Raw genomic sequence first — 288,358 nt, forward strand, 5'->3', positions numbered from 1 at the left:
CAGTTCTGCTCCGTAGCATGAAAGCAGCTCTAGACAATATGAAAATGAATGGGTGTGGCTGGGTTCCAATAAAACTTTATTTATGGACACTGAAATTTGAATTTCATATCATTTTCATTTATCATGAAATCTTAATTTTTTTCAACCACTTAAAAATGTAAAAATCACTCTTAGTTCACAGACCAGACAAAAACAGGTGGTGGGGTGGCCGGATGCAATGACTCACGCCTGTAATCTCAGCACTTTGGGAGGCCGAGTCAGGCAGATCACCTTGGTCAGGAGTTCGAGACCAGCCTGGCCAAATGGTGAAACCCCATCTCTACTAAAAACTATAAAAAATTAGCTGGGTGTGGTGGCACACACCTGTAGTCCCAGCTACTCGGGAGGCTAAGGCAGGAGAATCACTTGAACCAGGGAGGCAGAGGTTGCAGTGAGCCGAGATTGCGCCACTGCACTCCAGCCTGGGTGACAGAGCGAGACTCCGTCTCAAAACAGAACAAAACAAAACAACACAAAAAAGGTGGTGGGCAGGATTTGGCCCATGGGTCATTGTTTGCCAACTTCCATCCTAGGCCCAGGCACCGGTCCCTCTTTGTAGAGTCTCCATCCTTTCAGAGGATGCTCCTACACAGGAAAAGGACCACAAGCTTTACCTGGTGGGCACAGTGAGGACTGTTCTAGAGAAAACCCCAAAATTAAGTTATGGAAATAAGCAGGTTTTTCTTTCTGTGTTACAGTTGGACACTATGTGACATGCACATGGGTCCTTTGCCATGTCTGGGGAGGCTCTTTTGAAGGTGTTAGATGATGAAAGTGGTTCCTGCAGAAATTATTCTTGCACTGTGTTGAACCAAGACAAGGACTGAGAACTTCATAAAGACCATGTGGCAACTACAAAGGATGTTTAGATAGCAGTAGCTTGACAGAAGATTTTCATGATATATTAGAGAAGATGGGACACAGGCAAGATAATAGAAAAAAAACTGTCTATGAAATGGTTGTTTTGCCAAGGAGTAAATTATGCTGTGGGCCCAATGAATGGCAGGATGATGCAGATGGCGAGGTGAAATGTTGATTGTATCTCACAAAATAACAAAGAACTCTCTCTCTGCTACCTGGGTATCAGATAATTAAGACATCAAAGAGCCTCACATGATCCTTATTTTGAGGCTATTTTACAGATTATGAAAGTCATCTTCCCCTGACTTGGCTAATTGATCCACCATTACCACAGAGAATTTATGAAGTGCAAAGTCATTCTAACACTATGCTGGTCACCACACAGAATGAGTTAATGGGTAGAGTTTCGATATGTTAATCTATTTAATCTAGTTTTAATCAATCTTCAGGTATCTAAGAAATTCTGTGCTCACACTGGGATAGTGACTGTGAGAAATATAAAAGCAGCATCAGGTTTGGTTCCCAACCTGGTGGTGTATACACTCTGTACACAACTTTTTTGGGACTAATTTTACAATTGCTTTGTACCATATAAAGCAATCTGAGAATTTGCAATATATCACGAGACATTTGGGAGGTCAGGAGCCCCAGACACTCAGATAATAACTTTGTTCATAGAAGTGAAAAGCAGACAAAAACGTAAAGAAGCCCCAGCACATAAGTAAGCATAAGGAGTGTGCAAATCTAGCATTTATTGAGTGTCTGCTTTGTGCTCAGCACTACTCAAACACTGTGGGCAAATACAAAAGATTTAAGAGACTGGATACCCACTTCAGAGGGTGAACATACAGTTGGAATTTCCATTCACTCCACAGTTAGAGAACAGTGGAAATGAGTTTCTATCAGGCATGCTCTGGGAGTTCACGGAGGCCCCTGGCGTTAGTTTTGTGTTATCAGGGAGATGTTGATCAAGCAGCTTGGAAGTGAAAAAGCAATGTCCTCTACCTGTTCCCTGGATTCTTCTCTCTTTAGACCTGTCACCTTGAAGAAAGCGTGATCTATTCCAAACATCACTGTAGGCAAATCACCATAGTACTTGGATTAAGTTAATGTGAAGAAAGTATGTCATCCTTAACAATGGATTAAATGAAAGTGAACTAGTGCATGCCATTCTCAATCCTTGCAGCTGTACCAGTTCCCAGGCACTGTCCTTACAAGTGATCCATCCATATTCCATACAAGGTCCAATACTTGCTCCCATGATATATCCTTGTTTTCAACTTCAGAAATTCAACAGACATTTACATTTAGATTATCCCTGAACAGCCCGTGAGACCAAATACACACTTTCCCTAATACACTCTAATACAAAATCCTTATTAGGAAACAGAACAGAAGTCAAATCCAGAGACAGAAATAAATACTGAAAGCAATGTCAATGAAGATGCTCTCTCCTTGACCATGTTGTCTTTGGACAATTTTTTTCTGAACAGATTCATAGTTTTGACATTTAATGATATATTTATCATCTCATATGTTCGATACCATGAAATTAACATTTACCTACAACAAAATCACCTCAAGAGAAAAAACATAGATTTTTCTAAAAGGAGGTCTGAACATCATCAGTGTTTTGGAATCCTGGATTATTTTCTCCTTTGTTAATATCGATGGAGGCATAAGGATTTTCTTCACTTCTTGCTTGATTTTTCCTGTTAAATAGAGCAAGGTTACCTTAATATACCTATGTTAAAATCAATCGGATTGATGAAGATCAAAAAGTTTGAGGGCACTCTGTGTTAAGGAGGCTGGGTGGGAGGAACAGGAAGTTTCATAAACTGTTGATGTGAGTATAAATTGGTACAGCCGCTATTGAGGGCAATGTGGCAATATTTATCAAAATCAGCAATTGCACGTGTGCTTTGCCCCAGCTTTCCCGCTGCTAGGATTCATCTTATGGGTATATTGTCACACACAGGAAATTACCTATATGAAGCCATCACAACTCTTTTTTAAGTAAACACAAATATTTGGAAACAACATAAAAGTTCATCAATAGATGACTGTTTAACAAAATTACAATCCATTCATGAAGTGGGAAATTATACTGCCAGAAAAAAGGAGAAGATTTTTGTGCAACTAATGTGTAATGATCTCTAAAACACATTAAGTGGGCTGGGTGTGGTGGATCACACCTATACAAATAAAAATTTTAAAAAACCATTAAGTGGAAAACAAAATATGCAGAACATTATTTATAGCCTGCTAACATTCGTATACTAAAAAATAAGATATACATATGCATATATACACATATATACACTAAAAAAGTATATATTCATATACTAAAAAGGAGATATATATATATCTCCGAGAAAAAAGAAAAAAAGACTATATATATCACTCTCTCTATATCTCTCTCTCTCTATATATATATATGTGTGTGTGTGTGTGTGTCTGTGTGTGTGTGTGTGCGTGTGTGTGCGTGTGTGTGTGTGTATCTCCAAGGAACTGATAATTTTGTTTGGCTTTGGGAAGAGAACTTGGAGGCAAAAGGTGATAAGGAAGACTCTTCATGTTCACCTTTGTATTTTTTAATTTTAACTACATGAATGTATTACACATTCAATGCCTAATTTTTTGGATGAAGCTATTTTGGGTAACCGAAAAATCTCTATAGTGAAGAAAATTGAGCAACATAGACTAGCACATATAGAGATTCAATCAAGAATATGTTTAAACAACCTGAGGTGTGCATAGAGTTTTGTTAGGTGCTATAAAATATTAACCTTCATTTCATAAGCCCAGCAAGAGTCAATTTCTTAAGGACAGAAGAAAAACATCTAGTAGCAAAGCAAGACTAGAAATCAGGTCTCTAGTAATTTAAATCCTCAATGAGCTTTGATATTCAGTTCAGGAACAAATTAGAGCATGCCTAACCATGAACTGAGAGAATGATATGGAGTCTGAGCTACCCCATGAGAAATAAAGGTGAGTAAAGAGTAGCAGTTTGGGCAGGGCATGGTGGCTCATGCCTGTAATCCCAGCACTGGAGAGCGAGGCAGGAGGACTGCTTGAACTCAGGAGTTCAAGAACAGCTTGGGCAACATGACAAAACCTTGTCTCCACAAAAAAATACAAAACTTAGCTGGGTGTAGTGGCGCACCCTGGTAGTCCCAGCTACTCAGGAAGCTGAGGTGGGACAATCACTTGAGCCTGGGAGATCGAGGCCGCAGTGAACTATGACTGCACCACTGCACTCCAACCTGGGTGACAGAGCAAAAGACCCTGTCTCAAAAAAAAAAAAAAAAATTAAAAATTAAAAAAAAAACAAGAGTAGCAGTTTGAAAGAAATCTCACAGCCCATTCTTGAACAATTTCACGGTTCAAACCCATCAGCAATCCAGTCTCCAACAATCTAGTCCCCACTTTTAGACTGAAAAGGATTCAGCAGTGAGAACCATTCCCTGAGCCCAACCATACCTGCTGAGTTTGCAGTGCCTCTTTGTAGGAGGGAAATGACACTGTGGCTGGGATGGAGTTTACTAGGGCATGCTAATAAATCCCAGGCCAGATACTTACTGTGTGGGCTTACTAGGAAGGTGAACTGCTGATGACATCTAGTAAATTTCTAGGGAATGCATCAGAGTATTTAGGTGCAAAATTGTCCAACTGAGTAATTGGCCTATACAATCTACCACTTACTGAAAATTTTCCAGTTACTGTTCTCTAAATCTTTCTATTTTCAGATAGTTAAGTCTAGGAAAGGCCACTTACTTCTTTCGATCTCTGATCCCAGTGAAGATCAGGACGACAATGCCAGCCACTATCACTCCCATCACAACTCCAAAAACAATTAGCCATGTGGTAACGGAGGACTGGTAAGGAGGTGCAAGTGTTGTCTGTATCCCCAGAAACTCCAGGCTGTTGTCATTCAGACGGAAAGCATCATTGATACGGCTCCTGGAGATCCTATTTGCAAAAGCAAAACATAGCAAAGGGGACACTTAGACAAAATAAAATTGCGTGTAGTTATTTACTCTTTATATCATTGTTCCTGAAAGGATTTAATAGAATTTATCATAAGAATATACACCTAGCCAGGCGTGGTGGCACATGCCTGTAGTCCCAGCTACTTGGGAGGCTGAGGTAGGAGAATCGCTTGAACCCAGGAGGCAGAGGTTGCAGTGAGCCGAGATTGCGCCAGTGCACTCTAGCCTGGGCGACAGAGCAAGACTTTGTCTCAAAAAAAAAAAAAAAAAAAAAAAAGGAATATACACCTAAAATCATAATAGTAGCAAAGTAAATAAAGTCTAATTAAATATATAAGTCTTTGATAATTATGCATCTTTCATGCCTTGCAACCTAGATCAGGTTCATCAACAGCTCCATTGGAAAATTGAGTTGCAAGTGTGGAAATGTATAAATGGTTGGCATTTATTCATTTATGACTGCTGTGTTTAAGTGCAAAGTTAGCATATTTGGCAAGAATTTCCCTTCTGTCAGAATACATCTACAATGACTTTATATCAAATAATGGAAACGGATAATTGGATATACTTCTTCTATTATACAAATGAATCAGGTCCTATGACCAAATCTCTATAGTAATATTTTCCAAATAAAAGGTATTGGCATTTGGAGGTAGCACTGGGGAGACACATAAGAAAGGGACCTTTGCCAGTTTCTTCAGCACTGGGATGGGAAATGGCTGACTTTTATGGAGGCAAAAGGATAAAGATTGTTTAAAGAGAAAAAAAAAAACAAACAAAACAGTGATATGGAGAACATTCTGGGGATCAAAGACCAAAGTGTCTGGCATCTCATCTTCCTACCCTTGGGTATAGCCCAGGTCAGGAGGTCAGAGTCCACCAGAGAGGGAGAGACAGCAACGCAGAATTAGTCAGGTAACCCCTGGCAACCTCAGCCAGAAAAGATCTGAAAAGAGTCATCCTGGAAACAGAGAGTTTGAGGTCCCCTGTAGCTTGCAGCTGAGTATCCAGGAAGGCTGAACTTCTTCATAAAGATCTCAGCTAGAAGTTTTCCCTAAGACAGACACAAGTCTTCTGGAGGCAGTAAGTGAGTCTCTGGGCACAGTTGGGTCATACATTCCAACCAAGCCAGATTTTCTAGGCACACCCTGCCCAGCAGGTCTTAGATCTGCTTCCAAAATTAAACAGGACTCTGATGCAGCTCGAGAGGGCCACCTAGTGAGTTGCCCAGAAGCAGGAGGTATATTACGCCTTTTTATAATGACAGGAAACCATCTGCAAGGTCGATCCATTTTTCACTCCTGCTGTCTGTTGCGGGAAACAATTGAGGCAAATTGGACAAACTGTTTCTTCTAAACATTCATTGCAAGTCCCTCACCTAGCGTAGAGGTCAAGCAATATGCAAGGAATGCTGTACTTGCCTAACTTGTTTCAGGCTTTGGGCAGTTAAATGAATCCTACATCAGAGTCCCTAGAGCAAATGATGGCAATACCTGTCCATGTCTCTTCTGCACTTACTATTTTCCATGAGTTCTAGCCAGACTTTCTTTAACCAGCACCTGCTCCCCTTCACCAGAGAGCATTCTCAGATCACAAGATCTGCCCTGCCTGCAGGGCTGAAATGCTGGGGAATTAATGCCACCTGGAAGCAGTTCTCAGCCAATAACTGATGGGAGGTGGTAAATAAATACCCCAGCTTCCTCAGCCCTCTGATGGGACAATTCAGGTGCACATTCTACACAGTCTGTCCAGATTTCCCAGCAGGGCTGAGCTCTAGCTGCCCGTAGTGGTAACTTGCTTGATAACATGTAATCTACAGTTTTCCTTTCCTTTTGTAAGGGCCTACATCTGGGGGAACTCAAATCAAGATTATTCCCTTGCTGTGGGATCCTTCTGGAATTACATGGAGTTTGTAGCATGAAGTAACACATGTAAATGACTCAGAACAATGCTTGGCACACAGGAAGAACGCACAAAATACTGGTTATTGTTGTTGTATTTGTTAACCCCCTCGCCCTTAGATGAAAGTAAAATGTCACCTGATGGCCTCTTCAACTTCAGTTCTAGGAATGATGTCAGACACATTTTTAGGTGCAGTGACATAGAAATTAAAGGAGATTCTTGGTTTCAAATCAGCAACTCGCACATCCTCCTCCCTGTAGAGAAACAAAACAAACATCTTCACTTGTGGCACAGAGGACACAATAAAGAGAATGAAGACTTCCCCTGCTGGTGAAAAGGAGATTAGAGAGAGGATCACAGGGTAGAGAGGCATGGGGGAGGGTGAAAAGGAGATTAGAGAAAGGATCACAGTGTAGAGAGACATGGGGGAGGGCAAACAATGGCAGGATGTAATTGTCAAAAAAAAAAATTAATGCTGTCCAAAGCACCTGAAATCAATTACATAAAAATGTGATATCAAGTCTTGACACTATTTGTTTGCCTTCATATAAAACCCACATCTTTTTCAATGATTGAAAATTTTCAAACTGAAAACAGCAGGAGAATCAACAAGGAATAATTGGTGGCCCAGGATTGTGGCAAACAATGTGGTGGGCAGAGATGGCTCAGTACCACACACAGAGATTTACACCCACAGCCTGGTCCTACTCAGCAGAAAACGTCGTGTTGCACCCATGGGTGAAGGTAATGAGTGGGGTCTACCATATGATGTGACAAGACTGTGCTCTCATAACTGTCAAGTGATCCTAGCACAAAATAAGGTAGATCATGTGGCTCATAGCCCTTGAGTGACTACCCATCTAACTCAGAAAAAAAGCCAAAGTCCTTAGAATGGCCCTCAAGGCCCATATGACCTTTTGTCTCTCCCTTCTTCCTGTATGCCCTAACATCATCCTGGCCACGTCTCCACTTGTCTGTTAATCTGCTCCAGCTACACTGGCCTCCTTGCTGTTCCTTTAACAGGCCAAGGATATTCCTTCCTCAGGGTCTGCACCTGCTGTTTCCCCCAGCTGAGACACTTTCCCCATTGTCTGCATTTCTCTTTCTCTCTCTCTCTCTCGCTCTCTTGCTCTCTCGCTCTCTCTCTCTCTTTCGTTCTCTCTCCTGCTTCATATATTTGTTCAAATAATAGTGACGTCTTTTCCGACCATTTTGGTTAAAATTGACATACCCCTTGCCCAGCACACACAGACACACATACACATACACACACACACACACACACACACACACACACATACCAGCCCTCCCCAGACCCTTTTCTCTTATATTTTTCTCCCTAGCACTTAGTACCTTGTAATTCTACTATATTTCACTTACATATTACACACATAGACACACACACAACGTACATACTAGAATATAGGTCAATGAAGGCAGGAAGTTCTGCCTTTTTTTCTTTCAGTGCTGAGGGTGTGTGACAGCATTCTGAGAAGAGAGTGACAGCTGTTTAGTAAGAACAATACTCTTGCAATCTACAAGTCAAATAAGGCACGATCAGCCCTCCGTGGAGTCGCCCAAATTCCACGACACCAAGTAAGTATAAGTTACTAGGAGATTTTTATCAATTTCACTTGAAGAAAAGTTTAGGCAGCGTATCTCCTCAGACTCAAGAGAAATCCTAGTTGGAGTAACTTGAGAACCCAGCAAATCAACTCACCCAAAAAGAATCGTCTGATGTTTGATTTCTAAAAAGTACGTCCTCATGGCATATGCAACAGATGATCGGAACAGGTACATTTCATTGTCGTTCCATTCATACTGCAAATTCAGAAGAAAGACACTGCTCAGCTGGACTCATAAGACACATTTATAATCTGATACTCCTCAAGAATTATTCTTAATATTCCAGAGATTCCTGCTATTTATTACGTCAGTGACGTCAACGTAAGTGTGCATCCATATCACCTGAAGGGTTAGTTAAAACACTGAGTGCTGGGTCCAACCCTAGAGCATCTGATTCAGGAAGCCTGAGATGAAACCCAGTAATTTACATCTCTAACAAACTCCCAGGTGGTGGTAATGCTGCTGGTCAGGCGACCATGCTTTAGGAACCATTGGGTTCACGGGTCCTTTTTCTTTAGTTTGATGTAAACTGAAATTAACACTTTGAGTGTAGGTTTACCCACGGGAGTCAAACAAAAGTTGTGGGTTTTGCAGCAAAATGTCTGTACGTTGTGGACAAAATCAGTTTTTACTATTTTTACAGTAAGTTCTCAGAAATGTACTTATCTATAAGTGTAAAAGAAAAACTTGAAGTTCAAATAAAAAATAACACTTTGTAAATAGCAAACTACTCTGTTCTTGTTTTCCAGTGCTAAACAAATAGCTTATGTTTGCATAGCTTTTAAAGACTTAAAAGAAAGCAATCACTCTTTCCTCCAGTAGCTGGCAGTAGGAATCAATGAATGGCACTAGTTGTATGTTTCTCCTTTCCCTTTAAAAAAATTATATTTCACAAAAGAATTGTTACATTCACTTCAGCTTGGTTTCACCCAGGTCTGGAGGAGTTCCTTTAATGGTAGCATTATTAATATTGTCACTAATAACAGTCTGGCTACTATTTCTATAAATACAAAATATTTTAAAGGCTGAGTTCTCAAAATAATGCCATAGATCCGATTGGAATTCACCATGAAATAGCTTGAACTGAGCAGATATTCTGACCCTGATGTGTATATGCACTAAATATATGATCTCGTTTCATCAAAACAGATTGTTGCTTGGTGAATTGGCTTCAGAACATTACAGCATCAAACCCGCTGAACACTATTTACCAACCCTCACTGCATGGAAGGAGGATGAGTATAAATGTCAAGAAAAAAAGATAATTGAAAAATGTCCTGATCTGCCGAGACTAATTAAAATTTATTAAGCCAAGGAAGTAGCTAATAAAAATATGACAGAGAAATAGTCCCACAATCACCCAATGATTATTAAGAAATAGGAACTTGAACTCTTAATGATTGGAAAGAAATGCACTTCCATTTTCATTTTTTCTTTCTTGAATGTTCATCTTTTTACTCCTGAGTTATTTATGGTTTGATGTGTTATCTATGAAAATTATGCTAAAAGTGTTGTTGAATCTTGGACAATGTGTAACTTTTCAGGAAAGGTAAGGGGGTAGAAACACAATCTTTGGATCTATCCGATGCAGACAACAATTTGCTGTAGCATCTTGGACCATTTTATCCAATAGTCCCAGATTGACTTCTAACCCTGCAAAACCTTCAGGGTGTCATGCCCACTCTCAGGCTTTTGAGCCCCATCTACCCGAGACTGCTCTTTCCTCTCCTCTTTCCCAATCAAAGCTACTACTTCCTCAGACTGGATCACCTGAGACAAGTGTTAAGGAGAGAGCAATAGCTAAGTAAACAATTCACATAAAGGGGTAAATAACATAATTTCCTGTAAAATATTTTGTTACCCCCAAAATGTATTTCTCTAAATAAGTGGTTCTCAAACTTTGCTGCGACTAGAATCACCTGGGGAGCTTGAAACACTCTTGATGCCCAACTCTTGAGTCCATACCCCAGAACAATTAAATCAGAATCTCTGGAGGTGTATAACCCAGGCATTAATATTTTTTAAACTTCCCATGTGATTCCACTGTGCAGCCAAGTTTGAGAAGCCGTGTTCTAAATTAGAGCTTCCCAGTCTTGATTGTATGTACAAATCACCTGGAGGCTTGCTAAAATGCAGATTCTGATTAAGTGGTCCAGGGCTAGGCTTGAAATTATGCATTTTTAACAAGCTTCCAGGTGATTCAAATGCTGCTGGTCCATGGGCCACACCCTGAGTGAAGCAAGGATACAGATGATTGACTAAAACAAAACAAATTTAAAAAACCTAACTGTACTGCTTCTAAAAACAAACTACCTTTCAAAATATAACCATGTTATCTTCCTAGAATAAAAGTAATGGTGACAAGAGTCAATTGAAAGGATTGGTATTTGATATTTAAGGATTGATACAGATGTTTTCTCATTGAAGTTCACAACACCTTCAAAGCAATAAAAAGTAGGAATAGCGTATCCAATAAGGAATGTGTTACTTTAAAAACCCAAAGCCAAAGGCCAGAGTCTGGAACTTACAGTTTTGAAAAGAACCACACGGCCTCTCCTCTTTCAGATCACCCTGAAAAGGGTTTATTGTGTCCTATTTAATGTGAAGACTGTGCACTCAAAAATAATGAATTCACGGTCCAGAATACTCACTGCTTTATCTCCAAGAGCTGATTTTAGGCTTATCCTCACTTTGATGCTTTGGTCAGCATCTGATTAAAGAGAAATCGCAGACTGCTGGTTACAGATGACAGATTGCCCACATGTGCTTATTTCCTTTTCCTCCCAAGATCCCACTAAAGTGATAGTAAAGGGATCTTTTAAAGGTATCGACAGACTTTTGGAAAATGAGAAATGATGAGAGAGGGGTAACTGCTTTCTCAGGGACAGGAAGCCATGACCTAATTTGTACACAGAGGGAGCACAGACCCACAAAGAGCCAAAAAATCCAAAAGAGGTTTGGAATTCAAGCACAGGTGAGGGTGGGAAAATAATACTGGGCTGAAAAGAAGAGGAATGGAAGTCAGGGTGTGGTTAAAACCACTTTGGAGAACAGTTGATCTGTTGTGCCCTTGCTTAGACAGTCAGTTGGAGGCTGTGCTCCAGAAAAACAAGAGGTAATCCAAGAAAGAAGACATGGAATCTAGGAAGCAGTGGATTCAACCCAGGAGAACAACAAATGTTGGGACAGGAGGATGTAAGATTCCAAGAGGGAAGTCTTTAGGGGAAAAAAATGAGACTGAAAAGAATAGATATGTTGAAATATTTGGGAGAAAAACAAATACAATGTAGATAGCAAATTAGGTAGGCCAAAAAATTTAGGCAGGTAGAAACTTTTAGACAACAAGCCACATAAGAAAGGACACAAAATAGTATATTACCTGGCTCTTCAGGCATAGTGATGTAAACACTGATAACTGTTTTACCAAAAATCATTATAAGGCCTTATTGGAAGAGCAAGAAATGGAAGTGGAAGAGTAGACCAAAGCGAAGGTTTAAAACTGAGCAATGACAAAATAGCAATATAAGAAAATTATTTAGAAATATGAAAGTGACTGCCAGAAAGAAGAGATAATAGCATTAAAATTGTTTTTTTAAAAAAGTATTTGTCTTTGGAAAGCAGGATTCAAGTACAATTGGCTGGAGAAAGTTATAATATGTATTTTAAAGATGAGGTTAATAAAACAGACTTGAAAGAGTACACACTCTTGTATGTGTATGCATCTGTGTGTGTTTGTCTGTACAGTTACTTTCACTATGTCTCATACATAGGTGCTCGACAGTTGTGATTTTTCTGCCATAAAACGGCAGCTGTCGCCATAGCAGAGAAAGAAGCAGGTACTATAGAGAAAGAAAACATTCTCAGCTGTGTCACAAGTCCTCATGAGACTGGGGCCAAAGGAGACTAGAAGAAGTAGACAAGGAATGGGTGTGAAACTTGTCAACTGGGTGTACTCACACGGACTCCAGTCGGTACTCCATCCCACAAAAGAATTCTTGTTCTGGTCTTTCAGCCAGGTAAACAAGGGCTCAAAGTAGTTGAGCAGTGGTCTTACATTCATGTTCTTTGCTCCTACAACATTTTCCAATGCTAGGGTCCAGGGTTCTGATTTTCCAAGCTTCAGCATATTGCTACACAAAAAAGAGGGGGTTCAGGGCCTTTTGAGGGGTTCCAGCTATACATATATTTACATCTATGATCTATGGTTTCTTCTGTTTGACTTGGCTAAATTTGCTTCTGGCAGATAAGAAAATAATGTATATTAATGGATATATTCCTCCCTCAACCGCTCTTTCCTTCCAATTACAACAAAGAGAGGGCTGTAGTTATAATAGGGAGAAAAGAGGTGGCCCATCCAATTGTTGTATGGTCTAGGTTCCTGTGTGACCACAAATTAAATGTTTGGTTTGTAAATGAGGACATTTTGAGGCCATAAAATTTTCTTTTTAGAACAAAGAAATCAAATTCAAACCTAGGCATGGAAATGAGTAATACTGAATACTAGGAGAGGTTCAACATTTTGAGGTATTTCTTACAGCAATTTCTGTCCAGCTTCTGTAGAGTTTGAGATGTCACATTTGTGCAGAGGGCCTTCGTGTTTAGCTGCTTGACAAAGTGCTTCTTGAAACTGGAATTGGTAAAGGGTCCTTGTGTAATATCTGCACAAGAGACAAAAACAAAAAAGCAGTACTATGTTTACTTACTGTCTTAGAGTTATAGATTGGAGCATATATTTAAAATGGGGCCCAAGTAACCAAAGAGATATTGATCAAATCTCTTTCTCCAGACATGAACTCTTCCCTCATCATAACCTATTTGCATTTTATGTATCTGTTGATAAACATGGCAATATTACTCTGTTAAATGTTAGCTAACATTTGTTTTGTGTTTTACAGATTAATAGCCCTTTCATATAAATGATGCGAATCCATCCTTATAACAGGTCAATAATATTATTTTCATTTTACAAATAAACTGAGCTCCAGCAAATTCAAGGACTGGGGTTACTAGGTGAAGAACATATGTTTTTGGACTTCAAGTTAAAAATTCTCTTTCTGTTACAATGCACAGTAAACTGCCAGTAACAAGAAGACAAACAAAACTACTTTTTATTTCTCCCAGTGATACTATTGATTGCTTGAGGACAGGGACAAGATCTCACACAAATTTAATTGAACCCAATAAATTGTGTTAATTTAAATTGAATTGAAATTGATCATCTATACAGACAGTCCCCAACTTACAACGGTTGGACTTTCGATTTTTTGCCTTTACAATAGTGCTTTCAGTTGTGTATGCTAATGGTAAGTACCCAAAGGTTTTCACTTTCAGCGCAGTATTAAATAATTACATGAGATATTGAACACTTTATTATAAAATAAGGTTTGCGTTAGATGATTTTGCCCAACAGTAGGCTAATGTGAGTGTTCTGAGCACGTTTAAGGTAGAGTAGGCTATGCTTTGGTGTTCCATAGGTTAGGCGTATTCAGTGTATTCTTAAGGTATTCTCAGCTTATGATGAGTGTATTGGGACGTAACCCCACTGTAAAGCAAGGAGCATCTGTATTGAGCTTGGTAGTTACGGGTGGAAAAATTATAATTATCACTTCATTTATCCCTACTTTTTGTCATTATTAGCACAGCTGTCCACAAACCCTAGAAGTTAAACAGAAACAAGAAAACTGTAATTTACCGAATGAATGAGTAATCATTAGAAACATGGAACAGAGATGCGGGGTCACAGTATGTTTCATCATGGGGCACAGGTTCCACCACCCCAACTATCTCTCGCCTTTGGGGAGAAAAGAAAACAATATATTAGCTGTGGATCACCCATCACAAGCAGGTGGGCATAACTAGTGCAGTTTCATCAATCTTTTTTTTCTTTTTTTGAGACAGAGTCTTACTCTGTCACCCAGGCTGTAGTGCAGTGGCACGATCTTGGCTCACTGCAACCTCCGCCTCCCATGTTCAAGCGATTCTCCCATCTCAGCCTCCCAAGTAGCTGGGATTATAGGTGTGCACCACCACATCTAACTAATTTGTGTATTTTTAATAGAGACGGGGTTTCACCATGTTGGCCAGGCTGGTCTCGAACTCCTGGCCTCAAGTGATCCACCCGTCTCAGCCTCCCAAAATGCTGGAATTACAAGCGCCACTGCGTCCAGTCAATCAATGGTATTTATATTAGAAATGGTTGTCGAGTGAAATAGAAACAATGTAAAAAAAATCACCTACAAAAATAAAAAATAAATAATAAGTTTTTAAAAATCAGAGAGTAAAGCTCATTATGTGGTTATCTCTTAGTTTTAATTAATTCAGCCAGAATATACCCTTGGAAAATAGCTATATCTTCAAAAGACTAATTTAATAAAATTCATAAAGTGCATTGCATGGCCAAAAGTGTACAGTGAAAGCCCTAATAATTCCTCTCAGGCACCACACTTCATGTACTCCTGGCAGAGAGAATTTAATAAAATTGAAATCTTACTCTCCACGCCTACCCAGCTCAAGTGTTCCCTCCTCTGTGAAGCCTGGCCCTGATCCCATCCACCTTCTGGCAGAATTAACCCCCAATCTCCTTTAGCCTTCTCTAGTTGTGCCTCCTTTGCCATTTATCTCCCGTTTTGTTGTTATTCACCTATAGTAACTTCTTGCCCTAGAGACTTGAGTACCTAGAGGGTGGGGCTGTGTCTTGGTCTTCTCTCTAATTCCAGTGTCAAACATGCTGCCTGTCACTGCGGAAAGAATTCATTTATATTTATTGAACAAAGGAACAATTGATGCATTAATGAATCACTCTAAGGATCTGATTCCATGTGCCTTTAAAATAAGCTAAGAGGGATCAAAAGATTAATCTAGCCAGAAAAAAAGGTAGCAAAATCATGTATTTGACCTTGATTAAATGGAATACATTTTTCCTTTAAAACTGCAGGATCACTGCAGACACAACTTCAGTAATATTTAAATACTAGAAACAGTTCTTATAGGTGCTGCATATTTCCTCCCACGTAAGATGTATGTTAACAGAGAGAATCTTGACAGAAGAAGTGTACTGTTTTAAACCTGTGCATGTGGAACTGCTTGTTACACATGAGATCTTCACTTCAAAAAGAAAATATAAGAAAAACAAAGAAAGAAATAATTGACGAGGGTCTAAGATGGTAAAAAGAAGATAGATTTCTTTCTTTTTTCCATTCTCTCCCTCCCTCTCTCCTTTCTTTTTTTCCTTTTCTTTTTCTCTTAAAATTCCTTCATCCAAAAACCTATTTATTTCATAGTTGCATGTGACAGGCACAGTGTGAGGCACTTGTGACACAGCAATGAGTAATGTAGTGCTACAACTATGGAAATGGTCACTGTTGCCCAAATGTGTCAGATTCTCTCTAGCTTGGAATTCTCTGTGTTCCCCCTATACACCTACATCTTTCTCAGGGCTTAAGTGCCTCTCCTCATCTGATACCCCCAGTTGGGCTTTGGATCTCCCCTGGACATTAACGGACCCTGTACCCTTCCATCACAACACTACACATTGCAGTGGTTTAATTTTCCACACCCTGCCATAAACTAAATGTTTTTTCAGGTTGAGGACCATACCTGAAATTATTAGCATTGTATCCCCAGTGCTTTGCCTAAAATGTGGGGTCACCATTTTGTTTAAAAGGCTGGATAAAAGAGTATGTAAAATGGATAAATTGATCACTTTCAACATAATATCATAGTTTAATGAGTAAGCCAATACTTAAGAATATAGAGTATGAAGTAGTGTCACCTGACCCAAGGAAATTTTATCTGAGGAGATGGCATCCAAATGGAGACTAAAATATAAAATATAACAAACTAAAAATACCAAAAGGAGTTAGTTAATGTGTGCCTCTGTGTGTGTGTGTGTGTGTGTGTGTGTGTACACGCCAGTCAAATGCTTTTAAATACACAGCAAACTCATTAGAAAACATTTTACTGATTACATATTCATTGACTTACTTCATCTCCCACCACTTTTTCATCCACTGGTCTTTGGGAATTTCACCTTTAAAGACCATCCACCTCCACTTCTCTAACATGTAAGTAAATGGCAGAGTCCCAACAATCGTGAGTGCTTGTTTGAGCAGGAAGTTTATTTCTGTTTCTGAAAGTAGAATGGAAATGGATAAATATTACGATGAAGATGACAGTGGATGTTTTGTGTTAAAGATAATTTTCCTAACCTCAAAATATTATTCCTCAAGATATACTTACTATAAGGATACATGGGAAAAACTGACAGTATACATAATAATATGTATATATTTATTTTCTCAGCTAAGGGATTTGGAGTACGTTGAAGCCCTGGAACAGAATGGGTAAATAAAAACCCAAAGTTACTTCTAATCCTCATTTTCTTCATTAGTTTCGGTTTCCTCCCTTAAATACCTCTTATCAGAGTTCATTAGAGCTATTTCATCCACTTTCCCAGTCACACTGTTTATTCTGGAAAGCTCCATGAAGTCAGTGACTGTTAATGTCTCATTTAAGACTGTATAACCTAGTCCCACGTCTGCTATGTGATGCCTTCTGTGAGTCTTTGTTAAATAAACAAATGCTAAACAGATTCAGTGAAAAGCCTGTAAATCAGGGAGGGGAAATAAAAGAGCCCCCCAGGAGGGCACTATCCACTGGATGGTGGAAAGTACAATGTACTTTAAATATAAGGATATCTTCCTTACCAAGAATTTAAAAGGCTTTAACAAATCATGTTATTTCATTTTATCCTTTATCAGTGACATAAAGAGGCAGTGGAGTTCATCTCTAGTGTACAAAGGAAATGTATTGAAATGTAAGCAGGGGATGTTACCTACTTTTCACATCACTGTGTCTCTAGTGTCTAGAAAAATGTCTTGTACACAGTATGTGCTCAATAAATATGTTTGGAAGAAGAAAGAAAGAAAGAGGGAGGGAGGAATGGAAGGAATAAAGGAATTTATTTAACATTATTCACAAATCGGGGCAGAGTCAAGAAAAAAAGCAGGAGTTTTCCAAACCAGTGGTTTAATCATGTCTAATACCATCTTTAAAAAAGAAAAACTTTTATTTTAGGTTCAGGGGTATGTGTGCAGGTTTGTTACATAGGTAAACTCATGTCACAGGGTTTGTTGTACAGATTATTTCATCACTGATCTAATACCATCTTAAGAAACAGTCATCAACCATTTTTACCTGCTGTCAGGGAATATTTTAAAATAATAAAATATCTGTTCATTGACTTGAATTAATGATATTTTAAAATTAGGAAGCAGGTGTGGTTACTGTTAACTACCTTTGTTACTCTCGTCATGGGAGGATGCTGCTACTGGCCTGTAAGCCACTAGGACTATGCTTACAGTAACTATTTCAAACATGATGACAGGCTTTACGCTGGCCTACTCCCAGGCCCTTGTGGGATCACCAAGGATCTGGAACCAGAGATCAAGGCAAAGTGAATTGTCTACTCAAGGATGGAGCTCATGACCTTGATCTCATCGACCAAATGCTCCAGACAGAGGAACTGATCTTTATGTCACAAATAACTAAAATTAGAGGAGAGAATACATGGAAGAGAAGAAGGTATTAGGCTTTATTTGTCCTCCTTTTATGAGGAAGAAGCAAAAGCCATGGCATCCTCACTGAAGAAATTCCATCTCCTGAACATTTGACATGTTCCATCAAGTCCAAGCCATCTAAAAGGAAATGGGCTGCCTCAGGCAGAAATGTTGAAGGATAGCACAGATTTAAGGGGATGTTACAGGGGAAATTCACGCTTCAGCAGGATGAACAAAATGTTTCAATCCCTTCTAATGTTGATATTAAACCACCTGTTCTTTAAGAATTCAAAAATTTAAAGCTATACTTTGCTTTGCATAGTATTATGGAAAAGGCTTCAGATTAAGGCTCTTGTTTTGGTTCCGCCACTACATTGCATTTTGACTTCAGGCTACTTTCCCTCTCTTGTCTTCAGTTTACTTCTCTATAGAATGGTTTTTAGAATCTATTCCAACTCTAAAGTTTTGGGAAGTTTTTACCTACAACCAGAGGGGTCTAGTTAGAATGCAGACACTAACTGGACAAGCCATTTCAGTTCTGTGAGACTGTTTCATCATCTTTAAGAAAAAAAAAACAAACTTCTCTTAGATGTTTCACAGGATCCCAAGTCCATTCATTCAGTTACCTCTCTTATTCCCTTTTCAATAATACAAAACCGAAAGTTGACATGTTCTGATATATACTTAACATTTTTCACCAGTAGTAATTTCCAGTTACCCGTAAATACCTTATACCTTATGCCGCAAAAAGTAAATATTTCCTACATAAGATATTAGATACCTTTGCCCGTATCAGATTAAAGAACCTCCAAAACAACCCATGAGAAAATGTCCATACCATTGTCTTCTTGAAAATCAGGTGACAGAAGACCAATGGATTTTAAATGCTTAGGTGTGGCTGCAGAAAGTGACATGATTTCCCCAACAGCTTCATGGAATCCTTCATTAGCTCCATTTCTTAGCAGAAAAGGTTGTGCAGCATATGCCATATCATATTGGATATGCCCCATCTCATGATGAGCTGTCAGGAAGTCGTCCATTGTCACCTTTGTGCACATAATGATCCTGCATGAAAATGGACAAGATGAAAATGAATCTCACTGACTTTCATTTAACAATTACAGTGGAGTTGTATGGGGTTTTGGTAGCATGAATCATCTTTCCAAGATTTATTCACCAGTGAATTTTTTTTTTTTTTTTTTTTGAGATGGAGTCTCGCTCTGCCGCCCAGGCTGGAGTGCAGTGGCCGGATCTCAGCTCACTGCAAGCTCCGCCTCCCGGGTTCACGCCATTCTCCTGCCTCAGCCTCCCGAGTAGCTGGGACTACAGGCGCCCGCCGCCTCACCTGGCTAGTTTTTTGTATTTTTTAGTAGAGATGGGGTTTCACCGTTTTAGCCAGGATGGTCTCGATCTCCTGACCTCGTGATCCGCCCGTCTCGGCCTCCCAAAGTGCTGGGATTACAGGCTTGAGCCACCGCGCCCGGCCTCACCAGTGAATCTTGAGTACCCACCTTTTATGTCCTAGAAACAGTACTAGTTGCTCAATATAAAGCAATAGGCACTGCTGAATCCTGTTCTCTTGCTCATAGACTACCAGGAAGACAGATAAGCAGAGTTCTCTGCTACAAGAACTCTGAGGCAAGTACTCTATAAATGATCAGTACACACAGCCTTGAGCATAAAAATGAATGAACATAGGCACAGTCCTCTAGAAGCACCAAGAAGGGCATGACTGAGGATGCAATGAGCAATTTGGACCTTAATCAATGTGCAGGAGTTTGCCCGGGAGAAGGCACAGAACTTGACGTTCCTAGTGCTCAATGAGAAAGGCTTAGGGGCAGAGGGATGGAAACGTGGCATTCAGGACACTGCAAGCTGTTTGGTATTGCCAGGATAGAGAAATAGTAGAAGGGGCTGCAAATTGAAACTTGGGAATCATTAGCATGTAAGTTGGGAAGTAGATATGATGGGCCATGGAGCAGGGATAGAGTGCAAGAAAAGAGGACCAAAGATAAACCTATAGAAGGTCCAAGTACCTAAGGAGTAGGGAGAGGAAGATTATTCAGAAGAGATGGAGAAAGTACAGTCAGAGAGGTTCAAGGAAATCTGGAAAAGTATGACAATGTGGAAGTTGGTAAAAAAAAAAAAAAAAAAAAGCATTTGAAAGACAACTCGTAAATCTTGTCTAATGCTGCTATAGCCCAATGGGATAAGAACTGCATTTGGCAATGAGATGGTGGTCCTTTTTAACTTAGCAAGAGCATTTTCATTCAGGTGGGTGTAGGGGTCATTATTCAGTAGATTCCCAAATTTATTTCATACCACTTGGATCATGTCACCACCCCCTCCAATATCCTGTGAGGCCTCCTCATTGCTCAAGAATAGACTCAGCCACCTTTTATACACCAATATGACCCTGTAAACCAAAAACTATTTGAGATAGGTCTCAATCAATTCACAAGTTTATTTTGCCAAGGTTAAGAACATGCCCAGAAGAAAAGAACACAGAATTTATAGAAACAGTCTGTGGTTTGTGCCTTTCTCCAAAAATAATTTTGAGGGCTTCAATATTTATAGGAGAAAAGTGAGCTGGAGGGGATAATGGGAGGGCATGGTAATCCACGCATTCCAAGAGAAAGGGGGAAGGTAAGGAAATATTCAATTATGTATTCATCTTATGCTCAGTAAATCTACTTTCTTTTCACAACCCCAACCTACTTTTCTAATTTGGTTTCTCTCTATTCTCTTCTGAAATAATTATAAAAATAACTACTATATATTTACTGCCTACTGTATGTAAGATTCTGTGCTTGAAAACTTACTTATACTTTCTCATTTTTAAGCCTCACTGGCATCAGTAAACTATGGCCTGCTGGCCAACCATCTGTTTTTATAAATAAATTTTTTTTGGCACACAGCCACATCCATTTGTTTGTGTATTGTCTATGGCTGCTTTCATGTCACAAGGGCAGAGCTGAGTAGTTGCAACAGCGATCTGCAAAGTTTAAACTATTTACTCTCTGGCCCTTTACAGAAAAGGATTGTAGATCCAATCCCTATCCTAGTCAATGCTGGTGGGGACCTGCCGAGATTTTATCCACCATCTCCTAGCTGCCTGAGTCACAGCTGATAAGGGCCAACAGCTGCTCCCTTCACTGCCTTTGACCAAATGCTCCCCCATACTCTGGGGCAGTCCACAGTCAAAGACTGCCTAACATAAAAGGCTAGTGCCCTTGTCTTGAGGTGTGGCCTAGTCTGTGGCTCAAGTTATGCTCCAAAGAACTTCATGGGATAAGGCTGAGGCTGAGTTTCCAGTAAAGATCACATCCTTCCTTACCTCCCTCCTTTGTCCCAGCCTGCTTCCCTCATTCCCCTCTGCCTCAGAGCTCTCCTCAATGAAGCATTTGTGAAACGATCTCCTTTTCAAGCTAAGGAATCCAACCTAAGGCTCTCACAAGCCTGCAACCTGGGAGTTACTATTCTACTTTATAAAATAAGGAAACCGAAACCAAAGAAAGTTAAAGACCTTGTCCAAGGTTGCATAGTCATTAAGTGACACACCTAGGATTCCGAAGCCTGTACTCATTCTGCCACATTACACAAACCCTCCTTAACTTATTTCTCATTCTAGCCTAACTTGCCGACTTCAATACACAGGTCAGGTCCTGCCTCTCTGTATTTGATCCTGCTGTTCTCACAGCTTGGGTCCTCCTCCCAACTCTGTGTATCTGAATCCTTCTTGTCTTTCCAAACCTAATTCAAATCCCACTTGTAAAGCACGGTCTGATCCTATCTCCTATTGCAAGTGTGGTCAGTTTTCTTCTGATTCTCCATAAGGCATGCCCTGTGTCTCTCTTATGACATGTACCACTTTCTCCCTTCGATCCAAGCTTATTTATTCACCTATTCTGTCTCACTCACAGGAGTGAAACATGGAGGGGAAGATCAATGTGTGATTCACATGTCCATCTTCCAAAAATCTTAGCACCAAATCTTTCCTGATATGGATACAACCATCCCCATTACCATACAATGCCAATGGATGCATAATATTTCAAAGAAAGCAGATGGTCCAAAGGTTCAAGTTAGAGCCTGCTGGCAATCCTCTTTTCCTGGGAAAACCCAAATGTGCTCTCCTGGACTCCCAGCCTTAGTTCAAGGAGAGTTAACTTATCTTTTCTGTGCTCAGAAAAGCAGAGAAAGAATTCAAGTTAAACTTCAGCCTGCCTCTGCTGTCTCCCATTTAGTATCAGTTGTGTAAGTATCAGCCCCACTACCTGAAGTCACCCTTCCCCAGGTCCCAAGCTGTGGGGTGGCAGACTACTTTCTGAACATTTCCTGGATCAGTTAGCATGGAATTTTCCCAGAATCCTTGAGTCATATTAGGAAGACCAACAGATACAAAGAACTTCTCGGCCTCCTTGAATATTCTCTGTGCATTCCAGGCCTGGGAAAAGAGAACAGTATTAATTCCAGCATCAAAACAACTGCATTCTTAAATTAAATAAGCCAGGCACAGAAAAACAAACACCACTTGTTCTCACTTATGCGTGGAATCTAAAACAATGGAACTGGTAGAAGCAGAGAGTAGAATGGTGGTTACAGAGGCTATGGGGTGGGGGCAATGGGGAGATGATGGTCAAAGCGTACAAAGTCTCAAACAGGATGAATAAGTTGGTTTTATTTTTTTGAGATCTATTGCACAGCATAGTAAATATAGTTAATAATAGAACACTGTACATTTTGAAATTGCTAAGAGAGTAAATTTCAAATGTTCTCACTGCAAAAAAAAGTATGTTAAGTAATTGATATGTTAATTAGCTTTATTTAACTATTTTTCATTGTATTCATAAATCATGAAATCACCTTGTACCCCATAAATATATAAATTGACAATAATAAATTGTCAATTTACAATAAAATTTTAAAATGGAAAAACTGCTAATGTAATTTTTAAAATAGCAGCATTATTTCTGTTGGATATATACACTGGCATAACCTTTCCAAAAGGCAATTTGATAACACATATGGATAGCATTTGAAATTTTTTTCTTTGTCTCAGTAATGCTGCCTCTAAGGAACTAACCTAAAAAATTATCAGAAATTAGATTCAACAATTACACTGAGAATTACTTTTAATAGAGAAAAAAGTTGAAACGACCATCAGAATGATTAAATAATGATACCTTTGAAAAACAGAATAATGTGCAGCCACCCAAATTATATTTATGAAAAATGTTTTGGTTTAGATCCAAAAGACAGGCAATAACAAATGCTGGTGAGGGTGTGGAGAAAAGGGAACCCTCCTACACTGTTGGTGGTAATGTAAGTTAGTACAACCACTATGGAAAACAGTTTGGAGGTTCCTCAGAAAAGTAAAAATAGAGCTACCATATGATCCAACAATCCCACTGCTAAGTATATACCCAAAAGAAAGGAAATCAGTATTTTGAACAGATATGTTTGTTGCACTATTTGCATGTTTGTTGCACTATTCACAATAGCCAAGATTTGGAAACAACCTAAGTGTCCATCAATAGATGAATGGATAAAGAAAATGTGGTACACATACACAATGGAATACTATTCAGCCATAAAAAAAATGAAATCCTGTCATTTGCAACAACATAGATGGAACTGAAGGTCATTATATTAAGTGAAATAAGCCAGGCACAGAAAGACAAACATTACATGTTCTTACTTATTTGTGGGATCTAAAAAACCAAAAGAATTGAACTCATGGACATACAGAGTGGAAGGATGGTTACCAGAGGCTGGAAAGAGTAGTGGGAAGGTGGCAGGGGCAGGTTGGGATGGTTAATTGGTACAAAAAAATAGAAAGAATGAGGCTGTGTGTGGTGGCTCAGCACTTTGGGAGGCCAAGGCGGGCAGATTGCTTGACACCAGGAGTTCGAGACCAACCCGGCCAACATGGCAAAACCCTGTCTCTACTAAAAATACAAAAATTAGCCAGGCATGGAGGGGCACACCTGTAATCCCACCTACTTGGGAGGCTGAGGTGGGAGAATTGCTTGAACCCAGGAGGTAGAGGTTGCAGTGAGCTGAGACCGTGCCACCGCATTCCAGCCCGGGTGACAGTGTGAGATCCTGTCAAAATAAAGTGTACTATTTGATAGCACAACAGGGTAACTATAGTTAATAATAATTTAATTGTACATTTAAAAATAACTAAAAGAGTATAATTGGATCATTTGTAACTCAAAGGAAAAATGCTTAAGGGGGTGGATGCCCCCATTCTCCATGATATGATTATTATATATTGCATGCCTGTATCAAAACATCTCATGTATCCCACATACCTAGTATGTATCCATAAAATTTTTTAATCTGAGAATTTTAATTGATATTATAAAATACAATTTAATAGTAAGTAAAAAAGTAGAATATATGAGCAACTTAATGAGGTAGTACATGAAAATGTGAACAGTAGACTGAGTATGATTATTGATAACGTTTTCTTGGTTTTATTTTTTATATTCCAAGTAAAAACACAACTTTTCTACTCAAGCCAACAATCGTTGATTGATCTCCTTCAAGGGGAAAGGCCCTGTATTAGACTTGGTGGAAGACATAAACTATAAGGTGGACCTGAAGGCATAGGCTTTTGGAATCAAAAAGGCCCAGATGTGGCCTAGCAGCCAATGGGTAGTTGGGCCTTGGCTTCATGATCTGTATGAAGTCCAAATTTTCACAGTGTTCTGGGACTAAAAAGAGGCAGCAGTAGGCATCTGCCAACCAGAAAACTCTTCTGGTAACAAGTCTCAGGAGCTGACCAAGCCTGCTTAGGAGATAAGGCCTACATTAGGTGAGCTAAGTTTGTGTAATTGGCAGCTAGTCTATGAATCACTTTTAGTAACAGAAAACTTCCTCTGATCCCAAAGACAGTCAAGTCTGGTTTCTCTCCTTTGCCAGCCCTGGGAATAAGAAACAGGATATGAGCCTATAGATGGTTTAAAAATTAAGGACTTACTGTCAGGCAATTGGTATTGATGAGTATGACATTCTTAAGTAGAATGAACCTATACCAAAACAGTGTAGATTAGGAAATACAGTTAACATCTGTTGAATGAACAATGAATGAATGAATAGAAAACCAGGCTGAAATTATTAGGAGTTCTGAGTTCAATCCTTAGTTGCCAATGACTGTCTTTGTGACTTTGGGCAAATCATTTACCTGAGCAAATAGAAGTATGATGCAGAAGAATGAAACTAGAGTCCTACCAATCATCATATACAAAAATTAACTCAAGATGGAATAAAGACCTAAATACAAGACCTCAAACTATAAAAATCTCAGAAGAAAATCTAGGAAAAACTCTTCTGGACATTGGCATGGGCAAAGAATTTGTAAGTCTTCAAAACTAATTGCAACAGAAACAAAAATTGACAAGTGAGACCTAATTAAACTAAAAAACTGCTGTACAGCAATTTAAAACAAATGGAAAGAGACACAGCATACCAACAACATATCTGGGATGTGGCAAAAGCAATGTTAAGAGGAATGATTATAGTGCTAAATCCCTACATCAAGAACCTAGAAAGATATCAAATTAATATAATACCACACTTTAAGGAACTAGAAAAACAAGAACAAACTAATTCCAAAGCTAGAAAAAAAGAGATAACTAAAATCAGGGCAGAATTAATGAAATTGAGACTTAAAAAATCATACAAAGGTTCAACAAAATAAAAATTCAGTTTTTTAAAAGGATAAACAAGATGGAAAGACCTCTAGCTAGATTAACAGAGAAAGAGCAAAGATCCAAATAAGCACAATCAGAATTGCAGTAAACAGACAACCTACAGAATGCAGTGAACAGACAACCTACAGAATGGGAGAAAATATTTTCAAAACATCAGAGAAATGCAAATCAAAACCCATAATGAGATACCATCTCACACCAGTCAGAGTGGCCACTATTAAAAAGTCAAAAAATAACATGTTGGCGAGGCTGCTGAGAAAAGGGAACACTTAGGCCGGGCGCGGTGGCTCAAGCCTGTAATCCCAGCACTTTGGGAGGCCGAGACGGGCGGATCACGAGGTCGGGAGATCGAGACCATCCTGGTTAACACGGTGAAACCCCCGTCTCTACTAAAAAATACAAAAAACTAGCCGGGCGAGGTGGCGGGCGCCTGTAGTCCCAGCTACTCGGGAGGCTGAGGCAGGAGAATGGCGTGAACCCGGGAGGCGGAGCTTGCAGTGAGCTGAGATCCGGCCACTGCACTCCAGCCTGGGTGACAGAGCGAGACTCCGTCTCAAAAAAAAAAAAAAAAAAATTAGAAAAGGGAACACTTACGCACTGTTGGTGAGAATGTAAATTAGATCATCCACTATGGAAAGCAGTTTGGAGATTTCTCAAAGGACTAAAAATAGAACTACCATTCGACCCAGCAATCCCGTTACTGTGTATATATCCAAAGGAAAATAAATCGTCCTACCAAAAAGACACCTGCACTCGGGTGTTTATTGTAGCACTATTCACAATAGCAAAGACAAGGAATCAACCCAAAGAAATAAATAAATAAAATGTGGTACATATATACCATGGAATACTATACAGCCATAAAAATAATGAAATTATGTCTTTTGCAGCAACATGGATGCAGCTGAAGACTGTCATCCTAAGTAAATTAATGCAGAAACAGAAAACCAAGTATCACATGTTCTCACTTATAAGCTAACCTTGGGTATATATAGACATAAAGATGGGAACAATAGACACTGGGGACTCCAAAAGGAGGGAGGGAGAGAAGAGCAGCAAGGTCTGAAAACCTTCCTATTGAGTACTATGTTCATATCTGGTTGATAGGACCAATAGAAGCCCAAACGTCAGTATCACGCAATATACCCTTGTAACAAACCTGCACGTGAACTCCTTGAATTTAAAATTTAAATTTAAATTAAAAAATTCTCAGTCCAGGCGCGGTGGCTCACACCTGTAATCCCAGCACTTTGGGAGGCTGAGGCGGGTGGATCACGAGGTCAGGAGCTGGACACCAGCCTGGCCAACATGGTGAAACCCCGTCTCTACTAAAAATAAAAAATAAAATAAAATAAAAATTAGCTGGGCATAGTGGTGTGCACCTGTAGTCCCAGCTATTTAGGAGGCTGAGGCAGGAGAATCACTTGAACTCGGGAGGCGGAGGTTGCAGTGAGCGGAGATCATGCCACTGCACTCCAGCCTGGGCGACAGAGTGAGACTCCATCTCAAAAAAAAAAAAAAAATTATCTGTGTTCCCTTCTGTTGATGAAATGATATTATAGTTATAAATTATGTATTTTTGTTCATTCAACTAAAATTCTACATTTCTGAGTAGAATACCTAATTATACTTCTATTTGCCTTATAAAATTTCCTCAGATAATTGCACCATAATTTGCTATTTGTGTATTGCTGAGCCTTTGCTTGTTAATAGTTTTAAATCTGTAAGAAGCAATGCAATGAACATTTTAGCATACGTAACATACTCCTGGGAAAAGTCCACTGCAGAATAAAAAGTGAAGCTGCATAACCATATATGGTTAGCCAGTTTTCCCAGCACCATTTATTGAATAGGGAGTCCTTTCCCCATTGCTTATTTTTGTTGACTTTGTCAAAGATCAGATGGCTGTAAGTGTGTGGCTTTATTTCTGGGTTCTCTATTCTGTTCCATTGGTCTATGTGTCTGTTTTTGTACTAGTACCATGTTGTTTGGGTTACTGTAGCCTTGTAGTATAGTTTGAAGTCAGGTAATGTGATGCCTCTGGCTTTGTTCTTTTTGCTTAGGATTGCTTTGGCAATTCAGGCTCTTTTTTGGTTCCATATGGATTTTTGAGTAGCTTTTTCCAATTCTGTGAAAAATAATGATAACTTGATAAGAATAACATTGAATCTGTAGATTGCATTAAGCAGTATAGCCATTTTAATGATACTGATTCTTCCAAATCGATGAGCATGGGATGTTTTTCCATTTGTTTGTGTCACCTATGATTTCTTTCAGCAGTTTTTTGTACTTCTCTTTGTAGAGATTTTTCATCTCTTCGATTAGATGTATTAATAGATGTTTTAATTTTTGTGGCTATTGTAAATGAGATTGTGTTCTTGATTTGGCTCTCAGTTTTTGGTATATAGAAACGCTACTGATTTCTGTGCATTCATTTTTGTATGCCCCCGCTTACTGAAGTCATTTATCACATCTAGGAGTCTTTAAAGTTTTCTAGGTAAAGAATCATATCATCAGCAAAGAGAGCTAATTTGACTTCCTCTTTCCTTATTTGGATGCTTTTTGTTTCTTTCTCTTAAATGATTGCTCTGGCTAGAACTTCCAGTACTATGTTGAATATGGGTGATGAAGTGGGCATCCTTGACTTTTTCCAGTTCTCAAAGGGAATGATTCTAGCTTCTGCTGATTCAGTATGATGTTGGCTGTGGGTTTGTCATAGATGGCTCTTATTATTTTGAAGTATGTTCCTTCAATGCCTAGTTTGTTGAGGATTTTTATTATGAAAGGATGTTAGATTTTATCAAATGCTTCTTCTGCATCTATTGAGATAATCATATGGTTTTTGCTTTTAATTCTATTTATATGGTGAATCACATTTATTGATTTGCATATATTGAACCAACATTGCATCCCAGGAATAAAGCCTATTTGACTATGGTGAATTAACTTTTTGATGTGCTGCTGGATTCAGTTTGCTAGTATTTTATTGAGGATTTTTGTGTCTCTATTCATCAAATATATTGGCCTGTAGTTTGTTTTTCCATGTGTCTTTGCCAGATTTTGGTATCAGGATGATACTTGTCACATAGAAGAGTTAGGGAGGAAAACTTCCTCCTCAATTTTTTTGAATAGTTTCAGTAGAATTAGTACCAGCTTTTCTTTTTACATCTGGTAGAATTTAGCTGTGAATCTATCTGGTCTAGGGCTTTTTTTGTTTTTTTAGTTGGTAAGTTTTTAAATTATTGATTCAATATCAGAACTAATTATTGGTCTGTTCAGGGTTTCAATTTCTTCCTGATTCAGTCTTGGGAGGTTGTGTGTTTCCAGGAATTCCTCTGTTTTTCCTAGATTTTCTAGTTCGTGTGCATAGAGGTGTTTGTAATAGTCTCTGAGGATCCTTTGTATTTCTGTGGGATCAGTTGCAATGTCACCTTTGTCATTTCTGATTGTGCTTATTTGGATCTTCTCTCTTTCTCTGTTAATCTAGCTAGAGGTCTTTCCATCTTGTTTATCCTTTTAAAAAACTGACTTTTCATTTTGTTGATCCTTTGTATGATTTTTTAGGTCTCAATTTCTTTAATTCTGCCCTGATTTTAGTTTTCTCTTTTTTTCTAGCTTTGGAATTAGTTTGTTCTTGTTTTCCTAGTTCCTTAAAGTGTGGTGTTAGATTATTAATTTGATATCTTTCTAGGTTCTTGATGTAGGCATTTAGCACTATAAACATTCCTCTTAACATTGCTTTTGCCACATCCCAGATATGCTGTTGGTATGCTGTGTCTCTGTTTTCATTTGTTTCAAAGAATTTTTTGATATCTGCCTTAATTTCATTGTTTACTCAAAAGTCATTCAGAAATAAGTTGTTTAGTTTCCAGGTTATTTCATGGTTTTGAGAGTTCCTCTTGGTATTGATTTCTATTTTTATTCTACTGCAGTCTGAGAATATGCTTGGTATAATTTTAATTTTTTGAATGTATTGAGACTTGCTTTATGACTGAGCATGTTGCCAGTCTTAGAGTATGTTTCGTATACAGATGAGAATAATGTATATTCCATAGTTGTTGGGTGGAATATTCTATAGATGTCTCTTAGGTTCAATTGGTCAAGTGTTAAGTTTAAGTCCAGAATTTCCAGAATTTCTTTGTTAGTTTTCTGCCTCAGTGATCTGTATAACACTGTCAGTGGGGTGATGAAGTCCCCCACTATTATTTTCTGGATGTCTAAGTCTTTTCCTAGGTCTAAAAGTGCTATGTTTATGAATCTGGGTATTCCAATGTTGGGTACATATATATTTAGGATAGTTAAGTCTTCTTGTTAAATTGAACCCTTTATCATTATGTAATGACCCTCTTTGTCCTTTTTTACTGTTGTTGGTTTAAAGTCTGTTTTATCTGATACAAGAATAGCAACCCCTGCTCTTTTTTGTTTTCTATTTGCATGATAGATCTTTCTGCATCCCTTTACTTTGAGCCCAAGTCATTACACATGAGATGGGTCTCAAAGACAGTAGAGGGTTAGGTTTTGTTTTTCTCTCCAATTTGCCACTCTCAATCTGTTAGGTGAAGCATTCCTGTCATGCTGTTGTTAGCTGGTTGCTTTGTAGTCTCGACTGTGTAGTTGCTTTATTGGGTCTGTGGGCTATGTACTTACTTGTGTTTTGAGGAACCCAGCACATTTAAATAATTAAACCAAAGTAGTAATAAAGGTGTTACTTAAAATTGTTTTTAAAGATTCTTGTAATATTTTTAACACTAATAATTTTTAATATGCAAAAATCCCCTCATAATATTCTTGTTTTTACTATCCATAGAGATTACTGGCTGGTTACTTAGCAATGACAAACTTTGGAAAGAGTGATACCAACCAGTTGACAATTCTACATCTTACTGCTTAACGGAAAACTCAGGTAATCTGCATTTTAAATACCTTTCAATGAGATCAATACTACACCTGCAATTCAAGGTATCTGAGGCCATTGTAAACTGTTTTTCCATGAAAATATAGCTATGTAAGAAATAAATTTCAATTAGCTTAAATTTTTTATTTACATGGTTTCACATAAAAATAAAAATAGAAGGATGACATAAAAATAAATGAAGTTGGGAATTTAGATTTAGTTTTTAAGGGCTCTTTTTCCTACCTGGTTCACCATTGCATCAGTAACATCTATGTTTGGTTTCTGTCCAAAGGGAACTGTCAAAGAGTACAGATTTGTCCAAAATCTACCCCACATATCACCTATTTTTTAAAAAAAGTCTGTTAGTATATGACAAAGCAGCAGAAATGTAGACATAATTTATTAAATATATGGACCATGACTGATACTGTAAATTAGAAAGAGATTTCTATAATCTACCACCCATGGTACAAAATATTACAAATTAAGCTGTTAGTAATTCCCAATGTTGGCTTCAAAAGAGGTCATATAAGATCATCATTCAGGAACTTCTACTAACTGGTAACTAAATTCCACTTTTATTCCTATATTCGTGTACTTAACTTGGTGACTTTGTAAACATCTCAAACAAATGTTAAGTTGTATTCCAAGGCCAGAGACCACGAAAAAGAAGATGTATCTAGAAAAAGTCAATCTAAGAGCGGGACCAGAATCCTGGTGCCAAAGAAATGGGGCAACAAACTTCATGAAGAATACTCCTGTAATCTCAGCACTTTGCAGAGCTGAGGCAGGCAGATCACTTGAGATCAGGAGTTTGAGACCAGCCTGGCCAACATAGTAGAGACATGGCAAAGCCCTGTCTCTACTAAAAATACAAAAATTAGCTGGGCGTGGAGGCTTGAGCCTATAATCCCAGCTACTTGGGAGGCTGAGGCAGGAGAATCGCTTGAACCCAGGAGGCAGAGGTTGCGGTGAGCTGAGATCAGCCACTGCACTCCAGCCTGGGTGATAGAGCAAGACTCCATCTGAAAAAAAAAAAAAAAAAAAAAAAACTCTATAAACTTGTATTTTAAAAGATAAAATTTAGTACTGATACATGTGAAGTCCTATGCTTAAATTTTAAAGAAAAACTTAACCATCATAAAAACATATATGTGGCATTAGGCTAAAGCACAGTGCACATCTAAAAGACCAAAAATGAGCCAACAAACAGTATGGCCTGGCTTCTAAAGCATAAATGTGACCTTGAGCTAAATCAATAGAAGTATAGTGTCTAGAACAAAGGTAGTCATGGTACCATGTCTTTCTTTATGTTGGTCAAACCTCGTCTGGAGTAACTGTTCATCTCTGAGCATGATAATTGAGGAGGCACATTGACAAAGTACAGTTCATCAAAATGAGAACAATTATAGAAAAGTGAGGTTTTAAAGAATGGTCGATAATGTATAAGATATTTAACTTGACAAAAGAAAACAGTGTAAACATGACAATAACAATAATGTCACTAAAATGTATTGCACCAAGTACTATGCTGTATCTTATATGATGGTTCTTTATGAATATCTGGAAGGTCATCTTGTAGAATAGGAATTGACATTCTGGGTAACCTCATAGCATGGAAATAAGACTAATGAACGGAAGTCATCAGAGGGGTGTTGCTTAAGTTCCACATAAGGTAGAATTGTGTTACATTGGTTCCAGGTAGCAGTAAATTAGTCTGCATTGGAATGAAGAAATTATCCCATCACACCAGACAGGTTTAAGCAGAAACTGAATTACTAAATAATGCTTGCCATTGACTTTGTAGAAAGGATTTCCATATTACTTTAGAGTTAAAAGTCTCCACAGGTCCTTTCTCCGCATTCTCTCCTGCTAACAGACACAAGGTTTGGCTGTGAAGGAGATTAGCTTCCTGCAACTTAGTCTGACTACAGTAGAAATGCTATGTATGCATGGCATGAAATTTTCAAATATTTATATTTTATTTGGCCTCAGTTGCTGCGGTGGGAGAGGAGAAGATGGTCACTTTCATTGTTCACTCATGCGATTCCAAGCCAAGCACTTTTCAGCAAAAGTAATTGGTGAGGTCTAGAATGAAGTTAGGAAGCTTTCGCCCAAGCTATACCTTTCTGTTACCCCGACCACCCCCAGCCAACCAAGCTTTTTTCCTCTGATGATATGATACTAAAATCTCAAATTCCACCTTAAGAGCTTAGCCAACCAACTTAAATACTAAAAATTATTTTCCCCATTTCCACTCTCATTTGAGCCTGTAATTCTTTCTCTAGTTATCTTAAATAACCCCTTTATCATTTGAATTGCAGCCAAAATAATAACTCTTTATGTATAAAAAAGTAATACAATAGAGAATTGTTTAAAATAGACTTTTGGTTGAAGAAAATGCTTTCAAAATGTGATTTCTACAATGTTACCACTTACAGAATTTTTCAAAAGTTTTATGTTAAGGCTCACTCAAAAAGGCAATTTTATTGTTAGAAATAACAAAGAGCCAAGTACATGAAGAATTCATGGGCTTCTTACCAAGCAAATGAGCAGGAAGGCATCCAGTTGGACTAATATAGGAAGGGTAGGCATTCATCAACTTTGCCCTCACATAGGCATGAAGATGTTCATATAATGGTTTAATCTGAAAAGCCCAGGAAGAAAGTTTAAGACCAAGAGTAACCAATTCTAATTTCCATTCAACAACACTAGAAATAGGAGATTCTTTAAACAAGTAGAATTTCACCAAATTATAATTCTTCTTCTCTCAAATTTCTGGAAAATTTAAAAGTATTCCTTCTTCCTAGATATTGATGATAACTCTACTGCATAAGTCGATAAACATACTTGGGAGAACACAGGTCCCAAAATAAAAGCAGATGCAAAAAATATATATTCATTTTTAAGATCGTTACCTCCTTCCTTTGTTTTAGTTTGAGGTATAATTTACATACTATAAAATTCACCCATTTTCAAGAGTGTAGTTCCATGAGTTTCAATAAATTAAAACTACTGGGAAACCATCACCACTATCTAGTTTTTTAACATTTCTATAACCACAATAGGTTTCTTGTAGTCAGTTCCACTCCTATCTCTGGCCACTCTGAGTATATCACAGTCTGTTTATCCATTCACTAGTTGAAGGACAGCTGAGTTTTCCAGTTTGGGGCTATTATGAATATTGCTGCTATGAACATTTGTGTATGTGTTTCTATGGATAAGGATATATGTTTTCATTTATTTCACATAGAAACTTAAGAGTCATGGTAAGTGTGTGCTTAACTTTTTAAGAAATTGCCAAACTGTTTTCCAAAGTGACTGCCCCATTTTACATTTCTTCCCGCAGTGTAAGAGGGCTCCAGCGTCTCACATTTTCCCCAATATTTGGTATTGTCCGTCTTTTTAATCATAGCTATTCTGGTGGGTGTGGAGGGGATTTTCATCATGGCTTTAATTTGCATTTCCCTAATAACTTTTTATTTTCTTATTTGCCATTTGTGTCATTTCTTTGATGATGTACTTATTCAAGTCTTCTCCCCATTTCCTTTTTGGGGAGTTGTTTATCTTACTTCCATTTTTGATAGCTCTGCCAAACTATGGCTGTGACAAGGTAACTCACATTAGAAGTTTGAAGGTGCAGGTAAAGGGGAGGCATGGGGCCAAAATGAAGGAAAAACATCCGTGGGACATTTCTGTTCACAAAACTCTCTCTTCCCTATGAAGACTAGCTTAAAGTAATAGTATCAATTGTCCTGAGGAAGGAAGCAATGTCTATAGCTCTGCTAACACAGGAAGAAAGTACCAGCCCCAGGTAGCTCAAGAAGATCATTCCTACTTATAAGCTAAAGGACCATTTCTTCTTATAATATTTCATTCCTATAGTCTTTCTATTGGTAATTAATGGTCAGTGACTGAAAGAAGGAGGAAAGCAGAGCAATTCTGATCATCTGTAGGACTGTCCTATTATTCTCTAAAATCTTTTCAAACTCTAATATTCCATAACTTTATGAGGCCTGGGAATGGCTGACCAATGTGTTAAGAATGAGCCAGAATGCCTTTAGTCGCTGTCCCTCTTTCCCATACACTGCCCCACAGCTGTTTCTGTGTACAGTTCCTTGCTTACCTCTTCAAAGGTACGTTCCACATCTTCAATCAACTGGTCGCGGTTGTAGTCATAGCCATCTACCCCGTTTACTTCATAGTTTCCTCTCCAATAATCCCCATAGTCCTTATAATCTGGTTTTTTTTTTTTTTAAGAGAAAGGGAAGAACATAAGGGAAAGAAAGAGAGAGAGCACAATATACATCGATTAGCCTTGCTGTGAGGTTAAAAGAAATGTAAAGGCTTATCACATTTTTATTGTGATAAACATCAATGCAAAGGGATGCAAACGAATAATAACATTAAGTAATCTCTGTTAAAGCACTTGCTCTGTGCCAGGAGTTTAAATGTATTATTTTATTTAATAAACACAAGAACCATACAATATTGTCATTATTATAACTCTCACTATGCAGAGTAACAGCCGGTTTATTTTAAAATAAATTTTATTCCTTCCTGGCAAGGTGGCCGAATAGGAACAGCTCCAGTCTCCAACTCCCAGCGCGAGCAACAGAGAATACCAGTGATTTCTGCATTTTCAACTGAGGTACTGGGGTCATCTCACTGGGGAGTGCCGGACGATCGGTGCTGGTCAGCTGCTGCAGCCCGACCAGCGAGAGCTGAAGCAGGGCGAGGCATTGCCTCACCTAGGAAGCGCAAGGGGGAAGGTAATCCCTTTTCCTAGCCAGGGGAACTGAGACACACAACACCTGGAAAATCGGGTAACTCCCACCCCAATACTGCACTTTAAGCAAACAGGCACACCAGGAGATCATATCCCACACCTGGCCGGGAGGGTCCCACGCCCACGGAGCCTCCCTCATTGCTAGCACAGCAGTCTGTGATCTACCGGCAAGGCAGCAGCGAGGCTGGGGGAGGGGCGCCCGCCATTGCTGAGGCTTAAGTAGGTAAACAAAGCCTCTGGGAAGCTCGAACTGGGTGGAGCTCACAGCAGCTCAAGGAAACCTGCCTGTCTCTGTAGACTCCACCTCTGGGGACAGGGCACAGTAAACAATAACAAACACAGCAGAAGCCTCTGCAGATGCAAATGACTCTGTCTGACAGCTTTGAAGAGAGCAGTGGATCTCCCAACACGGAGGTTGAGATCTGAGAAGGGACAGACTCCCTGCTCAAGTGGGTCCCTGACCCCTGAGTAGCCTAACTGGGAGACATCCCCCACTAGGGGCAGTCTGACACCCCACACCTCACAGGGTGGAGTACACCCCTGAGAGGAAGCTTCCAAAGCAAGAATCAGACAGGTACACTCGCGGTTCAGAAATATTCTATCTTCTGCAGCCTCTGCTGCTGATACCCAGGCAAACAGGGTCTGGAGTGGACCTCAAGCAATCTCCAACAGACCTACAGCTGAGGGTCCTGACTGTTAGAAGGAAAACTATCAAACAGGAAGGACACTTACACCAAAACCCCATCAGTACATCACCATCATCAAAGACCAGAGGCAGATAAAACCACAAAGATGGGGAAAAAGCAGGGCAGAAAAGCTGGAAATTCAAAAAATAAGAGTGCATCTCCCCCGGCAAAGGAGCGCAGCTCATCGCCAGCAACGGATCAAAGCTGGACGGAGAATGACTTTGGTGAGATGAGAGAAGAAGGCTTCAGTCCATCAAATTTCTCAGAGCTAAAGGAGGAATTACGTACCCAGCGTAAAGAAACTAAAAATCTTGAAAAAAAAGTGGAAGAATTGATGGCTAGAGTAATTAATGCAGAGAAGGTCATAAACGAAATGAAAGAGATGAAAACCATGACACGAGAAATACGTGACAAATGCACAAGTTTCAGGAACCGACTCGATCAACTGGAAGAAAGAGTATCAGCAATTGAGGATCAAATGAATGAAATGAAGCAAGAAGAGAAACCAAAAGAAAAAAGAAGAAAAAGAAATGAACAAAGCCTGCAAGAAGTATGGGATTATGTAAAAAGACCAAATCTACGTCTGATTGGGGTGCCTGAAAGTGAGGGGGAAAATGGAACCAAGTTGGAAAACACTCTTCAGGATATCATCCAGGAGAACTTCCCCAACCTAGTAGGGCAGGCCAACATTCAAATCCAGGAAATACAGAGAACGCCACAAAGATACTCCTCCAGAAGAGCAACTCCAAGACACATAATTGCCAGATTCACCAAAGTTGAAATGAAGGAAAAAATCTTAAGGGCAGCCAGAGAGAAAGGTCGGGTTACCCACAAAGGGAAGCCCATCAGACTAACAGCAGATCTCTCGGCAGAAACTCTCCAAGCCAGAAGAGAGTGGGGGCCAATATTCAACATTCTTAAAGAAAAGAATTTTAAACCCAGAATTTCATATCCAGCCAAACTAAGTTTCATAAGTGAAGGAGAAATAAAATCCTTTACAGATAAGCAAATGCTTAGAGATTTTGTCACCACTAGGCCTGCCTTACAAGAGACCCTGAAGGAAGCACTAAACATGGAAAGGAACAACCGGTACCAGCCATTGCAAAAACATGCCAAAATGTAAAGACCATCGAGGCTAGGAAGAAACTGCATCAACTAACGAGCAAAATAACCAGTTAATATCATAATGGCAGGATCAAGTTCACACATAACAATCTTAACCTTAAATGTAAATGGACTAAATGCTCCAATTAAAAGACACAGACTGGCAAACTGGATAAAGAGTCAAGACCCATCAGTCTGCTGTATTCAGGAGACCCATCTCACACGCAAAGACATACATAGGCTCAAAATAAAGGGATGGAGGAAGATTTACCAAGCAAATGGAGAACAAAAAAAAGCGGGGGTTGCAATACTAGTCTCTGATAAAACAGACTTTAAACCATCAAAGATCAAAAGAGACAAAGAAGGCCATTACATAATGGTAAAGGGATCAATTCAACAGGAAGAGCTAACTATCCTAAATATATATGCACCCAATACAGGAGCACCCAGATTCATAAAGCAAGTCTTTAGAGACTTACAAAGAGACTTAGACTCCCATACAATAATAATGGGAGATTTCAACACTCCACTGTCAACATTAGACAGATCAACGAGACAGAAAGTTAACAAGGATATCCAGGAATTGAACTCATCTCTGCAGCAAGCAGACCTAATAGACATCTATAGAACTCTCCACCCCAAATCACCAGAATATACATTCTTCTCAGCACCACATCGTACTTACTCCAAAATTGACCACGTAATTGGAAGTAAATCACTCCTCAGCAAATGTACAAGAACAGAAATTATAACCAACTGTCTCTCAGACCACAGTGCAATCAAACTAGAACTCAGGCGCGGTGGCTCAAGCCTGTAATCCCAGCACTTTGGGAGGCCGAGACGGGCAGATCACGAGGTCAGGAGATCGAGACCATCCTGGCTGACACGGTGAAACCCCGTCTCTACTTTAAAAATACAAAAAACTAGCCGGGCGAGGTGGCGGCGCCTGTAGTCCCAGCTACTCAGGAGGCTGAGGCAGGAGAATGGCGTGAACCCGGGAGGTGGAGCTTGCAGTGAGCTGAGATCCGGCCACTGCACTCCAGCCTGGGCAGCAGAGCGAGACTCCGTCTCAAAAAAAAAAAAAAAAAAAAAAGAAACTCAATCAAAACCGCTCAACTACATGGAAACTGAACAACCTGCTCCTGAATGACTACTGGGTACATAACGAAATGAAGGCAGAAATAAAGATGTTCTCTGAAACCAATGAGAACAAACATACAACATACCAGAATCTCTGGGACACATTTAAAGCAGTGTGTAGAGGGAAATTTATAGCACTGAATGCCCACAAGAGAAAGCAGGAAAGATCTAAAATTGACACTCTAACATCGCAATTAAAAGAACTAGAGAAGCAAGAGCAAACACATTCGAAAGCTAGCAGAAGGCAAGAAATAACTAAGATCAGAGCAGAACTGAAGGAGATAGAGACACAAAAAACCCTCCAAAAAATCAATGAATCCAGGAGTTGGTTTTTTGAAAAGATCAACAAAATTGACAGACCACTAGCAAGACTAATAAAGAAGAAAAGAGAGAAGAATCAAATCGATGCAATTAAAAATGATAAAGGGGATATCACCACCGACCCCACAGAAATACAAACTACCATCAGATAATACTATAAACACCTCTACACAAATAAACTGGAAAATCTAGAAGAAATGGATAATTTCCTGGACACTTACACTCTTCCAAGACTAAACCAGGAAGAAGTTGAATCCCTGAATAGACCAATAGCAGGCTCTGAAATTGAGGCAATAATTAATAGCCTACCAACCAAAAAAAGTCCAGGACCAGATGGATTCACAGCTGAATTCTACCAGAGGTACAAGGAGGAGTTGGTACCATTCCTTCTGAAACTATTTCAATCAATAGAAAAAGAGGGAATCCTCCCTAACTCATTTTATGAGGCCAACATCATCCTGATACCAAAGCCTGGCAGAGACACAACTAAAAAAGAGAATTTTAGACCAATATCCCTGATGAACATCGATGCAAAAATCCTCAATAAAATACTGGCAAACCGGATTCAGCAACACATCAAAAAGCTTATCCACCATGATCAAGTGGGCTTCATCCCTGGGATGCAAGGCTGGTTCAACATTCGCAAATCAATAAACATAATCCAGCATATAAACAGAACCAAAGACAAGAACCACATGATTATCTCAATAGATGCAGAAAAGGCTTTTGACAAAATTCAACAGCCCTTCATGCTAAAAACGCTCAATAAATTCGGTATTGATGGAACGTACCTCAAAATAATAAGAGCTATCTATGAAAAACCCACAGCCAATATCATACTGAATGGGCAAAAACTGGAAAAATTCCCTTTGAAAACTGGCACAAGGCAGGGATGCCCTCTCTCACCACTCCTATTCAACATAGTGTTGGAAGTTCTGGCTAGGGCAATCAGGCAAGAGAAAGAAATCAAGAGTATTCAGTTAGGAAAAGAAGAAGTCAAACTGTCCCTGTTTGCAGATGACATGATTGTATATTTAGAAAACCCCATTGTCTCAGCCCAAAATCTCCTTAAGCTGATAAGCAACTTCAGCAAAGTCTCAGGATACAAAATTAATGTGCAAAAATCACAAGCATTATTATACACCAGTAACAGACAAACAGAGAGCCAAATCAGGAATGAACTTCCATTCACAATTGCTTCAAAGAGAATAAAATACCTAGGAATCCAACTTACAAGGGATGTAAAGGACCTCTTCAAGGAGAACTACAAACCACTGCTCAGTGAAATCAAAGAGGACACAAACAAATGGAAGAACATACCATGCTCATGGATAGGAAGAATCAATATCGTGAAAATGGCCATACTGCCCAAGGTAATTTATAGATTCAATGCCATCCCCATCAAGCTACCAATGAGTTTCTTCACAGAATTGGAAAAAACTGCTTTAAAGTTCATATGGAACCAAAAAAGAGCCCGCATCTCCAAGACAATCCTAAGTCAAAAGAACAAAGCTGGAGGCATCACGCTACCTGACTTCAAACTATACTACAAGGCTACAGTAACCAAAACAGCATGGTACTGGTACCAAAACAGAGATATAGACCAATGGAACAGAACAGAGTCCTCAGAAATAATACCACACATCTACAGCCATCTGATCTTTGACAAACCTGACAAAAACAAGAAATGGGGAAAGGATTCCCTATTTAATAAATGGTGCTGGGAAAATTGGCTAGCCATAAGTAGAAAGCTGAAACTGGATCCTTTCCTTACTCCTTATACGAAAATTAATTCAAGATGGATTAGAGACTTAAATGTTAGACCTAATACCATAAAAATCCTAGAAGAAAACCTAGGTAGTACCATTCAGGACATAGGCATGGGCAAAGACTTCATGTCTAAAACACCAAAAGCAACAGCAGCAAAAGCCAAAATTGACAAATGGGATCTCATTAAACTAAAGAGCTTCTGCACAGCAAAAGAAACTACCATCAGAGTGAACAGGCAACCTACAGAATGGGAGAAAATTTTTGCAATCTACTCATCTGACAAAGGGCTAATATCCAGAACCTACAAAGAACTCAAACAAATTTACAAGAAAAAAACAAACAACCCCATCAAAAAGTGGGCAAAGGATATGAACAGACATTTCTCAAAAGAAGACATTCATACAGCCAACAGACACATGAAAAAATGCTCATCATCACTGGCCATCAGAGAAATGCAAATCAAAACCACAATGAGATACCATCTCACACCAGTTAGAATGGCGATCATTAAAAAGTCAGGAAACAACAGGTGCTGGAGAGGATGTAGAGAAATTAGGAACGCTTTTACACTGTTGGTGGGATTGTAAACTAGTTCAACCATTATGGAAAACAGTATGGCGATTCCTCAAAGATCTAGAACTAGATGTACCATATGACCCAGCCATCCCATTACTGGGTATATACCCAAAGGATTATAAATTATGCTGCTATAAAGACACATGCACACGTATGTTTATTGCAGCACTATTCACAATAGCAAAGACTTGGAATCAACCCAAATGTCCATCAGTGACAGATTGGATTAAGAAAATGTGGCACATATACACCATGGAATACTATGCAGCCATCAAAAAGGATGAGTTTGTGTCCTTTGTAGGGACATGGATGCAGCTGGAAACCATCATTCTTAGCAAACTATCACAAGAACAGAAAACCAAACACCGCATGTTCTCACTTATAGGTGGGAACTGAACAATGAGATCACTTGGACTCAGGAAGGGGAACATCACACACCGGGGCCTATCATGGGGAGGGGGTAGGGGGGAGGGATTGCATTGGGAGCTATACCTGATGTAAATGACGAGTTGATGGGTGCAGCACACCAACATGGCACAAGTATACATATGTAACAAACCTGCACGTTATGCACATGTACCCTACAACTTAAAGTATAATAATAATAAATAAATTTAAAAAAAAATAAAAATAAATTTTATTGCGTATATTTAAGGTGTACACCATGATGTTATGAGATACATATATAATAAAATGGTTACTATAGTAAACAAAATTAACATATCTATCATCTCACATAGTTGAGCATTGTCCCCCCATGGAAGAGCAGCTAAAATCTACTCATTTTGCAAAAATCCTGAATACAAAACATTATTATTAACTATAGTCCTTACGTTGTACATTAGATCTTTAGACTTGTTCATCCTACATGTCTGCTACTTTGTATCCTTTAACCCACTTCTCCCTGTATTCCACCCCGCTCCACCTCACCTCTGGTAATCACGATGACTCTACCTCTGTATATTTGATTTTTTTGTAGAATCCACGTTTGAGTGAGATGATGCTATATTTTTCTTTTTATGTCTGGATTATTTCACTTAGCATAATGTCCTCCAGGTCTATCCATGTTGAGGCAAATGACAGGATCTCCTCTTTTAAGGCTGAATAATATTCCATTCCATATACCTACCACAGTTTCTTTATTCATTCACCCCTTGACAAACACTTAGGTTGTTTCCCTATCTTGGCTATTTCGATTAATGCTGCAGTGAACTTGGCAGTGTAGATATCCTTATGAAGTATTAATTTCATCTAATTTAGGTATATACCCAGGAGAGGGATTGCTGGATCATATGGTAATTCTATTTTTAATTTATTTAGGAATTCTCATGCTATTTTTCCAAAACAGCTTCACCAGTTTATATTCCCACTAACAACCTGTGCTTAGAGTGGTTAAATCGCTTGTCCAAGATCACACAGCTGGTAAGCGAAAGAAGCACACTCCTAGTCTCTCAATTCTGGGTGTGTAGTCTCTTGATACATCAGTTTGTATCTTTAGCTTTAAAATATGTGACTGGATCTCTAAGTTTTTAAATTCTTCTTTTGTTCATGGCCTTGTATTTTTAGATCAGACCCAACTCATCTTAGACTTTGCCACAGTGAACCTGTGTTTGTTTGCAAATTATATGTATCAATAGCATGTTTCTATGTGCTTCCTTTAGTATCTCACCATCAGGAAACACAAGCTTGTGTTAGGGTATTAGCTAATAAAGTTTGTAAACATAATTTAATAATTTTTATTTTTACATTCAAATTTGCAATTAATGACCAGGAAGATGAGGACAGAAATAAATATTTGGATGAAAGGACATGCAGGATATTGTTTTAAAAATGGTGATAAGCTATTGTCTCCAGCTTGCGTAAGGCTTAAGAATATTGAATTTAAGTGGCAGTGAAGGAAATTTTAAAACAACAAATGGGGGAAAAAATTCTTCCTTACTCAACCTCAGCGGGCAGTAAATCATCAAAGCACAATGTGAATAATGATTCCATGACTTCAGCTCACTATTCAGGGAAGAGAATAAGTTAAGAGATATGGAAATTCCTTCCTATGTTAAGATTTTTTATGACCACATAATTTGAGATATAATTACAACTGCAGAAAATAATACATTTCCAGCCTAAACTAATCTGATTTTTTTTTCTTTCTGGGGTATCACCCTAAGGTAGACACACAAATGACCTTTGAAAGTGAACTGTGGGGGCTTTAGACAAAAGACAGTGACTCTGTCTCTCATCCTGAGAAATGGGATCCCCTCTTAATCCCCAGACTCCCTCAGGAACTTTTAGGGGTCTGAGATCTTCCTAGATTACTTATAATTCATAATTCCTGGATAATTTATTTTAGGCCTTGTAGTTGAGTCTCATTATTGAGCTTCTTGAATTGTAGAATACCAGTGCACCTTTTCTTTTTCCCCAGTAATTTCTTTTTAAAACAGGTCATCTGAATTGTTCAGGAGATGACTGTTAATTGAGGAGTATCCCTGATATCAAAGGGCAGGCTTGGTAATGCAGAAGAAATAGCCCCGCGGCCACACAGAGAGCTTCAGGACCTCTACAGATCAGCAAACTTACGATTTGCTCTTGCCATCTCATTTTTCAAGACCACATACTCTTCATATAATGGCCTCAGCTGCTTGCCGACCTCAGATCTCCAGCCTTCCCAAGCCCAGAGCCTCTCATTGTAGTCTAAACTCTTTTCCATTATTTCATTCAAACCTGTTATCCCAAAGCACACAAAGACAAGAAAAGATGCATTTGTAAAAATTTTATTTGTAAATAACTACATGAACTTTAAAGAATTAAAAGTAAGGTTGGCAGACATCAGGTCATAAAGTGGTTAAATAAAATCTCATGATTCATTCATTTCCTTACCCTTATAGTTCCAAAATACGTCTGCAGAGAAAATAAACCACTGAAATAACTTACTTATTGACTTGATTAAATTAAGTAAATGTGATAAAATTTACAAGAAAGTTAAAAGACCATGTATGTGTTGAAACACACATTTGCAATCATTTTTGAAACTTGGGAGAAAAGTAAATTTCATAATCACTACTCAAAATTAGTAGCCTACCTGGATCAAGTAATAAGCATTCCTGGGGATTATTTGGGTTACAAACTTTTCCAGTACTGTAGATGGTGCTCATTGTATTTAGAATTGTGTTCAACTGCAAATTTAAGATAATAAACAATGTTAACAATGGAAATTTTGCTGAAGAGAATGCTAATATAGACATACCCTTTTGGCCACATGATTTTTTGATTCCTCAAAATACAGCAATTTACTTCTTTGCCATGTAGAGAAGGAATAGCCCAGTTAAGTTTTCCCACTGTCAACTAGCACAAAGTGCTATGAGCACATAATAAATATATATGGAGTAATTGAAATAACCAGATCTACCAAAACCCAAAGAATTAACACAGAGAAGTGCATTTTTTGTTTCGTTCAGCATTTATTGAACCTGTAATATGTCCTACACTCTGACAGTTCTGAAATGAACAAGTCAAAGACCGTAAAGTTATAGGATAGTGAGGCAGCCATGAAATCAGTAACTATTAATACATAACAGAATGACAAGTGCTATAACTGTCACCAAAAAGTGATGCAGTAGTATAGAAGCAGGGAGAAATTAATAACTAATAACCTGGAGATTCAAGAATGGGTCCAAAGAGAAGGGAAGATAAGAGCTGTGTCTTGGAGAAGAAGTAGGCATTGGTCATGTAGAGAAGGGAGGTAGAGGGAAGAGTCTAAAAGATGGAAGGAGGTTGGAAAAGACAAGGCATTCCCAGGGGACAGTGAGATGTTGAATGAAACTGGAGTGACGGTGTTCATTAAGGGAAATGAAAGACATGAGAATGGAGAGATAAGCAGGGGCCAGATCACGAGGGACCATCTCTGCTATACTAAAGTTGCTAAACTTTACCCTGTAGGTAAAGTGAAGGTGACAGAGTGAAGCAGTGATACTCCAGGTGTAATCCGTGGACCAGTGCACATGAGCAAATAGTTTGTTTCCATTCTGTGATAAGTACAGGAATTAAGAGAATAAAAGTTTATAAACTTTGGAAAACAGTTTGATATTTCCATGACATCTAAGCTTGTAATCAGTGAACTTAAGCAAGTATTGATCTGCAATGTATTAGAAATAAAGGAATAAAGGAGGGAAAAAGGAAAGACGGGAGGGAGGAGAGAAAGAGGGAAGGAGGAAGAGAAGGAAGGAAGGAAAGAAGGAAGGAAGGCAAGAAGGAAGGAATGAAGGAAGGAAGGAAGGAAGGAAGGAAGGAAGGAAATGGTTCTCTCCCTCAGATTGATTTAAGAAGCACTGGATTAAAGGATCTGTTTCTCCTTCTCCTGTTTCTCTTTGGTTCTGCCTTGAGAGTGATCCTAAAACATGAAATAGACCTTACGCTTAAAACTTCCACACAATCCCATAGTCCAAAGGAATAAACCTAAATTCCTTACCATGGCACAAAACCCCTCACGGTCTCTTTCTACCTCTTCTTCAATCTCTACTGCTTCCTCTCCATCAAATCTAAGCACCCTTGAGTCCCTCCTCTTCCCAAACACTTTAAGCTCTTACATGAATTTCAGTGGTTTTCGGTCCTGACTGCACATTAGAATTATCTGGGGATTTTTTAAAAAATAAAATGTCCAGGTTCCACCTAGGCTGGACCAGGCTGTCTATATGTGAATAGGCAAGGTTTCTCATAGTGTCCTTGTGGGGGGAAAAATGGAGAAACAGAATGGATAAGGTAGAGTGGATTGATAATTAGTTGGATAATTGGATCCAAAGAATGCAGAAAAATAAATGTTAACTTGTAGAAAGATACATTTCACATGGTTTTATCTTTGCCTTTTGGATACACTTTTATTTTATATACACAGATTAGAACATACAAAGTTCCAGAGGACAAGCAACTGAGAAAGAAGACTTTCTTTTTAAATAGCTAAATATTTTAGATTAAAAATATTTCAATAGGCTATATCAGAGGTTTGCAAACTATGTTCTGCAGACCAAATCCTGTCTGCTGCTTGTTTTTGTAAAGTTTTATTTGAAGACAGCCATACTTGTTCACTTACATATTAGCTACAGCTGATTTCCTGATACAACAGCACAGTTGACTAGTTGTAACACAGACAATACCTAAATACACAAATCCGAAAATATTTACTCTCATCTGTTCCTTTATAGAAAAAAAGTTTGCTGTTGACATTGTGGACAAGATCATTCTTTGTTGCTGGGGGCCATCCCATACATTGTGAACTGTTCTGCAGCATCCCTACCCACTAGATGTCAATAGTATCCCGTATTTGTGGCAACCAAAAACGTCTCCAGACATTGTCAAATATCCCCGGAGGGCTAAAGCATCCCCAGTTGAGAACCACTGACACAAACTAACTGTATTCTTCAGGCTGCCTGATCCTTCAGGAAGGTGACCTAACACTAGGGGGTGTCCATACACACCACAGTGCCAGGGACAATCTCAGTTTAACTCTGTGTTTGAATATAATTATTACCAGTATTTTTCACTCTCAAAAAGATTCCAGTTTGAATAATAAATTGTATGGTCACCTTACCTAGGGATAGAGAGAGCTTTTTCTAACATCAGCATTACTATCTTTTCAAACAAAGGAAGCTGCTGTGGGTGATATTAATGTTTAATATTTCCCAAATATTTCAACTCTTGGGATCAATGCTAAAATGTTCACAAACGTACCCGTTTGCTCTTGTCTTCTGAGAGCACTGAAGACCCATTTTGCTGAAGAGCCTGCAACTGAAGCTTGACTGTGAGATTCTGAATTTCTTGCAGTGGATACATTTGGGCAAGTGTGGACTGTTCTTTTAAAAAGGCAGACCATTTTTCCCCAGCATTATTCTGAAATGACATGAAAGGAAATTGAAGTCGGAATGGCATTGCTTGAACAGAAAAAACAGAAGATATAGTACAAAGAATATCTGGTGAAACATTTAATATTTCCTGAGTGATTTAGTCCTCTACTCTGCTAAAGATCAAGGTTTAGGTTAAGAGTGACCAGGCCATTTTTGACCACTCTCTCTCTCTCTGGCCTATTGCCTGGTTTTCCCAAGGGTCCTGTCCCCAGAACTGGAAGTGAATTCTCACAGATAATCCACATTATGGGGCCCTGGAATTTGTAGCCTTAGTGCTGTGATGTAGGTGAGTTGGCCAAGGATTCAAAGATGAGAGAATACAGTAGAGCTCAGAGTGGACTTAATGAGAATACAGACCCCTAATAACAATGGAAACCATTAGAAATGAGAACCAGTTCACAGTAACCTCCTAGCTGCCATAACTTAGCCCAGGGATTTTGATCTTAAGTTAGGATTCCCAAAAAAGGCTTCCCAGAAAATGGCCATTGGTAGCCATGGTGATTTTCTACCAGCAAAAGAAATCATCAAGCAGGTGATGATGCCAGGACACATTTCCCACCCCCTCTCCTCCCGCTGCCCAATCTTGAACATCAGTTGGAAAGTGAACTTCTCCAAACTACTCTAGTGTAGTTTTTTCTCAATGTACAAATTCATTTCCATTTACCAAAGACCAAAATGAGCAACTACTTGGTATAGTGTACTGCTCTAGACCACACAAAAGAGATAATGTGTGAGGAAAGTAAGAATTCCGCTCCTGGACTCAAGTACCTTAGCCTCTCTGAGCCACAGTTGTCTTATCTGCAAAATGGAAGTAATAATAGGACTTACCTCAAAGGACTGTTGTAAGGATTCGAAGAAGTAACAAAAAATGAAATGCTTACAAGAGTGCCTAACACATCCTAATCATTCAACAAATGTTAGTTATTTTATTATTTATTTGTTATTTATTATTATTTTATGATTTATTTTATATTTTATGTATAGGGGGAAAGTTCTTGTCCTTAGATTGCTTTCAATTTTATCAGACAGGTAAGATAGGCATTATAAATGTTTCATTAATGAAACATAAGAGTATTTAGTAATGTATAAATCATGAGTGGGCCAAGCAGTTTCTGTTACAAGAAAGAGGAAATTCACGCAGGTGACTATATTTGGCCAAGTCCTCATGCAGAAGTTGCAACTTAAGACAGACCTGAAAGTAGGTAGGAGTCAGATGAGTAGACAATACTTTGCAAAATAATTTACCTCATTTGATTTTCTTAAAAACACTATGAGGTAGAAAATCACTCTCTCTCCTTTTTTATACATACAGAAAGGGGCTGAAAGATATAAACAGTGGAGCTGGCAATCAGCCACCAGCATTTGATCCTGGCCCTGTGGCAGACAGACTCTAGGAATGCTCCCATGATCTCTGCCTTTGGTGGTTACACCCTTGTGTGATCCCCTCCCCATAAGTATGAGCAGACTTGTGATTTACTTTCAACCAATAGCATACAACACAGGTGACAGGATGTTCATGTTTATGTTACATAAGATTTTAACTTTAATCTTGATAGAAGACTCTCTCCTTTGCTGACTTGTTGCAGCAAGATGCCACGTTGTGAGCTACCCTATGGAAAAGGCCACATGGCAAATAATTAAAGATGGCCTCTGAGTAATTGCATTGGCGAGGAAGTAGATCCATCACCAATCAAGCCTCAGAAGAGACCATAGCTCTAGCCAGCACCTTGAATGCAACCATATGAGACTTAGAAGCAGAAGATCCGGCTGAACTGTGCCTGGACTCCTAGCCCACAGATACTGTGGGATAATAAATATGCTTTGTTTTAATCTGCTAAGCTTGTGGTAACTTTTTGCACAATAGATAACTAGTACAGCTCCCACAGGTAGAACTTCAGGCATGATTGCACTTTCCAGGCCAAGGAATTTCACTTTTACCCTCTGAGAATTAAGCAGTCACTGAGCGTTTTGACTACGCATGTGACATGATGGAAATGGTGCACGGAAGTGGCAGTAATTAACCACACAAGAGATAAAGAAAATAGTGGCAGTGAAAATGGAAAATAGGCTGTGTGTGGTGGTTCATGCCTGTAATCCCAGCACTTTGGGAGGCTGAGGTCAGAAGATCGCTTGAGCCCAGAAGTTTGAGACAAGTCTGGGCAACATGGCGAGACCCCATCTCTGCGAATAATACAAAAATCAGCCAGGTGTGGTGGCTCGCACGTGTAGTCCCAGCTACACAGGAGGCTGAGGTGGGAAGATTGCCTGAGCTTGGGGAAGTCGAGGCGCAGTAAGCCATGATTGTGCCACTGCACTCCAGCCTGAATGACAGAATGAGAATCTGTCTCAAAAAAAAAAAAAAAAAAAAGGAAAGCAATTTCTCTCTTTCCTGAACACTCACAACCTCTCAGAAACTGCTTTTTGATTAATCTTCACAACAACCAACCTTGTGAGGGAGTTGTTATTGTCTCAACTTTGCAAATAAGGGAAATTAGGCACACAGCAGGTAACTTTCCCTAGGTCACACAGCTAGAAATTAGAAGAACCAGGGCATCAACCCAGTGTTTCTTTTCGAAGCTAATGCTCTGAACTATTATCCTACAGATTGTGTTTGACACAGTCTAGTCTTCTCTGTAACATGCAGGAGTGGGAAGAAGTGAGCTATGGGAAGAGGAATTTGGTCTGCAGCACAGACGCATCTATGCAACCCACCTGACTCACTTCTCAATCCCTACCTGGCTTCACCCAATCCAGATGATTTACTGTGAAGCAAAATTTCTGGTAAAACTTTCATACCAAATTATAGGAATAATTTTACTCTCTATCTACAGGAAATAACTCACAACCTCCCAAAGGCCTCAGTCTTAGAACATTGTTTATCATACTATATGTGAGAATTTTGAGGCTATCCAATTATATTTTATTTATCACTACCATCCTACATGTGTTATAATTATAACACCAAAAAAAAATCACTTTGTGTTGCCTTGCATTTTGGCCTCTGAGGATGTATTATTCCTTGCCAAGCTATTCTTTTAATATTATTTACAATTTATTCCATATCCTTACCCTACGGCTCCCAAGCCTAAATAAAACAGACAGCTTAGCAGTTATGCAAAGAATCAGTCAGTTCATGCATACCTATCAGATAATTTAGCGGTTGATAGCTATATGTAGGCTGAATGATGAATGGAATGAAACATATATAGCAGTTTACATAGCCCCAGGCTTGAAAGAAACCATTACAGATAAAATTCGTGGCATTCCATACTACCTCTGGGCAAAGGCAGGAGAGAAGCAACTAAAACTGCAACAATTTCTGTAGCCATACAAGGGAGTTTTGGGAGTAAGGCACACGTTGTTTGAGATAATCACAAGAAATTAAAACACTCTCTAAACCCCATCTATAACTGCAATGGATAGCATTTTCCCGACTTGAAAGAGATCCTTTGTAATTTCAAGGACTGGAGCTGTAAAATCCTAAATTATATTTTAAAACATTCAAAAAGATACTCTGCTCTTTTTGGCCCTAACTATATGCACAAATTAAATATATGATTTCTTAGGCCATAGGTCTGGTGGTCTTTACCCACCTTGTGATAATTGTATTTAAACTATTAAAATCCTTTTGTAAGAAGTAGTTTGAGATTTAAAGTATTGACAACTTATTTTCTCTTTTTCTATAGCTCACTATCGCCTAAACCAGGCTATATACTTTTAGTAACCTCTAAACCATTTCTTCCCCTGTAGGTGTGAGAGTTCCATGAAGACAGAAAATGAAAACCTGAATGGAATCTTTAGCATCTATCCAGTACCTTGGAGCCCAAAAATCTCCCAGGAAAACCTTCACCTTTGGCTCCCATATGCTGGCTCAATTTCCAGATAGAGCTGTCAAAACCACATTGGGTTCAAAGACAAAAGCTGCCTTGGTTACTTTCTAAACATGGCCAGGTACTTGCATATTAAAAAAACAAAACAAAACACATTCCATTTAACAAAATAGGTAATGTAAATTATAAGAATGTGAATTCCATAACTCAAGCTTAGGATTTAAGAAATTATTTTTTCTTTATTTTAGATGGGAGGTTTAATATTTTAACATTTACAATTTTTAACCTGTATGAACATTTTTATTTTTTCCTAATTTTATCTCATGGGAAAAAAAGTGCTCACCCCTGAATTTTATTTTATGTGCTGCACAGTGATCTTCCCCGACTTGTACCTGTGGGTAGGTGTTCATGTGTATTAAGGGGCATGGGACAGACTCATTAAAGACAGGGATGAAATTTCCTTGGGTATATACAGAATAGCGGTTTAGAATCATCCTGCTGAGTTCACTGTGACTCTATCCCTGGAGACAGGAATAGGTTCAGAAATGGGGCATGCCCAAGACCCTAGGGGCCCTGGCAGCAGGGGGCTGAAGAAGCTCTGGAGACCACGCAAAGAGTAAGTGTGATAGGCTAAGTGCAGTGGCTCATGCCTGTCATCCCAGCACTTTGGGAGGCTGAGGCAGGAGGATCGCTTGAGCCCAGGAGTTCAAGACCAGACTGGGAGACAAAGTGAGGTCTCTTCTCTACAAAAAAAAAAAAATTTAAATGAGGTGGGAGGACTATTTGAGCCCAGGAGGTCAAGCTGCAATGAATCACGATCATGCCACTCCATTCCAGCCTGGACAATGGAGGGAGACCCTTCAAAAAAAAAAAGTATGGGCTTCATGCTCTCTCTTCATGGCTTCTGGTAACTCACCAAGAAGTAGCTACAACGTATCCTTGCTTTTGTTTTTTGGCCAGGAATTGCTTGATCCTGAAAGTCTTGTAAGAAAACATGAGAAATGGAGTCAACCACACATACCACAATGGCAGAGAAAGGGACAGAGCTTTGGAAACCTGTTTTAACCAAGCCTTTTTTCCCCCATATCTCTATCTGATAGACCTCTCCACACTTCTACATCAGCAGCTTTATGATACTATACTGATCAAGTTTTGATGCCTTCTATTATTTTGAGGTATATTCTCAGAGCTTGACATAAGGATCACCACATTAGGTCAAATCCATAGGCTGACAAGGATATTCTGACTTCTGAAAGTTACACCATAGGACAATATGGGAATGGTAGATTATCCTCAATCATGTCACTCTGATAGGATATGAACATACACATGTCATGCAGCCCAAATTTTCGTTCCTGTATCAGTTATTTATTGCTACAGTAATACTACATAACAACTGTTTGTTTTTTGTTACGTAATACTACATAACAAGCAACTTTGTTTCTTATTTAGTACATAACAAATAACCTTCTGTTATGTAACACTAAATAACAAATAACAAGCCTCAGTGGCTTAAGCGGTTATTGTTTACCACTAGAACCAATATTTTGGGTGGCAAAATTCTGCTTTGGTTATGGTTTGAATCGTTTTCCAAATACTTGTCTGTATATTGAGCTGCCAAAAATTTACTTTATGGCATATTATAAGTATTTATTTTATGGAAGAACTTTTTTCAGATTTTGCAAACCTTCTTTGAGGTAAAAAGTATATCACAAACACCAAGATTTGAAGCACTAAGTGGCCTTAGAAATATTAATGGTAATTTCTTTCTCTCTCTCTCTCTCTCTCTTTTTTTTTTTCTGATAGGGCCTCACTCTGTCTCCCAGGCAGTGTCAAGATTTCAGCTCAGTACAACCTCTGCCTCACGGACTCAAGTGATCCTCCTGCCTCAGCCTCCCGAGTAGCTGGGAATACACGCGTGTGCCACCACATCCAACTAATTTTTGCATTTTTTGTAGAGACAGGGTTTTGCTATGTTGCCCAGGCTGGTCTCGAACTCCCGAGCTCAGATGATTCACCCACGTTGGTCTCTCAAAGTCCTGGGATTACAAGTGTGAGCCACCGCACCCAGCCAGTAATTTCAAATATTTTATTTATTTTCAGTTAAGAGTGGGTTATTCATCAGCAAATATTCAAAACTGGGGATTACAGAGCAAGTTATTTACTCTAAGAAGTTCATTTATTGTTAATCCCAAAGAAGATAAACTTGATCATCAGAAAGTCTCATTAAAATAAAACTATGCTGTGTTTAATTTAGTGAGTCAGTACATACAACCTTTTCTTAAATAAAGTTGTTTGATTTCTCAGCACTTAAATATGTAAGGATACTGTTCTGGGATCTGTGAGAGAAGAAATTCCTAAGTCCTTGCACTTGTTTAACAAAGCATCTGGCTTTCCCAGAGCATTCTGATATTTGTCAGAACTGGTTTAATCATGGTTTTTTTGTTGTTCGTTTTTTTTTTTTGTTTTGGAGGGCTCTGCCTGGATTCTGTGACCTTTGGGAGTCCCTTGGAGGTCCGTGACAAAGAGAAAAGGAATTCCCAAGTCCAGCCTCACCCAAGCCCTGATTAGCTTAATTACTGGTTAGTTCTTTCACTAAGCCTCCAGTTGCATTTTTCAGTTAATATATCATTTGTAGAGAATCTTTAGATATTCCTATTGATATTGTAGACTAAAGAAAATTATTAACTCAATAACTTATGGAATTTCCATGAAAATGCTTTGAAATCCTGACTGTGATGAGAATTATGGCGGTAATTTTATAAAGAATATTCACTTGTTTCCAAGCATCTGGATTGAGACCAGTGAATTATTTTGTAACAATTTTCTGAATGAACCCCAGGGTGAATTAAGTTTAGTTATCTGGGACTCCAAAATCAGGGATATGGAGGCAAACATCCAATCTCACAACTCAGAGCATTTCTTTGATTTCCCTTTTCAGTTTCATGGGCAGTAATCTAATTTTTAAGAGGCAACAAATAGCCCAATAGAGCCATGAGAACTCACCATGTTTTGGACATTCTCTTCAGTAATATTGGTGTTATAATTCCAAGAAGCAAGTGAACTTTGATAGAACAGGTCTTCGGCTTCGTGGTTAAACTTGTCCAAAAATGTCTTGGCCTGTTCCTCAATGGTGGACTGAGCAGCAGTTACAGCAACAAGGCTGAGAAGGAGCCAGGAAGAGCCTGACATCGTCCCCTGTGAGCCAAGATCACATCCACTGAATGACTTTCCCTAGACTAAAACCTCCTCATGAGATTTTCTCTCTTATCAGCCTTTGAACTTGGGTTGGGCACTGAGCAGGAAAGACCAAAAAAAGAAAAAGAAGAGCACAGTAAACAATCTGCTGAACCAATATAAAGTTCATCCTGGAGAGGACAGATATGTAACAGATTTCAGAATAATTTTTTAAAGTAAATCAAATAAGAAAACGTTATTCTTTAATCCTAGAGAACCTTACCTCTCCTGTCACTTTATGGCCAAATCAAAACCGGTACTTTTGGTTAATGTTTTCCTAGAAAGCTGTTAAAGATACATGGGAAATGTTATAATTTTACAGTGACCAAAGAGGTCTAGAATTAGGGATCATGGAGATAATGTTGGTGTTTGTATGGTTTTCAGACAATTTCATTAATAGTCAGTTATCTCTCATTTATTTTTATTTCAAGATCATATTCACAGACTCTCTACTTGGGTAACATTTTCCCCTCAAAATACAAGACTTTGCCCTTGTCTTTATGGAATTCACATTTCTGATCAGTTTTAATTTCCACGGCCATTTTTTTAAAATTATGACTACTCTCCACTCCGCAGGTCAACTCTCCTGATCTGCCTTTGCAAAACTCAAAAAAGCTCATTTTCTGTTTCTCACACTGGTTCTATGGCTGACTTCTTTGAGTGCCTCCTTCTCTTTCACTTACCTATTCAAAACTCAGTCAAGGTCACGTGGAAGTAAGAAAGCCTCCATACAGTATGAAATCCAAAGAGTGTCTACGTCAACTCCTGATTCTCTGTAGCCACAGGATCACAACAATATAGAATTCAAAGAGATTTTAGTGGTTATCTTGTTAAATTTCAGACGCGAGCTCAGTGTCCTCATTACTAGAGTGTATGTATGAGTGCCACAGATCAAAGAGAGGAGCACTTTAAATGGCAGGGTTCAAGGGCCTACTTGACGATGATTGTGAAACTTTGACACAGAGAAAATATTTCTTCACTCAGAAAAACAAGTCTTCCAGGTTCAGGTGACATTGCAATAATCAAGCCTTTAAAAAAATGTCCATTGCTTTTCCTTATTCCAAAGTTGTGTGTATTATTGTAGAATAGGAAAAAAACAATTATAAGTAACTATTCAAAGTGCTTTGTGTTATAATATCTCATTTGAGCATGACAAGAAACCTGTAGGCAAATATTTTATCACCATTTTATGAATTATGAAACTAAGTTTAAGTAAATTGCTATATCTCACTCAGCTAACAAATGATGGAATCAGAACATGGATCTATGTACTCTGATTCTACAGTATAGGCTCTTAATGAAGTTGTGGTCAACAGTCTAAAAGCAATAATGGAGGCATAGATAAAGTGTGACAGAGGGCCTTGTGCCTCAGTCAAGATGATAGATTTAGTTATGCTGCATCAAAAAGAGGTGGACTCTTACTTCGCTTGATGTGAATCAAAATATACTCTCCTTTTAAGAAATAAAGCAGTTCACAAATATAAGTAATAATAATAAAGAATTTTAAATGAAAGTGAGATGAGGGTAAAAAAAAAATCATTGCAGAAATTTCAGAAAGGCTCCTCCCACATTCCAGGAAGCCTAGATCCACTCACTTCTTGCACATATTAGGAGAAAAAACAGGCAAGAAAGAGGACAGTACACGAGTATCTGAACAAAAAGTTGAAATGTGACTGTAATAAAAGCGGAAATAAATTTCTACACAGGTAAGTTCCTGAATGAAACACGTGGATTTAGTGGAAAAAATGGGAGTAGTCCAAATTCAATTCACTGAGGCAGAAAATACGATTAACTTGATCAAACTGAAATGGAGAAAGCAAGATATAAAATCTGAAAGCTAAGAATAAATGAACAAGGAGCCTGGGATAGCAATGAGGCAGGAAAATGCTAGAAGCCAAGAAACTTTGAGAAGCAAGGGAAAAGGGAGAATTGTCTACAGTGATTCTGTAGAAAAACTAGCCCAGAATGGCCAACTGCAAGCACTGACTGAATTACTGGAATTTTTGTTCACACTTTTTTGAGAAGATGTCAATGTTCTGATAGTTCCCCAGAAGCATTCTCTCTGAGCCCATTCCGAGAATGGAAAGAATTCACTGAAGACCCAGGGGATGAGACCCAGAAAGACAATTGGCCTAAAGGAAAGTATTGTCTTTGAGGAAAAAATGGAGAATCAGAAAAAATTAGAAGACCAAAGACGCAGGAAAGATGTTCTATGTTTCAAAAAGATTGGGGGAGGGGGTGGATATCATAATGGTAAAGGGAAGTTTGACCGTAACACCTAGTAAAGCTATAAAGTAAAATTTTTAGAATGTGGTTTGCACTTGGAAAAATATATCTCTGGTCCATGAGGAATTCACTAGGAATAAGTCAGATGCTGCCTGCCCTATCTCCTCTCTGATAGAATATAATAGTAAAAAAATATATCCAAAGACATAGTGTATCTTCCTTTTCAATAAGGGATTTAACAAAACGTAAAATGCCATGACGAGATCCAAATGTCCCCTGAAACAATCACACAGTACAGGATTAGGCAGTCCTCTGATAAACAACAATTCCTGTCCAAAACAACAAGAATCTTGCTTCAATAATTGTTTATTGACTACCTACTATATGCCAAACACTATTCTAGATATTGAACATAAGCTAATAAATATTGTATTATATGAGGTGAGAATAGAGGGAAGACAAAAATAGTTAGTGATTAATGACATGACTTATTATAAGTAAGAAATGGAGGATAGAGAATCATGGGGTGGGGAGAGGGATTTTCTACAAGGAGGGCCTCTCTGAGAAGGTGACATTTGAGCAGAGACCCGAGAGAAGTGATGAAAGCTGTGCGGATCTCTAGGTGAAGAGTTTTCCTAGACAGAGGGAGCAGCAAGTGTAAAGGATGCAGGCAGATTTCAAGAACATCAGAGATCTTTGTGACTGGAGCTCAGTGTGCAGGGGAAAGTGGCAGGAGGTGAAGTCCAGGAAGAAGCTAGAGTCGCACCAGGAGAGTCTTAAAAACAATTAACTGTGAAACTTTAGCTTTACTCTCAGCAACATGGGAAGACACTGGAAGGCTTCAAGCAGAGAAGTGATCTAGTAGAAGCTTTAGCAGGGTCACTTTGGCTGCTCCTTAGAGAATAGACACTAAAGGGGTAAGGATGGAAGCAGGGAGACTAGTTAGTGAACTACTGTAGCAGCCCAGTCTAGCCGGTTGAATAAAAGCTTAGTATGAGCTTCAAGATCCAACTAGGAGGCCCAGCAAAAAGTAATGGGCCTATAAGTACATCTTATACTATATTAGACTTTGTTAATATAAGTATTAGATACAAAATAATCTAGACTATCACATTCATTTCTGTGAACCACAGTTTTAGAGACACACAAGAGAGTATCCAGAGGAAAATAAATAAGAGAGCAGATGGATCTAAAATAATATAATTTGGAGAATGGTTTAGATATGGAAGAGAAGACAGGGTGGACAGCTTTCCTCTATCATGGTACTGTCATTTAGAAGAAGACTTAGCATGGTGGATTTACTCTGCCACTTGTTAGCTGTGTGACTTTAGGCAGGTAATATCGTCCCTGCACCTAATTTATTTCAAAGCCAATGATAGTTTTATATCCATTTCATAGGGATGTCATATTATATGAATTAATACATAAGAACACAGAGAGTGATGCTGTAAGCCTAGTAATAAAAGCCACCGAAAATGAAACAAGCTGTGTAATAATTAGGGAACTTCCACACTGGAATGTTTAATCAAGCCATCTGCAAGGTTATCTTTCAAAGACACTGCAGCAGACAGAGATTGGCTGGGAGTTTGACTCAAAGGTCTATTTGGACTGTAGGATCCTGCATTGTAGGAGAATTCTGCTAGTCTGTGCTGAAACAGCAGGATGGAGGAGCTCACCAATGGGATGAGTAGTCATACATGAAAGGAAAGGGGAGTCAGCCAGCAGTCTACATGAGCCCAGCCATGGAGAACCTCTCAGCGTGCTTTCATCACCCAATCATGGTCAGGTCCTGGTATAAAACTTCCTACATACAGAGAAGAGAAAACTTGAGTCTGTCACGCTATCTTGAGGAAGAAGGGGAAAGTCATAAAGGTAAATGACTCCCTCTCAATATTTACAGATGTTGTATCTGTTGGTCGCATATGCTTTGTACCTGGTCTGGTACATAAACTCTTCACAACAACTTTACAGGTAGAAATAGTGATATCCATTTTATAATTAAGGAAACCAAATGTTCCTATGATTAATTCAAACTTCCACAACTGATAGGCAATGGGGCTGCATTTTGATCCCAGATGTCTTAAGAGACCTTTTCTCTCCACAGAGTCATGGGTTCAGTTATCTGCTAACTTCATGTATGTCTAATAAGTCCTCATCAATCTGTCATATTCTGAGAAGAGGCAGGCCCGCATAAGCAAAATTAAAATGTACTGCTTTGATTACACCAGTTATACATTTTTAAACCATTTTAGGTAGAAATTTTTCTTCAATATATTCCATCCTGATCGGGATGTTGCCTGGACATTATTTTAGGGTTATTTTTCAGATGACTCAGTGTCATCATCTTAAATAATATTTACTGGCTAAGCTATAATGTCACAATGTCTTCAAGGCTTTACATTAAATGGCTCAACAGCTTTATTGCTATTAATTCTGCTGTTTCTGCACATTCTGAGTTCACAGTCACAGTATCAACTTTTAGTAGCCCTGCCCTCCACAAGTCCCCTCCCTGTTTCTGATCTGCTATCTGCTAAAACCTAAATGGAAACTAGATAACCATGGAGTTCAACTAGAAACCTCCCTTTTCATAGGCTGAAATCTGAGGGTGGGTCTTTATTCTGCTAGAGCAAAGTACATAGACTTTGAAATCCATATTTCCCTTACTGTTCAACTTTTTATATCCTTCCAACTGAGTCACAAATGGTGAGGTTGCCAAATAGCTATAGGAGAAACCTCTTCCAGTTCCCCAAGTTGGGTGGATAACTTCGGTAAACATCAGAAAAGAAAGGATGTTTTGTTCAATTTCTTATTGATTAATACTGCTGACAGAACAAGGAAGGGTATCAGGAATACAACGCACAGAGAAATTCAAAACTTTGCATGGTCAAGAACTATTTACATTCAGTACAATTGATTTTGACCACATGTTTATCACACAAAGTGAATTTATAAGTGCTTTACAGAAAATAAATAACAAGTTGGCCTCTCAGCCCGAAACAAAAGCTAAAGCTCTTTCCTGTTTACATTTTTAGTTGCATAGCAGTCCCTTTTTTCCTAAATGTAAAAAGTAAAGTAGAGGTTCCTCTTCAAAGACTTTCCTCCCTGTCTAATTAGGAATAAATAATAACTTCTCTTAGAAGCAAAATTCATTCAAAAACCTGTGTTAACATTCTTAAATATCTGCTAGCCATAATAAAAAAAAATCAATGTACTTTATGCTCTTAGCCCCCACAATTTAACCTAAATATTTGCCCTGGCATCCTTAATACTGCTCCAAACAAGCATTAGGTCATAGCCTGTTCCTGTTCCTTATTTGAAGGGGTTTTTACCTTTCTCAACATTCCACAAGTTACTTCCTCCTTCCTTTGTTCTCCTCTGCCTTTGCCTCTTTGAAAAAGTTCTAAGTTGCTAGCCAATCAAGACAAACACAAAATGTGAGGTCCCGTTCCAGCCAATAAAAACCAGACACAACAGTAGGGTGGACGCGTCAAGTGATTTATAACCCTATCTCCTTTGTTCGGTATACTCTCGTAACAAAACTACTGGCAAGTGGACCCTTTCTACAGAAAGTATAAAAATAGCCTTACTAAAAAAATTAAATCTATGTTCAAATACTATTTCTTTATGGCACCAGTAAACAAACATTTCAAACACTAAAGATACAGCAAAGATAATCTTCATTAACCAAATTGATAAATAGTTTCAATAGACAGAGTTCAAATCTGTAAGAATAAACATTGGATTCCAAGAAGGTTATACTGATTGTTACTGGCCTGAATTTACGATAGTACAGTGTTTGCCACAGTAACCCTAATTTATTTTGATACCTACACTGTACAAAATATCAGGGAGCACTAGAGCAAGGAAATCACTAGTATAAATTTACATCTAAGACTTTAGAAGCAAAACATGAGCATTTATCCTAAGTGAGATGGGATGCATGGTAGAATTTGAACAGAAGAGTTACACAGTACCACTTACATTTAAAAGAAATCCTGGGCCAGGCACAGTGGCTCACACCTGTAATCCCAACACTTTGGGAGGCCACGGCGGGAGGGTCTCTTGAACTCAAGAGTTCAAGACCAGCCTGGGCAACATGGCAAAACCCCATCTCTACTAAAACTACAAAAAATTAGCCAGGTGTGGTGGTATGTGCCTGTAGTCCCAGCTACTTGGGAGGCTGAGGTGGTAGGATCATGTGAAACCAGGAAGTTGAGGCTGCAGTGAGCCATGATCACACCATGGAACCGCAGCCTGGGCGACAGGAGTGAGACCCTGCCTCAGAAAAAAAAAAGGAATCCCTCTGGCCACTATACGAAAAACAAACCACATATGGGGCAAGACTACAGGCAGAAAGACCACTGAGGAAGCTATTGCAATAATCCAAATGAAATATAATGGTGGCTTGCTGGTAACAGTAGAGTTGATGAGACGTGATTGGATTTTTAATACATTTTAAAAGTAGAGCAAACGAGATTTGCTGGTGAATTGGATGTAGGCTATGAAAGAAAGAGTAAAAGATACTCCAGGGTTTTTGGATTGAACAACTAGAAGGAGGTTGCTGGTAAAATAGGCTTAAAGGGAAGACTGGAAGTTTAGTTAAGTTTATGATATCTATTGGCAACCCAAGTGTAGATGTTGAGAAGGCAAATCTGGAGTTTGGCAGAGAGGTCAAGGATGGAGATACAAATTGGAGAATTCTCAGCTAGAGATGGTTAGTCAAATATTGTCTCTCAGCTAAACTAAAAAGAAAAGATCTTACCTCTTCAAAATCCCAGTGTACTGAAAATTATTGAAGTCTAGACCTCAGGAGGGAAATTGGAAGGATAAAGAGGGGGGAAAGTTACTTGAAACAACTCTCCTTAGAAGAGCCATCTGTGAACAGAGACCTCGGAAATAAAACCACACATCTACAACCATCTGATCTTTGACAAACCTGATAAAAACAAGCAGTGGGGAAAGGATTCCCTACTTAATAAATGGTGCTGGGAAAACTGACTAGCCATATGCAGAAAACAGAAAGCCGACCCCTTCCTTACACCTTTTACAAAAATTAACTCAAGATGGATTAAAGACTTAAATGTAAAACCCAAAACCATAAAAACCCTAGAAGAAAACCTAGGCAACACCATTCAGGACTTAGGCAAGGCAAAATATTTCATGACTAAAACACCAAAAACAATTGCAACAAAAGCCAAAAATGACAAATGGGATCAATTTTTTTTTTTTCTTTTTGAGATGGAGTTTCACTCTTGTTGCCCAGGCTGAAGTCCAATGACACGATCTCAACTCACTGCAACCTCCGCCTCCCAGGTTCAAGCGATTCTAATGCCTCAGCCTCCCTACTAGCTGGGATTACAGGTGTCCACCACCACGCCCAGCTAATTTTTGTATGATTTTAGTAGAGATGGAGTTTCACTATGTTGGCCAGGCTGGTCTCAAACTCCTGACCTCAGGTGATCCACCCGCCTCAGCCTACCAAAGTGCTGGGATTACAAGTGTGAGCCACCACGCCCAGCTCAACAAATGAGAACTAATTAAAGAGCTTCTGCACAGCAAAAGAAACCATCCTCAGAGTGAACAGGCAATCTACAGAATGGGAGAAAATTTTTCCAATCTATCCATCTGACAAAGGTCTAATATCCAGAATCTACAAGGAGCTTAAACAAATTTATAAGAAAAAACAAACAACCCCATCAAAAAGTGGGCAAAGGATATGAACAGACACTTCTCAAAAGAAGACATTTATGTGGCTAACATATGAAAAAAAGCTCATCATCACTGGTCATTAGAGAAATGCAAATCAAAACCACAATACGATACCATTTCACACCAGTTAGAATGGCGATCATTAAAAAGTCAGGAAACAACAGGTGCTGGCAAGGCTGTGGAGAAATAGGAATGCTTTTACACGCTGGTGGGAGTGTAAATTAGTTCAACCATTGTGAAAGACACTGTGGCAATTCCTCAAGGATCTAGAACCAGAAACACCATTTGACCCAGCAATCCCATTACTGGGTATATACCCAAAGGATTATAAATCATTCTACTATAAAGACACATGCACATGTATGTTTACTGCAGCACTATTCACAATAGCAAAGACCTGGAACCAACCCAAATTCCCATCAATGATAGAATGGATAAAGAAAATGTGGCACATATATACCATGGAATACTATGCAGCCATGAAAAAGAATGAGTTCATGTCCTTTGCAGGGACATGTATGAAGCTGGAAGCCATCATTCTCAGAAAACTAACACAGGAACAAAAACAAAACAAAACAAACAAACAAAAAACACCACATGTTCTCACTCATAAGTGGGTGTTGAACAATGAGAACACATGGACACAGGGAGGGGAGTATCACACTCTGGGGCCTGTCAGGAGGTAGGGGGGTAAGGGGAGGGACAGCATTAGGACAAATACCTAATGCATGCGGGCCTTAAAACCTAGGTAATGGGTTGATAGGTGCAGCAAACCACCATGGAACATGTATATCTATGCAACAAACCTGCACATTCTGCATATGTATCCCAGGACTTAAAAAAAAAAAAGCCATCTGTGGAATGAACAGGAAAGAGAAACAGGAGTTTCAGGATCTTGGCCAGAGCATCGTAGTCCTCACTGGTTTATGGTAAAGTAGAAACATCTCAGAAGCATAGGGTGGTTAAATTGAGACAAGGTGCCAGTTCAGGAAAGTCAGCTGACATGACAGATAGTCAAAGTCAAGGGCTTAGACCCAATCCAGGTCAAGGCTGCAACATTGGTGGGCATTTAAGGCATAGAAGACTTGTGGAACCAGCTCTGGCATCTCAGCTAGAGTCTGAGGGTGACTGAAGAATTTTATACTTTGGTCAGTGCTTCCTAATTGACTCTAAATATCTTAAAATACACCTTTATTTTCTTGGCCTCCACCTCAGTCTATGGATTGTGTATAAGAGTCATGTTTTCTGATCCAACTGGAAATGTTCAACAGTAGTTGTCTTCTTGAGGTCTAGCAGGCTCATCTTCGAGACCTCATTGTATTCCTCCCTCCTCATCTTCTAAGGGATTTGTCTGGTCTGAGCCATCAGTGGGGCTTGGTCAAAGCTAGTTACAGACTCCAACCTCAACCTTCCTATTCACTCATAGAGTCCCTTCTATTAAGTTGGAAGAAGAGACCTCACAGAGAACTAACGGAACAATAACTCAATAGAGCCAGCTTTACTAAATCCAGCAGTGGTCCCAGGAATGCTGGTCAAGGATATAAAGTCCCAATTTTACTAAACACTGTTTTTGCCTCCTGCCAATCTGATGACTTGAATTGTTTTTTAAATATTATGATTCTCTTTTTTAATGAGTCAAGGAGTAGAGCTCAAGCTACCCAATCACCTAATTAAAATTTATCCTCCCTATCACCACAACATACACATATAGTGGCACTATTTATACAACATCCATCCTATATTTTTTTCATGACACCACCATCTGCTACACTGTACTGATAATGACATGTTTTACTAATGTATTCCTTTATTATCTGTCTCTCTCCACTAAAATATAAGCTCCAAGAGGGCAGGAACTTTTCTCTATTTTGTTCACTGCTGTATCTTCAGCTGCTTAGAAAAGTGGCTGGTGCATAATAGATACACACAATAAATATTTATTGAATACAGACATTGTTCAGCAACTCAGTAGTAAGGAGGAAGAAGAGGGAAAGAAGCTCAGTTGTCTACCGTGTGTGTAGCATAATTCATTTTCATATGGCATACTTCATCTGTTTTTTTGCCCATCCACAGAATGTGATGGATAGAGATTAGCATCAACTGAAAAAAAGGTAGAAAAATTTTCTAGAACAAAATGAGATTTGGAAGCTATGATTCAAGTTACTATGGTAAAAGATGTGAGAGAAAAACAGCATGATTACTATAAGTCAGGCATTGGGCTAAATGCCTTACATGTGTTGTCACTGAATCTACCAAATGACCCTGTAAAAACGGCATTGTTACTACCTTCTTATAGATGAAGAAAATGAAAGGCCCAGGCAGTGGCTCAGGCTTGTAATCCCAGCACTTTGGGAGGCTGAGGTGGGTGGATCACCTGAGGTCAGGAGTTTGAGACCAGCCTGGACAATATGGTGAAACCCTTTCTCTACTAAACATACAAAAATTAGCCAGGCATGGTAGTGCACGCCCGTAGTTCCAGCTACTCAGGAGGCTGGGGCAGAAGAATTGCTTGTACCCGGGAGGTGGAGGTTGCAGTGAGCCAAGATCGCGCCACTGCACTCCAGCCTGGGTGACAGAGCGAGACTCCATCTCAAAAAAAAAGGCGGGGGGGCGTGGGGAGGGCATAAATGAAATTTACCTCAGTCAAGCTGCTTCTTCTCCCAAGGTCATGCTATTATTTACTAAGTAGCCAAGCCAAGTGTTGAACACTGGTTAGTCTTTTCCCTGAGCCAGATATCTCAGCCCACAATTAATGTTTTAGGCAACAAGAGAAATGAGGACACTCCAGCATTGTATGAAAAGAACCATATTTACGTTGCAACTACCGTGATGCCAAAGCTCATTGATGACTGAAAGTGGGTGTCAAGGAATGAGGTAACAGCAATGGAAATCCCTCCAGTTGGTTTCATTAATAATTTTTATTTTATAAAAATGTATGCTGAAATTTATTCTTCTACTTTTTATTTTAATATGACATTAATTCTTCACTCCTACCCAATGCTGGCCCATCTGTGGCCATAAGCTAGCACTGATTTTCCCATAGCTGCAGTTATCAGAATCCCTAGATGGTGAGATGTAGGATATTGTTCTAATTGGAATATCAAAGTGGAATATTCCATAAAATAATAGTATTCTAGGATATAAATATAAAATGGCCTATAAAAATAAGTATTGTAGATCAAGATTCAGGAGATGTAAACACTCTTTAAAGTGGGTCAGCAAAACATAGGGCTGGTAATTCTAGCATTGCTAATTTATTCCACAATCTGGAGGGCTCTGAACTCAAGAGGTTAGAATGCTATCAAGAGTCCATGCCATTCCTTGAGGAGCTGCTATTTATTAAGTGTGGTCCTAATAACCAGCCATTAACTTCAGCAAAGATGAGATAGCCAAGTAGTCACAGACACATGCAAAGAGGCCAGAATGCTGGCTAAACCAAGAAACTGTTTTGGCAGCCATATTTGGATGCATTTTTTCCCAAACAACGTATCAAGAGAATTAGGATAAGATGATTATGACTTGGAGTTCTCAGACATGCCACACCTGTTAACAAGTTATCACATTAGGACATCACAAAAATAATATGCCTAAAGTCCTGAGAGAGAAAAAAATAATGATTGCAAAGACAGAATGGCATGGCAGAATATGTGATAGTTATTCTACAAGGTATCAAATTCTCTTTCCATTTGTGCCCCTCTATGACACACAATATTCCCAGATAAGAACTTATTAACACCAGTGGTGCATGAGAAATTATAAGCTTCAAGGCTAGGAACTACTTTGGAGACATCAGATCTCTGGAAAGGTAGAAGGACCAGGGTGAGGCTCAGAGGGAAGCTTGCTGGTCTGGTCTATAGTAAGAAAAGGGATCTTAATTGGGGCTTTGACGTTTTGCTCTAGATTATTCTGTAAGACTGGTCCCCTGCCCAAGGATGCTAATGTTTATTTGATTGAAGGACTCCTTTGTTTTCTCTGTATATAGAACCTAAGCAAGTGATTAGTGAGGGAGATGTGGGGGAAGATATGAGAGGTCATAGAACCATCTCATTTCTAAAAATTACAGACATAGGGAATGGGTAAGTTACTTTGTAAATTTTCAGGTGCTTAATATCTGAACTTCAAAGAGGACCAATCTGGAAGTCAAAGGTCAAAGGGCAAGGGCTTCAATTTTTATGCCACATGAATACATGCACTTGCAATTATAAGAACTTTTCTGGCCGGGCGCGGTGGCTCAAGCCTGTAATCCCAGCACTTTGGGAGGCCGAGACGGGCGGATCACGAGGTCAGGAGATCGAGACCATCCTGGGTAACACAGTGAAACCCTGTCTCTACTAAAAATACAAAAACTTAGCCGGGCGAGGTGGCAGGCGCCTGTAGTCCCAGCTACTCGGGAGGCTGAGGCAGGAGAATGGCGTGAACCCGGGAGGCGGAGCTTGCAGTGAGCTGAGATCCGGCCACTGCACTCCAGCCTGGGTGACAGAGCGAGACTCCGTCTCAAAAAAAAAAAAAAAAAAAAAAAAAAAAGAACTTTTCTGAGGTCTTATAGTCTATCATGTTTTAAATAAAAATCCCTTGGTTTTTGATGATGCCATAGATGTAACGTCACAATGAATATATAAAAACTAGAAGCTAAGTTGTACAAGAGCTTTACTCCTACTTCATTCTTTGCCACCAAAGACCCTCCTAAGATTTACCAACCTGTCTTCAATCTCATCAGGAGTGTTCTTTGGCTGTAAAATATGTTCAGTGCCTAGAAATTACACAGTGAAAATTCTAGGGAAGCCTTGCATCTTTTCTGGGGACAGTCAAAATGTGGTAGGTCTTAATAATATTAATTTGGATTCAATACAGAAAGGAATTGGGGCCCTGTTGCCTTGAAATTTGGATATTGCCATCATGCTACAAGATGTTATTTTTAGATCTCAGTGATCAGCAATGTTTTTCAACATTGGTTGAAAGGCAGACAAGGACAGAGCAACCTCTACAAGGATGAAGTCATGAAGCAATTATAAAAATTGGAAATTTGAGAACATACCTGGAGGAACTCTCATAGTGAGTGTCTTTCTCTGCTTAGTCTTTTCACTGGATTTGGTAGTTGGTATCATCCAAAGCTTTTTTGACCTTCCCAGATCATCTTTATGAATTTTGCCTCAGTCTTCAGGGGAGCTTCCACGTTAGTACCAATATCATGCTGATGTCTCTACCTACTGACTACATATGAAATAACCAGATAAGAGAGGACGAGGAGGAGGAAATTCTGATAAGAGAGGAGAGAGTTCCCCAAACCACTATCCAATTTTGTACAGGTATATAGACCCCCCCAAATGGTGTTAACAACTACTTACTCAATTTATGAGGTGGATGAGAAAATGCAAATCATGTAGAACACGTAATTTATGGCTAAAACATCCTTTTGCTATTGGGACATTTTATTCAAATGGCCCAGATAAAAGATAACGTGAATAAGCTTTGATCTATAAAATCGTAAGACCTTTTATGATTTCAGAGATATAAGAGGTCAAAGTGGGCTCAAGGAGTCCGGCAGGCTTTCTGACGGAGATGAGACTCTGAATTATAGAGACTACTACTACTTCTCGCAATAATAATATCAAAATTTTGTTGCGTGCTTATTATGTGCCAAACAGTTTAACTGCTTTACATGTGCTCCCTTACTAAATCCTCACAAAACCCTATGAGGTGAGTAATAGCATCATTCCCATTTTTTAGATGAGGAAACCGTGGCACAGAATCAAGGTCACACAACTGGAAATCAATGGGACTCAGATTTGAACCTTAGCAATCTGTCCTCAGGCCCAGAATCTTTGTAGTCAGAAAGGGCTTTCTGAGAGAATTCTGATCAGAGGCATTAAAGAGAGGGACAGTTAAAGCATAAGGAAGCATAAAAATCTTTGGTTCCACGATGACCTCAAACTGGCATGAATTACAAACATAGTTTGCCCTTGAATTTCTTATACTGCATTTTTCTTCCTGATTTTCACTGAAAGGTGACAACTGGTGCTCTCTTCTACCTTGGTAACAGGCCATGTTTTTTTCAGTAGGGTCAGAATATTCAGGATAGAGAGTAATTAGAGATCACAGACTCACAGATGACAACCTCAGTTGGCATGGCAGTAATTTGTGCTCTTCAAAGCACTATATCAGAGATATAGAACAGTGGTTCTCAACCAGGGTGATTTTGTCTCCCAGGAGACATGTTTGGTTGTCACACTGAGGGGAGGGTACTACTGCATCTAGTTGGTAGAGACCAGGGATACTACTAAACATTATACAGTATGCATGATAGCCTCCCACAGCCAAGAATTATTTGGCCCCAAATGTCAAGTACCAAGATTGAGGAGCTCTGATCTATGTAGTGCTATGAACATAGTGTTCTCAGGAACTAACATGTGTGCATGATTCCACCTCCCCACATCTCAGTTGGGGCCAAGGAGAATAGTAAATCACCTATTCCTAGTAGCAAAGCTCCCAAGGCATTCAAGCACAAAATATCTAGTCCTTTGGGACACGTATATGCATGTATAAGCTGTGGTCTCCATAACAAGTAGAAGAAACCAGAAATAGGCCAGGCATGGTGGCTCACACCTGTAATCCCAGCACTCTGGGAGGCTGAGGTGGGCAGACCACTTGAGGTCAAGAGTTCGAAACCAGCCTGGCCAATATGGTGAAACCCTGTCTACTAAAAATACAAAAATTAGCTGGGCATGGTGGCACACACCTGTAATCCTAGCTACTCGGGAGGCTGAGGCACGAGAATTGCTTGAACCTGGGAGGCGGAGGTTGCAGTGAGCTAAGATTGCACCACTGCACTCCAGCCTGGGTGACAGAGTGAGACTCCATCTCAAAAAAAAAGAAAAGAAAAGAAATCAGAAATAAATAAATAAAACATAAAATGTCAGTCCAGGTAATTAGCTCTGACTAGAACAACACAGTGGGGATAACTAAAACTTTAAGTACTTACTATGTCTAGGGCACAAATGTACCTTACCTCACTGAGTGCTCACAACCACCTTACAGGAAGTTGTTATTTTTCAAATCCTCAGCAAGGTTAGTAAGTAGCTCTACGTCATCCAGTAAGAGAACTGGGGTTTAATCTGTCAGTGTGTTTCCGATTGCAACCCCTGCCTCTTTCCATGGGATGCGGTAAAGGTTCAGAAGAACTAGTAAGGTTATTAAAGAAGAAAATAATTATCATTTTAAAAAATAGATGAAAATGACAGAGTACTTTTGCCTTGAAATTTGTTGACGTCAACACACAGGAGATATTGCCCAGATAGCTGTTTCTCACAAGAAAAGAACAGGACGAAATGTACTGAAAGAACACAGTGAAACCTCATGTTTAGTCTTCAGGGAGAATCACTTCACAGTTTGAAACATTGATGCAGACTATTGAAGGATGTTGTGTAATCTATGTCACTGGAGGGTTTGTAGAATAGATGCTCTGCTGGGGAGGGTTTGAGTGTGGCCCTGACCAAGGGCAAGGACATGGGCTGCCAGGGCTCCACTCAACTGCTTCTCTGGGAATAATCCCTGACCACAGCCCAGTGTGGCCTGTTCCCCCGCCCCTCCACCATGCCCACTCCCACTTTGTGAGCAACTCAGTTCAATAGGCAGTCTAGCCCACCTTGCATTCCATCTCCAACAGTCTGATCTGGTAGGTCCTCTCTCTTTTCATTCCCAACCCTCCCAGGACTCTAATCTCTCCAAGCCCTTCATAATGTTAGTTTTGAATTGTTAGATCAAATTGGTAGATACATGGGTGTTTATCGTACTATTCATCCAACTTCTCTTTATGTATGACAACTTTTATAATGAAAAATAGTAGGGGGTTCACAGAGGTTGAGAAAAGATTGTGTGGGGTCTGGTTACCATTTAAAGACTTTGGCTTCTACCCTGGGAGAGATGAGGAGATACGGAGAAGTTTCAGTAAAGGAATGATATGATCTGGTTTTCTGTTTTAACATGATATGTCAGGACTTTCTTTCTCTACTTAAACCTGGCTCAATACCGGGAGGATAAGGAGTGATGTAGTTCTAGACATAGTCTTTGTCAGAGGCTCTGAAATATGCCCCGCGTTACTCACAAGAAAAGCATAAATAGCTGGGCACTGTGGCTCATGCCTGTAATCCCAGCAGTTTGGTAGGCCGAGGCAGGTGGATCACCTGAGGTCAGGAGTTCAAGACCAGCCTGGCCAACGTGGTGAAACCCCATCTCTACTAAAAATACAAAAATTAGCCAGGCATAGTGTCATGTGCCTGTAATCCCAGCTACTCAGGAGGCTGAGGCAGGAGAATCACTTGAACCCGGGAAGCGGGTGCAATGAGCTGAGATTGCACCATTGCACTCTAGCCTGGGCAACCAGAGCAAAACTCTGACTCAAATTTTTAAAAAATGAAAGAAAAGAAAAAAAGAAAAGAAAAGCATAAACAACAAATGGCTTAAATCAAGGTATAGCACAGGAATAGCCAACAAACAATTGACCAGAGTGCTACGTAAATGCTAAAGCACAACTATAATCCGCATTTTAAAATGTCCAGTTGTGAAATATACCCAAATTGTCTAAGATTCTGATTTCCCTCTATGCCATTTCCCATGGTTCTGTGTTTGGTTTGGATCAATACTCACTCTGGCGACCACACTGCACATTATTCAGTCATAAGTTTTGCAGACGTTCCAATCCCAGTTCTTATTCTCCATTGAGTATACACCTGTTATGGTGAAGATGATATCTTCAAGTTATTCCAGGAAGAGGAGTTGATGACTGCCTTAGTCCATTTTGTATGTCTATAAAGGAATACCTGAGGAGGGGTAATTTATAAAGAAAAGAAGTTTTGTTGGCTCATGGTTCTGCAGACTGTGCAAGCACGGCAACAGCATCTGCTTCTGGCCAGGATCTCAGGAAGTAAAAGCTTTTTGGATCCCGACCCAAATGGTGGAAGGGGAAGGGTGAGCAGGAGAGTCACATGGCAAGAGAGGGAGCAAGAAAGAGGAGGAGGAGAGGTGCCAGGCTCTTTTAAATAACCACATCTTGCGTGAACTCATTACCATGCGGGAAGGCACCAAGCCATTCATGAGGGATCTGACCCCATGACCCAAACAGCTCCTACTAAGCCCCACTTCCAACACTGAGGATCATATTTCAACATGATATTTGGAAGGGACAAGCATCCAAATCATGTCAATGACAAAGTATGTTTTAAATGGGCATAAGGTAAAAATAGAACAATCATAATTTCAAATAGAAACAAAAACAATCTATCACTATGAATCCTATAACACAACCTGTGAACATTTTTAAATGCTGTATGATTTCAGGCAACATATTTAAGTTCGCTTAGCCTCTGTTTCTTCTTTCGTTGAATGCAATTAGTAATACTTGCCTTATCCCTTTGGATGGAGATCCTATCTCTTAGATCTCCATCCAAAGGGATAAGGCAAGTATTACTAATTGTAGTGAGTTAAATGAAATAATGAAAAACAGTAAGAATTAATGAACAAAATAAGACCTGTGAACACAATTTTTATGTTATTGAAACTACTCGAGTCCACAAACTACAGGAAAAAAAAGATTTATTTAGGAAAAATATTTTACTTTACATATAAATATTCATATCCTCAATGACTAAACCTTGGAAGTTAGATAACCTATCCTTCTGGTAAGACACATAGATCTCGCAGGAAGGTGGTAGAAGGGAATAGGTAGATATATCAGGTATCTATTTGAATTCTTAGCACAAAGATAAAAAGAACTATGAAACTATGAAAAAAAACTGCCAAGTACATTGATTTCTAACATCCCACAACACCCTCAACTTCCCACCTCTCTCCCCACAAAAGGACTCCAGCATAATCCTTGGGGAGGTTTTGTAAATTGTGTTTTGTTTACTGATCTATTGAAATGTGCTGTGTCAAAGCGATGTGTTCAAAACAGTAACCTGAGGCTTTCTGCAATCATTGCACTACTAAAATGAACCTTGGTATTCCCCCTTTATAGCTGGGCAGATGATAATCTAGCAAACAAATATAATATGTGATGGGAATTTAATAAGGGCCTTGATAGCTCTTGCAATGGTGGCAGAGATATTAACTTTGGCAAACCTCTACCACTTTTGAGCATGCAGATTTTAGTTCTTATATTCATTGGTTTAAATTTTCTTTAGCTCTCACAAGAGCACATTACGTCACCTGGAATTGTCCCAGATGAAAGCCAAAAGGCTTATCAGAGCAATAGATTGTTCCCCTGCTGGCTTATGGCCCTGTCTTCTCAAGGACCTTTGAGTTCTTGCTTGCAGGAGCCCCAAGCAATGAAGAAATAGAACAGGTGACTCATCCCCCACATACCTGGCAGATAAGTCAGAGGCACCAATCCTCAGTACAAGAGAGTCTAAGTAGCATTAGAATTTGACCAATCCACAAAGATTTACCATATTGACTAGTTAATTTAACAAAATAGCTTGTCCATCCATCAGATAAACTTTTTTTAACTGAATTGATTGGGAAGCCAGTTGATTCAATAAATGTCAACTGGTACAACGATAGTCATGGTCAGAAAAAAAAAGTAATCATTTTAAAACATGGTCATCATTACCTGATTGGATGGAAGTTAATACTGGTATAATTAGCTTTTCAATCTCTCTCGCACGTGCTCTCTCTCTCTCTCTCTCTCTCTGCAGTTTGTTTTTTGCAACTATACTAGTAGAGTTTTGCAGTGTCTTGTTTAATTTCTTTGTGTTGAAAATTCAAATAGATAGATACATTATCTACACTCCCTAGCAGAGTAGATCAATATGTGGTTGCATTTTTCCAGATGGATAGGTTATCCTACTTCTAAATATTTAGTCATCATAGGAACAATTACATATTCATATATCAAAGTATTTCCCTTAAGTAAACCCTTTCCTTACTTCTTTATGGCCTCAGGTTGAATAATTTCAATAACAATTTTAATAAAGAAAAATTTCACTTACAGACCACATTTTCTTTACTAATTTTATGGTTTAATATTATTGCATTCTATTCTCCCAATAACTCTTTGGGCATATAGAACAACTATTAGTTCCTTTCTAAAGATGTCTATTGATATAAAATGGGAACTAGTTCTTTTCACTGGATTGCCTCCTCTCCACTTTTATGAAACCTTGCTCACCTGGGGCCACTCAGTTAGTAAATGGTAGTGTTAGGATTAGAATTCAGGCAGTGCAAGGTAGTGTTGTACATATGCTGTATACTCATCTACTCCCAGTGGGATCTGGGATAGCATCCTATCACCAAACACTTGAATATTTCTGCATTCAATAATATGATGGTCTCATTTAGTACAATAAATAAAGACCATTACACATAATAAACGAAGATGATAAAGAGCATTATGTCTGCTCAGGTCAAGTGTTGCCACCAAATAGTTTTTAGAGGTTTTTGGATTTTAGAGTTGCATATAAGGGATTGTGGATATGTTTTCCTCTGGTCTTCATGCTCTTTTTCACTATGTGAAGCCACCAGTCATTTAATATTCAAATGACTACTTACATACTTTTTTTCTCTCACTTCGAAGCTTCTCTGGATAGCAATCAAGCTATTGGTAGTTAGCAGACAGAACCATTAACCCCAAGTATTTTTTCTATTGTCTTCATTATGCACAAAATGCAATTCTGTTCTTTCTTTCACTACTGAGAGCTCAACTACACTTTACACAATGTTACTCATAATTTTTCACCTCTTTCTTTCTTTCTCTTTCATCTTTTTCCCTAGCTTCTTTAGAAATGGTCCGAGAGAGAGACTGAAGAAGAAGTAAAAGGATGAGGCCATATCCCAGAAGCCAAAAAAGCAGATTCTGTCATAGAGGGTGACAGGGTGCCCTACACTGTAAAATGCTTCAAAGAGATTTAGGAGATGAGGACCAAAAAGCTGTGACCTTGACAACCAGAAATTTACAGTGACCTTTGAGGAAACAGTTTTCTCAAGGTGTGAAAATGGAAGTCAGAATGCAAAGAGTTGAGAAGCAAGTGGATGGTGGTGAAGCCAATAGCAAATGTAGACCTATTTTTTAATTAACCAGGGTCAATGTCCTTTAAAAGTCTTCAGAATGCCTGTAAGTTTCCTTTACTAGTTCCATGGACTTTCTTGTTTTCCCATAAAAATCTGGATTCTTGGCAGAAGAGTATGAAAAAAATTAAAAATTAAAAACGCTGCTTTTCCTTAAGCACTGACAAAATACAATAAAAGCTGATTCTTAATAAATTATGTTGTCTTCTGCTTGTATTCATTATGCTGGCATTATAACAGTTTGCATTCTAATATTTTATGTATAGATGTGCAAAATTTCAGATATATTGTGAGATAATATGCTACTGTGATTTGGCCTGATGGCTGTATCAGCATAAATCTATTTATATGGGGAAATATCTTTCCTAAATTCCAAAGGATTGACCAGCAAACTAATAGCTTGAAGCATACAAAATTGCCATTTTGTGGGTCAAAATGATTACATAGCAGTAACTTTACATGGTTCTACCTCACAAGTTTTCAAATGCAACCTTGATACAAACAGAATATTGCCAAATACTTCATAAATCATTAAATGTGGCAGGCTATGAGCCAATGGCTTAGGATGACAAATGGAGTCCAGGGGACTCCAAGAACCATCAAGACATGAATCATAATTAAACTTTTGCTAAATTTTGCAAATAAGGGCCACCTGTTCACTGTAGCAAGGCACTGGACAATGGCACCTTCCAGGCTTGCTTGCCTGTGGTGGCTAGTGCTCACCTCTGCTCTATGCCGTGCCCAAGAGTTCTTGTTCCACCCTTTCCAAAGGTCTTGGGTATGACCTAGCTCTGTTGTTCTGGGATCCTACTGCCAGATTGGGTCACAAGACATCAGACAGTTGAAAAATGTACCTTCTCTGGATCTGATTAAATGTCTTCTTTCATCCAACACCCCACACACATATTTACTTTATGTATTCACCAGTTTTCAAAAAATATAAGTGACATCAAGGGGTAATTATGGAAAAATTACATCTAGAGACACAATAGTCATTTTTTTATTGGTCAAACTCTCCCCTACTGGCCAGTACCACTGTAAAGACTTGCACCAACTACTTGCATTCCCCTACTGGCCCTACTGTGTTATAATAATTTTTAAAGATGAATGTCGTGTATCATAAATTGGCTCTTATTCTGTGCCCAGAATAAAAGTCCTTTTAGAACAATGTTATGAAAATAAAGAGCAGAATGACTCAATAAATAACACCTAAAAATTATTCATTTGTTCAAGCCAAAATTTTTTTAAAAATAATATTCTTAGTAATCAACTTAATTTTATCATAATTAATGAATTGGTCCCTTATAGGACATTCTTTCTCTATTTATATTATCTGAATCTAGCATGGTGTCTTCAGTAAAGTGGTGGGACATTCAATACATTTTTAAGGAAGGGAAGAAGGAAGGAAAGAAAACGTGCATTTGCTTATGTAATTGAGGTAACTAAACTTGAGAATATTTTATACAGGAAAATAAGATGTAAAATGGGAAACAAAATATTATGTTAAGGGACCCCATGAATTGAAATAAGGACTGAGAATTTGGACTTTGCGTTTCTTTTTGCTTTTTGGTTTTTAATCTGTGTCCTCTCCTATTCCCTATTTCTCATCCAGGAATGATGATAAATGTGCATAATCTGTGTAGTGATACTCGTATGTGGAATCTGATCATTATCATTCTTTCTATATGCAATAACTTGCTTAATTCTTTTATATTATATTTTCTAATGGTTAGTTCTTGTGAAAAACATAGATGATGAAACTACACCAAAAAAAAGTTATCTGCATTTACATTTCTTCTGTGAAGCAAGTCCAGGTATCACCATCCCACCACATTTTCTTTCGGTAGTGAATTGATTTTCAGACATTTCTGTCCTTCCAGTTTCATCAAGTAGTTTTTGCTAGGAACTTGGAAACTGGAATGACAGCTATATTTCCACTTCCTTTACAACATTTTGTTTCCAGTACATATCACCTCACAATGTGTTCCCTCATGGCACATTACAGGATCATTAAATTAAAAGTGAGAGGTGTGGTTGATGATTGACTGCTCTCTAATTACCCAGAGTGTTTGTCAAAGGCAGTAGGCAGGAGACATAAGCTCTATTTTGCTGTTACATTGATTGTCAAGGTTACAGAACGTCTCTGCTAGCATAGAAAACGTCTCCAATAAGGATACTTAGTGAAACAGACCTTCCCCCAGTGGAATAAATTCCCTCCCCACCAGAATAAACAGTGAAGAAAATGGTCTCATGATCAAAATGGGTTTGTCTCATGCCTTCAAAATAAGAAACATCTAGAATCAGTGTTTCTCAATCTTCTTTTAGTTATTGTGGTCTTTTAGACCTTTTTCTTAATAGTTATCCCATGAAATTTTAATATCTTAGATATACTGTTTATCTGCTTACATACTGTGATCATTTGGAGGACTACTGATATCATCTGGACCTGTGTCCTCATCAAATTTCATATTGAATTGTAGTCTCCAATGTTGGAGGTGAAGCCTGGTGGGAGGTGGTTGGAACATCAGAGTGGATATCTCATGAATCATTTAGCACCATTCTCTTGGTCCTGTTCTCGTGATAGTGAGTGAGTTAGCATGAGATCTGATTGTTTAAAAGTGTGCAACACCTCCCCCCTTGGTTTCTCTTTCTCCTGCTCCTGCCATGTGAGACACCTGGCTCCCGCTTTGCCTTCCACCATGATTGGAAGCTTCCTGAGGCCTCCCCAGAAGCAGAAGTGGCTATGCTTCCTTTACAGCCTGCAGAGCTGTGAGCCAATTAAGCCTCTTTTCTTTATAAATTACCCAGTCTCAGGTATTTCTTTACAGCGGTGCGGAGATGAATTAATATAACTGCAAACCACTGTAATATCTCAAATTTTTTCTCCTGGCCAAGAACAATTTACACCCTGTTGAGAATGCATATCTTGGATTATGCATCCTAGCACACACTGATTGAATTCAGCTGATGTTTCACCAGTTAAAGACTTCTCTATGCAAAGTCAAATTATTCTTCTGAAGTATACCACTCAAAAGAGCGTAAGATAGAGAATAATTATTTAGTAAGTCACATCTTGTCAACCAACAGGTCAAATCTCATTCCTTTTCTAAAAATAAGGAAGCCCACTAATATTAAATAGCATATGGTTCCCAAGTCAAAATGGTGTTCAAGTCAAAAATCTTCTACCCACATATTCAAACTCTTCCACTTACAGAGAGAGGGGCAGGCTTTGCTCCCAGAGGGCGTAAAACTATGAGCTTGCAACAGCTACCACTTCATGTGCTTGTTTATTAGCACACATTCATTGAGCTCTGACTACATAGACTTTCAGCTTCACGAGGGCATGAATTGTGTTTGGTTTTGCTCAACATTGTAGGATAAAGGAAAGAAAGAAGGAAGGGAGAAAATAAGGAAACAGACAAGGCACTATGCTAAGTGACTTGAACACTACCTCTAAGAATATTATATTTAGTGTGAAGATACAAACATACAAACAAGTAAATAAAATGAAGTGTTATAATCATTACAAATAAAAATGCGTAGACATAAATTACAAAGCAATCGTTAACTATATCTGGTTGGAGGTCAAGGGCAAAGTGAAGTGGGTTACAAAAATGTTTATGGAGACAAGACTGCATTAGGACTTCTGTGGGCCCTAAAACACTCTTGCCTTTGTGGTCCCCTTCCTCCATAGAAAACATATTTAAAAATAATAATCATAGTACAATGAGATGAGTATAATTATCTGGGTGTTCTAGCAGCACATATCCTGGATGTCTGGCAAAGACTTCCTCAGATCAAAATGTTTACGTGAGAAAGACCCTAAGAACAAGGTACAAGAGTGGCTGAGAGGTAGGGTAGAGAAAACAGCCTGTTCAAAAGCTGGGAAGTGAGAGATCTATGTATGACTGGATGGAAAAGACAGAGAACTTGTGAGAGATGAAGATAGGGAGGGAAGTGGAGGTGGAGGGGGTGTCAAACTTTAGCAGGCCCTGTGTTAAGGGGTGTGGCTTTAGCCTAAGGATAATGATAAGCCATTTAAAAGTGTCTATATTAGGAATTAACAGGACCAGGTTTACATTTGGGGCATTCATTCAGGCTGTATCACAGACAATCGACCGGTAGATATTCTAGGGGGACCTCTGGGCTCCCTCTTCTAAGCCAATACACCCATCCCTAGCAGCTAAGAATACTGGCTATTGAAGGCTCACAGCTGAGTCCTTCAATGGGAATTGCATCCAGCCACAGTGAACTGCCTTTTTCAAGGATAGACCCTCTCCCAGAAGGCACCCACAGGCATACCTGGTCAATGTGGAGATACAAAGGCCCTGCTCCCTTAACTCAATCAGGAATAGCCCCAGCTCCCGAGCTTCCAGAAACATTAGCTGAGGCTTCTATTGTAACCATGTTTCTGGTTGTTTCTCCCTCTGCCTAATCCTACTCTATTTGTTACCTGTTGCTGCCACAAACTCAACAGCTTAAAAAAATACACGTTTATCATCTCACAGTGTCCATGGTCAAGAGTCTGGGTACAGCCTAACTGGTTCTTCTGCTCAGGCTGCAAAGCGTAGGTCAGACTGCATTCTCATCTGGAGATTTGAATGGGGAAAAATCTGCTTCCAAGCTTACTCCAGTTGTCAGAATTAATTTCCTTGTTGTAAGACTGAGGATTCCAGCTTCTTGATGGCTGTTGGTTGGAGGCTGTCCTTGGTGCCTACAGGTCACCAGCAATTCCTAGAGCAAGCTTGTCTAACCTGTGGCCTGCGGGCCGCCTGCAGCCCAGGGCAGCTTTGAATGTGGCCCAACACAGATTCGTAAACATTTTTGGTGAATTTTGTTTAGCTCATCAGGTATCGTGTTCGTGTATTTTGTGTGACCCAAGACAATTCTTCTTCTTCAAATTTGGCCCACGGAAGCCAAAAGATTGGACACCTCTGTCCTAGAAGCTGACCACAGTTTCTGTCACATGGGGTTTCCCAACATGGCCACTTAGTGAATCAAGACAGCAAGAAGATCTCAGAAACAAATCTGCTAGCAAGACAGACTCAGATATAATATAAAGTAATTGCAGGAGTGTGACATCTCATCACCTTTATTGTATTCTATTCATTAGAAGCAAGCCACAGGTACCATACTCACTGAAGGGGAGGGCATTATATGAAGGCGTGAATACCAAGAGATGGGAATGATGGGAGCCACCTTAACATCTGTCCACCACACTTTGCCTTCCTCACTTCTTAAAGGTGTATCTCCTGAGCACATGCCCCAATAAACCTGCTGTATGCAGCTACCTATCTTAGAGTTTGTATGCAAGGAGGCACACTGGAGGCAGGGAAGTGAGTTAGAGACTACTGCTGTAACTTTAACTATGGGTGATAGTGGTGGGAAATTGAGTAGCAAATTTTATTTTCATTAATAAATGTATAATCCTTGTTCTTAGAATTTAGAATTATTCATGCCCTATCTGGAAATAGAATCAACCTAAAAACTACAAGGTGTCTTCAAACAAGGATACACACAACAAAAATAATTCATTTCTAGGGCTGTAGAGCAGACTAAAGATAACCAATAAAAACAAGACTATGTTCCACAGTGTGAAAATAAATTTCAGACCGCAATCAGTCATACAATCAAAAAGAGATGATTATTACTTTATTAAGTTAGCACAGATTGGACTTTTACAAATTGTAGAAATGGTCAACAAATAGAATTATCCTATTAGGGGCTGATATTCAGAAAATATATAAGCAACTGTTGGTGTGATAACAGGATAAAATTCTACCCTGTATATCAATACTTTCATTTTTAGCCATCCATTTACAATAATTACTTCTCACTTTTGTTTACTTAGTCATATGCAGAGTGATATAAGTGATCATCAAAAAGGATCCATTTTCAATGATTTCTACACCATGTTATATGTATTCTCCACTGGAAAATTTATTTTTCCTTAGGTCTTTGAAGTGTGAAAATATATATATAGTCCTGATCTTATTTCTAAAAATGCTTAAATCAATAACTACAAATACCACATGACCACATTTATACACTATATTGTCAGAAAAATATTTTAGAATATTTTGAGTCGCCAATAGCTTATGATTTCAGTGGTGTTTGTGGGTATAATTGATTGCTTTTCAGTTTCAAGCACATTCAAAATTTATTACAAAAGAAGAATGGTGAAACAAAATATATGATCTGCTCTTGGTATTTCAGGATGCTCAGCAGTCACACAGAAACAAATGTTTAATTTCTTGAGGAAGCAGAACAACAGCCCTTCAGAGAGGGGTGAGCCTCTCATCCTCTGTCATGAAGGCATCATTAATGTGCCCTCCCTTCATGTCCAGGGGATCACAGGGGATGCCATTTTCAATTGTGTTCATGTTTTCACACTTATCTTCAGCGTCATCCACTTCAGATGGTTCTTTGTTCTTTCTAAAAGCACATAAAAAAGAGTGATTGGCTTCTAGAAGGACCATAACCATGGTTGCATATGGTCTTCTGTACGAACATGGAGAACAGGAAGGGAATAGGAACCTTAGAACAATGAAATAATTAATGATATTGTGTAATTTTCAAACAAATTTCAAAGACCATAAAGAGTTGGTGAGGTGAAAAGATACTATCAAGATGAGAAGTCTGTATAGATGACATATACATAGTGATCAAAACAAGTGGTCTTATTTAGAATACTAAAATCAATATAGATGAATATGTATATGAATGAATATGAGTGTATATGTACATATATACACATAGACATTCACACACACAAATTGCATGAAGTAATGTGAATAAAATGTATAGTAAATTCGCAAGTTTAAAATCCATCTCTAGGAGAACAACTCAATAACAATTGAATTGTTAAAAGTAATAAATTCCTCTCATGGGATTTGACAAATTAATGGTCTGAAAATGTTGAGTGAAAAACAAATAGAAATGAGCTATCAGAAAGCAAATTAACATTACTTGGTAGAAAATAAGTACTATAACTTCAGAAATTGCTGCTTGGCTCTACTCATTACAAAATAGTTGTGTTAATTTGCAAGTCACAATTTCGGAACTCAGAGCACATTTTCCCTAACTACTTTACAACCTGTAGTTATAATTCCAGGTCACTCCAAAAATTCCATATGACAGGATAAATTTTTGAGTTTCTCATAGTTTCACCCTTTGTAGACCTTGCTCACTCCAACCCAAGTAATATGCAGATCTGTAATATTTCTTTGGAGTGTGGAAAACTGTAGACTCAAATTCAAAGGGTTTTCCTGTCTTTTGTGAAAGACTAAAACAATGAGACAATTATGTTTGATATCATGCAGTAAAAGAAAAAAGAGAGGTGGGTGCCTCTAGGCAACCAAAAGAAGGAGGGGTTTCCCTAAGGCTTATCACAGGTTGGATGCTGGAGCACCACTCCATGGTGACACCATAGAGGAATGATGTTAGGCATGAGGCTCCTGGACTTGCAAAGGATTCTCTTGTCCCACGAATTTGTGGAAATGCCAAATAGCAGAAACGAAGAGATCATCTGGCTGAGATGTTAGGCACTGCAGTGGTGACCAGGGTAAAGTCCCACCACTATGGGAGTCCCTCAAGACCTTGGTGAGTCTCTAACAGGTGAGGAGATGGTGAAGGTACCCCAATGATGACTGAGATGGAATTCTTATTAGTCCTGCATGAGAATGTGCTTTAAAGAAGATGGTGGAAGAAAGTGGAGAAAAGAGAAAGCCCTTTTTTTATAGAAGAATGCCAACGAATATAGAAAGAGTAATAGGAACAGAAACTCACCACTATAATAATAATTGATTCTGATGATGATTATCAATGGATACTAAACCATTATGTGAGGGATGGTTGGAGAACAGGATATTCACATGGTCTCAAGATATCACCCCCATAAGCAAAATATTAATTATAAAAAGACACTTGTATTTTGCCAAAAGAGAAATCTAGTGAAAATTTCCAACAATGAAAAAAACTGACAAGTCTGTCCTGATGTGATACACTGAGTAAATCACATATATGTTTTTCCTGTGTTCCAGCCCCACCCCTTCCAATTTGTTTTGACCTGAATCTCATAATGAGGAGCTTAATCAGAAAAATCCAAATTTAAAAATGTTTTGCAAAACAGCTGATCTGGACTCAGCACAGAGTAGGCATTCAACTCTATGGGTGGATGAATCAATGAAAGTAGATTAATGGCTGACTGGCTGGATAATAAATATATGGATGGGTAGAAGATGGGTGGGTGGCTGAACAAATGATGAAGGGTGGATGTATAAAATAATAAATGAATGTAGTTCAATTGCTGGTTGGCTAGATGATAAATTAATGGCTGGCTGGCTGACTGGATGGATGGATGGATGGATGGATGGATGGATGGATGGACAGATGATAGATGGTAGACTGAACAATTAGATGTATGTATGTATGGACTAACGTTGTAGGTAAAGTTACTCAGGCAGTAGCCCTAGGTAGACCTTGAATGGGCTTTACCACAAGAAATAAGGAAGGAAGGAAGGCAGGAAGAAAGGAAGGAAGGAAGGAAGGCAGGAAGAAAGGAAGGAAAGAAGGAAGGGAATTTTACACACAAGAAATTTCTTATATCTCTTGTATTTTAGGCTTTGCTGATGGTTTATTAAATAATTTCAAATAGTTGTTCATTTAAAACAAAGATAAAGTAGAATTCCCATTCTGTAGATCCCAATGTCATCATTTGAAAGTATTTTATCATTGCATATGCCACCATTAAATATCACAATTAGACACAATAGGCAATCACTGAATTGCAGATGCCACATTTTAAACATTTATTAATAAAACTTCTGGCCCAATGCTGGGTTGAAAGTCAGGAGTTGTGGTCCTAGAGACCTAGTGAAAGACAGGCTGCTATATTTTTCCATCCTTGGGGTGAAGACACAGCACTGGCCATGCCAAGCATCAGCAATCAGCAATCAGCATGGGTTGGGGTGGACATAGATTTTAATGTGATGAGAGGATCCTCCCAGGTGAAATTACCCACCAGAGGATTAAAACACTTTGGTTCCTCTTCCTGTAGATAGGTGTATTGTCACTTTCCACATCCTCCAGAAAGCAAAGGACATCGACATTCTATAACCATCAATCACATCACTTCCATTCATACTATCCAACATTCACTAACAGCTACATTTTGAGTGTCTACTATGTGTATGGAAGAAATACAGTTCTTGTCCTAAAATGAATTCAATGAAAGGGAAAAATGCCATATACACTTATCCTCCCTCTCCCCATTTTAATGCTTTATAAGAGAGAGGAATGTTTCTTCTAAAGATGAAACTGTAAGTAGCAAATGTCTATAAATTATCATTAAAAATGGCTATCTCATGTAAATTCCCCCAAAATCACTCCTCACTGGGCTCGGAGTGAATAATTTTCCACAACAATAAATAGATTGTGGACAGCAAAATTTTACCCTGATATTTGTATATGTTAAGTATGAAACCTGTATTACAAACATTTTAGTAAAGGAAGCATTCTGAAGTAGGTGGCAATGCAACAATAGTCTTAGAAATAATGATTGCCGGTGCCTATTTTCCAGTTTCTTCAGTTAATAAAAAAAGTATTTATGGAGTCAGAAGAAAAATGACAAAGAGCTAGACATACATGATCATTACAAGGAATCTCGCTTCCCCCTTCCCAGCAACAAGGAAAAATGATTCATCAGGCATCACAAATGAATGGGGAAAAACTAAAAAGGAAGATGTAAACAAATGAGGACAAGTTTTTCTTCTTTAGAAGAAGAACAATATCTCAAACAAAAAGATTCCAAGGGGAATTGCTGTGGAAATTTATCAAACTGAGCTGTGTCAGTGACAAATTAGGTGCATATTGTTCTTTTACAACCTTAGATCCAGTTGCAGAGTCCTGGCATTGCTGGACTTTACAAATTGCAGTGTCAGGAACTTGCTGCTTGGTGGACATGATAAGCAGCTCAAAGGTTATCTAACAGTAATGTATCACTTTGTCACGTTTCATAGTGTTTGCTGTAATAAACTGATTCACTACCTGTGCGTTGCTTTTACTAAGAATAATAAAACTTAACTATCTTTCTGGATCATTCTGATTTGATGTTCTGCTAAAAACATGAGTTCTTTTTCCTGAAAACTAAAATCAAGTGTTAATTACTTATGCTATTCCTGCAATGTCAGGGGATTCAGGAAGAGGATGAAAAAACTGATTAAAATACCTGGAACGAGCTCCTAGGAGCCCTGAGAGTGAATATCTCTCATATATCTCATAAATATAGAGAGAAGAGGGGCAAAAGAGGGGAGAAAAGAAGTATCAGGTGTGGCCCTCAGAGCTAGGGGATGTTGAGGAACAGGGTTTGCTCTGTTTTAAGATAAAGTAAAGGTGCCAAAAGCAAAAAGAGTATTTCTGTCTCCCTTCTAACAAAATAGAGCTGACCGCCGGGCATGGGGGCTCACACCTGTAATCCCAGCACTTTGGAAGGCTGAGATGGGCGGATCACCTGAGGTCAGGAGTTCGAGGCCAGGCTGGCCAATATGGTGAAACCCCATCTCTACTAAAAATACAAAAATTACCCAGGCGCGGTGGCACATGCCTGTAGTCCCAGCTACTCGGGAGGCTGAGGCAACAGAATTGCTTGAACCCGGGAGGTGGAGGTTGCAGTAAGCAGAGTTCTCACCAATGCACTCCAGCCTGGGCAAGAAAGCAAGACTCCGTTTTAAAAAAAAAAAAAAAATAGAGCTAAAGAGGCCAGGTGTGGTGGCTCACGCCTGTAATCCCAGCACTTTGGGAGGCCGAGGTGGGCAGATCACAAGGTCAGGAAATCGAGACCATCCTGGCCGACATGGTGAAACCCCCTCTCTACTAAAAATACAAAAAAATTAGCCAGGCGTGGTGGCGGGCGCCTGTAGTCCCAGCTACTCGGGAGGCCAAGGCAGGAGGATGGCGTGAACCTGGGAGGTGGAGCTTGCAGTGAGCCAAGATCGTGCCACTGCACTCCAGCCTGGGTGACACAGCGAGACTCTGTCTCAATAAATAAATAAGTAAATAAAGCTAAAGAGCCAAGATCCAAGCATAGCCAGAAAGACAATAAAAGACAGACAAATATGATTTTCAAACAGGACAGAATCAATTACTGGGGAATTGAGACTGTCCTCAGAATCACTCTGGATGATTCTGGGGGAAAATAGGGTTACTGGAATGATTTGAGGGGGCACTGTAGCACAGTGAGATTGATGGACTTTGAAATCAAACCTATCTGGTTTTAAATCCTGTTACTATTACTTTTTAACCATGTGACTGTAGGCAAGTTGCTTTACATGTGCCATATAATAGCAATGATAATGCTAATGATAATATTAAGTATTTATTACATGGTAGAAATCAGACTAGGCGTTTTGTATACACCATCTCACTTAATTCTTACTGCGATATTATGCATATTTTATTATCACTGTTTTTCAAATCCATTGTTTTAACCACTCAACCACGACTACGTGCCTCATCCCTGTTTTTCAGATGAAGGAACTGACACTCAAATATGCAGAGTAACTTGTCTTTCAGAATGAAACAAGATTGGTGAAAGGAGTTGACCTAGAACTCTATTTACTCTCCCCAGGCTTTACTCAACACACTTACATTAGATTTTTATCAGGTATGTATATTTAAGAACAACAAAGAAAAACACTTGCTATATTCGCTATGACATTCTCATTTTATTTACAGCTCTATTTTTAAGACTATTCATTTAATTAAGACTTTGTAAGAATGTGAAGTTTCAGGATGTAAAAGTGTTGACTGAGCCACATCCCCTTGTGTGAAAAACAAGATTTGTGAAAATCCAAATGCATTTTTATTTACTATTGACCTTATGGGAATAGAAGTATAACTAGAAACAAACCAAGCAAATTTACTAATGACTCTACTCAGCTGGGAGCATTAGCTAGGGTTCTATGTCCTAAGTCTTTGACCTGGCTTTGTTACTATAAGATTATAATCTCCTTCTAGGCAAGGACCATCCATGTTATTTATGTTTGTCTCATCTACAATACATACTATAGCTCCTATCACAGAATGAATGGTCAATAAAACAATAAAATATTTTTACTTATCTGGGCTCTGGTTTCTGGAGGGTTGGACTTGAATCATTGTTAAGGTCCCTTCCTAAGACCCAGTTGTGATCTTAGATCCAATTAAGGTCTAACATTATAACAGTCTATTTATATACTGGATTCAATATCAATTCTAGTATGTACATGTAAATCTGAAATTGTGCTGTGTCCATGACTCTCCTTATAAACCACAAAGTTCCAGGTTATATAAAATTAGCACTTTATAACTGCTTTTTATGATCATGCTAGTAACTTTAATAGATATAGCACTTTCTAGCATGTAAACCACTAGGTATATTCTCTGATTTTGTCTTCTCATCATTACACTATTTAAGAAAATATTGTCATCATTTTCCTTATGTGACCTGCTCAAAGACACAGCTAACAAATGCCAGAGCCTGAGACTGGAAACCAAAACCAAGAGTCTTAGTTTAGTGCTCTATTAAAACACACATCACATTATCAACTTCATCACCATCACCATCATCACCATCACTATCACTATCACCATCATTATTATCACTACCATCATAAAATTGACCATATAACTAACATATCTACTTCTAGGCTGTGGCTAGACACTAAATCTAGTAGAGACATTATTGTGAAGTATATGCAGTTCGTCTTGGTTGCCTTCCCACTTGTTCTGGTCCCTGATTGTTGCCCCAAATTTTAAAAATCACTTCTCCAAGTTTTTTCCTTCAACGAATCTCTCATTTCCACAAACTGCTATTCTCAACTAGAGGGCAATAAAGAAGCAACCTCTTCTAGGTACTTCACAAAGAGGTGGCAGCTGTAATGGTGTGCTACATCTGGCTGGTACGGCTTTTCAAGGGCTGATTGCTAAATACTCAGAATTTTTCAGCCTTGATGGGAAACTGGCAAATGCTACAAATCAGGGTATTTTTTAGATAGAGAGCTGGTTAACCAATTCACCACTATTGTGGTGACCAGTAGACCTCATAGGATTACTTGCATTTTAAAAAAGTGTTTATTCAGCATGGTAGTGGCATCAAAACAGACACATAGACCAATGGAACAGAACAGCAAGGATAGAAATAAATCCATGCATTTATGGCCAGCAGATCTTCAACAAAGGTGGCAAGAACACACAATGAGGAAAGAACAATCTCTTCAATAAAAGGTGTTAGGAAAACTGGATATCTAGATGCAAAAGAATGAAACTGGATTGTTGTCTCACGCCAAATACAAAAATCAACTCAAAATAGATTAAAGAATTAAACATAAGACCTGAAACTGTAAAACTACTAGAAGAAAACATAGGAGAAAAGCTCCATGACATTGGTCTGGGTAATGACCCCAAAAGCACAAAAACAAATTCAAAAATAGACAAATGGAATTTACATCAAAATAAAACATTTCTGCACAGCAAAGGAGTTAATATCCAAAAATACATAAGAAACTCAAACAACTCAATAACAAGAAAACAAATAACCCAATTTAAAAATGGGCAAGGATGTGAATAGAAAATTTTCAAAAGAAGACATACAAATGGCCAACAGGTACATGAAAGAATGCTCAATACCACTATCACCAGGGAAATGCAAATCAAAACCACAATAAGATACCACCTCATACCTGTTAAAATACCTATTATCAAAAAGACAAAACATAGCAAGCGTTGGTGAGGATGTGGAGGAAAGGGAACCCTGGTACACTACTGCAGGGAATGTAAATTAGTACAGCCATTATGGAAAACAGTATGGAAGTTCCTCAAAAAATAAAAAATAAACTACCATATGATCCAGCAGTCCCACTCTGAGTATATACCCAAAAGAATTGAAACCATTATATCAAAGAAATTTCTGCACTTTTACGTTCAACCCAGCACTATTCACAACAGCTAAGGTATGGAATCAACCTAAGTGTCCATCAATGAATGAATGGATAAAGAAAATGTGGTACGATGAAATACTATTCAGCCTTCAAAAAGAAGGAAATCCTGACATTTGTGACAATACCGATGAACCTGAAGAACAGTATGCTAAATGAGGTAAGCCAGGCACAGAAAGACAAATGTCACATGGTCTCATTTATTTGTAGAATCTAAAAAAGTTGAATTTATACAAGCAGAGAGTAGAATGGTGGTTGCCAGGAGCTGGCGTGGGTGGGGGGAGATGTTGGTCAAAGACACAAAGTTTCTCTTAGACAAAACGAATAAGTTTGGGCAATCTACTGTACAGCATGATGACTACAGTTAATAATTATGTACTGCATACTTGAAAATTGCTAAGAGAGTAGATCTTAAATGCTTGCCCCCTAAATTAAGTATGTGATCTCCTCCCCTAAAATAAGTATGTGAAGTGATGAATATGTTAATTATTTGATTTAGCCATTTCATAATATATACATATATCAAAACATCACCTTATATACCATAAATATATACAACTTTTATTTGTTAACACCACCTTAATAAAATAAAACAAGCATTTAATAAAATCCAAGCAATGAGCTGGTGAATTGGAGAAGTTTCTACAGTATGATGGAAAATACCAAGATATTTTCCACAATATCTTGGTGGAAAAGAGATCCTTTCCCAGCACCTCTTAATCATAGCAATAGGTTAAGCTGATCTTGGATAATAATAATTACTGTTTATTTACTGCACACTATATCCTAGGTACTTTATACACATTTATGTCAGTCAATCCTCATGAAAGCCCTGTGAAACATCATCTCCCTGTTGCAGAGGGAGAAACTGAGATCCCTGGAAATCAGGTGACTCAACTAAGATTATATAGGTAAAGGGAATAGCTGGTATTTGAGTTTACCTAGTCTGGGCTCCATTGGTTGCATACTTGCCACTCAGTGTCCCTGAATAACTAATATAATGGTGTTATTGGCAAAGATAACAGAATTGCTAAAGCTTTGCTGAGAAATTTCCTCAATAGTAAGTTTAAATATATATATGTGTGTTAGATGACTCTGGCACTCTTCTCCATAGAAGCAGAATGGTGACTTAGATAATCCCATGGTCCTTCCAGGTCTTCTAAGTTTAAGATTCTGTACCACACACATATACACCATGGAATACTATGCAGCCATAAAAAAGGATGAGTTTGTGTCCTTTGTAGGGACATGGATGCAGCTAGAAACCATCATTCTCAGCAAACTATCGCAAGAACAGAAAACCAAACACCGCATGTTCTCACTCATAGGTGGGAACTGAACAATGAGATCACTTGGACTCAGGAAGGGGAACATCACACACCGGGGCCTATTATGGGGAGGGGGGAGGGGGGAGGGATTGCATTCTGAGTTTTACCTGATGTAAATGACGAGTTGACGGGCGCTGACGAGTTAATGGGTGCAGCACACCAACATGGCACAAGTATACATATGTAACAAACCTGCACGTTACGCACATGTACCCTAGAACTTAAAGTGTAATTTAAAAAAAAAAAAGATTCTGTACCACAAAAACTATGTTCATTATTACCTAATGTATGGGTTAGATTGTTGAACATTCCTTTGACCGTCTTCCTTGAAACTAAAGGTTTTGGGGGCAACTTCTATCTTTTCTATGATTAGAAAGGGCTTTCACTGCAATTTTCAGGGCTCTCCCCACTTCAGACTGCACCCTCTCCTCACATTTGAAAGAACATTTTGTCCAGGAGAAACCCACCACAAATTGTGTCAAACTTAAAACACAACAAACAATTTATCTTCAGAAGGTTGTCATAATTTTCCTGATTATATTTGCTAATTATCGACGCTCTCCCGGTTTACACAAGAGATTTGTCCATCTGCTTTCCCAGTTTGAACATGAAATAAATTTGTGAAGGCAAGTTTGTGACAACAGCTTCACTTCTCCCAGGCAACAAATTATGATGCTACACACTCAATTATTATATTACTGCAGAATCTGCTCAGAAGGAAAGAGATAGCTAATCTCAGCACAAACTAGCTGAAAGACCAGCAAATGGCAAGATCATAAAATAACAGTAACAGCTAACACTTACTGAGCACTCACTGTGTGCCAGATACCACTCTAAGCACTCTATGTATTAACTCTTTTTATCCCACCAAGTTAATTATTTCCAGTACGCCTCACTGTCACTCTAGAAAAGTTATCTATTTGCAAACAGTAAAGATAAACTTCCAGCTTGACTCTAACACCACAAATTATATTCTCCTAAGCTCAGTTTCCCTGACTTATTGTGCTTGCTTCCTGATATCCATACAGTTAACAGATTATATACAAGGGCAGAATCTAAGAGATAAATACATTGGGTCTAAGCAATCTATCTCCAGAGTCCATTCTTCTAACTCCTACACTATATTGTACAAGTGAGGAAATTAGAAACCAAGTAGATGGAGTGAATTCACTAACGTTACAGTTGTTAGAACACAGAATCACAGCATCTCAAGATTAATATAAAACAAAAATATTAAACACAGGTATTCAAGCATTGCATGAGAATATTTCTCAATATTTTCAAAAGAAAAACCAAAACGAACATCTTGTACCAAGTCTCTTTACATTACATGTCATGCCAAGATCATCAAGAAAATCAGGTAAGTGTAACTGGATCCTAATCTTTGAATTTAATTTGAGGACTAGACACAAACCATATTTATTTCATAGCGTTTTACTTATCATTTGTGAATAAAATGACAAAGCCCAAGATTTAAAATTATTACCTTCTGTTAGTTACTAAGGTGAAATATGGAAAGTAGTAAACTTCAAGAGAAGCATTTAGTCAAACACATACTTAGCCAAACACATCCCACATGTCCCATGTAGGAACCGACACTTTTAAAAACCATGTCCCTGTTATTTTCAAATGCATGTCACTGTAATTACCACTTACCAGAATTCCTCTTCCTTAGTATCAGAAAGAAAGGTTTACAAGCATTAAAGTCTAGTGAAAAGCTGAGGATTTTTCCCACTTCTCCCCTGGATTAGAGGTACTGGTTAACAAAATCATGCTGAGAAATCCTGTCTCCTCTTCTTCTCCACTACCTCAGTAACTTCCCCACAGGTCTTAAATTCCCTCTTGAAGCAGTATCAATAATTTAGACATTGCAGTTTGCAAGTGCCCCCAGAATCTAAGTAAATGAACTCAAGAAGTGAAACTCTACCTATAAATTATTAAATTGAAAGCTCTCAAACTCAATGAATTAGAATAACGTGAGTATTTATTAAAATGCATCCCTTCAGAGATTCTAATTTAGTGGGTTTGCAGTAGGGCCAAGGAACCTACATGTTAAACGAGTATTCCAGGTGATTCTGGTGCTGAGAGTTGATTTAAAGGCCACGAGCAACACAGCTCTATTCAATATCATAGGCACACAAGGGATGAGTGTCCATCAAAGGGAGGGAAGTATAACAGTACAAAAGCATCTGGGACAAGATGGTAGTCCGCGTGCACTGGGCTAACAAGAGGTAAGCCAAGGTAGGGAGGCATGGAACTATGAAACTGCTGGCATTTGGATGTGGATGACTACCAAAGATTAACTCTGCCTACCCAAAAAGTCTGTTTAGCTCCTTATACCCAGCTTACAAAATCACAACACAGATATTAAAATTAAGCCTGGATATGAAACATTTATGTGGTACAGAATAGAAGGAAAGGTAGTCGTGGAAGGAGCCTAGTTAAGTAAGGGACATTGGACTCTCAAATATATCTGAAGACAAGAGCATAAGTGATATTTTTGAAAATCACCAATTTTTTCAAAGTTTCAAATTTAAGGCATCATCTTCAGCCAGAGGAAAATCTTCTCCTGATTTGTCCAAGTCATGAGGAAATAAGAAAATGCTCTTTCAATCACTCCTTTTAAATATCTTACCTTCTACGTTGCCAGATCCCTGATAAAATCAGTAGTGTAATTGCAACTATGACGATGCAAAATATCACACCAAATATAATAATCCAGATGGGCACAGATGGGTCCATGGGTGGTGCAAGTGTGGAAGGGATTTTCAAAAATTCCAGAGTTTGGTCATTTAGAAAGAAAGCACCGTTGATCCGGTTCTTGTTCATTCTAAAATGCAATGATAATTAAAAATAAACAAAATAAGACAGAAAAAAAAACTATTAAGACAAAGTACAAACCTGTTTCTCCATGATTATAAACATCTCTATAAACAAAGCATCCTCTTGGCAGGAGACTTCAAGTTGACTGGAAAGTTTGCTGAGGGCAATCATGCCACCGTTTCTCTTAAGTTACAACGCTAGCTGCCAGAGGGATGCCCATGTATCCACTGCTGCCCCCATTGTTGTGAATGTCCCGAAGTCCTGAGCTTTGAGCTCTGTCCACCATGTTTTACTTCCTGAGAGGTAGTAAGGTAGGAGGAGGGATTCGTCTCTGGAGGTAGGGCTCTGACCCTGGACCAAATTGAGGATGAACTAAAACAGAGCTGGGGGGTGGGGGGAAGCAGCTTTCCATCAGACACGCCCACCAGTGTGCCATGTCAGTTTACCATTGCCATGGCAACACCTGGGAGTTACCACCCCTTTCCATGGCAATGACGTGATGACCCCAAAGTTATTACCCTTCCCTATAAATTTCTGCATAAACTGCTCCTTAATCTACATGTAATTAAAAGTGGGTATAAATATGACTGCAAAATTGCCCTGAGCTGCCAGTCTCTGCCTACAGGGTAGTCGTGCTCTGCAGGAGCAGTCACAGAGCAGTAACATCACCGGAGCTGTAATACTGCCTCTTCAATAAAGTTGTTTTCTTCTACTTCTGGCTCTCTCTTGGATTCTTTCCTGGGCAAAGCCCAGAATCCTCATGGGCTAAGCCCCAGTTTGGCTTTCACCTGTCCTGTGTGAGTAGCATCTAGATTAGAATGACAAAGCTCTATTTAAGGTGGCTTACATAAATATCACAGCCCCCAAAAGTAAAATTACATGTAAAATATGGGTGATGAATAGGAGAAGTAAAGAAAACCAGAAGCTAAAAAGAAAACATGAACCAGGAGTGGCTTCAAATTCATCAACTTGATCTTGATCTTTTTTTCATTAATTCAACAAGCATTTGCCAAAAACTTACTAAATATCAAATACTATGCTAGATGCTGGAGATACAATGTGAAATTAAAATATCAAGGAGCTTACGGTCTAGAAGGGTGACAGATTAGTAGATCCACAACCACGGTGCAGTGCAAAATGTTCTGTGAAAGAGGCAAATACGGGCACAGTGTGAGCAGAGGGAAGGGCCAAGTACACCACTGTGAGAAGTCAGAGCTGCTTTGCTGTGGAGGCCATTTTTGAGCTCGTTTTGAGGAACAAGGAGGAGTTTATAGACCAAAGTATGTAGTGAGCACAGGAATGGAGACAGGGTAAAGTAAGACTTGTTCAGCAAACTGCAAGTAGTTCCATAGGACTAAAGACAAGTAATGATTTAGGAGTTCAAAAGCTTGGAAAATTGTTACTTTTCCTGGGAAATATCTGCATTTTTAGTGGTGGTGGCAGTAAAGGAGAGGTTGGTAGCAAAGACTTATTTAATTGAAACCAAATAAGTGAATTTCTAACTGTAAACTGGAGAGTCCTTGGAGATATTTTATGACCTTTACTGAATTCATATTACACAAGCTGCCTTTGTCTACCTCTAGAGCAGCCTTGGAAAACAGAAATATAATGTGAGCTTCATGTGACTTAAAAGTTTCTAGTAGCTGCACTAAAATAAACAGATGAAACTAATTTTAACAATGTATTTTTTGTCCAATATATCCAAGAAAATGTAATTTCAACATGTAATCAGTATCAAGTTGACTTTGCATTTTGTTTGTTTGTTTGTTTTTTGAGACAGGAACACTCATGGCTCTTTGCAGCCTCAAACTCCTGGGCTCAAGCAATCCTCCTGCATCAACCTCCCGAGTAGCTAGGACTACAGGTGTGTGCCATCACACCTGGCTCTGTTTGTGTGTGTGTGTGTGTGTGTAGACAGGGTCTCACTATATTGCTCAGGCTGGGGCTCCACATTTTATTTTGTACGATGTCTTTGAAATTTGGTTTATGTTTTACACTGTGAGCACACCTAACTTTGGATTAGTCACATTTCAGGTGCTTAATAACCACATTTGGCTGGTGGCTACGGTACTGGACAGCTCAAGTCTACAGCCTGATAGTATGGCTTGAGAATCTCTGCAGGCCAGCACCAGGCTATCAGGAAAGACCTCCTTTAGTAAATAAATATCTCTGCTGAGGCATGATTACTCATGGATGTGACAGTGAACCCTAGCCAGACAATCTACAACAAGGGATTTTTATCCAACAATGGAATATTTTATTTTGTCATAAACTAATACTGATCATCTGAGAGCACAAACTTTTCCACAAAATAATGAAACCCACTGCTAAGATATAACTCAGAGAAAAATGAAAAGTTGCTCTGCATTCTCATTCTAACTTCCTAGTTGGTTAACCCTTTGTTACTTGCTTACTCTAGGCTTGGAATGCATTCTATCACCTCGCAGACCGACTGGAAGTTCTAGCTCAGGTACATATTAAATCTGCTACACCACTGGAATCACCAATTGGCATCAAGCATCATGTATATCTTTCAGCCAAGAGTGGTGTTGAATTAAGCCAGGCCCTCACAAAAGTACTAAAACAGACATCTTGGAATTAGTTGGTCACTTCTTTACCTCATACCATGAATACTCTGTATTGGTAAAAAGTCCAGTACTCTGTTTTGCCCATTTCAACTATTTTACTTGAAATGATAATTCTGTAATTCTCATTCTGTTGGCTATTCCCACTTCCTAAATAGTTTATCCTGCTAGGACCTTTGAAATAGACATTTTGTGAACAAATTCATGTACTTCCTGGACCTTTACCCCATGCACTTTGTGTAAAATGACCAACCAATTCTGAGATGTCTGTTTTAGTTCTTTGTGTACTCTGGAAAACAGGAAAAATCACTGGATGTGGTGGCAGCATGCCTAGGTTCAAGTCCTCACTCTTTCTCTTTCTAGCATGGTGGCCTTCACAAATAAATTAATCTCCCTGAGCCTCAGTTTCTTCATTTATAAAGGAAAGATAATAATAATTACTCAAAAATTATTGGTGTTGGTTGGGTGCAGTGGCTCATGCCTGTAATCCCAGCACTTTGGGAGTCTGAGACAGGAGGATTGCCTGAAGCCAGTTCAAGGGCAGCCTGGACAACATAGCGAGACCCTGTCTCTACAAAAAAAAAAAAAATTTTAAATTAGCGAGGCATAGTGGCACATCCCCCTAGTCCCAGCTACTCAGGAGGCTGAGACAAGAGGATCACTTGAACCCCAGGAGTTCAAGGCTGCGTGAGCTACTATCATGCTACTGCACTCTAGCCTGGGCAACAAAGCCAGACTCTGTCTCTTAAAAAGAAAACAAAAAAATTGTTGGTGTCATTATTAAATGCCACAGATGCATAAGAACATTCCTTGTGAACCAAAAAGTGGTATGCAAATATTAGGTGGAACTAGTATTATTTTGCCCAATCACTTAGATTCTTCAGCCTTGAAATTCCTATTATTTGCTATCTAAGCACCATCTCCTTTTTTCACTCTATCCTTCCTTTGTAGTATAGTTTCCTTTATTTTCATCCAATCCTGATGTGCCCTACTAATTCCCTAACATAAATTCTCATTCTGTTGGCTATCCCCACTTCCTAAACAGATTCTCTTGCTAGGACCCTTGAAACAGACATTTTGTTGTGAACATATTCATGTATTAATACTTCCTGGACCTTCACCCTAAGCACTCACTCTTCCTTCTCCTATCAACTGAAGGCCTGGTTTAACCCAGTGCCTTCATTTTCCTTGTTGTAGCCCTCACAGATCACAAGACATGAATAAAATCTTTTTTCACATGAAGTATGATATTTTTAATTCTTACTCCCTAAGTGGTGAGAGTCTTAACAGTATTTTTAGTGGCAAAAGTGAAGAAGCAATTTAGTTCAAAGTTTCTTGTTAGGGAAGATTCAATCATTTCCCATTGGTATAAATCCTCAGTGCCTTTGCTTCAGCAAAAGAAACAGATGATGTTCACAAAAACCTTTGACATTTGATTATATACTCATTATCTTAAGTGTTAACATTTTACAGAGAGCTAATGAGTTATTCCAGTAGGTACTTATCCTTGGTAAAAATAATAATATGTATTTCAGTAACTTGTAAGTCTTTTGCGGGGAGAGCTACTTTGTTTTGTTCTAGTTTATTTCCTGAGCTCATTTTTTGAGTAGACCTTTCCCCAACATCAATCAAATGTGGTATTTGAAGTTTTGACACATACTAAATGCACAGTAATTGAAAGAAATACAAGTTGCATCCTATTAATTCTTGAAAGTCATGAATTCATTTCACTTTTGAGTTTCTTACGATCATAAGGAGGGAAGGAGTAAAACTGTCAGGAAGTAGGCCGGGCGCGGTGGCTCAAGCCTGTAATCCCAGCACTTTGGGAAGCCGAGACGGGCGGATCACGAGGTCAGGAGATCGAGACCATCCTGCCTAACCCAGTGAAACCCCATCTCTACTAAAAAATACAAAAAAAAAAAACTAGCCAGGCGAGGTGGTGGGTGCCTGTAGTCCCAGCTACTCGGGAGGCTGAGGCAGGAGAATGGCGTAAACCCGGGAGGCGGAGCTTGCAGTGAGCTGAGATCCGGCCACTGCACTCCAGCCTGGGCGACAGAGCGAGACTCCGTCTCAAAAAAAAAAAAAAAAAAAAAAAAAACTGTTGGGAAGTCGGGAAAAATAGTAAAATACTTGAAATGGGCACAACAGAGTACTGGACGTTTTCTTGATTGTTCTGTTGAGAGCACTGTTCTAGGCAATTTCCATCTCTTATGGTCTTTGAGCTATTTTGCAAATCCATAAGTTCTTGAAAACTAACATAATATAAATGATTCTTGTCCATAGAAAATCAAATGAACTGTGTCTAGTGGAACATAATCGGTTACTGCCTGAAAAATAGACTGATGCATCTTTCTGTAGATGCATTTTACCATTCCTCACTTTCTATATATGGGTGGTTCCTCGAAGTCTCCTTGAAAAAGGTTTTAACATCTTACTAGTGCCCTCATTAACTAATGAGATACTAAAAATTTTGATAGTAATAATGTTTAGTTTGCATGAGAGTCATGATTTTACCTTTTAAAAAAAAAAACTATCTTTTTAAAGTAAAGACTATATATTGACTGAAAAAGGTAAGCCATTGGGTCCCTAACTTCTGCTTACTCATTGCTGGTGGTACCACCACCCCCTCCAGCTGTGACAATAAAAATGTCTCCAGACATTGCCAAATGTCTCCAGATAGTGCCAAATGTCTCCTTGAAGGCAAAATTGCCCCTGGATGAGAACTACTGATCTATACTCATCTTTAACAGAAACTAACAAAATGAAATCTTTTACATTTTAATAAATAATTCATGTGTGAAACAGACAAAACTCTACAATATCTACTTTTAAAAACAGCTGAATTAATCAGCAAGTTGATCGACCAATAGAAGGCATATTTAAGGGTGATTACCTTATGGCTGTTTGCACCTCAACAGCAGGAAGGGTGTGATTTTTCGAAGGGTCTGTAACCACAAACCAGAATGATACCCTTTGGGTTACATTGCAAAGTAGGACATGGGAAATTCTGCAGACAGTGGAAAGAAAAACTATATTAGAAGAATATCATAACAAACAGTATTAAACCATTCACTCTGATGCTATTATTATCTTAAGAAACATTTTAGCTATGTTTAAAAAGTCATTTCTACCATTATGAAGAATGATCTCAGTAAGAAGAAAATCATAAAGGAAATTCCCATTGTTTCAAAATCCTATACTTGGGGATCATTCCTTATAGGGAATAATAGGGAATCTGCCAAAAAATAATAATAGTCAGTGGAGAGTATCAGGGATCTCATTCTCCATCACCGGTTGGTGTCAGCCTCTGTTTCCCCAATGCTTGGCCCTCTCTGAATCATAGAAACCTTTGGTATTTTCTCATTAAACTCTTTTTAGTACCCTGCCCATTCAGTCTTTCACCTCTCAGACCCAGAGAGGATCTGCTGCCCCCTTATGATTCAATACTTGCTCTGTCTGCATCTACTGTCTCTCTTCCACCCCAGCATCGGGGCCAAGACAAAAGACACCTTCTGTGTGTACTTTTGAAGAAAAAGTTCTCAAAAACAGTTTCTTTTACATTGCCTTGAACGAACCTCCAAACTTAAGCACTATAATCAATTCACCAGCAGTCTTCGAACTCTTTGTTTGGCAGTTACACACTTTTCAACTGCAAATTGGAAATGTGACTCACTCTCCTCTGTATTACCATTAAAAGTGAAAGGGGAGAAATGACAGTGTTCAGAGAGAGACAATTTATACATGGATATACTCAGGCTGGAAATTATAGGAAAGTCCATATAAAATCAACATTGCTAATGCTAAAACAAAACCTGATGGCTTTCCCAGTTTACTTAAGAGCAAAACTGCAAAAAGCAACATTAACATCCATCCTAGAAGAATCTGATACGAGTAAAGGATTTGTTTAGAGCATCCATGTGTATTGTGATCATTATCACACTGATCAAAGAGAGCACCCTTCTGTCAACAGGTATCTCCGGTTTTCAGGACCTGGCAGAAATTCTTCTGTGTTCTGCCTTTAAAGGTCAGGTACAAAAAAGTAGAGGCAGCTGCCAGGCCCCTTTTCCCAGAGCTAAGTGTCTGGGACCATGAGTGGGAAGGATTGAGGCTTGAACCTCCTTGGTCCGCCAGACAGCATGGGGCACCACCCGCCCGTTCTGCAGCTGCGCGCCGCAAAGCTCTGGCCTGGCCGTGGCCGCCTGCCCCATGCGACACTTGCTGGCCAGACCATACCCAGCACACGGCGCCTCTTGTTCTTTCGGACATTTTGATGCCAAGGGTCACTGGTCACTGAGCACTGACATTTGATCTCAGACCCTGACCGCAGATTTCGGAAACTTCTGGCACCCCAGTGTCTACTGAAAGGCCTCACCCACTGCCCTGCTCTCATGGGCAGCTACCTGAGCTGCTTCCTGGGCTGGCTCTGGGCCAGAAAGCTGCGCCCAGCCCAGAAGCACTGGGCTCTGCGGTCCAGGCCCTTCTTCAGCCCCCAGGTCCAGGAGAACTGCAAGGTCACCTACTTCCAAGGGAAGCACTGGGTCCGCACCCGGCCCCTCCCCACCGCTCCTCCCAGCTGGGACTACCCCCGCATCCGCATCCAGAGAGAGATGGTCCCCGCCCCCATCCGCCTCCGGAGATGGTCCCCCAGGCCTGGAGGTGCTTTCCCAGCAGGCCGCCGCTGCGGAGAAACATCAGGCCTGGTTTCTCCGAGGCTCGCGTGGCTTACGTGAAGTGGTGGCTTTGGACCGCCCGCCACTCCCCCAGCCTGTCCACAGCCTGGTGACTGTGAAAATCACCCCGCTAGAGCGCAGAGGGAGCCCGACACCCAGGCCATCTGCCTTCAAGCCTGTGATGAGAAACGGAGCGGCCCATTCCTTTGTGCCCAGGTCTAGGCCGCTGAGCAGAGGCCCCCACTCCCAGGCAGCGTTGTCTCAATCCTCCCTGGCGGCCGCCTGCCATTCTGCAGGATGTGCGGCTGCCAGGCGCCCGGTCGCCGAGTCACCGCAGGAGCGCTGGGCCTGCGGGCAGCACTGCCCTGACGCCTCAGGCTTGCCTGCGCCTGGAAGGAGGTTCGCCAGGGCGGCCATGAGCCTCTGAGCACACCCAGCCTGCTGCCCAGCTCCAAGAGTCAGGCCCCTGCCACCACCTCCTGAGCCTCCAGCCCTCAGCGCCTTCACCCTACTGACTGTGGTTCCACCCCCACACCAGCCACCGGCCCCACCAGGGCACTTTCCACCGCTCCAGCCGACCACTCAGCGAGCCCCAGGCCCACCTCTCCTCTCCCTTAAAACCCTTCCCTTTTCCTTGCCCATTCGCCCCTGCCCTCTCCCTGGGGACAGAAGGCATGCTTCTCCCCAGTTTCCCCAGTTTCTGCAATAAAATATTCGTTGTTGTTAATAATAATAGGTGTCTTTATTATAGAGATTGTCATATGCTTTCTTTCAAAGACGACACCATGGTTTCTCCAGCTTGGCACTAGTACTTGGGCCAGATGGTGCTTTCTTGTTGGTGGGGGGAGGGGAGGAGGGGGACGCTGTCCTGTGCATTGCAGGGCCTTAGCAACATGCCTGGCCTCTCACCTCTAGGTGCCAGCAGTACACTCACAGTCCTGACTATCAACAATGGCTCCAGGCGTTGCCAAATACTCCCTGGGAGGGTAGAGAGGTCAGAAGTCATACTGGTGGAGAACCACTGAGGATCAGTGACCTCTAGTGGCAGAAACAGGCAAGCCTAGTCCCCCAAAATGTGCGGTTTTGTAATACATACCAAGACGCAGGGACAAACCAAATGAAGTGGCCCATGCTGGACAGAAAACATTTTCACCAGTTTTCTAGAATGCTTGGGGTGTGAATGATTCCTGTGGTCTGGTCTTACCAGCAATCAGGAAATGCAAAATTGTTACAAATGAGCTACTATTTTAAACTTTTCAAACTGGCAACAATTTAAAAGTTAAATAATACCAAGGGCTGGTAAAGACGCATGGAATTGGAATCCCAGGTGACGCTGTAGAAGCAAGGAGTGCAGCCACTCTGGAACGGCGTTTGGAAGTGATTCCTAGAACAGAAAATGCAGCTACCAGAACCCCTGGGGCACACACACACAGACACTGGTGAGGATGTTCTTTGCGGCCCTCGTCATCATAGCAGAGAATTGAAACAACCCAAATGTTCATCAGTACGGGAATAAAGTAAATATAGTATAGGCTGTCGAGGGAATACTGTTCCACAGATTAAAGGAAAGAAATAGCCCAGGGTTTCTCAACATCGGCATGATCATGCCAGATAATTTTATGTTGTGAGGATACTCTGTGCTTTCCAGGTTGTTTAGCAGCAAATCTGAGCTCTATCTACCAGGTATCAGGACTACCTCCAGTAGTGACAATCAAAAATGGCTACAGGTGTTCCCAAATATCCCCTGAAGGACAAAATCACCCCCTGGTGGCAACCACTGAGCTAGAGCTACATATTTTTTTAAATAAAAGAATAAATCTCAGCCTTGCACGGTGGCTCACGCCTGTAATCCCAGCACTTTGGGAGGCTGAGGGGGGCGGATCACGAGGTCAGGAGTTTGAGATCAGTCTGGCCAGCATGGTGAAACCCCATCTCTACGAAAAATGCAAAAATTAGTTAGGCATGGTGACGCACACCTGTAATCCCAGCTACTCAGGAGGCTAAGGCAAGAGAATTGCTTGAACCCAGGAGGTGGAGGTTGCAATGAGCCGAGACTGTGCCACTGCACTGCAGTCGGGGCAACAGAACAAGACTCCGTCTCAAAAAAAAAAAGAATAAATTTCAAAAATACACCATCAAGTGAAAAAGATAAGAGGTAAAATATTATGCATAGTACATAACATTTATATAAATTAAATACCAAATAGAATTTCAGGCATAAAAGGTCGAAATCAGGTAAAGAGTCATTTGGTTACTTTGTATTATTCTTTCCATATGAAGCCTCTTTAAATACTGTTCAAACATGAATTTCATGGTATTCCCCATTAGAGAGCCATAGAATACAGCTGTAAACAAAGTCCTTTATCTCATGGAGCTTGCTAAGGAGGTGGAGACAAAAGATAAACAAGTAAATAAATGCATACACTGTGGAGGTGTGGAGTAAGTACTATAAAGAAAAAAAAAAAGGGAGGGCGTACAACTCCATCAACACAACTATGGCCCCAAATACTTTCCTCTGTCCCCATCACTATGGAACTATACCATGAATTCAAGTTCTTTAAATTTATTCAAGTTTCCAATGGGTGGCAACTCATACTTTAATACATTACCCTCAGCAAATAAAATGAAAATATTTTATCTACTTAGAAATAAAGATTTCCAAAAGATTAACATTTTTGCTGAAAATATTAAACCTTACATTTTCAATGGAGACAGTTATTGTTAGACAGAAAAAGTTCCTGGACTGAAACTCTAAAAACAAAGCTTTTATTTTGAAATTTACTACCTGCCAAATGGTGGTCTTGAGACAATCATTTCACTGTCTATGAGTTACTAGGAAAGGCTTGAGTTCTTAGTGTGTCAACGGGGGTGTGCTGTTGGCATTTTGGGTGGGAATGTTATGGGGAACTGTCTTGAGCCATGTGCCACACTGATTATCTCTCTTCCCCACCCTTTAAATGCCACAGCACTCTACAGTCATAGATATAACCCCCAAACAGATCCCATTTCCTTATACTCCATGGGTGGCAGGGCGGGGAGGGTCAGTACCAAGTAAGAAACACTTCTAAATCTCTTCAAAAGTTTCAAGGTCATGAAAACAAAGAAAGACAGAGAAAGTGTCACAGAGTGGATCAGACTAAGGAGAAATAGATTCTGAAACAGAAAAAGGACATTAGTTGAAAAATTGAACCAACGTGAATTTCTTTGTTGGGATAAATCTACCGTGGCTATTTAACATGTTATCATCAGGGAAATGGGGTTACAGCAGGGTTTCTCAACCCAAGCACTATTAGCATTTTAGCCTGGATAATTCTAGGTTGTCAGGGACTGTCTATGGTTTTGTATGATATATAGCAGCATCCCTAGCCTCTATATACTAGATGCCAGTAGCATATCCAATTGTGAAAACCAAAATGTCTCCAGAAATTGCCAGATATCCTTTGGAGCAATTGGGGGGAATCCCCCCACCAAGTGTTGAGAACCACTGGTACATAGGGCCTCTCTGTATTAACTTTGTAACTATTTGTAAATCTTTTTTTTAAATTAAATACACAGACATATACATACATATAAGAGCAAAGCAGTTATTTTAAAAGTTCCTGGGCACAGTAAAAGTATCTACAAGAAAAATAAAAACTAGGCAATGTTTTAATGCTCTTGACTAGCTTCACTGGTAAGGAGATAACAGATTTAAAAATTTTTTTTGAAATTAAGAAAGCTGTATTCAAATGCAAGATACTGGTACCCACCAGCAAAAGGATAGTATTAATAGTTACGTGAAATTTTAAAAAGTTCTTTCTGTTATACATTCAGATGTAAAATTATTCATTATGATTACTTCCCTCGTACTAGTGTCTTAAGCACCATTTCTCTAAGATCGATATAAAGAGAAAAGGTAAATAGTTTTGGCTGTTTGTGGTCTTCTTCAACAGGAGAATGTTGTGTCCTTCGTACATGATGGTTCTGCCCAAATATGTAACTCCTCTTAAGATTCTAAGCAAACAAAAAGGTAACCTAATGTTCAACAAATGTCACCAACAGATATATAACTCTACAGATGTGTTTATATTTTGTTCACATACATGCAGTTGAACTAGGAATTAATAAGCCCACTTCCCACAGTAGCAATGTTGTGGGAAGGGAACCAGGGGAAAGCCTAGCCCTGCTCTGAAGACAGCCAAGGCTGTATATGAAGATGGAGACACACTCTGGGCTGGCGCTTCCTACTTGCTCGGATGATGCTTTCAGAAACTAACTGATGTCTTGGCCTCCCCAAGGGTAAGAAACCGAGGTCCAGCAAGAGCTAACACCCAGGCAACAGGGAACTGCTTCTACTCTGGCCATTGTGTGCCAAGTCCACCATAGGAGCATCCTCCTGTGGGACTGAGGTGAAAAAGAGAAATTGGGGGGATGGGGGGCACGGTTTTCTTGTGTCCACTGCACCTCAATAGACAGGCCGCTGGTTTAAGAGCCAGGATGTTAAACATGCTTCATTCACTCACAACTATTTACTAAGAGCTAACCTTGATTCGCCAATATGCTTAGGGATATGGTTAGGAAATGAGTTCCTACTACAGTGGCATTTAGATTCCGTGCCCCATCCCATGCAGGAATTTAGTGATGCTAAGACTTCTGAAAACCAAGACCGAAGTCTTGAGCCCACCAGAGCATTAAATACCAAAATGGAAGCCAGTAACCCCCACGGTGGCAGAATTTGCACATAGTTCCATGCCCTGTGTGAGAATAGACCCAGGACATGGGGAGGACAAAGAGCTTCTAGATTTCACATGGCTTGTCTGCCTTCTTTGTCAGGAGGGTCTCTAATCTCTGCCCTGATTTGAACTTCATGATCTCCAAGCAAAGAGCACCTGTTTTAATTTGATCAGTTGCAGGGTCACTAGGGAGACTATCAAATACTTTGTCCATTTACAGCAGATTTCTCTGTGCCCTGGGACATGAGGACATGAGGCCCAAGTCTGTCCTGTGCTGTAAGCCCCTGCATTCCTGAAGCTTGGCCCACGTGGACCATTCAGTAAGTGATTGGGGAGACAAATGGATGGATGACAAAAGGTTAACATCTCAGTGCTTCTGACATCATTCCTAGAGAGACAAACTGAGGAAATAAATTGGTCCAGGGCTGTAATAACAGAAAAGAGAGGCAGGGAAGGAAGGAGGTTACTTTTCCAAAACTTTGTCTACTCACCTACAAATACTCAGACAACAAAAGAGCACACAGAACTCTCTGGTAAAAGAAGAATCCTGAATATACTGTAGATGGAAGTAGCCAAGAACTGTAAATGTGAGGGCAGAAAGTTGGTGCTAAAAAGGAAGTAACATGAAGAATGACTGTACATGGTTCTGTAATTTATGTATTAAGGAACCAAAGGACACAAATTTCTTCCAATTATAGATTATGTGCAACTAATGTGACTTCTCCATGGCCTTTCTTCCAAATGTGACTACATTGAATGTCCTCCAAGATTTGTACCAAATGAAAAGCTGATCGACTAACAAGCATTTCTTGAGCTAAACATGTCTTTTTAAAGCATGTTTTGATGTCATAAATAAACTGAAATGCCATTAGCACAACTCAATAAAAATCCTACATTTTCAAGATTTTAAACATGAATGAGTCCAATGGAATTATTTTTTGCTGTTGTTAGAGCAAATCAGTGAAACAAAATTCCAATTTATTGTTCATCATATTGTTTCATACATACATCAAAGAGGCCAAAAAAATTAACAGCAACTTCACAGACCAAAAAAAAAAAAAAAAAAAGGCAGGGAGGGGAGTGAGAAACCTTTTATCTTTGGCCTTTTTAACCATCTCATACAAACTTATAGTACCACTAAGTTCACACATAAAAAAAGATACTGGAACACTCGGAATAAGATTTGGTGTTGTTGTTTTGCTTTTCTTCAATGTTTGTTTTTATTTTGAACCGTATCATGAACATGGTCACACCACAAGTAAAGTCAGAAGTAAGACGGAGAAAGCTCTGACGGCTGGTTTGATCATTTGAGAGCATTAAAAATGGCTGACCCCTAACAATATGTACAAAAATATACAATGAAAATGAAAAGTATTGTCAGGCGCAGTGGCTCACGCCTGTAATCCCAGGACTCTCGAAGCTGAGGCAGGCAGATCACCTGAGGTCAGGAGTTCGAGACAGCCTGGCCAACATGGTGAAACCCCGTCTCTACTAAAAATACAAAAATTAGCCAGGCGTTGTGGCAGGCGCCTGTAATCCTTGCTACTTGGGAGGCTGAGGCGGGAGAACTGCTTTAACCGAGGAGGTGGAGGTTGCAGTGAGCCAAGATAGCGCCACTGCACTCCACCCTGGGTGACAGAGTGAGACTCCATCTCAAAATGAATAAATAAATAAATAAACAGTGTAAATAAAAAATAGGAACCAATTTTTATCTTGAAGTACTTTTAAGGAAAAAAGCTGGGCTTTGGAAGTTTGGTTCTTTTTTTTCCTCCCCTGTTGCAAATTCTTGTGGTTTGGGTTGGGTGCTGAAGAGTGCTTGTCACCTGAAGGTGGCGTTGCCCGGCAGGCCTCTCTACTTAAAGATGACTTCACTTAGATTCTGAGACAGGGTGAATGGATGACGGTGGCCTTTTCTCTTTTTCTTTTTTTTTTAACTTTTCCTTTTTTGCAGTCTAGTGATCTTCATCAGTCTTCTGCTTCTTGGTATCAACGTTGTCATCCTCAGCATCTTCAACTGCCCATTTTCCCATAGCAGCCTCAGCTGCCTCATCTTCATCTTCATCCTGTTCCTCACCATCACCTTCTTCCTCCTCCTTTTCCTCCCCATATTCTTCCTATCCTTCTACCTCACTGTCAGCCTCCTGCTTCCCATTTTCCTCATTAGCGTTCCCATTACCGGGACCATCTCTTCCCTCCTCTGCCTCCTCCACAACTTCTTTCTTCTCTTTTAAGATCTTGGTGATGATCTTGGAGCTGGTGTCCACAGTTGCATCTAATATGGTGGGGCACACCAGTGACCAATGCAGTGGACTAAAAAGAAACCGAGTTTGGGGACTGGCAATAATGCAGAGTCCGAGAAGCGCGGGTGTGGCTGCAGCAAGTTGGAAGCCAAACCCAGAAACAATGCAAATATGGCTTTTCAGAGCAGCCAGTGGGCTGGTGGAATTATTTGAATTCACTTTAATAATCATTTTGACCAATTTTTTTTACCAAGAAATTATATTAATTCATACATAAGTGACTTCTTTCAGCAAATCATGAAAAAGAGGTAAAAATGTTTACTCTTTTTCCTCAAGTGTGGAAAGCCCTGGTCTGAAGGTTTCTCTAAGAATTGGCTCCACTGCCATTTTTCATCAATGGCGCCAGACAGGGCCAATTGCTTCCAAAGAGTGGTAAGAATCTGGCTCTTGTTTCTGGAAATCAAAAGGACTAAATAGGTGCTGGGCTGCTGTTTTACAAGCACAAGACCGTTAATCCCCTTACCGTGGATACAACAGCACGTTGTTCCTTTTTAGATCACAAGACTTATCCTTGAATAATTAGGCAGAAGGAGAAATCCATTACATGTCCTACACCATTTAACTCAGAAAGAGAAAGCCATGCCTGAGTTAGACTTTACCTTTCTTGCTAAAAATGATAAATTACCTAAAAGTTGATGTTTGAGTAAACTAGGCATATTAACTTTCCAGTTGACCTGGGAATTAGACTAAACCTTGGATTAGATTATAGCTTCCTTAGAAATTCCTTTCAACATTTTAAAATTCTTGTGAAACTGTTTTAGTAAATCTGGCCTAAATCATATTGTAAACAGCTGAAAACACTTGGTTGCCATCTTCAATCCAAGTTCCAGGAAAACCTCAAGTAACCTCAACTAATGAAACCAGAGCTTTCTCTTAACTTCATTTTTCCATCTATCTCTCATTCTGCTTCTAAAAAAAATACAGCAATAGCAAAAAAAAAAAAGCATTTAATATCAGAAACTGTGAATGATGATTTTGAAAGAGTTGTCTTGTGGCTGTCACATTTGGTCTATCTTTCTACAATGTCTACCAGGGCTAGGTTCTTGGGTGTGGGCCTGGTGCAGTGTGGGACCTGGTCTTAGCCCTCATTCGAATCTCAGTGCCCAGCACATAGCAGGCTTTCAGTAGAGGTCACTTGATCCTGTGGCTCCAGCCACAGCAACAGAGTTCTACAGGCTGGCCTCGTGGACAGCAGTGAAGGAAGAGGTTGATGTTGCTCACACTGTTCCTTTTGGGCACTCTGTCAGCTCCTTCTCCTCGCCTCTTGACAGCATCTGGGGCAGATGGTGTGGCTTTCCTGTCACTTCCAGCTACTAAGGCATCCAGGCCAGTCTAACCAAAGCTGCCCTCCTGCCTCTCACCTACAGCTGCTCTCCTTCCAGCAGTTCTGGCCAGAGCAGGCACCTGAGTGGCGGGCTCCCGCCATTTGCTCCGGGCTCCACTCCCTCCCTGCCTGTGCTCCCCTCCACCATGCTTCATTCTCCTCGCTTAGGGACAGGAAAGCAAGATGATGGGGGCATGAGATAGATAAGGAAAGGCCAAATTCTTCTTCCTGGACCAGGGCCCTTGTGGTTCCCCCTGCTGTGAGGGGTCCTCTGTGGTGGCGGGCGTCCAGATGCTCTCCACTCAGAATGCTCCTGTGGAGCCTTCAGGGGCCCCTCCCGGGACCTCTGCACTGCATCTTCCCCTGACATGGCTGACATGCTCTGACCGACTTCCTCCACCCCATCTCAGCTCTGCCTCCAGGGGTGTACGCCTCCAGCCTCACTCTGCTGCCTTGCCTTGCCCTGTCTCACTTAAGGACATGGGCCCAATAGGCAGTGACTCCATCCTGTTCCCTTCCAAAGCCCCTGCTTGGCCCCAGGAATATATTCAAGTACAGACTGCTCAGAAAACTGCTCTCTTTCTCTCCCCAGTTACAGGCGCTCAAGCCAGCCTTCCACCATGAGACTTCTCGGCTAAGAGGTAGCCACCAGTTTCTGTTCCAGGCACACTCTCAGTTGCTAGGGACACCATCATATTCTCTAGAACTCCAGCTACTGCTATGTAGTGGCAACTTGAGGGGGTCCTGAGAATGTCTGTAAGTTGGGGAGTATCCCTCCAGAAAAAAATATGCTAGTCTCCCTTCTTAAAGACAACTGTATCCTCTATGAGCACTTCTCTACCTGACTTGAGGTAGGCAGGGATGCAAACAAGAATATCACTCCAAACACATCATCACTCGTAAGGAATGGGGACCAACTCATCAGCATGAACTCACTTGTCAACACCCTGGCTGGCTGCACTGTGGAATCTGCACAGGAACCCATTCCCAGCCCTGTTCAAGTCCTAAGGGAGTGGAAATGCCACAGCCCTCTCTGCAAGCCCACACCCTAATCCTCTCCGATCCTCTTAGGGAATCCCTGGCTTCTCTTCCACTGCCTGCCTGCGGTAATGGTAACTGGACCAGATCAGCTCTCCAACAAGACATCACTTCCTTTTTCATAGCCAAGCAAGCTTCTACTGTAAGTATATGCCAACTGTATGTTTCCAAATAGGAAGAGGCATGCTCAGGAGACAATGAGCTTTGTATCACTGGTGGTGATCAAACTTGATATAAGAGATGTTGTAGATATCGCCCTGGGTAAAAGGTGGGATGAAAGTGAGACTATTCATTATTCTGTTCATTACTTGAATATCTTTGTTTTTAATTCATGTGATTTGGTTTATTCTTTGTACTTTACAGTCTTCTGCAATATTAGTGGATAAACAATGGTGGGCAGGGGAGACAATAAACAGCCAGTTCCCAAAACTTGGATCCTGAAGCTATCCTGGAAAGGAATATTTGCCACACTCCTTCAGTCTGCCCACAATGGCACCAAAAGATTTCTGGAAGGCGGCTTTAAAACTTAACCCATATGCCAAGCTACTGGTGTCTTCCATCCACCTGCCACACTGAAGAGAAGCAGCCTCTCCGCAAAGCTATTTTCAATCCCATCTTGCATTATGTGGTGCCCTTTCCCATAGCTCTTCATGTAGGGGTGCAGCTTCCAATATGGCAGTGCATGTGGAATCCAGGCCAGCAGCTGAATTGCATCTTAAACACATCTCGCTTGTCAATGCATCCCCTTGATAGCAGTATCACCAGGACTCATACTGCCTGACTCTTTACAGAAAAATGTGTACTGATCCTCAGTCTAGCTTTGCAGTTTTGATTTTTACAACTGACACTGGCAACAAAAGCTTCTACTTTTGTTGAAGGTGCCACTACTTTCAATGGCAAAAACCACAATTACTTTTGCACCAACCCAATATGTATCCAGTGTACCCAATTCTTTTCTTTTCTTTTCTTTTTTTTTTTTTTGAGACAGAGTCTCACTCTGTCGCCCAGGCTGGAGTGCAGTGGCACCATCATAGTTCACCACAGCCTCAAACTCCTGTGCTCAAGTGATCTCAGTCTCCCAAGTAGCTGGGACTATAGGTGTGTGCCACCATGCCCAGCTAATTTTTGCATTTTTTGTAGAGACGAGGTTTCACCAGGTTGCCCATGTTGCCCAGGCTGGTTTCGAACTCCTGGGCTCAAGTGATCTACCTGCCTCGGCCTCCCAAAGTTTTGGGATTGGAGGTGTGAGCCACTGCACTCAGCCCCAGTGCCCAGTTGTAAGTCAAACAACCTTTCAGATAAACTAGATCAGATATTCACAGACTCCTACAATGCTCCAGATTCTGAAGGAAGATATTTTAAAGGTAAACTCCCAAGAATCAATCTGAAATGTTATATATTTAAATTAAATTTTTCTAAGAATGGAAACACTTAATTTAACTTAGTCATGGACTAGGTGAAACGTGATCATTTAAAGGAACTAACAGTGCCATGAACACAGCAATGTATAAAACTTGCTTACAAGAAGGGCTAGAAGAAAATATAAAGAGAATATTTAAGGGGTTACCATTGTGAGATAACCAGTGGCTTTTCTTCTTATTTTTTTCTCTGTTCAATTTTTTGTAATGTAATCACCTTATTTTTATTGAAAAAAGTTATTATAAATAGTTGTGAAAGAATGCTGCAGTTTAATGGCATGAAGTACAATATATATAATTTTAAGATCTATAAAACAGGAGTAGAACTTAGGGCGAGCCTTTGTTTTATTATATACCTTCTTTTCATTTTTTAAATCATGTTAATATGTTATTTAAAATATGTATATTAAAAATACACATGTGGGTATACACAAATATGTATGTGTTCATTTTGCTCCCTCAAACTCCACTCTTCTGTTTCATTCTTTATATTCATATCCCATGCATCAGATATTATGGATGTGAGGGAGACCAATTAATAGTAATCATCTATACTGGGCCTTGAATTATTATAGAATGAAGACAAAACATTGTACAGATGGGAGACCAAAATAAAAGGCTAGTTTGGAGGATATGACTTTAATCAGCGGGCAAATTTTCTTCCTAATTTAAAAAAAATCCTGAAATAAATATATTCACCTCCATTGTCTCAAGTAGAGCATAACTGAGGCAGGTATTGTCCTGTACTGGAGTAATACACACAATATTTAACCCCCCAAATAACATGGCACCTACTAATCTAAACGCTCCTCAGCTGCAAACCGCAAGTACAGCCTTAGGGTGTATGCACCTGTGCATGCAGGGCCTGGTTCTGTACTTAGCTAGGGAGTTGTACGAGAGATGCCTGCTATCATTTGGGGATGGCTACCCAATAAGGAGAAAGGAATCCATGCCCAGGTTCTCCTTGCAGCTCACCAATCACATAAGTCAATTTACCTCTCAAGGGGAGGAGTGAAGAAGGGAATAGAGACAGACCAGGAATGTTACCCTCACCACAAATAGAGAAAGAAGGAAACATCATAGAGAAGATTCCTCCAGAAGAAAAGACAAAAATATAAAATTATTAAAAGTCATATTAAGTGCTTTTAAGAAAATAAACAAGGTACTATGATAAATACCAAGAGTGAAAAGAACTTATACACACTTAGGTTATTTTCAAAATAAGAGTAAAATTCTTTGGTATCTATCTGCAAGAAAAATTATATATACATATATGTATATATACACACACAATAGAAATGTAGAAAGCTTAGGATATATACCTGCAATTTTGAGGGATATTTATCTTCATATTACCTATTAAACAAAGAGCATTGTTGGAACATGATATAAACTATAAGATGAGTTAGATTATAAAAGTTATTTTTAAGTTTAGTAAAAATGTGAATCTCTTCGAAAAATTAGCTTAATATTTTCAAGATCAAGGTTTGAAATAATGCACTATCTCAAATAATACTGTAAATAATCAGTTAAGATTTCTCATTATTTGCTTACTCTGTTGCTTCTCTGTTGGGAACTTTTCTCATGGAGAAAGCTACCATCGCTTTGAAGAGATATTCTTCACTGGTATCCCAGGTATACTGAAAGAGAAGGAAAACAAAGTGTATGGGGGCAAATATGGTCCATTGGTTCTAACTGTACACACAGTGGTTCTCCCTCCCTCTCGCTCTCTCTACACACACACACACACACACACACACACACACACACACCCCGCTTTCTCATACATTAGATACTGGAGACCATGATAAATTATATCCCCATAATGTTTGGGGTAGGGTTTCTTGGACATTCTAAGTTTGGTGTATCTGCTGTTGCACTATCTTCCTAAGAACCTGCAGCATCAGTAGCCAGCCAACAAACAGGGCATTTGGACATTTCATCCCGGCCATATATAGTCCATTTTCATTTCCTTCCTCCCTTTCTCTTTTCCCTCATAAACTCCCTCCCAGTTGCCTTTATTAACATCAGTACAATTTTTTAAAAATTTTCTTAGCCAGAAACTTGAATGTGTGTGCATATTAGGGGCTGAATTTTGTCCTCACCAAAAAAATGTCATGTTGAAGTCCTAACTTGCAATACCTCAGAATTTAACTCTATTTGGAGACAGGGTCTTTGCAGTGGTGATTAAGTTAAAATGAAGTTGTTGGAGTGGGCTCTAATCCACTATGACTGGTGTCCTCAGAAGAGGAAATTTGGACACAGAGGGAAGATGATATGAAGACACAGAGAGAAGACGGCCATCTACATACAGGCCAAAGAGAGAGGCCTGGAACAGATCCTTCCCTCGCAGCCCTCAGAAGGAACCAATCCTGTGACATCTTGACTTCCAGAACTGAGAGAAAATAAATTTCTGCTGTGTAAGGCACCCAGTCTGCATTACTCTGTTATGGCAACCCTAGCAAATTAATATAGTATATTTGACTCACTCTGCTCCTTAATGCAGCAAATGCAAAAAGCCTGAGGCAAAAAAAAAAAAAAAAAACTGAGCTGTTTAAGGACCACCAAGGAAGGTAGCAACTAAAGCAGAAGCAGGAAGGGAGAAAGTGGCAAAAGCTGAGGGGAAGAACTTGGTGATGGTGGGGGTTAGTATATCACAAGGACATTGTCAGGATTGGAGTTTCACTCTGGGATGGGGAAACATATTTTTCCATTACTGCCTTTCTCCTCTTTGGTGGCAGTGAGGATAGTAAATAAAAACAAATGACTCCTAAATAACAACAACAAAAAATATATTACCCAGTTACCTTCTCTGGATAAGGTTTATGACTGTGCTGTACTTTTTCCTTTCTCCTAAATATTTTCATAACATATTCTTTTTTTGGAAAGGAGGAGGGATGGGGTCTTGCTGTGTTGTCCAGGCTGGTCTCAAATGTGTGGCCTTAAGTGATCCTCCTGCCTTGGTCTCTGTAACATAGAACCTTAAACTTTCTTCAGTTGCTTCTTCCACTTCACCGTTTTCTCCTTCAGTACCACTTTATGTAACTCTGCTGTAAGATGCTACCATAAAGAACAGAAAAGGGGGACAGGAGTGGAGCTCAAGCCTGTAACACTTTGGAAGGTCAAGATGGGTGGATCACTTGAGCCCAGGAGCTCAAGACTAGCCTGGGCAACATAGTGAAACCCCATCTCTACCAAAAAAAAAAAATTAGCCGGGCGTGGTGGCATGTGCCTGTGGTCCCAGCTACTCAGGAGGCTAAGGCAGGAAGATTGCTTGAACCTGGGAAGTGGAGGTTGCAGTGAGCCAAGATCATGCCACCGCATTCCAACCTGGATGACAGAGTGAGACCCTGTCTCCAACAACAACAACAACAGAAAATGGAAATGGAAAAATCACTTTTCTCACATGCAAATGTTAAATACTGCATTTTAATGTCAACTTTAGGTCTTATTTGAAGTGCTCCTTCAATCTTTCAATGTGAACTTTTCATTTGATATTATACTATGAAAGTTTAAAAGTAACTGATTCATGGCATAGCTCTTTGTTTTTGATAATGCATTTGTTTCCAAAATTAGTTTTATTCAGAATAAGAGTAGCTATGATCTAACCTAATAATAAATGAATAAAACAAGAAGAAGAAATGGATCTGATTAAAAATAGTGCAGAAACACTATTCAGACAGGGAAGGCTTATTAACAGAATGCAGACACGAGGAATAAGCCTGCTCAAGAACAAACGAGAATAATAAGCTCAGTGCAGAAAATGAAAACAAAGATGTTAGCCAGTTCTCCCTGGGACATGAATTTCAGTTGCTTTTCAGATCTTGGCAACAACTTGACCTGATCTCCTGTTCTTCCATTTGTCCGTCTCAAAAACAAGAGCTTAAGCTGGCTGGGTAGGAGTCCAATTTTGGTCACAGAACAAAGCTCCAAGCTATTTAGATCAGAACAGGACTGATGCAGTTCTAGATTGGGTTGGGTATCCTGCCAGTGGAACCAACTTATCTTGGGCAAGTGTGAAAGGATTGAAAGCTTGTGCACTGGATGTAGTGTATTTCTCCTAGGGCATTCAAATACTTCAAAGAGACAGCCTCCATTTATAAAAGGAATTGGGCACATATACTAATGAGAAAATGCACAACTTAAGAGAGGATAAGGTAAGAGTTACTAAGGCTAAACATTTGTGTACTTTATGATCCATTAATCTACTCCTGGGTAAATACTCCCAAAAAAGAAAGCATATGGAAAACACATATATAAGAATGTCCATAGCAGCTTACCTACCTGTTGTGCATATACTTGACACATAATAGGTGCTCAATGTGAAATTGAACACATCTTTATATCCCACATGTGGCTTCACAGACCAAGTGGTACAAGTTAATTGCATATATTTATCTACCAGTTCAGATTCCTTGGTTCTTCATTTCAATAACATGTGCCAGGACCTTAAATGTCCCAGCTCACCTTGCTTTTTGCACACATCTAAAAACACTCAAACCATGGCTAACCCCACATTTTAGGTAAGTTATTGGCATAACTAGAGAAAATTACAAAACAAGGTTAGTTGGTTTAACTCTAAATTCATGATGACCTACCCCCAAATTGCCTGGTAATCCCTAAGGTTTCACCACCAGTTCTCTTTCTCATGGGTCACATAACTATTTCAAACCTCTCTCTAGAGAGAGAACTGATGGTCAACGTTTTTTGTTTTTTGTTTTTTTTACCATTTTTTCCAAAGTTTTCCCTCAAACCTCACTCTCATTAAATGGTTTTGCTTCATAATTTATAGATATATCTCATCAATTTCAACTCTCCCATCCTCCTGACATCAAGATACAACACTTCCTCCATAGACACATGTCTTAGCCGCCTCCTCTCCTGAAGTGCCAGACAGAACTATGCCTATCAGTGGCCATTTCCGTCACTTACATTAGGAATGCTTCTCCTCTGCCCTTCTCAGATCTAAACAATATCAGTTCCCCTCCTTTCTGTGTATTTAACTCTGACTGGAGTCTCTTCATTGTCTTTTAAACAAGCTCAACATTTTCCCATTAAAGCAACAGCAAAAACAAACCACTTTACTCAGTCTTCCTTTCTTCTACCTACTGCTGTCTCTTTCTTGCCCTTCACAGCCAAAATTCTCCCAGGAGTTGTCCACACATCTGTTTCAACATGTTCACCACTCATTTATTTTTTAACTTCCCACTACCTGTCTTCCAGCAACTCCACCCCATGAAAAGAGCTCTTTCTAAAATCACCATTGACCTCCACGTTGTCTAACACAATCAGCATTTTTCAGTCGCTTTCTGGCTTGGCCTTTCAACAGCATTTGATGCTCTTGAACACTTCCTACATCTCAAAACGAAACTCCCTAACACAGCCCACATATTCCTTGGCCTTCCTGCTCCTCTCTCTCTAAGCTCATCACCTGCCACGTTCCTCCTCATTGCCCCAATTCCAGATATTTCTGCCCTCTTTCTAACTTTTACTCTCACCAAGATCCTTCCTGTGATAAACCTTTGCACATGCTGTTCCCTCTGCCTTTCCTTCTTTCATTTCCTCGTTCACTTCAACTCATGCTTCAGACGTCACAGTAAGTGCCAGGTATTGTGGCCCTTGACAAAGCTGAAGTGCCCTTGTAATTCTTCCCGTAATACTTGTCAAGATTGCACATTTGCATTTGGTTTACTGAATATTTAATAGATTACCGATTCTACTACTACTATAAGCTCCACAAGGGTAAAGTCAAGCCTTAGTCACCATGACACCCCAGCATTCAGCATGGTGCCTGCTATTAGAGGATACTGGGACGGCCAACCATGCACACTAGTAGAGACAGTGGATTCTGCACTCAGACTGCCTGGGCTCAAATCTTACTTCTGCCACTTGATGACTTGAAATATTGAGCATGTTACTTAATTTCTTTGAACCTCAGTTTTCCCATCCATTCAGTGGGAATACGAACACCTGTACTACTACCTTCCTCAAAGCATTGTTGTGAGGGCTACATGATTTGATAGGAGTAAGGTGCTTAGAAGAGCCCCAGCTAGAAAGTAAGATAAGTTCTCAATAAATGCTGGCTGTTACAACAATCATTACCCATTGAGTAAATAATAAAATAACAAATTGATGAATTGGCCTGCCAACAGAATACCTCTAAGTTTCTTTAGCACTCTTTTTTCTGTTTCCAGCCTGAGACATCTTAACACCAACTTCTATTGGGGAAAAAATTTTGCAGACCACACTGGGAAACTGAAACTAGAATTAGACAATACTGTCTTTTAAATTCAATGATCTTCACCATTCCTATAGCCACATGGGCCCTATGACTAGTTTTTAAACTTCTATTTCATAAGCATATATTTCATATGTTACTCTGATAATTGAGAATAATTGAAGAAACTTCATGTTCGAATTGGAAATTTTTTGTGCTATGAAAGACTTTAGGTGGGTAGAACCATCCCTTCTTTTCAATGAGTACAAAATCGAGGCTAACAAAATTCAAATGACCACAACGGTGAGGAGTAGACCCAGTCTAGACCTGAGCGCCTGAGTCAGGCCACTTGGCTTCACTATCCCGAGTTGAGATGCCGGTTTTTTAAGTTGTTTTGTGTGGCACAAAACTTCACATATTGTCTAGCATACATCACCGATTAAATACTTTAGGCGAACCTACTTTATTAAAAATTCATATTATTCTATAATCTATCTTTAAGAGAAGATCAGATTTGAGGTCTTTAGAAATAATTTATTCAAGATTAAGGTAACTATGCAGACAGGCCCATTATTAGAGAAAGCACAGTGTTATTAGCAAACAAAATTTTAAAAGAACACTCAGGTGCTCCACTTACTGCTTTATTTCCCAGAGCTGTTCTGATACTAAGTCTCACTTTAAAAGCATTTGCTGCACCTGCCAGAAAGAAAAAAGAAAGAGCAGTATATGATGATTAAGATCTGCCAAAACAGAGTCTGAAAAATCCTAATATGTAATGCAACTCAAACTAATGGAACACAGAACTACAATTAAACTGCCCCAAATACTCCTGGAAGTTTAACCTAAATCATCTTAGACGGTTTAATATTTTCTTTCAAACTCATTAAACACTCACCACCCCAACTTTCAAGCCACAACATGTCTGCAGATTTAGAAAAATAAAGAGTTCTTTCAGTCAACGACTTGTCAAACATGTAGAAAACTGTTCATCTATTTTTAAGTTTCAAGGCTACATACCTGGTTGACAGAGTTCAGCATGAATAGCAGTCATCAGAAAAAAGAGCAGCCACAACATTCTTTCAGGGTGGAAAACACAAGGCAAAGTGAGAAAAAAAAAAAATTCACGCTGCACTTAAATCTGCCTTAGCCATTCTGTGACCCGGATTAGAATATCAGAGAAACAAGCGAGCCACCACCTAAAAGGTTTAATGATTAACACCCATCATTTGGGTTAATACTTCCATAAAAACAGCCCATCTCCTGTCAGTTATTTATGAAAACTTGTTTGGAAAACAGATTAATGGTTTTCCCCACCCTGACTCTACCTCAAAAGAATGTCTCCTTTGCTGACTCACAGTTGGAATCCTCCCCGACCCCTTCTGCGATTCTCTGGTTAGGCGCATCATGGGAAGAATTGAGTCCTGTCTAGAGGTTTCCTTGGCATGCACTTCTCACCTTTTCTGGGCTAGGATACCTGGTTCATAGACAGACTATCTTCATTCAGGAAACAAACGTGACTCCTTTCTCTCCGGTAAACAAAGGGTGCCCTTCCGTGAAGGGCCTCACCTGACTCTCACCACAGCGGGTGAACATCCCAGGAGAGCTTCAGAGCTTCCTCTTACCTACTTGAGAGTAGAGGGTGGGAGGAGGGAGAGGATCGAAAAACTACCTATCGAATACTATGCTTATTATCTGGATGACAAAATCTGTACGCCAAACTCCCATGACACACAATTTACCTATATAACAAAACTGCACACGTACCTGCACATTCACACATAGGGAATGATTGTGTTTACCCCTGAGGTCTGGCACTTGAATTAAATCAAAGTTAATGATACACAGCAGCACTGTCCAAGGGACAGTCTGTGTCGATGGGAATGTTCTGTATCTGTGCTATCCAATATGGTAGCTAGTAGAGGTAGGAGGCCACTGAGCACCGGAAATGAAGCTAGCGTTGCTGAGAAATGGAATTTTTGTTTAATTTAATTTAAGTAGGCACAAGTGGCTACTGACTACATTGGTCAGTACAGCAATACAACAGTAATTAAAAGTTACCCACTCTGAAGTACCTTCACTGGGTTATTTCTCTAATCCTCAGACACTTCACAATTGTTGTTATCATCATCTCACATGGGAGGGAACTGAGGCTCCAGCGTTGAAGTCATTGGCAGCAATGGGATGAGTGGGATGGGTGTCACTTTACCAGCTGGGTTGACTTACACTTGAACCCTGTCTCCACCACACCCAACTGCTCTGCGTCTCTGGTCATCATTGGTCAAAACTGGAATTGACCAAATACCACATAGTCTCACTGATAAGTGGGAGCTAAACATTGAGTACACATGGACACAAAGAAGGGAACGACAGACACAGGGACCTACTTGAGGGTAGAGGGGAGGAGGGAGAGGCTCGAAAAACTACCTATCGAATACTATGCTTATTATCTGGGTGACAAAATAATCTGTACACCAAACTCATGTGACACACAATTTACCTGTATAACACACTTGCACATGTACCCCTGAACCTAAAACAAAAGTTAAAAAAGAACCCTGAAGTTGCAACAAAACCTCAGAGATGCTCTGAGAATTAAGATAATGAGTGTAAAAGAATCTTTCCCCGGTGGGCATTCCACAGGTGCCAATCAATGCCCCGCCCAGAGGTTGATGTCAGGGCTTTCCTCTCTACCGTTCTGCCTCTTCATAAATTCAGTCCCCAAATTCCACCCCGTTCCTCGAAAATCATGAATGGCAGAATTAGATTGGGTGACCCTGGTGTTAAATAGAAACATTGAATTTCCAAAGCAACAATGAGGAAAATATCAACAATGAGACTTCTGCAGCACTTTGAGAAACACATCATTTCTCCTTCCTTATAAGGGTGGTATTTTATTGTAAAGGACCCATGTCTGTCAGCTAAATCCAGCTGAGGAAGCTTTTTCTCATCTCTTTCACCTTGGTTTCAAGGACACGGAGTCAGGAAAAGCTGTACTAAAAGGAGAGGCAGCCACAACTTAGTGCAGCCATCCTAGAAATGTCACTGTATTAGGTGCAGTGGAAATTTCCAGAAGGAAGAGCTCACCTAGCTAACATCTGAAAAAAACAAAACTAGACTAGATGAAGTCATCTTGGGAAATGTTAAACTAGATAAAGTCATCATGGGAAGGAAAAGTCAATACACATAGAGATTATAACAAAGCATTTTACTTACATCAAGGAAGAAAGATATGCTAAGGACATAGAAATCTACTTCAGCGGCCGGGCACAGTGGCTCACAACTGTAATCCCAGCACTTTGGGAGGCCAACGCAGGTGGATCATGAGGTCAGGAGTTCAAGACCAGCCTGGCCAAGATGGTGAAATCCCGTCTCTACTAAAAGTACAAATAATCAGCCGGGCGTGGTGGCAGGCGCCTGTAGTCCCAGCTACTCAGGAGGCTGAGGCAGAGAACTGCTTGAACCCGGGAGGCAGAGGCTGCAGTGAGCCGAGATTGCACCACTGCACTCCAGCCAGGGCAACAGAGCAAGACTCCATCTCAAAAATAAACAAATGAGAAATAAGAAATCTGCTTCAGTTTTCCTTTAGCCTTACACTTCATAAAAGTATCAAGTGGCTTTCTTTGGCTTTTACTTAGTTGAAGACAATAGAACACTGAGTCTTAGTGTAAGTCATTCATTTGAGAAGACAATCTCTTTTGAATGATGGTTTCTCAATGTTTGTTGCATCATCTTTTTAAAAACAGCAATAGAAATTCTTTTTAGAAAATACAAAGAAGCACAAGGAGAAAAGTAGAAATCACCTGTAATTCCACCAGTGTCAACGAATGACCAATGTTAATGTTTTCTAAATATCTGGAATATACCTTTCTGCCTTGTGCTTTTGTGTGTAAATATATGTACATTTCTTCTTAAAAACAAAACTGGGGTCATGCTATTATGCAGCTTTGTCATCTTCGTTGAACTTAACTGTGTTTTGTTGTTGTTTGTTATTGTTGTTTTTATAGAGACAGGATCTTGCTGTGACGCCCAGGCTGGAGTGCAGTGGCACCATCTTAGGTCAGTGCAGCCTCAATCTCCTGGGCTCAAGCAACCCTCCTGCCTCAGCTGCTAGAGTAGAAACATAGAAGTCTGCTTCAGCTTTCCTTTAGTCTTGCATTTCTTAAAAGTGACAAATTTCTTCATAACCTTTTAGTCATCTATGTAACTAGAATCGAAGACAGTGAAATATTGAGTTTTAGTCAATGTAAGCCATTCATCTGAAAAGGGAAGATAATCTCTTCTTATTTCATTATGATTTCTCAATATTCGTTTTCTCATTTTAAAAGTGATTGAAAAAAGCAATAGAAATTCTGTATAGATAATATAGAGAAGCAAAAAAAAAGTAGAAAACATCCATACTACTACCAGAATGGATGACCAATGCTAATATATTTTCATAGTTAGAATGTGCCTTCCTTAGCCTTGGATCTCTTTATATGTTCTTGTGGGATGTTGTTTTTTCTCATTGCAGTGGCACTATCAGAACAAAGTAATATAATGATGGGAATAAGATGCACCATTGTCTTCTTCTTTACTCTAATGGGAATGCTGCTCCTCCATGGAATCTGGCAAGTGGCTTTAAAAATGATGTGTCATGTGATAAAAGCATTATATTTATAATTACAAAAAATTATTTTCCTCAGTAATTGGTGTTGCATTTTATCAACTGCCTTTACACTATTAAAATTTTTACCATTTGGTGTACTACATTAATACATTTCTCACATTGATTCAATTCTTAGATAAAACATTTTAAAAATTTATTTTTAGCATGCTGCTGGAATTAATTCCTGGTTTTTCCCCTATGGTTTTTAAACCTATTTTCTTAAAAGAATATCACGTAGGTTCCTTTTCAAGTGCTGATTCTTGAAGGTTTTTTTTTTTTCCCTAGCCTTTACCATCTTGAAAATGATACAGAAAGATTTCTAACATTGTCTATGTTTAGAAATACGTATAATGTATAAGAAATAAAGAGTTCACAGATGAAGAATCTGGACCATGCGTGTTTTAGAGGAAGAGTTCTTCAAAAATTTTTCACTTCTTACATGATCATTTATTTCCGGTTTTATACCTCTTTCTGAGTCCATTTCGGCTGTTCACAATTTCCAAGAAAATATTCTGTTAAGATTTTCTAGTATTCTCATGGACTTTATAGAATATTTCCCACAAAATATCTACTTTTGTTGCTATGTTCTCTTTATATTTTCTAATACATGTATTAATTTTCTCATTTTGATTATATTATCTATTTTTTGTTTAATCAAAGAAGATGATCTTGGATATAATTTGCAATTCTTTCTGTTTTTTGATTCATAAATCTTATTTATATTGGTTACATACTGTAACAAACTCATTGCTAAATAGTTTGATGGAGATCTCAGTAAAATAAATGGAAAACAGAACTAGATACTAGGATTCTTGCCTCTCAACATACTATATTTTCTTATACTTTTCAAAGTCTTGTACAAATATAGTGCTTGTCTTAATGCACAAATTTTAAGTAGTAAGTTTCCAGAGCCTTCATATATAAAATGCTCATTTCGGCAGTTTCACATATGGGAGCTTCATAATTTATTAGTAACCATGGTAATGATGACAAATAAAGCAGTTTCAATCATTCTGAATATGTTACTGTTTACTTCCAAATGTTCCGAGTTTAGAGCATGTAGATTTAAAAGTTCAGATGACTGTTGCCATGAGCCACACAAAAGGGCACTGAGTCTCCTGAGATGGGAAAACGAAATTGATTTCTCTGTGTTTTTTATACTCCACAACACTCTTGAAAAGCACTTTCTGAGCACATAACTATTGATCTACCGCTCTGGGGCAAATAGAATATGAGATCACATGAAAAGAAAACACATGTGTCGTTCTTCTGATTCATGCAAGATCCCTTGTTAAGTTCACTAGATTTGTATAAATATGTGAGCATACGTAGGCTCCATTCACCTGCAATAAAGCAAGAGGTGGAGATAACAAATGTTTCTTTTAAAATTGACCCTGGTTATTTTGTTTCATTATCACAAACAGAAATTTAGTAAATATATAGCTCCTAAAATTAGTAAACTGTAAAACCATCTCAAATGTGACATTATTCTGTATATTTTTATTGGATTTTCAGAAATGTATCTGGCTGTAACACATTAAAAGAAATCAATTAAAACTTTTAATAATTGAACATAGAAACTTCGTATGATTTTAAAACTTCACACTTTTTGCAACTGGGTGTGGTGGCTCATGCTTGTAATCCCAGCACTTTGGGAGGGGGAGGCAAGTAGACTGCTTGAGTCCAAGAGTTCAAGACAGGCCTGGACAACATGGCGAAACCCCCTCTCTACAAAAAATACAAAAATTAGCCAGGCTTGGTGGCATGCACCTGTGGTCCCAGCAACTCAGGAGGCTGAGGCAGGAGGATCACCTGAGCCCAGGGAGATTGAAGCTGCAGTGAGCCATGATTGTGCCACCACAATCCAGTCTGTGTGACAGAGCGAGACTCTGTCTCAAAAAACACACACACACACACACACACACGCACACCTTTGGACGTTTTAATATCTTAATTAAATGGCTCTACTCAATGATTTTCTAAATGTTGTAGAATTTTAATAAATGAGATCCTTCCTTGTTTAAATTGTAATAAAATGGATATACTATATATATATAATAAACAATATCAAGGTGTTTGTATTATTAATAATTTATACAGTGTTTTCAGTATAATTAGGTAGCAAAAGTAATTTTATTCTCTTTAAATTGTCAGTGTTAAGATGCATGGAGAGACAAACTATTTTTGTCTATTGTGCATAAGTTCTATTTTAACTCAGTGGTTTTCAGCTGGGGGTGATTTTGTGCTCCAGAGACACTTGGCAACGTCTGGTGACATTTTTAGGTGTCATGAACGGCAGAAGAGAGGATTTCTACTGGCATCTAGTGGGTGGAGGCCAGGGATGCTGCGAAACACCCCCACAAACTTTAAAAACATCATTTAGGTAACTCTTTTCTTCTTGTAGTTGAGTTAATGGAAATAACCCACACATGGAAGAACAGAAGAAAAAAGGGAGACAAATGTGTGTGTGTGTGTGTGTGTGTGTATGTGTGTGTGTGGTTTTTCTAAGGCTAAGAATGTAAAAATACACACATCGCAATGCATTTCATGGTACTTAATTTCCAGTCACAAGCTTATTAGAACTTCAGTTTATGATTCAAATTAGTCAACTCAGTTTTCAACTATCATATTCATGAGCTATGAGAAATGCAAAAATGAACCAAATATAGTCTCTGCCCTTCAGGAACTTACAAGTTTGTAGGACACAAAAGTAAATCATGATGGCAATAGATGCATGTACAACTGTGAACAAAATGCTGTGAACAAAATGCTGTGAACACTGGATAAAGAGAGGATAAAAAGTTACTGGATTTGACAAGTCAATTATAAAACTGTAACAGAAGAAAAATGGTTTCTCAATGATAATCAAGACAGACCTGGAACAATGGCAAGATGTTTAAAGGTAAATAAAACATGAAAACCCACCGGATCCAAGTTAAGAAAATCTGAAAACAAACACAAAGGACGGATACAGGATATGGCCAACAGCAGGGACTTGCTGGTAGAGTGGTTCAGAGGAAGATGGGGGAGGGAGCATCAGTGTAGATGCATCTGAAAAGCCAAGTTGGGCTCCGATCTTAAGAGGACAGAGAGTTTGGATTCTCCAACAATGGTCCTGAGAGGCTAATGAAGATTTCAATGTGGGAATGGCTTTATTGTAAATGACAGGGAGAAAGACAATGGGAGATGGGAAGGACATTCCCTGACAGTGAGTTTCCAATGTGCCCTTTATTTACCAATCATAGGCTGTTGGACTGGCAGCCCACTATGTGCCCACAACTACAAAAAACAGGAAATTATGTTTCATTGGCCATCTTAAGAAAAAGATAAATGAGCTTATTTTAATAATAATTTTAGAACATAGAACAGATGCTGTTACAATCTTATAGTATGCTTGCTTTTATGCACACACACACACACACACACACACAATTTCCAGTATCCTTGGTAAGCAAGGAACTCTATAATGTGGAATATTTTTGTCTCCATCCCATATCATATCCCCTTTTTAAGATGAGAAACCATATTAAGCAAGGATATTCGAAAAGCTCATCAAATTTTGTAGGTTAATCAGTAGCCATAATCATTATGAACTTTGTCTTATTCTTCACAAGTTAACATTTTTCTACTTCAGAGAAAGTTAATCACTACTGTTTGGAAATAAAAATTAATTCAGACCAACTGAGTGAGTGTAATTCTGCCAACTTTATGCTCCTAAAGTAGCAATGTAAAGGACAGTTTCTTAAATGGTGTGTCTGTGTGTCTCATCTTGTGCACAGAGACTAATACTTTATAACGGGTCTCATGTAGTAAAAGCAAGACATTTCTATTACAGGTTTAGCTGGTTCCACTGTTGCTCAGGTGTAAGAGTTTTCTCATGAGTTGGCAAGTCAATTTTCTCTTTTTACTAGGCTAACAGTATTGTAGCCATGGTCTATGAAATAGTATTTTCCATCCTTAATCATTGATTTGCTCGCCAGCTGGAGGTCACCCAGTCACATTTAGCCCTGACAATAGGTACTTCTTTTGCCAACCTCTATAAAGGTTGGGGGCGGGGGCGGGATCAGACCACATCACTTCTAGTTTATATGCTCCCATTAATATTAAAGACATATGAATTAATCAATATCTCAGAATTTCTGCTCCTAAGTTTTGGCCAGTGATGATGCTGAACCCTCTACTGTCTGAAATTCATCAAAAGTCTTATGAGAAATGATTTTGTGGACAGCCTAAAAGATGTGCACAAGAGATCCCTATTACTACAAATCAGAGATGACAGGTTGTTGTTTGCAGCCATTTGCTCATTCCACACCCATGACAAAATTTTTTTTATCTATTTCAGAACTTTTTCCTTCTGCGCACGGACTCAGCCACCCCAACTGAGCTATTCAGCCAACTAATATGAATAAATGGGAGTTGACATGTGAGCTGAAGCTTATGCGCCATTATAGGGAAAGATTATCTAAATGCTACCCTGAATTAAACCAGACCATTGTGGAGCTGTGTACTCAGTTGAACAGGAAATTTTGGATGGTTCATGAAATTGATTCAGTGCCCTGTGTTTTGTGATTATGCCAAGTTTCCACTGAGGGAATGTGGGTGTAACAACATATGACACTTATTTCCCACGTAGCTCACAGCGTCATCATGATGAGGAACTGGGATTTGCCTTGGTGCTAAAAATTACTTTTTAAAAAAAGTGCTTCACAAAAGCAAACAAAATCCTGATTGACTGGTTTTTATGAACACTGTAAAACTTTAAAATACTTGTTATCTCCTGTTTTCTATGAAAGCTTAGAGTGAGATCTCTTGCCCACCTTCAACAACTGTTCTGGATCTGAAAGTGTGCATCAGTGTTAATCTCACCATTGGCTACATTATTTATTCTACCTCCATGAATTTCCCCTCTGGTTCCTTAACCTATAATACTTATTTTATACAGTGTTGCCTATATTTTGGTATGCAGCCTCAAATTATCTGGGAGAAAATAATGCTATAAATAATGTTATAAAAATCAATGCAGTAATTTACACAGGCTGCACTTGGCCCTATTTCCGGTGTGTTTAATTTTTCATGCAAAAAAGGATTAGCATTGGAAACATTTTATATAAATGAGATAGAGTTCTCAGAGCCAGGGTGAGCTTAATAAAAAATGTTTTGTTGAAAATTGTCTTTTACTCTGTGCTCCTTGTAGCTCAGTATTGTGAAACTTCCACTGTTTTCAAAGCAGAAGTGGATGGAAGGCGGGAAGAGAAGGGAACTTTTACACTTTATATGTGATCATAAAATCTTGATTGCTGGCATATGTAGAAGTGTATATAGTAAATCTCACTGCCATGGAGGGAAAAATTGTAGTCCTCTATACAAGTGAAAAGGGAATACTTTAAATGAAGATTGAGAATTTATTGTGAAGGGAGCTGTACTAACTGCTATAAAAGTGGCTTGCTATGTTTGCTGCCCCAAAATACTCCTGCTAATTAGAACAACAAACCAGCACTTAACAAGTCCTTTTCCACCTATCAACTCCTTTATTACACCATCTTTAACTTTCTCAATTCTTGTGCCATCCAAACTTGAGTTGGGGAAGCTCAGTATGTAATCTCTTCGGGTCTTATTTCTTACTGGAACATAATACTTGATAAATCTGTCTTGAGTAAATGAATGAATGAATGGCTAATGGAAAGTGTTCATCCTCCAAGAATGTCCGTTCAGAAATTTCTGGACAGAAAAGCTGGTAATAACCTCCTCACTTTTTTCCTGTGAACCCAGAATTGCGCATGGAGGGAGTAAAAAAGAGTAATCTTGGAGCAGGGGGCTGCAAACAGAGGTCTGAATGTGGTGGTGTCTCGACAGGACCTAGACAGCATTAGAGCACCAAGCAACTAGGAAAAGTCATCATCAGGACACATCAGGAAATAGAGGAGTGTGCTTACTCCATGCATCTCCCTAGCATTTAAAGTTCGCTGAGGGGCTGGAAGGAACATGGTTCCAGTTGATCTCCATGTCGGGCTAAAGGACATGAAACCTAGCTAGAAGGAACATTGCTTCACCACTGGCCCATCAGTTCTGTTTCCTACTCGGTTTTTGCTTAACGAGTTGTGGTGTTTAGAGTTGGGAAATACATGGAGAAAGTCACTTTTTAAGAGAGGATCAGAGATCCGCAGGCTCATTTCACTCTATAAATGCCGCGGACATTTGGTTCCAGGACCTGGACAGTTCTCTCCAGAGACCGGTGGGCCCCTCCAACTCCTCCGTGGTTTCCCGGAATCAAGTCTCTCACCTAAAAGGAGCGCAGAGGGCGTGGAACTGGCGGCAGACGCGTGACCAGAGTGGAACCAAAAGTGGGTGGCCTGGGAACCTAAGGCGTGGCCAGAACTTAAGGTGGGCAAGTGCGCATGCGCCGGATGCCCGTGGCCAATGAGGACCCTAGGGTTGTGGCACGTGGCCTAGGAGGACGGCCAGGACTGGCCAGAAAGGAGAGGTGTGGAATGCAGGAAGAGATGTGACGCGGACCAGACGGGTCTTGCCTGCTCCTAGAGAAAGGAAGGGGTTAGCCACGGCGGGAACGGCCCCGCCAGTGAGGAGCGCAGGCACAAGGCTTAGCGGAAGAGGTGTGGCCCAGGCGTACCGCAGGGGCGTGACCCGAACGAGCTGTCCTTATCCCTTACGTGAAGGGCGTGGCGTAGTCCCAAGGGTGTAAAAAAAGATACTCGAATTGGCGGGAGGGTCGGCATACTTTAGGCGGAGTAAGGACGTGGGCCCAAGGGAGGGAGGTAGGGTAGGCAGAATAGTTGTGACTGGATGATCACTGGTATGTGAAACGAATTGCGCTCAGAGGCGCAGACTGGCTGAAGCGTGGAAGAGTGGCCACAGCTGGAAAGGCAGGCAGCGGAGTAGTGACGGACAGGGGAGGTGGCGCGAAAAGGGAAGTAGGGACCTGACGTAGTTGGAACGCAGAGACGTGCCTCGAACGTGGGGGCCTGGTCCTTACGTGTGGGCGTGCCTTGTTGCTCTGACGGGCGTAACAAACATGGTGGAGCAGGCGGAGGGCAGAGGCGTGGGCAAGTTCGCGTGCAGGCGCGTGGCAGCGACAGGAGATGTGTAGCCAGAGCGCAGAGCTGGTGTGGACTCCGGCGCAGGGGAAGCGTGGTCAGGGCGAGATTTGAGCCTAGGTCGGGGACAGAGGCGGGACTGATAGGGGCGTAGCCTGGAATGACGAAATGACGTTTGCTGCGTGGGGACGTGGCTAAACGTGAGGGGGCGTGGGCAACATGGCCGCGTGCTGGATCTTCGGGTCCCGGGAGCGAACGTGGAGTTTCTGACTCAGGTAAGTCGTTCGGGTAAGGGCGGGCGGCAGTAAGGAGCGTGGGCAGCATTGAGGGGTGGTCTGCCTGAGAGGGCAGGAACTCTGCCACTTGCCGCAAACATGACCGCGTGCCGCTATCGGCTCTGGAGCCAGAGAGGCTTTTGGTTCCGCGAGGTTTGCCGGGGTCCTGGCGGGGCTTCTCGGAGGAATGGGAGTGGGAGGCTGGCGTCGGGGAAGTAGCCACTTCCCCACTCTAGCTCTCTTTCTCCACTTTGAGGATCACCAGACATCCTTTTAGGATTCTGTCTATTAAAAAGTAAAATAGCTTTCCCAGAGACATTGCGGGATGATAGGAGTGCATTTCCAGAAACTGAGGAGCAGCAAGCTGGGACTCCCTTGGGTCTGCATTGTTGATCTTCCCACCTGACTATGCCAGGGGCTGTGGACAGACACAGCCACCCCAGAGTAGATCAAAAGCACAGTTGTGTCCCGTGGACAAATCTGAGTTTTTCTGTTGTGCCCTGCCCCAGAGCCGGAGGAGAGGAACCTCCAAAATGCAGACATTCTTGGTGACTGGGATTCTGTGTGATATTCAGCGTTAAATGCTGCTGCTCTGAGGCTGCTGGAAACGCGTTAGTATTAATATCAGTGTACTTCCCTCACGTTTACTTTTGCTGGAAAAGCTTGGGAAATGAGTTAACGAAGATGCATAAACCTTAATTTGTTTATATGCTCTCTGTTAGCCGTTGAATACCACATTGCTTTCTGCTTCCCCTTCTTCCTTTACTGATAATCTGACCATTTCCACTATGCACTTTGAAAGTCTTGCTGGAGTTTGGAGAATAGTCAGAAATCTCTGGTAAGAAATGCTGCCCCTGCGCATCTCTCAGAGGAGTCACTATTCGCAGCGCCTGCATCAGAGTCCCCGGTGAACCAAAGTTCACCCCACCTCCCCGTCTTCAGGGACTTAGTGAAAAGCTGAACTGTTCTTGAATATTTTGGAAATGAAAAACTTTCTGGGCTATTTTAAATCAGTACCTGGGCTGGAATTAACCGAAAGGCCAAAACAGCAAGGACACCATTCTCTGTGCCTATACGTAGCTGCCCTGTTCTTGGAACCAGGCAAAAAGGCTGCCACTGCTCACAGTTGCAATGGAATAAAGGTTGAGTGCCTTGTGATTGCATATGAATATTAAGGAAATGTGATGGAAAGAGGGAAATTCATCATGTCACTGGCCACACTGGGGCACGTTAGTTGCAACACACAAATCAGGTATAAGAAATATATTTTGAAACCTTTGGCAACCTCAGATTGGGATCACGCTCTCAAGGAAGGAGTGAGTGAGAGGAGGAAGCTAAGCTTTCTTAAGACATAGCAGTGTAATATCTTAATTTAAGTTTCAGGAAATTGCAGAAGGCAGGCTTCCTTTTGAAATCAGGAGTTGAGAAAATGAAGAGTCAATCTGATGCCAATCAAGGAATTTTTCAATGTAACCTTTTGTTAGTACTTTTCCGTCTGTTTTGCATAAGTCGCTTAATCAGGCAGAGTTCAAGCTATGAGGCATTTAATAAATACTTATGACATTTAAAGACTTTTAGAATCTTTTCTTTTTTCACACATTTCTAAGGTTGCAAAACAACAGAAAAAGAACATGTTAGTAATATCCAAGGCATACATGCATAATCAGTGATAGCAAAGGATGTATAGCACAAAAGACTTAGCTCTCCTAGGCCCTATCCAGCCACAAACTGGTAATTGTTGAAATAGAGTATTGGATATATAGGTGATTTATTCTCACCATTTTTTTGTACAAGTTTGAAGTTTGCTCTAATAAGGGGAAAACAGATTCTAAATTCAGTTGACTCATGGTCTATTGCTGTTTAAACCTGTTAAGTGAATTCAGATAGTGAAGTTATTTAAAAACCAGATGCTCTCACCTGGCTCCAGGTACTATCAAGATAAGATATTGAAAGCTTATTGGCAGTCTCTTTTAAATCCTGAGCCAGACTTTTACATGGCTTCAACAAGATGATTTTTCATCTCCTTAGACATTTTGACATACACACTCCCACTAAAAACTGTATTTACACAAACACAGATAAAACGAAACAAAAGTGATTGTAACTTTGGTTTGAGAATTGTCAACACCTTTTAGGCAACGCAGACATACTTTAGGTGTCACTGACTGTTACGAGTTGAATTGCATTCTCCCATCTCAAATTCATATATGTTTACGTCTTAAGCCCCAGTACCTCAGAATGTGACCTTATATGAAGATTGGGTCTTTATAGAGGTAATTACAGTCATTAGGGTGGCCACTAGTCCAATATAACTGGTGTCCTTAATTAAAGGGGAAATTTGGACACAAGATGAGAATGGCTTATGAAAATTGGACTTAATGCTGACACAAGCAAGGAGTTACCAGAAGCAAGGTTTATTAGGTGTTCTCCAGAGAAACAAAACCAATTGTGTGTGTGTGTGTATGTATGTGTGGGTGTGCCTGTGTGTGTCCATGTGCACACGCGTGTGTGTGTGTGTTTAGGGAGAGAGATTTATTTTTAAAAATTGGCTCGTGAATGTAGTCTCATGAAATTTGCAGTGCAGGCCAACAGGCTGGAGACCAGGGAAGAGTTGATATTACAGCCTGTCTTACTCAGTTTTGTGCTGTAACAGAATACCTGACACTGGATAATTTTTAATGAACAGAAATTTATGTGGCTTATGATTCCGGAGGCTGGGAAATCCAAGGGCATGGTGCCAGCATCTGCTCAACATCTAGTGAGGGCTTTCTCTTGCGTCATCCCATAGCACAAGGCAGAAGGGCACAAACATGTGCATGTGAGGGGTGGGAGAGGTTGGGGGTGAAGAAGGAGGGAAGGAGGGTAATGAGGCCAAATTTATCCTTTTAGCAGGAACCCACTACCTCAGAAACTAACCAGCTCCCCCTAATAATGGCATTAATCCATTCATGAGGGGAGAGCCCTCATGATTTAATCACCTCCCAACACTTTTGCATTGCAGATTAAGTTTCCAAAACGTGAACTTTGGGGACACATTCAGACTGGATTGTGAGCACAAACTGGTGCCATGGCACAGCTCCAGTCCAAAGGCAGTCTGGAGGTAGAATTTCCTCTTCCTCAGGCAACCTGTCTTTTTTTCACTTAAGGCTTTCAACTGATTGGGTAGGGCCCACCCACATGAGGGGTAATCATCTGTATTCCAAGTCTACTGATTTAGATGTTAATCTCATCTAAAAAATACATTCACAGTGATATTTAAACTGGTATTTGACCAAACATCTGGGTACCATGACCTACCCAAGTTGGCACATAAAATTAACCATCCAAGTAGAAAGGCCTGGGACAGAGCTCTCATTGCCCTCAGAAGGAACCAACCCTGCAGAGAACTTGGACCTCAGATTTCTAGCCTCCATAACCGTGAGACAAAAATTTTTAAGCCACCCAGTCTATGGTACTTTCTTACAAACTAATACATTGGCCTGAAGACCTCCAGTAGGGAGTCAAGCCTAGAGGTAAGGAACCTCTATGGGATTCACAAACTTCCTACGAGTCCCCTTTAATGTAATGGCTGCACATCTCTGGCTCCCTGAGTTCAGCGCACATTCGCAAAGTGACACATACACAAAGCAAAGCGCATGGCACTGTGCCAAAAGACTGGCTTCTCATCCTGCTGTGCTTTACTTCACAGTGCACATAGAGATGATTCTCGCTCCTTTCACGTAGGTGTAGTCTTCCCTCTAGCTTAGATGGAGCAGGGTCAAGGACAGCAGTGCAGAGGAGAGGAGCTAGTGCACAGCCAGTTACTAGCATGAATGTGCACAAAGAGGGGAGGATAAAAGCATGTTTGCCTCCTTGCTCAGCATCACTGAGGACCATGATGTGGGTTTTGTATCTTACACTCTTCTTGGAAAGATGGTATGAAGAAATAAAGTTCAGATTTGTAGGGGAAATGTGTCTTTAGTGCCCCTCAACTTCTATGTTTGTGTCTTTTGCCACCCATTCCCACCTACCCCAACCCCACCCCCACCCCAGCATGGCCATACTGCTGAGAGCCCATCTTTTGGCAAGAGAAGGCAGAATCTGAGGTGGCAGAAACACCCTGCTGTGAACTGGTTTGCTCTGTGTTTTTCTTACCCATACTATGTGCATTTCAAGAGACTCCTAAGGGAGAAATTACATACCTGGAACGTACAGTTCAAGTCTTGGTCATCTTTGCATCATAGCACCCACCAATGTGCTTGGAGCAAAAGAAATGACAATACATTTTAAAATGAAAGTGCTAACTGGCAGAATCCCAGCCCTGTGAGACTAGATGGGGTTCATCGGGAGGGTCCTCTTTTAGATCAGGCAGGATTTGGGGGGTCCTTTGGATCTTTTAGCTAGGGATATGAGACCCTCTTCTCAAAGGAGAAATATTTAAAAGTGTTTTAAAAGTATAGACATCCCTACAAATGGGTGATGGCGTTGGAGAAAAGGAAAGACCCCTAGTACTGTGTCAGAGCGTGCTGGCAGTCATGGCACAGTTCTTAGTTGTTGAAGTTAGGACCAACATCTTTGTCCCCAAGGGAGCCTACTCGGGTCACTTGACTAGTATTCCCAGCACCCATTTTGAATGAGGCACTGTGTCCCTAAGAGATGCAGCTCTGACCAAGGCAGACACGGTCCCTGCCACCATGGGGCTTAGATACTGGAGAGGATGCGGTGATAAAGTACATTCCTGGTCAGGTATTAATTTGACTGTGATAAACACTGTGACCACAAAGCAGTTCCGGGCTGACCTTGTGAGCACGTGGTCGGGAGAGCTTAGAGGAAGGGATGCTGGTGTCAGTCACCTGAAGTGGGGGTAGGGATTCACCACGCACAGATGGAGAGAGAGTCCAGGAAAGGAAGAGCATCTGCACAGGCTGGAGGGAAAGGCAGGAGTTGGAAGAACTAAAGTCCATGTGGCTGGTGGGCAGGCAGGAGCACCAAGTGAATGTGAGGGAAAGCAAGTGGGTCTGTCATCTTGGGGTGACCAATGAGTTTGAGGAACAAGAGTGGATGGATAATTGACTCCCATTTGCCCTCCCCTCCACCTCAGGGTGTGTATTACTAGTCTGAATATTGTCCTACTTAGAGGTTTTCTCATGATCTTAAGTCTCTGTTGTTTACAGCTTTCAATCCTCTGCCCTCTTCCCTCTAGGTTATTGGGTTCCTGCAAGTTATTTGGGAACTGATCAAGGTTTCAGGGTAAAGATGGTGGTGATGAACAGCCTGAGGGTCACTTGTCCTGTGTCCCCATGCATATTGCTGTGGAGAAGCTTCCACATTCCAAGGCCCAGGCCATCCTGCAGCCTCTGTACTTGTACTTACAAAATCCAGAAATAAACCTGTGAGTACACCATTTCATTAAAGAGAGGAGAAAAGACTTGTTGGTTTTATAAAAATCACGTGTGTTAAGCATTTGTCGCTATGATGTCATTGGCATTCCAGTGTGAGATTATATGCCTTATGGACTGTGAGAATAACTGTGTCTCTATTTGTCCAGTAAAATAAATGTGGAACATTCTTTCTTGACAAATGTTAAAATGTTACAATGATGTCATGCAGAAACTGGAGAAAGTTTCGGATATTCTGGAACCTGTTCTTTATTATTTATTGTTAGCAGTTGTCTTTTTACTAAGGTTGATCCACAAACTGCAGATTATTTCTGTGAATCTTAAATTGCTGGAAGCTGCACATGAATGTTTGCAAGCACTTCAGTGGCTTCATGCTTCAGAATATTCTCTCCAGAGTTAAGAATTGCAGAATTAATTCTAGCTGACTGATTTGCAAGTGTGTGCTCTGCTGTAAAAACAGAAGATTGTGTGATGCAGCAAATGGTCTTCCTCAAGCCTTTCTCATCTTGTTCCCCTCCTGGAAATACAAGGTACTATCCGCGGCTGGATGTTGCAGGGATTCTCCACTGCAGCACGATGGACATTGGGGATGGATCATTCTGTAGTGTGGGGGCTGCCCTTTGCTCACTAGATGTTGAATGGCATCCCTGATCTCTTACCAGTAGCACTCCCCAAATGGTCACATTCAGATATGTTTCAGGACATTGCTAAATGTGCCCTGGGAGGGAGGGCAAAATAACCCTGGGAGAGAACCACTGAGATGATAGGAGAGATGTCTGTGATGGTGGATAGATGTGGTTAATGAATTGGCTAAATATATCTTTTAGTTTTTTAAATATATTTTTCACTATTCACAATGAATTTACATAGTTTTCAAATACTGGCTTGTTTCAGAATTTGAGGTTTCTCAGATTGTGCTCTTTGGGTTTACCCTTTTTGAACCTCTGTGCACGTAAGAAAAGGAATTCCATTAATAATGTTGATCTAGCTGGATCCATTGACTTGAAACTGCTTCAAAAGAATTTTTGATTAAAAATTTATTTTGTTTTATCCCAACATTGACTATGTTCTCCTTGAGATGAGTTGGTTGGGGTCATAACAAATTTATGATTGCTGGGTGTGCCCATATCCTACCCAGATTGGCTTATTCCAAACCCTGGCACTGCATTCTAAGGCTTAACATGGAAAAAATTTAGTCATATTTATCTAGTTACTAACGTTTTGTGTGAGTGTGGGGTTTCTGCCTCGATCTTTAGTTTGTTTGTCTTTTTTTTCCTGAAAGTTGAGAGTTAAATGCCTAAAAGTCCAATCAGCCTATGCCATTAGGATAGTTTGCTGCTTTTAGTGCCAACAGAAACCAAACAGTGGTCCCTCGAGGAGGTGGGGTTCACTTGACTAATAGCTGTATTATATGACGTGTTCTTGTTTCTAAGTTACTAGAAAAAACAGGTGAAAGTCACCATTTGATTTTGTTTGTGGTATATTTCACTGTTCCAACCTGTTTGCCCCAAGAAGAATATTGTGGTCTTTCTTGCCCTGGGCCTTTGAGCAGGTCCTATTCCTATATTCTGGACCCTCATCTGCTGAATTGTAAACACAATTCTCATTGTTTCTGACAGCTCAGTACCCCAGTGGAAGGCTAGTGTACACTTGTAACCAAGAATAACCCGAGATTCTTGAGGCTTAGAAACTCAGTTATGTGGCCGCGCACGGTGACTCATCCCAGCACTTTTGGGAGACCAAGGCGGGCGGATCAGCTGAGATCAGGAGTTCAAGACCAGCCTGACCAACGTAGTGAAACCTCGTCTCTACTAAAAATACAAAAATTAGCTGGGCATGGTGGTGCATGCCTGTAGTCTCAGCTACTCAGGAGGCTGAGGCAGGAGAATCACTTGAACCTGGGAGGCAGAAGTTGCAGTGAGCCGGGACCTGTACTCTGTCTCAAAAAAAAAAAAAAAAAAGAAAAGAAACTCAGTTGTGGCAGCTACTTCTAGTACTTTGATTGTTATCATCATCATAGGCTCAGTGCCTGCCTCAGATGTTTTAAATCTGACCATTTTAAGAGGAGGCAAAGCAGAATAAGGAGTGAATGAAAGTAGGAGGTTGTGGCAAATTCGGAAAGCAGCATTTCAGATCAGCCCAGTTCTCTGCTCATCATATCTTTGCTCCCAAGGCTCTCCACAGATAATCTTTAGCTGGCAACTCAGATTGCTGTTTGCTGTTATCTCAAGTAGCAGACAGTAAATGTTGAAAGTCCTAACTTGAGGGACTTGTAATAAAACAAGATAAAAATAAAAGCCTACACCTGTTATCCAAGATGAAAATAAAATCAATTTCACTTAGTGTATCATCTAGTGAAATTTAGCATAATAATCACATAAAAAGATTTAGGTAGCTGGGCACGGTGGCTCACACCTGTAACCCCAGCACTTTAGGAGGCCAAGGCGGGCGGATCGCAAGGTCAGGAGATTGAGACCATCCTGGCTAACATGGTGAAACCCCTTCTCTACTAAAATACAAGAAATTTGCCAGACATGGTGGTACGCGCCTGTGGTCCCAGCTACTCAGGAGGCTGTGAGGCAGGGGGATCTCGTGAACCTGGGAGTCGGAGGTTGCAGTGACCCGAGATCGCACCACTGCTCTCCAACCTGGGCGACAGAGCAGGACTCCGTCTCAAAAAAAAAAAAAAATTAGGCCTGAGATCTTAGACCATAGGAAAATTAATAATGTTAATTCTTAATGAAATATAAAGATTAATGTAAATAGTACAAATTTAATATTATTCCAGTGATTCTTAATGTTCATGATCGTCCCTGCTTTTAGAAAGAAAAGAAACATTTCCTTTTAGGATAACTTGGACTAGAATGGCGCTGTCTAAAATGTAGCCACAATTAAATGTGGCCATTATGGGTATTTACCTGTAAATTTAAGCACATTAACATAGCCTCACGTGACTACAACTTACCATACTGAACATTTTCATCTTTAGAGAAAGTTGTATTTGACAGCACTGATCTATATTAGAACTCAACTGTGTTATAAAGTTCTATTATTTTTCCAATTAATTTTGAAGAACCAAAGCCTGGAGAACAATACTTTTTTTTTTTTTTTAATTTAACTTTTAAGTTCAGGGGTATGTGTGCAGGTTTGTTGTATAGGTAAACTTGCCATGGGGGTTTGTACAGATGAGGACAAGAGTTTTAACAGGCTTGTTTTGCAGTGTCTTCCTAAAGACCTCTGATACAGGCTGGGATGCCTCAGGCTATATTGTCTTCATTAACTTTCGAAGGATCTTGAGAAACAGTGGGAGGGTTGGGAGTCCCATGGAATTGTACTAATGGCTTCAGGGTTGTCTTCAGCTACCTGGGACTGACTATTAGCCCTGGAACTGACCACCAAGAAATGTGGGCTTTTAGTCTCCTGTGCTGATAACTGCATGTGTATCCTATGGCTAATGGACTTGGCATCCAAGTGCCTTTTACAGCCCTGATGCTCTAACAAGGCAATTTGTGATCCTGCGATTATCCTCAGCCAAGTCATACAGAGGGTCCCTGTGTATCCCATCACTGCACTAAGGCCAAGGCCTACACAGATGGTCTTCAATTACATGAGGAAATAGCACATCCCTCATAAAAAGGGTGGTACATAGCAAGGGACCAGATAAAAAGCACATGAGGGTATAGGGCAACATTGCCCTATAGACATATAATTGAGCCACATGTAATTCTCAGTTTTCTAATAGTCATATTAGAAAAGGGGAAAAGAAAACAGGTGAAATTAATTTTAGTAACATTTAAACCAGTATATCCAGGATATTATCACTTTAACATGTGATCCATATAACAATTATTAATGAGTTTACATTCTTTACCTTGCACCAAGTCTTCAAAGCCTGTTGGGTGTTTTAAGTTTACAGCACCACTCGTTTAGGATTGACCAAGGGGGCAGCATGGGAACACCAGCGTTTGGAAAGAATGAGGAGAATGATTAGATAAGTGAGGAGGGTTCTAATAGAAAAACACAGGCACTTGGACATAGAAGTTCCACTTGATGTACTGTCTTCAGCACAGGAGCACCCTGACGAAGCTGGTGATTTGGGAAAACTGAGTGGCTGAACTCGGGGTAAAGGGAAGTGAGAAAAGAGGACAGGTGACCAAGAGGCTTTGTGTGAAGTCTGCAGTGTAGGGTTCAGAACTAGGCTAGTGGTCTGGGCAAGGTGAGGAAGAGCTAAACCTGAATGATCATTAAAGAAAAATAATGTGATCCGTGGCGGTAATGGGAAATAAAGCAAAAAGAAGCAAACTTCTTCAGTGATACGCTTCATCTGATTCATTCGATCTACCATAGCAGTTGAAAGCCAGTTTGCATCAGGGGCGGTGGCTCATGCCTGTAATCCCAGTAGTTTGGGAGGCTGAGGTGGGCGGATCACGAGGTCAGGAGATCGAGACCATCCTGGCTAACATGGTGAAACCCCATCTCTACTAAAAATACAAAAAATTAGCTGGGCGTGGTGGCGGACACCTGTAGTCCCAGCTATTTGGGAGGCTGAGGCAGGAGAATGGCGTGAACCTAGGAGGCGGAGCTTGCAGTGAGCCGAGATTGGGCCACTGCACTCCAGCCTGGGCGACAGAGCGAGACTCCGTCTCAAAAAAAAAAAAAAAAAAAAAAAAAGCCAGCTTGCTTGCAGAGCAGTGGGGGAGGCCGATAACTAAGTGCATGTACATACAATTATAACTATACCCATGTAATAATGTTGTGAAGGACAAAACCAGAGTGCTATGATTAAAAATTCAAGGGGATCATGTTATAATAGGGTAGTCAAAGAGGAGAGAAGGTGACAAGGCAATAACAGGAGCCAGTGCCAAGCGGAATGAGGGGAAATTGATTCCAGCAGAGGAGGAGAATCAGGAACTAAGGGGCTTGATGCAGAAATGAGCTTTCTACATTTGAAGAGCCCAGGGACATACAAGGAGGCTAGAGAAATAGGTGGTGCAAGCATAAAATAAGTCAAACACAGGACTAGGCATATAAATAAGAATTAAGACCAAGTGCATCCTCACCATGAAATCTAAAGGAGTTTTCTTGCTCATCAGTGAGAGATTATTGACACCTTTTTAATGACAGTGTGCCCTTCGCTCACTTAAACCATGATTGAAATAGTCACAGTCTCTTCACTTTCTACACATGAGAAAAACCTGAAAATGAAGCCTCTGTTAGAATGCTTCGTCATCACCTTCCTGTTTTGAGGGAAAGTATGACAACTGCCAAGAAATCATTTCTATCTGTATTTTGTTAAATGGTAGAAGGGGAGGGAAGAGGAAAAGAAAAGTGTGAGTTTATCATTAGCAAAACAAGCCCTTGGCAAAAAGTTGGCTTCAATAGGGGGATAGTGACCAAGGACTGCCTCTCCCCACAGTGGGTTGGATGGTCTAGCCTAGATGGTCTTTGTTTAAAAAGGAGGAGGTGGGTAGGAGGAAAGAAAACCTTCTGGAAGCTGAACTTGTAAACTGAAGGGCATAAATTGATCGTGTCGTTATGGTCATTAAAGAGCAATTGCAGGAATAGGCCCAGTTTTCTTGGGCTGGTATTTGCATGAGTGTGAGTGTTGATACTTCCCATTTCATGAATTAGATGGGCAACAATTAAGGGTGACCAAGGCATCATCTTAGGGAGCTGATTGTCACTCCAGTTCTTCCCTAGTCTTCACAGTAGATCCTCATTGAATGGCTTTGAAGAATGTGAATTCTCACATTATCAACCACTGTCTGAGTGTCTTAGAGGGGAAGGTGCGTAGTCTCTTTGTGTCAGGAATCTTTAAAAATAGAATCGGCCTTTTAAGGGCTTTCTAGAAGGAATCTGCATTCTGATCAGATTATAGTATTGAAATATTGTGCCAGTTCAAATGCATTTTTAATTTTTGGCTCCTAAATTTAACAGAAAATTATTGTTCTTCTGTGAGGAATTCTTTCATACTAAGAAAAATAACATTGGGTTCAACCTGTTGCGTATTATGCTCACTGGCTGGGGTGACAGGACCGTTGGGACCCCAAGCCTCAGTGTCACTCCATATACCAAACCTGCATGTCTACCTTTTATAGTTAAAGTAGAACTTAATTTTTTAAATTAGGTTTAAATCTCTTTAGAGATAAGAGAATACTATGTTATAGGAAGAAATAGGAAAAAGAGAAGAATATTCTGAGTTTCTGTAGACTGAGATTCTCAACTGGGCCACTGTTGGCATTTGGGGCTGGGTAGCTTTGCAGTGGTGGCTTCCTCCTGTGCTTTGTGGAATGTTTAGCAGCATCCCTGGCATCTATCCACTAGATGGCAGTAGCACCCTCTTCCAGTTGTGACAATGAAAAATGTCTCTAGACAATGCCAAATGTCCCCTGGGGCCATAGTCACTCTCCTTGTTGAGACCACCGGTCTGGACACTCCCAAGAGAGCTCAATGTCTGTACTGCCAGGACACTTTTGCCCACCCCCACAAAAAAATAAAGCTAAAGCTCAGATTTTAAACTTCATCTTTGGGCTGCTACTGAAGCAGGAGAACTATCCCCCCTGTAAGAGTAAGCCAGAGGGAAGTTTCTGGTTTTTAGAAGAGGGTGTCTCTGCCATGTTTGGGGGATTTGACTGGGTAGGAGCTGCCTAGTTATTTCTCAAATCCTTAGACCCATTCTTAGTGGTAGGGCGAGATGCAGAGGGTCGTTGGTAATGATTTCTCTCAATTCATGTTTCTCCTAGTTTTCCTGTTGTTCTTGATTCTACCCATCCATGGTACTTCTAAAGGACAGGAAACTGGACCACCCCAAACTGATACACATTGGTTCTGCTCATCACACATGGGGGTCTCAACAGGCCGATCTGTGTTATCAGCAAGTCTGCTGATACTTATCAGGGACTTGCTACAGAGACCTGGTGCTTGACTCTGGAGGACAATCAGCATCAGCAATGTCTTCAGTGCCTGTGGGGGATGAATTGTATGTGTACACCTTAATAGATAATCTCCACATCCCTGTGACACACTGTGACCCCCAGGGACCTTAGCAATGCCGATGTTCTACCCAGGTTTTGCAGGATGGCTGCCTGGTCCTCAGAGTTTGCTTACATAGGAGGTGAACTCAACTCAGCATGCACAGTTATGTGGGGTGAGCATCTTAAGGATGCAGACTACGCAAGCCTTGATTTCTACCAGCCAACCAATTAAACACTGACAATACTTGATTGAACATTTCCTTTCTCAAAGTTCTGCCTGCATTTTTTTGTGTGTGTTTTTTGAAAATAAGTCTGTTACTGAAAATCGAATTAGTTTGTCTTTGTACTTAGAGCTAGTTTGGGGGCTTGGGACTTGGGAAATTCTCAATGAAGAAGAGAAACTCATTTATGAATACCTGTTTCCACATGGCACTAATGTCCATGCATTTTACTGTTATCACAGGACTAATTGCACTTGGTTTAGATGAGCTTAGTAGGCAGACTGAGATGAGTTGGGTTTTCAAGATGGCAGAATGCTGTTCTTCTGCTTTTAGCCTTTGCTTGTCTTTTAGCCTTTGCTTTAGTCAGCTGATTAAGGCCCTGAATGGCTAATTGCTAAAGCTGTTAGTTCCCATTAGCCTTGACAGGGTCTCCAGAAGTGGAATTGCCTCATACATGATGCTAGATAGTGGACAGTCTTGATAATAGCCTGACCTGCTTTCTCCTAGTGCATCCACTCTGGGAGAGCGTGGACCTGGTTCCCAGGGGTGATCTACAGTCACCCATCAACATTTGGTGGAGGGACAGTGTTTATGATCCCGGCTTAAAACCGCTCACCATCTCTTATGACCCAGCCACCTGCCTCCACGTCTGGAATAATGGGTACTCTTTCCTCGTGGAATTTGAAGATTCTACAGATAAATCAGGTGAGGGCAAGATCTGGTGGTCTTGTAAGGAGTTGAAGAAACAGTGTCATATTAACAGAGGACAGATCAAACTCTCTCTGACCTCTTTGTGAGCAATGGCATGGAAGTCATTGAAATTTTTTTAAAAATTATGGTAAAATATACATAATATGAAATTTATCATCTTAACCATTTATAAGAATACAGTTAAGTAGTAGTATATTAAGTACATTTCGATTATTGTACAATCATCACCACCATCTAGCTCCAAAAATCCTTTCATCTTGCAAAACTGAAACTTTACCCATTAAACAGTAGTGCCCCATTCACCCTCCCTCTAGCTCCGCGTAATCAGTATTTGGCTTTCTTTCTTTCTTTCCTTTCTTTCCTTTCTTTCCTTCTTTCCTTCTTTGTTTCCTTTCTTTCCTTTCTTCTTCCCCTCCCCTCCCCTTTTCCTCCGCCTCCGTCTCCTCCTTTTCCTACTCCTTCTTCTTCTTCTCCTCCTCCTCCTCCTTCTCCTTCTCCTTTCTTGACAGATTCTTGCTCTGTCACCCAGGCTGGAGTACAGTGGGGTAGTCCTGGCTCACTGCAACCTCTGCCTCCCAGGTTCAAGTGATTCTCCTGCCTCAGCCTCCCAAGTTGCTGGGATTATAGGCGCCCGTCACCACGCCCAGCTAACTTTTGTATTTTTAGTAGAGGGGGTTTTTACCATGTTGGCCAGGCTGCTCTCGAACTCCTGACCTCAAGTCATCTGCCCGCCTCGGTCTCCCAAAGATCACAGACATGAACCACCATGCCCAGCCAGTATTCTGCTTTCTGTCTCTATGAATCGGACTACTCTAGGCACCTCATATGAGTGGAATCATACAGTATTTGTCTTTTTGTGACTGGCTTATTTCACTTGGTATAATGTCCTCAGAGTTCATCCATGTTGTAGTGTGTGTTAGAATTTACTTCCTTTTTAAGGCTTAATGATACTCCATTATGGATAGACCACATTTGTTTATCTATTCCTTACCTTTTGGCTTTTGTGAATAACGCTGCTATGAACATGGGTGTACAAATGTCTCTTTTTGTTCTTTTGAGTATATGCCCTGAATGGGCTTTCTGGATGATCACTGGACTCACTTTTCAGCGTATGGAAAAATTCCCTTCTCTTTTTTATGGACGTTTCCTTCTAGTATGGGTAATATTTTTTCTTAACAAATACATATATCTCTGTGTACAGATTTTGTAATTGGTATAGAAGAAAGGGCATGAAATGAAATGAAAGCTTTACCAGAAATCTATTTTCTGTGTGTGTATGTGTTGAATATGTACTAGTTTTCCTCTGTTGGCTTACTTTGTAAATAACTTCTATATTAAATAGTAATTCTATTTAATTACATTTTAAAATATAAGATCACAATACAGAGCAGAAGGATAATTAGGCAAGAAAAACACATTTTATATTTGTGGCCACCTAATAACATGTATGAATTTTATCATTATTTATGTATCCAACATTTTCTGAGTGGCAACTATGTGCAAGGCACTGCACGAAGTGCCAGGAGTACTAATTGTCAACCACCCGAAGGGCAAAGTCTAGTGAGGGAAGAATACTTGAAATTAAAATTATAAAGCAAGTGTGATTTGAAAAATGTTTCTGAAAGGGCTATGGGACCACAGAGGAAGGCGTGTGATACAGACTACTCAGAGGAGTCTATGATGATTTCACTAAGGAGGAGCCATTTATATTAGGTATTAAAGGATGTATGGAAGTTTGCCAAGAGGATTAGAAGGGCATTCTGGACTGAGGGAAAGTTGTGCAAAGGCAGATGTGATAGAATATTCAGGAAATGACAAACAAAAAACAAAAAACAAAATGATGCGGCCAGAATGTTGAATGTGTATTGTGGGGAGAGGCAGTGAGAGGTGATCATCGAAGCATAATAGGGTAGATGGAGGGCAGGCCCATCAGAAACTAGTTATTTGTAAATGAGAGAGTGGCATAGCATGATTTTGTCTAATTAGCCAGTTACTTTATGTTTTTAGATTAACCCAGGCAACAATGCAGGGCCACAAGTTGAGATTAATCCAAGTGATAGGTGGTTGGAGATTAAATGAAGGCAATAGAAATATAGAAAATAGCAACTTTTAAAAAGCATTTCTGAAATAAAAGCAACAGAACTAGGAGGTGACATCCTCTTCCAGAGAACAGAAAGCAAAGTTAACCAAGACCTTGAGGCGTCTCACTTAGGAGACTTGGGGGAATGGTGATGCCAGAAAATAAGTTCATGAGTGGTGGACAAGGAATGATTTGTAGAGAAGTTATCTTAATCCATTTGTGTTGCCACAAAGGAATATCTGAAACTGTGTAATTTATAAAGAGGTTTACTTGGTGCTGCAGGCTATACAGGAAACATGCTGCTCACATCTGCATCTGGTGAGGTCCCCAAACTGTTTCTCCTCATGTTGGAAGGCCAAGGGGAGCCAGCATGCAGAGATCACATGGTAAGAAGGAAAGGAGGAGGTACCAGGCTCTTTTCAGCGATCAGTTCTGTGACTGGACGCGATGGCTCACACCTGTAATCCCAGCACTTTGGGAGGCCAATGCGGGAGGATCGCTTGAGGCCAGGAATTGGAGACCAGTCTGGGCAATATAGTGAGACCTTGTCTATACAAAAAAACATTTAAAAAAAACAAAACAAAACAAAACAGCCAGGCATGGTGGCACATGCCTGTAGTCCCAGCTACTTGGGAGGCTGAGGTGGGAGTGTCACTTGAGCCTAGCAGGTCAAGGCTGCAGTGAGTCACAGTTGTGCCACCGTACTCCAGCCTGGGTGACAGAGTGAGACCCTGTCTCAAAAAAAGAAAAAACCTAAATCAGTTATCTTGGGAACTAAGAGTAAGAACTCACTTCCACCCGATTGGCACCAAGCTATTTATAAGGGATCTGCCTGCGTGATCCAAACACCTCCCATGAAGCTCCACCTCCAACATTGGGGAGCAGGTGTCAACATGAGACCTGGCAGGACCAAACAGACCATATGCAAACCATAGCAAAAGTATAGGGAGATCATAAGGAAATATAATTGCTGCTTATAACTTTTTTGTAATTTAGGTTTTGTTTGGTTTGTTGGTTTTGCTTTTTTTTTAATAGGATCTCACTTTGTCACCCAGGCTGGTGTGCAGTGGTGCAGTCATAGCTCACTGCAACCTTGAACTTCTTAGCCCAAGTGATCCTTCCGTCTCAGCTTCCCAAGTAGCAGGGACTACACAGTTGCGTACCACCACACCCAACTCATTTTAAAATTTTTTGTAGAGACGAGGTGTTTGGTTTGTTGGTTTTGCTTTTTTTTAAATAGGATCTCACTTTGTCACCCAGGCTGGTGTGCAGTGGTGCAGTCATAGCTCACTGCAACCTTGAACTTCTTAGCCCAAGTGATCCTTCCGTCTCAGCTTCCCAAGTAGCAGGGACTACACAGTTGCGTACCACCACACCCAACTCATTTTAAAATTTTTTGTAGAGACGAGGTCTCACTGTGTTGCCAAGGCTGGGCTTGAACTGGCCTCAGGTGATGCTCTTGCCCCAGCCTCCCAAAGTGCTGATGTGAGCCAACGCACCTGGCAGTAATTTAGTTTTAAATGTAATATCAACAATAAAAAGAACATTTTAAGTGGTCATCTCTCAAAGAAGTGTGTCTTCAACTTTTTTTTTTTTTTGAGACGGAGTCTTGCTGTGTCACCTAAGCTGGCGTACAGAGGCACGATCTCGGCTCACTGCATCCTCTGCCTCCCAGATTCAAGCGATCCTTCCACCTCAGCTTCCTGGGAAGCTGGGTTTACAGACACCCGCCACCACGCCTGCTGATTTTTGTATTTTTTTTTTTTTTAGTAGAGACGGGGTTTCACCATGTTGGCCAGGCTGGTCTCAATCTCTTGACCTCAAATGATCCACCCACCTTGGCCTCCCAAAGTCTTGGGATTACACATGTGAGCCACTGCACCCAGCCAGTCTTCAAGTGTTGTCTGATTCCTATAAGGATAATTTATTTTTCTCAATATAAACATTTTCTCTCCTTTAAATGTAAATGGATTTTAGATGTTAGTATTTCATGGAAAGCAGAATGGGAACGAGCAAATGTTGATCCCTTACTGAAATGCGACTCAGTTTGCTATATGAATTTTATTTTTACTCCCTAAGTCCTTTTATTCCAAAGAAATATTAATTGCTGTTCTTGCCTAAATTTCTTCCTGGTCCTTGTTTCTATCTCATTTTGGATTGTCATATGCTTTTCTTGGTGGCTTTACTTTGGGTGAAGAAATGTGTTTAAATGTCGTAGGTTGACTGAGGCTGTGGGTTTATTCTGGAGAGAGTTTGTGTAGTCATGTGTTAACCCTCTTTCCATGGTGTTTCAGCTGCACTTAGTGCATTGGAATGCAGTCAAATTTGAAAACTTTGAGGATGCAGCACCGGAAGAAAATGGTTTGGCGGTGATAGGAGTATTTTTAAAGGTAAAAAATACTCACCGGCTTTAAATGATGTGTTGTATTCTAGAATGAAAACATAGAACATTATAATATTGTTGTTTACTTTAAGAATATTGGGATCCATACACTGGTAAGATAAATAGTGCTTGAAATACAGGAGGATTGTTAAGGATATATTTTAAATGGCATGAAACTGTGCCGTCCAATAGAGTGGTCACAAGCCACATGTGACATTTGAGCTCTTGAAATGTGGCTGGTGTAACTTAGGAAATGAAAGTTTAATTTACTTCTAATTCACTTAAATTTCAATTAAAAAATTGATATTCAATTCAGTTATTGAAAAACTTTTGGGTCGGACGTGGTGGCTCACACCTGTAATCCCAGCTCTTTGGGAGGCCGAGGTGGACGGATCACTTAAGGCCAGGAGTTCGAAGCCAGCCTGGCCAACATGGCGAAACCCCGTCTCTACTAAAAATACAAAAATTAGCCAGGCATGATGGCAGGCGCCTGTAATCCCAGCTTCTTGGGAAGTTGAGGCACAATAATTGCTTGAACCCACAAGGCAGAGTGTAGTGAGCCAGGATCGTGCCACTGCACCCCAGCCTGGGCGACAGAGCGAGACTCTGTCTCCAAAGAAAAAAAGAAGAAAAACTTTTAAGAATGTTTGGAACCATTTGGATATGTATATATATGTTTTCAAGTATAAATTTTTTTAAATCTAAATATAGATCAAGTATTTTGAGGAAAAAGGTAGCATCCAAATTGAGATGTGCTAAAGTATAAAATACACAACAGATCTTTAAAACTTAGTATGGAAAAGACATAAACCATCTCAGTAACTTTTCTTACTGATTACGTGTTGAAGTGATAATATATTGAATATATTTGATAAAATTATATTATTAAAAAGGATTTCATCTATTTCTTTTTACTTTTTAAGTGTGGCTACTAGAAAATTAATTACCTCTGTGGCTTGTATCATACCTCTATTTTTAAGCATTGGTATAAAAGGATAAAGGCAAATAAATAAATAATGGTTAAAATGTAAAATGTATTTTAGGCCAGGTGTGGTGGCTCACGCCTGTTGTCCCAGCACTTTGGGGACGCCAAGGCGGGCAGATTACTTGAGTCCAGGAGTTTGAGACTAGCCTGGCCATCATGGCAAAACCCCGTCTCTACTGAAAATACAAAAATTAGCTGGGCGTGGTGGCTGGCACCTGTAGTCCCAGCTACTCAGGAGGCTGAGGCAAGAGGATCACTTGAACCTGGGAGGCAGGGGCTGCAGTCAGCCGAGATCACGCCACTGCACTCCAGTCTGGGTGACGGAGTGAGACTCTGTCTCAAAAAATAAATAAAAAAGAATACATTTTAAACAGAAGAATGTATTTTAAACAGAAAGATAAAGGCAGATAACTCTAGGAAATCCTCACGAAGGCAGCTAATATTTATGAGTGCTAAGTAACTCCATATTTGCCAAGTACTTAGTTTATCTTTCTAAGAACTCTCTGATGGCAATATTATTGTCTCCATTTTTCAGATGAAGAAAGTGAAGCTCAACGAGGTTAAGTGCTTTCCTGCTAGGTCACACAGCTAGCTAATGGAGGACTGGGGTTAAAAATCCATAGGCCACACTCTCATGGGGCCACTGAGTTCTTGCAGGTTCGGCAGCTGCAGGCTTCCTGCATGCTCCCAACTTTAATCTGCACTGGAGGCTGAGTGTTTTAATTGCCTGGGATTTGTTTTAATCAGGTATAGTAAGACATGCAGACATGGGAATGACTATCATGAAGGAAGAAGTTGATCCTATTCCCAGATCCCTAGAAGCTGGAGGCATGACACACCGTGCAGGGCCACATGAGGAAGTACCGGGGTTGGTTAAGAGGCAGAGAAAGTAAGGGGAAAATGCGGGCAAGAGCTTTTATTGTGTTTTCAGTGGGAAGGAACAGGTGAGGCAGGGTATGCAGGCTTGGGATTGGCTACTTCGAATAATTTCAGAGTGTTCTGTGGCCTAGGGGGCTGTCCCCACTTGGCTGATACCTGACCGTGGGGTGATTGGTGCAGGAGAACAGTGGCCCTGGTGTAAGAGCCTGATAAAGTAGATGGTGGGGCTGTAAACTCTGGATTGCCCATGAAGGGCGCTCTTGCAGCTGTCTGTTCTCTCTGGGAATTAGCCAACCTTGGGAGGGACAGTGCTTGTGGTGTCCCCAGTTGTCAAAGCATTAAATACAAAAGCTATTAATAGAAAACGTGCTTTATATACTGAGGCTCCTGGAACATGCCCTTGAGGACTTAGGGATCTGTGCCGAAAGCCTGGCCTTCATGTGCTGTAGCCTGTTTGAAGAGCTTCAGCCTCCAGGGTCCCTGTGGGCCAAGGCTTAGAAAGGCCGGGGGAGGTGAGTGGAGCAGGAGCACCTTTCCCTGTGGACTGCAGGCACAACTTCAGACAGCCTGCTCGTGTGTTCTGTGTCCAGTTTAATTCGGCGACGTTTATAACATTCTAAATTGCCAGTTTCAGCAGTTTCAGACTGTGATTTGTTTTTAGATAATCACCAGATGGTCATTTTTAATTCATATTTCATTCCAATTCTACAGTGAGATGTCCGTTGTTTTTAATGTTTTCTCATTTGTTGTTGTTTAGCTAGGCAAACATCATAAAGAGCTATAGAAATTGGTGGATTCCATGCCATCAACTAAGCGTGGGGTAGTATTTTTCCTAAATTGCCTGAAATATATTTTATGTTTCAATCTCAAGAGTGGCGACATTACCAAGGCACTTTGAATTGGGAAGTTTAACTAGGGGAACTGTATTCCGGTTCTCTTTGAACATTGCCTTAGAAGGAGACCTGTAATTTATGAATGACCCTGGCCCTGGGTCACATTGCAGGTGACAGAGGTGATCATGTGGGTGGGCCAATGAGCTTCCTGCTTTTGCTGCAGTGCTGCTGAGGACTTGGGGACTGAGGAACATATTGCTGTCCCCTCCTCTGTTCCTGACACTGCCTCCTTCTAAGTCCTTGTGAACACACCCAGAGCAGCCTTCTTTTCTGTGGCTGCCACCCACAGGCAGGGAGCAGAGAGCAGTTCTACAGAAACTTGCCTTGTCCAGCTGGAAAGAACAAAGAACACATCCTTCAGGCTGGATGCCTTTGTCCAGCCCCCCCAGATTATTGTTTCTATATTCAGAATCTCAAAGGGCTGTGCTCTGGAGGCCCATATATTCTCTCCTCCCTTTCTTCCCCCACTGTATCATTCTGGTCCCCACCTCTTTCCCCCTCTTTTCCTCTCCATTTCCCTCTTTCTTCCTCTCTCCCCTTTTAGTACAGAATTCTGGCTCCTCCTGATCTGCATTTCATTTTTTTGTTTCTATCAACTTTTACTTTAGATACAGGGGGTACCATGTGCAGGTTTGTTACATAAGTATGTTGCATGATGCTAAGATTTAGGGTACAGATTCCATCACTCAGGTAATGAGCACAGTACCCAATGGGTAGTTTTTTAACCCACCCCTCTCTCCAGTAACCTCCAATGTCTATTGTTCCCATCTTTATATCTGTGTGCTGAATGTTTAGTTCTCTCAAGAACATGCAGCACTTGGTTTTCTGTTCCTGCATTAATTCGCTTAGGATGATGGCTTCCAGCTGCATCCATGTTGCTGCAAAGGACATGATTTCATTTTTTATGGCTGTGTAGTATTCCATAGTGTATATATTATCACATTTTCTTTATCCAGTCCACCGCTGATGGGCACCTAGGTTGATTCTATGTCTTTGCTGTTGTGAATAGTGTGACAGTGAACATATGAGTGCCTGTGTCTTTTTGGCAAAATGATTTATTTTCCTTTGGGTTTATACGCAATAATGGTATTGCTGCATTGAATGGTAGCTCTGTTTTTAGTTATTTGAGAAATCTCCAAACTACTTTTCACAGTGGCTGAACTAATTTACATTCCCACCAACAGTGTATATGCATTCCCTTTTTTCCACAGCCTCACCAACATCTGTGGTTTTTTGACTTTTTATTAATGGCCATTCTGACTGTTGTAAGACGGTATCTCATTGCGGTTTTGATTTGCACTTTTCTGATGATTAGTGATGATGAGCATTTTTCATGTTTGTTGGCCACTTGTATGTCTTGAGAAGTGTCTGCTCATGTCCTTTGCCCATTTTTTAATGGGGTTGTTTTTCTGCATTTCATTTTAAAAGGAAAATTCTCAGTCTCCCCTGAAGAAGTGAAGCCTCCTTCTTTATGCGCTGGCCACTGTCTAATACCTCCCAACAATACTTAGAGGAGACTACCTGCTGGAGCCTCACTAGAATTGAGGGATCAAATGGTTTTGGTTGTTTTCCCACTGGGGAATATTAAAAATACACAGTTAATTGCAGAAACAAAGGCTGGGCATGATTCCATCCTAAGCAGCGATTCTTCAGGTAGCTGCCCAGAAGGGCCTGGAGCTCCTCTGGACCACTGCTGATCTCCAGATACTCCCTGAGAACCATCACCTCGTTGATTCCTGAGTGGTTTTCACCACTAAATAATGACTCAGTAACCCAATCTCTTGGCCAGGACGCTCTCATGGAATTTGGGTCATTTGGCACTTCCTGCCTGGTGCCCACCTGTCTAGATTACTGGACCCAAGTAGGTCCAGTATCTCCCTGGTCCAGCCCTGTCTGAGTCCATCACCTGGATCATTAAGAAGCAGCCAGTAGAGGTTGATCATGATCAGGTACATTCTCTCCACAATTTTCATCTAAGGAAATACTTGTCTCCCCTTTTAAAACAAAGCTGGGCTCAGATGTGGCATCAGTTTTAACATCTTGTAATACTTATGCATTTTTATTGAAGTGTACAAATGTCTTATCTCAGTTTGGACATGAATTTAGAGGTATTTCAAATCAGCGAGAGAAGAGTTAAAGTGACATGTTTTTATTATACATGCATTGTGTAGATTCTCTATGAAAATTAATACCCTTTTAAATAAAAAAAAGAAGGCTGGAAATGGGGGTATTCAAAACCCTTTAAAATCCTTAAGGGAGTTTTGCTATAGAATCTCAGGATAAAGACAGACTCCAGCAATATTCATCCAGAAATTTTCATGTAAGTCAGTTGTTTGAAACTTGGAATTTATTTTTCTCTTAGAAACTAAATCTAAGTGGTGGTCACTGCATCAGCACACAAAATCCTGTTTAATTCATAAACTAAACTGTAATAATAACTGCGTATACTTGTTCATATTGGATTTTTATTGACTAACAGCTGCTTCCAACCTCTTTTTTATGCAGCCAGGATAACATTGATACCAAAACCTATCAAAGATTAGACCATCCTACCCCCCAAAAATAACAATAGGCCAATATCTCTAAAAAATATGTAACAATAACCAAAAAAAGCTAAATAAAATACTAGAAATAGAATCTAGTAGTGCATTAGAAGAAATATATACTTTGTCCAGGTAGGGTTTATTCCAGTAATCCAAAGGTGGTTCAGTACTAAGAATGATATACTTATGATTAATGGATTTCATCCTGTCAACAAATCTATATTATCATTTCCATAGATTTCCTAAAATACATTAGATAAAACCCACCATCCCTTTAAAAAAATTTTTTTTAATAAAACAGAAATGGAGAATTCCCTAACTGGATGAAGTAGATTTATCTCAGCTCAAAAATAAATAGTATGTTTAATGTGGAAAGGATATCATTAACTCCATGATTATTAGCATACTAAAAACTAAATTTAATTGAATTAACCTCTGGCAGGAGCCAATAAAGTTAGACCAAAAAAGATAAAGAACATTAGAGAAACACTTAAAAACTCCTACAAAGATAATTCAGCAATTAGTGGAGTACCATGTCAGTTTATAGAAATCAATTCCTTTGACACATGTAACTCAACAATTAGAAGACATAACAGAAGAAGGAAACCTATTTATAATAGAAACTGAAAAACTAAAATGCTGTTAGTAAACAACATAAAATGTTAACAAGAAAACTATAAAACATTTCTGAGGGACGCAGAAGACTTGAATTTATAAAATTCATGCCCTGTTTTTAAATAGGAAGATATCATAAAGACACCTTTGATGTCAATTCTCCTTAAGTTGTGATTCCATAAATTTAATATGGTTTTAATAAAAATACCAACAGAATTTTAAAACTAGATATAGTACTTCTAGAGTTCATGTGGAAAAGCAAATAAGCATGAATAGCTGGAAAAATTCTAAAGGAGAAAATAAGGAATGATTAGACCCATAAGGCTTTAAAGCCGCAATAATTAAATAGTATGATACTAGCACATGAATAGAAATATAAATCAAAGGAAGAAAATAGTTCAGAAATATGGCCAAGTACATGAGAATTTACTTTATGATAAAGATAGCATCTCAGCTCAATGCAGGAAAAGATAAATCCAGTAAATGGTATTGGGGGACAACCGAGCAGGCATTTAGGAGAAAAAGTTGGACCCATCGTTCAATCCTGACAAAAATATATTCCAGATGGAACAAAACTTTAAAGGTAAAAAAATGCCATAAAAGTACGAGGGTAGGAAGATTCTTTCATACATCCAAATGGAGGAAGCTTTTCTAACTATAAATCAAAACCCAGAAGTAATCAAGAAAACAACTAGCAATTAGACTACATACAAAAATTTTAAAATCTTTTCTGATGAAAATCACCATAAACAAAAGATAGATGACATACAGGGAAAACATTTGCAACTCTGTTTACTCATTCAGCTACTATTTATTGAATGCCTACTGTATGCCAGCTACTCTTCTAGGTGTTTGAGACATCATAGTGAACAAAACAGAGAGTTAATTGCTTTAATATATAAAGAGTTTCTAGAAATCAGTTTTTAGATAATCAAGAGCAAATGGTATAAACAGACAGCGTACAGTTAAGGAAACAAGAAGCCCAATACCATGTGAAAAAATTTTCAACCTTATGAAAAGCGACGAAACAAGATGAAACTACACTGAAATACGAATTTTCACGTATCAGATTAGCAGAAACCCCAAAATTGTATTGCTCACAGTGCTTGTACAAGTGTGGAGCATAGGCAGCCTCATGTGTTACTGGTAGGTGGTAATGACACATGAATAAAGATGTAAGAGACTAAAAAGTATGTTGTTTTACTAACAGTTAATTACAATGTCAAAGGAAGATAAAATGCTAAGTTGGTACTATTGTAGTAGCTATCAGAGTGCAATTTACCAAACAGCAATTTAGACTACACATAAACTGCAGACCTAAACAATAATACATATACATAATTATTCTTTGCCCCATTGTTTGCAAACAACCTAAATACCAGTCACCTCTATGGCATTCCTCCTCCAAAATTTGTATCCCCCATCTAAATCATGAGAAAAGACAAAACCAAACTGAAAAAGGACTTCTACAAAATACCTCACCAGCCCTCTTCAAAAGCATCAAGGTCATGAAAAACAAGGCAGAAAAACTCAAGAGTGGAGGAGACCAAGAAGGAGTAGGTTCTGGAGAAGACAAAGGACACTGGGGCAGTCTAAATAAAGTCTGGAGTTTACTTAATAGTATCAACCCAATGTTAATTTCTTAGTTTGATGAATGCATCGTGATTATATAAGATAACGTTAGAGGAAGCTGGATGCAGGGTCTCAACCTCAGCACCACTGACATTCAGGGCAGATCATTCTTGGTTATGGGGACTGTCCTGTGTATTGCAGGATGTTTAGTTGCATCCCTGCCTCGACTCACTGGATGCCCATAGTACCACCTCCCGAGGTCGTGACAACCAAAAATGTCTCCAGACATTCTCCACTGTCAATTGCAAACTCACCCCTTGTTGAACACCAAAAACACCAATGATATACATTAACCCCTAATATCAACTAACCAATAAAATGCCGTACCTCTTAGTGTATGAGAAGAAGAAACACATCTTCAATGTCTATGAGAATGGCTTTTAACTAATCAACACCTTGATTAACCAGTAGAAGGCATATTTAGTGGTGATTCACTTATGACTGCCTGTACCTCACCAGGACAAAATTGTGGTTTGTCAAGAGAGTCTTTAGTCACAAACAGAATAAACAACCACTGGCTTATGTTGCAAAAAGGATATGGGAAATTCTATAGACATTGGAAAGAAAAAATACATTAAAAGAAGTCCACACCAGGTGCAGTGGCTCATGCCTGTAATTGCAGCACTTTGGGAGGCTGAGGCGGGCAGATCACCTGATACCAGGAGTTCAAGACCAGCCTGGCCAACATGGTGAAAACCCCGTCTCTACTAAAAATACAAAAAATTAGCTGGGTGTGGTGGCGGGTGCCTGTAATCCCAGCTCCTTGGGAGGCTGAGGCAGGAGAATTGCTTGAACCTGGGAGGCGGAGGTTGCAGTGGGCCAAGATGGCGTCATTGCACTGCAGCCTGGACAAGAGCGAAACTCAGTCTCAAAAAAAAAAAAAAGTCTATACCCACTCTGATGCCATTATCTTGAGACGTCTTAGATATGAATAAAAAGCCATTCCAATCATTATGAGAACCGTCTTTAGAAGAAAATTATACCATAGGAATATCTCTAGATTTTGAAAATCATATACCTAGAGATCATTCCATAAATAAGGAGTCAGGCAAAAAACCAAAGGAATTCGTCGACGAGTGTTAGGAATCTCATTCCCCCACAACTACTGGCTGACCCCAACCCTGCATTGCAAAACACTTGGCCCCCTCTGACCTCAAAAAGCATTTGGTGCTTCCTCGTTAAGCTCTATTCAGTGTTTTTACTATTCACCCATCTTCCTCAGTCTGGACCAAATCTATTGCCCGATCTTCACATTGGTTGCGACGTTTTTGTCTCTTCCCAATTCTGGCATTCCAGAGGGTCAATAGGTTCCTTCTGCACGTGCTTTTGAGGGAAGTGTCCCCCCCCCAAAAAATTGCTTCACACCACCTTGAACAGACTCTAAACTTAAGCACTACAGTTACTAAGCAGCCTTTGGATTCTTTGTTTTCGAAGTTAGATTTTTTCAGCTATTAGTGGAAAGTGTGCCTCACTCTACTCCAGGATTACCAATAGAAATGAAAGGACAGAAATGGCATTAGTGTTCAGAGAAGATTATCCATACATGGCTATATGAACACTGAAAATTACATGAGGGTCAACATAAAATCAGCATTACAGGTACTAAAACATAAATCCTGATGGCTTTCACCATTTTCTTAAGAGCAAAATTGCAAAAAGTGATATTAACAGCCATCCTAGACGAATATGAGTAAATGATTTGTTTTTCCTTAAAAGAGCATCCAAGTGTATTGTAAGCGTTTTCACACTGATCAAAGAGAGCACCCTTCTGTCAACAGGTATCTCCGGTTTTCAGGACCTGGCAGAAATTCTTCTATGTTCTGCCTTTAAAGGTCAGGTACAAAAGTAGAGGCAGCTGCCAGGCCCCTTTGCCCAGAGCTGAGGGTCTGGGACCATGAGTGGGAAGGATTGAGGCTTGAACCTCCTTGGTCCGCCAGACAGCATAGGGCACCACCCGCCCGTTCTGCAGCTGCGCGCCGCAAAGCTCTGGCCTGGCCGTGGCCGCCTGCCCCATGCGACACTTGCTGGCCAGACCATACCCAGCACACGGCGCCTCTTGTTCTTTCGGACATTTTGATGCCAAGGGTCGCTGGTCACTGAGCACTGACATTTGATCTCGGACCGTGACCGCAGATTTTGGAAATTTCTGGCACCCCAGTGTCTACTGAAAGGCCCCACCCACTGCCCTGCTCTCATGGGCAGCTACCTGAGCCGCTTCCTGGGGTGACTCTGGGCCAGAAAGCTGCGCCCAGCCCAGAAGCACTGGGCTCTGCGGTCCAGGCCCTTCTTCAGCCCCCAGGTCCAGGAGAACTGCAAGGTCACCTACTTCCAAGGGAAGCACTGGGTCCGCACCCGGCCCCTCCCCACCGCTCCTCCCAGCTGGGACTACCCCCGCATCCGCATCCAGAGAGAGATGGTCCCCGCCCCCATCCACCTCCGGAGATGGTCCCCCAGGCCTGGAGGTGCTTTCCCAACAGGCCGCCGCTGCTGAGCAACATCAGGCCTGGTTTCTCCGAGGCTTGCGTGGCTTACGTGAAGCGGTGGCTTTGGACCGCCCGCCACTCCCCCAGCCTGTCCACAGCCTGGTGACTGTGAAAATGACCCCGCTGGAGCGCAGAGGGAGCCCGACGCCCAGGCCATCTGCCTTCAAGCCTGTGATGAGAAACGGAGTGGCCCATTCCTTTGTGCCCAGGTCTAGGCCGCTGAGCAGAGGCCCCCACTCCCAGGCAGCGTTGTCTCAATCCTCGCGGCCGCCTGCCATTCTGCAGGATGTGCCGCTGCCAGGCACCCGGTCGCCGAGTCACCGCAAGAGCGCTGGGCCTGTGGGCAGCACTGCCCTGACGCCTCAGGCTTGCCTGCGCCTGGAAGGAGGTTCGCCAGGGCGGCCATGAACCTCTGAGCACACCCAGCCTGCTGCCCAGCTCCAAGAGTCAGGCCCCTGCCACCACCTCCTGAACCTCCAGCCCTCAGCGCCTTCACCCTACTGACTGTGGTTCCACCCCCACACCAGCCACCGGCCCCACCAGGGCACTTTCCACCGCTCCAGCCGACCACTCAGCGAGCCCCAGGCCCACCTCTCCTCTCCCTTAAAACCCTTCCCTTTTCCTTGCCCATTCGCCCCTGCCCTCTCCCTGGGGACAGAAGGCATGCTTCTCCCCAGTTTCCCCAGTTTCTGCAATAAAATATTGGTTGTTGTTAATAATAATAGGTGTCTTTATTATAGAGATTGTCATATGCTTTCTTTCAGAGACGACACCATGGCTTCTCTAGCTTGGCACTAGTACTTGGGCCAGATGGTGCTTTCTTGTTGGTGGGGGGAGGGGAGGAGGGGGACGCTGTCCTGTGCATTGCAGGGCCTTAGCAACATGCCTGGCCTCTCACCTCTAGGTGCCAAGCACACTCACAGTCCTGACTATCAACAATGGCTCCAGGCGTTGCCAAATACTCCCTGGGAGGGTAGAGAGGTCAGAAGTCATACTGGTGGAGAACCACTGAGGATCAGTGACCTCTAGTGGCAGAAACAGGCAAGCCTAGTCCCCCAAAATGTGCGGTTTTGTAATACATACCAAGACGCAGGGACAAACCAAATGAAGTGGCCCATGCTGGACAGAAAACATTTTCACCAGTTTTCTAGAATGCTTGGGGTGTGAATGATTGCTGTGGTCTGGTCTTACCAGCAATCAGGAAATGCAAAATTGTTACAAATGAGCTACTATTTTAAACTTTTCAAACTGGCAACAATTTAAAAGTTAAATAATACCAAGGGCTGGTAAAGACGCATGGAATTGGAATCCCAGGTGACGCTGTAGAAGCAAGGAGTCCAGCCACTCTGGAATGGCGTTTGGAAGTGATTCCTAGAACAGAAAATGCAGCTACCAGAACCCCTGTGGCACACACACACAGACACTGGTGAGGATGTTCTTTGCGGCCCTCGTCATCATAGCAGAGAATTGAAACAACCCAAATGTTCATCAGTACGGGAATAAAGTAAATATAGTATAGGCTGTCGAGGGAATACTGTTCCACAGATTAAAGGAAAGAAAGAAGCCAGGTGCAGTGGCTCACAACTGTAATCCCAGCCCTTTGGGAGGCTGAGGCGGGTGGATCACTTTGAGTTTAGGAGTTTGAGACCAGCTTGAACAATACGGCGAAATCCTATCTCCACAGAAAAAAGTACAAAAATTAACCGGGTCTTGGTGTTGTGCGCCTGTAGTCCCAGCTTCTCAGGAGGCTGAGGTAGGAGACTCGCTGGAGTCCAGGCGGCAGAGGTTGCAGTGAGCTGAGATCAGCCACCGTACTGCAGCCTGGGCGACAGAACAAGACTGTTTCAAAAAAAAAAAAAAAAGGGAAAGAAATAGTGCAGGGGTTTCTCAACATTAGCAGAATCAGGCCAAATAACTCAGTGTTGTGAGGATACTCTGTATTGTAGGATGTTTAACAGCAAACCTGGCATCTGTCTACCAGAGACCATTAGGACTACCAGCAGTTGTGACAATAAAAAATGGCTCCAGGCCTATAATCCCCGCAATTTGGGAGGCCAAGGCAGGCGGATCACTTGAGGCTAGGACTTCGAGACCAGCCTGTGTAACATGGTGAAACCCTGTCTCTACTAAAAATACAAAAATTAGCCAGGTGTGGTTGCACATGCCTGTAATGCCAGCTACTCAAGAGGCTGAGACAGGAAAATCACTTGAACCCAGGAGGCGGAGGTTGCAGTGAACTGAAATTGTGCCACTGCGCTCCAGCCTGGGTGACAGAGCGAGACTCCGTCTTGGAAAAAAAAGAAAACCCAACCAACCAAACAAAAATGGCTCCAGGAGATGCCAAATATCCCCTGAAGCACAAAGTCACCCGCTGGTGGCAACCACTGAGCTAAGAGCTACATTTTTTTAAAAAAAGGATAAATCTCAAAAAAAAAGTACTTTCAAATGAAAAAGATGAGAAGTATTTTGTGCAGCACAATGCCATTTATTCAAATAATATATTTTATTACATACTATAGTGCTTATAATTTAATTCATATTTATATTTTATTTATATAGCAATTGTTCGTTAAATATGAATTAAAATATTCATAAAATTGAGGTATTTTGAAATGTTAATATGTAATATATTCTATGTTAAGTTTCATATAAATATTTCATCATATAAATTACATAAAACATACAAGATAATATTTCTGGCATGATAGAGGAGGGCAGAAACCAGGTAAGAGGTAATTTGGATACCTTACCCATATTGTTATTTTTATCTAAAGCCTCTTTAAATACTGTTCAAACATGAATTACATGGTATTCCCCTTTAGAGAGTCATAGAATATAGCCATAAACTAAAGCAAATTCCCTTCTCATGGAGCTTGCTGTCTAAGGGGTTGGAGACAGAAGATAAACAAGTAAATGCATACACTGCATACTGGTGGAGGGTAGGAAGGCAAGTGCTATAAAGAAAAATAGGGAGGGTCGCATTAAACTCAACCCAACTGGGGCCCCAAATACTCTCCTTGTCCCAGTTACCATGGAACGACACTCTCTTACTATGTATGCAGGTTCATCAAATGTTTCAGTGTTTTCTTTGGTGGCAACTCATACGTACCTCACAAATAAAATGAAGATATTTTATCTACTTAGAAATAAAGATTCCCATAAGATTTAAATTGTTGCTGAAAATATTAAACCTTACATTTTCAATGGAAACAGTTTCGGTTACACATAAAAAGTCCTGGACTGAAGCTCTAAAAATCTAGCTTTTAGTCTGAAATTTTCCACTCCCCCATCTCTGGGATTGACAAGGCGTCGCAATGTGAATGAGGTACAAGAAGGAACTTGGGCTCTGTGTGCATCAATGGTGACACTTTTGGCATTTTGGGTGGGATATTCCTTGTTATGTGGGACTGTCCTGAGCCTTAGACAACATTAATTATTTCTAATCCCCACCCTCTAAATGCCATAGCACTCTGCAGTCATGGATATAGCTCCAAAACAACCCTTCGACATTTCTGGATGCTGAGGCGAGAAAGACTTCTAAATCTTTGACATTTATTTTCACACTCCACTTGCCTGCTTCTTGCCAAAAATTTTGTAACAACCATCTACCAGTTACTCATCAAGAGCTGGTAATTATTCATTCATTTATTTGGGCTACATATTACTTTCTTCTTGTGAATTATTTCACTTTTAGAAATTGTATTCTTTGTATAGTTTTAGAGTTTACAGAATGATTAGTTATTTGAAATGCTGTCTTGCTCATTTGACATAGGTTTTTGTGGGCATTAACCCCAAAGCTGCTTTCCACAAGACACATCTGAGCTGTTTGTTGTATTAAAATATAATAGTGAGTGTGTGATAACACAAGTCCATAAACTGCTTGACACTCCTCCCTCCAGGAGTGAAGCTTAAGTCTCCTTCCCTGAGTATAAGGGTTTAGAGATTCCCTTCTGACAATTACAGTTTGGAAAGGGAAACGTGGCAGGCACTACGTGATGCAAGGGATCAAGGTGAACTTAACAGTGAAGTCATGTGCGTATCAGGAACCCTGACACCATATGCTGAGAAGGGCACTTCACCTCATTTTCTTCCCCAATAATCCCTATGTTCTGGCTAAATTATGAGAAAACAGCAGATAATATCCAGTTGAGAACTTTTACAAAATACCCAGCCAACCCTCTTCAGAAGCACCAAGGTCATGAAAAATAAGGAAAGACTGAGAAACACAGAGTTGGGAAGACTAAGGAGGAGGAGATCTAATCTCCTGTTGTAATGGATGCATCGCGGTTAGGTATAATAATAGCATTAGGGGAACTGGGTGAAGGGGCCAGAGCAGGCTTTCACAACCTTGACATTTGGGGCCACCTCATTGCTGAGGGAACCATCCTATGCTTTGTAGGAAGTTTACCAGCATCCCTGGCCTGCACATGCCAGCAGTACATCCCTTTCACCGTAACCCCCTACCTGGCCAAATTGTGAAACCCAACAGTAAGTACCTCTGTATAGTTCCAAATGTTCTGGGGTAGGGAAAGGGCACAAATTGCCCCAGGTTCAGAACCGTTGTTACACAGGAACTCTGTATCTCTGCAACTATTTTTTGAATCTAAAATTATTTTAAATTATAACATATATTTGTATATGTATTGATATGGTTTGGCTTTGTGTTCCCACCGAAATCTCATCTCAAATTGTAATCCCCATGTGTCAGGGGAGAGACCTGGTGGGAGGTGATTGGATTATGGTGGCAGTTTCCCCCATGCTGTTCTCATAATAGTGAGTTCTCATGAGATCTGATGGTTTTTTGTTTGTTTTTGGTTTTTTGTTTGTTTGGCTGGAGTGCGTTGGTGTGATCTCAACTCACTGCAACCTCCGTCTCCCAGTTTCAAGCAAATCTCCTGCCTCAGCCTCTCAAGTAGCTGGGACTACAGGTGCACGCCACCATGCACGGCTAATTTCTGTATTTTTAGTAGAGACAGGGTTTCACCATGTTGGTCAGGCTGGTCTCGAACTCCTGACCTCAGGTGTTCCACCCTCCTTGGCCTCCCAAAGTGCTGAGGTTACAGGTGTGAGCCAAAACGCCCAGCCAGATCCTATGGTTTTAAACGGGGCTCTTCCCCCTTCCCTTGCCTGCCACTATGTAAAAACGTGGCTTTGCTTCTCTCTCACCTTCCACCATGATTGTAAGTTTCCTGAGGCTTCCCTAGCCATACGGAACTGTGAGTCAATTACCAGCATCCCTACTTCCTTTATAAAATACCCAGTTTCAGGTAGTTCTTTATAGCAGTGTGAGAACGGACTAATACATGTGTATATCTATAAATTGATATATAGATGTATTTTAGCAAGAGCTAAAAAGTTGAAAGAGTTGCCTAGGCACTATAAATTAAACTACAGATAATGACATAAAGCACTGGATAAATTACAAGTTCCGATTGGCATCATTGATAATGACATAACAGCTAGAAATATACTTCAAAATTAATGAGATATATTCAAATGTAAGATACTGGCACCTGCCAGGTGCAGTGGCTCATGCCTGTAATCCCAACACTTTGGGAGGCTGAGGCAGGAGGATTGCTTGAGCCCAGCAGCTTGAGACCAGCCTGGGCAACACGGTGAGACCCTATCTCTACAAAAAAAATTTTTTTTAACTAGCTGGATGTGATGACATGCACCCATGGTCCCAGCTACTTGGGAGGCTGAGGCAGTGGGATTGCTCAAATCCAGGAGGTTGAGGCTATAGTGAGCCATGATTGCACCACTGCATTCCAGCCTGGGTGACAGAATAAGACCCTGTCTCAAAAAAATTTTTTAAAATACATTGGCACCCATATGTTATAAGAATAGTCTTAGTAATTATTCAAAATTTTTAAAACTTAGCTTTTTTCTAGACATCCAATGCTCTGTCCATTGCATGACAGAGCCAAAACTTAGCTTTTTTCTGTATTCACATGTTTCATATGTTCGTTTTTATGCCATCCACTATATTAATGCCTTCAGTAGCACCATTTCTGTCGTTTCTTACAGGATTGGCATTAGGAAAAAAGGTGAATGGTTTCAATTGCTTAGGGTCTTCTTTAATGGAAGAACACTAAGCATCCCTCCTACAAGATTGTGCTGCCAAGAGAAGTAAAATCTCAGATTTTAAGAAAACAAAAAAGTTACCTTGGGCTCAATAAATAGCAGTCATAGAAATATACCTGTAGAGGTGTGTTTAGATTTTGTTCACATACAGGCAGTTGAACTAGGAATTAATAAGCCCACTTCCCACAGTAGCAATGTTGTGGGAAGGGGACCAGGGGAAAGCCTAGCCCTGCTCTAAAGGCAGCAAAGGCTGTATATGAAGATGGAGACACACTCTGGGCTGGCGCTTCCTACTTGCTCGGATGATGCTTTCAGAAACTAACTGATGTCTTGGCCTCCCCAAGAGTAAGAAACCGAGGTCCAGCAAGAGCTAACACCCAGGCAATAGGGAGCTGCTTCTACTCTGGCCATTGTGTGCCAAGTCCACCATAGGAGTATCCTCCTATGGGACTGAGGCAAAAAAGAGGAAGAAATTGGGGGGATTTGAGGGGACACTGTTTTCTTGCATCCACTGCACCTCAGTAGACCGCTGATTTAAGAGCCAGGATGTTAAACATGCTTCATTCGCTCACAACTGTTTACTAAGAGCTAACCTTGATTCGCCAATATGGTTAGGGATATGGTTAGGAAAAGAGTTCCTACTACAGTGGCATTTAGATTCCGTGCCCCATCCCATGCAGGAATTTAGTGATGCTAAGACTTCTGAAAACCAAGACCAGAGTCTTGAGCCCACCAGAGCATTAAATACCAAAGTGGAAGCCAGTAACCCCCATGGTGGCAGAATTTGCACATAGTTCCATGCCCTGTGTGAGAATGGACCCAGGACATGGGGAAGACAAAGAGCTTCTAGATTTCACATGGCTTGTCTGCATTCTTTGTTAGGAGGGTCTCTAATCTCTGCCCTGATTTGAACTTCATGATCTCCAAGCAAAGAGCACTTGTTTTAATTTGATCAGTTGCAGGGTCACTAGGGAGACTATCAAATACTTTGTCCATCAGCAAGAAATAGATTTCTCTGTGCCCTAGGACATGAGAACATGAGGCCCAAGTGTTTCCTGTGCAGTGAGCCCCTGTATTCCCGAAGCTTGGCCAATGTGGACCATTCAGTAAGTGACTGTGAAATGAGTGGATGGATGACAAAAGGTTAACATCTCACTGTTTCTGGAATTTTTCCCCAAGAGACCCTGTCAAACATTTAGTTGTGTAGGAGCTGCATTAATAAATAAGAGGGGGAAGTAGGAAGAGAGATTACTTCCTTGAAACTTCCCCTACCCAGATACAAATATTCAGAGACACATTATAACAAAAACTATAGTGAAAGAAGAATCCTGAATATACTGTAGATTGAGGTAGCCAAAAGAAATTGTAAACATAGAGAAAATTTGTGCTAAAAGAGAAGTCTCATGAAGAACACAGCTCAGTAGTTAACTTCTTTAGCTATCAAAGGATAGACATTTCTTCTAATTATAAATTTTGTACAACTGGTGACTTCATGGTCTTTCTTCAAAATGTCACTACATTGAATGTCCTCCAAGATTTTAAGAGAATGAAAAATTAATCAACAAGCACTTATTCAACTGGACATGTCTTTTAATAAACCAAAATACCATTGGTGTAACTAAATAGAAATCCTGCATTTTCAAGGTGTTAAATGTAGATGGGTCTGATGAATTCACTTCAGTAATCATTTTGACCAGTTGTTTTTACTGAGAAATTATATTAACTCAGACACAAGTGTCTTCTTTAAGCAAATCACGAAAAAGAGGTAAAAGTGTTTACTCCCCTTCCTCAAGTGTGGGAAGCCCTGGTCTGAAGGTTTGTCTAAGAATTGGCTCCACTGCCATTTTTCATCAATGGCGCTAGACAGGGCCAACTGCCTCCAAAGAGTAGTAAGAATTGGGCTCTTGTTTCTGGAAATCAAAAGAACTAAATAGGCGCTGGGCTGCTGTTTTACAAGCACAAGACTGTTAATCCCCTTACCGTGGATACAACAGCACATTGTTCCTTTTTAGATCACAAGATTCATCCTTGAATAATTAGGTAGAGGAAGAAATCCATTATATATCCTACACCATTTAACTCAGAAAAAGAAAGCCATGCCTGAGCTAGACCTCTACCTCTCTTGCTAAAAATGATAAATTATCTAAAAGCCAATATTTGAGTAAACTAAGCAGTTGAATTTCCCAGTTGACCTGAGAAATAGTCAGGGGCTGTAGATAAATAAGAGAAGGAGGGAGAGAGAAAATTTCCCAGTTGACCTGGGAAATGGAGTAAACTTTATAGCTTCCTTAGAAATTACTTTCAACATTGTAAAATCCTTGTGACATCGTTTTAGTAGATCTGGCCTAAATCTTATTATAATTAGTGGAAACACCCAATTTTTCAACCAACAACTGCAGAGTTGACATTTCCTATGTAAGTCCCAAGAAAACCTCAAATAGAATAACCTATAGATATTAGACCATTCTTCCATCAACTAAGTTTTTTCATCTACCATTCTACTTTGGTTTTTTTTTTTTTTTTTTTTTGAGACAGAGTATCACTCTTATCACCCAGGCTGGAGTGCAGAGGTGTGATCTTGGCTCGCTGAAACCTCAGCCTCCCAGGTTCAGGCGAATCTCCTGCCTCAGCCTCCTGAGTAGCTGGGATTACAGGCATGCACCACCACGCCCAGCCAATTTATATATTTTTAGTAGAGATGGGTTTTCACTGTGTTGGCCAGGCTGGTCTCAAACTCCTGACCTCAGGTGATCCGCCCGCCTTGGCCTCCCAAAGTGCTGGGATTATAGACAGGAGCCACTGCGCCCGGCCTATCTTCCATTCTACTTTTAAGGAAAAGCAGCACATAACAAGAAAACCATTTAATGTAAAGATTTGTAAGTACTCATTTCAAAAGAAGTGCCTTGTTGCTGTCACATTTAGTCCATCTTCATGTAATTCTTACCTGGGCCAGTTTCTTGGGCATGGGACATGTGCAGTTACACAAGCCTGTGCTCTTAAGAGGGTCTTACCCATAGTTTAATATTCTGCTGTTGTAGTCTTGAAATTCTTAATGATTTAACAAGTGGTCCTCCATTTTCATTTTGCACTGGGCCCTGCAAATTACATAACCCATCCTGATTTCTACAACTATAGAATAGCACAATGGGAATTCCGTATGGATTAATAATATGTGACACTTATGGCTTTTTCTATATGCTTCCGAGTACTTCATATAAATTACTTCATTTCATTCGATGGTAAAATTCGTAGGTGCTTAACTTTTAATGAAAGACAAAGTCAGATTCACTCTAAGGACTAAAAATTATATGTATCATTACATTTTAAAGATTTTCAAAAACATAATTTGTTGTGGAAATGAATTATTGTCATGAGGTATCCCCCACTAGATGGACTTCCTGTAGGATCAGGGGCCCTGGTCTTCTGTAGGGATGAACAAGCTTTTCTGAAGGGCCAGGTGCTGAGTATTTCAGGCTTTTTCTGTCAGGACTACCCAACTCTGCTGTTCTAGCAAGAACGCAGCCTGTGAGCAATAGGTACTCAAATGACCAAGCCTGTATTCCAATGACACTTGGTGTGTAGACACTGAAATTGGAATTGCAGATAATTTTCAGGCATCACAAATCTTTTTCATTTTCCAACTATTTAAAAATGTAAAAATCATGGTTAGCTTGTGAGCTGTATAAAAGCAGGCAACAGGCTGGATTTGGCCCACAGGCCATGCTTTGCTGACTGCTGATCTTAGCCCTCATTTGACTCTTAGTGCCCAGCACATAGCAGGCTTTCAGTAGAGGTCACTTGATCCTGTGGCTCCAGCCACAGCAACAGAGTTCTACAGGCTGGCCTCGTGGACAGCAGTGAAGGAAGAGGTTGATGTTGCTCACACTGTTCCTTTTGGGCACTCTGTCAGCTCCTTCTCCTCGCCTCTTGACAGCATCTGGGGCAGATGGTGTGGCTTTCCTGTCACTTCCAGCTACTAAGGCACCCAGGCCAGTCTAACCAAAGCTGCCCTCCTGCCTCTCACCTACAGCTGCTCTCCTTCCAGCCGTTCTGGCCAGAGCAGGCACCTGAGTGGCGGGCTCCCGCCATTTGCTCCGGGCTCCACTCCCTCCCTGCCTGTGCTCCCCTCCACCATGCTTCATTCTCCTCGCTTAGGGACAGGAAAGCAAGATGATGGGGGCATGAGATAGATAAGGAAAGGCCAAATTCTTCTTCCTGGACCAGGGCCCTTGTGGTTCCCCCTGCTGTGAGGGGTCCTCTGTGGTGGCGGGCGTCCAGATGCTCTCCACTCAGAATGCTCCTGTGGAGCCTTCAGGGGCCCCTCCCGGGACCTCTGCACTGCATCTTCCCCTGACATGGCTGACATGCTCTGACCGACTTCCTCCACCCCATCTCAGCTCTGCCTCCAGGGGTGTACGCCTCCAGCCTCACTCTGCTGCCTTGTTTTGCCCTGTCTCACTTAAGGACATGGGCCTAACAGGCAATGACTCCATCCTGTTCCCTTCCAAAACCTCTGCTTGGCCCCAGGAATATATTTAAGTGCAGACTGCTCAGAAAACTGCCCTTTCTCTCCCCGGTCACAGGCGCTCAAGCCAGCCTTCCACCATGAGACTTCTCCGGCTACGAGGCAGCCGCTAGCTTCAGAGTATCTTCAAGTTTTCTGAAATATTCATAGAATAAGGAATGAGAAAAAAATAAACAGCCAATGTCCAAGACCCCTGAATCCATCTTTGGAAAGGATAATTCTACTGTGTTAGTTTCCTACGGCTGCCATAACAAATACCACAGACTAGATGGCTTAAACAACAGAAGTTAATTTTCTCATAGTCTGGAAACTGGAAGTCTAAGAGCAAGGGATCAGCAGAGTTGGTTTCTCCTGAAGCCTCTCTTTTTGCCCTGTAATAGCTGTTCTCTCCCTGTCTTCATGTGATCTTTTTCTGTGCACATCTGTGTCCTAACCTCCTCTTCTTATTAAGACAAAAGTCAGATTGGATTAAGGCTCACCCTCATGACCCCATTTTATCTTGATTACCCTTTTGAAGACCCTATCTCCAAATACAATCACATTTTAAGGTACTGGGGTTTGGAACTTCACATGAATCTGGGAGGGTGGAGGACAAGATTCGGCTTATAACAGCTACCCTCCAGAATTTTTAATCCACTCAGTCTCACTTTGGAACCAAAAGACCTCTGAAAGGCAGATTTAAAAGCTTACCCATTTGCCAAGCTACTGGTGTTTTCCATCCACCCACCACACTGGAGAGAGGTAGTCTCTTTGCAAAGTTATTTTCAATCCCATCTTGCATTATGTGGTGCCCTTTCCCATAGGAAAAGGCTGTTCACGTAGGAGTGCAGCTTCATTTATGTCAGTGCATGTGGAATCCAGCCCAGCACCTGAATTGCATCCTAAACACATCCTGCTTCATGAAGCTGCCCTCATCACTCATCGCCCTGACAGCCAGTATTGCTGGAACTCATACTGCCTGGCAGCAAGATCAGCGTGTCCCTCCATGCAGGGCACCTGGCCAAGAACCAACACTTCCTGCCTGGAACATTTTCCCCCTGGCAGGCTCCTTTTTGTTAATCCAGTCCCAGCTTAAATGGCACTTCCTCAGAAAGGCCTTCTCCTGACCACCCAAGAAGTCCCCCCCATCCCACCCCACCATATCATATCATTACCAAGGTAGTTAGTCGTTCTTTTCCTTTGTAACATGGTTTACCATCAATTTCTCTGTTGGTCTACAGATGTCATGAAGAGCATTTCCTAAGGACACTCAAGTTGTCACTTGTATGTTCCAATTTTGGCTTGGGAAATTTTGTGCACCATAGGCTTAACAACAGCCATCATTTATGTCACTGTGACCTATGCAGTTGGCTGCTACTTTTTCATGTAACTACACACAAGTAAAGGTGCAAGTATGTAGACAGTGGTGGCCCCAGGGGATGGTTTGGGGAGAATTTAGCCCATGATAAGTTCCATCAGTACTTCTCTCATAGCCACTCCATATAAATGTGAGATCTCAGTGAAAGGGGAGCTTGCTGCCAAAATGTAGCTTCAACACAAGTCCCATATAATCTCTCGACCCATCAACAAAGAAAATCTGAAGCCACCACTGTCTGTGAAGGTAGACATTCTCATTGACTCCTGAAAACTAGAGGGAATGTCTCATATGTCATTAACGGCTGTTTTGCTCATAGGATGGGTTTTTTTTGTTTGTTTTTTGTTGTTGTTTTTTTTGAGACAGGGTTTTTCTATGTCACCCAGGCTGGAGTGCAGTGATATGATCATAGGTCACTGCTGCCTTGAACTCCTGGACTCAAGTGATTCTCCCGACTCAGCCTCCCAAGTAGGTGGAACAACAGGTGCGCACCACCGTGCCCAGTTAATGTTTTAAAAAATGTTTTCTAGAGGCAGGGTCTCACTTTGTACTCAGACTGGTATTGAATTCTTGGTTTCAAGTGATCCTCCCGCTTCAGCCTCCCAAAGTGTTGTTGGGATTACAGGTGTGAGCCACTGTGCCCAGCCAGGATGGATTTCAAGCTAATTTACATTGCAGTGAAACAACTCCCTTGGGCATGAAGGAAGAACTGGCTGTAGATGTCCCCTTGTACTATCTGTAATAGGAAAAGAATAACTTGCTGAAATACAAATAAAATCCAAATCCTCACTGCGGTGAAGAATTTTGGGATTCTCTTTCCTCAAAGTTACTTTCATAAATATAAGGAAAAATAAATTTGAGTTTCACTCTCCCCTTGGTCCTTTTCCCTACTTAAGTAGCAGCAGAAGCACAGAAAGACCTCTAATCTACACACTTGAAAATCAAGAAAGACTATTGTTGATTAGGGGTTGGTACACGCTGTTCAGATAGGGAAGGCTTATTAACACAATGTAGAGATGATGAATGAGCCTGTTCAAGTGTAGATAACAATGATGAGCTCAGTGCAGCAGATAAAAATGAAGATCCTACCTCCAAGGATGGCATCTGGAGAGTGGATAGTATTCTGCCAGCTTTGGAAACTGGATGAAAAGCAAATCTGGCAGAGGTACCCATTCCATTCCCAGCTTGCTCAATAGCTGGTGATTGGAAGAAACTCTGCAACAATGTTCAATCCCTGGACAGGAAACCCTCCTTCCATGATTCTTCTTTAACATGGGTCTGAGAAAAAGAGAAATACTATATTTTTTAAAATGAAGATGCTAGACAACTCTCACCAGAACACATATTTAAATTGTTTTTCAGTTCTTGGGGATGATTTAACCTGATCTGTCCTTTCATTGATTCCTCTTAAAACCAAGAGCTTGAGCTGGCTGGGTAGAGGTCCAGTTTTGGTCACAAAAGAAAGCCCCAAGCTATTTAGATCAGAACAGGATTGATGTAGTTCTAGATTGGGTTTTGTATCCTGCCAGTGAAACCAACTTATCCTGGACAAGTGTGAACAGGTTGAAATACATAGCATATTTCCCCTAGGGCGTTCAAAACATTTCAAAGAGAGAGCCTCCATGCATACGTGAAATTGAGCACATAAACTAATGAGAAGGTGTAGAACTCACAAGAGGATAAGGAAAGAGATAATAGCTCTCAACATATGTATACTCTGTGACCCAAATTTCTACTCCTAAATACCCAACCAAAAAAAAGCATACAGAAAAAACATATACAAGATTGTCCATAGCAGTTTAGCCACCTGTTGCGCATATATCTGACACAAAATAGGTGCTCAATAAATGTATAAAATTGAACATACCTTTATATGCCACATATGGTTTCACAGGCCAAGTGACACATACTAGTTGTGTCAGTTCATATTTCTAGCATGTACTATAAATACTTTAATAAAAACCATTGTATTAACAATTTCCATTTTAGTCTATTATTGCCTTAATAAAATATTAGAAAGAGGTCTTTAGGAATGATTTACTCAAGCTTAAGATAACTATGCAGAAGGGCAATAACGAAAGTGTTATTAGAAAGCAATTCTTTCAAAATGAACACTCAGGTACTTCACTTACTATTTTAGTTCCCAGAGCTGCTCTGTCTCACTCTAAAAACATTTCTTGCCAAGGGGTTGGTTTTGATCAACCCAAAAATCTGGTAGCTGTGAAAATCAAAGTTAATGCTATAGAACAGCATTGTCCAATGGGACATTCTGTGATGATGGGAATGTTCTGTGTCTGTGCCGTCCACTATGGCAGCCACTACACATAGGTGGCTATTGAGCACTCGAAAAAGTGGCAATAATGCCAAAATATGTCAAACAGAGCCCAGTGATTCCTAATATTTTATGCAACTGGAATGAACAGAAAACAGATCTACAACTAAATGGCTCCAAATTATTTACTGAAAGTTTACCCTCTGTCATTTTAGGTGGTTTAATGTTTTCTTTTGAAACTCGTAAAACAGTCACAGGCTCAAATTTCAAGCCTCAACACATCTGCAAATTTAGAGAAATAACAAGTCCTTTAAGTCAAAGATGCACTCAAACAACAGAAAACTGGTTTGTTTTTATGTTTTTTTTTCTTTTTGCTTGGAACAGAGCTGGATGCAAAGTTAGTTAGGTTTTTTATTGCTATTTTTTTAATATTATTTTTATTGCTGTTTTGACAGTGGTTATTGTCCAGCTTTTTCTCTTACTGGCCCATGTTAATGTATTTTTAAGTTTCAAGGCTAACTACCTGGTTGACAGAGTTCTGCCTGAATAGCAGTTACTGGCCAGGCACGGTGGCTCACGCCTGTAATCCCAACCCTTTGGGAGGTGGATCACTTGAGGTCAGGAGTTCGAGATCAGCCTGGCCAACATGGTGAAACCCTGTCTCCAGTAAAAACACAAAAATTAGCCAGGCGTGGTGGCGGGCGCCTGTAATCCCAGCTACTTGGGCGGTTGAGGCAGGAGAATTGCTTGAATCCGTTCTCATCACTGCAGTCCAGCCTGGGCCACAGAGTGAAACTTCGTCAAGAAAGAGAGAAAGAGAGGAAGGGAGGGAGGGAGGGAGGGAGGGAGGAAGGAAGGTCACAACATCCTTTTGGAATAGAAAAAAAAAGGCAAACAAAAAAGGAAGAAAAACCCACTCTACACTTAAAGCTGCCCGAGCCATTCTGTGACCCAGATTAAGATATCTGAAAAAGAACAAATCCATCACGTAAAAGGTTTAATGATTAACACCCATCATTTGGGTTAATATTTTCATAGAAGTCGCCTGTCTCCTGTCAGTTATTTATGAAAATCTACAGATTCATTGTTTTTTTCCAGACTCTACCTCAAAAGAATGTTTCCTCTGCTGCCTCACAGTTGGAATCCTTCCCTCGCCCCTTCTGCGATTCTCTGGTTAGGTGCCTCATGGGAAGAATTGAGTCCTGTCTAGAGGTTTTCTTGGCATGCACTTCTCACCTTTTCGGGGCTAGGATACCTGGTTCATAGACAGACTATCTTCATTCAGGAAACAAACGTGACTCCTTTCTCTCCGGTAAACAAAGGGTGCCCTTCTGTGAAGGGCCTCACCTGACTCTCACCACGGCGGGTGAACATCCCAGGAGAGCTTCAGAGCTTCCTCTTACCTACTTGAGAGTAGAGGGTGGGAGGAAGGAGAGGATCGAAAAACTACCTATCGAATACTATGCTTATTATCTGGATGACAAAATCTGTACGCCAAACTCATGTGACACACAATTTACCTGTATAACACACTTGCACATGTACCCCTGAACCTAAAATAAAAGTTAAAAAAGAACCCTGAGGTTGCAACAAAACCTCAGAGATGCTCTGAGAATTAAGATAATGAGTGTAAAAGAATCTTTCCCCGGTGGGCATTCCACAGATGCCAATCAATGCCCCGCCCAGAGGCTGATGTCAGGGCTTTCCTCTCTACCGTTCTGCCTCTTCATAAATTCAGTCCCCAAATTCCACCCCGTTCCTCGAAAATCATGAATGGCAGAATTAGATTGGGTGACCCTGGTGTTAAATAGAAATATTGGATTTTCAAAGCAACAATGAGGAAAATAACAATGAGACTTCTGCAGCACTTTGAGAAACACATCATTTCTCCCTCCTTGTAAGGGTGGTATTTTACTGTAAAGGACCCATGTCCGTCAGCTAAATCCAGCTGAGGAAGCTTTTTCTCTCTCCTTCATCTTGGTTGCAAGGACACGGAGTCAGGAAAAGCTGTACTAAAGGGAGAGGCAGCCACAAGTTAGCCCAGCCATTCTAGCAATGTCACTATATTAAGTGCGATGGAAATTTCCAGAAGGAAGAGCTCACCTAGCTAACCCCTGGGGGGAAAAAAAAGCCAGACTAGATGAAGTCATCTTGGGAAATGTTAAACTAAGTAAAGTCATCATGGGAAGGAAAAATCAATATGCATAGATAGAGATTATAACAAAGCATTTTGTTTGCATCAAGGAAGAAAGCTATGCTAAGGACATAGACATCTGCTTCAGTTTTCCTTTAGCCTTACACTTCATAAAAGTATCAAGTGGCTTTCTTTGGCTTTTACTTAGTCATCTATGTAACTAGGGTTGAAGACAGCAAAACAGTGGGTCTTAGTGTAAGTCATTCATTTGAGAAGACAATCTCTTGTGAATGATGGTTTCTCTATGTTTGTTGTATCATCTTTTTATTTTTTTTATTTTTATTTTTATTTTTTTTTTGAGACGGAGTCTTGCTCTGTCCCCCAGGCTGGAGCGCAGTGGCCGGATCTCAGCTCACTGCAAGCTCCGCCTCCCGGGTTCAGGCCATTCTCCTGCCTCAGCCTCCCGAGTAGCTGGGACTACAGGCGCCCGCCGCCTCACCCGGCTAGTTTTTTGTATTTTTTAGTAGAGACGGGGTTTCACCGTTTTAGCCAGGATGGTCTCGATCTCCTGACCTCGTGATCCGCCCGTCTCGGCCTCCCAAAGTGCTAGGATTACAGGCTTGAGCCACCACGCCCGGCCTGTATCATCTTTTTAAAAGAGCAATAGAAATTCTTAGAAAACACAAAGAAGCACAAGGAGAAAAGTAAAAATCACCTGTAATTCCACCAGCATCAACGAATGATCAATGTTAACATTTTCTAAATATTTGGAACGTACCTTTCTAAGCCTTGTGTTTTCTTTTGTGTGTATGTGTGTAAATACATATACATTTCTTCTTAAAAACAAAACTGGAATCATGCTATTATACAGCTTTGTCATCTTCTTTGTTGAACTTAACTGTGTTTTGTTTTTGTTTTGTGTTATTGTTGTTGTTTTGGTGGTGGTGGTGGTGGTGGTGGTGTTTTTATAGAGACAGGATCTTGCTCTGTCACCCAGGCTGGAGTGCAGTGGCACCATCATAGGACAGTGCAGCCTCGACCTCCTGGGTTCAAGCAACCCTCCTGCCTCAGCCACCCTCTGCCCCTACAATAGCTGGGAGTACAGGCACATGCCACCATATCCAGCTAATTTTAAACTTTTTTTGAATGGATGGGTTCTTGCTTATATTACCCAGGCTGGTCTCGAATTCCTGAGCTCAAGCAATCTTCCTGTCTCAGCCTTCTCAATTGCTGGAATTACAGACCTGAGCACTGCATCCGATCCACAGTGTTACTTTGAGTGTATTCCCACATCTTTTAATGACTGTCTAATATTTCATTCATTTTCTAGATCTATTATATGTTTTTAAATTTATTTTAATTACAACAAGCAATGCTATAATAAATATTCTGGAAACTGACAAATTTTTATTCACTTCTATTAATATCTTTGGTGTAAATTTAAAAAGTATAGAAACATGTAAGGTTTTAGTACATGTGAATTTCCTTTCGAAAGGATTATGTCAGTGTACAGATTATTTGCTGTATATGAGTGTCCATTTTCCAGAGTCCTGCACCATATCTTATTGGTTTTCAAAACTCTTTTGGCAAAACAAATGGTATAGCAGTATATAAATACTGCTTCGATTTGCAATTCTTTGTTTCATAGTAAAACTGAACTTTTTATATGTTGAATGGTCATTTGTATTTCTTTTTCTGCTTATTTGATCCTTTGCCCTTTTTTTGCCAAAATTTTCATTATTCTCAATTTTTTTGCATGAATTTATGTGTGCACAGGCATTCCTTTTTTTCCTTTTTTTTTTTTTTTTCTTTTTCTTTTTGAGACAGAGTCTTGCTTTGTCGCCCAGGCTGGAGTGCAGTGGCTCGATCTCGGCTCACTGCAACCTCTACCCACCAGGTTCAGGCGATTCTCCTGCCTCAGCCACCTGAGTAGCTGGGATTACAGGCACACCACCATGCCTGCCTAATTTTTGTATTTTTAGTAGAGATGGCAGTTTCACCGTGTTGGCCAGTCTGGTCTCGAACTCCTGACCTCAGGTGATGCACCTGCCCTGGCCTCCCAAACTGCTGGGATGACAGGCATGAACCTCTGTACCCTGCTGCACGGACATTCTTTGCCAGCTGTTAGTTCCCCCTTTCAATCTGATATATGATTATTTTCTTGCATTTTCCCAGAAAGCAATCCCATATTTCATGTCATCTGCATATACTTTAAAGTTTCTCTCCTGCTTTTCAATAGTAATATCTAGTTGTTGATGTTTTGTCTCATTGTAGTGGCACTATCAGAACAGAGTGACATAATGGTGGGATAACATGGACACTTGTCTTCTTCCTTACTGTAATGGGACTGTTTCTACTCCACATAATCTGGTGAGTCACTGTTAAATATGATTTGCTTTCTGATAAAAGTATCCTTTTATTTCCAGTTCACTAAAAATTATTTTAATCAATAATCGATTTTGAAATGTAACTATCTTTTCAGCATGTATTATTATGATCATTGGGTTTTTTAATCATTTAGTACATTATACTGATAAATTTCTTTACATTGATCTAACCCTTACATAAGTTAATTTTTGTTTTTATTTTTCATTATTTGATTTTGACTATTTTAGTTATTTTCAACAAGCTACTGGACATATTTTGCTAGGTTTTTCCTAAGATTTTTAGCTCTATTTTCATGAAGAATAGCATATAGGTTTCTTTTTAGGAGCTAATTCTTGAAGATTTTTTCTTTTTATTGTCACCATGAACGTGGTATAGAAATATTTCTAGCACTTTCTGTGTTTTGAAATACTTTAAAAAGCATATGAAATAAAAACTTTGTGGATAAATAATCTAAATCGTGCATATTTGTGGCGAGAAGTTCTCTGAAAACTTCCCATTTCTTCCATGGTCATTTATATCAGATTTCATGAATCTTTCTAAATCCATTTAGACTCTACAATTTCCAAGAAAATCCTTTAATTCATTCAGATTTTTCAGTATTCTCATGAGCATTATAGGATATTTTCTATAAAATACCTGTTTTTGTTGCTATGTTCTCTTTGTATTTGCTAGTGAATACATTAATGTTTTCTCAGTTTCCCGTTGGACATGTCAGAAGTTTTGCTAGTTTTTTGTTATTTTTTCAAAGAACGTGCTCTTGGATTAATTTTCACTTTTATTCTTTCTGTTTCCTGATTCATTCATCTGAGTTCATTGATTAAGTCTGTTTACCAGTTGTTGTTATTGTTGTTTTGCTGTTTTGTTTATAACTCTTGAGTTGACTAATAAGCTTGTTTATTTTTGGTCTTAGTTAGTAATGAAAACATCTGTGGCTATGGATTTTGCTCTGAGTACTGCTCTGGCTATATAACATAAGAAATATAGATGTATAGTAATCTCATTATCATTAGTTTTCAGAATAGTCTATAATTACAGTTCTCATTTTTTCCTGTAACCCAGTTATTACGTTTAAAAGTATTTTCTAAATTTCTAAGTTCTTTTCAGATTTAACTCTAAATATATATGTACCGTATTTTAAATATTGTTCTTATTCATCTCAAGCACATTAATACATATTTCATCTTAGAGTTTATGGGAAGAAATCTGTACAGTTTACTTTTAATCTTCAAATATATTTTGTAAATAACTTCAAATAAGCATCTGACAATATTCGTTTATTATTGTTATTTCCTCTGGCATTTCTCCTTTTTTTTTCTTTTTTTAAATTTCAACTTTTATTTTAGATTTTTTGGGGCACATGTACAGGCTTATTCCAAGGGTATATTGTGGGATCCTGAGGTTTGGGGTATGACTGAACCTGTCACCCAGTGCGCATAGTACTCAGTAGGTGATTTTTCGACCCTTGTCCCTCACCCTCCTCCTCTTGTCATCCCAGTGTCTATTGTTGACAATATTCTTTTTAAAGGAATCATGAGTGAATTTTGCACTGTTAAATTTCTGTTTTTAAAATAAAAGCATCATCTTGACTTTCCCATTATTTTAAAGCTGATCTATCATATTAATACGATGCTGATCTATCATATTAATATGATTAATACTATTAAAGGGCATGAAGTGGAAACTTTCTTAAGGTAGTAAGATTTTCCTATCAGGATAAAGCTAATTCTTGCCCATGGGCTGATGTGCTCATATGTTTAGATTTGTTTGACCACAGCAAAAAAAAAATTGCTAAATGTGCGGCCCAAAGTGGCAAGATTTCAGTTAATGACTTGTATAGGTTCTATAAGATGAATAAAAAGACAAAAGCTCAAATGACAAATTTGCGACACTGCCAATAACTTGATTTCAAATATGAAGACACCACAGGTGACATGTCACATAGAAGGTACAAAAAACAAATTCATTGTTAAATAGCTTGATGGAGATCTCAGTAAAATAAATGGAAAATGGAACTAGATACTAGGATTCTGGCCTTTCAAGATATTATCTTTATTTTCTTAAACTTTTCAAAATCTTGCACAAATTTAGTGCTTGTCTTGATGTACAAGTTTTTGTGGTTTTTTTTTTTGTTTTTGAGACAGAGTCTCGCTCCGTCACCCAGGCTGGAGTGTAGTGGCGCAATCGTGGCTCACTGCAGCCTCGGACTCCTGGGTTCGAGCGATTCTCGTGCCTCAGACTCCTGAGTAGCTGGGACTACAGGTGCACACCACCACACCCGGCTAATTTTTGTATTTTTAGTAAAGACAGGGTTTAACCTTGTTGGCCAGGCTGGTCTTGACCTCCTGACCTCAAGTGATCTGCCTGCCTCAGCCTCCCAAAGGGCTAGGATTACAGGAGTGAGCCACCATGTACCCGTTTTAAGTAGTAAGTTTCCAGAGTCTTTAGATCTGTGTAAATTGCTTCATAAACTGCTCATTGCAGCAATTTCACATAAGGGAGCTTAATAACTTATTAGTGACTTTGGAAATGATGACAAATAAAGCAGTTTGAATCATTCTGAATATGTTACTGTTTACTTCCAAATGTTCAGAGTTTAGAGCATGTAGATTTAAAAGTTCAGATGACTGTTGCCATGAGCCACACAAAAGGGCATCAAGTCTCCTGAGATGGGAAAAAGAAATTGATTTCTCTGTGTTTTTTATACTCCACAACACTCTTGAAAAGCACTTTCTGGGCACTTAACTATTGATCTACTGCTCTGGGGTAAATAAAATATGAGATCACATGAAAATAAAACACATGTCGTTCTTTTGATTCATGCAAGATGCCTTTTAAAGTTCATCAGAGTCATAAAAGCATGAAGGCATATGTAGGCTCCATTCACCTGCAATAAAGCAAAAAGTAGGGAGGGCTGATGTTCCTTTTAAATTTGACTCTGAGTATTCTGTTTCATTATCACAGAAATGTAGTAAACATATATTGCCTAAAACTAGTATTATAAATTGTGAAACCATTTCAAATGTGACATTACTCTGTAAATTTGTATTGGGTTTTGGGAAATTTCTCTGGCTGTGACACATTAAAAGAAATCAAATAAAACCTTTAATGACTGAATATGGAAACGTTTTATAAGATTTTAAAATCGTGCATTTTTAAAACTAGCATCTAAACCATTTAGCACCATTCAGAAATTTTCTAGGTTGTAGATTTTCAATCAAATGCAATCCTTCATATTTTAATTGCAATGAAATTGATATGTCTACATAATAAAGCAATTTCAAGAGGTTTATAATAATTAGCCCAATATTTTCTGAATAATTAAGAGGTAACAAAATGGTTCTATTCTCTTTAAGCTATCATCAGGTTAAGATACATGTGGAGATAAAAGATTTTTGCCTCATGTGCAAACCCTATTGTACTTTAACCCAGGGGCTCTCAATCAGGGGCAGTTTTGCCCCCCAGAGAACATTTGGCAATGTCTGGAGAGACATTTTTGGTTGTCACAATTGCCGTGGGCAGGGATGGGGGTGCTACTGACATCTAGTGGATAGAGACGAGGGACACTGCTGAACGTCCTGCATTGTGTAGGGTAGCTCCACCACAAAGAATTATCTGGGTCCCCAAGGACAATAGTGCTGAGGTGGAGAAACCTTGTTTCAACCTAATGTTGCTACTTTCATTGTATAAATGATTTTGGGGCCAGGTGCAGTGGCTTATGCCTGTAATCCCAGCACTTTGGGAGATGGGGGGCGGAGCAGGGGGGATCACTTGAGGTCAGGAGTTCAAGACCAGCCTGACCAACATGGTGAAACTCTGTCTCTACTAAAAATACAAAAATTAGCCAAGCGTGGTGGCGCGTGCCTGTAATCCCAGGTACTTGGGAGGTTGAGGCAGAAGAGTTGCTTGAACCCGGGAGGCAGAGGTTGCAGTGAGCCAAGATCATGCCCCTGCACTCCAACCTGGGAAACAGAGTGAGAGTGTCTCAAAAAAAAAAAAAAATGGTGATTTTGGATAATGGATCACATATGCCTTCCTAGTTTCCCAATATTAGAAATAGTAACTTAGGGTCTAGTGTTTTAGAGACAATTTTGGTGCTGACACCTTGGTTAATTGGCATCATTACTTTTATTGTTGACATATATAAATAAGTAAGCCCTATACTGAGGCAACCTCCTAGATGTAGGCGTAGTGAATTTTCTCTATACCTGCTGAAGTGACAATGATTGAGTTCAATCTTGAACTCAGTCTTGACTGCTGCCTAGCAGCTTCTTGTCTCAGTACTGCACAGTTTACCTTGAAGAGTTCTGAACTTGGACATGTTAATCTTAAACTGAAAAGAATGCAAAGAGTTTGCTTGTAAACTTTACACTGCTTGTACAAAATGAAGTTTTAATTTAACTTCAGTCTTTTCTTTTCTTTTTTTTTCTTTTGAGACAGAGTTTCACTCTTATTGCCCAGGCTGCAGTGCAGTGGCCTAATCTCAGTTCACTGCACCCTCCACCTCCCGGGTTCAAGTGATTATCCGCCTCAGCCTCCCAAGTAGCTGGGATTACAGGCGCCCGCCACCACACCTAGCTAATTTTTTTGTATTTTTAGTAGAGACAGGGTTTCACCATGTTGGCCAGGATGGTCTCGAACTCCTGACCTCAAGTGATTCACCTGCCTCAGCCTCCCAAAGCGCTGGGACTACAGGCGTGAACCACTGCGCCCGGCCTCTTTTCTCTTTTAAAACTCTGTTTTTCTCTACAGTGAGCACAGCATTTTGATATATTATTCTTATGAAGTTTCCCCCTATATTATCACCATCAACCTAACATCAATTTGCAAATTTCCTCTGTTTGTCCTTTTAATAACTCCTGTTTTAAAATTTGAAGTTATTTCCATTAACCCAATTGATAAGAAGAAAGAAATTACCAGTTAAAGGCCTAAATAATGTTTCTCTAAAGATTATAATTTCTTTTTTTTTTTTTGAGACAGAGTCTCACTCTGTTGCCCAGGCTGGAGTGCCGTGGTGCGATCTCGGCTCACTGCAACCTCCGCCTCCTGGGTTTGTGCCATTCTCTTGCCTCAGTCTCCCGAGTAGCTGGGACCACAGGTGCCCACCACCACGCCCGGCTAATTTTTAGTAGAGATGGGGTTTCACCGTGTTAGCCAGAATGGTCTCGATCTCCTGACCTTGTGATTCACCCACCTCAGCCTCCCAGAGTGCTGGGATTACAGGCGTGAGTCACCGCGCCCGGCCTAAAGATGATCATTTAATAAACTTATGGGATACTGCTTAAAATGAAAGATCAGTCAAATATATATACAATATATGTTATAAGCTTATCATTTATCATTTGTTCCATATTTTTAAAAATTTATTACTTTTTTTTTATTGTGGGTACCTAATAGTTGTATATATCGTGTACATGTGATGTTTTGATACAGGCGTACAATTTGCAATGATCAAATCAGGGTAATTGGGGCATCCATCATCTCAAGAATTTATCATTTCTTTGTGTTAGGAACAGTCCAATTCCCCTCTTTTATATTAAAATATACAATAAATTAGGCCAGGTGCGGTGGCTCATGCCTGTAATCACAGCACTTTGGGAAGCTGAGGCAGGCGGATGACTTGAGGCCTGGAGTTCAACACCAGCCTGGCCAACATGGCGAAACCCTGTCTCTACTAAAAACACAAAAATTTGCCAGGCATGGTGGCATGCACCTGTAACCCCAGCTTCTTGAGAGGCCAAGGCATGAGAATTGCTTGAACCCGGAAGCTGGAGGTTACAGTGAACTGAGATCATGCCACTGCACTCCAGCCTAAGCGACAGAGCAAGACTCTGTCCCCCTGCCTCAAAAAAATATATAGATGTATATATATATACACACACACACAATAAATTATTGTTAACTATAGTCACCCTATTGTTATGTGCACTTTTATTTTAGGAAATACTGCTAAATAGCTTATTGAAATGTTGTAGCAATTTATACTTTCATGAGAATGCATGACTTTGCTAATATCCTCACATTCACCAACACTGGATATTATTACCCTTCTTAATCTTAGCCATCTTATAAGTAAAATTAATTTCTTTTTGTTTAAATTTGAATTATTAGTGAGGTTGGGAATAGTTTTATATTCTTTTGTTTTAACTTTCAGGTTCAGGGGTACATGTGCAGGTTTGTTACATAGGTACATTGCATGTCCTGGGGGTTTGGTGTATTTTGTCACCCAGATAATAAGTATTGTACCTGATAGGTAGTTTTCTGATCCAAACCCTCCTCCCACCCTCCACCCTCAAGTAGGCCCCAGTGTCTGTTGTTCGCTTCTTTGTGTCCATATGTACTCAAGGTTTAGCTTCTACTTGTGAGATCATGCAGCATTTGGTTTTCTGTTCCTGTGTTAGTTTGCTTAGAATAAGGCCTCCAGCTTCATCCATGTTGCTGCAAAGGACATGATCTCATTCTTTTTTATAGCTGCATAGCATTTCATTGTATATATGTACCACATTTTTAAGATCCAGTCTACTGTTGATGGGCATTTACGTTGATCCCATGTCTTTGCTATTGTGAATAATGCTGTGATGAACATACATGTACATCTGTCTTTATGGCAGAATGATTTATATTCCTTTAGGCATATACCCAGTAATGAGATTGCTGGGTCGAATCCAGTCCTAGCTGCTGGCATCACTATACTATTAACTGATTGTAACCTCAATACTACTTTCTTTGACCCTGCTGGTGGAGGTGACTCTATCTTATATCAACATTTATTCTGATTTTTTGGTCACCCTGAAGTCTCTATCCTTATCCTACCAGGTTTCAGAATAATCTCCCATATTGTAACATATTATTCCGGGAAAACTCCAGACTGCTTTCCACATTGACTGAACTAATTTCCCACCAGCAGCTTATAAGTGTTCCCTTTTCTCCACAACCCCACCAGAATCTGTTATTTTTTGACTTTTTAATAATAGCGATGCTGACAGGTGTGAGACGTTCTCTCATTGTGGTTTTGATTTTCATTTCTCTAATGATTAGTGATGTCAAGTTTTTTTCATATGCTTGTTTGACCACGTGTTTGTCTTCTTTTGAAAAGTGTCTGTTCATGTCTTTGCCCACTTTTTAATGGGGGATTGTTTCGTTTTTGCTTGTAAATTTGGTTAAGTTTCTCACAGGTTCTGGATATTAGATCTTTGTCAGATATATAGTTTGCAAATATCTTCTCCCACTATGTAGGTTGTCTGTTTACTCTGTTGATAGTTTCTTTTGTGTACAGAAGCTCTTTAGTTTAATTAGGTCCCATTTGTCCGTTTTTGATTTTGTCGCAGTTTCTTTTGGAGACTTCATCATGAAATCTTTGTGAGGTCCTGTGTCCAGAATGGTATTTCCTAGGTTATCTTCCAGATTTTTATAGATTTAGTTTTACATTTGGGTCTTTAATCCATCTTGAGTTGATTTCTGTATATGGTATAAGGTATAAGGAAGGGGTCCAGTTTCAGTCTTCTGCATATGGCTAGGCAGTTATCTCCCATCACCATTTATTGAATAGGGAATACTTTTGCTTTTCTTTTCTTTCTTTCTTTCTTTCTTTTTTTTTTTTTTTTTTTTTTTTTTTGGTTGATTTTGTTGAAGATCAGATGGTTTTAAGTGTGCCTTATTCCTGGGCTCTCTATTCTGTTCCAATGGCCTATGCATCTGTTTTTGTACCAATACCATGCTGTTTTGGTTACTGTAGCCCTGTAGTATAGTTTGAAATCGGGTCATATGATGCCTCCAGCAATGTTCTTTTTGCTTAGAATTGCCTTGGCTATTTGGCCCCTTTTTTGGTTCCATATGAATTTTAAAATAGTTTTTTCTAGTTCTCTGAAGAATGTCATTGGTAGTTTGATAGGAATAGCGTTGAATCTGTAAATGGCTTTGGGCAGTATGGCCATTTTAATAATATTTTAGGTTCAGGGGTATATGTATAGGTTTGTTATATAGTTACATTGTGTGTCACGGGGGTTTGGTGTACAGATTATTTTGTTACCCAGGTAATAAGCAAGTCCTTGCAGGTCAGAGTCACTGTGTCTCACTTCTGTCCTTTATATTTGTTTTCAGGAGATTGCCTTAACTTGAATCCTGTGGGCTTTCGTTTTTTACCTTTAAACTTCCAGGTCTATCCTGATTATCACCTTCTTTGAGAAACCTTTCTTTGCTTTTGCTTTAGTTATAGCTTTATAAGTGACTTGTCACATCTAGTAACTTTTTATCCTTTCCTTGTCCTGTGCACCTATAGCATTTTGTTCACATTTGTACATGCATCTATTGCCAACATAATTTACATTTGTGTCCTACAAATTGTAAGTTCCTGGAGGATAGGGACTATATTTGGTTCATTTTTGCATTTTTCATAGCCCATGATTATTTGATTGTTGAATATAACTGAATTGACTAATCTTAACCATAAATTGGAGTTCTAAGAAGCCCAAAACTGTTGGGAATGAAGTGTCTTGAGGTATATTTGATTTTTTTTTTCTCATTCCTAGCTTAGGATTAAAAACAACAATAACAGCAAAGAAAACCAAACAAAAACCCAGCTTCCAGAGTCAATCATAAACAAAGAATCCTGGAATGTTTTTGTCTTCATCCTGATATTTTATGTCTTTTTTTTTTTTTTTTTTTTTTAAGACAGGGTCCCACTCTGTCACCCAAAGTGAGTACAGTGGCACCATCTTGGATCACTGAAACCTCTGCCTCCCAGGCTCAAGCGAGCCTCCCACCTCAGCCTCCTGAGTAGCAGGGACTACAGGCATGCACCACCATGCCTGGCTAATTTTTTTATTATTTGTAGAGATGAGGTTTTGCCATGTTGCTCAGGCTGGAATGCTCTATTTTAAGATGAGAAAATCTTATGAAACTAGCATATTCAAAAGGCTCACCAAATTTTGTAGGTGAATTAACAGCCATAACTGTTATGAACTTTGACTTATTTTTCACAAGCTAACTTTTTTTACTTCAGAGAATTTTTTTATTTTGTTTTTGTTGTTGTTGTTTTGTTTTTGAAATGGAGTCTCCCTCTGTCGCCCAGGCTGGAGTGCAGTGGCGCGATCTCGGCTCACTGCAAGCTCTACCTCCCGAGTTCACACCATCCTCCTGGCTCAGCCTCTCGTGTAGCTGAGACTACAGGCGCCTGCCACCACGGCCAGCTAATTTTTTGTATTTTTAGTAGAGACGGGGTTTCACCATGTTAGCCAGGATGGTCTCGATCTCCTGACGTCATGATCCGCCTGCCTCGGCCTCCCAAAGTGCTGGGATTACAGGCGTGAGCCACTGCGCCCGGCTACTTCAGAGAATGTTAATTACTACTGTTTGGAAATAAAAATTAACTCAGAAAAACTGAGTGAGTGTCATTTTGCCAACATATTTATAAAGTGGGAATTTAAAGGACAGTTTCTTAAACGGAATGCATGAGCATCTGTCTTTTTGTGTCTCATTCTGTGAATGATTCCCAATAAGGAATAATGAGTCCCATGTAGTGAAAGCAAGACTGTATTGACTCTTCTGATATTTTCTCCTAGATACTCAATTATTTACACTGCTTCTTGATGTCATATTGAAAGTTTTCCATGGTCTTGGCACATAATACTTATTTTTCTGGGCTAAAAACTCATGCAGCCATGCATGGAGTTAGGATTTTCAGTCTTTAATCACTTATTTGGCTGCCTGGTTGGAGTTTACCCTAAAGTGTTCAGCCTTGCCCATCCATACTTTAGAAAGAGATAGAGATAGAGGAGGCTGGGCACAGTGGCTCACATCTGTAATCCCAGCACTTTGGGAGGCTGAGGCGGGCAGATCACCTGAGGTCAGGAGTTGGAGACCAGCCTGGCCAACATGGTGAAACCCCATCTCTACTAAAAATAAAAAAAATTAGCCAAGCGTGGTGACACACACCTGAAATCCCAGCTACTTGGGAGGCTGAAGAAGAATTGCTTGAACCTAGGAGGCAGAGATTGCAGTGAGCCAAGATCGTGCCATTGCACTCCAACCTGAGCGACAGAGCAAGACTGTCTCAAAAAAAAAAAAAAAAAGAAAGAAAGAAAAAGAAAGAAAGAAAGAGGTAGAGGGGGCATTAGATCACGTGCCACTTTGTTCAGATGCTCTCATTTTCATAACAGAACCTTAAACTAAGTTCCTCCTGGTTGGTATACAAAGCATATAAATTAATCAACACCTCAACATTTCTGCCCTTAGGTTTTAGCCAGTGAAAATGACCTTGAATTCTCTACCAAGTGATAGTTATCAAGTGTGCTGTAATGAGAAATGTTGTTTTGATAGGACTATAAAAGACCTGCATGCAAAGTCTCCATTCCTACGAATCAAAGATGTCACATAGGTTGTTGTAGGTAGCCACTCACCCATCTTGTACCCACAATAAACATTGTTAATCAATCACAGAACATTTTCCTTCTGAGCATGGACTCAGCCACAGAACTTCACAACACAGTTTATTTAGGCAGCTAATATGAATGGATCAGAGTTGACATGCAAATTGAACCCTACTTGCCATGCTGGGGAATAATAATCTAAATGCTACCATGGATTAATCCAGACCATTCCCTGTTGGGGTGATCAGACCCAACACCAGATCGTGGGGGAGACGAAGTCCGGCAGACTCCAAGGAATGAGAAAAGACAGTTTGAGAGAGAAAGTGGGACCAGGGGGCCATCGCAAAGTATGGAGGCTGCGAAGGCCCCAGCTCTGGAAGCCCAGACTATTTATTGACGATCAAACAAAGAAACAGGTGGTGAGAATGTGGGGTTGAAAGGGAGCATTGCATTAAGCACATGATTTACATACAGCTGTGATGGTTTAGCATATGCTCTGCTACTTGAGATAATGGAGAGCAGGTTCTTTTAACTCAAGATACAATCGATCCTGGGAGAGCAAGGAGCAAGGAGCCAGCAAGTCTAGACACGTTCCAGAGGCCATGAGGGGTTTTATGCTCTGAGTCCTGGATTCTATCCAAGCAGGAGGGGTTTTATGCCCTGGGCTTAGATTATGGTGCGTCAGGGTAGCCTTCCACCATTTAGCACAGAGCTTGGTGTTCCAAAGGCTACAAGGGGTTTTAGACCCTGGACCCCAGATATGTTCCAAGACTCTTTTACATTATGTCAGACATGCAAGCCCTGCATCAGCTTCTCCCAACACTCAGCTTTTCTCCCAACAATTCCTGACGTGTGTACAGTCTTTGGAGTTGAACGGGAAAGTTTGGATAGTCATAGAATTGACTAAACGGACTGTGCTTTGTGATTGTAACAATAGCTTACATTGAAGGAAACTGTGTGTAATTCTTTAGGACACTTATTTCCCACTTAGCTCACAACCTCATCTTTATGAGGATTCAGGGTTTCTTTTGGCACTGAAAATCAAGAAAAACTGTAGTTCTCGAAATCAATCAAACAAGCAAACAAAACTCTGGCTTTTATTTTATGAACATTGGGCTGGGTGCAGTGGCTCACACCTGTAATCCTAGCACTTTGGGAGGCTGAGGTGGATTACCTGAGGTCAGGAGTTCAAGACTAGCCTGGCCAGCATCGTAAAACCCCAGCTCTACTAAAAGAAAAAAAAAAATTAGCCAGGCATGGTGGCGTGTGCTTGTAGTCCCAGCTGCTCAGGTGGCTGAGGCTCGACAATCCCTCAAACCCAGGAGGAGGAGGTTGCAGTGAGCCAAGATGACACCACTGCACTCCAGCCTGGGTAACAGAGTAAGACTGTCTCAAATACACACACACACACACACACACACACACACACACACACACACACACACACATATGTATTATTAACACTGGTAAACCTTAAAATGATGGTCATTCTCTCTTGCTATGGGCATGCAGAAGCTTAGAGTCAAATCTCTGGCCCACCTTTAACAAGAACGTTTTCCTCTGTGCTAAGAAGGAAAAAGTTCAGGCTTGGTGACATGTTTATTTTATCATTGGCTGCATTACTCTCTTTCCTTTAAACTTCCCTTCCCTTGGTTCCTTCAGGTATTTCTTTTATCCAGTATTGTCTTTAATTTTGTAAACTGCCTCAAATCATTTGTGGAAGAAGATAAGCTGTTGCTAACTACATAAAAATGAACACAGTAACTTAATACAAACGATATTTGGTCCCAATTTTTGTTTCTGTTTTCAGGCAAGAAATGTCTTACATTTGAAACATTTTCAATAAATGAGGCAGAATTCTCAGGGTCAGGGTGAACTTAATAAAAATGTTTTGTTGAAAAATTGTTCTTTTCTCTGTGCTCCTTCTAGCTCAACTTTGTGAATGTTCCCACTGTCTTCAAGGCAGAAATAGAACAGAAGGTGGGAAAAGAAGGGAACTAATATGTGATTCTAAAATCTTTACTGTTTAAAAAAATGAAAGTAAAATCTCTATTGCTGGCAGATGAAGAATTATATGTAGCAAATCTTGCTGCTATGAGGGGAAAAAAAGTGTAGCTCTATACACAAGTAAAAAGGGCGTACAAACAGTGAAGATTGTGTAAAAGACTGTAGTAAGTACTATAAATGTGGCTTCCTGTGTTTGCTGCCCAGAAATATCCTACTAATCAGATCAAGAAAGCCTGGCTATGAAAAAATATGGCATCCTGGCCAGGTGCAGTGGCTCATGTCTGTAATTCCAGCACTTTGGGAGGCCCCGGCAGGCGGATCACCTGAGGTCAGGTGTTCAAGACCAGCCTGGCCAACAAGGTGAAACCCCATCTCTACTAAAAATACAAAAAATTAGCTGGGCATGGTGTTGCATGCCTGTAATCCCAGCTACTCAGGAGGCTGAGGCAGGAGAATCACTTGAACCTGGGAGGTGGAGGTTGCAGTGAACCGAGATCAGCCATTGCATACCAGCCTGGGCGACAAGAGTGAAACTCTGTCTCAAAAAAAAAACAAAACAAAAGGAAAAAAGAAAAAACATGGCATCCTAAATAACCACTGTGCTTAATGACATATCAGATTTACATTCGAGTTCAAGCTTATCTCAGCTTGAACCAGAGTACCTAGCAGTTCATAGGCTAGCACTTAAGTAGCACTACCTTCTATCATTTATAGTTAATTCCTGGCATATAACTAAGCAGTCACTGAACAGATAAAGGAATTAATGAATCATAAAATCATTCCTTTAGCAATATTTAAAGGGCATTTGCTGATGCCCCAGGTACTGTGTTAACTGCCAGGAGTACAAAGTTGGACAAATTGGTCAGAGTCCCTGCTCTTAGGGAATTTACATTATAGTAAACAACCAACCAACCAACAAATAATCAAATAATTTCGAATACTGAGAAACACTATGAAGAAAATAAAATAGGTAATAGAGATGGAGAGGTGAAGCTGTTACTCAAAGTGTCTTTTTTTTTTTTTTGAGACGAAGTCTCGCTCTGTCGCCCAGGCTGGAGTGCAATGGCATGATCTCGGCTCACTGCCACCTCCGCCTCCTGGGTTCAAGTGATTCTCCTGCCTCATCTTCCTGAGTAGCTTGGATTACAGGCACCCACCACCACACCCAGCTAATTTTTGTATTTTTAGTAGAGATGGTGTTTCGCCATGTTGGCCAGGCCAGTCTCGAACTCCTGACCTCAGGTGATCTGCCCTCCTCGGTCTCCCAAAGTGCTGGGATTACAGGCGTGAGCCACCGTGCCCAGACTCAGAGTGTCTTGTAGAACCTCTGGATTGCATCTCCTGGCAGCGTGCTTGAAATCTAGAATCTCAAGTCACATCGCAGAACCACTGCGTCAGAGTCTGCATTGTAACATGATCTTTGGGTGATCTCTGGGCACAGTGCAGATTGAGAGGCTCTGGATACAACTTCAGATATGGTTGTCAGGAAAAACATATCTAAAGAGATGACATTTTAGCTAAGTACTGAATAATGAGAAAACTGCAGCCATGTAAAGATCTGAGTAAAGAGTGGTCCAAACAATGGGAACAACAAAAGAAAATGTTCAGAGACAGGAATGAACATGGGAAGACCAGTATAGGTGGATCAGAGTGAGAAAGGGACCTGGAACTCTCTACTCTCTGACATTTATCAAAAACCCTGTGGCGAGAATTTTTTTTTTTTTTTTTGAGACAGAGTTTCGCTCTTGTTGCCCAGGCTGGAATGCAATGGCACAATCTCGGCTCACTGCAACCTCTGCCTCCCGGGTTCAAGCGATTCTCCTGCCTCAGTCTCCCGAGTAGCTGGGATTACAGGCATGTGCCACCATGCCTGGCTAATCTTCTATTTTTCGTAGAGATGGCGTTTCTCCAGGTTGGTCAGGCTGGTCTGAAACTCCCGACCTCAGGTGATCCACCCGCCTCAGCCTCCCAAAGTGCTGGGATTACAGGTGTGAGCCACTGTACCCGGCCATGAGAATTGTTGATTTTGAGTGGCTGCACAAAAGTTCTACATGCAAGACCTCTATTTCTACAAAGCAGAGGTACCAGGTAGGTTATTGCATGCAGCCACTTACCTATCCTACACCCACAGCATTGTTAACTGAGTACTGAACTTTTTCTTTCTGAGCCTGGACAAAGCCCCCAAACTTCTCAACATAGTTACTCAGGCAGCTACTACAAATAGTTCAGAGTTAACATGTGAGTTGAAACCTATTTGTCATCCTGAGGAAAGGTGATCTAAATGCTACCCTGGATTAAGCCAGACCATTGAGGGCTTGTGTATTCAAGTGAACAGAAATATGTTGATGGTTCATGGAATTATTATTTTTTTTGAAACAGGATCTCAGTCTGTTGCCCAGGCTGTAGTGCAGTGGTGTGATCATGGCTCATTGCAGCCTCAGCCTCCCTAGGCTCAGGTGATTCTCTCACTTCAGCCTCCCGAGTAGCTGGGACTACAGGCATACACTACCACACTCAGCTAATTTTGTAGAGATGGGGTTTCACCATGTTGTCCAGGCTAGTCTCTAACTCCTGGGCTTATGCAATCCTCCCACCTCAGCCTCCCAAAGTACTGGGATTACAGGTGTGATCTACTGTGCCTGGCCAATTCATAGAATTGATTTAATGCACTGTGCTTTGTGATTGTGCCAACAGTTTCCATTAATGGGATTTGGGTGTCACTCCTTATGACACATAGTTCCCACTAGGCTCACTACATCATCTTTATGAGGAAACTGTATTTCTCTCAGGACTAAAATTCAAGAAAAACTACTTCTATAAAAACAAAACAGCCGGGCACGGTGGCTCACGCCTGTAATCCCAGCACTTTGGGAGGCCGAGGCAGGTGGATCACCTGAGGCCAGGAGTTCGAGACTAGCCTGGCCAACGTGGTGAAACCCCGTGTCTATTAAAATGCAAAAATTAGCTGGGCATGGTGGTGGGCGCCTGTAATTCCAGCTACACGGGAGGCTGAGGCAGGAGAATTGCTTGAACCCTGGAGGCAGAGGTTGCAGTGAGCTGAGATCGCGCCATTGCACTCCAGCCTGGGCGACAAGAGTGAAACTCCGTTTAAAAAAAAAGAAAAAAAGGCTGGGCGCGGTGGCTCACACCGCCAGACACAGTAGATCACACCTGTAATCCCAGTACTTTGGGAGGCTGAGGTGGGAGGATTGCATGAGCCCAGGAGTTAGGTAATCTCAGCACTTTGGGAGGCCGAGGCGGGTGGATCACCTGAGGTCGGTCGGGAGTTCGAGACCAGCGTGACCAACATGGAGAAACCCCGTCTCTACTAAAAATACAAAATTAGCCGGGCGTGGTGGTGCATGCCTGTAATTCCAGCTACTCGGGAGGCTGAGGCAGGAGAATCGCTTGAACCCGAGGGCCAGAGGTTGCAGTGAACTGAGATCACACCATTACACTCCAGCCTGGGCAACAAGTGCGAAACTGTGTCTCAAAAAAAAAAAAAAGAAAACCAGTTTTTATCTTATGAACAGTAAAAACCTCAAAATGATTGTTATTTCCTCTTTTCTATGGTTATTCAACAGCTTAGTTAGGGTGAAATTTCTGGCCTACTTCTGACAACTGTTCTGGATCTGATGGAGTGCAAATTTAAATGTTAATCTTATCATTGGCCATATCATTCTCCTTCCATTAAGCTCTCCTTTCCTTGGTTCCTTCCCCTATTTTTTAAATCTGGTAATGTCTATATTTTAGTAGGCTGGCTCAAATCATTTGTGGAAGAAGGTGAGGTAGAACTACTTGTATAAAGATCAACTCAGTAATTTATATAGGCTGTATTTGGACCAATTTCTGTGAATTCATTTTTCAGGCAAAAAATGACTGACAGTTGAAACATTTTATAAATGAGACAGAGTTCTCAGGGTCAGGGTGAGCACAATGAAAGTGTTCTGTTGAAAGTTATTCTTTTATCTGTGTTCTTTCTAGCCCAACATTTTGAATATTCTCACTGTCTTCAAGCCAGAAATGCAAGGGAGGGTGGGAAGAGAAGAAAAAAGAACTGTGTGATTATAAAATCTTTATTGTTGGCATATGAAGCAATATAAGTAGCAAATTTTACTTCTACAAAGGGGGCAAATTATATCTTTCTATACATGTGGAAGAGTAGATATTCAGTTAAGATTTATTGATAATTTACTGTGTAAAGAAATGTACTAAATACTATAAAAGTGACTTCCTATGTTTACTACCCCAAAATGTTCCTACTAATGGGGTCAAGAAGACCTGAGATTACCAACTCCTTTTCCACCTATTAACCTTTTGCCACATCTTCCCCAATTTTCTCATCCAAACCCAAGTTGGGGCAACTTCAGACTGTAAGCTCCTTGAGGTTTGTCTTATTTGTCAGGGGAGCTTGTACTCGATAAATGAAATTTGCATGAATGAGTCAGAGATGTATGTACACAGGGGAAGAAAGCTGGTTATAGCTTCTTCACATTTTTCACGTGGACCCAGAGTTGTAAATGGAGGGAAGGATAGCAGAGTAATCTCAAAGCACAAAGTGGGGGTGATGTCTTCACGGGCCCTCAGCAGCAACGGGGCACTGGGTGCCTAGGAAAGGCCATCTGGAGGAGACATCAGGAAGTAGAGGAATTCTGTTTTTTCCACTCATCTGCCTAGCATTTAAGGTCGGCTAAGAGGCTAGAAGGAACACATCCACGGTTCTGCTTTAGAGGATATGAAAATTGGGCTGGAAGGAACACGGGTCCACACTTCGAGTTCAGAGGATATAAAAACTGGCTTAAAGAAACTCGGGTAAATTAGACATGAAAACTATCGGGAAAGGACACGTTCATTGTTTGTTTCCCTACTGAGTCACCTGTTCCCAGCACATAAAGTCGTGGTGTTTGGAGATGGGAGGAACCGAGGGAAAGTCACTTTTTAGATAAGGCTCTGAAGCCCCAGGTCTAGTTTCAATCCACAAATGCGGCCAGCGGAGAGCAGGAGGAGGGAGGATTGATCCGGCGGGGGATTCGGGGGCGGGGCCAGAGCGGGGCTCAGAGGCGTGGCCCAGGCTAGAGGGACTAGCCCAGGCGGAGCGTAGAGGCGTGGTCAGGAGGGAGAGGGGCGTGGCCGTAGCTAAAGGGGTGCGGCCAGGGTGGACGGCAGAGACTGGCACGGTTTGGGCGGGCGTGACCAGGGCGGTACGTGCGGATGTAGTGGGGCGTGGATCTGCCAGGTGGGGGCGTGGCCTCGGTTGAGGGGCGCGGCCCTGGTATGTGGGGCGTAACAGGGCATGAGGGGGCGTAGCTCTGATGGGCTGGCATGCAGGCTGCGGATCCCCGGAGACGAGCTAGCGGCTAGGTTCGTGATCTGGAGAGACGCTCAGGTAAGGACGGGTGGCCGAGAGGAGTGGGGCGACAAGGAGCAGGCCGATCCAGACAGGGCCGAGATTCTTCCCACCACTCCTCGCCCCGGCGCACCGGGTTCCGGAGCCAGGAGAGCTGTTGATCCTGCGAGTATTGTCTGGGTCCCGGCAGGGCGCCCCGGAGTACTGAGTGGGGCCTAATGGGGTATCGAACTCCCCCACCTCAGCCCTCTTCCTCCACTATGGGAGTTACCAAACGGCTATCATCCTTTAAGGTTCTTTGCACAGGACGCGATAATAGCTGTTCCAGAGAAAAGGGAGTGGGCGAGGGCAGTTCCTTGGTAGGTAGGGTTGCCAAGGTTGGTTGAATCCAAATAACTCCAGAAAGTCCAGCCTGCTGTGAATAGCTAGAGACGGGGGTAAGGGCAACAAATCTGAGGTTGCGGTTCCAGAAACCGAGGCGCAGTAAACTGGGACTCCCTCAGATCTGCATTGTATCCGCACCGCCCACTATGCTAGGGGCTGTGGAGAGACACAGCCACCCACCCCCAAGATAGGGGATCAGCATCACAATTGTGCCATGCGGGCAAATCTGAGTCTTCTTCACTCTGCAGTTCCTTCTGGCCTTTTTGTTTTGTGCTCAGCCCTAAAGCTGAAGGAGAGGAACCTCCAAATACAAACCGTGTTGGTTTTCGTGATTCTTGTGGCATTCAATGTTAAATGCTTCTGCCCTGAGGCTTGTGGCAATTGGTTAATATTGGTGTCAGTGCCCTTCCCTCCGGTGTATTTTCACTGGGAGAGTTTGAGAGATAAGGGGAGTTGATATGGACACCTTAGTTTGAGAAGAACTTGTTCTCTCTTAACCACTGAAAACCGCATTGCTTTCTGCTTCCCATTCTTCCTTTACTGATAATCTGGCCATCACTCTGGTGTTTAAAAGTCTTGCTGGAGTATGGAGACAAGTAGCCCTATTTCTGTGGTGAGAGAAGCTGCCCCAGAGCATACCCTTGAATTGTCCCTGCACATCCCTCAGGAGTGGCCACTCTTCTTGGGTATGTTGGAAGTGGAAAACCATAAAGCTTTCTAGGAATATATTTTACTCAGGTATTTTTTTTTTTAACCTCAGCACCAGGGTTGGAATTCACTGAAATGCCAAAAGCAGCAAGGGCACCGTTCTCTGTGCCTGTACACACCTGCCCTCTTCTCCCTGGAGCCAGGCGAAAAGCTGCAACCACTCACAATTGGAACGCAGTAAAGGTTGAGTGAATTGTGAGTGAATGAATGAATATGAATATTTGGGAAATTTGACGGAAAGGGGAAAATGCATTTCATCTCATTGGTGGCACTGGGCAATTATTAGAAACATATTTTGAAACCTTTGGCTACCACACATTGGGATCATGCTCCCAGGGAAAAAGTGGGTGAGAGGGGGAAGCTGAGCTTTCTCAGTCAAGATATTGCAACATAATCTCTAATTTGGGAATTGCAAAAAGGCTTGTTTCCTTTTGAAATCAGGAGGTGATCAAAGGAAGGGTCAATCTGTTGAGAATGAAGGAACTTTTTCCAATGTAATTGTAACCTTTAGTCAGAGTACATTCTTTTTTTTTCTGTTTTGCCTACATATGAATAGCTTAATCAGGCAGAGTTCAAGCTACTTGTCGTTTAATAAATACAAGATTTATGAATGATTCATTGAGGGCTTTCAGAATCTTTGTTTCTACACATTTCTAAGTCTGGAAAACAGCTAAGCGGCAGGTTAGCAAAATCGGAGGATATACATAAATCTTCAGTGATGGCAAAGAGCATATAACACAGAAAGCTCCCCTGTAGTCCATCGAGCCCAGGGACCCATCTTTATGGACAAACTTAAGTATGGACAGATTCTCCATGAAATACAGTAATGTATGGTATTAGTTGATTGTTACGTGCTGTGTTTGATGGTTAAACATTATTTTTGGTTTCACAAACTTGGGTTTTATGAATGCAGTGAGTAAGTTTAAATAACCAACTCTTAATAAACTATAACTTTTAATTTAACAGAGAGGATAGACCTTAGGCCTGAACAAAAATAACCTCATGTGTTGTTATAGGTATTGCAATCTAGTATTAGCTAAATTGAATTTCTGTTTACTTGGATTTTCCTGGAACCTCCTCACCTGGACCTTCCAAGCTCTGTTCCTTCCTTGATTGCCTTTGACTGTTCGTTCTCAGTCTCAGCATCCTTCATGGCTCCTTTTTGTGAGTCTCCCTTGATACACCTGTAACTGCTGGGAGTAGGGGATTCTCTTTCTATCAGTAGCTTCCTGACCGCTCCTGAGCACCAGAGCTCTGTTGGCAACTCTCTCCTAGACCTTTCCTCTCAGCTGTCCCATTGACACCTTAAATCCAATATGATTAGCGGGCTGAGCGCCATGGCTCACGCCTGTACGCTTGTAATCCCAGCACTTCAGGAAGCTGAGGTGGGTGGATCGTTTGAGGCCAGGAGTTCGAGACCAGCCTGGACAACATGGTGAAACTTTGTCCCTACCAAAAATACAAAAATTAGCTGGACGTGGTGGTACGCCTGTGGTCCCAGCTACTTGGGAGGCTAAGGTGGGAGGATCACTTGAACGTGGGAGGCGGAGGGTACAGTGAGCCAAGATCATGCCACTGTACTCCAGCGTGGGTGACAGAGACCCCATCTCGTTCTTCTTCTTTTTCTTTTTTTTGAGATGGAGTTTTGCCCTGTCACCTAGCCTGGAGTACAGTGGCGCAATCTTGGCTCACTGCAACCTCCGCTTCCTGGGTTCAAGTGATTCTCCTGCCTCAGCCTCCCGAGTAGATGGGCTTATAGGCTTGCACCACCATGCACGGCTAATTTTTGTATTTTTAGTGGAGATGGGGTTTTGCTATGTTGGCCAGGCTGGTCTGGGACTCCCGCCATCAAGTGATCCACCCTCCTCGGCCTCCTAAAGTGCTGGGATTACAGGCGTGAGCCTCTGCACCTAAAAAAAAAAACCATCCAATTTGATTAGAGGTGTGACCTGCCATCATCTTTCTCTTCCCTGTTTCTCATGACAGGTTCTTTTTTTTTTGAGACAGTCTCGCTCTGTCGCCCAGGCTGGAGTGCAGTGGCACTATCTCAGCTCACTGCAACCTCCACCTCCTGGGTTCAAGCAATTCTCTGCCTCAGCCTCCCGAGTACAGGTCCTGCCACCACGCCCGGCTAATTTTTGTATTTTTAGTAGAGATGGCATTTCACCATCTTGGCCAGGCTGGTCTTGAACTCCTGACCTCTTGATCCACCTGCCTCGGCCTCCCAAAGTGCTGGGATTACAGATGTGAGCCACTGTGCCCAGCCTGACAAGTTCTATTTTTCTGTACAGGGATTCATCCTCGTCCTACTGCCAGCATCACTCCAGCTATTAAATGAGGTCTTCCTCCAGTTCTCCTTTTATTCTCCTTTAACTGAGTGACAGACCCTACCTTTTAAAAATCACAATGGCTGTCTCTTGAATACCAAGTACCCTGTCCAACTCGACTGTCGCTGCCCAGTTCAGTGCTTCATATTCTCTCACTCGGGTTATTGGAGTTTCACTTCAAACTCCACATGCTTCAACCTGACCTACTTACTTCCCACTGAAAACCTGTTTCTCCCACTGTCTCCCCTGTCTCAGTTTATGGTAACTTTATCTTTCCAGTTGTGTAAACCAAAAATCTTCCAGTAATCCTTAACTCCTTTCTTTCACATCTTATGGGCTGTATATTCAAGATATATCAAAAATCCAACCACTTCTTACCACGTCCACTGTGACATCTCTGGATTAGTTCAAGCCTTGGATTATCCCTAAAGGGTTTTCCTACTTCTTTCCTACTTCCTACTTCTTTCCTGTTCCTCCCGGTCTCTACTCCCCAAGGCAATTTTCAATAAGACATGCTGTGATTTTTTTTTTTTTTTTTTTGAGACGGAGTCTCGCTCTGTCACTCTGACGCCCGGCTGGAGTGCTCACTACAACCTCCACCTCCCGAGTTCAAGCGATTCTCCTGCCTCAACCTCCCGAGTAGCTGGGATTACAGACATGCACCACCACACTTGGCTAACTTTTGTATTTTTAGTAGAGTCGTGATTTCACCATGTTGGCCAGGCTGGTTGCAAACTCCTGACCTCCAGTGATCTTCTTCTCCCGCCTCGGCCTCCCAAAGTGCTGGAATTACAGGCTTGAGGCACCACGCCCTGCCTGAGTGATCTTTTAAAAGTGTAAATTACTGTATGTAAATGTAAAATGTTACTGCTCTGCTCAGAAACCTCCATTGTCTTCCCTTTTTACTTAGAGTAGTGGTTTTCAACCTGTGGTAATCCTATTCCCCTCCCCCAGGGGACATCTGGCAATGTCTGTAGATATTTTTTTGTTGTAACAACTCTGGTATAGGGTGGAACTGGCATCTATTGGATGCTAGCCAATAGCGATGCTGCTAAACACCCTACAATGCACATGACATTCCCCCACAACCAAGAGTCATCTGATCAAAACTGTCAATAGTGCCAAGACTGAGAAACCCTAACTTAGAGAAAGAACCCTTGCAGTAGCCCAGAAGTCTTGATCATCCATTACCTGTGAACCTCATCTCCTACTGCCTTCCTCCTGGTTCACTCTACTCCTGCCATATTGGCCTCCTTACTATCCCTTGAATATGCCAGACAGACGCCCACTTCAGGATCTTTGCCCAGGCAGTTCCCCACACCTGAAATGTCCTTCCTTTAGATAGCCATGTAACTAATCCCCTACCTCTTCCAATCCTTTGCTCGAATTTTATCTTCTTAACAAGGCCTCCTGTGGGCAATACATTTAAAAATATAACACCCTCTCTCAATTGGCACTCCAAATTCATCTTACCCTGCTCCGCTTTTTACTGGACATATTCCAATTGTCTCTACAACTGACTTGTTTATTACATTTGTTGTTTATTACCTGTATCCCCTACTAAAATGTGAGCTCCACGAGGGTAAGAGCTTTGTTCTGTTCCCCAATGAACCTAGAACCATGTTTCATACTTCATAGATGTTCAATTGATATCTTAATGACAAAAAGAATAAAAGAGTGATGGATTGAATGAAGGATGGTTAAAGGAATCACCTCCTCCCTGACTTTCCTGGCTCCACTTGCTCCCATCCATCCTGTACTCCATCGTCAGAGTCATCGGAAACCATCACTGCTTTCTCCTGTACCCATGGAATAATATGCAAAAGGCTTCCAGTCTCTCGGAAGTTCATATTCCCCAAATTAATCTCAAATCCTCATCTAGCCCCACCTCCTACTGCATCCCCAGGGCATCTGCTTGGCCAGTGTGTTGACAAATATTAATAGCAGACTTGGAATGATGGGAAGTGTGTTGACAAATATTAATAGCAGACTTGGAATGATGGGAAGTTCAGAAATACTCTTGGCTTTCTTTCAGAAAAACCGGTTTGAGGTTTGCGGGTTTTTGTTTTTGTTTTTGTTTTTGTTTTGTCTAAAGGAGAAAAAGAAAATCTTCAGAGTCAGGGTCCCCTGCAGTGAGATCAGCACCATTCTGGGGCACAGATAGAGGTTCAGACTTTTGGACCACTACAAGCAATCTACCACCGAGTGTGGAGGAGAATGACCAAGAGGGTGAAGGTGAGGGTAAAGTCTGGCCCTCTGGAGCCCTCCTGCCCCGTAGCCCTAGAGAATCAGTCTGGATGTACAGGAGAAACTTCCTCTAGGCCAGGCGTCATTGGCCTCCAGCCTCAGTGTTGTGCAGACAGTGTGATTACAGAATGCAGGGCAGTCCTCAAGGCATGACCATGGCCCTGGCCGTCAGCCCCAGCTTGCCATGCCTCAGTGCTTTCCGGACGGCTCTCTGTGGAGCAGAGTCAAGGGTCATTTCCCAGACTTCTCTGAGTGCCATGCTAATAGGCCTCAGACCCACCCCCCACCCCCAACAACCTCTTGTGCAGGGCCCTGTGCCTTGGCCTGGTGTGTGTTCACTCATCTGTTTGTACCGCTCTCCTGGCTGGCGGCCATGCCCTTGGCCTCGCCTTGTCACAACCTTCCCTTTGAAGGCAGAGCCCACACATCCTTTCTGTTGACTTTGCATTGTACTTGCCATCATCTTCCCAAAAATTACTATGTCTCATTCTAACTCTATTGTGAGCAAGAAAGGAGGCCTTTTCCACTTGTTTGCCCATATTCCCCTGACACTGGAATTGTTTATTGAGTAAACCTAAGGTTCTGCCCATTTTGACTCTGTTTTCTTCGGCCTTGGGGCCTAATCATCCCCTTCCACCTCCTCGTCATCGGGGAAGGTTCCCCTGTCCATCCCTCTGCCTTTGCCTCCTTGTTAAATTATCTCTCTCCTACGATACATTTTTCAGATGCCACCCTTTCCTGAAACTTAGAGCCCCTGCGCCATATATTCTCATTGCACTAAATCAAGGCTGTCATCGTGTCCAGCTTTGATTAAGAAATATTTGTTTATGGCCAGGCACGGTGGCTCATGCCTGTAATCCCAGCACTTTGGGGGGCCAAGGCGGGCAGATCACCTGAGGTCAGGAGTTTGAGACCAGCCTGGCCAACATGGTGAAACCCCGTCTCTACTAAAAATACAGAAATTAGCCAGGCATGGTGGCGGGCGCCTGTATTCCCAGCTACTCTGGGGGCTGAGGCAGGAGAATCGCTTGAAGCTGGGAGGTGGTGGTTGCAGTGAGCTGAGATCACGCCACTGCACTCCAGCCTGGGTGACAGAGTGAGACTCTGTCTCAAGAAAAAGAAAAAAGAAAAGAAGTATCTGTTTAATTATGCTACGTAAAATAAGCCAGTGACAGAAGGACAAATACTGTACCATCCCACTTATGTGAGGTACCTAGAATAGGCAAATAAATACACAGAGACATAAAGTAAAAGAGAGATTGCCAGGGGATAAGGGGTAGAGGAGAAGTTCTTCTTTAGTGAGTACATAGTTTATGTTGGGGATGATGAAAAAGTTTTGGGTACAGATGGTGGTGATGATTGCACAACATTATGAATGTATTTAATGCCACTGAATTTGTACATTTACAGCTGGTTAAAATGATAACTATTATGTATGCTTTATCACAATTTTTAAAAAGGTAACAAAAAAGAAGTATTTGTTTAAATAGGTTTTCTTTGTAGATTGCAAGCTTGTGGGAATGGGGAAAGAGCATGATCTTTTCATCTTTATACAAGCACAGTGCTCGACATGAGATAATCGCTCACCATTGCTTCAGTTCAGGACTGGAAATCAATGGAAAGGAAGCACAGTTAACGCAAGGTTTCCCTATATTTTTTAGAAGGTTTTGAAATTTCATTTTAATGTCAAATCAGTTTTATCAGAGGGAATCCTGATTAGTTGCAATTGTTTGTGGATATTTATTGGCTTTAAAAGAAAACAAAAAATGATATTAAAAGTCATCCCAAATGACTATTTTCTTAGCTTTCTCCTTTTATGGGTAGCATTTTAACAAAATCAATTTGAGTAATAATAACTTATATTTATATAACACTTAGCAGCTTTTTCAGAGAGTTTTCATTGCTTGCACCATTTGAAGCCACAGAAAGCGTCAACTTCTTGTTTTTTTGTTTTGTTTAATTTTTTTTTTTTTTTTTTTTTTTTTTTTGAGACGGAGTCTCGCTCTGTCACCCAGGCTGGAGTGCAGTGGCACAATCTCAGCTCACTGCAGCCTACACCTCCCGGATTCAAGCGATTCTCCTGCCTCAGCCTCCTGAGTAGCTGGGACTACAGGCATGTGCCACCATGCCTGGCTAATCTTCTATTTTTCGTAGAGACAGGGTTTCTCCAGGTTGGCCAGGATGGTCTCGATCTCCTGACCTTATGATCCACCTGCCTTAGCCTCCCAAAGTGCTGGGATTACAGGCGTGAGCCACCGCACCCGGCTGAACTTCTTGTATAGTGTAACTGAGCAACTATTTTTCCTGCTCCTTGGGTTCTAGATTCTTGCATAAATTTAAGGGTGTACTTTAAGCATTAAACTTAACCATTTCAGTTCATATTACTGTAACCGCTCAAGGGATTCTTCCTACCTGCTGCACAAAGAAAGACCATGGCATTGCAACCGCTGCCTGGACAGAATCCATTTACCAAGACGGGGGAATTGCAATGGAGAAAGAGCCCACTGTGTGGGAGACCGGAGTTTTATTATTACTCAAGTCAGTCTCCACGAGCATCCAGGGATCAGAGTTTTTAAAGATAATTTCGTGGGTAAGGCCTTGAGAAGTGGGGAGGGCTGATTGCTCAGGTTGGAGATGGAATTATAGGGGGTCGAAGTGAGGTTTTCTTGCTGTCTTTTGTTCCTGGGTGGGATGGCAGAACTGATTGAGCCAGATTATGGGTCTGGGTGGTGTCAGCTGATCCATCAAGTGCAGGGTCTGCAAAATATCTCAAGCATTGATCTTAGGTTTTACAATAGTGATGTTATCCCAAGGAGCAATTTGGGGAGGTTCAAACTCTTGGAGCCAGAGGCTACACAACCCCTAAACTGTAATTTCTAACCACTAACTAAGTTGTTAGTCCTGCAAAGGCAGACTCGTCCCCAGGCAAGAAGGGGGTCTTTTTGGGAAAGGGCTGCTATCAATTTTGTTTCAGAGTCAAGCCATGAACTGAATTCCTTCCCAAAGTTAGTTCGGCCTACATCCAGGAATGAACAAGGACAGCTTAAAGGTTAGAAGCAAGATGGAGTTGATTAGGTCTGATTTTATTCACTGTCATAATTTCCTCAGTTATAATTTTGCAAAGGCAGTTTCAGCATTATAGTAAAGAAAGAGTTTAAGTAGACACAAGGCAAGCCACACCATGTGGGAGATGGAATTAGTAGTGAAATAATCTCCGCCAAAGCTCATAGGTTAGGAGTTTTTCAAAGGCAGTTTAGGGGAATGGGTGGAGGTGGCTAGGCTTGCTGCTGATTGTTTGAGGAGGAGATGAAATCAGTGTCCTTTGATTTCAAAAATACAATGAGGGATAAATTGATAGGATGTCTGGGAATTTGCTTCAAAATAAGCTGGGGAGGAAAATAGCGGGGGGCGGGGAGGGTAGGAGAAGTATAAATAAAACTTGATTGGCCATGAACAGATGGTTGAAATGGAATATTGGGTACGTAGGTGGTTTTATTATAGTGTTCTTACTATACTAGTATAAAATTGAAGTTTTCCATAATAAAGTTTGTCTTTGTTAAGAAAAACAAAGCAGAGTGAGATTCTAAATTGAAGTTGCCAATGGCCTATTGTTCTTTTAAGTCTGCTCAGTTAATTCAGTTAAGGAAGTTATTTGAAAACAGGGTGCTAATGCGCGTCTTCTTTTTCTGGGGTATAGTGTCTCACCCCGAGAAGATTAATGACTGGAACACACACATGGAGTTAAGGAGAGGAAAGTTTAATAGGCAGAAGAAAGGAGAGAGGAGAGCAACTCTCTCTCTTGCGAGAGAGGCGTCCAAAAAAGGGACAAGTGGCGGGCTGCAGCAGATTTTATAGGCAGGCGTGAGGAGGCGGTGTCTGATTTACATAGGGGCCACAGATTAGTTCCACCAGATGTGACATTTACATAGCATGTGGGAAGGCTGATCGTCCCACCCTAATCTTATTTTGCAAAGGGGCTTTCTACTTGGCCAGTGCCATCTTGTCTGCTCTTTACCGTACACTTGGCTGGCAAAGAGAAGATGGAGCCGCCGTTTTGAAAGTGCCTAGTCCTAGGTAGTATTTTTCTATTGGCACAACTGCCAGCATTCGCCTGTGCAAGCTTCCAGCTTGCTTGTCTATGTCTGCAGCTCAATTTTACAGGCTTCTCTTTGTTAGAAAAGAAAATGATTTGGGGGCTGCTTTTTATTAAAAGGAAAACCTTACTGAGGACTCCCATACCCTCACTATCTGCCTAAGTAATTTCTTCTCAACTCCTATATCACTATTATTTAGCTCAAGGCACTATCAAGATAATCCCTTGAAAGTTTATTACCAGTCCATGTTTTAAATCCTGAGTCAAACATTTGCATCTCTTAAATAAGGTCCATTTTGACATACATGCTCCCTTCAAAAATGTATATACACAGATACACACATAAAACTATAACCTGGCCAGATGCAGTAGCTCACACCTGTAATCCCAGCACTTTACGAGGCCCTTAAGCAGGAGGATTGCTTGAATCCAGGAGTTTGAGACCAACCCAGGTAATATAGTGAGACCCACACCCCCATCTCTAAAAAAAATAAACAATATTAACCAGGGATAGCCAGACGCAGTGGCTCACAGCTGTAATCCCAGCACTTTGGGAGGCTGAGGCTGGAGGATCACTTGAGGTCATGAGTTCAAGACCAGCCTGGCCAACATGGTGAAACCCTGTCTCTATGAAAAATACAAAAAAGAGCATCTGCACAGGCCGGAGGGAAAGAAAGGAGTTGGAAGAACTGAAGCCCACGTAGCTGGTGGGCAAGCAGGAGTGCAAATGGATGTGAGGCCGAGATCTTAGCAGGGCCAGAGCACATGGCCTTGCAGCCACACCACAGTCATGGTTACACAAATGGTGTCCTGAACAGCTGTTTGAATGTGTCTCAAGTACTCAGACTAAACACTTCTAAATCTGTAGTGGAATGAATGTGTAACCAAGAAAAATTGATTTTTTTTTTCAGAATTTCAGAATGGAATAGGGATAGTTTTCAGGGAAAATGGATGAAGCAGTACTGTGGTGGGGAAAGTGTTCAAAGTTAATATTACCATAATTTCAGAACACCATAGTGAATACCTTGGAAAGCATCATCTTCTGAGACTTTGACTGTGACCATGTGAAAGGTGGAGAGAGAATTCAGGATTAACTTTGTCTGTTTTCCCATGTTCAAGGGCCATTGTGTTACACCAAAAATTGGCAAAGAGTCATAGATTATATTTAAGCTCAGATTTCAAAACTGCCCATGACTATTTTGGCAGGATGTGTCATGGGTTTTGTTTTGTTTTGTTTTTGTAAGCAATCTAGATACAGATGTTTGTTTTTAGTCAGACAGCCTGGAGGGAGCTTTAATGTTGGGGTTCTTCGTATATGTAAATACCATGCTGGATAATTAATTGGGATTTCCTAGAGCAATTTTTTTTTTTTTTAAATTTTAAGAAACTGTACTGTAAACAGTTTTTTCATTCTTGTGGCTAAAGAGAAGCTTTTCTCTGGACTTCTAATATTTGCCAACCCTGAGGGAAACGCAAAGCATGTGAGTCAGGCCTCAGGACCCTCCCTGCCCTCCACTGAGGGGACCAATGAGTTTGAGGAACAAGAGTGGATAAACGTTAACTCTCATCTGCCCTCCCTCCCTCCACTTCAGGGTGTGTACTCCTAGTCTGAATATTGTCCTACTTAGAGGTTTCTCCATGATCTTAAGTCTCTGTTGTTTACAGCTTTCCCTCCTCTGCCTTCATCCCTCTAGGTTATTAGGTTCCTGCAACTTAACTGGGAACTGATCAAGATTTCAAGCTAAGATGGTGGTGATGAACAGCCTAAGGGTCATTCTTCAAGCATCTCCAGGCAAATTGCTGTGGAGAAAGTTCCAGATTCCGAGATTCATGCCAACGAGGCCCTGCAGCCTCTATACTTGTACTTACAAAACCCGGAACCGAGCCTGTGAGTACACCACTTCCTTAAAGAGAACAAAAAGGGCTCCAGCCTGAGTGACAGAGCGAAATCTCATCTCTTAGAAAAAAAGAAAAGAGGGAGCAAGTGTGCAAGAGCAAAAATACTTGTCTTTATAATAATCACACATGTTAAACATTTGCAGCTATGCTGTCTTTGGCTTTTCAGTGTAGGATTATATGCCTTATGAACTGTGAGAATAGCTGTTTCTCTATTGATTCATGAAAGTAAATGTAGAATGTTCTTTCTTGACTAATTTTAGCATGTTAAAATGATGTCATGCAGAAACTGGACAAGAGACAGATCCCAGTTTTTAATATTTTGGAACCCGTTGTTTATTATTTCTTGGTAGCAATTGTCTTTTTTTTTTTTTTTTTTTTTTTTTTCCTTTTAAACAAAGGTTGATCCACAAACCACAAATTATTTCTGGAAACCTTACGTTTCTAGAAGTTGCATGTAAATGTTTGTAAGCAGTTTACTAGCTTCAACATTCTGGAATATTCTGTCCTGAGTTAGGAATTACAAAGTTAATTCTAGCTGTTCAGTTTGCAAGTGTGTGCTCTGCTGTAAGGATGGAAGATTGAGTGAGGCAGGAAATGGTCTTCCTCACACCTCTCTCATCTCGTTCCCCTTCTGGAAATACAAGGCATTGTCCATGTCCGGATGTGGCAGGGATTCTCCACTGCGGCGTGATGGACATTGAGGATGGATCATTGTGTGTTGTGGGAGGTTGTCCTGTGTCCTGGAGGGTCTTTACAGCGTTCCTGGCCTCTGCCTACTAGTTGCTAGTAGCACCCTCATGAAGCTATAACAACCAAAACTGTCTGCAGATTGCCAAACATGCTCTGCGTTACTGCCCTGGAGAGGGCAGTTGAGAGGATGGGAAAGGATAATGTGTGTATTTGTGGACAGATAACTTTGAGTTAATGGAGATATGAAATGGCTAAGTATTATCATTAAGGAGGAATTTTTCATGTTTTCTGTTACTTAAAAAACACAGGCACAGAGTTTTCAAATGTTGGGTTGCACTGAGGTCTAGGTTTCTCCATATGGGGTCTCCACTTTGATCCCATATGCACATAATAAAAAGACTGAGTAAGAATGGAATGCTTGTAAATTAGTAGTGCTAATCTAGCTACATCCAAGGGCTTGAAACTGCTCCACAAATATATTTTCACTGTAAGTTTATTTTGTTTCCTTCAACATTGACTGTGTTCTTTTTCAAATAAACGGACCAGAGGCATAATAAATTTCTGGTTGCTAGGTGTGGTTTCCTACAAATATGCCACATCCTACCGAGACTGGCTTATTCTGAACACTGGCACTTTGTGGTCTAGGGTTTATATTGCAAAGTATTAGTAGTTTTGCTGTTGTTTTTTTTTTTTTTTGACAGTTGAAATTGAACATCCAAATCCGGTATGCTTATGTAGTTAGGATAGTTTGCTGCTTTTAATGCTGACAAAAAAAACAAACAGTAGTGGCTTCGGGAGGGGCAGCTTTACTTAGTGAATTTCCCACAACAGGTGACATGTTCTTGTTTCTAAGTTACTAGGAAAAACAGGGGACAGTCACCATTTGATTTTGTTTGTAGCATATTACACTGTTTCAACCTGTTTGCCCCAAGAATAATATTGTGGTCTTTGCTGCTCTGGGCCTTTGAGCAGGTCCTATTTCTATGTTCTGTACCCTCATCTGCTCAATTGTAAAGACAGTTCTCATTGTTTCTCACAGCTCGGTACCCCAACAGTAGGCCAGTATACACTTGTGACCAAGAATGACCCCAGATTCTTGAGGGTTTGAAAAGATAACATGTGTTGATGAAAAAAGCCAAACTCTAAAATATTTGAAGAGGTTCATTCTGAGCCAAATATGAGTGACCGTGGCCCATGATACAGCCTCAAGAGGTCCTGAGAACACATGCCCAAGGTGGTTGGGTTACAGCATGGGGGAGACAGAAGTTACAGGCAAGACATAAATCAATACCTGTAAGGTATACATTGTGAGGGCGAAACTCTGATTTTTTTTATCTTGCCCAAATTCCTTTCTAAGGGGTCTGGGGAGTCATGCCCCACAAATCACAAATTGTTACCAGATGGGTTTTGTTTAACCATATATCGTGATTTACTTTCCAACCTGACTTTGGCGTAACATTACAAGACAAAGAAGAAAATCAAAATATTTTACCCCAAAACATGTTTCTTTGCCATATTTTGAAATTGCCCTGCAAAGCTGTTCTTTGTGGGGGGGAAATTGTATCTGTAAAGAATCTCTATTAACATAGCTAGATCTTTTTTTTCCAGACCCTCCCAATCCTAAAGAGATTAACTAAGATCTGAATAGGAAATATTTCTCATCTATTGTCTCTAAGGGCAGCCACTATAAGACTTCAAAAGAACTTTGGTCTCCACATCTTTTTCTTAACCCGAACCATTCCCTTTCTACCAATCCCAGGTCTTTAGACAAATTCAACCAATTGTCAACCAGAAAATGTTTAAATTTACCTATAGCCTAGAAGCCCCCCCAACCCCCACCCCAGCTCTGAACTGTCCCGCCTTTCTGGACCAAACCAGTGTATTTCTTAAATGTATTTGATTGATGTCTCATGCCTCTCTAAAATGTATAAAAACAAGCTGTACCCTGAGCACCTTGGGCACATGTTCTCAGGTCCATGTGGGAGCTGTGTCACGGGCCACAGTCACCCATATTTGGCCCAGAATAAATCTCTTCAAATATTTACAGAGTTTGACTCTTTTCGTCAACACTTGGTTTGGCCTGGAAAGGTAGGACATCTCTAAGCAGGGGCTTACAGGTCATAAGTAAGTGGATTCAAAGATTTTCTGTTGGCTGGGTGCGGTGGCTCACGCCTGTAATCCCAGCACTTTGGGAGGCCGAGGCGGGCAGATCACAAGGTCAGGAGATCGAGACCACGGTGGAACCCCATCTCTACTAAAAATACAAAAAATTAGCTGGGCACAGTGGCGGGTGCCTGTAGTCCCAGCTACTCAGGAGGCTGAGGCAGGAGAATGGCGTGAACCCGGGAGGTGGGGCTTGCAGTGAGCCGAGATTGCGCCACTGCACTCCAGCCTAGGCGAGAAAAAAACAAAGATTTTCTGTTTGGCTGTTTGGCAGTTGGTTGAAAAAGTTAAGCTTTGCCTAAAGAGTTGAAGTCAACTGAAAGAAATGCTTCAGTTAAGATAAGGGGGATTGTAGAAGCCAAGGTTCTTGTTATGTAGATGAAGCCTCCCATTAGCAGGTTTAGAGAGATTAAATGGTAAAACATCTCTTATGGGACCTTAAAAGGTGTCAGATCTTTCCTGGATCAGGAAGAGACCTGGAAAGGGACAGGGGCTCTCTACAGAATGCACATTTATCCCACAAGGGATGGCTTTGCAGGGCTATTTCAAAATGTGTCAAAGAAATATATTTTGGGATAAGGCTGGGTGCAGTGACTCACGCCTGTAATCCCAGCACTTTGGGAGGCCGAGGCAGGTGGATCACTTGAGGTCAGGAGTTTGAGATGAGCCTGGCCAACATGGTGAAACCCCATCTCTACTAAAAATACAAAAATTAGCCAGGTGTGGTGGCACACACCTGTAATCCCAGCTACTCAGGAGACTGAGGCAAAAGAATCACTTGAACCCAGGAGGCGGAGGTTCCGGGTGAGCTGAGATCACGCCATTGCACTCCAGCCTGGGCGACAAGAGCGAAACTCTCTCCCAAAAAATAAATAAATAAATAAATAAATTTTGGGGTAAAATACTTTGATTTCTTTCAGAGCCTTCTATCTGTCATGTGATGCTATACCAGGGTCAGGTTGGAGGTAGGTATTTTATTGCTACAAAGATTCTATGTCAGCCTTATGATCTCTATTTGAGTGTTAATGCTGGTCAGTTGTGCCTAAACTCTAAAGGGAGGGAGTATAATGAGGCATGCCCAACCTCTCTTCCCCTCTTGGCCTGAACTAGTTCTTCAGGTTTCTTTGGGATCCCCCTGGCCAGGGTAGGGGGATCCATTCAGTCCATTGGGGAGCTTAGAATTTCATTTCTGGTTTGCATGTGCAAAGTCCTTAGCTAGTGCTGTCACATAGTGAGGACTCAGTGTTGGGAGCTACTTCTAGTACTACAATTGTTATCATCATCATAGGCTCAGTGCCTGTCTCAGATGTTTAAATCTGACCCTTTTAAGAGGAGGCAAAGCAGAATAAGGAGTGAATGGAAGTAGGAGGTTGTGGCAAATTCGGAAAGCAGCATTTCAGGTCAGCCCTGTGCTCTGTGCTCATCATATCTTTGCTCCCAAGGCTCTCCACAGATAATCTTTAGCTGTCAACTCAGATTGCTGTTTGCTGTTATCTCAGGTAGCAGACAGTAACTGTTGATAGTCCTAACTTTGGAGACTTGTAATATAATAAGATAAAGATAAAAGCCTATACCTCTTATCCAATGTGGAAATAAAATCAGTTTCCCTTAGGTATCATCTGGTGAAATTTAGTCTAATGGTCACATAAAAAGATTTAGGCATGAGATCTTAGACCATAGGAAAGTGCATTTAATAATTCTTAATTGAATGAAATATAAAGAATATCAGGTAGAATGGAAATGATACTGATTTGTTATTCCAATGATTCTTAATATTCATGATCTCCTTACTTGTAGAAGAAAGAGAAACCCGTTAGGATAATAGGGACTAAAGAAGCCAGCACTGTATAAAATGTAGCCACTAACCCCATGTGGGTATTTACATGTAAATTTATTTATTTATTTATTTATTTATTTATTTATTTATTTTTTTGAGACGGAGTCTTGCTCAGTCACCCAGGCTGCAGTGCGGTGGCGTGATCTCGGCTCACTGCAAGCTCCGCCTCCCGGGTTCTCGCCATTCTCCTGCCTCAGCCTCCCGAGTAGCTGGGACTATAGGCGCCCGCCACTACGCCCGGCTAGTTTTTTGTATTTTTAGTAGAGACGGGGTTTCACCGTGTTAGACAGGATGGTCTAGATCTCCCGACCTCGTGATCCGCCCGTCTCGGCCTCCCAAAGTGCTGGGATTACAGGCTTGAGCCACCGCGCCCGGCCTTACATGTAAATTTAAATTCATTAAAATTTTATAGCTACCTATGCCTAGATCTTAATATACTGGACATTTCTGTCATCAGAGAAAGTTCTATTTGACAGCAGTAATCTATATCATAACTGTACTGTGTTTGAAAGTTATTCTATTATTTCTCCAATTAATTTTGAAGAATACAAATAAAGCCTGGAGAGTAATAAAAAGCTTCTTTTGCAGTGTTTTCACAAAGAATTCTGAAATATAGACTCAGGATGCCCCTAGATTGTCTTTATTAACATGCAAGTAACCTTGAGAAAAAATGAGCTGATTAAGAGCCACTTAGAATTGCATTAATGGCCTCAGGGTTATCTTCAGCTGCCTGAGACTGACAAATAGCCCTGGAACTGACCATCAGGAAATGTGAGCTTTAGTCTCCTGTGCTGATAACTGCACAGGGAGGTATCCTGTGGCTAATGGACTCGGCATCCAAGTGCCTTTTATAGCCCTGATGATGCTCTAACAAGGCAATTTGTGATTCTGCGATCATCCTCAACCAAGTCATATGGAGGGTCCCAGTGTATACACCCATCACTGTATTAAGGCCAAGGCCTACACGGGTCGTCTTCAGCAACATGAGGAAGTAGACATCCCTCATAAAAAGGGCAGTACATAGCAAGGAACCAAATAAAAAGACATGAGGGTATAAGGCAATGCTTTCTGGTAGATAAATAAAGTAAACCACAAATATGAGCCATATAGGTCATTCTATATTTTCTAATAGGCCAGGTACAGTGGCTCATGCCTGTAAGCCCAGGACTTTGGGAGGCCAAGTGGGGAGGATCGCTTGAGGCCAGGAGTTTGAGACCTGCCTGGGCAGCATAGCAACACCCCATCTCTTCAATAAAATAAAATAAAAATATGAGTAATTCTATATTTTGTAATAACCGCATCTTAAAAAGTACAAGTAAACAGGTCAAATTAATTTGACTAATATATTTTATTTAACCCAATATATCTAAAATATTATCACTTTAATATGAAATGATTATAAGAATTATAAATTAAATTTTAATATTTATTTTGTACTGAGCCTTCGAAGTTCCTCGTATTGTACATTTATATAGTACATCTCAATTTAGGCTAGCACACAGGGACAGTGCTACCATATTGGGGAGCTCAGGAACAGAGATAATAGGTGTTAAGGAGTAAGAACAGATGAAAGATGCTTTATTTAGGGTGGGAGTGTCAGAGAAGGGGCTTGAACTGACCTTGAAAACCTAGTAGAATTTTAAGGAACAAACGAATAACAGATAGATACGATTAGGTGAACCTAAGAGGTATTCAGGGTAAACCAGCTTGCCTGGTAGAGAGATGGTGGCTGTGAGGTAATGGGCAGAGAGCCTTGGTATCAATTTGTTTGGTTTTCTGTATCAGTAAAATAAGCATTTAGTACCTCTTCTGTGCCTTGTACCAAGTGAAGCCCTGGAGACTAGAAAAAGTAGAGTACACAGACCTCATGGGCTTGGAGTTGACACAGACCCTTTGGGCAGATAAAGCAAACACAGATTATGTGAGGAATGGTTGGGTGCTAAATGGTGTGAAAGCAAATTCAGTGTGTGTTCAGAAAAAGCAAAGCTCAGAGTGGTTGGAGAATATGTCATCAGGGAAATTAGACTTGAACTGGAAAAGATTTCTTTTGGGAATCTGGAAAGATTTCCAGACTTGAACTGGAAAAGATTTCTTAAGGAAAAGGAAGGGCTTCTAAGCACAAGCCAAAGTGGGGCTAAAGGCCAGGCATGGGGGCTCATGCCTGTAATCCTAGCACTTTGGAAGGCCAAGACAGGAAGATAGCTTGAGCCCAGGAGTTCAAGACCAGCCTGGGCAACATAGCGAGACCCTATCTCTACAAAAAATTTTATTTCAAAAGTTTTTTAAAACCCAAGTAGACAGCTGGGTGCGGTGGCTCACACCTGTAATCCCAGCACTTTGGGAGGCCGAGGCGGGTGGATCACGAGGTCAGGAGTTTGAGACCAGCTTGGCCAAGATGGTGAAACCCCATCTCTACTAAAAATACCAAAAATTAGGCCAGGTCCGGTGGCTCACGCCTGTAATCCCAGCACTTTGGGAGGCCAAGGCGGGCAGATCACAAGGTCAAGAGATTGAGACGACCATACTGGCTAACATGGTGAAACCCTGTCTCTACTAAAAAATACAAAAATTAGCTGGGCGTCATGGTGGGTGCCTGTAGTCCCAGCTACTCGGGAGGCTGAGACAGGAGAATCGCTTGAACCCAGGAGTCAGAGGTTGCAGTGAGCTGAGATCGTGCTACTGCACTCCAGCCTGGCGACAGAGTGAGACTCCATCTCAAAAACAAACAAACAAACAAACAACAATTTAAAAAAAAACACAAAAATTAGCCAGGCATGGTGACGGGCACCTGTAATCCCAGCTACTCAGGAGGCTGAGGCAGGAGAATCGCTTGAACCCGGGAGGCGGAGGTTGCAGTAAACCGAGATCATGCCACTGCACTCTAGCCTGGGTGACAAAGCGAGGAGACTCTGTCTCAATAAAACAAACAAAAAACCAAAGTAGACATAAACTTATGTAGGTAGGCAGTTGTAAGAAGAGTAGCTTGCTAAGGGGAATAACATGACAAGAAAAGTAGCATAGGAACACCAGAGTTTGGGAAGAATGAGGAAAATGAGATTAGATAAGTGAGATGGGTTCTAATAGGAAAACCTGGGCATTGAACTTGGAAGTTACAACTTGATATACTGTCTTTAGCATAGCAGCAATGTGACAAAGGTGGTTATGTAGGAAAATTGCTGAGTGGCAGAACTCAGGAGTAGAGGAGAGTTAGAGGAGGAAATCAACCAAGAGGCTTTGTATGAAGTCTGGGGTTTAGGGTTCTGAACTAGGCTGCTGTGCTGAGCAAGGCGAAGAAGAGATAAACCTGAATGATTCTTAAAGAAAAATAATGAAATAAAGCAAAAAGGAGAAACGAACTGTCTTATTCTGTTTGGGCTGCCATAACAAAGTAACTCAGACTGAATAATTTATACACAACAGAAATTTGTTGCTCACAGTTCCGGAGGCCAGGAAGTCCAAAAAACCAAGGTGCCAGTAGATTCAGTGTCTGATGAGGGTTCTCTCTGCTTCAAAGAATTTGTCTTCTTGCTGCATCCTCATATGGCGGAAGGAGCTCAGGAGCTTTCTCAGGCCTCTTTTATGAGGGTATTCATCCTGTTCATAAGGGCTTTGCCTTCGTGACATAGTCACCTCCCAAAGGCCTCAGCTCTTAATACCATCACCTTGGGGAAAAGGATTTCAGTGTGTACATTTTTTGGTTTTTTGTTTTTTTGTTTTTGAGACAGGATCTTGCTCTGTCACCCAGACTGGAGTGCAGTGGCACAATCTCAGCTCACTGCAACCTCCGCCTGCCGGGTTCAAGAGATTCTCCTGCCTCAGCCTCTCAAGTAGCTGGGACTACAGGCATGAGCCACCACACCCAGCTAATTTTTTATATTTTTACTAGAGATGGGATCTCCCCATGTTGGCCAGGCTGGTCTCAAACTACTGACCTCAAGTGATCTGCCCATCTTGGCCTGCCAAAGTGTTGGGATTACAGGTGCAAGCCACCACTGCCTGGGTTAATTTTGAGGAGACGCCTACATTCACACCATAGCACTAATCTTCCCAGTGATGCTTCTCATCTTATTCCGTCCACAAGTATTCACCGAAAGTCAGCTGGCTCACAGAGTAGTGAGGAAGGCAGATAATTAGACACATATGCATATAATTATAACTGCACCCTTGTAATAAATGTCATGAAAGAAAAATCGGAGTGCTATGATTAAAAAATGAAGTGATCATATTATAAGAGAGTAGCCAGAGATCACTTTGTCAAGGAGGTGACAATTAAGCCCAAGACCTAAAGATAATGGGGGCTAGCCCTGAGCCAAATGAGGGTAATTGATTTCTGTGGAGGAGGAGCACGAAGAAAGGGACTAAGGCAGGAATGAGCTTTCCATGTTTCAGGGGCTAAAAGGACAGCGCCAAAGCTGGGGAAATAGGTGGTTGCAGCAAACTGAATGTTCATGACCCCGTAACATTTATATGTTGAAATCCTAACCCCCAAGGTGATGATATTAAGAGTTGGGGCTTTGGGGAGGTGATTAGATCATGAGGGCAGAGCTCTCATGAATAGGATTAGTTAAAAAGAGACCCCAGAGAGCCCCCTCGTACCTTCTACCATTTGAAGACAGCAAGGAGGCTGTCTATGAACCAGAAAGCAGGCCCTTGCCAGACACCCAGTCTGCTGGTGCCTTGATCTTGGACTTCCCAGACTCCAGAACTGTGAGAAATAAATTTCTCTTATTTATAAGCCACCTAGTCTATGACATTCTGTCATAGCAGGCTGAATGGACTAAGACAGTGCTAAAGCACAAAATAAATCAAACCTAGGACTACTCATATAAACAACTAAAATCAAGCACTTCCTCAACATGGAATCTTCTGCAGGGCTTTTGTTGCCCATCAGCTACGAATTACTGACACCTTTTTTTTTTTGAGACGGAGTCTTGCCCTGTCGCCGAGGCTGGAGTGCAATGACACAATCTCGGCTCACTGCAACCTCCACCTCCCGGGTTCAAGCGATTCTCCTGCCTCAACCTACCGAGTAGCTGGGATTATAAGCACGCACCACCACATCCAGCTAATTATTTTGTATCTTTAGTAGAGATGGGGTTTCACCATGTTGGCCAGGCGGGTCTTGAACTCCTGACCTCAGGTGATCCGCCTGCCTCAGCCTCCCAAAGTGCTAGGATTACAGGCACGAGCCACCGCACCCGGCCGACACCTTCTTAATAACAGTGTGTCTTTGTTAACATAAACCACAGTTGATAAAATCACTGTCTATTTCATTTTCCCTATACAAGAAGAACCTGAAAATGAAGCTTCTGTTAAACCACTTAATCATCACCCCATTATCTTTAGGTCTTGGGCTTAATTGTCACCTCCTTGACAAAGTGATCTCTGGCTACTCTCTTATAATATGATCACTTCATATTATAATTTTTTAATCATAGCACTCCGATTTTTCTTTCATGACATTTATTACATGGGTGCAGTTATAATTATATGCATATGTGTCTAATTATCTGCCTTCCTCACTGCTCTGTGAGCCAGCTGGCTTTCGGTGAATACTTGTGGATGGAATAAGATGAGAAGCATCACTGGGAAGATTTGTGCTATGGTGTGAATGTAGGCGTCTCCTCAAAATTTAGCCAGGCAGCGGTGGCTTGCACCTGTATTTTTTTTTTAATAATTTAAATAATTTCTTATTTTTGAGGTAAAATATGAGCAACTACCAGGAAATTGTTTTGATCTGATTTTTCCTTAAATAGAGGAAAAGGAGGGGAGTAGGAGAGAACAAAAGTGTCAGTTTATCTTTAGCAAAACAAGCCGTTGGCAAAAAATTGGCTTCAGTAAGGGGAGAGTGACCAAGGACCCCCTCCCCACACAGTAAGTTGGATGGTCTAACCTAGATGGTGTAGTTTAGTAAAGAAGGAGGTGGGTAGGAGGAAAGAAAACCTGGAAGCTGAACTTGTAAACTGAAGGGCATAAATTGATCGTGTCGTTATGGTCATTAAAGAGCAATTGCAGGAATAGGCCCAGTTTTCTTGGGCTGGTATTTGCATGAGTGTGAGTGTTGATACTTCCCATTTCATGAATGAGATGGGGAACAATTAAGGGTGACCAAGGCATCGTCTTAGGTACCTAATCACTCCAGTTCTTCCCTAGTCTTCACAGGAGACCCTCATTGAATGGCTTTGAAGAGTGTGAATTCTCAAATTATCAACCACAGTCTGAGTGTCTCAGAGGGGAAGGTGCATAGTCTCTTTTTGTCAGGAATCTTTAAAAACAGATTCAGGGCCTTTCAAGGGCTTTCTAGAAGTTTAAAAATTAACATAATTTGAATCATTTTTCAGATCGTTTGAATCCTTGCAAATCATTTGAATTTGAGCTTTTTTCCCCCTAACAATGGCAGTTGGATATGTTACAGGGCATATGTTTATTTTATTTTTTATTTTTGCCTTTAAAAGAGATGTTTATTCATCATGCATATGAATCCAAGTGTTTGGGTGGATATAACAGAACCAAATGTAACAGAAATTTAAGATCATCTTTCCCTCTAAGATGAAAAATATATGATATTTTACTGGATAAAATTACTAAACATTTTTAGACCCTGAGGTTGTATATTTTATGATGTTGGCTGCTGCATAGTTGCCATGATTGCTTTTTCAAATTGTTAATTTCTTTCTTTTTAAAAATGTCCATTTTTATTTTACATTCAGGGGTTACATATGCAGATTTGTTACATGGGTATATTGCATGGTGATGAGGTTGGGCTTCTATTGATCCTGTCACCCAGATAGTGAACATAGTACCTAATAGGATGTTTTCCAGAAGGGCATATGTTTAATAAGATACCACAGGGCAACAAAAAAGGAGGAAGATGTGGCTCCTGCCCACAAGGAATTTGCATTCTAATTAGATTATGACAGTATAGCCCAGATTCTGTTTCCGATGTGCCAGTTCATGTGCATTTTCCATTTTAGATTTCTGAAACAGAAACTTCTTGTTCTTTAAAGTTCTTGTTCATCACAAGTTGTTTTATACTAAGGAAAGAAAAAAAAAAACACACACAGAACATTGGGTTCAGATCTCTCCAGAAATGAGAGTACTGCATTATATGAAGAAATAGAAAGAGAAGAATATTATGAGTTTGCATGCACCTTTTATCTTTAGACCAGGGTTTCTCAACTTTGGCACTATTGGCTTTTGGATCAGAATGGTTTTCTTCTGGGAGCCCATCCTGTGCATTGTAGGATGTTTAGCAGCATCTCTGGCCTCTAACCACTAGATGTCACTAGCGTGCTCTCCCAGTTTTGCCATCTGAAAATGTCTCCAGACATTGCCAAATGTTTTTGGGGGACTGAATTGTTCTCTCTGTTGAAAACCACTGATTTAGGCACTCTCAGGAGAGCTCTTTGTCTGTATTGCTGGAGCACTTTTATAAATAAAACAAAACAAAACACTAAGACACGAAGGTTAAGATACTGATTTACGGTCAGGCACAGTGGTTCACGCCTGTAATCCCAGCACTTTGGGAGGCCGAGGTGGGTGGATCACTTGAGACCAGGAGTTCAAGTCCAGCCTGGCCAACATGGCGAAACCCCATTTCTACTAAAAATACACAAAAGTTAGCTGGGTGTGGTGGCATGCGCCTGTAATCCCAGTTACTCAGGAGGCTGAGGCAGGAGAATCGCTTGAACCCAGGAGGCAGAGGTTGCAGTGAGCCAAGATCATGCCACTGCACTCCAGCCTGGGAGACAGAGCAAGACTCCATCTAAAAAAAAAAAAAAGAGAGATTGACTTCCAGCTTTCAGTAATTACCGAAGGAAGAGGATTATCTGCTCCATCAGAGTAAACCAGGGGCAGGTTTCTGCTTTTTATGGAAATAGGAGGATGATGCTGCCACTGACGGGGGATTTGACAGAGTAACAAAACAACTACCTTAGTCTCATCCTTTTTTTTTTTTTTTTTTTTTTGAGACAGTCTTACTCTGTCACTCAGGCTGGAGTGTAGTGGCACAGTCTCGGCTCACTGCAACCTCCATCTCCCGGGTTCAAGCTATTCTCCTGCCTCAGCCTCCCGAGTAGCTGGGACTACAGGAGTGTGCCACCATACCCGGCTAATTTTTTTTGTATTTTTTATAGAGATGGGGTTTCACCGTGTCTTGATCTCCTGACCTCGTGATCTGCCAGAGTGCTGGGATTACAGGCGTGAGCCACCGCGCCCGGCCAGTCTCATCCTTATTCTTAGTGGTAGGGCGAGATGCAGAGGGTCATTGGTAATGATTTCTCTCATGTTTCTCCTAGTTTTCCTGTTGTTCTTGATTCTACCCATCCATAGTACTTCTAAAGGACAGGGAACTGGATCACCCCAAACTGATACACATTGGTTCTGCTCATCACACATGGGGGTCTCAACAGGCCGATCTGTGTTATCAGCAAGTCTGCTGATACTTACCAGGGACTTGCTACAGAGACCTGGTGCTTGACTCTGGAGGACAACCAGCATCAGCAATGTCTTCAGTGCCTGTGGGGGATGAATTGTATGTGTACACCTTAATAGATAATCTCCACATCCCTGTGACACACTGCGACCCCCAGGGACCTTAGCAATGCCGACGTTCTACCCAGGTTTTGCAGGATGGCTGCCTGGTCCTCAGAGTTTGCTTACATAGGAGGTGAACTCAACTCAGCATGCACAGTTATGTGGGGCGAGCATCTTACAGGATGCAGGCTATGCAAGCCTTGATTTCTACCAGCCAACCAATTAAACACTGACAATACTGATTGAATGTTTCCTTTCCCAAAGTTCTCCCATTTCCTTTTTTGAAAATAAATCTGTTATTGAAGATTGAATTAATTTGTCTTTGTATTTAAAGCCACTTTGGGGAGTTGGGGCTTGGGAAATTCTCAATGAAGAAAAGAAACTCATTTATGAATACCCTATTTCCACGTGGCACTAAACTCCATGCATTATGCTGTGATCACAGCACGGATTGCACTTGGTTTAGGTGAGCTTAGTAGGCAGACTGAGATGTGTTGGTTTTGCAAGATGCCAAAATGCTATTCCTCTGCCAGGTGCTCTCTGACCTATCTTTATCCTCTACTTTTGTCTATCGATTAAACCCCTAAGTGGCTGTATTGGTCAGGGTTCTCCAGAAGCAGAATCAATAAGGTATATAGATAGAGAGATAGATGAGCGGGAATTTATTAGTGGCAATTGCTCACACGATTATAGAGGCTGAGAAGTTCCATCTGCAAGCCAGAGACCCTGAGATACTGGTAGTATGGGACAGTCCAAGGCAAAGGCCTCAGAACCAGGGAAGCTGATGGTATACCTATCAGTTTGAGGCCAAATGCCTGAGAACCCAGAGAGGTGCTGGTGTTAGTTCTGGAGTCCAAAGGCTGGGAAGCCTGTAGCTGTTACCCAAGGACAGGAGCAGAAGAGTGTATCCAAGATCCAGCAGATAGATGGGTACATTCAGTTTTTCCATGTTTTTGTTCTCTCTGGGCCCCCAGCAGTTTGGATGATACCTGCCCACATTGAGGGCGAATCTTTCCCACCTAGTCCAGTCAGAATTACATGCTGGTCTCCTCTGTAAACACCCCCAGAGACACACCCCAAAATAATGCTTTACCAGGTTTCTAGGTATTCTTTAATCTAGTCAAGTCAACACCTAAAAGTAACTATCACAGTGGCTAATTCCTAAGGCTTTTAGTTTCCATTAGCCCTGACAGGTTCTCCAGAAGTACAGTAGACAGGCTTTGTTTTCTTTTTTTCTTTTGAGACATGGTTTGGGTCTGTCGCCCAGGCTGGAGTGCAGTGGTGCGATCATGGCTCACAACAGCCTTGACCTCCTGGGCTCAAGCAATCCTCCCACTTTAGCCTCCCTGGTAGCTAGGACTACAGGTGTGTACCACCACGCCTGGATAATTTTTTTTGTATATTTTGTAGAGACAGGGTTTCACCGTGTTTCCTAGGCTGGTCTCGAACTCCTGGCCTCAAGTGATCCACCCGCCTTACCCTCCCAAAGTGCTGGGATTATAGGAGTGAGCCACCACACTCGGTCCAACAGTCTTGATAATAGCCTGACCTGCTTTCTTCTAGTGCATCCACTCTGGGAGAGCGTGGACCTGGTTCCCGGGGGTGATCGACAGTCACCCATCAACATTCGGTGGAGGGACAGTGTTTATGATCCCGACTTAAAACCGCTCACCATCTCTTATGACCCAGCCACCTGCCTCCACGTCTGGAATAATGGGTACTCTTTCCTCGTGGAATTTGAAGATTCTACAGATAAATCAGGTGAGGGCAAGATCTGGTGGTCTTGTAAGGAGTTAAAGAAACAGTGTCATGTTAACACGGACACATCAAATTCTCGCCATGACAGTGTTGACCTCTTTGTTAGCAATGGCAAGGAACTCATTGATCTTAACTTTTTGAATGTGTGAAAAAAATTCCTTCTAGTTTTTATGCGTATTTTCTTCAACTAGTATAGGTAGTATTTTTAATTAATAAATTTATCTCTCTCTCTCTATGTATAGATTTACAATTGGTGGCCGGGCGCGGTGGCTCACGCCTGTAATCCCAGCACTTTGGGAGGCCGAGGCGGGCGGATCACAAGGTCAGGAGATCGAGACCACGGTGAAACCCCGTCTCTACTAAAAAAATACAAAAAATTAGCCGGGCGCGGTTGTGGGCACCTGTAGTCCCAGCTACTCGGGAGGCTGAGGCAGGAGAATGGCGTGAACCCGGGAGGCGGAGCTTGCAGTGAGCCGAGATCGCGCCACTGCACTCCAGCCTGGGCGACAGAGCGAGACTCCGTCTCAAAAAAAAAAAAAAAAAAAAAAAAAAAAGATTTACAATTGGTATAGAGCATAGGTGTGAAATGGAAGTTTTGCCAGAAATTTATTTTGTATGTGTATATTGAATATGTACTAATTTTTTCCTTTGCTTGTTGACTTTACGAGAACTTTTACATTAAACAGTAACACTGTTTAATCAGATTTAACTTAGCAGATTACAATACACTTGAAATGGGGCCAAAAGAATAGTCATGTGTGCATTAGGTTGCAAAGACTAGTCATATATTAGAGAAATGGAAATTATGATCTGGTAATTTTGTTAAATAAACAGTGTTACCTACCTAGTTTAAAAGAACACTTTAAAAGAGTTTTTCGGGGCTGGGTGCGGTGGCTCAAGCCTGTAATCCCAGCACTCTGGGAGGCCGAGACGGGTGGATCACGAGGTCAGGAGATCGAGACCATCCTGGCTAACACGGTGAAACCCCATCTCTACTAAAAAACACAAAAAACCAGCCGGGCGAGGTGGCGGGCGCCTGTAGTCCCAGCTACTTGGGAGGCTGAGGCAGGAGAATGGTGTAAACCCAGGAGCCGGAGCTTGCAGTGAGCTGAGATCCGGCCACTGCACTCCAGCCTGGGCAACAGAGCGAGACTCTGTCTCAAAAAAAGAAAAAAAAAAAGAGTTTTTCAAATTCAAATATTATGTTGATTTTGAATCTTTCTTTAACCTTCCTGGATATAAACTAATGTGAATGATTTCAAAGTTTACCTGAAACTTCTTAGTATCTGTGGAAGATAGAAGGTGGCTAATTTTGTGAAGATTTATTTTCCCTTTTTTTGTTGTTGTTTGCATGTTTGTTTTACTGCATTTGATGATGTCAAATAGTCCAAATTAGTCTCAAAATAATTATTATTCGAAATAGTTTAAAGTAGTCATCAACTAGTGGTAATTTTGCCAACTTTCCCCCATACCCCTCCATATCCCTCACTCCCCACTGCAGGATCCAAAGGCGTTTTTGGTTGTCACAACTTGGGAAACAAAATTGGCGTCTAGTGTGTCAAAGTCGGGGATGCCGCTAAAGATCCTACAGTGCACCAGATAACCTTAACGAAGAGTTATCTAGCCTCCAGTATCAATAGAGCTAAAACTGAGAAATCTTGATCTCAAGGAAACTTGTTTTCTCTCATGAATGTTAGGAAATGAGTCCATAAAAATGATAATGAGGCCAGGAGCGGTGGATTACGCCTGTAATCTCAGCACTTTGGGAGGCCGAGGTGGGCGGATTGCCTGAGCTCAGGAGTTCGAGATCACCCTGGGCAACATGGTGAAACCCCGTCTTTACTGAAATACAAAACATTAGCCAGGTGTGGTGGCGCATGCCTGTAATCCCAGCTACTTGGGAGGCTGAAACAGGAGAATTACTTGAACCCGGTAGGCGGAGTTTGCAGTGAGCCAAGATCGCACCACTGCACCCCAGCCTGGTGTTAGAGTGAGAGTCTGTCTCAAAAAAAAAAAAAAAAAAAAAGTAAATATTCACTCTTGCATTTATTCTGGCTCTGAGTCTCAATTGTGTCTTTATTTTCTTTGTATTTTGCTAGTGGTGCTCTGATACTTAGACCTGGCACTCTGGCCCAACTACAAACAGACTGCTCCTCCAATGGGCTTAATCTGTCTCTGGTTTTCTCCCTTCTGATATATTTCTCTGCTATGATTCAGAAGGTATTTGAGTCTGTCTTTAAGAGTTTAGGTGTCTCCATGTCCCCAACTTTCCTTTCTTCTCCATGGTATGACACAGCCCCCAAACCATGAACATCTTACTTTCATATCTCAAAGTAGGAAATTCTTTTTCCTCCCAGATTCATGGGCATCTTTCTTCCCCCCTTTTTTTGCATAAAGTTATTTATTTAAATTTTATATCTGTGAATTCACAGGTTGATGTGTTTCATTATATTGTTTCTAACTCTCTTAAAGTAACTTACTATATAAGTAAAAGCTTCTTGTACCACGTAAAACCATCTCGTGTGCCATCAGCGGTATATGTACCATGCTTAGGGAAACATTGTTTAAGGCCACCTGGGTCTGTTGGTGGAACAGCTAGAGAAGGGAGGAATAAAAAAGATAAGAAAGAAAAATGATATTGATGTATGTTCTTTTAAAATATATTTAGTGGGTATAAGTTTAGTTTTGTTTTGTTACATGGATATATTGTGTAGTGGTGAAGTCTGGGCTTTTAGTATACCCATCATCACGCATCTTTCTTAATTTCCCCAAAACTCTAGAGTGTGCCCCCTTCTCAACTGGAAGCCCATAATATTACCTTGTTTATACGGATTCCAGAAATTTTCAAAACAACAAGCTAAATTCCTGTGTTTTGGATGACTATCTGGCACTCTGGTGAGCTCTACTTGTCCCCTTGCGGCTCTACCATTATCCCTGCCAGATGTAAACTAATGGGCAGACCCAGTCTATAGGATACCAACTCTCATCCATTTACTCTGCATGCATAGCAATCCTTTTGAATTCTCAACCCCATCTAGGGCCCTAGCAGCCTGCTTTCTTCTGGGGATCCTTTGTATTGGTCAGCTTTCTAAAGCCCTTGACAGTATAGGGACTCTCTATTGCCAATATATCATTGCTTCGTTGAGTTGGAAGTCTTAGAAAGTTGCTTAATGAGTTTCTTAACCAAGTGACTTGAGCCCAAGAACTTTTAGAGCAAATAGCTATTTTATTTTTTAGTCCTGTCTTTTTCTTTTGAACAACAGATTCTAGAATTTTTTTTTTTTTTTTTTTTTTTTTTTGAGGCAGGGTCTCACTCTGTTGCCCAGGCTGGTGTGCAGTGGCATGATCGCAGCTCACTGCAGCCTCAACCTCCTGGACTCAAGCAATCCTCCCACCTCAGTCTCCTGAGTAGCTGGGACTACAAGTGTGGACTACATGTGCCACCACGCTTGGCTAATTTTTTTGTTTGTTTGTTTTTGTTTTTGAGATGGAGTTTTGCTCTTGTTGCCCAGGTTGGAGTGCAGTGGCGTGATCTCGGCTCACTGCAACCTCTGCCTCCCAGGTTCAAGTGATTCTCCCACCTCAGCCTCCTGAGTAGCTGGGATTACAGGCGCCTGCCGCTACACCCTGCTAATTTTTGGTATTTGTAGTAGAGACAGGGTTTCACCATGTTGGCCAGGCTGGTCTCAAACTCCTGACCTCAGGTGATCCACCCCCCGGCCTCCCAAAGTGCTGGGATTATAGGTGTGAGCCACTGCACCTGGCTTTTTTTTTTTTTTTTTTTTTTTTTTTGAGATGGTGTCTGACTCTGTTGCCCAGGCTGGAGTGCAGTGGTGTGATCTTGGCTCACTGCCACCTTCACCTCCTGGGTTCAAGCAATTCCCCCACCTCAGCCTCCTGAGTAGCTGGGATTACAGGCACATGCCATCATGCCCGGCTAATTTTTGTATTTTAGTAGAGACGGATTTCACCATGTTGGCCCGGCTGGTCTCAAACTCCTGACCTCAAGTGATCTGCCCACCTTGGCCTCCCAAAGTGCTGAGATTATAGGCGTGAGCCACTGTGCCTGGCCCCGGCTAATTTTTGTATTTTTTGTAGAGATGGAGTTTCACTGTGTTGCCCAGACTGGTCTTGGATTCCTGAGATCAAGTGATCCTCCCACCTCGGCCTCCCAAAGTGCTTGGATTACAGGTGTGAGCTACCGATCCAGGCCTCAAGAATTCTTATCTACCCATTTGCATGAGTAATCTGAGATGGCAAGTCATCCACGTTTTCGTCATAATAGCTTCTTTTTAGATACCTACAAACCCAACCGACTAATTCACCCCTTGACCATGTCTTCCCTAGGTGTGTCAATCACACACTTACAAAATATGCAAGAAAAATTGTAGAGAGTTTGCTAATATTTTTCTTGTTTGGTTGGAAAGAACTAAAACTGATAGCCCTTTTAAATTATGCTTTAATAATTATTTTCTTTAAGATAGCATCAATTTTTAGTAATTGCCTAACTTTCTCTCTCTCTCTCTCTCTCCACCTTTCAGTGACTGCCTCTTATTTCCTGCTTATTCTTCATTGCTATTTCTCCATGTTGTTGCAAATCAATAGCATGCAAAGAGGAAAAAAAGAGTGAATGAACATAAAAAATAAAAAGTGAAAGAAAGCAAAGACATTCTAGAAACAAAGAAAGGCAAGAAACAATTCTAGAAAAGTAAAAACCTAATAAATATCGATGTCTATAAATTTCAAAGAAAAAACCCTAAGAGATGCTGCCACAGTGTGCTTTATGAGGATTGGAATAAAATGCAAGGAAAAGGAGCTGGGGAAGGTATGTGACAAAAACATCATACCAGTCCTTTTGGGATGCAGCTAAAGCAGTGCTTAGAGGGAAATTTATAGATGAAAATGCCTATAATAGAGAAGAACTTTCTCAAGTCAGTATCTCAGCTTTCCACCTTAAGAAACTAGAAAAAGAAGAACAAACTAAACCCAAAAGCAAGTAGAGAGAAGGACATAATAAAGAACGAGCAGAGATCAATGAAATCAAAAGTTGGTTCTTTGGGAAGATAAACAAAGTTGACAAACTTTTAATTGGGGGAGACCAAGAGAAAAATAAAAGACAGAAGACTCAAATTACTAAACTCTGGAATGAAAAAGAGGACAACATGACCTACCTTAATAGGATTATAAGAGAAGGTATGTGAACATCTCATACCGCAGTCCTCTGCTGGGCGTTATTTAGTATTTGGTTCCCCTGAGTAGGACACTGTTACTGATTTGAATGAGTGCATATAAGAGAGTGGAAATACTGTGGGGAAGGGCACTAAATTATCCCTGGATGATCCCTGTCAATTATCATGTCCTCTGGAATTCCTCTTATTGGCACTGTCTACAGGCATTAAAGAGATGGAGAGGTGAGTGCCTTTGTTCTCCTCCTCAGGGTGCTTCCTGCTCCATCCTGCTTCATCCTGCCTCCCTGACTTTACACTCCTCTGGGGCAGTGCCAGTGAACCTAGTAAGAATGCTTTCACAAACATTTTAAGTTCTCCTTCCCTGTTTTGGTCCTACATTTACTTTAAAACACATGTACACAGTTTAAAACACACATACACAGTTTAAAACACATGTACGCAGTTTAAAACACACATACAATTGAATGATTTTTAAAGGAAATTTACAAGAGTTGTGCAACCATCACTATAATCAAATTTTAAAACATTTCCATCACCCCAGAAGCATTCCTCGTGTCCATTTCCTGCATTTGCTTTTATCTGTATGGGTTCTATGTATTTCCTTTCTCTTCACCATCCCTTTCTGTGTCAGCTCCTTCTCTTTCACGTTGAAAAGCAAAAGGAGGGAGTGAATATTACAGATTGCTTACTACCAGCCAGACTCTCTGCTGAATGTTTTATATTTGTCATGTAATTTTTTACAAGTTTAATCCTTTCTCAGAGCATGGAAAGATTAAAATATCAGGCCAAGCATGGTGGCTCATGCCTGTAATCCCAGTGCTTTGGGAGGCCGAGGTGGGTGGATTGCTTGAGGTCAGGAGTTTGAGACCATCATGACCAACATGGTGAAACCCCTTCTCTACCAAAATACAAAAATTAGTCGGGCATAGTGGCACACATCTGTAATTCCAGCTTCTCAGGGAGGCTGAGGCAGGAGAATCACTTGAACCTGGGAGTTGGAGGTTGCAGTGAGGCGAGATTGTGCCACTGCACTCCAGCCTGGGCAACAGAGTGAGACTCTGTCTCAAAAAAATAAAAAAATAAAAGAAGAAAATATCAACCTGAAATACATAAGTATATATTTATTTGTTATGTGTTATGACTGCTCTGCTTTCCAATTCACTATCTTCTGTCTACCTACCCCATTTCTTGGTTTCTTTCCTTTTTTTCTGTAGAGACTGGGTCTCACTATGTTTTTCAGGCTGGTCTCAAACTCCTGGCCTCAAGTGATCCTCCCACCTTGGCCTCCCAGAGTGCTAGGATTATAGGTGTGAGCCACTGCTGGGCCTGCCCCATTTCTTGATGACTATATTTCCTTATTTCCTGCATTCATCTGCCCCACCCAACCCCACCTTTTTCCTTTAATCTTGCTGAGGTTACCAGTGACATCCCAATTAACTAGCCTGACAGCTGCTTGACAGCTGGGATTACAGGCATCAGCCACTGCGCCCAGCCAAAAACGTCTTATCTGGGTCAGGTGCAGTGGCGCAACCGCCTGTAATCCCAGCACTCTGGGAGGCTGAGATGGGTGGATCTCTTGAGCTTAGGAGTTCGAGACAAGCCTGAGCAACATGGCAAAACACCATTTCTACAAAAAAAAAAAAAAAATTAGCCTGGCATGGTGGTGCACGCCTGTAGTCCCAGCTACTCAGGAGACTGAGGTAGGAGAATGGCTTGAGCCCAGGAGGAAGAGGTTGCAGTGAACTGACATTGTGCCACTGCACTCCAGCCTGGGCGACAGAGTAAGACCCCATTTCAAAAAAAACAAACAAAAAAAACACTTGTCAATATTTTGCCTATAATATATTGGTAATGTGTGTGTGTGTGTGTGTGTGTGTGTGTGTGTGTGTGTGTGTGTGTGTGTGTTTGAGACAGAGTCTCGGTCTGTCACTCAGGCTGGTGTGTAGTGGCACGATCTCGGCTCATCACAACCTCCGCCTCCTGGGTTCAAGTGATTCTTGTGCCTCAGCCACCTGAGTAGCTGGGACTACAGGCATGGGCCACCACGCCCAGCTAATTTTTTTTTTTTTTTGTATTTTTAGTAGAGATGGGGTTTCACCATGTTGGCCAGGCTGGTCTCAAATTCCTGACCTCAGATGAGCCACCCACCTCAGCCTCCCAAAGTGCTGGGATTGCAGGTGTGAGCCACCAGGCCGGGCCAGTGTGTTTTTTCAGTTGACATATTTGTATATATTTACCAGGTACAATGTAATCTTTTGATATATGTATGCATGGTGGAATGATTATATCAAGCAATGAAAATATTCATCACCTCACATGCTTACCATTTTTTTTTGTAGTGAGAAAATCTACGGTTACTCTTTTAGTAATTTTGAAATGTGCAATACATTATTATCAAGTATGGTCACCATGCTGTGCAATAAATCTTGAAAACATATTCTTCCTAACTGAAACTTTGTACCTTTTGACCAACATCTCCAAGGTGATCGTTTTTGACTTGCAAATTTCCTATTCCATTTCAATGAAAGGGAAAGCAACACTAGTATCTTAAAAAATTGAAAAACAAAGTGTCTGTGCATACAAAAAGAAGGATCCCTTTATCCCCATATTTCAGTATTATAAAGTCATGTTGGATAAATATGCTGAGAGAAATTTGCATTTTATTGCACACAAAAGAAAACTGGACACAATAATATAGGATATAAAATTAAGTCAAGAATTGGCCTTTAACAATTGTTTGTAGCTTGTTATGTAGTTAAATCTTTATGTTATTTGGTCTTCTCCTTATACGTGCATTGACTTCATGAAAATCAAATTTATAATCACTTGTATATAATTCAGTATAATCCATTTAACACAGTTCACGTGGAGGGTCCACTGGAGATTTGGCCTTTCACCCACATTTCCCCACTGCACAAATAACTCTTCTCTGAATTGTTGGATGTGCCATTTTAGTGATCAAGGGAGGACCCCTGGAACACAACTACCGATTGAAGCAGTTCCATTTTCACTGGGGGGCCATCGATGCCTGGGGTTCTGAGCACACCGTGGACAGCAAATGCTTCCCAGCAGAGGTATGTTGAGAAGGTCAGGAACAGTGACAACTGTAGAGAAGTAGGGATAATTCTGAACTTTTAGTTGTAAGAAATTAGCAGAAAGAATCAGGTGATTCCTATAAATGCTAAATAGCTTTCTCAGGCAGTTTTGATCATTCTCAGCTAAGACATGTAAACATGTTAACTTCTCTCATCTCAAATAATATAGTTGAAATGAACCTTAAGATCCTGAAACTGAATTCTTCTGGAATTCGAAGGTGGACTCAAATAGTAGCCCAGAGTAATAACCCAGGGAACATTGTGGAGCCACAGGTCGAATTAATGCAAGTTTGCGGTGGTGGGAGCCTAAATGAAGGCTGTGGCAATAGAAATAGAGAAAAGGAGCAAGATTTATCAAGCGTTTCGGAAATTAAAGCAACAGGACTTGAAGGTGGGGTTCTCTTCAGGATAGGAGAAGGCAAAGTTAACCATGATTTTGTGGTGTCTCACTTGGGAGGCTGGGTGATAATGCATTCATAACTGGTGGATGAGGAATAATTTATAGGGAAATAAAGGGAGATTTTAAGGAAATAGAATTTCTTCTTACAACTTTTTTCCTAATTCAGTTGTAAATGTTATGTAAAAATAAAAGCACGTTTAAAAATTTATTTTATATTTGTTTCATTTTATTTTGTTTTGTGAGACAGGGTCTCACTCTGTCACCCAGGCTGGAGTGCAGTGGCACAATCATGGTTCACTGCAGCCTCAACCTTAAGCAATCCTCCCACCTCAGACAACAGGCGCACACCACCATGCCCTGCTAATTTTTTTTTTTTTTTTTTTTTTTTTGAGACGGAGTCTCGCTCTGTCGCCCAGGCTGGAGTGCAGTGGCATAATCTCAGCTCACTGCGAGCTCCGCCTCCTGGGTTCACGCCATTCTCCTGCCTCAGCCTCCCGAGTAGCTGGAACTACAGGTGCCCACCACCACGCCTGGCTAATTTTTCGTATTTTTAGTAGACACAGGGTTTCACCGTGTTAGCCAGGCTGGTCTCGATTTCCTGACCTCGTAATCCACCCGCCTCAGCCTCCCAAAGTGCTGGGATTACAGGCGTGAGCCACCGCGCCTGGCCTGCCCTGCTAATTTTTAAATATTTTGGTAGAGACAAGGTTTCGCTATGTTGTCCAGGCTGGTCTCAAACTCCTGGGTTCAAGTGATTCTCCCACCTTGGCCTCCCAAAATGCTGAGATTACAGGTGTGAGCCACCACACCCAGCCTAAAAGCACATTTTAAATGGTTATTCCTTGAAGAAAAAGTTTGTCTTTAACTCCTGCGTAATTTCCATATGGAGGATCTATTTCTCTCAATATAAACGTCGTCCCTCCTGTAGATGCAAGTGGATTTTGAATATTGGTATTTCATGCAACTCAAGATGGGACTGGACAGATGTTGATTGCTCACTGAAGTGTCACTTTGTTATATGAATTTTCTATTTTTCTCCCCAAATAAATCCCTTCATTCTAAAATAATATTAATTGCTGCTCTTGCCTAAATTTCTCCCTGATCTTTGTTTCTGTCTCATCTTGCACCATGTTGTCATATGGTTTTCTTGGTGGCTTTACTTTGGGTGAAGAAATGTGTTTAAATGTCGTAGGTTGACTGAGGCTGTGGGTTTATTCTGGAGAGAGTCTGTGCAGTCATGGGTTAACCCTCTTTCCATGGTGTTTCAGCTGCACTTAGTGCATTGGAATGCAGTCAAATTTGAAAACTTTGAGGATGCAGCACTGGAAGAAAATGGTTTGGCCGTGATAGGAGTATTTTTAAAGGTAAAAAATTTCACCAACTTTAAATGATGTGTTGTATTCTAGAATGGAAAGATAGAACATTATAATATTGTTATTTACTTTAAGAATATTGGGATCCATACATTGGTAAGATAAATAGTGATTGAAATACAGGATTGTACGACCAGGCGTGGCAGCTCACCCCTGTAATCCCAGCACTTTGGGAGGCCGAGGCAGGTGGATCACGAGGTCAGGAGTTTGAGACCAGCCTGGCCAACATAGTGAAAACCCATCTCTACTAAAAATACAAAAAAATTAGCCAGGTGTGGTGATGGGCGCCTGTAATCCCAGCTACTTGGGAGGCTGAGGCAAGGAGAATCACTTGAACCTTGGAGACGGAGGTTGCAGTGAGCTGAGATTGCATCACTGCACTCCAGCCTGGTGACAGAGTGAGACTCTATCCCCCCCCCCCCAAAAAAAAAAGAAAGAAATACAGGATTGTTAAGAATATATTTTAGGCCCAGACACAGTGGCTTATGCCTGTAATCCCAGCACTTTGGGAGGCTGAGGCAGGCAGATCACTTGAGGTCAGGAGTTAGAGACCAGCCTGGTTTCCATGGGGAAATTCTATTTCTACTAAAAATACAAAAATTAGCCGGGCATGGTGGTGCGCACCTATAATCCCAGCTACTCGGGAGGCTGAGGCAGGAGGATCACTTGAGCCTGGGAGGTGGAGGCTGCAGTAAGCCAAGATTGTGCCACTGCACTCTGGCCTGGGCAACAGAGAGAGACTCCATCCCCTGCACCACCAAAAAAAGAATATATTTTGAATGGTATAAAAATGCACAGCCCAATAGAGTGGTCACAAGCCACATGTGGCAATTGAGCACTTGAAATGTGTCTACTGCAATTGTGGAACCATTTTTCATTTTATTTAATTTTAATTCCAATTTAAGAACTTAAACGAAGCAGGGGGCACCTTTCTCTGCAGGCATGCTGACCTTGTCAGCAAACAGCCTGCTCATGTGTTCTCTAATTTAATTCAGTAATGTTTATAAAATTATAAATTACAAGTTTAAGTGTAATTTCAGTCATGCAGTTTGTTTTTATGTAATCACCAGTTAGTTAATTTTAATTCACATTCTGTTAGTTTCTACAGTGAGATGTCCATTGTTTGTAATATTTTCTTATTTGTTGTTCTTTAGCTAGGCAAACATCATAAAGAGCTACAGAAATTAGTGGATACTTTGCCGTCAATAAAGCATAAGGTACTATTTGTTTTCCATAATTACTTGAAATGTACTTTTATGTTTCAGTCTCAGAGTGGAGACATTACCAAGGCACTTTGAATTGGGAAGTTTAATTACGTGAACTGTATTCAGCCTTAGAAGAAAACTGTCATTTATGATTCCAGGGGACAGAAGTCATGATTCTGTGGGTAGGCAGTGAGCTTTTTGGTTTTGCCGCGGTGCCACTGAGGACTTGGGGACTCAGGAACATATTGCTGTCCCCTCCTCTGTTCCTGACACCAGATCCTTCTAAGGCCTTATAAACACACCCAGAGCAGCCTTCTTGTCTGTAACTGCCATCCCACAGGCAGGGAGCAGAGAGCAGTTCTACAGAAACTTGCCTTGTCCAGCTGGAAAGAACAGTGACCCACATCCTTCAGGTCGGATGCCTTTGTCTAGTCCCCCAATATTAATTCTTCAATATTCAGAATCTCAAAGGGCTGCTCTGTGGAGGCCCATATATTCTCCTTCTCCCTCTCATCCCCCACTGTATCCCTCTGGTCCCCACCTCTTTCCCTCTCCTTTCCTCTCTGGAAGCCCATATATTATCTCCCCCCATCCCCCACTCTCTCCTTCTGGTCCCTACCTCTTTCCCTCTCCTCTCTTCTCCTCTCCTCTCCATTTTCCTCTTTTTTCCCTCTCTTTCCTTTCAGTCCAGGTTTCTGGCTCCTCCTGATCTGCATTTCTTCCTAAAAGGACAAGTCTCAGTTAGCCTCTCTTGAAAATGCAAAGCCTCCTTCTTTATGCAATGGCCGCTGTCTGAAACCTCTCAACAAAACTCAGAGGAGACTACCTGATGTAACCTCACTAGAATTGAGAGATCAAATGGTTTTGGCTGTTTTCCTACTGTGGAATATAAAAAATACACAGTTAATTGCAGAAACAAAGCCTGGACATGATTCCATCCTAAGCAGCGATTCTTCAGGAAGCTGCCCAGAAAGGCCCGGAGCTCCTCTGGACCACTGCTGATCTCCAGATACTCCCTGAGAACCATCACCTCGTCGTCCGATTCCTGAGTGGTTTTCACCACTAAATAATGACTCAGTTATCTCTTCTCTTGGCCAGGACACCCTTGTGGAATTTGGGTCATTTGACCCTTCCTGCCTGATGCCTACCTGCCCAGATTACTGGACCTACTCAGGGTCTCTGACTACCCCACCCCTCTCCGAGTCTGTCACCTGGATCATTAAGAAGCAACCAGTAGAGGTTGATCACGATCAGGTACGTTCTCTCCACAATTTCAATCTAAGGAAATCCTTGTCTGCCCATTTAAAACAAGGCTGGGCTCAGACTGTGGCATCAGTTTTAACATCTTGTAATGCTTATACATTTCTATTGAAGTGTACCAACGTCTTGTCTCAGTTTGGACATGAATTTGGGGATGTTTCAAATTAACTAGAGAGAAGAGTTAAAACACAGAAGAACATAAGCTTTTTACATCTATATTTGACAATTACATATGTCTTCTTATGCCTTGTGTATTTTATATATAAATATTAAACTCTACAAAATCAAGACCCTTTTAAAGGAAAGAGTGAAGGCTGGAAATGAATGTGTTCAAAAGTCTTTAAAATCCTTAAGGGAATTCTACTATAGAATCTCAGAATAAATATAGAATTCAACAGTGTTTGTCCAGAAACTTTAATGTAAGTTTGTTTTTTGAACTTGGGTTCTATTTTTCCCTTAGAAACTAAGCCTAAGTAGTAGTTACTATGCAAACACTCAAAATCCTGTATAATGTATAATGTAACTAAACTACAATAATATTTACTCATACTTGTTTTATGGGATTTTTATTGATTACAAAGCATTTCCATAAGAGAAAAAGCTTCCAAATTCTTTTTATGAAGCCAGCATAACTGATACCAACACTCACCAAAGATTGGAACCCCCTCTAAAGAATATAAAAGAAAAAAAAAGCTAAAAAGAAAGTATTAGAAACAGAATCCAGCAGATTCATCAGAAGAAATAGACACTTTGTCCAAGTAGCTTTTACTCCAGTAATACGAGAATGGTTCATTGTTAAGAATGATATTAATATAATTCATTCTATCAGTGGATCTAAATAGAAAAATCATATTATCATTTCCAGGGAAGTTAAAAAGACATTTGTAAAAATCACCATTCCGTTTTTGAAAATTTTTAATAAAACAGAGCTGAATAGAGACTTCCCTATCTTGATAAAAGGGATTGATCTCAGTTCAAAAGCAAATAATAGGTTTTGAATGGAAAGGATTGTTACCGTATTAAGTTTTATATTAAGTTATTCATTCTGGAAGTAGCCAGTGCAGTTAGACCGGAAAATAAAAAATAAATTAGAGAAACAATAAAAAACTACTACAAAAATCAGAGATAATTTGGTAATCAGTGGAATACAATATTAATTTCTAGAAATCAATACATTTGACATACATAAATCACAATCAGTTAAAAGATATGATATAAAGATATAATGTAAGAAGGGCCCCTATTTATAATGGAAACAAAAATATAAAATACTTTGGAATAATTTTAACAAGGAAAGTTAATAAGAAAACTTAAAATGTTCCTGGAGGATACAAAAGAAGGCTTGAATTAATAAAGTTAACACATTATAGGATCAAAAGACATAAAGACACCTTTTTTGTCATAAATTACAACCTAAGTTGTCATTCTCCATGACTTGTTTATTCACCATAAATTTAATGTGTTCCCAATAAACATGCCAGTAGGATTTTTAAATCGATATGCTATTTCTAAACTCATGAATAAAGACAAACACATAAATAGCCAGGGAAAATTCTAGAAAAATACGGGATAATTAGACTCGCAAGGTTATAAAGCCTCAATAATTAAATAGCATGTTACTGGCACATGGATAAAGAGATCTATCGAGGGAAGTATATTAGCATTCTCCATAGAAACAGAACCAATAGGATAGATATTGTATTAGTCCATTTTCACACCGCTATAAAGAACTACCTGAGACTGGGTAATTTATGAAGAAAGGATGTTTAATTGACTCATAGTTCCACAGGCTTAACAGGAAGCATGACTGGGAGGCCTCAGGAAACTTAAAATCATGGCGGAAGGCAAAAGGGAAGCAAGGACCTTCTTCACATGGTGGCAGGAGAGAGAGAGAGAGATGGGGGAAGTGCCACACACTTTTAAACCATCAGATCTCGTGAGAACTCTTTCACTATCATGAGAACAGTGAGGAGGAAATCCACCTCCATGATCGCCTCCCCTGACACAGGGGGATTATAATTGAACGTGGGATTTGGGTAGGGACACAGGGCCAAACCATACCAAATATAGATAAAGATTTAAAAAAATTAAAAAAGACAAAGTTGATAAAGTTAGATAAATAACCCTATAAAGGTTAAATATAGATTATTATAGGTTATATAATAACCCTATAAAGATAAATAAAGAAAAAGATAGATAAAGTTTTATCATAAGGTATTGGCCATGTGATTATGGAGACTAAGAAGTCTTACAATCTGCCATCTGCAAGCTGGAGACCCAGGAAAGACAGTGGTGTAGTTCAAAGGCCTGAGAACTGGAGAGCTGATAATGTAGATTTCTATCTTGGTCTGAAAGCCTGAGAACCAGGAGCTCCGAAGAAAGGAGACAATTGATGTTCTAGCTCAAGCAACCAGAGCAAATTCAACCTTCCTCTGCCTTTTTGTTCTATTCAGACCCTCAATTTATTGGATGATTCCCATCCACTTTGGGGAGGGCCATTCTCTTTACTCAGTCCACCAATTCAAATCCTAGTCTCCTCCAGAAACACCTTCATAGACATACGTAGGCATAGTATTTAACCTGTCTGTGCATCCCATGGCCCAATCAAGTTGACACATAAAATTAACCATCACAGGAAGAAAATAATAATTTCAGAAATATGTCCAAATACATATGAGAATTTATTTTATGATAAATATAGCATCTCAACTCAGTTGGCAGGAAAGATAGAGTATTCGGTAAATGCTGTTGAGGAACAATTGAGCAGGCATTTGGGGGAAAAAATTGGATCCACCATGCAGACCTTACACAAGAATACATTCTGGATATATACCACCATAGAAGTACTAGGATAAGCATAGGAAAATCCTTTTATGCCTGCAAATGTATAGGCTTTGTGGCCTGTACATTTAGTCTGTTTCTATTCTTTGGATTAAAAAATTGACATATTTCCTCAACTTATTTTCATTCTAGAAAAACAAATGGACATAACATTGAAAAACAAAGTAAATACATCAGAGGGTCAGTGGCCCATGTGAGGACTTTGTAAATACAATTTCAACGAAATTTTAAAATTTATTTTTCAATTATATAATTTAAAATTTTATTTTGTATTTTCTGGTCTAACTGTACTAGCTACTTCCAGAATGTAATTTAATATAAAACTTATGGTAACACTGAAAATTTAGTAAGGAAAACAATGCTAGCTGTCATCTATAATATTATTCTAGTTGCCTATAATTTTACCACTATCATTGTTTGGGGAAATCCTTCTGGTCTCTTGTCTATCCAGATGCACATAAGTCCTTCTGCTCTTTTATCTATATAAATATACACAATTTTTGTATGAAAATGGAATCATTCTGTACATACCATTTTGCTGCTCTTTTCACTCAGTGATGCCTGGAACATTTTTTTTTTTTTTTTAAAGACAATCTCTAGCTGTTGCCTGGGCTGGAGTGTAGTGATGTGATCTCGGCTCACTGTAACCTCTGCCTCCCGGGTTCAAGCAATTCTCCTGCCTCAGCCTCCCGAGTAGCTGGGATTACAGGCACCCACCACCATGCCCAGCTAATTTTTTGTATTTTTAATAGAGATGGGGTTTCACTATGTTGGCCAGGCTGATCTGAAACTCCTGATCCACCCGCCTCAGCCTCCCAAAGTGCTGGGATTACAGGCATGAGCCACCGCACGCAGCCGCATGGAACATTTTATAGATAATGAACATCTTCGGTATTTTCAAGGACTGTATACTAGTTCATTTCATAGATAGATGTCATTTATCTTTGATACTTAGACTATTTCTAATCTTCTGCAATTAGCTGAATAAAAAGAAACATTAACTGCTTGTACAGCTTCCTAATTAGTGAGGGCTTTTGTGTGATTTGCCGCTGTATGATAAACATTGCTTGTTTTCAGTCCTAGTTCTGCCTCTTCAGCTCTATTTGCCCTGAAGCCTTTGTTGCAAATGACTCTTCACTTGCTTGTCTACTGTGCCCCAGGCTGTCTTCTCAGTTTGAATGAGGGGAATGTGAATGGATTTTCCTGCTGGCCTGAAGTAAAATATTTCCTTTTTTTTTTTTTTTTTTTTTGACATGCAGTTTTGCTCTTTTTGCCCAGGTGGGAATCCAGTGGCGCGATCTCAGCTCACTGCAACCTCCGCCTCCTGGGCTCAGTAGCTGGGATTACAGGCATGCGCCACCACGACTGGCTAATTTTATAATTTTAGTAGAGACAGGGTTTCATCATGTTGGTCAGGCTGGTCTTGAACTTCTGACCTCAGGTGATCCACCTGCCTTGGCCTCCCAAAGTGCTGGGATTACAGGTGTAGGCCACCACGCCCAGCCTAAGTAAAGTATGTCATAACACAGTTGGGTCTGAAACCAAGGGGCTACTGGTCGATACTGCTGCTACATCAGAGAACAAGCCGTTGATATTCTGGGTTGCTCCTTTTGCATTGAGCTATATTGTCTAATATTGTAACCACTGGACACATGTAACCATTTACATTTAAATATAAGTACATTAAAAGTAAAATTCAGTTCCTCAGTTACACTGGCCACATTTCAAGTGCCCAGTAGCCATATGTGGCTTGTGACTACCGTAATGGACCATGCAGAGGACATTTCCATCATTGCAGAAAGTTCTATTGGACAGCACCAGCATAGAGAATCCTGTCTCCAGTTAAGACACCTACATGCAGCCTGGTGTGGTGGCTCACACCTGTAATCCCAGCACTTTGGGAGACCTAGGTGGGAGGATCACTTGAGGCCAGGAGTTCAAGACCAGCCTGGGCAACATAGAGAGACCCTGTCTCTACAAAAAATTTAAAAATTAGCTGGGTGTGGCGGCATGTGCCTATAATCCCAGCTAGTTGGGAGGCTGAGGTGGGAGATCACCTGAGTCCCAGAGGTTGAGCCTACAGTGAACCATGATCACACCACTGCACTCTAGCCTGGGTGACAGAGTAAGACTTTGTCTTAAAAAAAAAAAGGAAAGGAAAAAATACAGACATCAATATGCATTGCTTTGCCCACAATACCCAGGTGCAGTGAGCAATCAGTAATACTTATTTTATGTTAATGATTCAGTTAAATTGTTTTATAAACCCACTTTTTTTGGTGTTGTTAGTATATGCATCAGACCTTTCCTTTCTCATTCTGTAAGCTGGCTCTTTTGCTTATTTAAAGAGGAGGTTCTTGAGAATGAAAGAGATGAATTAACTCATCATCCTTGGTAAATGGATAATATGTGGGGACAGGGCCTTTGCCCCAAGTCTTTGGATCCCAAGGGCCCTCCTGGTTTCATCACCTCCTGCTGCTCTCCTCCCCACAGGACCACCATCAGGATCACCACCACCACTGGGCATTTTATTCCCTGTCAAGTGGTGAAGGCATTCTTACCCAGAAATAACTTCTCCTTCTGTATCTAATTTGCAAGGAATGCTCAGAGTTGTAAAAATGAAAGTAATTTATTCACGAGGTAAAGCAAGTTTTCTATTGAAATTATTTATGCTTTCTGTTTCTATTTCTAGCTTGAGCAATTTCGAACCCTGCTTTTCACTTCTGAAGGGGAGAAGGAGAAAAGAATGGTGGACAACTTCCGCCCTCTTCAGCCACTGATGAATCGCACTGTCCGTTCATCCTTCCGGCATGATTATGTGCTGAATGTACGAGCGAAATCCAAGCCGGCGACCAGCCAAGCAACCCCGTAAAACGTTCATATCTAGGCAGTATTTTGCTTTTGCTATAATATATACTAGCTTACTAAAAATTGTTAACTAGACTATTCTAAGTGCCTGCATTTGATAATATTTACAGATGAGCATTTCTTAGCATGAGAGTGCTTCATCAGTCTTTGAGGAAAGTGATTCGGTACCAGCTAAGAGACACAAGTTTCTCTTGCAGCTACCTGCTGGTAATTGTAATGCCTTTTTTTTTTCTTTTTTTCTTTTTTTTTTCTTTAAGAGACTAGGTCTTGCTCTGTTGCCCAGGCTAGAGTGCAGTGGCCCAGTGATAGCTCACTGCAGCCTTGAACTCCTAGGCTCAAGCAGTCCTCCTGCCTTAGCCTCTGGAGTAGCTGGGGCTACAGGTGCTGGCCACCTGGCCCAGCTTGTAATATCTTTTTATGTCTGACATTTTTGAGCTATCTTTTTTATGTTTATCCATTAGTGGTTCTATAGCACTATATGTAGGGATTATAATCAAAAGTAAGGCACAGACACTGACCAGAACTCAGGCCTTTCAGAAACAGCCTGTTGGCCCAGACTGGCACTTCCTGGCTGAACATTGGCCATGGTTTTAGATGTATTTTATTTTATAACATGAATGTGTATTCTTTCATAAGGGCTTATCAATCAGTATATTATATGTGCCCCAGTGTTTAGTTGTTACAAGGACATGATACGCTTACTATCGATTTATGATGTAGAAAATATATTTTGTAATTATAAGAAAATAAGACTTTTCCTATACCCAGAAATCCCTTTGCATTTCCGAAGATCAGATATTTTACTTAAAAGTCTGATCATATAGGAAATATATGCAGAATATTTTAAAGAAAATGCTTGGCTGGGCACAGTGGCTCACACCTGTAATCCAGCACTTTGGGAGGCTGAGGCGGGAAGATCACTTGAGGTCAGGAGTTCGAGACCAGCCTGGCCAACATGATGAAACCCTGTCACTACTAAAAATAAAAAAAATTAGCCAGGCATGGTGGTGGGCACCTGTAATGCCAGCTACTCGGGAAGCTGAGGCTGGAGAACCGCTTGAACCCGGGAGGTGGTGGTTGCAGTGAGCCAAGATCGCACCACTGCTCTCTAGCCTGGGTGACAGAGTGAGACTCCGTGTCTAATAAAAAAGAGAAGAGAAGAGAAGAGAAAAGATGCTTACAGTGCCTAGAACTTAGAATTCTTTCATTGTACATTTCCAGAAATATTTTTCAAAGGACTAGTAATCTAATAGCCTATGGTTTATAATATTATTTTGTATTATTTGCACACTGTTACATAGTATATAATGATAATGTTTTCTACAGTGAAAGAGCTATCCGGTCTTCACTTTACAACTGTCTGAACTTTATTTACTCATTAGTCAAGGTTCTTTGCAAGGCAGGTGATTAACTAAAATCTCTCAGTTTATACAGTGCTTTAAAAAACTTTTGTTATGGTAATAGGGAGAGAAACTTGTCAGATAGGCTAAAATCTAGATAATTCTACATATTCTGAGGAATTCATGCCCCCGTGTCTCTTGCTTATAAATATCTTGGAATGTTTCCAAATGCGTCTAAGCCTATGTTCAGACTCAGTGTTGCATCAATGACTGGTAGTAGTTCTTTCATTAATATGTTTGTCATCTGGTCTGCAAGATAGGGTTGGATGAATATACTTAACACTACTGACTGTACACTTAAGATGGTTAGGAAGGAAATGGGACTACATCAAACTTAAAAATTTCTGTGTGTCAAAGGAAGCAATCAACAAAATGAAAAGGCAAGCTCTAGAATGAGAGAAAATAATTGCAAATCATAGATCTTATAAGGACCCCAAATCCAGAATATATGAGGAACTTCTATAACTCAACAACAAGAAAACCAAATAACTCAATTTTTAAAAATGGGCAAAGGACTTGCACAGACATTTCTCCAAAGAAGGCATACAAATGGTCAATAAGAACATGAAAATATGCTCAACATTGCTAATTATTAGGGAAATATAAATCAAAATCACAATGAGTTATCATCTCACGCCCATCATGCTGGCCACTATCAGAAGAACAAAAAAAAATAAGTATTGGGGAGAATGCAGAGAAGCTGAAACCCTTGCGCACTGTTGGTGGTCATGGAAAATGGTGGTCATGGAAAATGGTGGTCATGGAAAATGGTGGTCATGGAAAACAGTACACGGGTTCCCCAAAGAACTGAAAACAGAATTACCATGAGAATTACCACCAAAGCGGGATCTCAAAGAGATATCTGTACACCCATGTTCATAGCAGCATTATTCACAATAGCCAAGAGGTTCTGGAAGCATCCCAAATGTCCATCAACTGATGAATGGATAAAGAAAATGTGGTATATACGTTCAATGGAATATTATTCAGCCTTTGAAAAGAAAGAAATGCTGTCAAATGTACAATGTGGATGAACCTTGAAGGCATTATGCCAAGTGAAATAAGCCAGCCACAAAAGAACAAATACTGTATGATTCCTCCATGTGAAGTGTCCAAAGTAGTCAAAATCATACAATAGAAAGTAGAAAGGTGGTTGCCAAGGGTTGGGAGAAGGGGAGAGGGTGAATTTGTATTTAGTGGGTACAGAGCTTGTGTTGCAAGAATTCTAGAGATCTGTTGCAAAACAAGTGTGATTGTACTTAACACTACTGAACTGTACACATATAAGTTTGAGAAATAGCTCTTTTAAAAAGGGGTAAATGTGAAGGCTTTTGCATGTATGCCCTAGGAAATGCATAAAATTCTTTTTTTTTTTTTTTTTGGAACGAACTTCCGCTCTTGTTGCCCAGGCTGGAGCGCTATAGCGCCATCTCAGTTCACTGCAACCTCTGCCTCCCAGGTTCAAGCAATTCTCCTGCCTCAGCCTCCTAAGTAGCTGGGATTACAGGCGTCCGCCACAACACCCAGCTAATTTTTGTATACTTAGTAGAGACGGGGTTTCAGTGTTGACCAGGCTGGTCTTGAACTTCTGACCTCAGGTGATCCACCCTCCTCAGCCTCCCAAAGTGCTGGGATTACAGGCGTGAGCCACCGCGCCTGGCCGGAAATGTGTGAAATTCTTAAAAAGGTAAACATGGTAAAAAGAGAAGTCTTTGTTAATTTTCTGCAGTTCACCTGTTTCGAAGTATAGTTACCTTTAAAAGGGTAAACACACAAGATATGCATTTTCCAGAGCACACAGGCTTTCCTCCTAGCTGTCTTGTGAAACGATCAGTGCAAAACCCTACTGCACTGAGTTTTCCAAATTGAAGGGAGAAGCGATGTACAGAATGCTGACTTGCCCTTACCTCTTATATCTGGTGTTCTGGCGTGATTATTAACCACACTCTTTTTCACTTTGAACCATGTCCTGGTTTGCATGGCCACCTTCCCTGCAGAGGTGATAGAAGCTGGCTTGAGGCAGTTTCTTTCTCCATGCCTTAGTTAGATGACCCTGAAAGGGGCACGGCGGATTTCCCTGGCTACTGATACACCTTAACAACAAGCTTGTGTTTTTCATGTCCTCAAAAGTGTTTTACTTGCACTTTCCTAGACATAAAGGTGGAAAATTGGGCCTAAGGTCTGTCAAAGGTCTTGGAAAAGAAGATTGTATTAAAATTGCTGCCCATCTTCATTAAATAATACTAGCTCAATAAAAGCCTTTCTTTACAATATTAGTGGTTGGTGAAAGACTTCCTTCCTATTGTTTCAGTCTATATATATGTCTGTAAATTAATGAGATATCCTTTAACAGGTTCAGTGTACACTGGTTACCAACCTGTCTTGCGTCCAGTGTGACAGAACACACTCATACCCAATACATTACATGAAGCAGATGTATTACTTACAGACAGGAAGCAAGGGACAAAAGAGGCCCTGGCTCCATGGTGAGCCAGTACCCCAGGGCTCAAGAAAACTGCCCGGGGCAGGGCTGATGGAGTCTTGAAGTTCGTGCCCCACTTGCACCATAGCCTGCCTTGGGTTATATATCATAGGAGCCACATAACTCATTGGACAAAGCTTTAAAGGAGAGAGAGGAACACAACTGGCTGTCTCAAACAGTTCCTCCCTAACTCAAGATGTTACATTCCCTAGGAGGGACAAGAACAGGGCCAGGCTGTTTCAGGCAGTTCCTCCATATCAGGACATTGCATTCTCAGTGCATTCTACAGTTATTCTTAAGAACTCCAAGCAAGGAAGAAGGGAGAACTGGGTCAGTCCAAGGCCACCTGGAGAACTGTCTTGTACATGGGTTAGGGTAAAGTTGGCTGTTCTAAAACCAGGCATCCACCCAAAAGAAGTCTTGGAAGACATCTTTCTCTGTTAAATTCAAACGATGGTAATTATAGTTCGGAAATGGAATTGGCTTTTAGAGTTACATCTGTAATGAAATTAATAAGCAATTCAGGCCTATTTCTGAAAATGAATTCAGCGGTTAATTGTTAAAAATAAATGTCTAACTCCTATAAAAGGAAATTTACATCCATTTCTAACTCACTAAAAAATCTATGGCTGGGTGCAGTGGCTCATGCCTGTAATCCCGGCACTTTGGGAGGCCAAGGCGGGCAGATTACCTGAGGTCAGGAGTTCAAGAACAGCCTGGCCAATATGGTGAAACCCCGTCTCTACTAAAAAATACAAAAATTAGCCGGGTGATTGTGGCACGCACCTGTAATCCCAGTTACATGGGAGGCTGAGGCAGAAGAATCGCTTGAGCCCAGGAGACGGAGGTTGCAGTGAGCCGAGATTTCTTAGAAGGAATTGTTATTTATTGTTCTGAAGTGAAAGTCTGGTCTGATTCATAAGAAATGTTACAACAGCTCAAACACTGATGCGTTCAGAATGGGCAGCAATTCTCAGCGTAAATTCTCATCGCAAGGACCAGCAAAATTGGTGACTTGCATAGCTACAACATTCTGTGCCATCCAGGGCACTCTACTTTGGGGATACAACTGCCAAACCTCCAACTAGACAGTTTAGTTTAAGATTTAGTCAAGAAGCAGAAAGGTGGAAGTGACAATGTGTAGTAAACCATGGTAGATGTTATAAAAGGTGGAATGCTTGTACTGGAAATGCATACAGTGCGTCACCCCCTCAGGAGGTTTTCACGCTAATGATGATGGTGATGATGATGTAACAGCTAAAGTTTTGGAGGCATTCACTATTGCTAGGCACTGTATCAGCAGATAGCATGGGTTATCTTAGTTTTCACAATAAAAGCGTTATGAGATGGGAACTATGATTACTCTCTTGATTTTTACAGAAGAGAAAACAGGGGTAGACATTAAGGAATTTACTCAAGACCCAACGGATGCACTGAGCTGGACAAGGTCAACTTGAGGCTGAAGGGAATATGTGTTGCTCCAAGTGTGTCGGTATAAGAGAGGTTAGGGTGAGGTTTTATGCAGAGTTTGGGTATCAGTTGAGTAATTCTAAGGAGGGATTAGGGGAAGCAAGGCAGTTTAGTAATTGAGTATCTTAGCAACTTTAATTTGGAGGACAACGGAACAAAGCTAGGCCAAGGAATCTATTCAGTCACTCAAAAGATAGAGGTTGTTAGTCATTTTACAGCTGTAATGTGTCCTTGTGAGGAACATTTTTTGCTTGGCCTTGTCCCTGGCCTTGTATGTGTACATTACAGTCTGATTATTAGTTGGGATGATTTTTAGTTTCTCAATCCCTACTCTTACTGCCCCAGTTTAATTCCTCATCACCTCTCACCCAGATTATTGTGATATTCTAGTTTTATCTTTTAATCCTTTATATTGCAAAGCAGAGTAATTTACCTAAAACACAAACACAACCAAAATAAGCCTCTATTTAAAAGCTTTCAACGGTTCACTGTTGTCTCTACGGAATGTAAACAGAGCGTCTTAACATGGCACATCAGGCCCTCCTCCTTAACCTAGCCCTCCCAGCCCATCACTACAACTGTATTCCTTGATACTCTCGAATTGCACTTTATTTTGTTTTGTTTTTTTGAGACGGAGTCTTGCTCTGTTGCCCACGTTGGAGGGCAGTGGTGCCATCTCGGCTCACTGCAGCCTCCACCTCCCGGGTTCAAGCAGTTCTCCTGTCTCAGCCTCCAGAGTAGCTAGAACTACAGGCATGCACCACCACACCTGGCTAATTTTGTATTTTAAGTACAGATGGGGTTTCACCATGTTGGCCAGGCTGACGAACTCCTGACCTCTGGTGATCCACCCGCCTTGGCCTCCCAAAGTGCTGGGATTACAGGTGTGAACCACAGCATCCTGCCTCGAATTGCACGTTAAATTGGATAGCTGGGGGGGCGTGGTGGCTCGCGCCTGTATTCCCAGCTACTCGGGAGGCTGAGGCGGAAGGATAGCTTGACCCCAGGAAGTCGAGGCTGCAGTTAGTCTTAATTGCGCCTGCACTCCAGCCTGGGTGAAAGAGCAAGACCCTGTCTCTAATATGTAAGAAATGAAAAAATAAATAAATTCGACTGCCAAAATTCTTGCTGTTCCCAGCATATTCGTTTCACCTTTCAGTGCCTTTGCTTATGCTGATCTGACTGTAACCGCATTCCCACCCTTCTCCGTCTGAGTAAAGGGCATCTTCCTTCCAAACTCAACTCTTAGCATCAGAAAGCTCTCCCTGATACTGCAATTGAGTCACATGTGATACTGGGAAAAAGAAAAAAAAAAAAAAAAAAAGCTCTCCCTGAATCTCTAGGTGGACTAGGTTAGGTAAACTTCATGTTTGCCTGCAACATATGATGTATTGGTTCTTCTCGATTGCAGACTCCTCAGGGGCAGAGGTAACAGCTTTGCAGCCCCGGGAGTTAGGTTTGCTTAAGGGACCAGAACAGGTGTGACTGGCACGGAGCGGAGTCTGGAGCGTTGTCTGAAGCGCTGATAGGTAGATCGGCGGAAGGACGCGTAACCTGGAAAAGTCGGAAATAAAGCCGGGAGAGCAGCTCTGTACGGGATGTGACTTTATGAGTGGATGCTGAGAAAAGCGGGAGAGTGTGACTTTAACCTGGCCACAACACGTCCTGCTAGGGCAAGGAGGGAGACAGTGATAAAGCACTGGGCAAGTGCTGAAGCGACAGTTACTTCTAGGGCAGGGTAAAAGCTCCAGAGGATTTTTGCGGGAAGGAGATATTTATTTGAGCAGCGTTTTGGAAGACGAGCCGCCGAAGGGTACCTCCGGCTTTCCGTTTCTGGTCCCGCGCGTGTGGCGGCTGCTCGATACCCGCGCCTGCGCGTGCCTGTCTCGGCTCTTAGGCCCGCCCTTTCCTGCCAGACCTGGAGGGGCGGGGCGGTGCCGGCAAGATGGCTGCGCCCGAGAAAATGACGTTTCCAGAGAAACCAAGGTAAGCTCCGTACGGGGAGATGAGCAGGCAAGCGGGCCGATCGTGGGCATGGAGGATGTGGTGGCAGCAAGAAAAGGGAAGCTAGGCCAAGCTAAGTGAGCCACCGCGGCAGCTCGATTCCTTCCTGGTGCGCGCCCTGGTCCCCTGCCCGGACTTTCACGGGCGGCTGTGGGCTCAGGCAAGCGAGGAGAGGATCAGGTTGGCGGATGGAGAAGAACTGCCGTCTGGAAGTCGGAGGATGAGGGGATGATAGATGCCTGTTCTGTAATTAAAATACAAGAAGCAAGATTTCTCTCCTCAGTACCCGAACTATTTCCTTTCATTGGGCACAGAGGAGCGGGGAGCTCGGGCAGCGCTGCAGTGTAGCCGCTGATCGTCGTGTATGTATGTCTTAATCTTCCAGCCACAAAAAGTACAGGGCCGCCCTGAAGAAAGAGAAACGAAAGAAACGTCGGCAGGAACTTGCTCGACTGAGAGACTCAGGTAATGGACTCTCTATCCTATTTTCTGTGTTGTGAAATTGCTCTGTCCACTCCAGCCCTAACTTGAAGCCCCAGTGTCAGAAGGAAGTCAAATACTGTGTCAGAGGAAAAATAGCTGTGACTACTGCCCGCCAAGTAGTTATTTAGAAACACCTGTCAGAAACGATGTTAACGTACTAAAGTCAGGAAGAGGAAGTCTTGGTGAATGATCGCCCATTGATTTGGTGTAACTGTTTATAAAGTATCTAATATTATAGTTGCAAGCTTCATGAATTACAGTAGCTAGCACAGTCCTTGCACACATAGTAAGTATTCGGTGAATATTTTTCTTCATAAAACCAGCAGGAGTTGAAAGTATTAGACAGTTTGCAAGTTTTTCTCAAACTTGACTAATATGAGACCCTTTGTTTACCCAAATTATGTTATTCAAATATATATCAACATAATACTAGTTATGAAGCTCATTTATTTATTTTTGAGACAGAGTCTTGTTCTGTTGCCCAGGAGGGAAATGCATCGGCACAACCATGGCTCACAGCAGCCTCCACCTCCCAGGCTCAAGCAGTCCTCCCACCTCAGCCTCCCAAGTAGCTGGGACTACAGGCATCCACCACCACACCTGGCCAATTTTCTTTTTTCTTTTTTCTTTTTTTTGAGACGGAGTCTTGCTCTGTTGCCCAGGCTGGAGTGCAATGGCACGATCTTGGCTCACTGCAGCCTCTGCCTCCTGGGTTCAAGCAGTTCTTCTGCTGCAGCCTCCTGAGTAGCTAGGATTATAGGCGTGCGCAACCACACCCGGCTAATTTTTGTATTTTTAGTAGAGATGGGGTGAAACCCCATCATGTTGGCCAGGCTGGTCTTGAACTTCTGACCTCAGGTGATCCACCCACCTCAGCCTTCCAAAGTGCTGGGATTACAGGTGTGAGTTACCGCCCCTGGCCCACCTGGCTAATTTTTAAAATTTTTGTAGAGATGGGTTTTCACTATATTGCCTGGGCTGGTCTCGAACTCCTGGCCTCAACAGGAAGGCAAGAGGGAAGGCAACTTCAGGCTACCACGCCTGGCCTGAAGCCATTGTTTGACTATAAAACAATATATGAGCTGGGCACGTGGTGGCTCATGCCTGTAATCCCAGCACTTTGGGAAGCCAAGGCAGATGGATCCATCACATGAGATAATGCTAGGAATGATGTAAAACCGATGCTCCTCACAATATGTATATGGCACTGATGAGAGTTTGGAATGCCTCTACTAATGTTGCCTTATGGTTATTTACCACTTTTTCTATGAAATTACTGTAGAACTTTATTTGTACAGCTGGTCATTTGACCTTCACATGGCAAACCTAACATTTATGTATTAAATCTGCTGCTTAATGCAATAAAATTAGGACTTAGTTATAAAATTATGTAGTAATTATAAATCCAGATGCGAGCACTGAAATCACACAGTAGTACTGGATTATAATGATTGTCATTCACATTATCCAGAATATGCTTATGAAATTATCCTAGACAATTCTTGAAATCCGGAGACCATGGCCTCAAGTAACTAGGATTCTTGGGCCTTGAGAAACATAGCCATAGAGGTTTTATTTACCATTGGAGTTCCCGAGTAATTATTTTAGTGTCAGTACTGGGATATTTAGAATGGAAGGAGCAGTTTGTTTACCTGCAACCTGTGTTAGCATTTCTGTCTTATTAGTTGAAAACTCATCCACTAGAGGCAGAACAAAGCATCAGGGATAAAAGGAAAACTAGGATAGGTTGGAGTTATTGAGGCCCTTATTGTACTTCCTCTCTCCCTCCTTGAAATTTTCAGCTACTTTACTTTGTTCATTTAACCTGTTTTATTCTAAATATTATATATTCTAAATTTTTTTTAACTTCTTCCTCTTTTTCTTTTCCTGCACTCCATCCTATAACAGCTGGTATTTGTATTGTTTTGATTTTTTTTTTCCTTTTTACTTAGCAAAATGTGTTCAGAATGAGCCTCTGTGGAGAGTCAGGCAAGTCGTGTCCCATGGTAGTTTCGTCCATTCAAGGATCCAGGTCACTGGTCTGTCAAGATTATATAACTAATGCCATATCCAAGACTAAGCATTTGTCTCTGCCCTTCTTCTGCTCCTAGTTTTGCCCACTCCAACTCACAATTCTTCGCCTAGTGGTACTTCATGAATACTGTAGACTATGGAGTGGTCCTGTTTTTTTTTTTTTTGAGACAGAGTCTCACTCTCTCGCCCAGGCTGGAGTGCAGTGGCACAATCTTGGCTCGCCGTAACCTCTGCCTCCCAGGTTCAAGTGATTCTTCCACCTCAGCCTCCTGAGTAGCTGGGATTACAGGTACCCACTATCATGCCCGGCTAATTTTTGTACTTTTGTAGAGATAGGGTTTCACCATGTTGGCCAGGCTGGTCTTGAACTCCTGACCTCAGGTGATCCGCCTGCCTTGGCCTCCCAAAGTGCTGGGATTACAGGCGTGAGCCACTGCGCCCGGCCAGGAACACTGCTGTTCATTGTAGCACACGTTGGATGGCCGGAAGGCTAGAATGTTGAGTGTTACTGTGAGAGTGTCTTGGCAAATGATTGGAGCGCCTTGGCAAATGATTTCTGGAATAGTGAGCTCTTAATTACAGATAGCTTCTGTGGCACCCAGTTCTACTTGAGATAACCTGAAACAAGCTACCTCGTCAGAAATTAAGATATTAAAAGCAAGTTGCAAAACTATAGCATGATTCTGTGTGTACAGTTACATGTACAGGTTGAGTATCCCTTATCTGAAATGCTTGCATTGTATTTACCAGTTCAGCATCCCAAATCCAAAAATCCAAAATTCGAAATGCTCCAATGAACATTTCCTTTGAGCATTGTTGTCACTCAAAATATTCGTGATTTTTGGATTTGGGGTGCTCAACCTGTATAATACCATTGGATATACATTTGATCCTTGAACAATGTGGGAGTTAGGGACTCTGACCACCCCCCGCCCCTCTGCATAGTAGAAAATTTGCATATAACTTTTCACTCCCCATAAACTTAACTATTAAGTGCCTACTGTTGACTGTAAGCCTTACCAATAACATAAATTGTTGATTAACACATACTTTGTATGTTATATGTATTATATACCCTATTCTTATAATAAAGTAAGCTAGAGAAAAGAATGTTACTAAGACAATCACGAGGAGGAGAAAATATATTTGCCCTTCATTAAATGGAAGTGGTTCATCATAAAGGTCTTCATTCACCTTGTCTTCATGTTGAGTAGGCCAAGGAGGAAGAGGATGATTTGGTCTTGCTGTCTTGGGTGGCGGAGGTGGAAGAGGTGGAGGAGGGGGAAGGGAAGGCAAGAGGGTAGACGCACTTGGTGTAACTTTGCAGAAATACATTCTAATTTCTGTCTAACATTTTTGCTTTTTCATTTCTCTAAAAATGTGTTTCTCTACAGTACCAATTCTTCCACCATTTGCTTCAGTTTAAATGCATTACTTTTCAGTTTAGAAGGGTTCATAGAAGAAGTCAAAAGCAGTCTTGAATAATTGGCCCTTCTGCCAGATTGTCTAGTGTCAATTTGTTTTCTGGCACTGCTTCACCTAAGTTTTCTTCCTCATCACCTTGCACTGCTTTGGAAGGACTCATCCCTATCAAATTGACTTTTGTTAACTACTCTGTTGTATCTGTTAACTCTTGAATTTCTTCAAGATCTATATCTTGAGACCCTTCACCCCGACACCCCTGCCCCCTTTTTTCCCCCATATTTACAATCTCTTTCATGATTTCGTTGATTGGCTCTGTCTTAAGTTCTGTGAAGTCATGCACAATATCTGGACGCAGTTTTTTCTCCAGCAAGACTTTGTTTTGGGCTTGATGATTTTCATGGCTTTTTCTATAATGACAATAACATCTTCAATGGTATAATCTTTATACACTTTCTTGATGCTCTCTGTGATAGGGTTCTCTTCCATAGCATTGACAATCCTTTCTGTAGAGTACCACGTGTAATGAGCTTTAGAGGTTCTTAACAACCCCCTGGTCTAGAGGCTGAATTAGAAACATTGTGTTTGGGGGCAAGTAGACCACTATGACACCTTCATTGTTGAACTTATGGGGTTCTGGGTGGCCAGGGGCATTGTCCAATATTAAAAGAATTTTAAAAGCCAGTTCCTTACTGGCAAGGTACTTCCTGACTTCAGGGACAAAGCATCAGTGGAACCAATTCAGAAAAAAGGATTTCCATTATCCAGGACTTCTAGTTGTACAACCAAAAGACAGGCAGCTGGCGCTGATCTTTTCTCTTCAAGGATTGGGGTGGGGATTAGCAGCTTTATAGATAAGGGCAGTTCTGATCATAAACCCCATTACATTTACATGAAACAGTAGAGTTTGCCTGTCTCTTTTTGTTTTCAATCCTGCTGCTTGCTTCTCTGCCTTCTAAATGTCCTTTGTGGTGCTTTTCTAGAATAGGATGCTTTCATCTGCATTCAAAACCTGTTGAGGACAGGCACGGTGGCTCACACCTGGAATCCTAGCACTTTGGGAGGCCAAGGCGGGTGGATCATGAGGTCGGGAGCTCGAGACCAGCCTGGCCAACGTGATGAAACCCTGTCTCTCCTAAAAATACAAAAATTAGCCGGGCGTCCTATTCAGGCAGATATTCTTTCTCCTCAATGATTTTCTTTTCTTTCTTTCTTTTATTTTATTTTTTGAGACAGAGTCTTGCTCTGTTGCCCAGGCTGGAGTGCAGTGGCATGAACTCGGCTCACTGCAACCTCCGCCTCCCAGGTTCAAGCAGTTCTCCTGCCTCAGCCTCCCTAGTAGCTGGAATTACAGGCGTGCACCACACTGCCCGGTCATCATGACTTTTCTCTGCTTCTTGAGAGCACTTCCAGCATCACTAGTTGCATTTTGTGTGAGTCTCATGATGTTATTCAAGGTTTACCATTTTGTAGTAAACACGACGAAAAATATGCCAGAGATGACTTCTTACTGCCACACGCAATTTACTGAAGAGATGAACTGCTCATGCAGAGATGATTAGTGTCACAAGGCATTTTAAGTGAATACGCGTATTTGAGCTCACTACAATAGCAACAGGAGGTGGCTATGAAATTATTACAATAGTACAGTATGTACTACAGTTAATTTTTTTTCTTCCTTCTGTGCCTCATTGGATGCATTTTTTTCCTTGTTTTGTACTATAGTTAATTGTATGCAGTTATGATTTAATACTGCATATTTATATTTGTTTACATTTTTTCTCAACTGTGAATGTGCCATATATGGTCTATAAATATAAGTTTTGATAAATTTTAACTTTAAAAAAAGTTGTCAATGATTATGTTGTAGCACAACTTTCATGGTAATATTCAAGGAAAAATATTCGAGACCAAACTTCTCTGTCTTACAATGGAATGGAGTCAGAGATCATTTTGTTTCAAATGCTCTTTTTTTTTTTTTTTTTTTTGAGACAGAGGCTCACTCTGTCACCCAGACTAGAGTGCTGTGTACAATTTCGGCTCACTGCAACGTCTGCTTCCCGGGTTCAAGCGATTCTCCTGCCTCAGCCTCCTGAGTAGCTGGGATTACAGGCGTGCACCACCATGCCCGGCTAATTTTTTTATTTTTAGTAGAGATGGGGTTTTGCCATGTTGGCCAGGCTGGTCTCGAACTCCTGACCTCAAGTGATCCATCCACCTCGGCCTCCCAAAGTGCTGGGATTACCAGCATGAGCCACTGCTCCCTGGCCTGTTTCAAATGCTTTAAGCAAGGGAACAACAATAAAACACTTAACTTATATTGTAACAGTATCTGTATATGTGCTGCTCAAGCCAGCACAATATTGCTTAACAGTATCTGCATTAAGTTTTTTTTTTTTTTTTTTTTTTTTCTGAGACGGAGTTTTGCTCTTGTTGCCCAGGCTGTAGTGCAGTGGCGCAATCTCCACTCACTGCAACCTCCACCTCCCAGGTTCAAGCGATTCTCCTGCCTCAGCCTCCTGAGTAGCTGGGATTACAGGGGGCTGCCACCTCGCCTGACTAATTTTTGTATTTTTAGTAGAGATGGGATTCACCATGTTGGCCAGGCTGCTCTCGAACTCCTGACCTCAGGTGATCCTCCTGCCTCGGCCTCCCAAAGTGCTGGGATTATGGGCGTGAACCACTGCGCCCAGCCCTGCATTAACTTTTTATAATAGATTTATATTTATGGTAGCAAATGATAAAATAGACTAATATGTACATATATTTTATACATTCATGACATACCTTTTTCTTATTTTTTTTTCAGTGTTTCTAGGCCATGCCACTTACCTGGTATTTTTTTTTCAAATTGTTGCAGATCTCCCCTAAATGTTCCAGTGTATTTATTGAAAAAAAGCTGTATTTAAATAGACCAAGGCGGTTCAAACCTGTGTTGTTCAAGGGTCAACTGTATTGTATCTATATGTATTGCATATGTCTGATTGTACACATGGGGAAAATGCTGTGCCCAGAACTGTTAGCAATCACTTCTGTGGAGTATATGAGCTTGGTTTTGAGGCGATGGGGAGTTGAGTGAGTCAGTCAACAGGTGTTTGTGAGTGTCAGCTGTGTCTATGCCCTGTCTAATCTATGGGCATACCTCTGCTAGTAAGTCAGGTCATATCCTCTGTGCCAGGTTCTCTGGCCCTTTAAGTACATTCGATCATTTAATTATCTGAACAATTAGATATTATTTTATGTGATTGAGAACTTATTCTACATTTGTTGCCCCTTTTAATTCCAGTTGCTGAAATAATAAAATTTACTTACTTAAGGAAAGTAAATTATTGTAATTATCTGGGACTGGATGATCCTTCAGTTAGAACTGTAGTCAACACCTGTGGCAAACACAGACTTGTTTTCTTTAAGCCTGACATCTGTAACATCAAGATTATTTCAGTCTTCCATTTCTCTTCCACTTTCACTGATTTTTCCCCCAAATTTTGAATAGGAGAGGATGTAAATGTCTCTTCTATTAAAATTATTTTTTCATGTTTTTATTTGGAAAATGTTCTAATCTACAGAAAGTTGAAAAAAATAGCACAATAAATATCCATGAACCCTTCAGAAAGATTTGCCAGTTGTTAACGTTTGGCCTTTCTTTCTTTCTTTCTCTCTATTTAAAGAGATACATACATAGAACATTTTTTCTGAACCTTTTGGATGGCAGTTGCAGATAGCAGCACCTCACCCCTAAATTCTTCAGCCTGCAACTCCTGAGAATAAGGACATTCTCCCACAGAACCACAATACCAAACTTACACCTGAGTACATGAGCAGTAATTCAGTGGTATGACATACAGGCCGTATTTAAACTTCCCCAAACCAGGATTGATTGTTTTGAAAAACTCAAGCCAGTTATCTTGTGGAATGCCTTGCATTCTGGATTATTCTGTCTTCTCATGATTAATTTCAGGAGACAACACTCTTTAGCACAAAGGATTACAGAGGAGATGTTGTAAACTTCTTATTGCATAAATCATGAGACCTATAACGCCAGGTTGTTGCACTCCCAGTGATGCTAACTGTGGTTAAGGTGTTACCCACCCAGGGCCGGGCGCCGTGGCTCAAACCTGCAATCCCAGCACTTTGGGAGGCCGAGGCGGGAGGATCACAAGGTCAGGAGATCGAGACCACCCTGGCCAACGTGGTGAAACCCCCGTCTCCACTAAAAATACAAAAATTAGCTGGGCATCATGGCGTGTGCCTGTAGTCCCAACTACTCAGGAGGCTGACGCGGGAGAATTGCTTGAACTCGGGAGGCAGAGGTTGCAGTGAGCCAAGATCGCGCCATTGCACTCCAGCCTGGTGACAGAGCAAGACTCCCATCTCAAAAAAAAAAAAAAAGAAAAAAAAAGTGTTACCCACCCAGATCGCTCCATTGGAAAGCATTGCATTTTTTTTTTCTTTTCTAATTAGTCCTCATGTCTGGGGTGATATGTTGAGATAGTGTGAATATGCTCTTCCCAGCAAGCTTTCATTCAATGTTTTTAATGTCTCTGTCTAAATTTTTACAGTGGGGGTTGCAAAAGTGATAATTTTTCGACTTACGTTTTTCTGCATTTTTTCGTTGCCATTCTTCTGTTAGGATGGATGTTCCTTTCCACAGCCCCACCACCTTTTTTTTTTGAGATGGAGTTTCGCTGTTGTTGCCCAGCTGGAGTGCAATGGCACGATCTTGGCTCACTGAAACCTCCGCTTCCCAGGTTCAAGTGATTCTCCTGCCTCAGCTTCCCAAGTAGCTGGGATTACAGGTGCCTGCCACCACGCCAAGCTAATTTCCTTTTTAAGTATAATTGTGGAACTGTTGATTAATTGTTAAATGTAATGTGCTGTCCGCCACCACTATCGTCCTTTTTGATGCTTGCTTTGTATCAAAGAAGGTTGATTGGAGACTTTCTTGTTAGAAAGCTTAAGAAAAAGATTTTTACCATAATTTTATACGTTAAAGGTTACATGTATTTTTTTCCTGAATTTTTGACCAAGGATTTGCAGTGCTCAGTTTAATAAAGCATTTAAATTCCCTAGGACTCTCACAGAAGGAGGAAGAGGAGGACACTTTTATTGAAGAACAACAACTAGAAGAAGAGAAGCTATTGGAAAGAGAGAGGTCAGTGCTAATTGAAACACTTAAAGTGAATGAAGTTACTTTATTGGAATATTCTCAGCCTTTACTAACCAGTACCAGTCTTCTGTATAAAATCTTATACAAAATAGTTCTTATAAAATACCCTGTATAAATTATTTAAATCTGTAGTCGATGGGCTAAAACTAATTGTTATTTTTTTAGAAAAATGGAAGTACTTTTCTTCTGTTTTTACTAATTTGTAATTGTTTTTTTTTTTTTTTTTTGATTTTTTTTTTTAGACGGAGTCTCGCTCTGTTGCCAGGCTGGAGTGCAGTGTAGTGATCTTGGCTCACTGCAACCTCCGCCTCCCGGGTTCAAGCGATTCTCCTGCCTCGGCCTCCCGAGTAGCTGGGACAACAGGTGTGCACCACCACACCCAGCTAATTTTTGTATTTTTAGTAGAGACAGGGTTTCACCATGTTGGCCAGGGTGGTCTTGATCTCTTGTGATGAAGCGATCTGCCTGCCTTGGCCTCCCAAAGTGCTGGGATTACAGGCGTGAGCCACTGCGCCTGGCCTGTAATTGTTTTTGAAAGCAGAAGAAAAACAAAAAAATTAACAAATGTAAAAAGGGAAAGGGCTTTAATAATTGCAACACACCCAAAGATAGCCACTGTTAAGAAAGAGAAAAGGAAAGTATAAATGTACTTTACATGGGTCTTTCTATAATGGCATGATATTTATACATATTTTTCTATAAATTGCTTTCCTGCTAAATATATAGTGCATTTATTTAAGTCCTGATGCAGGGATCTAATTCAACCATTTCAGTGGCAATACAGTACCCACTGTACAGAAGTAGCCTAATTTATTTGCTATTCGTAGTTTATTCATTCGTAATTTATAGTTCTCTACTGATAGACTTTCAGGTTATATTGGTTTTTTACTCATATGTAAAAAGTTGCAGTAAGCATCCATGTTTATATATCCTTGGTAATCGTCAAATTATTTCCTTAAGAAAATGACTAAAAATGAGATTGTTGGAATCAAAGCGTAAGTTCCTGTAAAATGTAGATGGCCAGGTAGAAAGGGCTTCCTGGTTTGCAGTTTGCAGCCCTTCTGGCAGTGAATGTAGGGCCCCATCTCCTCATACCTTCACTCATACTAGACACTGGCAGTTTATACAACTCCTGTAATGAAAAGTTGTATTTCACTGTTTCAAATGCACATTTCTGAATTAGGAAGAGTATCTTTTTATATGTTTTATTACCTATTTGTAGATTGCTCAAGTCTTACACCTTTCTCTTTTGGGATACATGTTTTTTTAAAATTTTGTTTTGTTTTGTTTTGTTTTGTTTTGTTTTGTTTGAGACAGAGTCTCGTTCTGTCCCCAGGCTGGAGTGCAGTGGTGTGATCTTGGCTCACTGCAACCTCCACCTCCCAGATTCAGGCGATTCTCCTGCCTCAGCCTCCCGAGTAGCTGGGACTACAGGCGCGCACCACCACGCCCAGTTAATTTTTTTTGTACTTTTAGTAGAGATGGGGTTTCACCATGTTGGCCAGTATGGTCTCGATCTCTTGACCTCGTGATCCGCCCACTTCGGCCTCACAAATTGCTGAGATTACAGGTGTGAGCCACTGTGCTCAGCCAAAATTTCTTAATGTCTCTAAGCTTCTGTTTCCTTGTCTTTACTATGGAGATAAAGTCAATCATAGTATCCACCTCACAGAATTGTGAAGATTAAATGAGGTGATGGATGTATAGTGTTTAACACAGTGTCAGCAGATAAGAGGTGCTGTGATAGCTCTAGTTCTTATTATAGATTTCTCTTGTGATGAAGACAATAGATATGGTATTAAATAAGAAAGTAATTTTCTTCCTGTTTATTTGAAATGCTTCTTTTAAATCACATACATGTATCTTTGTGCTCCTTAGATCTTTATTTCTTTATGAGTTGCATACTATTGTTGAAAAGCAAGAAAATTATGTAAAAATACTGTACGACTTTATGTCCTATTTCAAAGCAGATGTATATTCAAGTTATTAAATTTTAAAATTTTTAACATTTTACTTTCTTGTGGTCTTTATATATCATTTGGTTCAGTTATATGCAATTATATGTTTTTCAAAAGATTCGTAAATCAGAGCTGTGCACACTGAAGCATCTGTATGGTGCCCTCACACATGGCATGGGAACACTGATATAGGCAGTGTGCCAGCCTCTGCCATGGCTAAAAGACGTGTTCCTGGAATCTGTATTTGGAAATGTAATATGTTTTATTTAAAATTGTGGTTAGGTCCCCAGACTAGACAGAAAAGTTTACTGAACTCCTGATACTGCTGAAGTAATACAGAACAGTTTCTCATATTTCATTTCCCTTTTCTCATATTTCATTTCCCTTTTATAAATTCAGTGGAAAAATGAATTTGGGGTTCTAAACACCTAATTGGCAAGTAGACTTTAGAAATCTAAGCCCCGCTTTAGATTAGAAATTTGTGATATTGGATGCCTGAGACACTTGCCACTTTAAGGTAATACCACTCATTATAATTGGTCATATAAAAAATAGACTAGACACTCACTAGTTTATTTTTACTTTTTCATTTTTTGAGACGAAGTCTTGCTCTGTCATCCAGGCTGGAGTGCAGTGGCATGATCTCGGCTCACTGCAGCCTCCGCCTCCCAGGTTCAAGCGATTCTCCTGCCTCAATCTCCCAAGTAGCTGCGATTACAGGCGGCTGCCACCTTGCCCAGCTAATTTTTGTATTTTTAGCAGAGATGGTGTTCACCATGTTGGGCAGGCTGGTCTCAAATTCCTGACCTCAGGTGATCTGCCCACCTTGGCCTCCCAAAGTGCTGGGATTATAGGTGTGAGCTATTGTGCCCGGCCCTCACTAATTTATTTTTATAACTTCATTTCTTAAAACCTGTAGCTTTATTTTAAAAACATGATCACAATGTACTTTTATTTTCCTTCTTTTGGCAGTTTAGGTCTTTGGAGGCAAACCACAGGAGTCTCTTAACTGTGTGGAGTAGTAGTCCAAACGTTTATGGCAGAGGATAACGGGTTTTCAGCGTGCTGCCATCGTGGAATTGCTACTTTTAAGAATAGGGGCTGGGTGCGGTGGCTCACACCTGTAATCCCAGCACTTTGGGAGGCCTAGGCAGGTGGATCACTTGAGGTCAGGAGTTCAAGACCAGCCTGGCCAACATGGTGAAATGCTGTCTGTACTAAAAATACAAAAATTAGCCTTGCATGGTGGTGGGCTCCTGTAATCCCAGCTACTCAGGAGGCTGAGGCAGGAGAATCACTTGAACCCAGGAGGCGGAGGTTGCAGTGAGCCAAGATCACGCCACTGCACTCCAGCCTGGGCAACAGAGCGATACTCTGTCTCAAAATAAATAAATAAATAAAAATAATTGCATAGAATAGGAAGGGAAATGCTTTCTGAATGCAAAAAGGTAGATGCTGCTTTGAAACTTGCTACCCATTTTATTGGCACCTAAACGTCACTGTGATCAGTCTAGAGGGAAAGTCATAGTGTCCTTTTTTTCTGTAAAGTATGTCACAGCCATATATACCTATGAAATGTAAGAGGGATTTTAAGTTATTGCCCATTAGGAAGATAGTTGCTGACACGTGGTGCTTTTCCAAAAGCTCTACTCTTCTCGTTCTCTTACACCCACTTGACTGCTTTAATAGAAAATAGCTTTCGTGATATTTGAATCAATCCCAAAATGTGTCATTTTGCTCTCGTGTGTGTGTGTATTTGTGGATTAATGCCCATTTCTTTTGTCTGATTACATCATTATACTGATAGGCAAAGATTACATGAGGAGTGGTTGCTAAGAGAGCAGAAGGCACAAGAAGAATTCAGAATAAAGAAGGAAAAGGAAGAGGCGGCTAAAAAACGGCAAGAAGAACAAGAGGTACGGTAGGAGTCACGTAACTAGTGAACAAACTGATTACTTCACCATAATAACTCTCATGAAGAGCTGCCTATCTTGGGAGGTCGAAGTGAGCCGAGATCGCGCCATTGCACTCCAGCCTGGGCAACAAGAGCGAAACTCCATCTCAAAAAGAAAAAACAAAGAGTTGCCTATCTTGAACTTTAAAAAAAGCAAAACTGATCTTATTCAGTATGCCAGTGTTTTAAAAGTTTTTCATCTATGTGTCCTGTATGTGAAATGGTTTGAAAAAGTGTCTGAAACAAAGTTACTTTTTCTTCCCCTTTAAAGAGAAAGTTAAAGGAACAATGGGAAGAACAGCAGAGGAAAGAGAGAGAAGAGGAGGAGCAGAAACGACAGGAGAAGAAAGAAAAAGAGGTGATTCCTATCCTGGGATGTGCTGTGTGATGAGTTTGAAGAATAAGCAGTAGGCATGTCAGCGTTTGGGGTTTTTTTTTTCTTTTTTCTTGTCACTTCATTTGTTTGTTTGGAAAGAATCATATTTCAGTCTAGACATACACCAGAGTTCCCTTCTGACTCTCTTCTTTGGGTCCGTGCAGTGGCAGATTCCTTAAAGTTTTCTTCAGCTTTACCCTATTTACCCTTTATAGTGGGCATTGGCAAATGTTTTTTTTTTTTTTTTTTTTTTTTTTGAGACGGAGTCTTGCTCTGCTGCCCAGGCTGGAGTGCAGTGGCCGGATCTCAGCTCACTGCAAGCTCCGCCTCCCGGGTTCACGCCATTCTCCTGCCTCAGCCTCCCGAGTAGCTGGGACTACAGGTGCCCGCCACCTCGCCCGGCTAGTTTTTTGTATATTTTAGTAGAGACGGGGTTTCACCATGTTAGCCAGAATGGTCTCGATCTCCTGACCTCGTGATCCGCCCGTCTCGGCCTCCCAAAGTGCTGGGATTACAGGCTTGAGCCACCGCGCCCGGCCTGGCAAATGTTTTAAAGGGCCAGATGGTAAATATTTTAGGCTTTATGGTTTGGTCTCTGTGGCAAACATCCAACTCTGCCAATGTACCCTGAATGTAGCCATCAGTAATATGTAGATGAGTGGGTATGTCTGTGTTCCGGGAAAGCTTTATTTACGAAACAGGCAGCTGGCGCTTGCTTTATAGCAACTTGTGTTTTTCTGAGGTTCTGCTGTATGTGAGTTGACTTCTTTAGAGAATAATATTTTGTTTTGTTTCCACATTTATTTAGGTCATAAGAGAACTTTTTACGACATGTCAGCAAGAATTAGGGGATTTAAAGAAATCAGGAACTCAAATATTGAGGAACTAGGAAATAGTTTTTGTTATTTGTATTAAATCTTGACTTCCTCTTCCACTTAGGCTATGAAGACAATTGTAGCTAATACACAGTTGCTTATTAAAAAAAAAAAAAAAAATCGGCCAGGTGCGGTGGCTCACACCTTTAATCCCAGCACTTTGGGAGGCCGAGGCAGGCGGATCACAAGGTCAGGAGATTGAGACCATCCTGGCTAACACGGTGAAACCCCGTCTCTATGAAAAATACAAAAAATTAGTTGGGCGTAGTGGCAGGCGCCTGTAGTCCCAGCTACTCGGGAGACTGAGGCAGGAGAATGGCGTGAACCCAGGAGGCGGAGCTTGCAGTGAGCCGAGATCACGCCACTGCACTCCAGCCTGGGCGACAGAGCAAGATTCTGTCTCAAAAAAAAAAAAAAAAAAATCTGTGAGGCATATGTATGTGTGCATCTTCTCTATCTTTCAGGATTCTTTTTAAAAGATTTATTTGGTATGTTTTGCTGCTATTCCTTAACAGTATATTTATTTCTGAGGTATCACAGCTCATCTTCCCTTGACTGATTCATCAGGATTTGTCTTTTCTGTAATATAGCTAAATTTAAATAGCATAAAATTGGATAATCACCTTATAATTGGGAAAAATGCATGTGTCTACATCGTAGTCAATATGGGGCAGAAGCAGCCTCCACAGTCTTTGTTTTTTGTATCTCAGGCCCTCTGTTAATTTCAATGCAGATTTTAAACACCTTCATTTGAGCACTTCTTTCCAGATGAGGCAAGATCATGCTAGGTTTTTAGGGGGAAGAAAAATTATTTGGAACTTGTCATTTTTTTATAGAGAGGAATTAATTCCTATTTTAACAGTAGAGTGTTCCTCAACTGAGGTCTTTCAGGAATTCGGTAACAGCTAAGGCTTCCTTTAAATGCTTTTGTTTCAGAGGAAATCTGTGAGACATTAAGGAGAAATGAGGGACATGAAAGAGATTCTAAGCTTATAAAAAAGAATCGGCAGTATGTGTTTCTGCTGTATGCTAGACACTTCGCTAGTGGACAGAGACAGCAGTGAAAGACACAGTCTTTGTTCTCATCGAGCTAGTTTTTTATATGGGAGTGTAAGATGATGAGTAAGCAAAACAGATCATTCAAAATGTGATCATATTAAGTGCTATAAAGAAATAAAGCAGGCTGGGCGTGGTGGCTCACGCCTGTAATCCCAGCATTTCGGGAGGCTGAGGCGGGCAGATCACGAGGTCAGGAGTTCGAGACCAGCCTGGTCAACGTGGCGAAACCCCGTCTGTACTAAAAATACAAAAAATTAGCCCGGTGTGGTGACGGGCGCCTGTAGTCCCAGCTACTCAGGAGGCTGAGGCAGAAGAATCGCTTGAACCCGGGAGGCAGAGGTTGCAGTGAGCCAAGCCTGAGCCACTGCACTCCAACCTGGGCGACAGAGCTAGACTTTGTCTCAAAAAAAAAAAAGAAGCAAAAAGAAAGCAGAGTGATGTGATAGAGTAATGAGAATAGAGTTGTGCTTCTATAGATTGCCTGCTCAAGGAAATTTCTGAGGAGGTGAATGTTTGAGCTGACACCTGAGTGGAGAGATCTCAGCGGGAAGAGGCCTGAAGCTTGAAGGCTGAAAAAAGGCCAGGGAGCCTGAAATCTAGAGTCCAAAGGAGAGAAGGGAAGTGGAGGAGGTTGCTGGGGGAGGGTGGGTAGTGGAGGGTAAGCAGAGTCAGATCAGGTAGGGCTTCCTGGATTTGAAGGAGGAGTTTGGATTTTATGTTTCCTATAATGGTAAGCCATTGAAGGGGTTTAAGCAGGGAATGACTCTATCTCATTTATATCTGTACCTTTTAACAGATCATGCTTTTAAAAAAAAAATTTCTTTTGAGACGGAGTCTCACGCTGTCGCCCAGGCTGGAGTGCAGTGGCGTGATCTCTGTTTACTGCAACTTCTGCCTCCCGGGTTCAAGCAATTCATGTGCCTCAGCCCCCTGAGTAGCTGGGATTATAGGTGCCTGCTACCACGCCCAGCTAATTTTTGTATTTTTAGTAGAGACAGGGTTTCACCATGTTGGCCAGGCTGGTCTCGAACTCCTGACCTCAAGGGATCCATCCACCTCGGCCTCCCAAAGTGCTGGTGTGAACGAACCACTGCACCAGACCTTTTTAACAGATCACTTTTACTTACTATAAAAAATGAGGAATGGGGAACAGTGACCAGTTAAAAGGCCTCCGATTCCAAATAAAGATAAGTACACAGATTTGGGGTGTGTCAAAGCAGAGTCAGTGGGACTCTAGCTAGTAGATTGAATGGGAGGGAGGACAAAGAGAGAGAGGGGAATTCAAGTCGTATTTTTAGGTTTTTAGTCTGAATAGACAGATGACTGGCAGCGCTATTCACTGAGGGAGCATTCAGGTGGATGTGGGCCGGGGAGTGTAGAGGACAAGAGTTCTGTTTCAAGCACCACAAATAAGCAGCTAGACATACGAGTCTTATGTAATGCTTTAAGGGGCTAGGGAAGATAAGACTGTTAAACATAGGTACAACTTGTTCAAATGCCAATTAGGTAGAAATTTACTGGCATATTACAGAACCTCCTTTGCCTTATTAAAACGTTAGAATTTTCTCCTAAGTGCTAATTACCACTGGTCATGTCATATTTTAGCTTCTGCTAAATGTTTATGATTTCATCTAGCATTGTTGTTTGGGGTTTTTTTGTTTGTTTGTTTGTTCGTTTTTTTAGATGCAGTTTTGCTCTTTCACCCAGGCTGGAGTGCAGTAGCGTGATCTCGGCTCACTGCAACCTCCGCCTCCTGGGTTCAAGCGATTCTCTTGTCTCAGCCTCCCAAGTAGCTAGGATTACAGGCAGGTGCTACCACACCCAGCTAATTTTTGTATTTTCAGTAGCGATGGGGTTTCACCATCTTGGCCAGGCTGATCTAGAACTCCTGACCTCAAGTGATCCACCCACCTCAGCCTCTCAAAGTGCTAGGATTATAGGCGTGAGACACCGTGCCCGGCCTAGCATTGTGTTTTATATTCACTAATACTCCCTTTTACAAACTAGGACATGGTATATATACTCAAATATACTAAGTATTACTATTATTGAAACTCTTATAAGACTATTTTAAATATTTTGCAATGGGATCTAGTAAATTTTCTATTTGAATAGAATGTCTCAGCTATGGGCCGGGCATGGTAGCTCACACCTGTAATTCCAGCACTTTGGGAGGCCGAGGTGGGTGGATTGCTTGAGCTCAGGAGTTCGAGACTAGCCTGGGCAACATGGTGAAACTCTATCTCTACAGAAAATAGAAAAATTATCCAGGCATGGTGGTACGTGACTGTAGTCCCAGCTACTCAGGAGGCTGAGGTGGGAGATCACTTGAGCCTGGGAGGCGGAGGTTGCAGTGAGCTGAGGTCACGCCACTGCACTCCAGCCTGGATGACAGAGTGAGGCCCTGTCTCAAAAAAAAAAGAGAGAGAGAGAAGTCTCAGCTATATATCGTTTGAAAGCTTTTCAAAAGATCTTTGATTCAAAAGAAAACTAGAACGTGTGTACTCGTGTGTGTGTGTGTGTGTGTGTGTGTGTGTGTGTGTGTGTTTTAATTGTTACACTTGAGATTCTTAACCAGAGAAACCAGATGTGACTGACCTGACTTCTGGGTTTTCATTAGTCCTATGTTTGCACCATTTTTAGGAAGCTTTGCAGAAGATGCTGGATCAGGCTGAAAATGAGGTATTTTTAAAACCTTTCATTGAGAATTTGAGACCAATTAATGTTTACTTAGAAATAATAGTTGCAGTAATGTTAGTTTTGTGGTAGGTTACTCAGATCATGTTTGGATATCTGGAATCATGTTTGTCGTGCTTTGATTTATACAACAACAACAAACTTTATTGATGAAGAAATACAAATGGTATTCATGACCCCTGTGGACTGGACTTGTTTAGAGTCCTTACAGTGTGTTTAAGCGACATCACATACTGTAAGCCTCCAGTGGACAGTTTACCTTGAATCAGAGTAACTTCTATTTCTGAATGTGGTGGTTCCCTAATAAGTTCTTGGACCCCCCTTTTTTTTTTCTTTTTTTTCTTTTTTTTTTTTTTTTTTTGAGACGGAGTCTCGCTCTGTCACCCAGGCTGGAGTGCAGTGGCCGGATCTCAGCTCACTGCAAGCTCCGCCTCCCGGGTTCACGCCATTCTCCTGCCTCAGCCTCCCGAGTAGCTGGGACTACAGGCGCCCGCCACCTCGCCCGGCTAAGTTTTTGTATTTTTAGTAGAGACGGGGTTTCACCGTGTTAGCCAGGATGGTCTCGATCTCCTGACCTCGTGATCCGCCCGTCTCGGCCTCCCAAAGTGCTGGGATTACAGGCTTGAGCCACCGCGCCCGGCCTCTTTTTTTTTCTTTTTTCGAGACGGAGTTTTGCTCTTGTTGCCCAGGCTGGAGTGCAATGGTACAATCCCAGCTCACTGCAGCCTCCGCCTCCTGGGTTCAAGCAACTCTCCTGCCCCAGCCTCCTGAGTAGCTGGGATTACAGGCGTGCGCTACCAAGCCCAGCTAATTTTATATTTTTAATAGAGATAGGGTTTCTCCATGTTGGTCAGGCTGGTCTTGAACTCCTGACCTCAGGTGATCCACCCGCCTTGGCCTCCCAAAGTGCTGGGATTACAGGTGTGAGCCACTGCGCCTGGCCTTCTTGGACCCTTTTTAGAATGGATGGAAACCTTGGCAGCGGCCCCTGGTGGCAGTAGTGATACCAGATAAAGGAAAGTGACCAGGAGCCAAGAGAGGCATGGAGCTCGTGTCTCAGGACTGTTTGTAAAGTCTTCATCGCCTGTTACAACTTAAATGTTCGCATTCTTAAATGAAACCATGTTTGTCTTTGAGGAAAATATTTTAATAGACTTTGAAACATCTCGTCTTTCATGGGTTTTTACTCCAGCAGTAAAGTCATGGTTATTTTCAACAGTTGGAAAATGGTACCACATGGCAAAACCCAGAACCACCCGTGGATTTCAGAGTCATGGAGAAGGATCGAGCCAACTGTCCCTTCTACAGTAAAACAGGAGCGTGCAGATTTGGAGATAGGTAACTAATTTTGTTTTATCATGTCAGAATGGAGTGATTGAAAATGTTGAAGTTTGTGAGTTCTCCTTTTGGGGGAGGCGCAGGCTTTCATTTAAAATGTCCGTCGTCAGACATCTGCTGCTTTCTTGCTGCTGCTCTCGTTTTCCCAGCTGATCATCCTCTGCTTTGACCATCCCTGTTCCCTCTATCCTTGTTCCCTGGGTGGGCTTAGCCTAGTTCTCTGAGGGTGCTTCCTTCGCATTCCACATCTTTAGGAAGCCACTTTGCTTGTCGGTTTCTTCCTGAGCTTGCATTAGTCCATGGTGCACAACTGGGATGGGGAAATAATATATTTCGAGAGCTTGGAGCAGCTCGGCTTTATCTTTTGAAGGGCAAACACTGTCCCCAAAACAGGCTTTTAATTTTTACAACTTGGCATGTGCCAGGAGTTCCAGGCTGCAGTAAGCTATGATCGCACCACTGCACTCCAGCCTGGGTGACAAAACAAGACCCTGTCTCAAAAAAGAAAACAAACAAACAAACAAAAACTTGGCATGTGTGAAGGGATGTCTGTGAAAGACAGGATCCAAATGAGGAGAGTGAAAGTATTTTCATTTCTCCTGTCAGTGAGTGTGCTCAGACTCAGGTACAGACCGCTGGCTGCAAAAACGGGCTTCCGTGGCTGCCACTCTGTGCAAGTTTCTTAAGCTCTGTGTGCCTTCATTCTCTCATCTATGAAATGGGATTAAACATAGTCTCATCTTTCTGAGGGGGCTGTGGGGCTGAAATGAGCGCACAGCCCCGTAGAACAGGGCCCCGGGAGTGCTTGCTGACGTTTGCATTATTGTGACTCTTGCTGTTATTCTGTGAGACACTCTTCTTGTTCCCTGCCCCTTTTGGGTCAATGTTTTTGAAAGAAGACATTCATGTGGAAATCTAGTGTTGATCTCTTCAGTCATTTAGCAAGTATTTGAACACCTATTATATGCCAGGTAATGGTGATTTTTATAATTTGGCCTGTTTATGAATGACCAACTTAAAGTGGGTAAATAATTCCTAATGGTGAATGAGTCCATCTGAGACAAAATCTAATAATTATCACCATATATTCTGCAGAAGAGAAGATCTAATCATAACGTTAACATCCTATTAATCCTGAAAAGGGATATGAATAGTAAAATGCAGATGTAGTTAATCAGAAACCATATGTCATCTGTCAGCTTTACTTTATTCATAAAAGTATTCATGTTGTGAGGTTTTTTTCTTCTTCTTCTTTGAAAATATATCCTTCTCTATGGTTCTTTTCTTTTTCTTTTTGAATTTAAGGTTCCCACCATTTTTCATTTTTTAAGAACAGTGGTTCTTCACCCTGGATGCACATTAGAGTCATCTAGAAAGCTTTAAAAAATTATGTCCTACCTCAAGTTGAGTAAATCAGAATATCAGGGCCAGGTGCGGTGGCTCACACCTGTAATCCAGCACTTCGGGAGGCCAAGGCAGGCAGATCGCTTGAGCTCAGGAGTTTGAGACCAGCCTGGGCAACCTAGTCTCTATTAAAAAAAAAAAAAAAAAAAAGATAAATAATAGAATACCAGGGACTTGGGTGGCCTTAGTTTCGAAATGTCCTCAGGGGTTTCTAGTGTGCCCTAGGATTGAGAGCCACTAATGTCGAGTGTGTATGTCCTTTTGTATTTTAGAGGTGGGATTGCAGATGTCCGGAATGGCTGTGAAAAGAGTCACAGGATCTTCTAATTAGTAGAAAGCCTCCTCTTGAAAAACTGGGAACTAAGGAAAGGAAAGAGACTTTATTCCCTTTGATACCTTTAGAAGTGTTTCTCAAATATACACTTAATCTGAACAAGAAATGGTAATAATTGATTGGTGTAAAAAACTTCCCACTAAAGAAAAATGCACTGTGAATTACCTTTCAGAGACAACTGAGACTCCATGTAAGTTCATATTTGCATGGGTAGTAGAACCAAATTGCATTTAATGTTTTCCAGCTGCAGGATCCCTCATATAGGATCTATCTCTAACATTTTCTCTAAATTTAAGACCCTTGGTAGCCTGATTCTTGATTCTCCCTTTTTTTTTTTTTTTTATTTTTATTTTTTGAGACGGAGTCTCGCCCTGTCGCCAGGCTGGAGTGCAGTGGCATGATCTCGGTTCACTGCAAGCTCCACCTCCCAGGTTCAAGCAATTCTCCTGCCTCAGCCTCCCGAGTAGCTGGGACTACAGGCACATGCCACCACACCCGGCTAATTTTTTTGTATTTTTAGTATAGACGAGGTTTCACCATGTTGGCCAGGATGGTCTCGATCTCTTGACCTGGTGATCTGCCTGCCTCGGCCTCGCGAAGTGCTGGGATTACAGGCGTGAGCCACTGCGCCTGGCCTGATTCTCCTTTTGTTGGGCAAAAGTGAGAGGAGGGGAGATGTCTTAAACGATTTCGAGAACTTGGTTGACAGGCCCTTCCTTGTGGGAAGAGGGAATGGCCCGTCATGCTCTCAGACCCCATCTCTCCTCAAGTCATTTCAAGGAAATATGGACAGTGGTCAAATTAGTTTGCGAACATTTCTCACAGTTTTCATAGGCATATGAAATTTTACCATCACAACTATCAAAGTATGAGAGCAATGTGGAGATTTTCATCATTCAGGTGATAAGTTGTGACATGAAATTCTGCGAAATTAGCAGTTACAAAATCTAGCGCCATCCCTTTAGACAAGTAGACTGCTCCGTTCCCCTTTTATGGAGAGCCTCGGTGACTTGCTCCAGATCGTACAGCCATTCTGCTCTGTCGTTAAGTTTTGTCAGACCATCAGAGGAACACTCCCATAATCTAAGCATTTCTTTGGTTGGTTGTTTTTGTAATTAGTACAGAGTTCAATTCTAGAGCCATGGTGGAATTGGTAATTTTTGGAGTCACAGCTTTGAGGGGAATCTGTTTGTTTTTCTCCTAAAAGGTAATAATTACTAATGGAAGGTAAAACTTAGTGGTCTATTTATACCTCACTTACTTCCAAAAGTGATTTAAAGAAGGTGCATTAAATTAAAGAAAGTAAAGGAAATTGAAAGCAAGGAAAGGAAGAGAAAGTGAATTATTTTCTCCAGGTTTTTATTTCTCCGTATTTGAATGCATCTCAAGCAGATAATAAGCTGTAATTCTTACCAAAAAGGAAGAATGAGTGATATCTCTAGAAAGACAAAAATTTCCCTGGCACCCAATTCTAAAGGTTTCTCCCATGGAATATTTTACAAAGACATTAAATAGGAAGGTGGACAATAACTTGAATAGATGCTTTATAACAGTTGCATATGTAATTTTCATGAGAATGTTTCTTGCAGTGACCTTCGATCAATGATTGCAGCTTCACTTTAATGTGCAATGCGGGGATTCTATGTAGGACAAAGGTAGTGGGTACCAGGAGTACTTCCTTGAGAAGAAGAAAAAGAGGAGTAGTCAGTTAGCTATACCTGAGGGGGCATTTGGATACCCGCACCATTTATTGGCCATTCTTGGCCTAAGGTAATATCCAACAACTGTGGGTTTTTGCAGCAAACTGACTTAAGTATCAGAATAATGGGTAAATAGTATGCCCGAAACCAGTGGTTCCCAAATATGGCTGATCTTCAGGACCAGGTAGGGAGCTACTTTGAAAATATGGGTCCCCCACCCCTTGAGGTCTGATCAGATGGTCTAGGGTAGGAAGTAAGAAATCTCAGTTCTTCCCAGGTAATTCTGAGAACCACACAGGCTTGGAACCGCAGCTTTAGACTGCCTTCGTAAATGTCACTTCTCTTAGCTGAGTTTTCGGTAAAAGCTCTAGGGCTGGCCTTTTGTATACACTTAGATTGTAAGGACTGTCTTTAGGCCAGGTGGGATTTTTCCCCAGACAGGGACTTCAGTTCTATTCCAAAACTGACAAATGCTTATTTGACATCCTGGGAACTAGAGCCAAGTTCATTCAGATCTAAGAATCCCTTGAGCAGAATTTTAACCTCATTAAATTGGTTCCTTGTTTAATTCTGTGCATGCTTCATACTTATAACATTTTGATTCACTGTGAGTGTTGCCAGCCAGGTTGAGTCTTTGCTCTTTGTTCTGTCAGTAGTTGGGAAGAGGGATCTAATTGCAAGGTCTCTAATTGAATAATCCAGGAGGTCATTTGGAAAATAGAAAATTTCACATTAATGAACACTGATTAAGCATTTCTGAGCTGAGCATGGTGTATGCTGGGCATTCTGTAAGCATTATCTCAGCAGGTGCTTAGATAGACATTACAGATGTGGAGAGTGAGTGTGATTAAACATTTAGTCATTTCAGGACCAGTGTTGTTTTTTTCCAACATGTCCTATTCTTCAACTCTCTTTCTTCTTAAATTCTGTGGACTTCCCCCAGCAAAAAAAAAAGTTTTTTCTTACCAATTTTTGACTAGCAACCTAACCAGGAAAATTTTGTTTATTTGGAACCTTGAACTACATTTTTCCTCCTCATTGCATGTTAGGAGAAGGAAGGAAGTAAGAAAGTAAACTCATATGAAGGATTTTTGAAATATTACTCAGGTACAGCCTAGTCAGCTTAGCCTTGGTCCAGTTTAAACTATGAAAAGAAAATTGTTCTTCATAATGGTTAGCCACCTTCATTAAATAAGAATTAAATGATGCAGGTATGGTAGCTCATACCTGTAATCCCAGAGCTTTGGGAGGCTGAGGCAGGAGGATCACTTGAAGCCAGGAGTGCGAGACCAGCCTGGGCAGCAGAGCGAGACCCCATCCCTACAAAAATAAAAAAGTTATCCGGGCATGGTGGCATGCGCCAGCTACTCAAGATGCTGAGGCAGTAGGATCACTTGAGCCCGGGGAATTCAAGGTTGCAGTGAAGTATGATCATACCATTGCACTCCAGCCTGTATGACAGAACAAGACCCTGTCTCAAAAACAAATTATATTTATTACACCCTATCATGGACAGGCACCAGATAGTAGATTGATGCAGATGTCTTGGATCCCTCTCTTCCAAGCCATATGACTTGGGCAAGTGTGCTTTTCTAGGCCTCAGCTTCCTTCTTTGCAAAGTGGAGAAAATACTAGTCCCCACTGTCCTAAAGGGATATAAGGACCAGAGGGGAAAAATGTCAAAATGCCACGAAAGCGACAAGCTGCTATACACAGATCAGATTGAATTGCTTCATTAACTGGAAATTCTTGGATTACTATATTGTGTAAACATGGAGTCCACTGACGATTGTACAGAACCAGGATTGCATTGTTACTTCCCACCTTCCTCTCAGCAGTCCCGCATGTGACATCTTCATGCCTATCACCACATCCTGTCACACCAATCAGCAGGCCTTCTTTTCCCCTATGGTTCAACATGTATAGGCTTCCTGAACTTCATTCAAAGACAGCTGAATGGTATATGAACTTTGAAATGTTTCCAACTTGACATTAAAACAGCAAGTGCCAAGTTTCAGCACTTAAAAAAAATCCCCTTAAGCGCTGAAACTTGGCATCTGAGTGGGGCTTATTCTCTTTCAGTTAAGTCAAAACAACTAAATTGCATGAGTTTCTATCTCAAAATTTAAAGCCAGTGTTGTTTTTGTTTGTTTTTTGTTTGAGATGGAGTTTCGCTTTTGTTGCCCAAGCTGGAGTGCAATGGCGCGATCTCAGCTCACTGCAACCTCCGCCTCCCGGGTTCAAGCGATTCTCCTGCCTCAACCTCCCAAGTAGCTGGGATTATAGGCGCTACAGGCGCACACCAACACGCCCGGCTAATTTTTTGTATTTGTAGTAGAATTGGGGTTTCACCATGTTAGCCAGGCTGGTCTCAAACTCTGGACCTCAGGTGATTCGCCCGCCTCGGCCTCCCAAAGTGTTGGGATTACAGGCGTGAACCACCACGCCTAGTCTAAAGCAGGTGTTTTGTGTGTAATTTTCAACTATTGGTCTAGTGAATTTAAGTTTTTCTTTCATATGCAGATGTTCACGTAAACATAATTTCCCAACATCCAGTCCTACCCTTCTTATTAAGAGCATGTTTACAACATTTGGAATGGAGCAGTGCAGAAGGGATGACTATGACCCTGATGCAAGCCTGGAGTACAGCGAGGAAGAAACCTACCAGCAGTTCCTAGATTTCTACGAGGATGTGTTGCCCGAGTTCAAGAACGTGGGGAAAGTGATTCAGTTCAAGGTGGGCATACGTGTGGAGGAGGGGACTGGTTTGCTTCACCCTGCAGTACTTAATGGCCCAAGAGAGCTGGGACACAGGCTCAGCTGGGGTCAGGCATGCTGACACTCTGTAAATGTGACTTCCCTCTTTCTCTCTTTCCACTCCCTACCTCGTTGCCAATGTGGTGTCAATACCACATGAAATCAGAAACATGTATTAGCATGGTATTTCCTGACTGCTAGGGGTCTAGATTGGAACGGATCTTTCATTTACTTGGTCGCTTTGTGCTCCAGTTCTTTTGAGCACGTGCATTCTCTGTATCAGGTCCCCTGCACATAGCCATCCAGTCCTTCACTTAGAAGCTGCATGTGACAAACGGTGCACTCCCTTCCTTCCTCTGTAGGTGGCTTCACTCACTAAGTTTGTTGGTTCATTGTGTTGACAGTACCAACTTAGCTTCCACCCAAGCTGTATGTTCTTCTGGAGCCACACAGGAACATAAACCACATAAACCTAGATTCCACCACCTCCTCCACTGCTTTTTTTTACATTGTTTTTATTCATTGGATACTTTCAATACTGAATATAATATTATACAAACCATGGTCTGTGATGCAGCATAGTTGGTGAAAAAGGCATCCAGATGGCACATAATTATTTTAAAATATTCCTTAATGCAAGGGTAAAGCCAGATGTAATCTCTGCTGCTCCCAGGACCCATTCGTTGAATTCTAACAGGGTGAAGCTTCCTGCCTTGTCTGTGATTTCGTCAGATCTGAACTGGAATGCCTTGGTTATGGTAAGGCAGGGAAATTGTCCCATAATTTGGGAAAAGACAGGAATAATACTGTGAATTTTTTCCTGCAAGTTGCAAATGATGAAAAGTTGGAATACCCCCCCCAAAAAACAAAGATATTCCTGACATTGAAGGCTATACTTCTATCAACTGATTTCAATATTTTTAAAAATTCTTTTTTATTTATTTTTTCCTCCTTAACCTTTGTTTCTGGGGCATATGCCTTTCTGTCTTCACACTACTTGTCAGCACGAGCAGTAACTGCTAAAGTGGAACTACCTAGTCACACCCACACAGTACCATGTTAGAAGCATTGGACAAGGAGGCCATGTGGTTTGACTGGCCTTGCCCCTTCTTCCTGCCTTTTCCTTATCCTGAAAGTGAGGGGACTGGATTACATCAGCGGTTTTCCTCGTAGGGTTTCTTGATTATACTGCTTCTGTGAAGTGGTAGTGGGAGGGCTGCTTTCAGAACTTCAGAGTAGTTCATGGAAATTGCACCCTTACTTGCAACAGGCTGCACCCACAAACCACAACCACCACAACGTATTTTTTCTTTTGTTTAGAGTTCTCTCACCCTAGCTTGCACAGCTGACATGGACTCCCGAGGCCTTTTCTTCTTCCTTCTAAGGGTGGTGGTACAAATTGTCATTGAGTATGGATCCTGCTCGTTTTTGGATACCCTAAGAAAAATACTCTGGGACAAATTTGTAAAATTATAGATTCATTTTGAACATAAATGCTAAACACTAGTATGAATATTTGAGGACCTTTTTATATACTATTATATAAAAACAAATCAGATTTGTCATCGTTGAAGGCAAATGATCAAATATCTAACCTAACTAGTAATAGGAACAGTACATATGAAAATGGGATGATATTCACACCTATCAGGCAAAAAGTTATAAATTCTATTAATACCAAGAGTAGATGAGGATGTGTACATTAGTAAAACCACTTCAGAGAGCAGTTTGTCAATACCTAGTGAAGGTACGTGTAACCCATAAATTGGCTATGCACAGTAGAAAGATCTTTATACCCACAGAGACCTGCTTAAGAATGCTGACTGCGGTACTGTTTGTGGATGAACAATTGGAAGCATCTTGAAAAAACATCATTCTAGAGGAGTAGATAAGTTTTATTTTTTGGTATATCCAGTATACAGTAGTTAAGTTTATGTGACTACATCTTGAAAAAAGAATATGGAATAAATACTATTTCTATAAAATTTTAAAACATACAAAGCAACACTATATGTTGTTTATCAATATATATTACCTGTTTCTTTGCATATGTATACATAAATATGTGTATACCGATAATAGACATTTCTATGTATGATACATATGTGTGGGTTTTGGCATGCATATGATATATGTATATATGCCTGTATCTGTGTATTTGTATTTGTGTCTGTGTAGGTCTATGTATGTAATATGTGTGTTTGTGTTTGGAATGTGAAGGCTACACTCAACCTGTGGAGAGTGTTCACCTTTGTGATGGAGGAGGGAGAAGAATGGGATAGAAGGGCTTCAACTGGGTCTTTAATGTTTTACATATGTAAAAATTCTCATTCAAAAGTGGAAAACGTTAGTGTTAAATCTGGGTAGTGTATATATAGGCTGATTGATATCTTCTGTATTTTTATGGATGTGTGAAACATTTCATATTTGTGGGAAAAAACAGACTTGGACCAACAGGGATCAGGCACATTGCCATGTGCCAAGTACGCCTTAAATAGATGCCAGAGTCAGCCATATCTCTGTTTTGGAATCTTTGATTGGTAACTGCTTTGGGGAACGTTAGCCTGGACAAACGTTTGCTGAATGGCTGGTTTCTTTTCCTGAATTTTTGATGATGGCATTCTTCATTGCTCCCTAGGTCAGCTGCAATCTGGAGCCTCACCTGAGGGGCAATGTGTATGTTCAGTACCAGTCGTAAGTACTCTGCTTGTGAATGTCTTCCTGATTTGTCACAGTTTGTTGTTCTGTTTCTGTTGATGTCTGGGATTTTTCCACTGGATATATAACTTTCATATATTTTATTTCTAATGTTTTTATTTTTATTTTATTTTTTTTGAGATGGAGTTTCGCTTTTGTTGCCCAGGCTAGAGTGCAGTGGCGTGGTCTCAGCTCACTGCAACCTCTACCTCCCAGGTTCAAGTGATTCTCCTGCCTCAGCCTCCTGAGTAGCTGGGATTACAAGTGCCTGCCACCATGCCTGGCTAATTTTTTGTATTTTTAGTAGAGATGGGGTTTTACCATGATGACCAGGCTGGTCTTGAACTCCTGACCTCCAGCGATCCACCTGCCTCAGCCTCCCAAAGTACTGGGATTACAGGCATAAGCCACCACACTTGGCCCAGCTTTCATATATTTTAAAATATTTAAATAAAATTAAAATTAAAATAAATCTAAATATTTAAAACTTAAATATTAAGAGTTGAAACAGAAATATAGAATGGATGTGAAAATAACATAAGCTGGGCATGGTAGCTCACACCTGTCATCCCAACACTTTTGGAGGCTGAAGTGGGAGGATCGCTTGAGGCCGGGAGTTCAAGACCAGCCTGGTTAACATGGCGAAACCCCATCTCTAGTAAAAATACAAAAAATTAGCCAGGTGTGGTGGCAGCCACCTGTAATCCCAGCTACTCGGGAGGCTGAGACAGGAGAATCACTTGAAGAGAGACCTCATCTCTACAAAAAATAAAACAATTAGCCGAATGTGGTGGCATGTGCTGGCAGACCCAGCTATTTGTGAGGCTGACGCAGGAGGATCACTTGAGCCCAGGAGGTCGAGGCTGCAGTGAGGTATGACTATACCACTGCACTCTAGCCTGGGGGACAGAGTGAGAGTGAGACTCCATCTCAAAAAGAAAAAATAATACATTTATATTTCATTCTATGTATATTTACATAGCTTTGAATGTTTTACAATGTGGTTATATTATTACTCATAATTTTAATAATTAAAATACAAACTAAAAAGGGATAACTAGAATAGAGAACATAAAAGCATTTATAGTGAAAGAGCCAGAGATTGAAGCCCAAAATCATCTTAGTGTGCATTTGACCAGCTAAGAGAGCAATTACTGTATCATTTCTGCTTATCTTGCTGTTTGCCTAGGCCATACTATGGCTAATGGGTTAAATTACCCAGCGTAATAAGAAGAACAGCAATCCTATCTGAGAAAGAATAGGCCCTAACAATGGAAAACACTTCTGCATTTTTAATGGTCCAGTCTTTTGGATTAAGAAGCTTTCATTCAAGCCAATTTCCGTGCATTGAAACCTCTCCGAGGGTTAGTAAAAAGGGTTCCTGAATAAACTGTGAGCTTCGGGAGCTTGACTATTTTAATGACTCTTCCCTAGGTACAAAATCAGTGAACTTGGTGGTCCTACAATAAATTAATAACGGGATTAATTAATAGTCGGGCGAATCTACATATTAGGAAGTTACTGTAAAGCGTATCATTTGGTTTTTGGTTTAAAGGGAAGAAGAATGCCAAGCAGCCCTTTCTCTGTTTAACGGGCGATGGTATGCGGGACGACAGCTGCAGTGTGAATTCTGCCCAGTGACCCGGTGGAAAATGGCGATTTGTGGTAAAAGACAAAGTGATGATTTTTTTCCTCAATTGTTCCACTGCTATATAAAGGGATACTCTTTGGGGGAAAACCCAGTATTTTAAAGTGGTGAGGCATAGCTTTCTGCCTCACACAGTAGATGAGCAGAGAACTTTATATAAAGAACACCACAGTTTAGATCTGTAACCGACCTCATGAGTCACTTGATAGATGAAGTGATTGAGGTCACAATGTATTGGTGACAGAGCTGGGGCTAGAATTCCAGTCCTCCAATCTTCAGTCCTGGGCTCTGTGTCTGACAAATCAGGAAGCCTAAGGAGTTACGTCTGTGGAAGCCCCATTTCCCTTGTTGCAGTTTCAGAGGTATTTTCTATTCACTGGCTCACCTCACTTGAGCTGTTTGTTTCTTTCTTTCTTTCCATCTTTATCCCTAATGAATCTTCTGTCATCACCACCTACATTACCTTACTCACAGCATTTCCTGCCTTACTTGGAATACATGCTTCTGTGCCCTAGAGGCTAAGTGTAGGCTTGGGATCAGTTAAACATGCATGCAGTCAGACTGACATCAGACAGTGGCAACCCAATCAGGAAATGATCCAGTCTTGTGCAGAGAGTAGCCAGCAGTTTTGAAGGCCTAGTTATGCTGTGATTTCTCTCAGTGGGCTGTTCCCCAGGTGAAAACAGATGAACTCTAAATGCCTCTGGGGAGCACTTACCTTACCCTTTACTTACGTTTCTTTGCTCTACACATGTCTGCTTAACAGAATCTTTGGCAGGCTTGTCTTCCTGGATGCTGTCATTTTGAAACCATTTATGAAGGGAGAAGAAAGATTTTAGGATCCCTTGCTAAGGGAAACTAGAAGAACCATTACACTTGAAGTTTAAAGACTCGGGGGGAAGAAAGAGATGGAATTGTTTACTGCATAAAGGCAGCTACTTTTGTCAGTTCCTGGGAATCCAGTGTGATTTCAGTGAGGAGCTTCTGAGTGTGGCCTTGACTCCTCCAAAGCAGGGGACTATTTCATTTAAAAAAAAAAAAAAAAAAAAAAAAGCTTCATTTTTTCCTTATTGACTAAAGATACTGAGCATCTTCTCATTACTGGCCATTTGTTTGTCTTCTTTGGGGAGATGTCTGTTTGGATCCTTTGCCCATTTTCTAACTAGGCTCTTTGTCTTTTTATTATTGAGTTGTAAGAGTTCTTGGTATATCCTCCATACAAGTACCTGGTCACAAATATGATTTGCAGATATTTTCTCCCATTTTGTAGGTTGTCTTTTCACTTCATGTTCTTTCGAAATACAAGTTTTAAATTTTGATGAAGTTCAGTTTACCTATTTTTTTGTTTGTGCTTTTGGTGTCACATCTAGGATGACATTGCTTAGCCCAGGGTCACAAAGATTTACTTGTATGTTTTCTTCAGAGTCATAGTTCATTTCTTAACATTTAGGTCTTGGATGCAGTTTGAGTTAATTTTTGTCTATAGTGTGTGGTACGGAGGTATTTCACTTCTAACTGTTGTGCATATCTGGGGAATTTACTGCTTTTAAAAAACGTTTGAGAACCCCAAAGATCTCAAAATTGTTCGAATAGATTTTATCTTTGATAGGAGTCTTCTGTATTAAAAGCATTTAGTGAATTTGAAGCATTAGTGTAATGTTTATAATCTTAAAGTGTAAACAAAATATAGACTCCTCCATGTTTAATAGGCCTTCTCTTTTGTTTTTTTGTTTGTTTTTTTGAGAGTGAGTCTCACTCTGCCACCCAGGCTGGAGTGCAGTGGCATGATTTCGGCTCACTGCAACCTCCACCTCCTGGGTTTAAGTGATTCTCATGCCTCAGCCTCCTGAGTAGCTGGAATTACAAGCGCCCGCCACCACGCCCAGCTAATTTTTGTATTTTTAGTAGAGGTGGGGTTTCGCCATGTTGGCCAGGCTGGTCTCAAACTCCTGACCTCAGGTGATCTGCCCGCCTCAGCCTCCCAAAGTGTTAGGATTACAGGTGTGAGCCACCGCGCCTGGCCAGGCCTTCTCTTTTGACCAGTGGTTCTGGCCTGTCACCTCCATGCCATCAAACCATGCTACCACAGGGACCCAAAGAGCTGGCTATTTGATGTTAATCAGGGAAGGTGAAACCTGGAAGAGAGCGTGGTCACCATTTGTTCAGCTGCAGTCTGCACCATAATCCAGTAGGGCACGGGCTGTTCTGCTTAATGAAAACTTCTGATTTGTTACCTTTCAGAGTGTCATTTGTTAGAGCATGTTTGAAATTGTGGGAACCAAATTATGACATCAATTTATGTAAGCCCCTTTTACATAATACACAGTAGAAAATAGTTCTAGCGTATCCAAACATCAGAAATGTACCTTCTGAAAAGGATAAAGTAGCATCTTCAGAATATGCCGTGATAAGTGCTGTTTCATCACTGTGCCCTTGCAGGGTTATTTGAAATACAACAGTGTCCAAGAGGAAAGCACTGCAACTTTCTTCATGTGTTCAGAAATCCCAACAATGAATTCTGGGAAGCTAATAGAGACATCTACTTGTCTCCAGATCGGACTGGCTCCTCCTTTGGTAAGAACTCCGAAAGGAGGGAGAGGATGGGTCACCACGACGACTACTACAGCAGGCTGCGGGGAAGGAGAAACCCTAGTCCAGACCACTCCTACAAAAGAAATGGGGAATCCGAGAGGAAAAGGAGTAGTCACAGGGGGAAGAAATCTCACAAACGCACGTCAAAGAGTCGGGAGAGGCACAATTCACGAAGTAGAGGAAGAAATAAGGACCGCAGCAGGGACCGCAGCCGCGGCCGGGGCAGCCGGAGCCGGAGCCGGAGCCGCAGGAGCCGCCGCAGCCGGAGCCAAAGTTCCTCTAGGTCCCGAAGTCGTGGCAGGAGGAGGTCGGGTAATAAAGACAGAACTGTTCAGAGTCCCAAATCTAAATAAACTAGTTTTGTTCTTAAATGATTGTATATCTTATTTATTATGGTTGCTACATACTCGGATAGAAGGCTATGAACGCAGACGGGTTTGCAAGTCTGGCTGAACCCTATGTAGCCTGAAATTCTATTTAAAAATATTTTTTATTCTTTTATAATCATGAAGTATGGTTAGTATAGAAAACATAAAATACATAAATAACAACATGAAAATTACTTGTAATCCTAACCCTGAGAGCGAACTAAACATTGGAGCATTGTTTTCGTGTGTACACTTTTTTCTTTTTTCTTTTTTAGAGAGAGGTTCTCACGAGCAGTGACATGATCATAGCTCACTGCAGCCTCAAACTCTCAGGCTCAGGTGATCTTCCCACCTCAGCCACCCAAGTAGCTGAGACTACAAGGTACACACCACCACACCTGGCTAATTTTTAAACATTTTTTTGTGGAGACAGCGTTTTGCCATGTTGCTCAAGCTGGTCTTGAACTCCTGGGCTCAAGTGATCCTCCCACCTTGTCTTCCCAAAGGGCTGGGATTATAGGTGTGAGCCACCACAGCCAGCCCTATGTACACATCTTTTTACACAAAGAACATATATGAATGCAGTTGAATATGCTTTTATTCACAAGAAGCATTGTCACATTTCATCAAGCCCTATTCTTCGTTTTATTCACTGCACAATATGGATCTATCAGTTTTTTCAACCATATCCTCATTGTTAGATGTTTAATTTTGTACTATTAAAGAATCCTGTGCTGAAAACAATCCTGTGATGGATTTTCTTAAATACTTCCACATGTTTTTGATCATTTCCTTAGGATACATTGTATCAAGGAGATGAATACTAAAATATTTCCAAGTTGCCTGCCAGAAGACTACAAAAAAATTATGTCAACAATAAACTTCACTGTTCCCACAATGTGAGTAATTTTAATCCTTACCAATTTGATACATTTTATGTGTTCACATATTTAATGTTTTTTGATTCTTGCTTGCCCCCTACCCCTTTTTTTAGAGACAGGGTCTTGCTATGTTGCCCAGGCTGGAGTGCAGTGGCTGTTCACATGATCATTGTGCACTATAGCCTCAAATTCCTGGGCTCAAGTGATCCTCTTGACTCAGCCTCCTGAATAGCTGAGATTACCAGGTGAGCGCCACTGCGCCCTGCTTGTTGGCCTTTTATTAATAATCTATTGGATTTGTCTGTATGTAATAGCTGAACAGCTTTTTTGCTTTAAAGTTCACTTTCTCAGTTTTAAAGTACTGATGGGCAAAGTCCATTTTTTTCCTCCTACTCTTCAGCTGGGGGCTGTCACGGTGTACTTTTTAAAATAGTGTGTTGGAAAGTTCTTTATATAGGAGTAAAGTTTATTTTTGTCATTTCCAGGAATATTAGGGTCATTGGTACTAAATATGCCTAGTGTGAAAGCAATCCTGGTATAAAAATCATAACAGAATGGTCAGAGAATAGAACCTAATGCAGAAAAAGCTTCAGACAAAATATTATACCTAGATTTCAGATCATAAATAAGATGCTCCCCAGCTTTATCAATTTTTTGTAACTTTCTTTCCATTGACATACTTGGGATCTTGAATTTTGGAGTATGTGACATTTGTCAATTTGAGATTTGGGAATAAGGACTTAAAACATACATAAAATACTGAAACGTTAACGAAATTTAAATAGGAAGAAAGTTTCCTCAAAATTGGGATTTCTGCATGGTATCTGTTAAGGATGAGAGTCCTTTAATGTGTAGTCAATAAAAGAAATCATGCATGTGGTCCAGGATAATTTCACTTTAAAAAGTTGGATTTGTTCCAGACTCTAAATGCCTGCTTCACCCTGAAAATGATCGACCTAGAACTATCTACTGATTTCAGTAATGCCGAGTAATTATCATTAAATTCAGTATTTTTTAATACTTTTCTAAGTACAGTCAAGATATATGCAATTAAATGTGGTCTGCAAAGCTGAAGTCTTAATAGATCATGGAAGATAAGAAAGAAAACCACCACCATCTTGAGCTCAAGACAACTGACATGTTGATGACTTTCCCCTCAAATATTAATAGGCAGGGTAGAAGGGCAGGAAGTTTTTAAACCACTGACTGGTTCATTATCCTGATAAATGTCCATCTTGAAAATTTATTAATGTTTTGTGTATATATTGCCTGATTACTATTTATGTTTCAAAAATTCCAACTATACATTGCTGGCAGAAGCCCACAGGCCTGTTTTCAGTGAATAGCTAGCTGCATGTTGGAGGCTTTTTAAACCTATAAATGTCTTTTTTTCCAATAAACTAGCAACTTAATTTGATGGTAGTTCCTGCCTCCTTCTTAAATATCCCAGTTTTAGAATGTAACATTTCCTATCTGTAGTAATAGGAGGTCCCTTAACTATCATAATAACCATATATTTGATTTGTTGCATAGATTAGGTAGTACAGTCTGCAAATATTAGTCCCTTTCTGTTGCATGTGCTAGCACCTTCAGTTCACAAGGGGGTAAGAGGAATCCAGTTGATCTGAAATACCTTTTGAGTAATAATCTAAGTTGTTCATTCAGAAAGAGTAGAAAAGTCAACTGCATCAAGGTTTTAAAAGCAGCATTTATTGATTGAAAATAAATGTGTAGATAAGCTCTCAGTAGCATGGAATCCACGTTATTTTTTAATGAAGTACATGAAGACTCAGAAGATCTTCCACCATGTATCTTGTGTGTGCTTATAACAACCACCATATTCAAATGGAGGGGAATTTTCAACATTTTACTGAAAAAAAATTAGAAATTCTTCCTTCAGCAGCTCTCCATAGTTTGACAAACTTGGAAAGAGATAAAAACACACTCCAGTGTTTGTACGTGGAACGTTTATTACAACTAATTGGCGATGTGATAAGACAGTGCTCACGTGGCCTGAATATTGGTCACAATCACAACAAAGCTTAATCCAGCCCAGCATATACAAGTGAAAATATAAACCGTGAAGACATGTTTAGATATGTATAAGTACTTAGAAAAGTGACGCTGAACAATTATATAGCTTTAAAAAATAGAGCCAACTAATGCCATTTTACCTCATTTAACTCTCACTTTTTTATAGGAAACGTGTCTTTTTAAATTTTTATAAGACTTCTGTTAACTAGGCAGTGCCATGGAAAGAAAGGAAGTTGCTGTAAAGTGTGCAGCACTTCTAAGTGGAGGGAAGCAAAATAAATTTGGCTTTAACAAGTACCCCAGAGGGAATATTCATGCTTTAAACAATGACTTTTTACACATAACACTGTGAAGACAGCAACATGTTTTTTGTAAGATACTGTTATGAAGAATTCCTGGAAAATTAACATTCTCACTTTATTTTGGGGCATCAAAAACAACTAAGTATGTGATTATGACCACAAAAAAATTCATCTCAGGAGTCAAATGTGCCTTGGCCTTAAAAATTATGTGCTTACTATTGTGAAACAATCCTGTTTCTCATCCCAGATTCAGAATGCCTAAGAAATAATTTTTAGTGTAAGAAGTATTCCAATTTAGTCATTAAAAATAATCTGTATTCCTTTTTTAAAAAAAAATGTAATTTCCAATACAAGTCTTTGGAGTAAATTTGCTTTTTAAAGTTTCAACGAAGTTAAGTTTCCATTCATTTGATATGTGACATGTCAATTCCCTTTTTTTTTTTTTTTTTTTACATATACTGAAATGCTGCACTAGTCTTTGGTTTCATAAAACCAGGTTTCACATTATAATTTAAGAGTTTCCTTTGTCAAATGCAATAATTAATAAATGTATACTGCCTGATTGATTTTACATGTATATGTGCCATTTTCATATGTGCACATAATCAGATTAAGAGAAACTGACCTTTAAACCTTAAAATATCCAGAAAAGGATCTTTTTCTGCACCGTTCTAATTCATATTTAAGTCCCTTATCACTTAATTAACTAAAGTTCCCTTTAAAAAAAATTGTGTAGGCATGAATGAAGCAGCTTAGCAAAACAGTAATACTGACAAGACATCATCTTACACCATTAGCTAACATGGACATGAAGGGAGTGACCATCTACAGTGTGTGAAATGCCACAAGAAGTCATCAACAAGGGAGGAGAGTTATGTCAGTCCAATTTCTTCAAGAACACTACGTGGGGTTTCAGCTTCCTGTGGAGGGAAAATGTGAGACTCTGGTAAGCAGATCCAGGGAGTCTTGAGAATGTGAAAAATTGACATGGAAGAACATGCTTGTTTTAGAGACTCAAGAAAGCAATTTTGTGTCACTGTAGCATTCTATTAGTGACAGTCATTGGTTATTTAGGGTTTTGTGCCCCAAACATTGGAGACCACAAAAGGACGTTTTCCGCATTCATTAAGTACCTGCTAATTACCTACCAATGTGCTAGATGCCATTGCTGTCATGCAAAAAGCAGTCAAGCCCAATGCAAACCAGTTGGCAATTTATGAAATCACTGTTACTCAATTATATATATGAAAGATAAGTTATCTTGGTGGTAAAATTCAAAACCTCTTCCCTCCGAATTCCCACAGTTCTTAGCCTAATGTTGTGTTCCATGCTTTTTGTCACATGCATTTATAGAAATGTCTTCTTCTTGGAGTTTTTAGTTAACTGTGTCCACAGCAGCAAGTCTTCAGAAACAGCTATCTTCCCAGACCTCCCCAGTGCAACCAATGGCATCACTAGAGGCCACATATAGAAAAAATGCCCTGGGCCAAAGGCATTTTTATTCTATGTAGCAACCAATACTGGTTTTTAAATGTCAAAGGAGTTCAAAACAAAGCAAGCATATCCAGAAAAAAAATATTTAAAAATTTTCCGAAGTGGCTGATTTTGCAAATCACAAAATAAAGGACCAAGGAGGCCAACTTTCAGGTATTACTAGCAACGAATTTTGTAATTAAAAGGCAACACTATATTTTAATGAGGGAAAATAATATACATTTTTGGTATCCAGTAATAAACTTACTTTTGCATCCTAATCATGGTACAGCACAAAACAAGAAGAGAAATTATATTAAACCATAAATCTTTAGAATATTAATTGCAGGTAAAGCACTTCATGGTGTAATCTTAAGTAAATTACTTAAACTCTATGGTCTGTTTCCTTATTTGGAAAACATGGATAATAGTACTTACCTTCATATGTTGAGATTAAGTGAGTTAAGGCTCTGCCTAATTTATAGAAAGTGCTCCAAAATGTTAGGTGATATAGTTACACAATTGAAATCTAAATGATTTAGCATTTATTATTAAATGCAAGTACTATATACCAATTCTACTTATAAAGCTCATATGATGACCTTGTAGTATGTCTGCATAGTAATAAAAATGGGTAAAAATCAGCTTTGGTGAAAAAGGTATTTTTTTAATAAGAGTCTAACCTATGAAGTATTCTTGCCCCCTCAAATTGAACCTCAATCTAGTCAGGTTACAGATCTAAACAGAGATGAGGGATATAAGAACAGCTAAACATTGCCACATGAATACGATGGCCAAATCCATAAGGTAGGATATCCTGCAGCATAAATGACCTGGTTTTTAAAAAAAAATGGCAAGGGGGGATAAAGCAGAAGACTTGTTAAAGATTAAAAGAGACTTAAAAGACACATCAATCAGATACGTGAGAGTCTTGGTTGGAATCTGATTCTAACAAACCAAATATAAAAAGGCATTTTTCAGACAATTAGGAAAAACTGAGCCAGGCACAAGATATTAATTATTAATTCCTGTTAATTTTGTTGGGCATGGTACTTTATCTGTTAGGGACACAGACTGAAGTATTAAAGACAAACTGACAAGATGTCTAGGACTTGCTCTAAGATACTGAGGCAAAAATCCGGGGAGTGGTTGGGGAAACGGTATTAAGTTGATGGTTCTTGAAGCTCAGTGATGTGTACACGAGGGTTCTTTATACCATTTCCTATACTCGTGAGTCTTGAAGTTTTCATGATTAAGTTTTTTAAGAAAGTCCAGTGGAAATGATACAACACCCAAGAATGATGTAAGCCAATCTCTTTCATTTATATTTAGCCTTAAGCATTAAATACACTGAGAGAATGACATCTAAATCACATATTCAAGAAAAATTTAAAATAATTATATCCATGTAATGTTAAATAGTTTAAAAGTTCATGTAGCCTTGAATGTATCAATTAAATAATGCCTCCATTGAATTCTACACAGTTTACATTCTCAGGTTCTCCATGTAAAAATGTCCCACAGCTACTCCTTGGAGCTGGTCAGACTCTTCCCCCTGTGCTCACTGCCTGCAATCTTACATAGCATTTCCTGAAGATAATCATACTGCTTATCAAATATGCATTCTTGAAAATATTTGTCCTTTCTAAAAGGCCTAGTTTCAAATAATTATTTACATATTTTATTACTGTGAGACTTGTACAGGTAGAGTTTTAAAATAAATTGTGTTGATAATATAAAATGGAACTTACACATGTTCACACTGAAATTGTAGCTCAAAATTACGGAGAAAAACTGTTATCTAAAGTCGTAAAATTTACAGAAACAGAAAGTCGAATTGTGGTTGCCAGGGGCCGGGGGAGAGGTGGATATGGGGAACTGCTGATTAATGGGTATAGAGTTTCAGTTCTGCAAGACGAAAAAGTCCTGCAGATCTGCTGCACAACAATGTGAATATACTTAACACAACTGAACCGCACACTTAAACCTGCGTAAGATGGTGAATTCTGTGTTACGTGTTTTTAACCACAATTTTAAAAATTTGCCTAGAAAATGAACATATAAAACGTTATTTTATGAGGGATGGAAAAGAAAAAAAGTCATTCACATGAGACGAAGTACATGCAATACTTTTATTTTAGACATGCAAGGAAAGCTATTTCAGAATCTACTCATTTAAAGCAAGCAGCTGTATACAGATAGCAAAAGAAGCAACATTTTGTTACAGCTTAGCACAAGGCATCCAACACAAACAGGCATGAGACAATGCATATTTATGTAGCATTAAAACCAGATGAATAACATATTGTGGGGCAGGAGGAAGAAAGGAGGGGAAAAATAGAAATGAAAGACCAATGTTTCTCAATGCTTCCAATATATAATGCTAAATTTCCCATTTGATAGCACATCCAGGTGCTTCAAATGTAGTGCATTACAGTGAGAATGTTAAGAATGGAAAATCTTATCTGTGTACCTGCCTAATACTAAGTTTGGTCAAAACACATTTTCATAAATCTTCTTTCAGTGGTAAATCGATTTGAACATCTTGTGAAATTATTGTTTAATAACTTACTTAGGCTTTATGCTCTCTAGATATAAACAATGAATTGTTTTCCTTTTATAATAAAATAGGCTGCATGTTTTATTAAAAGAATATGCAACAGTCACCAATATTAAAGGTTTTAAAATTCAGAAATATAATGCCACAGTTAACAAAGCATTAAGTATTTAAATGAGGACTCAATATATTAGAATGCCATCACTAGTAAAATATAAGTATTTAGGTATTAAAACTGAATATTAGAATTTTTGAACTATATAAACTCAGTATTAATGCTTTGAAAGAGTTATTAAGCAACAGATATTGCAGAACAGACTTCAGACATAGCTCTCTAATAAGTTCTTAAAGGGACTGTTTGATATTATTATATAGCACAAATGTGATTCAATAAATGTGGCACTACAGAATTTCTTAACACTGAATGTTTTAACCTTAAATGTTATATAATGGTACAAATTAATTTTAGTTTCTTGTATTATTTTCACATATACTTTTATGTAATACATTAGAACACATTCGCTCATACAGATTGTAAGATAATCACACAAAATAGTTTCTTTTTTTAACCTCAATATTTGAAGACCAAACCATACTATATATTACAGCACTGCTTATTTTGACCTAGCACTTCAGCTATATTTTCTTTGGTAAACATTTTAATGATTGTCATGTTTTCCTCTTATAAATCACGGATAGTTCATTAATGATAGTATGTATGTGTTTAAGATTTAATATTACTCAAAACACTTCTAGGTTATATTTTGTCAAGATGAGATTAAATCAGTTGCAGAGAGGAATGAGCTATATCAAGATCACATATAGAATGAAATAAAACAGAAAAGTTTGGAATGTGAACAGGAAAAAAATACAATCATAAAAGTACTAGTTCTGAAATGTTCTACTATTATTATACAAGATAATAAATCACCATGCTGCGGATATTTTCTTTCATATGTATATCAGCATTCTATTTCCTCTGTGAAATTCTGCATACTCGATGAGTAGTCATTTAGTACACAGGGACATTAAAATATTCATGACGTGGCTACAAAAGAAATGCATACATTCTTACACACAGTATACAAACTGACACAGACACAATCAGATTTCTAGAACATTTAGTTCACAGTAAAGATAACTAAAACTTAAGTTTCTGTTTGCTTTCATTCTTTGGTTTAAGGCTGAGTATTTAACTTCTAAACAATGCCCAAGACTTTAGATTCATTTTTTTCTAACTTTACTATATATAGTGTTCCAAATGATGACAGACATCCTCCAGAAATTTTACAAAATCCTAAAACACTATATTTATTACTAATATTATGAAAAGATTTTCAGTGTAAGTCATCTGGTCAATACTGAGTTGACCGAAAATTCAATTAGAATATTCCCCTTCCACCAGTGTTTAAATTCATTAGTTCATTTGTATTACATAAAGTAAAGAACCTAGAGAAAAATCTTTCCCAATAAAAAGTGGAAAAGTAGTCACTCATCTGGTATTTTAAGTAGCAATGAAGGTTTTTTAACTGTTTACTTATACCTACAAAAGCAAAAAATTCAAAAACTTTGACTGAGACTGAGGATATTACTTTTTTAAAAATCCTCAAGACAGATTTTAATGAACTCTCCAAACAGATTTGAGTGTCTACAGAAGGACTTCTAGGGGCTCCGAGAGTTCCCTGAAATTAGAAACAAAATGATGTACAAATTTTCCTGGGGAGAGGGCCCATCATAGGGATTATATCCCCATCAGAAAGCAAGTTTAAAATTGCTTATTTGAGTGTCTTTAAAGTATCCTCATTTTAATATTTATTCAAGTTGAAACTTTGAAATGTTGAACTACAAAATCATGTAAACTGTTCCAAGAAAAATATCTAACAAATCCCTAAACTTACACAACCATTAATTACAAAAGTATCTGAGGACAAAAGCCAGTTACATTTTAATCCTCAAAGAATTCCTAAATATTTTAGAGAGATAGCTGCCCTTTTCCCCCAACTCAGAATATAGTGGTATGAAGCAGCAAGTTAAAATCATATTAATAAGAAATTAAACTCCCAACTACTTCATTTTCTTACAGAAGCTCTCATTTTCATAGGGAAATTCTTCTGTATCAATGGCATTAGTGATTCACAGTATTTAATGAATGCTTTTTTGTCAATGAACCTCTGAACCTATTTCCATATTCTGTGTAAAAAATAAATTATAAGCCCCAATAATGGATCATTATCCAAGCAAAATTCCCTATGAAAATATCAGTTTAATGAAGTAATTGGGACTATCCCTTGGGATTTAATGTAATTAGACTTTTCAGGTAATGCTAAAATATAAATAACAAACTTGACAAAATTGTAATTACAAACTGAATTTATATATCCTACTACATTTTGATGCATGTCAGTACTCCAGCACGTATTCTAGTACGCTTTCTTAAACCCAATGAAACTCTTGCTGTGATACATAGTCTCTGTTTTCTGGAGAGAGAACAAGAAAAGTTTAAGTCTGTCAAATAACCTTTTGCCTAAATAATACCAATCTGTCAAATAACCTTTTGACTAAATAATACCAGTTCTTTGAGCCTTTATATTATAGTTTTTCATCTTTTTCTTTTCTCTCTTAATTTTCTATCATACTATGTAAAAACCAACCATCGAGAGCTTATGCTCATTAAAAGAGGTGGTTTCCCAAATAGGGCTGAGTATGCAACCATTCCTCCCCAGGAGACTTACTATGAACTACACCAACAATTCTACAGGAACAATTCTCAATGTGACCACCCACGCATTTCCACCACTTATACTCTGACACACCTTTTACTACTTTTAGGAAAGAAAAGGGTTGATGATAAGCCAAACTATTCTTTACAGTCAATGATCCATATTACTTTACTTAAGTAAGAAATTAGCATCTATTAATTGTGAGAATATTCTTCATAGAGAGAAACCCCTCATTGGAAAAACATCCTTCAAGAAGAAAAGAAACTCTAAAATGCACAAAAATAAATGTATTATTTTTACCATTTTAAGTTGCTTTAATAACATTTTAAATAATTTCCCAGTTTAGACTGCTAGGGTCTAAAAAATTCCGTTATAAATGCCTTAAAGACCACTTAACATTTAAGGTAATTTTTTAGCTAAATGATATGCCCATAATTAACAAAAATATTTTTCTTTCAGATACAAAGAAAGTAGATTCAATTACAAACTCCAGCTTATAATTGAATCGCCTCTTACCACCAGTACCTCTTGTGAGTCACATACAAATTATATCAATTAGGAATTAGGGAGGGTGAGAGTAAAGTCTGTCATAGCACACAAGGGACCCTGTGCAGGCCTAGGCCTACTATTTTGTTCTTCCCCTGGGTACCTGCAGGAAACAGTCACACATAATACTTAGCATAACTATCAGTTTCTTACAACACTAAAACCCCAGTGATTTCAATTAAGTGGGAATAAAGGCCAGAATGAAAAC

At 40.7% G+C, this 288,358-nt stretch overlaps 5 protein-coding genes, 1 non-coding gene and 2 pseudogenes across 31 annotated transcripts in view; 3 read left to right on the forward strand and 5 right to left on the reverse strand.

Annotated features, from left to right (window-relative positions):
* Positions 1-1,632: 1,632 nt before the first annotated feature.
* ACE2 (angiotensin converting enzyme 2) lies at positions 1,633-53,943 on the reverse strand. The gene is made up of 18 exons (XM_005593037.4): positions 53,709-53,943; positions 46,700-46,858; positions 44,058-44,151; positions 43,556-43,699; positions 34,722-34,834; positions 33,137-33,242; positions 30,839-30,936; positions 22,255-22,424; positions 18,816-19,042; positions 16,404-16,548; positions 14,113-14,211; positions 12,956-13,078; positions 12,378-12,550; positions 11,072-11,130; positions 8,515-8,615; positions 6,932-7,048; positions 4,678-4,872; positions 1,633-2,612 (listed from the first exon to the last, which is right to left on the reverse strand). The coding sequence occupies exons 1-18, from the start codon at positions 53,892-53,894 to the stop codon at positions 2,504-2,506; spliced, it is 2,418 nt and encodes an 805-aa protein (XP_005593094.3). The 5' UTR covers positions 53,895-53,943; the 3' UTR covers positions 1,633-2,503.
* Positions 53,944-79,559: 25,616 nt separating this feature from the next.
* Positions 79,560-132,591, reverse strand: CLTRN (collectrin, amino acid transport regulator). 8 transcript variants are annotated; one of them, XR_012429822.1, is made up of 7 exons: positions 127,959-132,591; positions 116,960-117,018; positions 111,660-111,745; positions 97,537-97,650; positions 93,145-93,200; positions 91,871-92,065; positions 79,560-80,369 (listed from the first exon to the last, which is right to left on the reverse strand). XR_012429822.1 is itself a non-coding variant. In XM_074029076.1 (7 exons), the coding sequence occupies exons 6-7, from the start codon at positions 92,062-92,064 to the stop codon at positions 80,213-80,215; spliced, it is 351 nt and encodes a 116-aa protein (XP_073885177.1). In that variant the 5' UTR covers position 92,065; positions 93,145-93,200; positions 97,537-97,650; positions 111,660-111,745; positions 116,960-117,018; positions 127,248-128,160; the 3' UTR covers positions 79,560-80,212. The 8 variants fall into 8 exon arrangements, 5 of the variants coding, with proteins under 5 accessions (XP_073885177.1, XP_073885176.1, XP_073885174.1 ...); XR_012429824.1 differs by lacking the exon at positions 127,959-132,591 and adding an exon at positions 117,340-117,427; XM_074029076.1 differs by having other exon boundaries at positions 127,248-128,160.
* Positions 97,661-100,399, reverse strand: LOC141409375 (uncharacterized; annotated as a pseudogene).
* Positions 128,220-241,091, forward strand: CA5B (carbonic anhydrase 5B). 14 transcript variants are annotated; one of them, XM_065538215.1, is made up of 12 exons: positions 141,412-141,572; positions 143,941-144,044; positions 145,953-146,048; positions 174,715-174,810; positions 204,000-204,193; positions 218,993-219,190; positions 223,286-223,378; positions 227,332-227,450; positions 229,140-229,235; positions 230,399-230,461; positions 231,548-231,703; positions 237,243-241,091. In XM_065538215.1, the coding sequence occupies exons 5-12, from the start codon at positions 204,052-204,054 to the stop codon at positions 237,420-237,422; spliced, it is 1,047 nt and encodes a 348-aa protein (XP_065394287.1). In that variant the 5' UTR covers positions 141,412-141,572; positions 143,941-144,044; positions 145,953-146,048; positions 174,715-174,810; positions 204,000-204,051; the 3' UTR covers positions 237,423-241,091. The 14 variants fall into 14 exon arrangements, 13 of the variants coding, with proteins under 13 accessions (XP_065394290.1, XP_065394289.1, XP_073885170.1 ...); XM_074029068.1 differs by lacking the exon at positions 223,286-223,378 and adding an exon at positions 223,729-224,380 and having other exon boundaries at positions 141,447-141,572; XM_065538218.1 differs by lacking the exons at positions 141,412-141,572; positions 143,941-144,044 and adding an exon at positions 128,220-128,294.
* On the reverse strand, positions 155,422-156,228 carry LOC141409468 (uncharacterized; annotated as a pseudogene).
* On the forward strand, positions 169,121-169,260 carry LOC123571491 (small nucleolar RNA SNORA7). Its single transcript, XR_006695647.2, has one exon. It is a non-coding gene; the product is annotated as a small nucleolar RNA SNORA7 (small nucleolar RNA).
* A 3,599-nt stretch (positions 241,092-244,690) lies between the features above and the next one.
* Positions 244,691-277,640, forward strand: ZRSR2 (zinc finger CCCH-type, RNA binding motif and serine/arginine rich 2). Of its 3 annotated transcripts, none has more exons than XM_005593040.3 (11): positions 244,691-244,756; positions 245,160-245,239; positions 253,784-253,865; positions 257,646-257,754; positions 258,064-258,150; positions 262,746-262,784; positions 264,019-264,137; positions 270,099-270,312; positions 272,971-273,026; positions 274,585-274,694; positions 277,117-277,640. In XM_005593040.3, exons 1-11 carry the CDS (start codon positions 244,716-244,718, stop codon positions 277,620-277,622), a joined length of 1,443 nt encoding a protein of 480 aa, XP_005593097.1. In that variant the 5' UTR covers positions 244,691-244,715; the 3' UTR covers positions 277,623-277,640. The 3 variants fall into 3 exon arrangements, with proteins under 3 accessions (XP_005593097.1, XP_045239763.1, XP_073885163.1); XM_045383828.1 differs by having other exon boundaries at positions 277,231-277,640; XM_074029062.1 differs by lacking the exon at positions 274,585-274,694.
* A 2,568-nt stretch (positions 277,641-280,208) lies between these two features.
* The window catches only part of AP1S2 (adaptor related protein complex 1 subunit sigma 2), a 28,281-nt gene continuing 20,131 nt past the window's right edge, over positions 280,209-288,358 (reverse strand). For 2 of the 4 annotated variants that reach the window (XR_287226.4, XM_005593044.4), the window contains one exon: positions 280,209-281,774. Coding sequence is in view for 3 of the 4 variants with exons in the window: in XM_005593044.4 (XP_005593101.1) it covers positions 281,727-281,774 (48 nt within the window). In the remaining variant the exon portion in view is untranslated. Of the gene's footprint in view, positions 281,775-284,445; positions 287,362-288,358 lie in introns of those variants that run through there. The other 2 variants (XM_005593045.3, XM_005593047.4) reach the window with 2 other exon arrangements.

This window comes from Macaca fascicularis, chromosome X (genome assembly GCF_037993035.2).
Source record: "Macaca fascicularis isolate 582-1 chromosome X, T2T-MFA8v1.1".
In the NCBI taxonomy this organism is placed as follows: Eukaryota; Metazoa; Chordata; class Mammalia; order Primates; family Cercopithecidae; genus Macaca; species Macaca fascicularis.

Excerpts from the sequence above, each read along its gene's own strand:
- CA5B (XM_065538218.1), top strand. The coding sequence starts at position 204,052 with ATGGTGGTGATGAACAGCCTAAGGGTCATTCTTCAAGCATCTCCAGGC. Across the intron at positions 219,191-223,285 it reads AGATTCTACAGATAAATCAG|AGATGGAGTTTCACTGTGTT; the intron begins GTGAGGGCAAGA and ends TATTTTTTGTAG. Across the intron at positions 223,379-227,331 it reads CCAAAGTGCTTGGATTACAG|TGATCAAGGGAGGACCCCTG; the intron begins GTGTGAGCTACC and ends GTGCCATTTTAG.
- ACE2 (XM_005593037.4), bottom strand. The coding sequence starts at position 53,894 with ATGTCAGGCTCTTCCTGGCTCCTTCTCAGCCTTGTTGCTGTAACTGCT. Across the intron at positions 22,425-30,838 it reads CTGATGCAATGGTGAACCAG|GCCTGGAATGCACAGAGAAT; the intron begins GTAGGAAAAAGA and ends CTCTTTTCCCAG. Across the intron at positions 19,043-22,254 it reads CTGGGGAAGGGTGACTTCAG|GATCATTATGTGCACAAAGG; the intron begins GTAGTGGGGCTG and ends ATTTTCATGCAG.
- CLTRN (XM_074029073.1), bottom strand. The coding sequence starts at position 128,343 with ATGCTGCCCACGCTCCTTACTGCCGCCCGCCCTTACCCGAACGACTTA. Across the intron at positions 117,019-127,958 it reads GCAACAAGGCACGCCCACAC|GTGCAGCAAATGCTTTTAAA; the intron begins GTAAGGACCAGG and ends TCTTTCTGGCAG. Across the intron at positions 80,370-91,870 it reads GGGATCTGGCAACGTAGAAG|AAAGAACAAAGAACCATCTG; the intron begins GTAAGATATTTA and ends ATGTGCTTTTAG.
- ZRSR2 (XM_005593040.3), top strand. The coding sequence starts at position 244,716 with ATGGCTGCGCCCGAGAAAATGACGTTTCCAGAGAAACCAAG. Across the intron at positions 257,755-258,063 it reads AACGGCAAGAAGAACAAGAG|AGAAAGTTAAAGGAACAATG; the intron begins GTACGGTAGGAG and ends TCCCCTTTAAAG. Across the intron at positions 264,138-270,098 it reads GCGTGCAGATTTGGAGATAG|ATGTTCACGTAAACATAATT; the intron begins GTAACTAATTTT and ends TTTCATATGCAG.